At 40.5% G+C, this 288,358-nt stretch overlaps 3 protein-coding genes across 4 annotated transcripts in view; all 3 read right to left on the bottom strand.

Moving 5' to 3' along the window:
* Positions 1 to 110,493: 110,493 nt before the first annotated feature.
* Positions 110,494 to 237,620, bottom strand: LOC117428210 (mediator of RNA polymerase II transcription subunit 13-like). 2 transcript variants are annotated; one of them, XM_034047017.3, is made up of 31 exons: positions 235,878 to 237,620; positions 203,587 to 203,824; positions 166,751 to 166,835; positions 164,756 to 164,839; positions 147,205 to 147,350; positions 146,840 to 147,034; positions 146,105 to 146,257; positions 141,803 to 141,956; positions 141,017 to 141,109; positions 139,457 to 140,104; positions 139,024 to 139,219; positions 138,366 to 138,441; positions 137,352 to 137,482; positions 135,897 to 135,996; positions 134,614 to 134,831; positions 133,355 to 133,560; positions 130,256 to 131,208; positions 129,503 to 129,682; positions 127,836 to 128,059; positions 127,225 to 127,420; positions 126,152 to 126,455; positions 124,860 to 125,079; positions 123,257 to 123,445; positions 122,797 to 123,020; positions 121,885 to 122,027; positions 121,045 to 121,203; positions 119,457 to 119,621; positions 117,215 to 117,354; positions 115,154 to 115,315; positions 114,691 to 114,803; positions 110,494 to 113,703 (listed from the first exon to the last, which is right to left on the bottom strand). In XM_034047017.3, exons 1-31 carry the CDS (start codon positions 235,947 to 235,949, stop codon positions 113,571 to 113,573), a joined length of 6,300 nt encoding a protein of 2,099 aa, XP_033902908.3. In that variant the 5' UTR covers positions 235,950 to 237,620; the 3' UTR covers positions 110,494 to 113,570. The 2 variants fall into 2 exon arrangements, with proteins under 2 accessions (XP_033902908.3, XP_033902909.3); XM_034047018.3 differs by having other exon boundaries at positions 134,614 to 134,828.
* Positions 237,621 to 268,122: 30,502 nt separating this feature from the next.
* LOC131699078 (zona pellucida sperm-binding protein 3-like) lies at positions 268,123 to 275,920 on the bottom strand. The gene is made up of 10 exons (XM_058994818.1): positions 275,815 to 275,920; positions 275,372 to 275,556; positions 274,699 to 274,805; positions 274,182 to 274,273; positions 273,781 to 273,961; positions 270,337 to 270,445; positions 270,050 to 270,141; positions 269,211 to 269,296; positions 268,742 to 268,855; positions 268,123 to 268,384 (listed from the first exon to the last, which is right to left on the bottom strand). The coding sequence occupies exons 1-10, from the start codon at positions 275,885 to 275,887 to the stop codon at positions 268,167 to 268,169; spliced, it is 1,257 nt and encodes a 418-aa protein (XP_058850801.1). The 5' UTR covers positions 275,888 to 275,920; the 3' UTR covers positions 268,123 to 268,166.
* A 10,499-nt stretch (positions 275,921 to 286,419) lies between these two features.
* The window catches only part of LOC117963173 (zona pellucida sperm-binding protein 3-like), a 3,592-nt gene continuing 1,653 nt past the window's right edge, over positions 286,420 to 288,358 (bottom strand). The window contains exons 3-8 of the mRNA XM_058995639.1: positions 288,099 to 288,190; positions 287,695 to 287,875; positions 287,295 to 287,403; positions 287,107 to 287,198; positions 286,759 to 286,844; positions 286,420 to 286,502 (exon numbers count right to left, since the gene is read on the bottom strand). Of these exons, the coding sequence (XP_058851622.1) occupies positions 286,420 to 286,502; positions 286,759 to 286,844; positions 287,107 to 287,198; positions 287,295 to 287,403; positions 287,695 to 287,875; positions 288,099 to 288,190 (643 nt within the window). The remainder of the gene's footprint in view (positions 286,503 to 286,758; positions 286,845 to 287,106; positions 287,199 to 287,294; positions 287,404 to 287,694; positions 287,876 to 288,098; positions 288,191 to 288,358) is intronic.

The following is a 288,358-nucleotide window of genomic DNA, read 5'->3' as shown; positions in this document are numbered from 1 at the left end:
GCCTAAATTATACATTTATACATATAATTATACAACAATACAATTATACATTTTAAATAACTCGTGCTGCACACACCCATTTATATCCCATGCAGCCATCTCTATACACCAACATTAACACACGCACGCAACATACAACACAGAAATCAAGTGTGTCTTATTATCCAAACTGACTAGTCTGGTATGGTGGTAACTTCTAGGTCTGTTAAGAAGGCCATTTGAAAGTGTTCCTGTGCTTGTCTTGCAAAGAACCCAGATGAAACATCCCCGAAACCAAACAAATTCATTACAAATATCCATTTACACTATAGGAATACCAGTCACAATGACTTGTTTGGTGTTTTCTGGGCTTGTAAAGATGCTTAAGTAATATGAAGCAGTTTCCATGTACTGTGATTCCTGCTCTGCTTCATTGGAGCAGCTTTCTGGAGACCTCAAAACATCAAACTCTACTTTATTTTTTTTAGTTCCCTGGATACCATAAACCACAAAAACCTTAGTCCTACTGTGTATTTTCCCCTGCTCACTTTATACATGTACTGTGAAGTGGGCAATTTGTCCACATTCAAAAACACAGACCCTTGCGTTGATTAAACTAAACTAAACCAAACGTGCACATTTTGGATTGCATTTGTAATATTCCAAACTGAATTCTGATTTAGACACGAGGAGGGAAGCTTTGATCAGAGAGCAGCTAGGCACAGTGCCACCAAACCAAGCTCTGCTTTGTAAAGACTATTCAGGACCAGCAAACACTCGTTGTGCAAATAGATTATGGGACGCTTCCATTTAATAGGAAGGGTTCTGAGTGGGGTCAAACTCGTAAAACATACATAACAACTTTTCATTTGTCCCAATACTTATGTATTGTGTATAAAACAAGTAAGACTGCTACTGCAGATTTCAGTACTGGGTGCTCAGTATTGTCTGGTTTTGTGAACTCATTACTATGCTGGGGAACTGAGAGCCAGTATATTCAATACAGTACAATATACCAGTTAGAGGGTTGTGTATAAAATATGTTAGAATGCAATACAGTATTGTGGCAATGTGCCCCGTCCCTGTGTGCATTTGTGTGTTGCGTGCGTGTGTTAATGTTGGTGTATAGTCATTGGTACACGGGATATAAACGGGTCTGTGTTTCACGTGTATTTAAAAAGTGTATATTTGTATTTAGGCAAGGATTGCACATCACGCACGTGCATTTTAAATATAATATGTGAACACGGGGTTTCACGTAATGAATTCACGTGCTGGGATTCAAGTGAGTAATTAATTAGTAATTGAATCCCAGCACAAACAGTATAAATAGATGCACGTTTAGTCACTCGTGGTTGGGTGTTCGAGAGTGGAGAATGGGTGAGAGAGAAGGAGAACGTAAAGTAGTAAAGTAAAAATAATATCTAGAAGTGTTTGTACTCACCGTGTTTGTTTGTCTCTCCGTGCACCGTTTGTTAAGTGTTTAGTACGTTTTGTTTGTCTTTTTATTTTGGCGTGTAGTGCCGTGTCCTGTGATTTTGTTGTTGCAAACCTTTTATTTTCTGTTCCGTTATTAAATGCTGAGCGCAATCACACACTCAGCTTTACCAAAACCCCATCTCTCTGTTTATTTATTTCCTGCATCTGGTCTGACGCCACCCACTCTGGCCGTCTTTGTGACACGTGGTGTCCTGCGTGGGATCGACAGCGCCTCCAGGACTCAGGCCAGAGCAGGAACCGCAGTTTTGGATTTAAAAAAAAATAAAATAAAAAAAAAAAATGGCAGAAGACGCCATCAAAGTGCGGGACTGGATGCTGGAAAATGCTGGGCTGGAGGCCCAGTCTATACCAGTAGTCGTCCAGTTCCTGCAGTTTATGGATAGGGAACGATGGGAGGCTTATGCAAGGGAACAGACCGTAAGCACCTGGGAGGAAGGTGTGGGGTTGGTCCTCAGCTACCTGGAGGCAATTATAAGTGGAACAGCAGCCCAGGTAGCAGGTCCACCAGCAGAGGAAGAATGTCTGCTGTCCCCGTCTCCACCAGCAGAGGAAGAATGCCTGCTGGTTTTGCCTCCACAGCCCAAGCGGGAGGAGCCTGAGCGTCCACAGCCCAAGCGGGAGGAGCCCGAACGTCCTACGCCTGAGTGGGAGGAGCCCGAACGTCCTACGCCTGAGTGGGAGGAGCCCGAACGTCCTACGCCTGAGTGGGAGGAGCCCGAACGTCCTACGCCTGAGTGGGAGGAGCCCGAACGTCCACAGCCTAAAAGGGAGGAGTCGGTGCGTCCACAGCCCAACAGGGAGGAGTCGGTGCGTCCACAGCCCAACAGGGAGGAGTCGGTGCGTCCACAGCCCAACAGGGAGGAGTCGGGGCGTCCACAGCCCAAAAGGGAGGAGTCGGTGCGTCCACAGCCCGAAGAGAGGGAAGTCGGGGCTTCCACAGCCCTAGGACCCAAGCTGCCAGCAGAGGGAGAATCCCTGCTGGTTCCACCTCCACCGCAGTGGGAGGACTGCTTGCCCCTCCCACCTCCACCAGCAGAGGGTGAATACCTGCTGGTCCCACCTCCACCAGCAGAGGGTGAATGCATGCTGGTTCCACCTCCACCGCAGTGGGAGGACTGCTTGCCCCTCCCACCTCCACCAGCAGAGGGTGAATACCTGCTGGTTCCACCTCCACCAGGAGCAGAGGAGCTGGAGCTGCCTCTGCCTCCACCACCGCCAGGAGCAGAGGAGCTGGAGCTGCCTCTGCCTCCACCACCGCCAGGAGCAGAGGAGCTGGAGCTGCCTCTGCCTCCACCACCACCAGGAGCAGAGGAGCCGGAGCTGCCTCTGCCTCCACCACCACCAGGAGCAGAGGAGCTGGAGCTGCCTCTGCTTCCGCCACCGCCCGGAGCAGAGGAGCAGGAGCTGCCTCTGCTGCCCGTACCTCCACAGGGAGTACGGTGGCCGGAGCCCCAGAAAGGGGAGCTGCCAGCCACGAAGAAGGGGGACGAGGTCTGGAGACCACTTTCCCCAGCAGCAGTTTTGCTGCAGGAGTTCTTGTGGCCGGAGCCCCACAGGAGGGAGCTGCCGGCTACGAAGAAGGGGGAGGTCGGGGGACCACCTGCCCCCGCAGCTTTTTCGCTGCAGGACGGGACCAGCATGCTGTCAGCCGTGCCACTACCGGCAGGGGAGCTGACAGCATTGCCAGCCATGGGCCTACTGAAGCCTCCCTTCCCAGCCCGAGACTTTGTCCTGGACTGCTGGATTTTTAAGGGGGGAGGTGACCGTTGAGGCCATGTGTGCTGCGCACAAGGGGGGGTATATGTGGCAATGTGCCCCGTCCCTGTGTGCATTTGTGTGTTGCGTGCGTGTGTTAATGTTGGTGTATAGTCATTGGTACACGGGATATAAACGGGTCTGTGTTTCACGTGTATTTAAAAAGTGTATATTTGTATTTAGGCACGGGATTGCACATCACGCACGTGCATTTAAAATATAATATGTGAACACGGGGTTTCACGTAATGAATTCACGTGCTGGGATTCAAGTGAATAATTAATTAGTAATTGAATCCCAGCACAAACAGTATAAATAGATGCACGTTTAGTCACTCGTGGTTGGGTGTTCGAGAGTGGAGAACGGGTGAGAGAGAAGGAGAACGTAAAGTAGTAAAGTAAAAATAATATCTAGAAGTGTTTGTACTCACCGTGTTTGTTTGTCTCTCCGTGCACCGTTTGTTAAGTGTTTAGTACGTTTTGTTTGTCTTTTTATTTTGGCGTGTAGTGCCGTGTCCTGTGATTTTGTTGTTGCAAACCTTTTATTTTCTGTTCCGTTATTAAATGCTGAGCGCAATCACGCGCTCAGCTTTACCAAAACCCCATCTCTCTGTTTATTTATTTCCTGCATCTGGTCTGACGCCACCCACTCTGGCCGTCTTTGTGACAAGTATTCAAAAAAATACTCAGTACTATACTGGGCATCTGAGAGTCAGAAAATACAATAATCTGTATATAGAACTCAGTACTGGGGATCTGAAAGCTAGCACATTCAATGCAGTACTGTACTGTATATAGAACTCTGTACTAGGGACCAGAGATCCAGCACAATCAATACAGTACTGCATTATCTATGATAAGCATCATTAGCTACATTTACAACAACTTATGGTACCCAGAATGGAATGCTCTTTTCCTAGAATTTTGATGTCATCATGCCATCTTTGTACTATACTTTTCTAGATTTTGTAAATGCACATTCTAAGTTTGGAACACCTAGAGGGGGTAGGCCAGTGCCTATTTGCAACAAATGCTGGTGCTCTAATTGAAATGAGGAATTATATTTCTCTGTATTTCAAGTTGAGATGTTTAAACATATATTGCTGCAATACTGACAGCACCTTATACAGCAAAGGTCATTTTTTTCATAGAAACGTATAGTTTTAATGAGTGCACTGATGAAAGCAACAGCATAAATGTGTATCTACTTTTTTCTTATATTTTTCACCTTCTGAAAGCCAGCAATACTGTTTTTGGAGAAGTCAGCACTATACTGGGGAAATGAGAGCCAGCAAATTCAATCTAGTATAGTACAGAGAACTCAGTACTCTACTGGGGATCCGAGAGCCAGCTAATTCAATACAGTACAAGGAACTCAGGACAGTACTGCTGATCGAGAGTCTGAACATTTAGTAAATAGATGTTATGGATGGAATTCTCTGACCCAGCAAATTCTATACAGAGAACTCAGAACTATTATTTTAGAGCTTGCTAATTGAATATATACAACTCACTACTAAGCACGTTAGTGTCACCAAATCCAATACAGAATCTCAGCCATGGAGTCTTTCAGCCTGTAAATTGAATATGAAAAGACTGAGCTAACAGCTCAATACATTTGCTTTCAGCCACTTACATGGCTTGAAACTGTTTACTAACAGAGCAAGCTCTGGACACTGCTTTAACACTAGAGCAACCAACGGGTTAACCTGATCCCTTTTAAAAACGTTTTTATTCATACAACTTGGTATTAAAGCATCCCACTCAATGACATTTTTCTTTAGCTCATAGTCTTATATGAGATTCCACTCACAGAATGTTTTATACACTTATTTGGAAGAAACGCAATTGCTACCTACAAGGACCATGGGGTCGTTTTGACCCCTCATTGAATGGCATTTGAAAATGTTGTTTTCTTTTGAATGGAGTAAATCTCATGTCTTACTGGAACACATTTCCTGTGTAATACATTTTCTATGGAGTGGTAATTTGCCTGTGATTTGCCCATAGGGGAAATTTGGAAAAGCTGAAAAACAACCAAGACAGTGATTGAGCTGATGATGGTGGTCCTCTTGTGACTCTGTTCAGGAGTCGGGTATCTTTGAAAACAGAAAGTCTGCATTGTCAGTGCAGCCTGCTTCAGCTGTGCAGGAACGTACAGTAGATCCTCAGGGTTACCAACACCTTGGGAATGGAGGCTGCTAGTAAGTCTGAAATGTCTGTAACTCGGAAAATCAGTTTTCAATAGTTTTAATAAAGGTGCACACCTGCTATCTACACCCTCAATCTGGTGAATAATACACGGATACAACACATTAATGCTCATATTTTTATGGTTCTAAAGTCTTTAAAATGAAAACTATAAATGAAAAAAGGCTATATTTAAGTTGCCATTGAAATTGTTAATGGAGTAAAAACACATATTTAAACGTCCTTAAAACATGGGTTTTATGCAGTCATTCAGCCTCCTTTGGCTTGAAAAAAAAACTGTTCCTAGTAAGATTGCCTGTACTTGCTTTGAAATCTGCCTCACCTTTGCCTGGATACATTTGTTGGTACTTATTTTGCCTTCTTCATGTCCAGCACGCCACTTATAAGAGTGCCTATCTGGTTCCATTGCACGCATGGTTGAGTGATTACATACTTCCAGCTGAAAGCAGACCAATAACTACTCCATCTCCTGTACAGGAGAAACTAAAACTAGTGGTGGTACAGCGTGGGTATGTGTAGACATGCTGCTGGACAGAGTGTACTGAAAGATACACTGTAGTCCAGACCCAGCTTCATTTCCCAAGCGTTCTGTACTTGAGAAGTCTGTTATGTCCGCCACCTTCAATTGGTTTATGAGTCTTTTTTTATCCTGAAAGAATTCATTTTCAGAAGAGACCATGTCAGTAGTAGAAAATGTACTAACAGAACTGATCATGGGGTTTTAATAACATAGAAAAACAAAATGAATGGTCCTTTTTTTTGGATGTTCTGGTACTGTATTAACGTTTTGCAGAGCACTGAAGGCCAATCTGTCTTCATTTTGCTCCAGGTAACCACGCTAATCCCCTGACCTGGTCCAGCTACAAGGCTTACATCTCTATGCTAATGCTCTGATTTCACACACCTCGATGTAGGAAAGCTGTTCTGAGTTATGACAGACCTTGCTGCGGTCTGCTGAACAATAAGAGCCAATCAGGTTCTCTTGACATGTGAGCAACACGCCTTTCAAATGATAAATAGAGGACTCTGCAAACTCCTAACCGCCTGATGCCCCCGAGTAAATGAATCTCGAGTCTCTAACTAAAGGCGTTCGTACAATCATTCCAGCATTAATTGTTATCTATACAGAATACCCTTTTATTGACCAGTGTGTATACTAACACACCAGAATTAGCTTTTTTAATAGCTAGTCAAGATATTCATTTTTTAATAAAACATTTTATTCAAATTTAGAGAGCCCACTGCTATTATTTTTCTCCCCAATTTATAATGTCCAATTACGTTAGCTCACCACCGCAATTCCCCTCAACAGCTTAAGAGAAGTGAAGGTCAGTGGGCATCCTACAACCCAGCTAGATGCCTCTTTACACCCAACTCGATTGCATTTCAACAGATTCCTGCCCTTCTTTATGACACAAGACGCCGCACAGCCCTGTGCTTCATATAATGGCATAACACTCGCAATGAACTTACTTGAGCTATAAATACAATGGTATAGTAAATTGTGTTGAATTTTAAACAAACGTGGTTTGATGTTGATTGATATATAACAGATGGCACGGTAATACAGTGATTGACACTATGTCCTTTTAATAACATATTTGTCATTGGAAATGAACACTAGTTTTGAAGTATTAAGGATTTATTAGTTTCCATTGTTAATTGAAACGTAAAATATATTTATTGCATTGCTTTTGGGCTCTACTAAATAGAACCATATGTTGTAATTAAATGCCTAACATTAAAGGGAATGTACCTGTTAGGATAGGACTTGTTAGGATATTTCTTTTAAAAAAAAATACAGTGTAATTTACCACTAGGAGTAGAAGAAAAGGCATAGAATATATACAAGAGACAGTTTAACTTGGTCTATAAACGTCTGTCCCCTTAGATTCCCATCCCACCCAATCTAGGTGCACGAAGCCCTACATCGAGAAACATACCGAATATGACCGAGACTTCCATATGAGATTAATTCACCATTATATATCTATATATATATATAATTATATATATATATATATGTGTGTGTGTATATATATATATATATATATATATATATATATATATATATATATATATATATATATATATATATATATATGTGTGTGTGTATATATATATATATATATATATATATATATATATATATACACATATAATCAGAAACTTAGAAAACTATAAACTCAAAGCATTTTACTTCTACTTGTTATTTGCAAAAACAATTCGAATTCTGAAATGAAATTCAAACCATTACGTTTACGAGCAAGCCTCTAAATTAAAAGTAGGTTATTTCTCGTAACTTGCATTTCCCTTTTCTGAAAAAAATGTGCTAATGACAAACTGATGTAAAGTTAATATGTACCCCTGACCCTGTCTCTTATGGTACAGTATATTCTTGTGAGCCTTTCTGGTGGCCAAGAGGACCGTGAAGCGAAGCTGACGCTGCTTTACATGGTAACTTATATATTATCTGTACATAGGAACATGTGTATTTTAAATCGTGTTTTCATTTAATAAAGGGTTAATGCTGTGCACAGCCTGGAAATGTAAGGTGTACTGGCTGGTGTTTGAGTGGCCATTTATAACAAGCATTTACTGTGCTTTACAAACATCTCTATAATGTACTGTGCTTGCCTGTGTTTAGCATGATTTCACCACAGATATGCTTTTACCATGGCATACCAGTCTGGCTATCTATGACCAGCTCAACCCCAGTGCGAGCCTCTGCTGGGTTTGTAAGATCACGCTAACTTCCCTTTAAATACAAATTAAATTGGGTCCGTCAGATTCACTGAGATATGAGGACCATCCTTTGTTAAAATGACTTTAGCACTGTGATGTCAAATGAAAAATTATGAAAAAATAATATTTATGATCATGATGGAAACTTTGTAACTTTACAAATAATGAAAGAAATTGAACTTTTCAACTAGAAACATTGACAAAGACTTCTAGTCGAAATCTTATGGCATTGCGTTTATTAAGCTTCTTTTTGTATTTCCAAGTGTATGAAGTGTTTGATATTGATGTGAGACCTGGGACCTTGTTGTAAATGAACCTATACAGGTTGGTAAGCGACTGCCATGGTTAAATATCAGTCAATCAATCAATAAGATGACTACGCTTTTGACACATCCCAGCATACCAGCTGTCCTTTCCCATGGATAGGCTTGTTTGCCTTCTTTTACAATTGTCATAATAAGATCAACTGTATGCGGTCATTATCAGAAGCATTTATCACGTTGTTGCTATAGTAGCTCTATTTGTGTTTTCAAATGCATGTAACTGATTTAGTGGCCTGATAATAATCTCTATAACTTTCTATGTCTCATGGTCTCTGGAGAAATTTTTACCACCTCAATGCAGTTCAGTGTTTGCAGTTTGCACTATTGTTCATGTGTATCTACTGGGTTGATATTATAAGATATGTAGGAATTACAAATAGGCTTTCCCCACCCAAGAAGCCTCAAGTCTGTGATTAAGAGGGACATGCTAATTTACAGGGCAGTATAGTCAATTTCTTCCTCTAGCAATAAAAGTGCCATTTGCAAACTGTACTTTGCTTTGAAAATATGTATGTGTTTCAAGGACGTTCCAACTGAAAGCCATTCCCATCTAGATAGTGCCTCAAAGACAGGGATGTAAAACTTTGAAAAATAAATATATACTACTGATTACTGGCTTCAAAAATGAATCTGTTAGAACATAACAACTAAAAGTAATCTGTTACATATGACTGATTACCTTCTTACAGAATATAAGAACAAAAAGTAATCTGTTACATTTTACTGATTACTTTCTTTAAAAAGTAAAATATTACTGATTACTTTTGCCAGCAATAGTAATAAAAACCCATATAATATATACTGCAAACAGCATGACACATTTGCACAGTACAATGAATTTCACTTGGCATTATCTTAGTTTTAATACTAGAAAGGTAGGAAAAATAAATCGCATACTTAAGGAAAAGCTATCTGCACACTGGTGCTACTGCCAACTGCAAATGCTACACAATTTCCAGCTGCTATAACGAAAAGCGATGTGTGTTACTTTTGGCCCTGAAAGTAATCGGGTTACCTGTCAATGTTACATTTTATAAAGTAATACCTTCCTGTAATAAGTTACTAAGGTGTGACTACCACAATTTCAAATCCCTTTTCTTACAAAGTATTTGAATGAGCACCATTATGACAGGACCCTCTTGTCTTGTAATGAGGATCTCTTGTTTATTTAAATGGATCATTATGCTCTTGCTTCTTGGTACTGAGTCCATTCATGGGTTGTTGGTCTGATTCACTGCAGAGGCCTATCTACAATCAATTAGGTATCGGCTGTAAATAAGAGAACGACATATCCTGAAAAGCAATGAAGAACCAAATGATATTCATCTGAACAAAAGAAACGCTAACAATAAAGATCAACGCTAAGAAAATACATTTTAAAGCTTATGAGCTGCTATCCTACTTGATGCAGTGCGCAGTGCGCAGGTGTAGAGGTGATGTAGTGCGCAGGTATAGAGGTGATGCAGTGCGCAGGTGTAGAGGTGATGGTCCACAGGTGTAGAGGTGATGTAGTGCGCGGGTGTAGAGGTGATGTAGTGCGCGGGTGTAGAGGTGATGTAGTGCGCAGGTATAGAGGTGATGTAGTGCGTAGGTGTAGAGGTGATGTAGTGCGCAGGTATAGAGGTGATGTAGTGCGTAGGTGTAGAGGTGATGCAGTGCACAGGTGTAGAGGTGATGCAGTGTGCAGGTGTAGAGGTGATGTAGTGCGCGGGTGTAGAGGTGATGTAGTGCGCAGGTGTAGAGCTGATGCAGTGCGCAGGTGTAGAGGTGATGCAGTGTGCAGGTGTAGAGGTGATGTAGTGCGCGGGTGTAGAGGTGATGTAGTGCGCAGGTGTAGAGCTGATGCAGTGCGCAGGTGTAGAGGTGATGTAGTGCGCGGGTGTAGAGGTGATGTAGTGCGCGGGTGTAGAGGTGATGTAGTGCGCAGGTATAGAGGTGATGTAGTGCGTAGGTGTAGAGGTGAGGTAGTGCGCAGGTGTAGAGGTGATGCAGTGCACAGGTGTAGAGGTGATGCAGTGCGCAGGTGTAGAGGTGATGTAGTGCGCAGGTGTAGAGCTGATGCAGTGCGCGGGTGTAGAGGTGATGCAGTGCGCGGGTGTAGAGGTGATGCAGTGCGCGGGTGTAGAGGTGATGTAGTGCGCGGGTGTAGAGGTGATGTAGTGCGCGGGTGTAGAGGTGATGTAGTGCGCAGGTGTAGAGGTGATGCAGTGCGCAGGTGTAGAGGTGATGCAGTGCGCAGGTGTAGAGCTGATGCAGTGCGCGGGTGTAGAGGTGATGTAGTGCGCAGGTGTAGAGGTGATGTAGTGCGCAGGTGTAGAGGTGATGCAGTGCGCGGGTGTAGAGGTGATGTAGTGCGCGGGTGTAGAGCTGATGCAGTGCGCGGGTGTAGAGGTGATGTAGTGCGCGGGTGTAGAGCTGATGCAGTGCGCAGGTGTAGAGGTGATGTAGTGCGCAGGTGTAGAGGTGATGTAGTGCGCAGGTGTAGAGGTGATGTAGTGCTCACTAATAACAATCCAACAACAGTTCAATGGTGAAAACGAAGCTTTATTAATTGTTTCAATAATAATACTGGCTATACACAGTGATGTGTAAAGCCAGTCAAAACCACGGGGTTCAGTCACGAAATAATAATAATAACACACACTTCAAAACACCTACATGATCACCAGTCCAACAGTGAGTGCTCCAGATGCAAGTGTTGTTGTGAATACACGTAACTATTGTCGGCGTAACTGTGTTTTTGTTTTATATTTTGTTTAGTGTGGATGGGTAGTCCCATCCACAGTTTAAAAAAACTCGTGCAGAAGGTGAACCATCTCCTGAATTAATTACGGGATTAATTTAGTTGCTAATTGGGAGATGGTTCACCTTAATAAAAGCCTGCAGCTCTCGGCACTCGGGGTGGGTGTTGTAGGAGCGGAGAGAGCGAGAGCGGAGCGATCGTGTGAAAACGAAACTAAATTAAATTATAACATACAGGAACAGTGACAGCGACTGCCCAGCCTGACCTGTATGGTTTATTTATTATTTATTGTTTATTTTGTGTTCGAGATTTGTTTTTGTTTACTCTTTTATTTTGCTCTGTGAGCGCCAGTGTTTTTGTTTAAATATTTTATTTATTTTTGCTGAATAAAAACGGCACAGCCGATTCTTTCTTTTGAACTGCAGTATTGGTGTCAGTTTGTTTTCGTGCCTGCTTCTGCCGTGACGTCACCACTCAGCCACCCTGTCACAGACATTTATTGCCAATTTTAGCTGACTCCATTGTTCACTATCTTGAGATCCCTAAATCATCTTCTCTTCAAATACATACCAAAGATGAGCAATGAGCAATGTGTGCAGTGGTTCCCCAAAACGATACATTTACATATAATGAAATCCTCAGTGATAGTGATGGAGGTGGTCGTCCATCTATGTGTCACACTTTACATTTGTCCATTTGGAAAACTTTTCAACCAATTGTGATGAAACTTGGTATTAACATTATTTAAGCTAGGCAATGTAGAGTATCATATTCTGGGGATATATGGGGGTGTCTGTCTTTCTTCGTCTGTATGTTACACATTTTGGCATGTATCTGGAAAATCGTGCAGATGGAATTTATAGCACATTCTTTAAATCATGTTTATATACTTAAACACACTAACACCTCATTTGCTTACCTAATGACATCTTGGTCTTAAATACCAATTTTTTAAATAAACTATTCATTGTACAGTATAAAGACAGAATACTTGCAGCTGCTTACCATTGTGATTCGCAAGCCATTGTGAAAACCAATGGTGAACCTGTTTACAGATGTTATATGACGTTGGTGACGCAAGGTGGGATGGTCCCTCCAGTCCAGGCTAGAATATAGTGACTGAACTGCTCCTTCACCCACAAAGAGTGAGATTTTCCCTCCAGTCCAGGGTAGGCTTCAGGCATGGAGCTATATGGCATGGAGAAAGGGTGGTCCCTCCAGCCCAGGCTTAAAGCAAGGAGCTAAATGGCTCCCTCACCCCCTAAGAGAAAGTGTGTTTCCTCCAGTCCAAATGGACCCCCAAATAGAAAAGGTGGCATACTAACCCTGATCTCTAAATTTAGAACACTTTTCTGTCCGTCTCAAATGCAAATCTAGCACTTTTCATGAGCACAAACAAATAGATATATACAGTATAATAGTCTCTGCTCAGCCCCCACACCTCTCCCTTATCAGTCTGCTGCACTGCAAGCAAGAGGCATGGTAACCTGACCTAGTGTCAATGAAGTCATTGTTCCTGCTGCTTAATTAGCCGTGGCAACTCAGGCGCGAACAGATTCCCATCATTACAACCTAAAAAGCCCATTAGAATCAATTTGATGCGTATGGTCAGACTTGCAGTCTGCCAGCCCGGAGCTTGCTGCCACTGTATATGGTTACAGCGGTTTAAAAAAGGGAACTCAATAGCTACGCTAACACCCTAAGTAATGCAACTGATGCCATGCGGGAAGACCTGGCGACACCCTGCGGTAAACTGCTGCTCCGCAGGAATTAAAGATCACTCAGGAGCATAAGTGGCTTCATTAATAAAGGGATGAACTGCCTGATTGCCACATTGATCTGTTGTCTGGCTGAGAGAGAGAGAGTGTGTGTGTGTTTTCCTATCTCCTGCCTAAGTGTTGTGGACACTCTTGTAGAACTGAGAAGGGAGTAGCTTGAGTGCTAATGATAACACTGCAAAGCGACTGCAGCTCTCAGTTACAGTTCTCTGGAAGGGCTGCCATGTTTTCTACTGACCAAGCCAGGACATCAGCCACAAATCATTTCTAACAAAACAGAGACCTTATGTAAACTGCAGAAATAGGACAAGCTGTTGTGTTTGTGTGATTCAATTCTACAGTCAAATATACATAGCCTTGAGGTACTTCTATCAATTCCTTATGGTTATGAAGTACCACTCACTGCTAGGGAAATGTTTCTGATGAATTCACACAATCTCAAGGCATATAGGAGTATAATGGGAGAGGAATCCCTTAAAATCTCCTAAATGTTCTATGAATTAGCCCCAGACAATAAAAAAACACCCCTTAATTTAAATTAGAGAACCTGTGACAATGTGGCCCTATAGACTGCCGGTAAACCCTTAATCTTTTGTTCCTATATTCTGATAAATGTCAGTGTTTGAACAGGGATAACATGGTGGTAATGTGAGAATGGCTGCCCTAGACTTTAGGGAATACCCTTACGAGAGGAAACAGTTCAGTCTCTATGCCTGCCTTGGAGTGAAAGGATTGTCCTTTCTCTATACCCCTTTTCCATTGGCACAAGTGAACCATGGTGTGTTTGCACTGGCCTTTTTAGTTGGCTATACCAAAACCATGCTGTAAAACTACAGTTACATGATTTAAACTGTGGCAGTGAGCTGTATTTTAGCTTGACAAAATGAACTTGTAGTAAGTTACCATTGTTAAAGCTAATTTCACTATGAAAGCAAATTCATAAAAGTGATTGTAGCTAAAACAATAATACCAACATAACTCTACATATGTCTCAAATGAGCAGTTTTGAAAGAAGCACGTGTTGTAGCAGACATGTATTTTCAATTGAAACATGGTCTCTGGTACTACATTAGATTAAAGGAAGTGTTCAGTTTCCATGCCTTGCTCTCAGGAAATGCAGGGTAGCAGTGTGGAGTAGTGGTTAGGGCTCTGGACTCTTGACCAGAGGGTCGTGGGTTCAGTCCCAGGTGGGGGACACTGCTGCTGTACCCTAGAGCAAGGTACTTTACATAAATTGCTCCAGTAAAAACCCAACTGTATAAATGGGTAATTGTATGTAAAAATAATGTGTAAAAAATAATGTAATTGTATGTAAAAATAATGTGATATCTTGTAACAATTGTAAGTCGCCCTGGATAAGGGCGTCTGCTAAGAAATAAATAAATAAATACACTAGCACTTTCTGGGTCCTTTGCTGCCACGACCTCAGCAGTGTCTTCTGGGTCAAAGCATGTTACTGGCTGAAAGCAAGTGAGTCAATATGAGAAGCTGCTGGTTGATTAATAACAGAAAAGAAGCCGTTGATGGGGTGAGGACAATTTTGGTTTTTTGGTGAAATGATCAAGGTAGCGCAACACTATTAGAAAGGCTTGCAAAATTAGGTCACTGGCTTTAACCTGAGGTACTACAATGTTTTATAAGTTCATTTAAAACGGCACATCTGAGACCTAGATTTCAAATGGAGCACAGCTGGTAAGATTTATGAAATCATTTTGTTAGCTCTTTCTGATGGACTATTAACATGAGCCTGCTGGGTCCTTATTGGAAGACTGTGCTAGTATCACATGTCCTCACATTTAATTGACATTGTGCACTCACCATTCACCTACTCAGTCCAGCACAGTTGTGGCTGGTCAGTTACAAAGGTAAATTGAAAGATCTCAATCAGTGACAAAGCCTTTGGAACTTTTTACAAGGTTAACAAGCTTCACACTGTTTCAATGAAGTGCCTGTGTACTTCTAAAAGGTTTTGGGTACTCGTCAAAAATAAACACTGACTGGTTCAAGCCTTGTATACAAGGATTCAAGTGTTTTTTATTATCATTTTCACTCTTATAATACTCGTATGCTGCAGTTCAAGAAACAGTTCATTCAGTGATCAACTCCATGTATGTTGACAACACTGTTTCAAAACATAAAAAAAATGAATGTGTGGTACTGTGACAGAGATCGAATGAGTCTTAGTGTTAGATCTCCCTCTCTACCTGTGAGAGCACGGTATACAAGGAACAGAGTACCCTTAATGAAATGGCACGACAATTTATTCCGTAGGGTAGATGGAAGTCGGTCAGTTCGGAAGGGGGCGGAGCTATGGCACCCGAGCTCAGTGACCCAGACGGTAAGCGGCGTGGCATCCGAGGACTGGAGGAGCGGATGCGCTCGTTAACCTCGGGGTCATTGGCGAGGGTATAAATAGGGGGCATGGCTTGAGTGATCTGTTCCTTTGCATATGCTTAAAACATATAACCGAGAAGGAGCCCGAAACGTGAAAGTGACCGTGAGTGTTTTGTGTCTGTGTCCTAACACTGTGTGTCTTGTGTGTTGTTGTCTCACTAAAGATTACTGAGCACGATCCGGAGCTGCAGCCGCAGGCCAGCGAAAACCCGGACTTCACCACTCACCTGTTTCACTGTCGGAACTGTCTCTGTGTTTGCACCTTTTAACACTTGAATCACGCACTGTCTTTGTGTTTGTGTTTAGTGTGGGTGTCGGAACGGAACTTTGGGGTTGCGGGTCAAACCCGTAGGATTACAATTAGAAGTGATACACGCCGCTGTATCACTTCCAGCACTATTATTATTTACAGGTTTTGCCTTGAGGCTCTGGACATTTATTAATTTAAATAAACACCCTTGCACCTGTACCAACGTCTGTCTGTGTGATTATTCTGCACTGCACTCACCTGCACGTCATTACCACTTTGCCACAGGTACTAAAAAGGAAATTATCTGTTTTATTTGCAACCCAGTGAGTGAGAAATGTGGCAAAACAACTGATAAACCCTTTCATTCCAATGCAGGGAGGTGGCATCAGTATACTGTGTTGGAGCACCAGTATATGCTGTGCTTCTAAGGTAAACTCTTCAGTGCACATAGTGATAATGCTTAGCCGAGGAGCTAGCATGGAAAGCTGTCTTTCAGCATGTAGGCATTAAAAGGGTTAATAGGAGCACTTTCCCTTTATCTGATGGCCTGACATATGCGACTGGATCTTTATGATGATTTTGACAGTGTCTTCAAACAACACAGACAGGGACGCCAGCTGTCTTCCCTGGGCTGTCTCGGGCACTGGAAGGCACTTTACCTTTCTGCAGAATCAGCACAAATGAAAAACCCACACGCAGACACGCACACACAAACACACACAAACACACACACCTCATCCAGCTAGTCTCAGGGAATGTGGCATCACCTGGAACAAGAAAACACTTTGTTCAAAAGAAAGCCATCACTTCAGTCCTTGTCAAAATAATGTCAATTCTTGTTAAAAATGACAACTATACTACCTTTTAAAGGAGTGAAAATCACATATGATATTGGTCAATTTCAGCTATGTGTTACCTACAGCACAGGAAGTCATGAGGAACATGAGTATTTAGTTCATCACTGTGTGATTTGCTCTGGTTTTTAAATGCTATAGAAGGCGTCAAAATACAGCACATACAACAAGAATTGAAAGGGAATCAAGCTCTGCGATCGACCTGGCAATATTCCTACCTCTTAATAGGCTCCCAATATTAAACAAAGGAAAAGGGTCTATAAGAGAGACATTTTGCCTACATGTAAAAGCCATCAGTTAAATATTTAGTATGGAAGTTCAACTTAAATGTAACTACCATGGGGAATATATTTGCAGAATGAAATTGTTTATTGCTACATGGTTTCTGTCTGTGTGTATTGAATACTATGTAGGTTATTCCTCGTGGTAGGGGTCCCCGTGTGGCTCACCTGATAAAAGCATGGCCACGTGATATGCAGGGTAAGTCATACAGTCAGGGGATGCAGGGTTGCATCCCGGCTGTGTGAAGACTCCGTACTTCACTGGGGATTCAGTAGGGAGTGTCGTATTGGCGGGTTAGGGAGGCAAAACCGGCAGGGACTGTTTCTCCCACTACAGTAGACCCTACCGGCCAGGCGCCTAGTGAGCTCAGTGGATAACTGCAGAGCTGGCCTTTGTCCTCCAGAGGCTGGTAGCTCGCTGATATCCGCTCTCAAGTTCCTGGGTGAAAAAGAGGAAACTGGCGTGGTCGTGAGATTGAAGGACACCCACTGAACCTTCAGTTCTCCTGAGCTATATGGGGAATTACTGCAATGAGGGGAAAAATAATTGGGAAGAAAATCTGGGGTAATAGGGCAGTCTAAATAAAACAATTCAAACATGAAAATATCCTATGGTAGTTCCATTGAAGATGAAACAACTACCAGAGTAAATATTTAATCACGCAAACCTCAAAAAAGATATATTTAAACAGCATAACATTGAAAAAGTCCACCCAGCATTATTTCATGATACATTTCTTACCTGCAGTTCACTGAAGTATTCCTGAGTCTTTTCCTGATATGGACCCAATGGTAGCCAGTGCTTTAACCCCAGAGTTTATATCCACATATTGACGTACTTGCCTCACTATACAATGACCTCGCTGCAGCCCCATTGTGGAGCAGGGACACTCTGGTTGGCGCCACTGATTTTAGGATAGCCCTTGGCTTAGCAGATAAAGACTGCTGAATATTTCATGCCCTGATTGACAGATCTGCAGGGTCTCAAGTGGGATGTGGCGCCCTCCATGAAAAACACTGACTCCCAGGTGAGCAGTTATCCCAAATGCCAATCTTGGTCACCAATCCCGGAATTCTACATTAGTAGCCCTGTGTCTAGGCTAGACGGATGAAGATCCTGGTTTTCTGTGGCTGAGAAAAAAGTCATTTTTCCAACATGGTGACCAGAGGTGGGAAAATACAACATAGTTTAAATTCATACACAAAAAGGTTTATTTCTCATAGACTGGGGGTGTGGTTGATTCCATGGTATCTATCTGAATCTCAACAGTTGCTGGACTTCAACTCTATACTAATCCAGTCACCATTTTTATTGACTTATTAATATGGCTGAAGTATAAACAATAACAATTTGGTGAAATGAGGGCCGAATCAGAAAAATGCAGAACATGTTTTTGTGAGTAAAAAAAACAAAACAAAACAAAAAAAACACGGTGTGTTTGCTGAACAAGGCAAATGATGTAAAAATGTGTAAATGTTATATCCACAGACTTATAAAGAGCCAGTGTGTGTTTTCTGGGTTTTATTGTAGCAATCTGACATTGTGTGTGTTTTGTTCCTTGCCATTATGGATGTGTACTTTATAAAACAAAATGTATTATTATTTAGTGCCCAATTATTGTATCCGTGATTTTCTCCCCAATTTAGAATGTCCAATTATTTTTTCTCCTCACCACAGCAATTCCCCACACGGCTCAGGAGAACTGAAGGTTCAGCGGGCGATTTCCGATCCCACGGCCAAGCCAGCTTCCTTTTCTACACCCAGGAACCCGAGAGCGGATGTCGGCAAGCTGTCGGCCTCTGGAGGATATAACATAAGTGTCAGAGCTTTGTGTCAAATTTTCCAAGCTTCCTGATTATCCCCCTATCTGGGTCATGTGTGTAGATGAAATAGAGCAGGGGTTCCAGCAGTGAGCACATGACTGTAACTAGAAGTTAATCTCTGCTTTCTATATTTCAACAACCTATGAATCGATGTGCACAACATTTGATTCTTACTGATTTGATATGTAGGGTTGGCCTTTCGTGCTGGACACTGTTGAAGCCCATTTCAAAGTCCAAATAGTCACACAGAGCCTGGTTAATCAGACAGGATCTGCCTTTTCTGAACCCATATTGGCTGTCTCCTTTAATGCATTTATTAATCCTCTAGTTTAGCCCCATTCTATGATTTTATATGTTATGAAATTAAAGCCCTGTCCCCACTTTATCTCCTGTCTTAAATATCGGTACTGCATTTACAATCCGACAATCCGATGGGATTTTTGTGTCCACTACCATGGAAGATTATAATCAGATTAAAGGTATTTCTTAAACAAGCTATGTATAAGGCAATGTTTTACTCTAATCTTTACATTTAATATTAAACTCAAATACTATTTAATGTGTGCATGCTTTGCAGGGGGAAATAATTAATTTTGTAATGCTAAACCGACATAATGTAAAATACCCAAATTCGTTTTAAATGAATCTACACTTGAATTGATCCTAATCCTGGGCTGGATGAAGGTGACCTGATCCACTGTAAATTGAAAAGGGGAAAGACAAAAAGAAAGTAGGTCAGGTCTAGAAATATAAATGGACATATACTGTGGCTAAAATTATTCTGTTTGTTCAAATCAGGGTTGGTGGGGAGATAAATAAAGCCTTTATCTATTTTTTTTGTTTCATTTTACATTTGTTATGCATACTTAAGTTTTGTTTAAAATAAAAAAAAAACTGTCATTTTTAATGTCTGTTAAAAACAAATACAGTTTTAAATCTTTTTTACAGTGTTCCATAAATTCATCCTGAGAAATTGTGAAAATGGACCTTGTTTTCCAGTTCCCCTCCATTGGAAGAATGAGTCAGGGCAAGACATGACAAACCAAGATGGTTGGGTTGCAATCCGATGCACACTGGTTGTAATGGTATACAGGAGACAAAAAACTACTATGACACAAGACTTCTTTCTGCTGCAGTCTCAACTTCTCTTATGAGGAAACAACGAAAACAACAGAGATTCGTCTTGTTGCAGCCATGATCTCCACTAGAGCTGCTTAATCAGTACATCAGAACTGTGTTTTTCAGGGATATACAGTAAATATTTGAACAACTGTATGAGCACAAAGCTAGATTCCTGTTTATGTTAATGAGGTCCTTGCACACAATGAGAACATGGCAGCCATAGTGGGTCAATGTCATATTAAGGCCAACCCTGCTTTCAGTGTAAGCAGTCCCAAGTGTTTCAAGCCCCTGTAAAATGTCCTCTCTAATACCATAAGTAACATTTAAACTAGCTGAACATAAATAAAAACAATATATAAAACTGAAATGTGTTGAATTAAATGCAAGATTTATTTTTTCTTGATAAGACCTTGTCCATTGGTTAAACCTTGCTGTTCCGTTTACTTAATGTGGTTAACACGGTACAAAACAGTTTGGCAATTGGTACTGATAAATATGCTTTGTCACCCTTTTTCATTCTGAAAACAATTCATTTAATCCCTTCCTGGAAAAGCTTTGGGTTGTGCATTATAATAGAATAATATAAAATGACTTCAGATCTCAATACATATCAAATCTGGGCTAAAAGGATTGCCATTACAAAAGGGAAGACTCAGAATAGCAGATTACCAGCAGTGTAATCCCTTGCTCAGTAGCTTCCAGCACATCGAGCAGGGCAAACAGCCACCCTCCCCAATGGGTCCCAACCAACACATCTTCATTAACACTTTGCTGACAGCTGCATGGCCACACAGCTGTCCCAACACAGGAAGTCACATAATGACTGGCCCATTTCCAGATCTGAATCCTCCAGACTCGAGCATGCCCAGAAGGAACCTGGCCTTCACACGAAGTCCACCCCTGCCAGCGCTGACAACACTTCCTTCGAAAAGCAGAGTACTACCTTTGTGTCTGTTATGACACTTGATCCCGCTGAGGTGAAAAGGTTACTTTGTTTTTAATAAACCGCCTTAATTCCCCTGTAATTAAACCCAGTTCAGTCGTTTGGGATTACACTTATTTGTTCTCAGGAAGTTACATTGCTCATTAGAAGAGACGATCCAATCCAATTGAGTAAACAGATGCCTCAGTGCTAAAGGTTATTTTATTAGTAAATTCTTTTTTTTTTTTTTACAAAGTCACCATTTGTTGCACCTGTGTTGGGGAGGAAGGAAGTTTGCTTTGCCTGCCAACATTTTCATGATCTTCTTCCCAGACTTGCAAGCGACATTGGGGAATATTTGCAATAGTTTAAGGAAATGATTTTCCATAGCTATTAATGTATTTTAATACAGTTCTGTTCTAAATGAAAAGAACACTTAAAAATCTAATATTTCTGTATTTTGCTTTATAAATAGAATGATGTTTTGATAAAAAAGACAGTGAGTGATCAATTTCTTTAAGCTTCTGAGTGGTACAATTGTTAACAGGATTCAACCTGATAATTAAAGAAAATGTTACTTCAAATAAAAAAAAATAAAAAAAATACTCTCCCTTTGCTATGGTGTTTGCAATCATTTAGAGAGTGGTTCTTCTCACAGTTAATGAAATATTATGTTGTTGTGTTAAGGTGTTTTTACTATGAGTTCAACAGCTGCTCTTCAGTTCCATTTGCTTGCCATAAACATATGCAATGTAGGCTAGATTAGACAAAGTGTCTTAATATTAGTAATCGCTATCACGCTCTAGTGCACAGCAGCGCATATGAAATTGACAGGATACTAGATGATGGTGTTTTATTGGCTACATTTAAAAAATCTGCAGCATGCAACTAGAACTGAAGAGCAGCTCCTGGGCTCAGCTGAAAGCACAGTAACACAGACTGATCAAACAACAGAAACACTCGGTATCTGAGAGTAACTTTTTAGTGTTGTTCTGGCTTTCTTCCTTTTCATTTTTTTTAAAGCTAGGCATTCTATCTTAATGTTTTGGGGTTAGGGTTTAGGGTTAGGGTTAGACTGCTATGTGATAGTGCCATCGTTTTCTGATTGGTGGATGAAGGTTCTGAGGTTTCTAATATTAGTTATAACAGTTCTAGGCCAACCAATGCTGAGCATGTATCTGAAATGACATTAGATCAAGTCTGTGTCTGATTGGAAATTGCTTCCATCACCCTCAGGGCCCCAGCACATCTGTGCACATCCACATGAGTGTGTGTTCAGACGTGGTTCTATACAGTACCTGCTGCACAGGAAGTACACTTGGGCAAGAAACCAAATCTGTATCTTTAAATGTGTACAGTAGTGTTGTAACATGTTAAATTATAAGGTTCTTGTATCAAATTGGAATAATAAGAAGGTTGTAATCTCATAAAATATCTGGGCTACATTACTGGAGTACCCAGGGCCTCAATAGATAGTAGCAGGTAGTAGCTAGGAAGGAAACTTACACATTGTGATAAGGCTTTTAAAAAATGGATGGTCAGGTAGGTGTGATTCATAGTGTCCAGTTCCCCATAACAGTTCATGAGAACTAAAGGTCAGGGGGCATCCCAATGCTAAGCCTTTATTTTCAAAAGTTTGTCAGTGAAGTAGAGCTAGCGGCCCTAGGAGGACAAAGGCCAGCCCTGCAGGTGTCTGCTTTAGCTCACAGGTGGCCTGTCCAGTAGGGTGCGCTGTAGCACGATGAGGAGATACAATCCCTGCTGATTCTGTCTCGCCAACCCGCCGGAGAGACAGGGCAATGCAACACACAGGTAAAATTGACAAATTGGCACAGCCAGGACTCAAACTTGCACTGCCTTGACTGTATGACTTACCACACAGTTGTGTCTTTACAACTTAGAATTGTTCACCTCACTCAGTGTTTAATTCCACATTAAATTCCACGTCTTGTTGGACAGATAGAAGACTTCATTATGTTCCAAGGGCTAGAAGACCCAATGCACAAATTAAAGTTTAATGTTTATGTTGCCAGAAATACACCCTTTAAAATTAAGTTTTGTGTTTGTACAACGCTTTGAGATGCGTGCATTTAGGCGTTTTATAAAATAAAGATTATTATTATTATTATTATTATTATTATTATTATTATTATTATTATTATTATTATTATTAACACATGTGAAAAAATATAGAGATGTATAAGGCTATGCTGCTTGACAGCCTGAGACATAATAAAATTGCCTTTATCGAAGTCAAATGTCTGAAACAACAAAACTAAAAGCTAATATATTTGTATTATTGCAGACGTTGTATTTTTTGTTGCCTGACTCCAGAAGCCCCAGTCAACTCTCCCCAACCCTACCTTGTCATACAGGGCTCATATGATCTTTCAAATCCACATGCTGGCTCTTGTCAAGCTCCAGTCATGGTTCCCCTGTACCACCTGACCCTGGATCCTGTCCAACCGCATCGCTGAGAACTGATTTCAGCACACAAAAGGGCTCTTCAGAAAATGGGCCAGTCACCCATCTATATCATGCTGAAGAGCAAAGAATTGCATAACATTGTGTGTGTATATATAATAATCTCAATAATTACAACTAAAAGGTGGATACTTATTGCATATATAATTTTAAAGTGTTACAGAACCCCCGGCAAAGTTTACAAGAAACACATTGTTGAGTCCCATGTTTTCTGTATTGCAGCGTTATAATTTTAAAGATACACTTTAAAGATACAGCTTCTGAAATACACTCAGAAGCTTTTGCCACATTAAGCTCCCTCCTGCAACAATGCTTTATTCTACGTATTGGTATGGTTGACGTCACCTCCTTTAAAAACTGAACTCTCTTTAACTGCAAAGTCAATTTGAAACTGTAACATCACAATCTGCCATCAACCTCATTCACTTCACAGTACTCTCTTCAGCAACCTTTTCCCTCTTTATAATGAAAATCACAATGGTCTAAATAAAGGTTGGTCAACAAATGCAGCTGTTTTTTTTTTTTTTTTAACGTGTATATTATCAATAAAGTAGTATATAACAGTTATGCTGTAGACCAGGGGTCCCCAACCCTGGTCCTGGAGAGCTGCAGGGTCTTCTGGTTTCCATTTCAACTGAGCTCCCAGTTACTTAACTGAACCAACTATTGGTTTAATTAGTCAAGATTAACAGGTGTTCCAACTCTTTAGCCATTGATGACACCTATAAAACCTGCAGGATTGAGGCTCTCCGGGACCAGGTTTGGAGACCCCTGCTGTAAACACTACACTTGTAGTGCCTAAAAAGACCTTTCAGCCTCGATCCATTCACTTCTAAGGTGCCGATATTCTCTCACACAAAGGCGCTTACCCTTCTTGTAACCCTAAAGTAGTGTGAATAATTGTTGTTTAATGTTCAGGGTTATAAAGAGGTCTGCTCTTTGCACTTCCTTTACCTGCTGGGCTTTGAACCCTGAAAACCAATGACAAGTATACCAGCCAAACCAATGCACTGAAAATGCACTGTGATGGCCTTGTGTCATGGTCTCTCAAGCTGTGGTGTAGTCGAGCCAGAACACACAGGTACTGGTACTATTTTCTATAGGTAGAACTTGCGTAATAGGCAAGCTAAGTCACATGACTCACATCTCCTGCACAACTGAACTACTAAAAATGCTGACAAAGACAACAAGAACAATGCATCGACCACGACTGTGGACACAAACAAAGCTCTTCCATGTGGAATCCTCTCAGCTATGCCAAACCCTGGCTCAGACATCATCGTTCTGCCATTGACACACAGACATCTTGTAGTATGAGATCATTGCATTGCTGTACCTATTATATGTGTGACTAGAACACTAATACAGTGGGGATTCGTATAATAATTGCTCTCAAGGCTGCTGTAAAGCTGCTGCAGAAACCGTGTTCTGGTGCTGGAGGTGGCGGCGGCAGCGGATACAGCTTTAAAAAACAACTCTGAATCATTCTTATTTATTAGAAGCTGGTTCTCGTTTCCCTGTCAGTTTTCTATTCAAATCAGAATTGTTAGAAACATTTGGAGTTCAGCGGGCTAATTTGACAGCGTCTTGTGCCTGTCGCCTGGGCTCACATCTGGCTCGAGTGAGTTTGCTGGTATCAGTTTGGCTCCTAGTGGACAAAACAAAGCACACACATTTCAGAAGATGTTGGTAGTAGGTGTTTATGTAAGGACTGAGGTGAGCTTGTTCTGTTTCATTTTTCTATTAGAGAAGCTGTCATAGAAATATAATCCACTGTCCCTCACTTTGTATAAGCACTACATTCACAAGCACTAACTTTAAAAAGACGAAATGCTATAGAATAAAATGATGAAAATAAGTATACACATTTGCCATATTTAACTTTCATTTAGAATTATTATTATTATTCAAGGTGAACTTTTGTATTCTGTGTAATAACGCAACATAAAGCAAATACACAGAAAAAAAACTAAACAAAGCAATGAAACTAAATGAAATCTATAAAAACTCCAGGCTTCACCACAGTCCAGTACATCTTATTTGCCACAAGTGTTGTCTCATGCACTGGACCAGCAGACAGCAATTCTAGTTATGGATAACGGAATTAACTAGGTATTGTGTTTGTTTCTATTGAAACATGATTATAATAAATGAATATGAATAGTTTACCCTGCCCTGACTCTTAAGATATAAGAGTGTTTACTCATTTCCCACTTGACAGATCTGCTCAGCTTTACAATGCAGGCATCAAAGTGCTAAAAAATATATATTCGACTGTAACATTCGATTGGGAACTAGCTTGGCCGAACCTAGTGCATTTATTGAAAAATAAATAACAATGGGAGAGCTGTACTTTAAAAAACAAGAAATGTATTGTAAAATTTCTAGTTTAGAAAATATGAGTTCTGAGTATATTGAAGAATTTCAGGACATGCAATGTTTTTTTAGTACGAACTAAAAGCTGCAGTTTCCACAATCTAGTGTTACAAAATATTAATCCATTCTTGTCTGATTTATAATGTTGCCTTCTGTGCATACACACACTCACATACACACACACAGACACACAAACACACACACACAGACACATACACACACACACACACACACACACAGACACACACACACACACACAGACAGACACACAGACACACAGACACACACACACACAGACACACAAACACACACACACTCATACACACACACACTCATACACACACACAGACACACACACACAGACAGGCACACAGACAGATGCCTCCATATGTTACCAGATTCTGATACTCTTAAAAATGAAACAGTGTCCATATCTACCCAGAACTTACTCCCATTACAATTGAGCATAAGAACATAATCATCAATCCAGGTGGCAAACAAGACATTCACAACAATCCCCCCCCGACTCCCAAGCCCCAAAACCCCAAAAATGCACAGCCCTCCACCCTCAATGGCATCCCAGCATTCTCCAGAATTCCTCTTGTGTATTCCTAACGAAGCAGGGTTTCCAAGCTCCGAACACGGCCAGGGTAAGCTGCCCTGGAGGGTTGTAATCACAATTCCATCTGGGCTGACTCAACCCAGCTGGGGGATCATGTCAAACGCGCCCCATTACTGACATGCCTGGACTAACCTCTTAACCGCGCATTTAGAAGCCGAGTTGCTAACAACAGTACCTTTTAAATAAATATACCCTTGTTATAAATGTAGTTTTTTAACTAATGCAGCCGAAATGAGCCCGAGATAGACTACACTCCGAGCAAAAAATTTTCCAATTATAACTGTAAAAAGAAGTTCAAGATAATTTAATTATTGTCCATTAGCATATGTCTTTCAGTCTGGGAGAGGACAGTAATTCACATGAGACAGTGTTGTATCCCTGGGCTGTTGGGAGAGTGTGTCATATTAGAGAGTGTCTGCTTTTACGTCTACCAATCAAAAGCTGAAGAGAAGATCTGGCTAGAGACTTTCATTTACAGTTCAGACCCTCCACGATTCCACTGGATGTTGGAACTCCATTTCGAACTGCTTTATGTTTAGGTAGAGGATAGTCTTTGATGAACAGGGTCATTCCACAATGCATTTTATGTTGCTTTGAAGAAAAACACACCCGGCACCTGCATTATTATTATTATTTATTTCTTAGCAGACGCCCTTATCCAGGGCAACTTACAATTGTTACAAGACATCACAGTATTTTTACATACAATTACATTCTTTTTTTACACATTATTTATTTTTTACATACATTTACCCATTTATATAGTTGGGTTTTTACTGGAGCAATCTAGGTAAAGTACCTTGCCCAAGGGTACAGCAGCAGTGTCCCCCACTGGGGATTGAACCCACGACCCTCCGGTCAAGAGTCCAAAACCCTACACACTGCTGCATAAAAAACATGTTGATATAGAACAGGTTATGTAGTAAAAGTATCTATCACTGCTTCACTTTACCTATACGTAGTCGGCTTTAAATGGTCCTGTAATCAGTCAGCTAATAAATTAACTGGGAGATAACTGAATGGTTCCCTCTCAGGCTATGCATGTACAGTAGGTGTCCTTCCTTTTAAGCACTTTCTTTAACTGATTGGTACACTTTATTTATTTTGTCTATCATTAGTAGTAGTAGTCGTAGTAGTAGTAGTTGTAGTAGTAGTAGTAGTAGTAGTAGTAGTAGTAGTAGTAGTATTTCACAATAAATATTGCCCCTTTTGGTTAAAATAATTGTAGCTAACAAAATGTTTCAAAATGCATTTCCATTTTCTTTTTAAAGAAACGCATTTTATAACACAAACACATTTTTTAATTTTATAAACAGACATCTGGTACTACACTAAGTTCTCAGTTTGCTTGCCTTCCAGGAAGTCAGTTATAGCTTTTCTTCCTTTAGCCCAGCAGTGTCTTCTGGGTTAAAGCATTTGTTCAATTTTCTCAGACTAAATCACTGTTTTGATTGTTGTCTTTATAAATTGCATTATTGCGACTAATTATTGTTGTTCGCCAAATGTATCCTTTCTGTCTTTTAAATACAAGTTTAACCTTGTTTCTTTGATGAACAGACTTCAGTGGATAAATCGGTATGAATGTGGGTCAGACGCTTGCCACAGGTGTAACATTTTGTAAAATAACATTAATACCATAATTGTTGAGAGCTTTCAGGTGCCTGCATGAAAGGCACTCCCTGGCTAAGGATTCAAATCCCTGCCGGGAGACATATTGGATATGGTCCAATCGTCATGAACCTGTGCATTCATCAGAAGACTATTGGGGTAAAAAGAGGCAGTCTGCCTTTCTGTCCCTCTGTCTGTCTGACACATTTTGATGAAGCTAGCTGAAGACCCTGTTTAGCACGTTATTGAATGTACCATAATCTTAGGGAATATGGAGGTCGTCTGTCTGTCTGTTTGATCATCTGTTTTAAGTCACACTTACATTTTGACATATCTAGAGAACCACTTATCTAGTTACAATGAAACTTGAAAAGGCTGTGTTTTCTTATAAATCATTAAAAAAATACTATCTTTGAGATCTGTTAGATCTGTTTTCCTGTGGCTTATTTACCAAATATTGGGAATTTAGAGAATACGCCTTGAAAATTCAGAGCTTTTACAAGAACATTTAGAGTCAAATATAGTACACTATTTTCATTGGGGTATATTTATGTGGATATGGAACAAATACTGCGAGGACAAACTTTTATGATTCCTGCTGGCATTCTGTCTGACTGTACCCTGTGCCATTGTCCGTCACCTCTCAAAAGAACTGAATTCACAAGTTGTAAAGGGGGCCCTCAACAGGCATGGTATAAATTTCAGTGCTAGTTGCAAATCTATAAACTGTCCCTTGAATGTTCTGAATGCTCAATCAATGTATAACAACCCGACCTCTTCTGAGAAGAAAGGGCCAAATGCAGGCCTAGAGAGTTGTAGTCAAAAGTTTACATACCCCAACGGAAATTTATAATTTCTAGAAATTTCTCAAAAACAAAGAACTTTAGGGAAAATCTTTTGTAGCAAAGGTTTTGCTTTTGTGGATGAGGGAAAAAAATGTCTACAATTATTTATTTCAGCAATGTTTTAGCAAAACCCCCAAAATAGTAATTCAAAAGTATTCATACCCTTTGATGCTATGATAGTATTGTCTATAAGGTACTAGAAATTTCAATATGATAATGCAGAACCTAATTCTAGAAAAGCCTAGAAAATGCTGGATTGTAGGTGAACATTCTTAGAGAGTATAAACAGGTTAGGCATAGGATGATTGCTATCATTACCAATAAGTAAGGCTCTGCGTTTTAGGCGACCTGCTTTCTTAGGCTGCACTTCATTCCTCCCACCACAAGGTGGTCATGTAGTCTGCTTAATTAAATCACTTACTGATTAATAATCTCCTGATTCCTTTAATCATCTCAATTAGTCATTCTATTAACGTGTATTGGTGAGTTGATTAGGCGGCAGCAGCAGCTACGGACATTTATTTAGTCATGCATCCTTTTATTACTAATACATCTTATTCAATATTATTTCTTAGATTGTGTAAATAAATCATTTAAATGTTGAAGTTTACTAGTAGGAACATATCATTTGTCAACAAAATATAAAAAAACAGCACTGATTCCCGGAACAATTTATATAAAATACTGAAATCATAACATCAATGCTGTAACATATATATTACAAGTATAACATAATAATAATAATACTGCAAGGTTGTTCGCAAGCAGCACATTAAGTGTAACTTACAGTTTCATGAAAGAAAATGTCCCATGCGTTAAATGTTATCATGTTCGCTCAATGAAATGCTTTTTGATTGCAATGTCTTTGATTCCATGTTCAGGTCTCTCATTTTTCTTTTAACGCATCCGTTTATTCAATTACTGTTTATACTCATCATAATGAGCTTTTATTTTTCTAATTAGTCAAAGTGTAATGTGTTGATTTCTTAATTGTGAATTCGATTACTATAACTGGAGTGGCTGCAGGGACATCTAGGGGATAGCAGTTGAATTACAATTGAAAAAATCAGGTTGCGTAAAACTCAGGACACTACCAATAAGTCAATATGGGAAAAAGTAAAGAGCTATCTAAAGACCTTAGGCAGAAAATTATTTATTGTCATAAAGCTGGAGAAGGATGCAAGATTTCCAAGCATTTGAGAATTCCAGTTTCAACTATTGTTTCTACTATCAAGAAGTATAAGACTCGTGGTACGTCACAATGCTCCCTCGGTCTGGAAGAAAGAAGGTTCTTTCACCAAGAACAAGTAGAAGAATTGTGAGGAAGGTTAATAACACTCCAAGACTGACTGCCAAAGATATTCAAAATGAACTGGCTGCAAGTGGGACTGGGATTTCCATTTCAACCATAGGTTGAGTATAGCATGGTGAAGGTCTCAATGGTCGCAGGCCAAGGAAAAAGCCACTCTTAGGAAAACGTGACAAGGACCATCACTTCCAGTTTGCAAAACGGCATTTGAATGATGAATATGAGTTCTGGTCAAAGGTTTTGTGGAGTGATGAAACCAGAATCAAGCTATTTGGTCATGCTCATAGTCGTTATGTTTGGAGAAAGTCTGGTGAGGCTACAAAGAAAAGAACACCATACCTACTGTCAAGCATGGAGATGGTAATATCCTTCTATGGAGCTGTTTTTCCTCTAATGGCACGGGAAATTTAATTCCAATACATGGTAAAATGGATTCCATAGCATACCAAAAGATATTAGACAATCATATGAAACCCTACGCTACAAAACTTGGTTTAAAGCGCAACTGGATGTTCCAACACAACAACGATCCAAAGCATACATCAAAATCTACTTCAGAATGGTTAAAGAAGAATAAAATCAAGGTTCTGGAACGGCCTAGTCAAAGTCCTGATCTAAATCCGATTGAGAATCTTTTGTATGAGTTGAAGAAGGCTGTGCATAAGAGAAAGATATCTATTTAAATCATAACAGTACAGCCATTGGAAATAGGAAATCATTCCCACTTTGTGAATCTGTTCAATATGGTAGCCGTATATCTTAAAAAGCATCATTATGGCATACAGGGCTTGTAAAGAAGTACTGGAAAGGTAGGGATTGCTATAGAGCCTGGGGCTGAGTTGATGTTTGCCCCTAGAGGCGTGGCCCTCACGTCAGGCTAGCCAAAGTGCCGCTTCCCTTTGATCTGCCACCCCAGGTCAGGCTCAGAGCTTTTAAAAGGATGGCTTTCCCCTCTGCCGTGGGGCTGATTTTCTGAAGTGTGGCTGCCTGAGAATGTTTACATTTTGGAGGCTTCCCAATTTCCTCTTTTAATCATGACATCATTCCCGGCTTAATAAGTTAAAGATGTTGCCAGGCCTCTCTGTGCTTCCCTGCTCTTTGGACTCAGCCGAGCTGAAATTAGACACATTTGTCCAGCTTCTCCTGTTAACCCTAGCCTCGCCCCAGGCATATTGAGTTGGCCCATTGCCCTGTCTGTGAAGGGCTGATTTTAATATAATCACCCAATGTTTTCCTGATTCCGAGACACTCAGATTAAGACCAATTATTAATGGTTAACGCACAGGCATTTTCATTAAAAAAAAAAAAGAGATTTCCTGACTTACATTGGACAGTTTCACTCTCTCCCTAAGTGTTGTGGAGTCAAAGTTTATTAAAATTTGTTTTATTTTGGTGCATTTTGTGCTGAAGGACAAAGGCATTGGCAGGGACCATGAGAGCGTCCCGTTGTTCCATTACATTGTGTGTTGTCGTAGAAATAGTACAAGAAAAGTAATAAATTCAATGATAAACGTTTCGACTCGCAGTCTTTCTCAATGTTTAAATTGAGTTTGAGAAGCTGCAGTGAAGAGCTATCACACATGTTTAATAACAAAGAAGCAAACACTAAACAAAACACATTAACAAATAAAAAAGCACAAGGGCCAAAGCAAAAGGTCTATACAAAAACTCACAGACATAGCATAGCATAGCACAGCACGGCACAGCACAGCACAGCACAGCACAGCAACACACCTTCACCATCACTAACATTAATTGTAACATTAACACCCGTGAACACCCTTTTTATACACCTGTGACTGGAGCCTAATTAATCATCATTTATTCAATTTACAGCTCCAGCCACATTCCCACGTGATTTCTGGCAGGTAAGAAATGAACCCCCCCCCCCCCCAACACACACACACACACACACACACGTGTGTTTTATTCCATTAAGAGGAACGCAAGTCACACAGGCAAGACATTTAATAAAACAATGTCAAAATACAAATAAATAAATTAAAATAAGACATGGAAAATTAAAAAATGTAGTAAAAATGTAAGTTTTAATGAAAAAAAGATGAGAAGATAGGCGACAATCATTGACTGTGTGAGATCTTAAGTGGGAAATATTTTCTGGTACAGTGGTGTTATTTTGTTAATTATTATTAATTATTATTTGTGCCATTGCTTGTTGCCCTATTGTTTTTCTTTCTTGAAGAGTTTTAGTAGACTCGTTCAAGGAAGTCTCTGGTTTCAGTGCACAGTACACATGCTGAAAAAAGAAAATGAAATAAATCAGAAAGCTGAAAACTTCACAATAATCAATACTAAAGCCAATGAAAGAAGAAACACAAAGCAAGACAGACAGCATGTTTAAATATCAAGGTTAAGATGATACTCAATCACTAAATAAGATTCTTTGCAAGTTTCATCAAAATTGGACACGTTTCTTTTTACCCTATATTCTCCATAATGTTTACTAGTTTCATTACAATTGGATAAGCAGTTCTCTGGATATATGTAAAAATGTAAAAACAGAGAGTAGGACAGACACAGAGACAGCCTCGATACACCCTGAGATGATAACTGTCAGGAAAAGGAGGCCCTCAGCAAGTTTCATCACAACACCACAAACGCGTCTATAGATATATGCAAAAAGATTTGACAAGCTACACCTCCACTAGATCCCCTTGTGGGAACATTCATTCCAGATGGGTTTCCAGAAGACAGGTTATTGTGTTCTGTGAGACACATATCAACTGCAGCCCCAGTATGTTAAACACTTTGAAGTGTCTGTGTTTCAGATTGAGTGGTAGAAACCTACTGTTAGAATCCAGTGCCTTAAAGGTAAAAGTGTAAAAGCATTCCACACACTGGCACTCTTTAGAAACTGTACTTCAAACTTCACACGAACATGTGAGGGCATTACCTGTTATGTAACTTAACTAGAATAACTGGCCATGTATACAGTACAGGACCAGAGGACACAATTGAAAATTAAGTGAGGACACTTCTTTATAGAGAGGCTATGGAATGGGTTACCTAGTCATGCTGTTGATGCTGAATTACAGGGATCTTTTAAGACCTAACTAAACAAAGCTTTGAGATCAATCAGCTACTAGGAACCAGATGAGCACTGATGGGCCAAATGGTCTCACCGCCTTCATACATTTTCTTATGGTCTTATGTTCATATTCTGAGCACAACTGCCAGTGGTTCTGTGTTTATTCATCTGTCCCAGTACTTGTTGAATTATGTATAAAGTGTAAAGCCCAGGACAGACAGACGCGGCGTGGCGCGTGAGGCATTTTGCCGCCTGTCTCGCTGCCATTGCTTTCATATGGTGTTGGACAGATCAGCGGTATCGCTCAAATAGAATACAGCGCGGTACTGTCGTGGATTAACCAATCACAGCCACGTGCTGACAACACGTGCTTGCCAGGAAAAATCATGAATGAAACTGTTGTCTACGGAGGTGTCTAAGCACCCTGAAGTGTTTGATCCCTCCCATATTTCATAAAAGGACAGGCAAGTCAGTATTTTATACATCGCCCCTGATAAGCACCCTTCCAGCCTTTTTTTTATCATTTCTGTAGTTCACTACTATTTTTACTAAATAACTGGCTGTAAAAGGATATATTTTCTAACACTTTAGTAGTATGCAATGTATTGTATGTTTCTTTGCTAAGCTCAGATCGCTCATTCTATACACCTGCATATAGATGACAGAAAAGCAACACTGAAAAACACTGTTTTTATTTTGTAGATTATATGGGGGGGGGGCATTACAGCTATGGCCAAAAGTTTTGCTTCACGCCCTATAGAATTAATAATGTTATGCTGACATATTGAAATTACATATCGCTTTGTAGTTTTCAAAATAATTGAAAAATGTGACATTTCGAAATCTAACATGAAACACTGTACTACTATTGTAGTTTCCAGTAGACTTTTGAGATAACATTTTGTAGTTTCTTAGATTGCATGATGTTAAATAATTTTTATTTAACATTATTTTTAATTATGTCTGCATCCTAATATTCTACTAGGTGATGCCAAACCTTGGCCATATATGTAAATTAAATTCGAGTACATAGCCTATGGTGTGGTACTGACAACTACTGTACCGCATACTGCATACCGCTCCTGTGTGTCCGGGTGCAGACTAGTGCTACCACACCGTGAAAATGACCAGCAGTGCCGCGCCTGTCTGTCCCAGGTTAAGGATGCCATTATTGCTGCCACTCTTACATTGGAGCCTTGATACTTGTACAGTAACTACACCCCAAATAAAATGACATTAAATACATTCATCCTTAACATGTCTTTGTTGGTGAAAGGGAGAGAGGCGAAGACTTTCTTAATTGTGAAAGCTTGGCATTGTGTGTGTGTGTATGTGATCAAGAAAGAAGGGAAAAAATAGCTGCAAGGAATTTAATTGTTTATGGCCTGCTGTTTGCAGCCCCTATCCAGCAGACAGCTGGGCGCCCCGGTACAGTTAAGATCAGAGGCCTTGATAACCTGGGCCTTGATTTATGGACAGCATGGGCTTTTGCGATCACCTAATGAGGGAAACTAAAGTGTCAACATGTTTATTAAATACCCAGAACCATCTGTGGCTTTCACCCGGACAACATTAATCATAATATTTCTATTTCCATTAAGAGCTCATTTAACCCATTTGGCACTTTCAGACGCATTTTTCTGAATCAAATATCCTTGTTCTGTCTCGCCTTAGTTTCACTCTTTAAATCCCAGTACAGATTTAACAAACTGGATTTGCTGTGTTTCTAACAAAACCCGTCATCTCAATGATACCTGGATCATCGATGTTACTAATAAGTGTCTCAGTACCATACGTCCCCCGCCCCAGCTGTGAATTCACAATTAAAGCCATCACTATGGTAACAAGATGATGACCATGGCTCCACTGTATCCCCTTCGGAGGGCATGATAGATGGATGAAAATGGTGTAATAATCTAAATATTAGAATAACAACATTGAATAACAACATTGCCTCACTCTTATATTTTGTTTTCCAGATTTGTATTTCATTTATTTGACTTTGATGCAGTCCAATGATCCAGACACAGTGCTGTGAATGTGGTGGAAGTCTGCTTTTAGAGTACTTTCTCCATTCACCTAGACTTGGGGCAGCACAGACAGGGGGTGTCATTGTCAGGCTGGGTCCTATAAACTAGAACACAGGAAATCAGTTTAGTTTTGTGCTGCAGAAAAATCACCTGACTCAAAGTAAAAATAAAATAAAATAAATCAATGTCCTTTTCTACACCTTTAAAATAAATGAAGCAGTAATATTATTATTATTATTATTATTATTATTATTATTATTATTATTATTATTATCTATCAAAATATTTTACCTAGAACCCACTGAGATCTCCTTTTCCAGGGGTGTCCTGCACTGAAGATATTTCAATAGTAATAGATTCAGATTTCTCCAGTACAACATCATAGACACTATAGAACCACTTCTTCCTGTGCTTGTCTTCAGTATCCCACATACTAGACTGGATGCAACTGTTAAACATGGAGCTGCTAGCCATACAGTGGATGTATTTCATGGTAAATGAATGCCCTTCACCCTTGTGCACCATGCTACAATTGCATGTTTCTATTTACAACAATATAACATAACATGTTGACAGAATCTAAAACACAAAATAGTATAATTTTTTTTTTTTTTTTTTTTTTTTTTTTTAATTTAGTCGTCACCAATTATTTTTACCCCGGTTTTCACCCCAATTTAGCATGCCCAATTATTATCTATATCCCCGGCTCACCGCTCGCAACCCCCCCGCCGACTCAGGAAACGGAGGCTGAAACACGCGTCCTCCGAAACGTGCTCCTTCCAAGCCGTCATTTTTCGCACTGCAGATCCACAGCAATGCTACCAGACCTATAGTGCCGGAGGACAACACAGATCTGGCGGCTCCGCTGCAGAGCCACAGGCGCCCTATCGGCCACAGGGGTCGCTGATGCGCGGTGAGCCGTGGATTCCCCTGCCGACCTAAGCCCTCCCTACCCGGGCAGCGCTCAGCCAATTGTGCGCCGCCCCCTAGTAACTCTCGGTCACGGTCAGCTGTGACATAGCCTGGATTCGAACCAGCGATCTCCAGGCTATAGGGCACATCCTGCGAGGAGCGCCTTTACTGGATGCGCCACTCGGGAGCCCCCAAAATAGTATAATTACCCAATACAATCAAGGATTTTTGATGTGCCTAATGTAACACTGAGCAATAAAAGATATAGCAAGATTCTGCTTAAATCGCTGTATTACAGGTGTGCTGGTTTTCTTATTTGGTACATCCTTCAAGCTGCTATAATGATGCAATACCTCAAATTATATTTCAGACTGCCATATACTACTTTCCAAAACAATCCATAACTGGCTGATCTGTGCGCACAGATTTGTTTTAGTATTTCTAAAAAGAAAAATATTTGAGCAGTGCATCTTCTCCAGTTTCAACAATACAATCTAAACATGTACAGTGTATCGTATTAAATGTCCTGTAAATATTTGTATTAAAAGAGAAACAAGACTTTGATCTGACATTTCACCCTACAAATCTAGATGAAGTGCATTTTAGGGGGTGGTGTTCCTCTCCTCTTTAGGTGTGTTTGACATTGTCAAAGAAGCATGAGGTGTCAGGTTTGAACTAGAAGTGAATTCAAAAGGGTGGCGTTCCCTTTGAAAAGACAAACAACTTTCCCTAACTGCTTAAAAAACCAACCACAAAGCAAACAGCGAGAGTGAGAGAGAGCAGCATTCCTTTCGTGAAACGCTCTGAAGATGACAAGTGGAGCTTAGACTCACACTGGTAACCCTGTGAGGTCTATATACTTTCCTTGAGGCCTGACTTGTTTAAATTAAAGGTGTAATTAGGGAATATTTACAGTGCCTTGCGAAAGTATTCGGCCCCCTTGAACTTTGCGACCTTTTGCCACATTTCAGGCTTCAAACATAAAGATATGAAACTGTAATTTTTTGTGAAGAATCAACAACAAGTGGGACACAATCATGAAGTGGAACGAAATTTATTGGATATTTCAAACTTTTTTAACAAATAAAAAACTGAAAAATTGGGCGTGCAAAATTATTCAGCCCCCTTAAGTTAATACTTTGTAGCGCCACCTTTTGCTGCGATTACAGCTGTAAGTCGCTTGGGGTATGTCTCTATCAGTTTTGCACATCGAGAGACTGAAATTTTTGCCCATTCCTCCTTGCAAAACAGCTCGAGCTCAGTGAGGTTGGATGGAGAGCATTTGTGAACAGCAGTTTTCAGTTCTTTCCACAGATTCTCGATTGGATTCAGGTCTGGACTTTGACTTGGCCATTCTAACACCTGGATATGTTTATTTGTGAACCATTCCATTGTAGATTTTGCTTTATGTTTTGGATCATTGTCTTGTTGGAAGACAAATCTCCGTCCCAGTCTCAGGTCTTTTGCAGACTCCATCAGGTTTTCTTCCAGAATGGTCCTGTATTTGGCTCCATCCATCTTCCCATCAATTTTAACCATCTTCCCTGTCCCTGCTGAAGAAAAGCAGGCCCAAACCATGATGCTGCCACCACCATGTTTGACAGTGGGGATGGTGTGTTCAGGGTGATGAGCTGTGTTGCTTTTACGCCAAACATAACGTTTTGCATTGTTGCCAAAAAGTTCGATTTTGGTTTCATCTGACCAGAGCACCTTCTTCCACATGTTTGGTGTGTCTCCCAGGTGGCTTGTGGCAAACTGTAAACGACACTTTTTATGGATATCTTTAAGAAATGGCTTTCTTCTTGCCACTCTTCCATAAAGGCCAGATTTGTGCAGTATACGACTGATTGTTGTCCTATGGACAGAGTCTCCCACCTCAGCTGTAGATCTCTGCAGTTCATCCAGAGTGATCATGGGCCTCTTGGCTGCATCTCTGATCAGTCTTCTCCTTGTATGAGCTGAAAGTTTAGAGGGACGGCCAGGTCTTGGTAGATTTGCAGTGGTCTGATACTCCTTCCATTTCAATATTATCGCTTGCAAAGTGCTCCTTGGGATGTTTAAAGCTTGGGAAATCTTTTTGTATCCAAATCCGGCTTTAAACTTCTCCACAACAGTATCTCGGACCTGCCTGGTGTGTTCCTTGTTCTTCATGATGCTCTCTGCGCTTTAAACGGACCTCTGAGACGATCACATTGCAGGTGCATTTATACGGAGACTTGATTACACACAGGTGGATTCTATTTATTATCATTAGTCATTTAGGTCAACATTGGATCATTCAGAGATCCTCACTGAACTTCTGGAGAGAGTTTGCTGCACTGAAAGTAAAGGGGCTGAATAATTTTGCACGCCCAATTTTTCAGTTTTTTATTTGTTAAAAAAGTTTGAAATATCCAATAAATTTCATTCCACTTCATGATTGTGTCCCACTTGTTGTTGATTCTTCACAAAAAATTACAGTTTCATATCTTTATGTTTGAAGCCTGAAATGTGGCAAAAGGTCGCAAAGTTCAAGGGGGCCGAATACTTTCGCAAGGCACTGTATATGAAGACACCAACGCTATACAAAGTGTGGCACTAAACATGAATCAGACCCTTCGTAGTTTTATATATATGCTGTATTACAGTTCATTTGTGTATAGAAAGCTTTCTCAAGCTGTGTGATTCCTTCTGTTTTAAGTGTCATTACCTCTTGCCTGCTTGCTATACTAATACTAATTCTCACAAATGAAACTTGCTTTTAAAAAATTTGAGGTATATGGAAAACATGTAACTATAGCTACCTGTAATTGATATTGCTTTTATTTAGAGAAGTATAAATTAATAATACCAATACTAATATAGCTATCACCACTACTATCAGTACTTGCTGCATTTCTCCCCCACCATGTTTCTCTTTGGGATCTCTGTCCTTGGCTCACCAAGGCAAGGGAGCTCCTGGTAAGTGCTCTGGGGTCTTGGTTTACAATGGGGACGGTCTCCTTGACCGTGGAGCTGTGTTCTGATTCATTTGGAACAGGCCCATGCTGATATGATGGTCTTTGTCAATCAGTCAGCACTAAACAGAGTGGTCTGCACCATTCCCTTTTGTTTATTTATACACCTGAACATTTTATTTACAGTCCCTCTTGACAGCTTTTTCATTTTATTTAGTTAAATATCTGTCCTCGTTAGCACCCTCTGTTTATAGGTGCAAAATTATTATTTTTTTCGAGTTGTCTTGTCTTAATAATAATAATAATAATAATAATAATAATAATAATAATATATTTGTATTAAGGATATTAAGCCTAGTTGTAACATCCTGCACATTGAGAAGCAGTTTATCATTGGCTATGTTTACAACGACTGTTCACCCCCACAGTGTAACGTTCTTTTTCTAGAATGTTGATGTCATCATACTGTTACCGTGCAATACTGTTGTAGATTTTGGAAATGTGTGTTGCCAGCATGGAATGTCTGGAGGGGGTAGGCCAGGGCCAGTTTGATCAGATAGACATCGTTCCATGGGTCAAAATGCATCAAATTCAAAAGACAAATTGAAGAATCATCAATTTAGATAACAGATAATACATAGTTGAGATATACACACCTCTAGACCATCACTGATAAACCACTGAAATCTAAGCAGCAAGCTGAACTCTGTGTGTAACTTAATCAATAAAGCCTTCGCTTACGAACCTTAAGATCAAAGCAAAGAATCCCACTGATAAAATGATTTTAATACTATTATAAGTATAAGCTTTAGTACTTATACCTCTTTAAAAATGTAATTGATTTGGAGTTAAGAATCACCAGACATTCCGCTTTCACTTGAAATTCCTATTACAGTGAAGCTATTGCTGCTGGTGATCACATTGCTGAGTGAGGAAGAGTAAGAAGGGTAACTGCATGAAACACATTGTAATAGAACATAGCTCACAAAATAAACTTCAATGGAATGAACAGTGAAAGCCTCTTGGCACGATTTTTGCACAGTACATCAATCATAAGGGAAGCATTTAACATCCTTGGGAAAAAAGTAAGGAGGACAAGTGAAAGTATCAAATACACCTTTTGTAAACCCAGTGGCCGTGGTTCGGTCAGTAAAATTGTAACATTCCTGTAAAATCAATCAGAAACCTTACAAAGTTATTGTAAACAACCTTTTTAATACAATGCATGTTGAATGTACAGTACAGTTTCTTTGATGGATGACATCCAAGATATTAGCACAGCCCCTTAATTAACAAGAAATGACACCCACTGACTTCCACAGCCCTTAAGCATTTGCAGGAAACCCATGTCACAACAAAAAAGGGCCAGATTTTCATGAAGAGTAGCAATACAACCATAGCGTGCTAAGTCTATTTCTGAATATATAGCCTGAAATTATTCATTTGTGTGAAATACAAATTTTAAGGTAAATCATATAAGAAACTAAGTCAAGCTGGCAAGCGTTTTGGCTATTGCTTTCTTCAGTGTGTGTAACAATGAACATCTTTTGACACTTATAGCTACATATGAACCAGCCTTTACTGGATGAAAGCATCAGTCAATAGGGCAAGCAGCTTTGGTTAATGACAGGAGAGAAGCCAGTGAAGAGGAGGGGACAATTACACACTCCAGATGAAATGACCAAGGAAGTGCAATGCTATCTGAAACCATGGCTTGCAAACAGAGATTTCTTTAACCTAGAATAGTACCATATATCTTTTTTTTTTTTTTTTTTTGTTTAGTATAACATGTTTCTTTCAAAACTGAAGTACACAAGTGATTTATTGAATTATTTTGTTGGCTACACTTTTAGTAAAAACGCAGTTCTTGTTGTAAGAAGTTGGTTAAATGTCAAGCACACTCAGAGCAGTGTTTGAAGAGGTTTACCACAGTGCACACTGCTATAAAATGTACTTCATCTTTACATAATTCTGGATGTCTTCCAACATTCTTGGCAAACTGGAGAAAAAAAAAGAAAATCCCAGTCGCAAACAGATTGATAATCACTTTGAACTCATATCAAAGCTGCTTTTTCCCCTGCGCCCCTCTGTTCAAGAGCTTAGGGATACACCGGTTTGGAGAAACTAACAAAACTCTTCATGTAAAAAACAGTCTTGTGTCGACTACAAAAACAATCCCACCCTTTATTGTAAAGCTGTTCTCACATTATTTCTGATTCAAGGTTACTTCACACCCTATTGTAAGCTTTTGTGAATGTAGTGCTCATGAAAGTTGAGAGACAATGGCTCTGGGTACAGAGAGGCACGATCTCTTCACAACAAGGGAGTGCACTGACCTGAACAGCCCCTGCCTGTCGTTCCAGTGATTGTAGTGAACCAAACAATTCCATAAATCAAATGCGCTGTGCACTTCCTACACTTACTGCATCACTCTGTGTGTAAAGGAGGGTCCTACCCTCTGTCCTAAATCGATTTCCACTTCATTTACAACTGTGTCTTCTGGTTCTATTTGTTGTAGTGTGTTTAATGCAGTGGTTTGGGTTAACTCTGTCAACTCCTTTTAAAATGTTAAAGACTTTAATCGAGTCCCCTTTAGTTCATTTTCTTTGACTGAACAGGTTCAGTTCTTTAAATCTACCGGTCACTGTTGGGCAAATTATGTTGTCTGTCAAATGATTTGGAAGGGTTTGCTTCAGAGTAATACACTACATGAACACTAGCAATGCTTTTATGAACAAGCTAAACTTTTTGCAAAGTGCTCAAAAGGTTTTCTAAAAACTGTTTTAAACACCTTGCTGTACAGGCGCTGACTCTGTGGTGCTCTGGAGCTCAAGCACCCATGGGGTATGATAAGCAGGTTGACAGCACTCACCCCACATATTGTTTTACGCAATAAATGTGATTCATGATCTGTCATGTTAAAAACGTTGCCCTGAAATCAAACATTAAAAATGGCTACAGTAGATTAAGAGGTCATGCATAGTGCAAATACATTTCTCAGTCCATGGCGGTACAGTTTCGTCAAACTGCAGTGTGGAAGCTTCACAATCGGATTTGTGCTGTTAAAAAGTAAAATGTTAAAGTCGAGCAAGTAATGGAGTTTTATGCAAATGATGTGCAGAGATTTAAACTTCACGAGACGTGTTTTGTATAGAACTCAGCAGAAACATATCCCAGCATCCAGCGTTCATGACGCCATCGCATTTCTAAAACTAAAGGAAATGAAGACATGTTAATAGAAGTCTTTAACGCTATCCCAGTGGTATTTTTCAACCTTTTCTATAAGGGTACAGGAAGCTTGCTTTCTGCACCACCACTCTTTATGAAAAAGGTACTTCCACCTTCCCCCCTAAGATTTTTGGCATATTTTTTAGGATCCCAAACAGCTCTATTGTGTGTTTTCCCAAATTCCTTACAGTTTCCATTACAGGAGGTCATGCAAAGTTTTTCTCAGTGGGATCTCTTTCTGCCCTAGGGCCTTTCTCAGCCACAGAAGCCTGGAACTTGCATGATCCTCACAGCCAGCCTTTGGCTTCAGTTACCAGGACTTAAAATATTTAACAGCCCTCAGCTTTCTGACATATGCAAACTGCTTAGAAACCCTTTTTGTGACAAAGCAGTTTTAGAAAGAGAGTTCACCAGGGAGTTCAAACCTCTTAATCCCCACTAGTCCTGTTCTTGAAAGGGGTAGAAATGAGGCACGTGGAACCCGTTTTTTTTTGAAGAAACCTTTTTTTTTTGTTTGGTTTTTTTTGGCATTCGCTTGTGTACATAATTGCAAATATCACTTTCTCAGCTGGTAAAGTAGCAAATTAGCATTCAGGTACCTCCCCACCAAGTGTCTCTTATACTTTACCACCTGGGGAACGTTCGGTATAATGTGATGTTAAAAGCAAATGTACTCAGCAAAAGACCATCATTGTTACCAGTGTCTGCTTATAAAGGAACAGCACATGTTGTGATTCCCCTGTGGAAGCAGTAAAATATATCACATCTGCATGAAGTGAGTCTATAAGGTTAAACTGCCAATGTGCACTGGAGGCTGCTATCCAGAAACTGTACCTTGCATTCATTCAAATCTAACAATAGCATGGCGGGCGAATTATATTGTTCCAAATTACGCTGCTAAGCAAATTCAGTGCTTGAGCTAAAGAAAGTAATTCTCAGATTTCAGTTTTTTAATTCATGTTTTAAATAATCACCAGTAAGCACAATACTCCCTGAACGTTCATTATTTCTCTTATGAGGATATACAACCCTTTGGGGGCTCGTGGATTATTCAACTCACCTCATTCATGGAATAACTGCAGTACTCCATGAATGTAATGTTCCTCAATATCGCTTCACAATATATGTAAACAATTTTTTTTTTTTTTAATTAAATTTATGATACACAGATTTTTTTAAAGCACCACACTGTAATAACAAAAAGTTTATACTTTCTTGACATTATAAACATTATGACATTTGTGAACATCCAATGTCATCTACTCGACACACACTAGGTGAGTCAAACGGCCATAGGGATCACAGATTGCCCTTATATTACTGCAGAGCATACAGCCACTGTCAGCAATGCAGACCTCTGAAAATACAGCACCATGCTGAGCAGAGCCTGCAGCACTGGAACAAACAAACAAACGAACGATATCCTTGGGTAAAGGCTAACCTAGAAATCAGGAACCACTCCTTAGAGATGTAGCGGTGGAGGGTGCTGCAGAAAAGAGCCAACATTCACAAGTTAAAGTGACTATTGTAGGAAATGGCTCATAGTCATACAAACTGCTTCCTCTCCCTCCCTGCACGCTGCACAGTGCTGGACCCTCCTGACTGCCCGGCATTGTGTGTTAAATTTAGCCCCATTATTATGTGTCTAGGGCAGAACCACTTTCATATCAAATTCCTCACTACGGAAAGTCTTCCCAGGGGTACAGGATCAAAGGTCCCCCCTATTGTAACTCACTTCCTGTTTCCTTTTTTAGCTTTTTTAACTTCTGAAATTATTTTTTTAATGAATATCGCCACCTACAAGCCACTTCATGCACTACACTGGCCTGGCCTGCGAACCCCACCCCCAATTGTAAACCAGGAGGATTCCGCCTTGGAACCCTTGTCTCAAAGGTCACGCTTTTTAAAATTTAAAATACATAGAGAGAACTACAGTATTTATTTGCACCAAGTTGCTAAGCAGATGCTTGATCTAAGGATAGTCATTCTCAGAATCCAGCTATTTAATTTAGGCCTAAACTTGCATCTTACACATTCATGGAGTGCTGTGTTGTTTTTTTTTTAATAATGAGGACACTCACCCCTTTCCTCTTTAGTGGCATAGCTACCATGCTTCATGAATGTTCATGGAATATCCCTTATATTTTAACGTGACCCCCTATAGTGTTTCCAGTTGTGCGTTTGGGCAGCATGGCTGAAGCGAGTTCTTAATTGGGGAATAAGCTGTCAGGCTCATTTGGTGTAAGGCTACATCAGCCTGGGAGCAGACTATCACGTTAATAATTGGAAGGGTTCCTCTACCTTCTGTTGTTGGGCTGTGCTATTTTTTACTAGGGTGAGCACATGGGGCCAAGTATGGAGACGACGGGCAGTGACTGGGTTGTAATCCTGTCTGTCAGGGGTGTCAGTTGTAGGAAGGAAGGTTATAAATACAGCAGAGTGGCCTGTGTAGTTGAGAAAAGCAGGTTACCAGTTTGGTGAGGCACCTTGCACAGCTATGGCATGGTGCTCAGTATAGAGACATTACAGGTCGCTCCTGCCTATTCTCAGAGCCGTTGAAATAAATGAAAGCTCTTTCACCTGCCTGGGTTTGTTTCGGGCAGAAACTCAGACTCCTATGTGCCTTGTCCTCCGTACCATGAGCCGTCCTGAAAGACCCCACTAACTGCTTCAATATGTACCTCTCTATATGCTGATATTCTCAGCACATCACTCAAAAGAATCCTCCACTACATCACCATCACAGGGTGAGAATATTGTTATGCTAATGGAATGTTATATAGAATCATGTGAATAAACTGGAGACCTCATTATTAGCATTGCAGTTCAAGGTCTCTAGAACGATAACAACATTTACACATAGACAAGGTTTTTATTCATTCTTGAATTGCAGTTTTAAAAACATAAGAGGTTTTGGTCAATTAAGCAACCAACAGGATTTAATAGTAAAAGCCAAAAACTTACTAAAAAAAGAAAATAACAATTCTCAAATTAGAATATTAATCAATAATCCAAAACACTTATTTGATTTATTGTACACTGTACTGTGGAGCTGTCACAAAGACGGCCGGAGTGGGTGGCGTCAGACCAGACGCAGGAAATAAACAGACAGAGACTTGGGGTTTTGGTGAGGCTGAGCGCGTGATCGCGCTCAGCATTTAATAAACAGAACAGAAAATAAAAGGTTTTAAACACAACACAAAACAGGACATGGCACTTGTAGCCAAAATAAACAGACGAACAAAACGGACTAGACAGTGCACAGACAGACGAACAAAACACGGTGAGCAGATAACACTAATATTTACGCTTTTTCACTTTGTTACTCCTTCTCTCTCTCCCGTTCTCCACTCACCGAACACCTAACCCCGAGTGAATGCTACGTGTCTCTATATATACTGTTGTGCTGGGATTCAATTACTAATTAATTATTCACTTGAATCCCAGCACGTGAATTAATTCTGTGCAACCCAGTGCTTACATATTACATTTAACCAGCACGTGAAGTGATTTGTGCTCTCCTCGTGCCTAAATACAAATCTACACTTATTAAATCACACGTGAAACACAGACCCGTTTATATCCCGTGTACCAAACTATACACCAACATTAACACACGCAACATACAACACATAACACACAATTGCACACAGGGGCGGGGCACATTGCCACATATACCCCCCCTTGTGCGCAGCACACATGGCCTCAACGGCCACCTCCCCCCTTAAAAATCCAGCAGTCCAGGACAAAGTCTCGGGCTGGGAGGGTGGCTTCAGTGGGCCCCTGGCTGGCCATGCTGTCAGCACCCCTGCCGGTAGTGGCACGGCTGACAGCCTGCTAGTCCACGCTTGCAGCGAACTTAGCGGGGGATGCTGGTCTCCTGACCTCTCCCCCTTCCTTCGTAGCCGGTAGCTCCCCTTGGTGGGGCTCCGACCACAGTACTGCCGGCAGCGAAGAAGCTGCAGTGGGAGCAGGTCTCCGGACCTCCCCCACGATCTCCGGCAGCGAAACTGCTGCTGGGGTTGGTGGTCTCCAGACCTCCTCCCCCTTCTTCGTGGCCGACAGCTCCCCTTTCTGGGGCTCCGGCCACCGTACTCCCTGTGGTGGAGGCAGAGGCAGCTCCTGCTCCTCTGCTCCTCTGCTCCTGGAGGTGGTGGAGGCAGAGGCAGCTCCTGCTCCTCTGTTCCTGGAAGTGGCAGAGGCAGCTCCTGCTCCTCTGCTCCTGGCGGAGGTGGTGGCGAAGGCAGAGGCAGCTCCTGCTGCTCTGCTCCTTCCGGTGGAGGTGGCAGAGGCAGCTCCGGCTGCTCTGCTCCTGCCGGTGTAGGTGGCGGAGGCAGAGGCAGCTCCGGCTGCTCTGCTCCTGCCGGTGAAGGTGGGAGCAGCGTGTAGTCTCCTGCCGATGGAGGTGGGAGCAGCGTGTAGTCTCCCCCTTTTCCAGGGGACTGGTGCTGCTCTGCCTCTCTTGCAGGGAACTGGTGCGGCTCCACCTTTGACGGGGAAACCAGCAGGCATTCTCCCTCTGCTGGTGGAGGTGGAACCAGCAGGCATTCTCCCTCTGCTGGTAGCTTGGGTCCTGGGGCTGTGGAAGCCCCGACTTCCCTCTCTTCGGGCTGTGGACGCACCGACTCCTCCCTTTTGGGCTGTGGACGCACCGACTCCTCCCTTTTGGGCTGTGGACACACCGACTCCCCCCTCTTGGGCTGTGGACGCACCGACTCCCCCCTCTTGGGCTGTGGACGTTCGGGCTCCCCCCACTCAGGCGTAGGACGTTCGGGCTCCCCCCACTCAGGCGTAGGACGTTCGGGCTCCCCCCACTCAGGCGTAGGACGTTCTGGCTCCTCCCGCTTGGGCTGTGGACACTCAGGCTCCTCCTGCTTGGGCTGTGGACACTCAGGCTCCTCCCGCTTCGGCTGTGGACACTCAGGCTCCTCCCGCTTGGGCTGTGGACGCTCTGGCTCCTCCCGCTCGGGCTGTGGACGCAAAACCAGCAGGCATTCTTCCTCTGCTGGTGGAGACGGGGACAGCAGGCATTCTTCCTCTGCTGGTGGAGACGGGGACAGCAGGCATTCTTCCTCTGCTGGTGGACCTGCTACCTGGGCTGCTGTTCCACTTATAATTGCCTCCAGGTAGCTGAGGACCAACCCCACACCTTCCTCCCAGGTGCTTAGGGTCTGTTCCCTCGCATATGCCTCCCATCGCTCCTTATCCATAAACTTCAGGAACCGGACGACTACTGGTATAGACTGAGCCTCCAGCCCAGCATTTTCCAGCATCCAGTCCCGCACTTTGATGGCGTCTTCTGCCATTTTTTTTTTTTTTTTCCTCTTTTTTTTTTTTTTTTTTTTTTTTTTTAAATCCAAAAATGCGGTTCCTGCTCTGGCCTGAGTCCTGGAGGCGCTGTAGATCCCACGCAGGACACCAGGTGTCACAAAGACGGCCGGAGTGGGTGGCGTCAGACCAGATGCAGGAAATAAACAGACAGAGACTTGGGGTTTTGGTGAGGCTGAGTGCGTGATCGCGCTCAGCATTTAATAAACAGAACAGAAAATAAAAGGTTTTAAACACAACACAAAACAGGACACGGCACTTGTAGCCAAAATAAACAGACAAACAAAACGGACTAGACAGTGCACAGACAGACGAACAAAACACGGTGAGCAGATAACACTAATATTTACGCTTTTTCACTTTGTTACTCCTTCTCTCTCTCCCGTTCTCCACTCACCGAACACCTAACCCCGAGTGAATGCTACGTGTCTCTATATATACTGTTGTGCTGGGATTCAATTACTAATTAATTATTCACTTGAATCCCAGCACGTGAATTAATTCTGTGCAACCCAGTGCTTACATATTACATTTAACCAGCACGTGAAGTGATTTGTGCTCTCCTCGTGCCTGAATACAAATCTACACTTATTAAATCACACGTGAAACACAGACCCGTTTATATCCCATGTACCAATCTATACACCAACATTAACACACGCAACATACAACACATAACACACAATTGCACACAGGGGCGGGGCACATTGCCACAGGAGCCAATACCTCCCTACAAATAGTAATAAATAAAATGCTCAAAAAGGGGGAAGGGGGATTTCAACTGGTACAGACAAAACTGAGACCCATGTCAACTAAATAAAGTACTAAAGATAATCCGCCCTTCTCTGACCTTAGACACTACAAACCGCAATGTATCAGATGATCGTGAAGAGTCGTTTATTTGTTCTTTACAGAACAGGTTACAAAGATAATTGGGCAGACCAGCTCATGTGTTGCCAACTAAACAAAAGTGAAAGAGAATTCTCCAGCCTCTAAGGTCAGTCCCATCTCACTCTGCTCTCCCCTAACAATGGCATGTTTTGTAGGCGCATAAAGGAATGAACCCACACAAATGATTGCAAACAACACAGAGCTTCGAGGGGTTTATTTTGAGAGAGACATGAAACACAAAGTCCTCATTTTTAACTCAGAGCCGCTGCAGTCTAAATCTTTCAGGATTTAGATCTAAAAACAATGCTGTTGTAGCATTATTACAAGCCAAAATGTAAAAGACGTTACTCTAACTAAACTACTAGGCAGTGGGGCACACATCCAGTCCTCAAGGTCTGGAGTCCTGCAGGTCTGATAGGTATCATTAAATAATGATCTGGAAGGAGATTCAATTGGTTGAAAATGAAGTAATTTGGGGTACAGGTGGAACAAAGACCAGGATGGCTGCGGACCTCCAGGACCGGGATTGAACCCTCTTGTACTGAGGGCTTCAATGGGAATACGAACATTCCCTGTACTCTACAGCTATTCATTCGAACGAATCATGTGCAAGCCACGTTTGATGGACAGTTGTGAGGCAGTTGGCGCAGATCTGTTAAGTCCCAGACGTTTTCATATTCCAATTTGATTTAAAATGTGCAGTTTTTTAAGCAAACTTGCAGACTAATTAGTAGTAGTGCGGCGGTCAACATGCCAAAACAAATGAGTATTTCATTTTTTTAAAAGGCAACGGACAGATAATGAAGCCACAAAACCAACTCACATATCATCCTCTTCCTTCAAATCTGCAAATTATTCATTTACATCTACTAGGCTGCACACCACGCAACCATGCTTTTACCAAGTGAGGTTCTCGGGGACCCTGGCCACAGTGTTTTTATATAGTAATTTACCAAGACACAGCAGAATACACTTTGTGAAATGAGCTGGTCAGAACACTCTCCAGAATGGAACCCCTTACAAGACAGTGTGAACTGTCCCATTGGGCTTGCTTTTATATCCCGGTGCAGCACTCTGAAGAAACCAAAACATAGCCAACGCTAGAAACACAATGGATATGGAACCAATATTGCACAGTGGTCCTGATATAGAAGCACACAGGTATGGTGGCATGATACTGCAGTAGACAGTGCATGGGTTGGGATACCATTGTTAAGGTGGTTTCATTCTTCTAGTGGTTCATCCAGTACTAGTATTTCTGTCCAGGTACTACAATTGCCCCTTAGGACACAACCAATTTATTGAAGATAAGAGAATCAATCACAATGCAAAATGGTGTTCTTCAAACAAATGTTTTTATTTGTTTTGTTTCAGACAATGGGTGCCATGTTTGTTTTCAGATTTCCAACTCTTCCTATTATTATTATTATTATTATTATTATTATTATTATTATTATTTATTTCTTAGCAGATGCCCTTATCCAGGGCAACTTACAATTGTTACAAGATATCACATTATTTTTACATGCAATTACATTATTTTTTTACACATTATTTTTACATACAATTACTCATTTATACAGTTGGGTTTTTACTGGAGCAATCTAGGTAAAGTACCTTGCTCAAGGGTACAGCAGCAGTGTCCTCCACCTGGGATTGAACCCACGACCCTCCGGTCAAGAGTCCAGAGCCCTAACCACTACTCCTAGGTTTAATAAGGCTGGGACGTTACGTTCTACATTTATAGGTCTAACTAGCTAGGAAGCTTAATAGCCCCACAAACATGATGATCTGTTTAAAGCTACCCTTTCAAGTGGTTGCTTTCTCCCTCATTTAGGCTTTTGTTCTCCAACCACAGCTTACGAAAAACGAGAACATAAAGTGAGTAATGAGAGAGCTCACGGAAGCACCACGTGCGGGAGAAAACCCTTTTGCGTGGCTGACTTTGAGGTAAACACAATTGGAAGAAAGTCTGAGAAATGGACGCAAGAGGACAAAATATAGAAATGTCTTCGGGCTCTGAATTAATAACAAGAATAAAGTTGAAAGGCATCTTTTATCCAAACATCTAATTAAGAAGCAATGCATTAGCCTCTCAATAAGGACACACATTCCCAAACTTGTCATCTAGCTTAAGGTCAGATCAGAAGCTCATGTGTAGTAAGCTTTTGAGAGTGCTGCTTACTTGTTGGTACCCAAGAGGTCCTGAAGGCTTAGCGGAAAATGCCAGAAACTCCAGGATCCGAGCCGTGTCTGTATGAGAGGGCATTGCTTTGAGATACACTGGGAGTTGGAGGTGATGTCCTTTGAAAAGAAAATCAAGGACCCTTTATTGAGGGTTTTAGAAAGTAACCGATGTCCTTTTCGTCTCATGTCAACATGTCCCTTTCTATTTTATAATGTTTCCTCTCCTGGTTCTTGGTTTTGCTATTCCACAATAGAGAGTAATATGCCTTCACCTGGATTTGAACTTGGTTTGAGCTTATTTAGACTGAATGACTTCCTCGTTCCATTCAAATCATGTAACAATATGACCTCCACCAGCCCAAGCTGCTCTCTGTCTATATAAATGCAGGGTAGGCGGGACTGTCAGAGCTGGAAGGTGACACTGTCAGAGGATTTCAATGGAATGAGGAAGGCGGTTCATTCCCGGCATTTAGGATTCTTCTGACAAGCTCAAAGCAAGCTCAGAGTCAGGTAAAGGTAAATTTAGGAAAAACAATACTTCAGTATTGGAGCAGCATAACCCAGAACTATTTAGAATGATTGCAAACATACTAAAATAGGAAGAGAGATGTAGAAAATCAACTACAATGATATCTTACCAATACAACAGGGGTAGGAAAGTAACTACAATGATATCTTACCAATACAACAGGGGTAGGAAAGTAACTACAATGATATCTTACCAATACAACAGGGGTAGGAAAGTAACTACAATGATATCTTACCAATACAACAGGGGTAGAAAGTAACTACAATGATATCTTACCAATACAACAGGGGTAGAAAGTAACTACAATCATAACGTTACCAATACAACAGGGGTGTCTATAGCATCTATTTTTGGAACTACCTTAAGGCATTGTACAAGTTAAGAATCTAATTAAAGCTACTTGAAATCTTTGTTAGTGCTTTAATTCTCACAAATGCTTTTCAAAGAAAGATGTTACAGCAAACATGTACTGTATTTTCAACTTGAAAAATGATATCTGGTACCAAAATAAGTTTAAAAAAATGGTTTGCATACTACAAACTTTCAGGTTGTCTTGCACCCCTGCAAAGCCTTCCTGTCCTTAACTGCTTCCCCTCATACTGACCCTGAAATCCCTGCTGAGGTGAAATAACCAAGGAAGTTAAACTCTAAAAGACTGCCTGAAAGTAAGACATAACAGTGAGAATGTTCTTTAACCTATTACGGTACCAGATATCAGTTTTAAAATGACATTTTAAAACTGTCTTCCAGAACAGATTTTTAACCAAAAAGCAAACTAGTCTCCTAGCCAGGGCTAGCATATAGACAAATGCAAGTGTGAACTTGTCTCCTAGCAAGCGTGAAGATGTAGTCTCATATACCAGATCTGGAAGATATTCGATTATAGTGCAAGTCAATGACGGTACTGCGGTTCTGTGAGCTGTAGATCTGGTACGAGGTCAAAACTTGAAATAGGCAAAGTTCACAGCCAAGTGATGCTCAGAAACTCTGGTGAACCAGTAAATACTCAATGCAGGACATACTTGATCTACCAAACATCTAAGTTCAGTAATTTTGAAAGACAGAACTGGGCTGTTCCGGATTTTATTCTGATTTGTTTTGGTTAAACAGATTCAACACCCAGTTGTCATCATGCAGAACAGATTGTAGTGTTGTCTAGCTAACTGGTGTTTGGGGCCAAAAAGAATGATCTGTTTTCTCAGAGTTTTAACTGCTGAATTATGGAAGCTGCTTGTATGCATGTCACATATATGTACATAAAAGCTGGACACACAAGCTTATTCAATTGTGATGACACTTGGTAGGACTTTTTTAGCACATTTGAGAGTATCACAATCTGGAAATATGAAGGCCTGTTTATCTGTCTGTATGTTAAATGTGCATTCAATGACGGTTTACTTTATTCTGTCTATAAGCTTGCATTTACAGCTATCCGCAGTATAATTTATTCAACACTATTTAATGCTTGCCCTGAAAATGTCGCGATACTGTATTTGTTCATTTATTTAGTGAGTTTCTAAACCTTTGAGGAACGACTCCCAACTCGCAATGTGTCACTCTTCTAATTAACAACTTCCATTGTATTTATGCTCATTCACAAACCAGCATCTCCCCAATCCCCATCACCACCTCCCCCCTCTCAAATTCATTCTCCAAAACAACAGGCAACAGCCCCTCTGACACAGCCAAGCCAGCTTGAGGCAAAGCTTAAATATAATGTGCACAACAAGTCCAATACAACTGATTCTGGTTGCATTCTTTTATGTCATAAAACTTCTGAAGCACCTTCCACATTGATGGGAGCAGAGAGCTGGACTGAATGAGGCCAGCCCTGCAGCAAGGCAGAGATGGAGGCAGTGGGAGTGGGCAGCAGAGTTAATTGCTACTTTAGAGGATGACGGTGAGCCGAGGCGACAGTCTGAGCGTCCGGAGCCAGCGAGCTCCTGCTGCATATTCACTCTGTCCAAGCGGATAACAGCTGCCGTCAGCTCTCCGAGGAATTACACAGCATGCACGGAGGGGGTCAGGAACAACCACAAAGGGTCGCTTGGGTCCAGGAATGGATCAGAGGAGACCTCAGTAAACCGTTCAATTACACTCTATTTGCTCTTGCCAATCGAAGCTGAAGGTTCTGCTACCTTGAAGATGTGCTTAGTTACTTCACACAGCTCTTTTTTAACAGATGTTTTAGCAATAGACACTGTGAAATTGTCTGTACTACAATTAAAAGGGACCAAAGTCTATAAGATGGGAAGTGACAGCCATAAGTGAAATATTTTCTTTGGAAGTTGTGTCACCGTAAATTGAGTTTTTGTGCGTATTTTTGCAGAAGTTAACTTGTCTGTTGCCACGTTCTTATTTTTTCTGAGTGTCATTGAATCCCATGTAGGCCCAGTTTTACAAATAAGGTTGTTTTTTACAGTTTTGTATTTCTTCTAATATACCCTATAGGGGTTGTAGGCAAAATTCCCATCTTACAGATCCCTGTCCTTTTTATTAAGCCACTTTCCTCATCCACTATCATTTTGTTGGGTTTCATTTTCCAGATGTTATTTTTACTTTAGCTCATGTGAAGCCAACTTATCTTGCCACCTGAATGAGATCAACATGTCTGACACAAGTAGCTCAACTACCAATAAGAGCATTCCAGCCAAAGCGACACCCAGTACTTGCTGCACAGGCAGTGAATTTATATCCGATCCATTTATCATTGATAAAAAACAGTGCCACTGCACTACATGTTAAAATCATGTTTTGTATATAACTAGTTTTATTGAAGTGCCGCCTTCAAAGCTATGCTGAAAGTGTATCAAACATGTCTAGCCTCACAATAAGCCTGGATGCAGAGTGACTCAGATGTGGTCTGACTCTAATTATGCCTTTGGGATGTCTCAGTTCTCCAAATCCAGGTCAGCCCTGGCTGAGGAAGGTCACACTGGCCCCCCTAAACCTGTTGTTACCCAGTACTTCATTAAAATAACACTCCATAACTTTCCCTCAGGAGGGAGCGGCTTTGAAAGGGTGAGTTTTGGCCCATGTATAACCTTCACTTTGCAAAAAAATACTACCCAGATAAATCTCCCTTTTAAATGAACTGTTTTCAAATAAACGTACAATATCCATTGCATCAGAACTGCTAGGAAATGTTCTTATGGGTGTTGAGATCAATTATGCTCACTAGAGTTGGTAATGAAAATGTTTTGGGGTACCCCTCATTGGACAGAGGTGGTAAAATGTGAAATGTAAAAGTTAAATGTGACGAGGTGCTTATCACAAAGGAATAAGGAAAAAAAAAATTATATGATTGTCTCTGATAAAGCTGGTTGTAGTATCCACTTGTCCCCAGAATGGCAGCACATTCCTGTAGATCCTTTACATTTTGAACAGTTCAATAAGGTGAAATAGTCAGCATCTCATTAAAACCAATCTTTATTGATATCCATTTGTTTTAAAAAGCATAGAACAACGTGTTTCAACACATCAGTGCCTTCATCAGATTACATGATAGTTTAGATCAGTCTGATGAAAAAAGTCAATGACCATGACGAATATCAACAGTATGTACAGAAGAGTATAGAACAAGAAATGCCAATGAATAGTTCAATCACAACTGGAGAAGTCGTTCTCCAATTACATGCAAAAAGTGTGACAGACACCCCGCTATATCCACAGAATCAGACACTCTTCAATAACATACTGTATGCTAAATATTTATACCGAGTTTCATGACAACAGGATAAGCTGTTCTCCAGGTATACTGTATCCAGATATATAAGTGTGACATACAGACAAACAGAGATCCCCATAATTTGATATTCTCAATGTGTTATGCTAAAAACAGTTAATGCCAAGTTTCATAACAATTGGATAAGCAGATAATCCCCCTACTGTGCACTGTTTAAAAGCTTTTAAAAGGGAATTTTAGTGCAATTCTCCCATCTAAGCTTCAGTTTCGCACAGCACTAAATAGAGACCCAAAAGAGCCAATTGCCAGCAGAATTTGCTGATAGATCAAAAGGAAATCTGGACAGTTGTGTTGTGTTTGTTTTTGTTATATTTGCTGATATGCAACCTTGCAGCTATTTTGAACATAGTTTGTTGGGAAAGCTCTGTATAAAATGTGCATGTTGATCCTAGATTTGAGTCCATGTCTCCAGACTTTGTTTAACATATACAATAGTTACATTGTGTCCACTGTGCCATCATTGGTGGCGCATTGGTCCCAAGTTTCATCCACTGGAATGCTGGTCCAAACTATTCGCTGTGGATAGAGAACTTTTTGGACATTGATTAATCTGATCTAAATTATAACAATTACATTATGAATCAATAAATGAAAAAGAAAACAGCAACCTTGGTTAATTTAAAATTATTTAATTTGTAACTTGAATTAAGAACCCATCAATGAATGGAGTGTACATACAATCTCAACTCTACAAACTCTACATCCATCAACAGTCCAAAGCACCTTTGACCATTGTTCCATATTCCAATTTCTGTGTTCTTGTGCATATTTTAGCCTTTTAATCTTGTTCCCCTTTCTTAACAGAGGTATTCTTACTGCAACACATCCTTTAAGTCCTGATTTCAAGAATGACCTTCTGTGGCAAAGTGGCTAGTGAAGGGGAACAGGTGTAGCGGTGATGCGATGCAGGAATGACAGGCAGACAACGGTATACAGTGGGGAAAAAAAGTGCTTTATTTATAATCCAGGTCTGGTGACCGTCAACTAATAAACCCCCGGCTATACACACCAATGTGTAAAGCACGGGGATAACAAAACAGGGCACAGTCCCGAACAAAAATGAAAACACGGTCACCAGTCCTGGGTGAGTGCAGTCGTGCTGGTGCTTAGTGCAAACACAAGTATTTCGTGACGGTTAGTGCAGTGGTGCTCCGGATTGTGCTGACCCTCGGCGACAGCTCCGGCGATGTGCTCTAACTGTCTGGTGAAGTAAAACACAAACAATTACCACACAGACAAACACAACACAAAACACATATCACGTCTTTTTTTATTATTATTATTGAGAGCTCCTCTCTCAGTCCTTCTCTCTCTCGCGCTTTACCCAAAACGAAGGAAAAGAACAGCGTTACCCTGGCCCCTATATGTAATCCCGCATGATATCTAGGTAAACGGTTGCAGCTGCCTTATTACTTGCAGCTGCCCCTCGTTTACCTGTCAAATCAATACGGTCTTACACAGAGTCTCGCTTCCTTCCAGGCTGAACCACTTCCCGGTCCCGGAAACGAACTGTCAGGCCAGCCCTTCCAGATACTTCTCCTCCCGTTCTTTTGCGCCCTCACAGGTCGGGAGGAAGATTTATCACCAGAACTCATTGTATTTCTGTCACATATCCCACCGCTCAGAGTGGAGCCGAAGGAACACTCGGCTAAATCTACCTTTCCCATTACTCCCCCCTCCCGGGAAAAATAATCTGCATTTTGGTGGTATTTCCCCGCACGGTGTACCATGTGGTACATGAAGGGCTGCAATGCCAGATACCACTGAGTTATCCGTGCATTGCTGTCCTTCATTGTGCTTAACCACTTGAGTGGGGCGTGGTCTGTGACCAGATCAAATGAGTGTCCCAGCAGGTAGTATTGTAAAGAGTGAGTAGCCCATTTAATGGCCAAACACTCTTTTTCGACTACGGAGTAGTTACGTTCCCGAGGTAACATTTTTTTGCTCAGGTACAATATTGGGTGTTCTACTCCAGCTACTTTTTGGGACAAGACTGCACCCAAACCTACATCCGAGGCGTCGGTGTAGAGGATGAATCTCTTGGTGAAATCTGGAGTAATAAGAGTGGGGCCTGGCAAAGTCTACGCTTAATCGTATCAAACGCCCCCTGACACTCAGCTGACCATTGAATTAAATTTGGAGCACTCTTTTTGGTGAGGTCGACTAACGGGTCAACCATTGTGGCGTACTCGGGGATGAAGCGGCGGTAATAACCGGCTAAGCCCAGTAGTGACCTCACCTGAGTCTTGGTTTTGGGGATCGCTGCATCAATCAAAGCCTGGATTTTGGTGACCACAGGTCTCACCCTTCCATTTCCCATTAAAAATCCCAAATATTGAGTCTCTGTCTTGGCAAACGCACATTTCCTCAAGTTAGCTGTCAGCCGGGCTGCTCTTAGAGACTGAAGGACGGCTGCAACCCTAGCCAAATGCTCTCGCCAGGTGGAGCTGTAAATCACCACGTCATCAATATACGCTGCTGCATATTCATGATGTGGGCATAAAACCTGATCCATCAGTCTCTGAAAGGCAGCGGGCGCACCATGTAGCCCAAATGGCATGGTTTTAAAGTGGAACAGCCCTTCTGGTGTTGAAAATGTGGTTTTCTCTCTGGAGCTGCGGGTTAAAGGGATTTGCCAGTATCCCTTCGTCAGGTCCAGAGTGGAAATAAACCTCGCTTTTCCCAGTCTGTCTAAAAGTTCGTCGACCCGAGGCATGGGATATGCATCGAACTTAGCAATAGCGTTTACCTTTCGGAAAGCCACACAGAAGCGGTTGGTGCCGTCTTTCTTAGCCACTATGACAATTAGGCTGCACCACTCGCTCCTGGAAGGTTCAATCACCCCAAGCTCGAGCATATCCCATACCTCTTTGCGCACGCCACTTCGTCGACTTTCCGGGATCCGGTACGGTCTCTCTCGCACTGTGACACCTGGTGGAGAGATAATGTCATATTCAACTAAGTTTGTCCTGCCGGGCACATCAGAAAAAACATCGCTGAACTCCTCAATAAGCTTACGCAGCTCTCTTTGCTGATCCGGAACCAATTGTTCCCCCATGGAAATCGCTCTTGTGCTCGGGGTCTCTGGACAGGGGCCTAAATCATCCTCCATATTGCCTGGGGCTATAAATAAGACCTCCCTTGCCTGCCAGGGCTTTAACAAATTAACATGGTAAATTTCACGTTTATTCCGGCGATCGGGCTGTCTAATTTCATAATTTACTTTCCCTATAGCCCGAATCACCTCATACGGCCCCTGCCATTTAGCACACAGTTTTGATTCTGATGAGGGAAGTAGCAGCATTACCTTGTCCCCTGGTCGAAAGGTTAGAATCCGTGTATTTTTGTTGTAATGCTGCTGCTGTCGGTGCTGAGCCGATCTGAGGTTGTCTTGGGCCAAACGACCGACCAAATCCAGGCGATCTCTTAGTAGGAGCACATACTTCACTACATTTTTAGACGAGCCTTTGTGCTCCTCCCACCCCTCTCTCAGCAGGTCGAGAATGCCGCGAGGCTGCCGGCCGTACAGGAGCTCAAAGGGGGAGAACCCCGTTGAACTCTGCGGCACTTCTCTCACCGCAAAAAGGAGGTAGGGAAGAAGCGATGCCCAATGTTTTTGCTCTTGTGTTACGAATCGCCTCAGCATCGACTTTAAGGTCTGATTAAAACGTTCAACCAGACCGTCCAATTGTGGATGATAAACAGACGTCCTGATGGGACGTATTTTCAATATTTTGTACACCTGCTGTAACGTATTGGACAAAAAATTGGTTCTGTGATCGGTCAAAATCTCCTTGGGGATCCTTACTCTAGCCATAATCTGCGCTAACTCGGTGGCTATTGCAGCGGCACTAGTGGACCTCAATGGAACTGCCTCCGGGTATCGCGTTGCATAATCCACCACCACTAATATATGCGTATACCCAGAGTCAGAAGGTAGCAAAGGGCCCACTATGTCCATTGCAATGCGCTCGAAAGGAGTGGAAATAATCGGCAGTGGGACCAAAGTGGCAGGGCGCACTCGACCCGGCACTACTCGCTGGCAGTCTGGGCATGTGGCTACATATCTCGACACATCAGTATGAAGACCTACCCAATAGAATCGAGCCAATATTCGCTCCCTCGTCTTCTCGGCTCCGAGGTGCCCCGCAAAAGGGATATCATGCGCCAGCCTCATGACCTCGGTCCGACAAGACGGGGGAACCAATAATTGTGTTACAGGCTGTCCTGTGCCCGCGGCTAGGTTTACCCTATACAGTATTTGCCCCTTGATACTGAAATGTGGATATACTAGCGCCCCAGCGCCGTCAACATCCTTACCTTCAATGGACCGGACCTGCCCCCAAGCGTGCACCAGTGACGGGTCGTTATGTTGGCCCCACACTAGGTCCGCACTTGAGTACCACGGGTCCGGTACATTGAGAGGGGCTGGAATAACCTCTGCCCTAGTCGGCCCAGTAACCTCGCTCTCTCGGTCACACTGTGTTCCCACTCCCTTCGACTGGCGTTTGTCATTGCAGCACTCTCCCACCAGACCCCAGCCTTGTCTCAACAACGCTCCCTCCCATTTCGCGGTCCATCTCTCCTTATTTGTTTTTCTAGGACGGAAAAGAGGGGAAAACATTTCAGTGTGAAAAGGAAACGCATCACCAATCCGTTCCTTTTTTTTTCCTGCCACGTTTACGTGTGTGGCTGAGACTGCCATTATTTGCATCAATTCTTTGAATTTTGGCCAGTCTCGGCCCAGAATAACTGGGTGTGACAACCTTTCCGCCACCCCGACTACAAGGTGACGTTTTATCGGTCCTACCGATAAATATACTTTTAATGTGGGGTATGCCGCCGTGTCTCCATGGATACAGGAGATGGCCACCTGACCTCGTGGCCGCCACGACACCCCGCCCAGGAGAGCTGTCCTAATCAAGGTTTGCTCACACCCTGTGTCCACTAATGCGTGGGTTTTCACATTCCCTAAAACAACATTAATCAAACAAGGCCCCTCCCGACCATTTTCCCCACGCTTGGTGCCCAATTGCACGCGGCCACGTCACACTCCATGGCAGCAGGGCATGACCTGGCCAGATGTCCCGGCTGGTGGCACCTAAAACAGATAGGAGGGACAGAGGGGGCATAGGGTAGAAATCTGTCCCGCTGCTGGTATGGCAACGGGGCAGGGGCAGCACCTCTACCCCAGCTGGGGGCCAACCTTGATCTCCATGGGGGGGAGGCAAGGGGGCCCAATGGGGTCGGCGCTCTCGGAGGTCTGGGTCCCGGGAACGAAGGTGGTGGTGGTGGTGGTGGTGTTGGAGGAGAGGGAGGGAGGGGTCGGCTGCTCCGAAGGGCAGGGACCAACAGGATCCCGACCCGGGCAGAAGTCAGGGAGTCTTCAAAGTCTTCCGCCAATTTGACCGCCTCCTCCAGGGTGTCAGGGTTGTGGCGCCGTATCCACTTCTGGGTTTCGGCGCCGACCACATGGCAAAACTGCTCCACCACAATGGCTTCCCCCATCTGCTGGGCGGTCTTCTTCCCGGGGGTCAGCCAATGCACCATGTGGTCGCACAACCGCTCTGCAACCACCCTGGGGCGTGTCTCCGGGGCTCTCCGGTACTCCCTAAACCGCAACCGGTGGGTCTCCGTAGTTATATTCAGGCGGCGGAGGATAGCCTGTTTGACCAGGTCATAATCGGTGGCGTGATGGTCACTCAGGGCTTGGTAGGCTGCCTGAGCCTCTCCGATCAGGCAGGGTCCCAACTGGCTGGCCCAGTACTCCCGCGGCCAAGCCGCCGCGGTAGCCAGCCGCTCGAACGCCACCAGATACGCCTCCGGGTCATCCTCCGCCGACATCTTCATTGCCCGTGCCTTCGGGGGCGACATCCACGGTGTTGTGGTAGGGGCCGTCGCTGCAGCCATGGCCAGCCCTACCCGTTCAATGAGCGCTGTGTAGCGCTCCTCCCTCCTTCTCTCCTCTGCGTCGCGTCTGCTCTCCAGCGCCTGCAGCAGCTCCGCCAGCGCGTTGCGGTCCATGATCCCGTAGTCTGACACCACGTGTGGCAAAGTGGCTAGTGAAGGGGAACAGGTGTAGCGGTGATGCGATGCAGGAGTGACAGGCAGACAACGGTATACAGTGGGAAAAAAGTGCTTTATTTATAATCCAGGTCTGGTGACCGTCAACTAATAAACCCCCGGCTATACACACCAATGTGTAAAGCACAGGGATAACAAAACAGGGCACAGTCCCGAACAAAAATGAACACACGGTCACCAGTCCTGGGTGAGTGCAGTCGTGCTGGTGCTTAGTGCAAACACAAGTATTTTGTGACGGTTAGTGCAGTGGTGCTCCGGATTGTGCTGACCCTCGGTGACAGCTCCGGAGATGTGCTCTAACTGTCTGGTGAAGTAAAACACAAACAATTACCACACAGACAAACACAACACAAAACACGTATCACGTCTTTTTTTATTATTATTATTGAGAGCTCCTCTCTCAGTCCTTCTCTCTCTCGCGCTTTACCCAAAACGAAGGAAAAGAACAGCGTTACCCTGGTACTATATGTAATCCCGCATGATATCTAGGTAAACGGTTGCAGCTGCCTTATTACTTGCAGCTGCCCCTCGTTTACCTGTCAAATCAATACGGTCTTACAACAGAGTCTCGCTTCCTTCCAGGCTGACCCACTTCCCGGTCCTGGAAACGAACTGTCAGGCCAGCCCTTCCAGATACTTCTCCCGTTCTTTTGCGCCCTCACAGGTCGGGAGGAAGATTTATCACCAGAACTCATTGTATTTCTGTCACACCTTCATACTGTTGATTTGATGGACAACAACACCTGTACCTTCTGCCAGTTTTGTTGTCAATTCAATGCTTGTCTTCTTTCTATTCCTTAAGAATATTATCTTCAAGTATTGCTCATCCTTATTAGACAGCTTTTTGGGTCTTCCAGTCCTGGGTTTGTTAATTACAGGTGATGTTTCTCTGTATTTGTTGATTATGCTTCGGATACCACACCTTGAAAATCGAGTGATGTGAGCTATTTCACTCAATGTTTTTCCTTCTTTATGCAAGTCAAGGTTGTTATAATAGTAGAAAACAGTCTAAGACTTTTGCACAGCAATGTATATATGTTTTATTTTGCAAGCTGTACAATGACTGTCGTGGGTCTGCGGGTTTTAATGTCAATTTGCGGGTGTGACCCACAAATTGCGGATCACTTGGGTGGTCTGTGGTGCTTATTTTTGATTTGTTGCTGCTATTTTTCATGTGCAGTAGTCTCCTCGTATAGGAACTCCTCCTAAAAGAACACTTCAGCTTAGGAAATAACCCTGTGGTGAAACGGAATGTTCCCATTTGTAAATGCTCTGCCTAAACGAACAGGAACTTTACTTAAAAGAACAATTTTTTGGCACCAATACAATAGCAATTCTTTGGGCTCCCGAGTGGTGCATCCAGTAAAAGCACTCGCTAGAGTGCAGGATGCGCTCTATGCCTGGACGTCGCCGGTTCGAGTCCAGGCTATTCCACAGCCGACCATGGACGGGAGCTCCCAGGGGGCGGTGCTCAATTGGCCGAGCGTCGCCCGGGGGGAGGGATGGTTAGGTCGGCCAGGGTGTCCTCAGCTCATCGCGCAGCAGCGACCCCTGTAGTGTGGCCGGGCGCCTGCGGGCTTGCCTGTAAGCTGCCCAGAGCTGCGTTGTCCTCCGACGCTGTACCTCTGAGGCGGCTGCACGGTGAGTTCGCAGTGTGTAAAGAAGCGGGCGGCTGACGGCACACGCTTCGGAGGACAGCGACTGTTCATCTTCGCCCCTCCCGAGTCAGCGCAGGGGTGGTAGCGGTGAGCTGAGCCTAAAAATAATTGGGCATTTCAAATTGGAGAGAAAATAATAAAAACTAATTGGCAACGACTAAATAAAAAAAAATAATAAATACAATAGCAATTCTTTGTTAACCGATTCAAAACGGACAGTACTGTTTTGTAACCTGATAACTCATCATCATCAAACTCAATTTCAAATGGTTTATTCAATCTTTTCAAAACTGTCATTGTGAGAGTAATCTAGAGCTGCTGCTGGGTGTTTTGTTAATTTAATTTGTCAGTTTATTAACATTAGTTTGTCAATTAATTTATAAACATTAGTTTGTCAATTAGTTTATTATTATAGTTTATTAAAATACCCTTGCCTATTGCTTTTCTCTTACTTATTCTGTTAATTTCATATGTTGATGCATGTGTGTCATGACATAAGTAATAAACACATTTGTATTTATTGATTCGTATCTTGATTAGCCTTGGCATATTGTGTCCGGTGGTCTTAGAGAACACTTCACCTAAAAGAACACTTCGCTTGCTTCCCAAGGGGTGTTCTCTTAGCCAGATTACTGTATCTATGTCTCTATTGCATTCTATTGATTTGATTTCACCCAAGCAACAGAAAGGGGGAGTTGAGAGGCAAGTAGCTGATTAACTTTGCCCATTAGTAATATATTTAGACAAATGTTTGTTTACATGTACAGCACTATTGCATTTAAACTTTATTCACAGCAAAGAAATTACACAATGAAAAGATACAGCGTGAGAAAATGATCTCCATTTGTATTAAGCTTCATCAATAAATAATAATAATAATAATAATAATAATAATAATAATAATAATAATAATATAATTTGCAGAACTTGCCATCATTCCGGCTGACTCTGTAGCCTGGTTCGGAAGAAGCACTTTAGTAATTATCCAATGCCAGCTGCAGCCCGATAAGAGGTTTACATATAGATTACAGAAATGATATTCAAAATCATATCAGCCCACCCGGACAGAACCATCCATCAAAGTGATGGGAAATTTCATTTAGAGTCGATCGCGGAGACACATTGAGAGGGGCTATGGGGGGGGGGGGGGGGTCCATACCACCAAGGCACTTGAGAGGTGGGAGGATTCAATAAGAGAGGATATCCATTAGGAGTGTAGGGTCAGGTAGAGATAAATATTTATCTAGCGGAGCGGAGAAGTGAGGGCAGAGGGGCTGGGAGAGTCCTAACCACTGAACAATGACAGAAGAAGAAGGCTTTTTAACAGTGTAACAGGGCGAGGTGCCCTGTATAATGTTTTGTTTATTTTATTTTAGAGCGGGGTCCCCCTCCGCCCCTGTGTTTATTTTGTATTGTTTATTTATTTTTATTGTATTATATTTGTGTTGTTTTGTATTTTAAATGACGCCGTAGCCGTTTGTTTATTATTTAGTAGCGTGGATGGGAAGTCCCATCCACACGGTAATTAGTAAACTCGTGCAGAAGGTGGCCATCTCCCGAATTAATTAGGTGATTTAATTTGTTGCTAATCGGGAGATGGTCACCTGTTATAAAAAGACTGCAGCTCTCCAGCTCCGGGTGGAAGTCCAGAGGAGCGAGAGTAGAGAGCGAGGAGAGGAAAGAGAGAGTTTAAAACGATTACAGGAACAGTGAAGGCTACAGCCCAGCCTGACCTGTATTATTTACTTTTGTGTTCGAGACTTGTTTTGTTAACCCTTTTATTTTCCTCTGTGAGCGCAAGTGTTTTGTTTAAATATTTTATTTATTTTTGTTGATTAATAAAACCGCGTCTTACTTTGAACTGCAGTACTGCCTTGGTGTCAGTATTTTTGTTCCTGCTTCTGCCGTGACGTCAGACCATCAGTCACCCTGCCACAAACGGTGTTTCTGTTTACACAGCCAATTAGACAATATATGCGGCCTTGAAATACATCCCAAGCCATGTATTATATATAGATACATAGATAGATAGATAGAGACACAGATAGAGAGGGAGACAGACAGACAGAGAGAGAGAGGGAGACAGATACAGTATATATATATATATATATATATATATATATATATATATATATATATATATATATATATACAGTATATATATATATATATATATATATATATATATATATATATATATATATATATATATATATAGTCATATGTATTTTTAATATGGTAAGTGTATTTAACCTTTGGAAATATGTACATTTTAAATATAACAAACTTTTTCACAATAGAAGTATTTCTTTTTTATTTATTAAATTATGTATGGCACGTAGACCACATTTAAGAACATTGATGGATTTCTGAGAAACAGATCAATCCAATTATATTCTCTCTCTAAACAATTAACTCATTTCTGACTCTGTCCTGATATTCTAAATAGAATGTCACCTGTATGTGATGTTTACATCCAAGAAAGTTTCATTTGCAACCCTTTAGAGGATTAAAGCACTTAAATGTCACGTTCTACCGAGCTGAATTCATTCCGTTACAAACCACAACAATAAAAACAGTGCATAGCACAAAAATTACCTAAAAAGAGAAAAAATAAAATGGGTTTCAAAAGAGAAATCCACTGAACCACATACAAAGATGTTTCATAATCCATCAATATACCAAGTGCCTTCCCATGTGGGAGATGAGAAGAGTAAACCGCACCCCTCCGTTACTGACAGGGTCTGCCCCGATTTACTACCAGGCTAAACCTTCATTCTATTTTAACTGCCTGTCTTTAAAGTTACTGACACTCGACAAGCCAGGGTTTAGTGTAAATCCTCCTAAGTGAGATGTAGTTTTAGTTGCTTCTGATCTTCGAGGCACGTGTGAGGCTGTGTGTGTTTCACACGTCTTCAAGGATAGGATGTGGTGTTGCTTTTCTAAATATCTATACAGTTACTGTGTGAAATCATTCACTTTGTAAAATAACCACGTCAATCAGGAAATGTATAAAGCAACATTTAAATGAACAGTTACCAGTGGATGGATCAGTATATACATTTTGGAAATGTTCGTTCATAGTAATACTTTACATTGTGTTTCTAACTACTGTGTATTTACATGTATACTTACACATACTTACAATGGTATTATGAATAGTTTACAATGTATGTTTATCTTGCATGATATAACCCTAACCCTAACCCTAACTCTAAACTTAACTCTAACCCTAACCCTAACCCTAACTGTAAACTTAACTCTAACCCTAACTCCAATCCCCTAACCCTAACTGTAAACTTAACTCTAACCCTAACTCCAACCCCCTAACCCTAACTCTAATCCTAACACTTTACTTTTGCCTTTTCTGATACCTGTATATCTCGTGCAAAAAGATTTCAATGTTAAGTGCATTATTACTATGCATAATAACATTGTAATTATGTGTAAGTGCACATGTATTTACTATGTAACTACTATGTAAATACACAGTAACTCAGAGACACTTGTTTAAAAATATAATGCTACGATATGGACATGGGACACAGCAGAGGTAACGTCATGCATTTCTTATACACTTTGAAGGATGTTTAACACTTTAAAATGCGTAAAATGTTAAATTAATGAAATATGGACTGAAATTAATTGATTTGTACTGATCTCATTAAATTATAGTAATCAGTGGTATATTTCTTTGTGAAGACGGACCGCATATATTTTATTATTTTATTCTTTCAGGTATGACCGCCTAAGTTTTGTAATATGTAAGAAAAATATGTTACTAGTTAAGGAAAATGTCTTTCTGTTTAGGACTTATGTCAACACTAGAGAAGCGTATGGGCTTGGGACTGTTTTAGAAAAAGCTTTAAGAAAAATAAAAAAGTGCAGATATCTTAGCAATCCACTTCCACAGCTTACCATGCTGGTGTATAGCAATGCCCATTTACAAACATCTCAGCCCCCACAGCTTGCATTTACACTTACCTTCAGCGAGACTCAGATGCATGGTCTATATAAGAATCCAAAGCCTATTTGCGCTATTATACAGTATAGGATTATCTTTTACCCCTGGACAGTCGCTCGGTATAGAATGTGATTCTTAATTCACACAACATTGCTGTTTTGCATTGTTTTCGATTCTAATTAAATGTGGAAATTATTGAACAGCCCTCTGGTGGCCAAACAGTACATCTCGTTCCTAGACATTTTCCCTTGCACACCATCCAACAGGTTTCCTCCTGCATTGTTATGAGCCCCCTATATAACAGTGCCTCTATTGGGGCGGCAGTGCTCAGAGCCAGGGTTTCCAGCTTGTCCTGACTAGAGCGTTCCACAGGTTTGGTGGTTAACAGCAGGAAACCCAGGATTTTCTTGTGGCTTTTTCAAAGGGCAGCTCAACAAGCAATCAAATTAAACCCTGCCTCTTCACCGTTACTTGCACTTAGATCCAGCCACTGCAAATCCACACCAGATGGACTCGTGTATTCACATGATTTTGATTTTTATTATCGGAGGGGCAGATGTGTATTTTACAGAAGATAGATGGGTGTGGATGGTGATTAAGTAAGCACGTCTACTGCCCAGATGAATGTACAGCTTGCAGGATACAATAGTGAATCACTATGGGGGTGCCAGCAACACATCACATGCCCAGAGCTGTTAAAGTATCCATTGGCAGTCATTACGCATTTGTAATATCAATGTTCAACTCAGTTATAGCAGTTTTTAATAAAGGCATAAAACACATTCTATAGCTTTTGTTTAGTTTATTACTGACAAATATTTTAAAAATCCATACAGAATAAGCTATCACTGAGCAGCTGTCAAGGCTGTATCGTTTATCCCTGGTTTAGTTTTGTATCACACTGCAATCGCCTGCTGACTCAATGGCATTCCTGTTCATTATTGAATAACCTACACTTTTTTTAACGCAGTCTGGCTGAAGATGTATTTTTCTTTACATAATTGCATGCCATCACCGGTAGTCTTAGTTAATTAGTTAGTTAGTTAACCCTAACCAGTACTTTAAGCACAACACAGAAACCTGGACCAGAGGACATAGTTGGTAATGAAGTGGAGATAGACTCAGGACAGAGGGAAGGAGACACTTCTTCACACAGTGGTAAGGATAAGAAATGGGCTACCTAGTCAAGTAGTTGATGCTGCATCACTGGGTTCTGTCAGCCGGCTAACGTTTTCAGATCACTGAGCTACTAGGAACCTGATGAGCATGAATGAGCATAATGGCCTCCTCTTGTTCATATCTCTTTGGTATGTTCTTATGTGAAATGCCTTTCAGTACCGTTTCAGAATTGTGTCACAGCTTTGGGCAACTCCAATCTCCTGTAAAGCTTGGTAACCATGTTGACATTCAAGGCTTCTGTTGCAAACCCGTAAGAGAGGGTGAAGCTTTTAGCTGCAGTCAATGGTTGGCTTGTACTTAGCCTTGCAGAACAGATCAATATCGATCTTCCTAATCTCTGTGGTTTGCTCGGCTCTCACAGCTACTGTTCAAGACTTCATACAACTGGCCTTGAAGAATGCATAGAATACTACAATGCCAACCATCTTCTCAGAAAACATCCTGTTTTTCAGTCAGTTTAAAATACAAGGACCTTTCAAGTAAAAAAAATGGCTGTACATTACTGCAATGGTTAAATGATGATGATTTCAGTAAACAACAGTTTCTATACTTTTATAAACTCTCATATATTAGGATAATTACTCAATAAACTAGAGCAGCTGAGCAGCTATCCGGGTTTAGTCACATGGGATGAAACCCTGGTTTAGATTGTGACAAATGAGGGTCGGTCTTGACTGTATTTCAAAGCCAACGGACTAATTTCTGTGTGACAGACACAAACTTGCAAAGACTGTGAGGGAGCCTGTAGTTGCTTTAGTCCCACTTCTTGCAGCTGATAGTGCCATTAGGATTTGAAAAGACCTCCAATCTGGAGGTAAAAATGAGAATTTGATCAAAATAACTTGATTAGAGACCAAAAGGGGGGCTTCAAAGCGCTTAACAATATTGTTTAGGTAGGAGCTTGTATTTATTCAGCTGCAGGAAGCTCATTATGAAGGCTAGGGTTTTTTGCTTAATTTTTTTTTTCTTTTTGTTGTACGTGGGAACAATAGGCACACAATTAATGTTGTATTGGGAGGCCTCTCCGGCTGCTTCGTTTGATCTGCTTCAAGTGCAGACTTAACTCTGGGAGGGGTGGGGGTGGGAGAATTCAAGCATTACCGGTCCTGAAGGATTATTAGCTCCCGACACACAAAAGCCATCCCATAACTACAGCTGCAAGCAAGCACAATGCACCAAAAATAATGTGTATCTTTCGTCCAAAGCGCGGCTCTTATTAGCTGGATGATGGTTGAGCTTGTGAAAGTACTTCAACCACTTTGCTGCCGTGTGTCTCTCTCCCTCTATCTCCTTTTCATGATCCCTTTCTTTTCTGTTTTTTGTTTTACTTCCTTAATGTCCTCTCTATTCCTCTCATCCCTGATCTCTGTTCCTTTCTTACACCATTCTTTCTCCCATCCTCTTTATTTACCCTCCTTTATGATTCTCATGTGTTTTCTTCCATCTTTCTCCCTTCCTCTCTCCTTTCCGTTTCCCTCTCTCCTTGCTTTCTTCCTCTCATTCCCTCCTTTTTCAATCTTTCTTCCTCTCTGCCTTTGCTCTATCACTTGTTTCTGGTTCTCCTTCTTTAACCTCTATCCACCCCTCTTTCCTTTGACATCCTATTTATCATTCATTCCAGTTTTCTCTGAACACAATCTCAGATCCCTCTCTGTATATTTTCCTCAAAGCTGTGTCTCCTAATAAACTTCAACTCACCAGCTACCATTTCAAAATAATTTAGGAACGTGCTTTGTATACCATGCCCCAAATATAACCAACACATCCCTTGTAGTTTTCAAATGTCCTGAATGAGAAGAGGCCATTCAGCCCATCATTGCTTTTATGGTTCCTAGTAGCAGATTAATCTCAGAACTTTGTCCAGTTGTCTCCTATAGGATCCCAAAAACATTCATCATTTAATAGACACTCTATTATCATCATTGCTGGATTCAATGAGCTAGCTGGACAGCGTATTCTGTCACCATACTACTGACTCCCTTCCTTCCTGTGAGACCAGTATTAGTGCCCAACCTGTGTCTTAGTCACGTTGCTGCAAGATGGAAACCTGCACCGGAAGTGAACCTATAGTGTTGCCACAGGCTTGAAAGTTGACAATGACAGATATCACTGGTCCCCTTTTAATGTGATAAATGTGATTATTATTATTATTATTATTATTATTATTATTATTATTATTATTATTATTATTATTATTTATTTATTTATTTATTTATTTATTTATTTATTTATTTTAATTTACCCCCTATTTTCTCCCCAATTTAGAATGTCCAATTATGTTCCCTCATCGCTGAAGGTCAGTGGGCTTCCTTTGATCCCCAAGCCAACTGTCTCTTTACACCCAGAAACTCGAGAGCAGTCAGTGAACTGCCAGCCTCTGGAGGACAAAGGCCAGCTCTGCAGGTGTCCACCTGAGCTCATCAGTGGTCCCCTGTAGTCCGATGAGGAGAAACACTCCCTGCTGGTTTTGCCTCCATAACCCCCAGGAGGGCCAGAGCCAAATCAACCAACAAATTCACACAGCCAGGACGAGAACCTGTGCTCCCCTGACTGTGACTCACCCCGCACTCCAGGCCTTGCTCGGAGATCCTACGGTTAGGCCAGTAACATTGTGCTACAGTATTTTACTGTATAAAAGCATATCACTAATTCATGGTTTTCAATATTTCAACGTATGTACAGTACAATGTCACATATCCAACCCCCTCTGGACTGGGGTATGGGCGGATATGTGAAAAAGTCGGATTTGCGAACATCTATAGAAAAAGCATTTACACATCCATAAATAGGTTAGTGAACGAAAAAAACACGCAAACTGCTTTAAACATGGAGAAATGTTTTGCTTTAAAAAACAGTGTTGCTATGCAGTTTGCTATAAGCCATCTCCACGCAAAGCTTTTTAAAAAAAAATTACAAAACAAATGGTAATGTACAGTAACCTGCATCTGATGGCTTATTTATTAACTCAAGAAGTCCCTGCCTGCCTGGTTCTGCTTTCTTAATATCTCTGTCACGGTACTTTGCACTCTTTGTTGATATTGCCAACAGTCGATAAGCAGCTCGGTTTGAATATTGCTTCGGCTATTTTAAACAAACGGCCGGTAAGCATTGCGTTTATGAAGCTTGCTTTGTTTAATTAAAATGCATTTAAAAGCTACAACACCACGCTGCCAATATCTGCTAGCGTGCGCTCCATCATATAAACACATTGCACAAAAGTAAGCTTTCTTGACTGGTGTATTGAAACGTCACTGCTACACGCAGCTGACTTACACATGCACACATCCCGCCTCTCTTAAAGGGGAACACAACAAAAGGCTGATTGCTATAACGCTTTCTTTCTGTTTCCATCGCGGAAGCTGCATTTGCTGCCAATGCCATTACTCTCATAGACTACTTTTAATATGTATTTATTTATTTATTTAGCGAGGCGGTTAATTGATCAGGGCGGTTATGTGACGATCGGATATGCGACGTTCCACTGTGTGTGTGTGTGTTAGATAGCAGAATAAAGAGAGAGCACTATATACCTATAGTATAAAAAAAAGAAACAAAAGATTTTAAAAACTAGAAAAGAGGCAGATATATTATTGTTGGTGTTAATAAATTAAAAAGAGTTCAAACTGGGTTCAGGTTGTCCAGATTCCTGTGTGTTTAGGCTTGGTTAACCCCTGAATTCAGCCACCCCTAACCCTAACTTTGAGGCCCAGTAAAAATGTCCTGAACATACTGCAGTGTTTCCCCTAGCTCCAGGCCTTGGCAATGCTCTGGAGAACGAAGACAGGCTTGACGATGTCTTGGTGTTGGTTATACATTTTCCTGGCCCTCTCATTTAGCTTTGATCACTGGCTGAAGCGAAAGGGGGTGGGGGAGTGTTTGATTTCTTAAAGGAGTGAGAGAGATATAAATTATGCCACATAAAAAGTGATTTCTTAAAGGGAGGTAGGGGGTGGAATGTGGAGTTGTAACCTTATTAAGGAACAATTACAGATCTGAAGAGTTGCCTTGAGTGTCCTCAAGCATTCAGACATGCAGGCAGCAGTAGAATATGACATTCCTTACTCCACGCAAGCTGATATAAAGATCCTACACGCATCAATGTATATTAAACATACTGTGTGAGATGTATTTCCGATATGTATTTTTTCATTTACATTGTATGTTGCCATGGTGATAGAATGCTTTATTGCTAGAAAAATATCCTTGCATTAATTATACATATTTATATGCAAAAATATGCTTAATAACTTATTCAAGTTTCTTCAATTAAGCGCTCCTTCAGATACAGTCAATTCTCGTTAATACAAATTTCAAAGAAGCAGCAAAAAAATGTGCATTATCAGTTATTCGTATTCTCAGGAGTCTCAGCCAAATGCATACTGCCAGCTTTAACTGAAGTTACAGTAACAATGAAATTAAATTTCAATTACAGAGCTTCAATTACAGAGCAATGTAAAGTATTGGAGCGTGCATGGGGGAAGGCAGCAGCAGGGCTGGTAGGTGACGTAATCACACACAGGGACATAAGCCCAATATACGCTCCTTGCAAAGGAGCCGGCTCTTTTGTACAGCGGTATCGGCGCTATGCTTCAGTGCGAGAGATCCCGGGTTCGCGCCCGCCCTCCGCCTGTGTGTGGATTGCCTCGTCCTGTGTGATGCGCCTGCCGGCATTAACCGAGATTGATACAGTATTATACATTTAAAAATGTGTTTAAAAAGTATACATTGCAAATTAACTGCACTTAAAACCTGTCTGTCCCATTCTGATCACAGCATTTTTAACCCACAAAAGCAAAACGTCATCAACATCAGGTATTGAGCAAATGGGAAACGCTGATGTCTTGCATCCACAGTTTGCTGTTCATAGGCCTGTATTAGTGTAGTCCGGATTTTCAGAATGGATGACAAAGTGTTCGAGGGAATGTTGAAATGTATTTTTCTGGCATGGTGGTGCATTATCCACTCCTTTCAACGCCTCCACTTGTCTGTAAAGATAGTGCATGTTTTTGCGCTGCTTCATGGAAATGGCAGTGATGTGTGAGCACCATGGCAACTCGAAATGCATCAGAGGATCAGTAGTCCCCAAACAGCACTAAAATACAGTACAGAGGTGCTAATCTGGATGCAAGTTATTACATTTATCCTTTGCACTCAGCTGTTTGAATTAGTGCGATTCATTTTATTCACATTTTTCTTCCCTTGCGGCTCCAAAATAATTCGCACTAATAGGAAATTTGTGTCAAGTGAATTTGTATTATATGAAATAATTTACAATAAGCGACTGCTAAATTTAGCCGGGACCATGTGGAAAATGTGTAGCATCAGGAAATTTGTCTAATCTGAGAATTGACTGTATGTCAACTTATAGGAGAACACTTACATCCATTCCCTGTATAATGAAAAAGTTGATGAACATGTATCACTATGTACAGAATAGTATTGAATAAGAAATGCCTTCTATGTGAGTTCTTACTGTACATACATAAAGATAGATTGGAGATTACCAAACATATTGTATACAAAATGAGCATTATGTTGATACGAATAAGGATAGCCTTAAATCAGCTATCCTCATTGGTGGAATAACTGCAGTACTCTATGAACTATACATATATATACACTACCAGTCAAAAGTTTTAGAACACCCCCATTTTTCCAGTTTTTATTGAAATTTAAGCAGTTCAAGTCCAGTGAATAACCTGAAATGGTACAAAGGTAAGCGGTAAACTGCCAGAGGTTAAAAAAAAAGTTTAGGTTACCAAAAACTGAAAAATAATGTACATTTCAGAGTTATACAAAAAGGCCTTTTTCAGGGAACAAGTAATGGGTTAACAACTTACAGCTGTTCTGCAGCAATGGAAGTAAATTAAGCCTTGAAAGTTGATGCTAACAATTCCTACAGGTGTCCCAACTTTTGTTGATTACTTACAAACCCTCTGTCTGTATAAAAGCAGTGTTGGAACAGACTGTGTTACTACACCCTCTTAAGCATTGTTTGGACAGTATTGTACTGCAGGAAGTAGTATATTGCTCTCATAATGGTGAGAAAAAGGCAATTAACAAAGGAAGACAGACAGACCATTATAACCCTTAAAAGTGTAGGTCTTTCCTTTAGAGAAATTGCAAAGAAAGCCAAGGTGTCACTGAGTACAGTTTCCTACACCATCAAAAGGCACTTGGAAACTGGAGGAAACTCTGACAGGAAGAGGTCTGGCAGACCCAAAGCCACAACAGAATCAGAAGACAAGTTTCTGAGAGTCAACAGCTTGCATGATAGGCGGCTCACAGGACAACAGCTTCAAGCACAGCTTAACACTGGTTGAAGTAAGCAAGTCTCAGTTTCAACTGTGAAGAGAAGACTTCGAGCTGCTGGTTTGACAGGTTGAATGGCAGTAAGAAAGCCATTGCTATGATGACAAAATAAGAAAAAGAGGCTTGCCTGGGCCATGAAGCACCGCTAGTGGACTACTGAAGACTGGAAGAAGGTCTTATGGACCGATGAATCAAAATTTGAAATCTTCGGTTCATCACGCAGGGTTTTTGTACGCCGTCGAGTAGGCGAAAGGATGGTTCCTCGGTGTGTGACACCAACTGTCAAAGATGGAGGATGAAGCGTCTGGGGCTCTTTTGCTGGATCCAGAGTCGGCGACTTGCACAGAGTGAGTGGCACCCTGAACCAAAACTGCTACCACAGCATTTTGCAGCGCCATGCAATACCCTCTGGTATACGCCTAGTTGGTCAGGGGTTCATCCTACAGCAAGATAATGACCCAAAACATACCTCCAGGCTATGTCAGAACTACCTTAGAAAAAAAGAACAAGACGGTAGGCTTCAAATCATGGAATGGTCAGCACAGTCTCCAGACTTAAACCCCATCGAGCTGGTTTGGGATGAACTGGACAGAAGGGTGAAAGCAAAGCAACCTACAAGTGCAACACATTTGTGGGAACTTCTGCAACAGTGTTGGGAAGAACTTTCCGAACAATATTTGATTTCCATTGTAGAAAGAATGCCACGAGTGTGTTCGGCTGTTATATCTGCAAAAGGTGGCTACTTTGATGAGTCAAAAATTTAGATAAAATTTTGTTAAACAAAACGATTCCATGATTTCTTTTTTTTATCTCCAATTGTTTATTTGTTCTATGCTTTAATTTCAGAGTACATTGAGACATTAAACTGCGTAAATTTCAATAAAAACTGGAAGAATGGAGGTGTTCTAAAACTTTTGACCGGTAGTGTATATATATATATATATATATATATATATATATATATATATATATAGTATTTGCATTGCAAACATGGTCAATATATTTGCCTAAAAAAAGGGGGTATAATGTGTGCTTAGGGCCATTTATTTTCAGCTTTTATTTTTGAGGAGCACACAAAATAATGTTAGAAATCATGTATCTTTTAGGGTAATATGAATCCGGCTTGATTGAATATCATGAAGCTCTTGTAATGTGTGTGTTCAGTGGCAGAGATATCCAGGTAGCAGTACAGTAAAATCAGCTGAGCTGGAAACATCTTCAGCTGTGACATGATTCAGTGCTTGACATCTGCCCTTTTTTAAAAAACACTATTTTTGGACAACATTGGCTTATTGTATAACACTGTGCATTTGCATTTCGAAGATTCTAGCCCTACAGAGGGTTGATGTGCTATTTCTGCTTCAACAAATATTCCATTCATCTGCTTCCTTCTCTCAAGATACAGGGCACGTGAACAACTGATCCATGCCAAGAGGTATTGAATCAGTCTTTCTTATAAATGAAGAGAAACATTTAAATAAGATTGATTTGGGAATAAAAATATTAAATTGAAAAACTATGATGCATTTGTGCACAATACACACTATCGTTTAATGAAACAACAGCTATTTGTAATTTTGTTGCCAGCTGTGGGCTACAGAAAAGTTATAAATCACAGCGGTAAAGCCAATAAACCTGCAGCTAGATCTTTCAGCTTGATGAGAAAGGAAACTAATAGAACTGGGTGGAATTTTATTTCAATTCCCCATCCTGCACCGAAACAGAAACCCACTTTTGTATTCTTAAGCATTATTTTTGCAGTCTTTATTTTTTTTTTATTTGTTTGTAAAGTGCTTGGGTATGACTTTGACAGGAAAGGCCCTCTATACAAGCATGCAGAAGTCTCAAACTGGATTATTTTTGGCATCTTTTCCACAGCCAAGTTATTAGAAAGTGTTCTTTTGCATCTAAATACACCCCTGAGCTGCTCAAGCTGCTTTGCAATGGAGCTTAAACTATACAGAGCTTTGTTCTCCTCCTGTGCCCATTTCTCTGCTTTGTTACTTTCAGAACTACAACTGTCATATTATGATTGCTTCCAATCCTGTATGTAACACATTTCAATAAAGACAGTTCCTAACATGTTTAACATACAGGTTTTAATTTCCTGCCATTGCAGTTCCCTTCCGTGTGTGCATTTTAGCCCTATCTGCTACGACATCTCGCAAGATGAAACTTTTCAAAGCCACCCTCGCCCCAACGTGAGTGTCCTCAGTGGATAGCACCAGCCAACTGAGTGTCCAATAAACTTCTTTATCAAAGCCTGCCAGATCTGCTGCCTGTCTGACTGAAACGTTCTTCCTGTTAGGTGTTTCGAAAGGTTGTCTTACCCCTGAACAGTATAGGCCTGCTGCCTACAGTACCCTCCAGTAAATATTGGGACAGATGTACAATACAGGCTGGCGCATTGGTTGTAAGTTTTAACTCACTCATACTTTTTGCTTCCTATAACCAACTCCCTTCTTAAATACTGGCAAGAGATTTTAATGGGCACATTGTCCCAGTACAAATAATATTATTCATTTACCATCAACACAGAAAGAGTGGGTGGGGCATTTGTCCAACACTTTACCCAGAGGTTATAACCATTGGTCCAGTATCCAGGTTCCAGTTGCTAGGCAGTATACATGAGTGGATAGAGCTGGGTGTAGGCCTTTATCAGCAAGGCCTATACACAACATCAACAACAACAACAACAACAACAAACTTAGCCTTTTAAAGTGCTTTTCATGTGAGACACGCCTTAGAGAGCTGTAGAATACAAAACTGCACTAATAATATTAAAAGATACAGACTTAAGCAGTAGCAAAGGCCAAACTATATAAACAAATCTTCAAGTTAGTTTTGAAGGATAGTTTTGAAGGATTGAATAGGGCAGCAGTGTGGAGTAGTGGTTAGGGCTCTGGACTCTTGACCGGAGGGTTGTGGGTTCAATCCCCAGTGGGGGACACTGCTGTTGTACCCTTGAGCAAGGTACTTTACCTAGATTGCTCCAGTAAAAACCCAACTGTATAAATGGGTAATTGTATGTAAAAATAATGTGATATCTGTATAATGTGAAATCTTGTAACAATTGTAAGTCGCCCTGGATAAGGGCGTCTGCTAAGAAATAAATAATAATAATAATAATAATAATAAATACCTTCTAATAAATACCTTTTGGAATTGAGTTCCAGAGTTTAGGTGCTATAGTTTGCGAAGGAAGGCACGCGCTCCTGGGGTAGAGAGTCTAACTCTGTTCTCCTCCGATAAAACAAGATCTTGTGACCGCAGGGCACAACTAGAGACATATTACAACTAGGGAGCATCTCTGCAATATAAGCAAGATCATGTAGGGCCTTGTAGGTCAGTAATAAAACTTTAAAACCTAATCTGTATCATACCGGAAGCTGTCCAGCTCTAGTTTTTGTTAAAATACGAGCTGCAGAGTTCTGAACAAGTAGCAGCCTACTCATGAGGCCAATGAAAAGAGCATTGCAATAATCAATCCGGGTCACAACCAAAGTAAGAACCAATCTTTCAGCATCCAACAAGGTCAAGAGATGAATTAATAACGTCCTAATAATACAAAAAGTAAGGTACAAAATGGCACCTAAGCAAAGTAAACCCTGTACGACGCTATCATTATTACTGTAAGATCTGCTGCTGAAAAATGAAACTGTGCTCTACCGTGTGCGTTCTAAACAACAGAACAGAACACTGTTGTGGTTTTTAGTGGAGAAAACCTCACAAAGACATTCGATATGCTTGTAGGCTGGCAGTCACAGTTGGAGAAACCCATTTTGGGGGCTAAAATGAAGAACAAATGCCCTAGTCATTCTGGGAGCAAATGAATGACATTGGATGTATGTGTGGGAGTCCTGCATGTTTTTAAAGGGTAGTGTTGATCAGTTAAAGTTCTGAGTGGGGTAATATGGGCAGCCCCGACCCCCATCGTTCACTACTGTACTTGTTGATGGGTAATGTATAGTGTGTGTGTGTGTCTAAGGCATGGTGGTCTCAGTTGGAATGGGGAGTGCAGTGTAAAGAGAGAGGCTCTGCGATTGATTTAGCCTCCGGAGCACGCTGCCTGAGAGAGGGAGAGAGAGCATGCTTATATTCCCTCTCAGACACTGGGCTCCAGAATGCTGTAACATGAGCAACACCAGCGATGTTTATCATTAATAAACCCATTGCAAAGATGATTTTACACGCTATTCATTTCACCTCTTAAATCACAACATTGTTGGGAGTTTTAATGCACAGCAGTGCACTGTGGCAGTCTAAGTGTGTTTGTGTTTCAAGTATAGGAAAGAAAGGGGGGGACTCGATGAAAAATGCAAGTAGTGTATCATAGTCTAATTCTAGGGTTGCATTTTTGGAAAGGCAATAGTTTGCAGAGATGTTGATACATTCAATGGGGAATACAAAGATGCAATAAATAAATCACCACAGACGGCACAGTTGAAGCTCACCCATGTGTCTAACACAGTTCACTATGAGCAGTTATAAAGCAATGTATTTGAGGACTCAGCTCATCCATTCAGCCTCATGTTACTCAGTGAAATTAACACTGGCCCCTCAGACTGGAATAATTACTTACAGATCCAGATCTGATCCTTTGAACCAGCCTTGTGATTGCACTTAATCAATGTGAAGTAAATACAATAAATACATGGATTGTGAAGCTGTGCATTTGCTGCTTGCATGTTTGTTCCTGCCTTCCCGATGGGATGCCCTTGTAAACAAGCCTTTTGCATGCATTCTTTTCAATGAATAACATCGTAAACAAAAAATTGTGACCAAATTCAGCACTCTACGTCAGCTAAACCACAGCAGGTGATATACCCAAAACAACTTTATACCGACACAGTGTTGGACTATAGCCAGTGTGAATGCCCCCCCACTTTTAATCACAAAATATCTAATAATAAGTTGATAAATAAATGACACTTTGTAGACACAAGTTAAGTCAAGATTGAAGTCACGATATGTTAGAGCTTTTGATTTCCATAGTGAATCAAATGGAACTAGTTTACTCTGAAAACCATGGAGACTAGCACAGATGACAACAAAGGGGGGGGAGGGTTTGAAGTCTTTAAAATCTTAAAAGGAGCTGACACAGTTAAACCAGAACCAGAAGACAATGTTGGAAATTAAGTGGAGAGATTTAAGGCAGGGGGAAGGAGACACTTCTTCACACAGAGAGTGGTGAGGGGATGGAATGGATAGTAATGTTGTTGAGGCAGAAGCACTGGGATCCTTTAAGACCCAACTAGACAAAGATTTGAGATCAATCAGCTACTAACTGTCACAAAGTAAAAAGCAAAAATGGCTAGATTTATTCAAGTATCCAGGAACAAACAGCCAACAAAAGAGAACAAGAGAACAGGTATTTTTCTATAAAGTAATGGTGTATAAAAGCAATTAAAACAAATTCAGAATGTTTACCTCCTCGTACTTAACTTGAAAAACAAATCTTGACACTCTTGTTGCTTACATGTAAAGTATGAAAATGCTACGATATAGTGAGTGCAGTATTATATTTCTTAAATGTATACTATATACAGCTTCATATAATGCCCCAATAATATTGTTATAACATTTTATTTACACAACAAAAACAAAAATGTATCTATAGATATATCAAGATGGATAAGCCCTGGATAGGAAACAATGTCCAGTACATCAGCACAAATCCCTAAAGCACACACTAGAATATAGACAATGCCACTGCTTCTAAATGAATGTGAGGCAGCAGCAGCAATCGTTTCCGGAGTGCTCCACTCTGTAACCCTTTATGAAGCCAGACAGAAAGCCTTCCTAAAGCTGCTCTTTGGTCTAAAGAGTCACATTAGTGCATGGCAGGCTAGCGAAGGTCAGACTACAGTGTAAGTGAAGCAAATAGGCCATTTAATACTACCCTGGTGTATCATTATACCCGACTACAGCTGCTAAATAATATGTGTTTCTACCCGTCCTACTAAAGCCATTGGATTGAAGACAAGATATTGTGTGAGTTTTGCATTTAAACTGAGGAAATGGAATACGCAAGAATGCTTGTCAGAGGAGTTAACTGAATGTGTTTTATTGCAGTGAAATTATGATTATGTCTTAATGAATTTCTGCTTGATTGTTTGCGTTTTAGGTTTTGTATACTAAAAGCCGTTCCCTAAAATCTTCCTCAGGGTGAGTGGGAATATGATTCCCAGCCTCTGGTGATCACAGTTGTTCAGGGATTGCAGACAAGTTTTTAACCTGTCAGCTTGTGCATTTCTGACAATTCACATTTCCAGGACCTTGGACTAGTGATTTGATAAGGAGTTATAAAATGGATTAGGTGACAAAATTAGGAAATCTGTGGTCATTGTGAAAGTCTAATTTGGACTGCTAACAAAAAAAATCATCTTGTACAACTGTAATAGACACAAAAATAAATTCTGTATTTAGTAGCTTTATTGGTGAAGTGCAAATCAGTTAATAAAATATTCTGGATCTGTAATTTAACTTTATTGCTAAAAGTGAGCATTGCTGTCTGTCCCGACTGCATTCATATTTACAGATGCAAACAGGGCACTTATTAGTGCAGAAATGAGATGTACTCAGTAATAAGATATATATATATATATATATATATATATATATGTCATGTCAAGTGACTAGCTTACTCATGATTGTATTTTATATGCTGAATTATATTTGCATCTGGTAATCTATGTGCACACCTTAATGTGTTGTGGGAATCTAAGGTTCAGTTGCTTACTGCTTGTGAAACTATTTTTAATTACCATGAAAGAGGACATCACACCCTTTTATTGTGACAGCTTTATTTTACTTTTACAGAAAATGAACAAGTTTTATTTTTTGCCGATACCTTTTTAAGAGAATCACCTAAACTATGTATAACAATACATACATTCGGTTTTGGGACCACATGTTTCTTTAGATGAAAAGTGGAAAATCAGTGCCCAACTATCAACTCAAAACATGTCTGATTTACTGCTGTGCAAACGCTGTGTATAACCCTATAGGATTCATTTATTTTGCTCCATAAAGTGGAATGAAACCTTCTGAATAATGTTGCGTTAACATATTGCATTACATAAAGCTTTGTAGTTTTCCATATACTTAATGAAAAACTGCCAAAAATTGAAAAATGTGACATTTCAAAATATAACATGAAATACTGTACTACTATTGTGGTTTCCGGTAGACTTTTGCGATATAATTTTGTAGTTTATTTGATAACATGCTGTTAAATAAAATATCAAAATTATGTACGTATTTTTTTTTTTTTTTTTTTAATTATGTCTCAATCCTAAAATTCTAGGTGATGTTAATCATTTGGCCATAGCTGTATTTTATGAAATATATGAGAGGACATTTCTTGCCTTCGATTTCCGCTTCTCTACTAAAGAAGAGATTTGAACTGATCCTATTAACAAGGCTTCACCAAATAAAATAAAAAAGAGCTATTCCTAAACTTTTCATGCGGACCAGCACAGATATTCACACTTTACAGAAATGAACCACAGAGACCTGGAGAAATGCAGCCCTTTGTAGTTCTAGTGGAAACACATATATTCAGATCGGCTGAAACAGTTTTGTAGCAATATTGTGATAGAATGGATCAAATATAGAAGACAAATATATATATATATATATATATATATATATATATATATATATATATATATATATATATATATATATATATGCATCAAATACTTACAGGAAAAAATGGTTTTCCCATAACCCACAGATGGATTATTACTATTTTTGTGAATATTTTATAATGTAGGTTCACATCTTCATATCCAATTAACCATCAGAACAAGCCATAGTTAGCTAATGATTAAATCAACCAACACAGAATTTCATCAGCCCCCCCCCCCCTTCCCATTTTAACTGTACCACTACACCTCCATTATCTTGACTTGTTGATTGAGAAGCTCTGTGAATCCACAGTAATCCAATAGATAGTGCTATAAAAGATTCAAATGTAACATTGTCCTGTACTATCAGAATACATGCATATTTAACAGTGCATCCTTGACAATATAACACTCAACTGTATTCTGAATACTAAAATAGTCCAGACATTTCTTTTCACATTACTGTATACTGTGAGTATCTTTCATCTTGGTGTTCAACATAGGTACTTGATAGAAATCTGAGGGAAGAATGAAGTATGAAAACAGGTCTATTCATATTTAATATTCCAATACATCTATTTGCAAATAGCCTATAAAAAGCGTATCATTATTCTGAGAACATGTTCTGTTCTTCCGATATTTAAGTGTTAAAAGCTTATGAAGAAATTGACCACAGTAAAAATGTAGTTGTCATTGGCTTTTTTTCCCACAAGTATGTTATTAGATTCTTAGTTCAAGCATTTGTTTCAAGCATATTGTTTTACTATATTGATTTGAATTGCTAAGGCAACACATTACAATATCTGCTTCAGAAACTGCAATTCCCTTTATACTAGCTGAATGTTTGAGTAAGGAGAACAACTCCATAGGCAGAGGGGGCTTTTCTGACTAATCAATGGATTCATTCACAATTTGTGACTAAATCAATTAAATTGGTGCACACTAAATAAAATTTGCATATGCAAAGTACAAGTATTCTAGATATCTATTCCGTAGAATAGCTATTTCTGCAAAGGATTATATTATTTTAATACTATAATTATTTTTGACAGTATGGACAGTTAAACAATGAAACCCTTTAGCAATGCACACCCATGCATTGCCCTTTGTTTTAATGACAGCAGTAGAAAGCTGGAGCTTTGATACAGAGGCCCCTAGAAAATAGCACTATTCAGACAGTAACAACTTTCAATAGTGATAGTTTTACACATTATAGTTTATTTTATAAAATACATTTGCATTAAGTGTTGCTGATCCTTTCCAGTATTCTTGGTAATTTCCAATGCAGACAGACCTCGGATAAACTTGGATAAACAGTGAGATAAAGTCTAAAGAATTTCATTTTTAAAATATGTTTTACTGGTAAAATGTTTATTATTATTATTATTATTATTATTATTATTATTATTATTATTATTATTATTATTATTATTATTTATTTATTTATTTATTTATTTATTTATTTATTTATTTGGGATTAAAGCTGGGCGTTTGCGTACATTTTATCTCCCATCGTAAAATATTGTATTTTATTTCAAACCTGGTTTTAACAATGAGTATCAATTAATTCATTAATTAATGTATTTATTTATGTTTTAGTTTCTTTGTTGTTTGCAAATGTGTGGGCTTGTGTTTTAAGTAGTCTGGTCATTTTGGTTGATATGTGCAGCGCAAAGTAGAAATGTGTTTTATATACTGCTAGAGAACGTGTTTGCTTAGTTAAACGGCATTACAGACTTCACCTCCGTCGTAATATGAGAATGTTAATTTAAATAGACGCTAATAATATTGTAAAATGCGGTGTAATTTAGTAATGTCTACACGGCAGTGTTTTGATGCATTAATGCAACGCCATAAATATTTAGCAGTAATACTGAGTTTACAAACTGTAGCCGGTTAATAATGATACGCGATTTCTTGTATACCAGCGCTTGGGTTACAGTAGCCTACTGTTTTCAAGTATTGTATCTAGATATTTCAGCCGTCCCTTTGAAAGAAAAAAAATAATAATACAAAACTGTGTTCAAACTTGCCAAGTGTATCCATTACTTTGTCTGTTATAAATACATTTATATTTAGACCGTGCCCGTGCATTTCTTTTTAGTGGTCATTTGTTTCTGTAGAGAAAATAAACACAGATATAAATCTGGGGAAATCTGTCCAGCCGCCTATTTAATTCTCTCGTAGATATGTGGTGGTTTGGGTAATAAAATTTAAAAAAATAAAATAATAGAATTACTGCGACGGTTCTGCAGTGCTACAGCGCCCCCTAATGTTCAAGTAATGAACACTATTCCACTTTGTTGCAAGTCCTTTTTAGGAGGTTCCAAAGATTAGTTACTTTTACAATGGCCATTTGAATGTATATTTGACGAGCACGTAATATGGATTGAATTATGGTATTTTATCTATTAAAAATAAAGCTAATCAAAAGTCCTTATTACATTCACATTCAATATTTAGTAAAATAACACGTAGATACAATTGTGTGTTGGCTCTTTTGTGCACATATCGAATGTTAATATCAACAGCTTGTTTTTTTATTATTATAAATATGTTTTCTCATTTCGCAATTTTTTAAAATAAAATAATAAGAATATAAATTAATTTTCCATGTTGAATGTGACAAAAAAAATTGAGAAAAAAGTGTTTCAGATGTTTTCAATTATTATAATTCCGTTGTTTGGTGTTAGTTAAAAATTAATAATAATAATAATAATAATAATAATAATAATAATAATAATAATAATAATAATAATAATAATAATAAATAACATAACATAAAAATATTAGGCTAATTAATGACTAAAAACTCCGTCCCATTCAATTATATGTGAGTAAGAGTAGAACACATAATTATATTTTGTAAAGGTTTTCGTCTTCTAAATTAAAAAATACAATGTTAGTGTTAAGTTGACTCATCTCAAACTATTGTCAAAAAAAATGAAAACGACACAGTTCCAAAATGTCTTGTGTTTTAATAATTCATGTTAATAAAAACACCATCATTATTGGATAACAAAATAAAAACGTACACACAATTCTAGGGCAACATAGTGTAATGACTCAGGTAAACTACTTGGACAGGTGTCTCCAATAATCAGCAGGCATTTTAAATATACTGTAAGACACACGACACAGCGAGCTACATTAATGATATGCAATCTGTATTGTATTTTATTTTTGTATGCGCCCTTTATAAGGGCTTCCCTTTTAGTAATAGGAATACTAACTAGTAAAGAAAGCAAGCAGTCTGACCTAAATATATAAAATGCTGGCATGGTCCTCCCAAAGAAATAACGTCATCTTAAATAAACCGAAGTTAAAATCTTGAAGACATTTGCAGTCGGCAAAGGGTGTTTGCTACAATAACTTCCTCTCGCCCCGCAGATTGCTAAGAAAACTGAGCGCACCCCTCACTCCCCTTGCCTGACCCCGGCCACTTTCAATCACCATAGCCGCGGTTCAGCCACTTTGCTTCGAGAAGAGGAGGAAGCGGTAAATGGGACCATTTGTGTGTACGGCAGGTTTGATTCTCAAACAGCTTCAATAAGTTCAGAGGCAGTACTTTGGGGATTTGTTTGAAAACCTCTCTTTGCCAGTTAAATTGGTGGGACGTTTCGGAAGATTTAAAGGAGGTTTAACCATTTTTATATCTTATTTTATTAGTTTTATAAATTATTATTAAAATAAGAATATATTGTCAAAGTATTATTTGAGAATATATCATACAAGTGGCACCAAACATATTTAGACATTTGCCGTATATTTATACTGGTTTAGGCTATTAGAATTGTCTAAACAAAACAAAACAGTAGCCTTCCTTCTGCATTAAAAGTGTGTTTTTCCATTGCATATACTGTATGGCATATCTATAAAAAGAGTTGTATAAATATGACAGATTTATAATCGTAATTACTTTAATAACCACAATAGGAAATCAAATCCTGGATAAGGGTATATATATATATATATATATATATATATATATATATATATATATATATATATATATATATATATATATATATATATATTAAAATAAAAAATAAAAATAAAAACCTTTACAAGATTGCTCTGTTTTACTATTATGCTTACTATCATGTAATTCAAAGTGTGACTCATATCCTGCACTAGGAAATTCTTTAAGAAATCTGCAAACACACATTTCTGGAAATCACCACTAATATTACTACAGGAGTTTTACCAAACAGCTCGATTCACTAATATAAAATACAAGTGTGTTTTACCATTAAGATTGCTATACAATAGTGTTCTTTTTGCCTTGATAACTTGACATTTAAAATCAATGTCACCTCATTGAAAGAGGATAAGTCTGTTCTGTAAAGGGTCTGCCCAAGATTTACAGTATTTAAAGTAAAACATACAAGATGCATGTCTAGATTTAACAGGTACCGTTACCATACATAGATTACCCTATAACAGCGAATGTCTAAAATCAATTAGCAAGGTGCCTACACCAAAATGTCATGTGCACTATTTTTTTTTGTAAACAAGTAATATAAAAATGAATATGTGACAAAACAACAAAACACACCCAACTTGAGGACTCAGGAGTGGGGCCGTGTTGTTTTGGTTCTGCTATTGTAACATTAGGGGCCTTGTTGTTTTGGTTCAAACATTAGCAGATTATTGCTCTTGTATTGTTTACGGAAGCTCATTAGGGTCAGAAAAAAATATTTCTTGCGTCATTACAAGATAATATTGCCCTGTTTCGCAATTATAAGTGCGTTATTATGAGACAGTTTTCATCAGCGATAAAGATGTCATAGTGCAGCAGAAATGAAGTGCAGGTGAAGAATCTGAAGTATCTCCATTACAGGTCCCTCAATGTGAAAACAATTTGTTTGCAATGGTGTCGTTTTGCGCAAGTCAGAAGGCCCGGTTTTGTTGGGAAAAAAACCCAGAGTTTTCTATAAGGTAAATTACAGTTTTTGAAAGAACTTCACAAATAAATAACGTTGCTGCTAGAACAAACACTGCTTGAAATATATTTGCACCCCAGAAAGACTTTTTAAAAACTGTATCAAAAAGATAATCTTCATTGTAATTAAGTGAAGGGTATTGTAAGGTTATTTTACACATAGACCGATAAAAAGTACTGACAATAGGCTAGTTGCAATTTCTTTTTTCATGATTTTAAATGATTCTAAATAATATGCAATGGTTAGCATTTTATTAATAAGTATCGTTGGAAAATACATTTGTCAAGAAATGTGTAATGTGCAAAAAAATGTAATTCATGGAAACTCATTTTGGAAATAACAAACACATAAACTTGAGCTCAAAAAATTAAAAATATGCTTAACAATACAATAATGCACTAAAGCTGAAAATAAAACGTAACTAATTCCTTTTATCCGTCGTGCCAGGAAAGTCATTAAACTGAGTTCTATCACAGTTTAGTGTTTCCATTTTAATTCTTTTATATTGAGTGTGTGATAAAGCTAGTGCTTCAGAAGGTTTGTAACTTACCAACCAAGTATAACTCTGGAAGAGATGAAGCAACAATAATAAAAAAAAGTGCTTCTAATACAGTCGTCACGGCTACTTGGACTTGGCCAGCCAGTGAGGATTTTGTTTTTTCCAGTACAAGCTTATGAGAGAGGCACCATGAACAAGCAGTCCCCTTTTAATGACTGCTTCATTCAGCTTTCACTTCCTACAGATTTTATTACTGTCCAATATTAAAAGAAACTAAATAAGAGATTTTAAATAAATTTCTGATATTCAGATTGTTGTCAAAATACATAACAGATGAAGGGTCTTGAGAAATTACATGTTTCAGTAATTTGTACCTGTAATGGTTCCTTTTTCAGACAGGTAGCTAAATGTATTTTGTTTTTTAAGAAGGACACGGCTAATGCATGATATGGAAATCAGAAAGCGCTTCAACAGTGCAAGTCAGACCTTATACTGTATGTCACATGAATGTGCTTTTTATATCACCTTGCAAGACATCAGAGGAGGGAACGAGCGGGTTCAATAGCTGGATGTTCAAAGAATATTTCCAGCTGCAGCCTGTTTGTAACTAAGTGTAGCTGGAACTAGTTACAGCTACACTTGTAACTGTAATGGATTTATTTTTAAAAGTAACTTTCCCAACACTGAAAATTGGAAAACACCCATTGAAGAGTTACACAACTTTAAATAAATAAACCCAGGAATTCAATTCAAGGGCTCTTCGGAGTTCTTAAGATGCTATATTAATAAATACTATTAATAAATACATCATATGGAGGGTGTCTCTTATTGTTATAATCTTGTGCAGTTTGGGTGAGTTCTGGTCTGGCTGCTCAAACTGTGCAAAATTATTTCTGTAATAAAAGAGACATCCTGCACATGAAATAATATCTTGTAATGGTACTTGTGAACTCATAAAAAGTGTTGTTTTGTTTTGGTCATTTTCCTTTTGAACAATGCTGTATGTTCTATGCATGAAATGACAAGATGGACTGTATTAGAATTCTGAAAATCCCTAACAGTGGTCAGTTAGTTATATGGGATTTATAAGGGCAGCAAGAAGACCTGGGAGATTTTCTTCACAATTCTTAGACAGTGTTTCATATGCATTTCTATATATTTGTGTTTATATTCCACCAATATAAAACCCTTTGATGGGCAACGTCTCATTAACAAGTAGGTCAGCGGGGTTTACACAGTCGACACTTCACAACAGCAGCCACTATATAGGGATAACAGCAGTACTAATTCACCAGGCTTTCACATAAGTGTGGTGGTCTCAAGCTAAGCCTGCTATGGAAATTAGGGCACGTCACAAAACCAAAACAGTTTTTTTTTTGTTTTTTTTTTACAGTTTGCAAACTGTATAATTCTCACCAAAAAAAGGTACCACTGCAATTAACTCCTGCCCCACCTAACACTGGATATCATCAACTCAGCTGGTCAGAAACGACCAATAAACAACCAATGCACAACCCCAGTCAAATACGTTCTCTAAAAGGTGAGTTATTTGTTATGGTATTTTGTAAAGGATTAACACTCATATATAAACAATGATGAGTTTGTTCTTGTTTTTGCAGTAATACTTTAAATTTAGTTTGTGCTTCCTGACACCTCAGTGTAAATACTCTGTGATCTTAAACGGTACAAAAATGACCAACTGCGTATGTGATGTGTGACTAAAATGTGAACACACATAGGACACAGGACCAAGCTGCTAATAAGAAGCTGGACAGCACATCGGTATGGTAGCAGTATCGGAAAATATTATTTAAACTCAAATCAAGAAATAGTATAGTATATGTATGTTGACCAACGCCAATCCTATAAACTTCCAAAGCGGGACTCTCTCTCACTCTCTTCCTTCATTTCTTAGCTTTCCTTCCTTCTCTTTCTCCCTTGTTTCTTTCTCTTTGTTTTTTTCTGGTTTCTGGTTTCTCTTGAGAAAAGTTTGTTTTTCATCTGTTATTGACTGTTACTGTTATATATTAATAAAAATTCAATACAAAAAATATTTAAATACAAGATGTCTGCCAAATAAATTAATAAAATAGCATCAACCACATCAAGTTTTCTTTTTTTTTTTACCTGTGGTGCAGGCTTTCTAAGACGGCTTAATGGAAAAATAAAACAAGTCTCTCTCTCACTGCAGCCACTCATACAGCACCATCTAGTGGTAGAGAACAGGACTCTCCCAACAATATATGCGGGGAAGTCAGCCAGCATAGCCAGGCTTCATCGGTCTTGAGTGTAGAACAAGTTACCTAAATCCATGTTGTGGTGTCTCTTAACATCAGCAGCTTCATCCTCTGTGCCCCTTTTCATGTGCTGAAGACCTTTTGTTTCTTTGCTTGTCTTTTTTCTGTTTCTTCCTGTATTTCCTCACTTTGTGTGTGTTAGGTCACATGGCCCGAGTGCAGCTTTACCAATGGCATGAAACTGAGCTACAGTACAGCACACAACAAACTGGCACTAGGGAGCAGCAGCTCGTATTGCTTTAGCCTATTCTGAAAGCAGTGACACAAAATATCTTCAGCAAAAGACAATAACATGCAAGTGCTGATAAGAACATTCATTTTAAATTATTGGTTAGTCCTCTTTAACCCTTTCAGTCCTTATCTCAGCACGGTTTAGAGTACTGACAGGACTTGAATGTCCCATTTACCTAAATATATGCACAAAATATTATATATTTTTTGTCCTGTTTTCGTGTATACTCAATAAAGGATAAAGGGGTTCGTTTTGGAATTATATAACTGAATTTCGCATTCAAAAATAATTCAGAACTGAAAAGGTTAAAGTGACAGTAGCTAACAAAATAATTAGAATTGTAACTGTGGTGAAGTTCCATTTGTTAGATACCATATGTCACAAAATGTGCAGTTTTGAAAGAAACACGTTATAGTAAACAAACCATGATAAATGATACTACACATGGTTAAATAAACCTCTGTTTGCAAGCTGTGCTTTCAGTTAACGTTGCACTTTCTTGGTCATTCACCACCCCTTCAGTGGCCTTCTTTCTTCTCATTTACCAACCAGCTGCTTTTAACTGCAATGCTTTAAGCCAGTAACATGCTTAGACCCAGAATACACTGCTGAGGTGAAATGACCCAGGAAGTGCAAGCAGAACAACTTCCTTTAACCTTAAGCAGTACCAGACACCATCCTTTTATTAGGGTCTGGAATCTAGAATCTCCTGCAGCTCTGTGTTCAATCCAGAATCTACTTTCTAATCCAGGCGTGGCCAAAGTTAGCCCTTCCAGTCCTGGTCTTTGTTCCAACCCTGTTCTAAATGGTTTGACTGAACCAATTAACCCTCCATCGAGACCCTAAAGTAGTTAATGATCTAATTTTACCTGTAAAACCATGAGTGGAATGGCCCCCCCAAGGACCGTGAATGGACACCCCTGTGCATGCTGGGTGAGTCATAGCGTACAGGGTGGCTATTAAGTCACAGAGCACTGAAATGTGGTTGCTTGAGTTGCAGCATGATGTAGTTCACATTGTCACCACTAGGGGCTCATTAGTTGCTTTAACTAGCATTTGCGCTGTATAAAAAGTAGATCGTTAGTGCAGGCTAGTCTTGTCCAGTACAGCCAATATAATGTTGACCTTGGAACATCTATTAAGCTTTGTACGTCTTTATTGTCTCAAGAAGAGCAGTGCCACTGCAGCTTTAAAAAAAATAATTCAACAAGTCAAAGTTATAGCAAATGTATATCACACTGAACATCGGAACAATGCAAAAAGAGCTTGTGTAGAATAAGAACAATGAAAAGTAACGAACGAGAAGAGGCTGCACAGCCCTGCCATGCTCGTCCGGGTCCATGTAGCCAATTGATCCCAAAACGTTGTCAAGTTGGGTCTTAAAAGATCCCAATGATTTTAAAACTTCTAAATACCAAAATATCTGGGTGAGATGCTTTAGTTCCAGCCCCTTCATTTATTTCAGTAAAAGTTAGTCTGATTCATAAAATGGGAACTTCAGGTCCCTCTCAAAAGGTAAAACATCCCTGCTAAAATCTCTCCTCCCATTTTTCAGCGCCTTAAATTTCAGGAATTGTTTGATTTGATGCTGGTGGAAAGCTGTCCGGTTTCCTTAGCTTCTCAGAACACACACATCCGCCTGAGCTTCAGATTGAATCGACCTCCAGGACACAGTAACCGTGACCAGACTGTGGGGTTGAGTGTCTCTGTGTGTGGCACAGAGACTGCAGTGGCTGTAAATGTCTTGTCTTTTACTGCTCTGAATTCAATTAAAAAACCTGAGCTGACATAAAGCAGAAGCTGCAGATCTGCACAGTAAGAGGTTCAGCAGGACAGGGCTCACATTCCACCAGCGGGATGCAAGTCAGGAGCTGCTGTAACACTGATAAGCAAGGCTCTTCAAATGCATGTCCTTACATCTTAAAACACTTATCCAATTGCAATAACGATTCCATTGTGTGGGTAACTTGGGCTTTCTTAGTCGTATGGCCTTGAAGCTAAGGCTACCAAATGTATGGGAGGCACTTGGTGAGCTGGTGGGTGGCAATGGATAAAACTGGAATCGCTTTTCATCAAAATGTAATTTTCCACTAAAACGTGTGTATAGCAGTCCTTCGCTAAACTGGATCACAAAACCTGCACACACACACACATACATTTCTAAATGTATAAATCACTGCACTGAAATAACAGTAATGTGTTGTACGCATTACGTTATGGCCTATACAGTATGCACGCACATGTTATGGTAAAGGTGAATTCAGATTTTTTAATGGTAATTTATTTGAAGAATATTTACCGAATGCTCATTGCAGATACTTCAACTCTACACTTCCTTCAACTTTGAGAGGAGCTAAGCACCCATTGATACTCAAAGGCAAGCCAATGTGTGAAGCTTTTAGGAATTTGAGTTTAAACATTTAGATGGTTTCATTTTGTACCTTTTTTTCGAAACAATTAATTAAAAAAGAAATACGCTTAGGAAAAGTAATTGTCTAAAAGAAAAAAAAAATGAAATGTTCTTAATTGTTTTTCCTACAAGAACGCAAACACGGTCTTGCAAAAGAAAGTGCAGCCTGGAAAACAATGCAAGAGAAACGCTGTGAAAAATTCCATTAAAAATCAAATACACATTAAATGCATTGTGTGCATCTTTCAGGAAAACGTGAGATCTACGAGGGGACGGTAATACATACAAGGTACAATTTACTGGAATTATTGCATTAGCTAAATGTACTTCAGTGGGTAGAAAAATGATTCTAAAGCCTTGCACGTTTCAGGATCCCTGTACACAATGTTCATAGCTATTATCCCCCTCCACCCCCCATCACTTCCATTGCTAACTCCTTTGTCCGCTTTGATGAGTGTAATTTAAAACTGTGGGTGTGTGTTGTAAATGTGAGCTGGGCACAGATTAAAAGAATCAGCAGCACTACATCACAATTAATAATGAAGAAGGTAGACAGACCCCACCGCAACACAGCCTCTGGGGACAGTGCTGGAGACAGGCTCCTGTTTCAGCTTCCACTGCATAGGAATGGAAGAACACAGGGGTACACCGACTACAAGAGCATGCAGAGGTATGGGAATGGGAGAACACAAGGGTACACCGGCTACAAGAGCATGCAGAGGTATGGGAATGAGAGAACACAAGGCTACACCGACTACAAGAGCATGCAGAGGTATGGGAATGAGAGAACACAAGGGTACACCAGCTACAAGAGCAAGCAGAGGTATGGGAATGGGAGAACACAAGGGTACACCGGCTACAAGAGCATGCAGAGGTATGTGAATGGGAGAACACAAGGCTACACCGACTACAAGAGCATGCAGAGGTATGGGAATGAGAGAACACAAGGGTACACCAGCTACAAGAGCAAGCAGAGGTATGGGAATGGGAGAACACAAGGCTACACCGACTACAAGAGCAAGCAGAGGTATGGGAATGGGAGAACACAAGGGTACACCAGCTACAAGAGCAAGCAGAGGTATGGGAATGGGAGAACACAAGGGTACACCAGCTACAAGAGCATGCAGAGGTATGGGAATGGGAGAACACAAGGGTACACCGACTACAAGAGCATGCAGAGGTATGGGAATGGGAGAACACAAGGGTACACCAGCTACAAGAGCATGCAGAGGTATGGGAATGGGAGAACACAAGGGTACATCGACTACAAGAGCAAGCAGAGGTATGGGAATGGGAGAACACAAGGGTACACCAGCTACAAGAGCATGCAGAGGTATGGGAATGGGAGAACACAAGGGTACATCGACTACAAGAGCATGCAAAGAGGCGTTGAGAAAAGTATCCCATAATAAAAGCACAGCAAAGCATAATAAAGCATTGTGAATGCATAATAAAGCATTGGGAAGAATTGTAAATCACAGAGAGCTATGGTAAAGCACATTAAAAAAAAAAACAACCATTGTAAACTATGGGAAGCATGGGAAAACTGCAAAATGACCATGTAAACTTTATTAGGCAGTGGCACTACAAATCAATCGTTCTGCACAAAGAGCAATGGCAAATGCTGTAGCACATTGTCAATTCATCTGGAGAAAAACACTCCAACAACATGCAAACCTGATCCTTATCCATGATCACACTTTTAACCCACACCTTTTAAAAGGAAGCAAAGTAATTTTGTGTTGTTTTTTATTTTAACCTTGTGTTTACTATTTGATGGTGTTTGCAATCATCCTTAGAGGCTCTGTTGTTCCAGTATTGATTCCTGCCTTTACCTGGCTTTGAGCTTGTCTTGGGCTTGTCTGGAGAATCGAAAGGGACTGAAATGGGAGTTGAAAGGTCACATTGTCATGTGATTTGAAGGGAATAAGCAAGGCCGTTCAGTCCTGGTACTTAGGATTCTCCAGAGAAGCTCAATGCAAGTTCAAAGCCTGATCGAGTTTGATAAAAATGATATCCTAGAACCACTTTAAATAATTAGAAATGGCATTTCAAGCTACCTCCTCTTTCATTTAATACTAACCTTAAAATCACCATGAGACCAAAAAATTCCAATTCAGTCCCCCAACACGACAACAAATGGAATTCAAAGTGTGTCTGCACACCACTTAAAGTGTTCCAGAACCCCTGCAGTGTTTACAAGAAACACATTGCTTTACGCTTGCTGTATCCCGTGTTGTACGTTACTCTCCTATTTGTAATCACATTTAATAGGGGATTAGCCTGGATGTGGGGCAAAAAAACCCCTCTTTAAATCAAGTGTAGATTTAATAAATACAGCCATTATAAGAGAACATATTCCCTAACCTTACTGTGCACCCAGTGTCTTGTTGCAATGGTTCTATATCCTCTATATCCGGACTTTGAGGCGCTCCTCCTACACCTCTCTCTCACAATGACCCTGCACTGACCCTGAGACCCACCACAGCATCTTGGCATCAAACAGCAGCTATTAACCCTCCCACAGACATGCTGCTTGCCAATCAAACACAGGAGCCCGGGGCTCTGCCATGAGGCAGGCAGGCCGGGCAGTCCGGGAGTAACAGGCAAAGAGTTAATTTTTAGTTCAGCACAAGATTAGACCATTTTTTTTTTTTCTTTAAATAAGAAAGCCTTAACTTACACCTTAAAGCATTCTAGAACCCCCTGCAGTGTTCATAGGAAACACATGTCTTTACCTTCGCTGTATAATTATTATTATTATTTATTTCTTAGCAGATGCCCTTATCCAGGGCGACTTACAATTGTTACAAGATATCACTTTATTTTTACATACAATTACATTATTTTTTACACATTATTTTTACATACAATTACCCATTTATACAGTTGGGTTTTTACTGGAGCAATCTAGGTAAAGTACCTTGCTCAAGGGTACAGGAGCAGTGTCCCCCACCTGGGATTGGACCCATGATCCTCCGGTCAAGAGTCCAGAGCCCTAACCACTACTCCAAAAGGAATGCAAGGCACTCAAATGTTAACAACATGCAGGAGTCAAAATGTAGTTCATTAAATTAGAAAAGTGCTCTGTGTTATACCATGTTAGTATGGTAAATGCATTGCAAACAGCTAATTTTCCATGCAAGTATACTATGGTAAACATATAAGACAATGTTGTACAATATAAGACATAAATACATAAGCAAAACAATGAATGAAATGGAGGCTTGTGATATCATGACATCCATGACTGGGTTTTTGGCTTGATTCTTCTGTGTGTGGTGGGGGGGTGTTCGGCACAGTCTCTTCGCCAGGTGGAATAAACAGAGCACCGGAGCTTAAGCTATACGGCTGTACATATATCGCAGCAGTTTGTAATGTATTCCTGCTTGTTTTGAGATTTTTATTCACACATCATTAGTAAATCAACTAGGGATTTTTTTTTTTCAACTTTTAGTCAAGAATGTTCACCAGGAGACAGAGGTTTGTTCTTCTCAACATTAGAGCGTATCCAGTTTGTGCTCCCTGCTGCAACAATGTTGAGTGGGGCATTGTGGGGGGGGGGGGGGGGACAGCATTGTTGCAGGAGGGTGTGTGATCTGGAGATGCTGCGATCCTTGGAAGAGATTTTTTTTTTCTCCTGGCGCTCCCGAATAAATGTTGGCAAATGTATAGCCCATTTGATTGTTATGACCCATAATAAAAAATGTAAAAAGCAGTATGTTTAAAAATATACTGACAACACAGAACACAGCTAAGGTAACATAATGTGTTTCCTGTAAACTTTGCAGGGTGTTCTGTAACACTTAAAGAGGCCTGGAGCCAGTTTCAGCATTTCTACAACACAGTGCTGGCTAGCAGAAACATCTTGGCTGTCTTCCTGCCTGTTTCATAGCACAGTAATTCAGAATGTTATAACCATCATTGTGACACACTGCACCGCAAATACATTCTGTTGCTAAGCATACTGTGTATCATTTAAAACAGATTCTTTACAAAATGTTGATATTCACAAAATAACAAATATTAGATCATTACCACGGTAACCAATGTCTGTACTGTGAAACCACCAGGAGCTCTGCTTATCAGCCTTAAAACTTTTTGTTGCGCTCCCCCTAGTGGCTCACCTGGTAAAAGCACAGCTGTGTGGTGAGCAGGGCGAGTCAAACAGCGAAGGTTCACGCCAGTATTTGCTGGGGATTCCGAAGGGAGCGTTGCATTGGCACTGGCGCCCCCTTGGGCTAGGCAGGGACTGTTTCTCCTCATCGCGCTACAGCGAACCCTGCTGGCCAGAACCCTAGTGAGCTCAGGCAGACACCTGCAGTGCTGGCCTTTGTCCTCCAGAGGGGGGTAGCTCACTAACACCCGCTCTCAATCTCCTGAAGTAAAGAGACGATTGGCTTGTTCATGGGATCGGAGGATTCCCTCTTACCTTCAGTTCTCCTGAGCTGTTGTGAGGAATTGGGGAATTGAAATCAAATGTCTTTACATATTAATAAGGATCTCAGACAGATCAAAGTTAATTAACGGTGGGTAAAACAAAACACAGAACCCTCCTGGCAGTTATTATGAACCCACTGGGGGATTTCAGTCAGGACAGACAAACTTGACTTGATTCAGTCTCAATGTCAAGGACGTCAACTGAGCTTCTCTGAATTTCATGCTGAAAGCACACATTCAAGTATATAAATCAACAACAAATAACGCCAACAGGGAAACGAAGTACATCCCAGTAAGAAACAACAGAGTGAGCCTGCTGCAGCCCGACCCACTCCACCCCAATCAATGACATCATTGTTGCATATTTCTGTAAGTGGTTTTAAAATTATTCCATAAATCTTATTGTTGCGCACTTCCATTCATTATATACAGCTATGGCCAAAAGTTTAGCATCACCTAGAATTTTAGGATTGAGACATAATTAAAGAAATACAACAATATGAACATAATTTAAATATTTTATTTAGCATCATGTAATCAAATAAAATGATATCACAAAAGTCTACCGGAAGCCACAATAGTAGTACAGTATTTCATGTTAGATTTCAAAATGTCACATTTTTCAATTTGTGTCAGTTTTTCATTAAGTATATGGAAAACTAAAAAGCGGTATGTAATTCAAATCAGTTCACATAACATTATTCAGCAGGTTTCATTCGACTTTATGAAGCAAAATGTGTTAATTCTACAGGGTGATGCAAAACCACAACTGTGTAGTTTTGAAAGAAACACATGTTATATTAAACATGTATTTGTATTGACCTGATGTCAGGTACTACACTTGGTTACACAAATCTGTTTGCAAGCCATGCTTTCAGATACACTTCTTTGATCATTTCACCTGGAGGATGTTGTCCCCACCACTTCAGCAGCTTCTTTCCTGCCAGCAACATGCTTTGACCCAGAAGACACTGCTGAAACCACCCAGGCAGTGCAAGCAGATCACCGGGAGTAAGGTGAATAAATAAACATGCAAGTTCACTATAATACCTCCCTGCACATTTGAGACCTACAGTGACTCTCAAAAGTATTCACCCCTCTTGGACTTTTGCACATTTTATTGTGTTACAACATGGAATCAAAATGGATTTAATTAGGAGTTTTTGCCACTGATCAACACAAAAAAAGTCAATAATGTCAAAGTGAAAAATAAAATCTACAAATTGTTCTAAATTAATTACAAATACAAAACAGAAAATAATTGATTGCATAAGTATTCACCCCCTTGAGTCAATATTTGGTAGAGACACCTTTGGCAGCAATTACAGCCATGAGTCTATTTGGAGAAGTCTCTACCAGCTCTGCACATCTGGACACTGCAATTTTTGCCCATTCTTCTTTGCAAAATTGCTCAAGCTCCGTCAAGTTGAATGGGGACCTTTGGTGAACAGCAATTTTCAACTCTTTCCACATATTCTCAATTGGATTGAGGTCCGGGCTTTGACTGGGCCACTCCAGGACATTGACCTTTTTGTTTTTAAGCCACACCAGTGTGGCTTTGGCTGTATGTTTTGGGTCATTGTCCTGCTTGAAGATGAATCTTGTCCCAAGTCCCAGGTCTCTTGCAGACTTCAGCAGGTTTTCCTCCAGGATTTCTCTGTACTTTGCTGCATCCATTTTGCCCTCTATCTTCACGAGCTTTCCAGGCCCTGACACAGAGAAGCATCCCCATAGCATGATGCTGCCACCACCATGCTTCACGGTAGGGATGGTGTTCTCAGGATGATGTGCAGTGTTAGGCTTGTGCCAAATATAGCGCTTAGCGTTGAGGCCAAAAAGCTCTATTTTGGTCTCATCAGACCATAGAATCTTCTTCCACTTGGTCTCAGAGTCTTCCACATGTCTTCTGGCAAACTCTAGCCGAGATTTGATGTGAGTTTTTTTCAACAATGGCTTTCTTTTTGCCACTCTCCCATAAAGGCCAGTTTTGTGAAGCACCTGGGCTATTGTTGCCGTATGCACAGTGTCTCCCAGCTCAGCCGTGGAAGACTGTAACTCCTTTAAAGTTGCCATAGGCCTCTTGGTGGCCTCCCTGACTAGTGCCCTTCTCGCCCGGATACTTTGATATTTTGAGGACTAGCCTGTTCTAGACAGATTCACAGTTGTGCCGTATTCTCTCCATTTCTTAATAATGGACTTTACTGTGCTCCAGGGGATATTTGATGCCTTGGAAATGTTCTTATATCCTACCCCTGATTGGTGCTTTTGAAGAACCTTATTCTGGATTTGCTTTGAATGTTCCTTCGTCTTCATGATGTAGTTTTTGTTAGGAAATGTACTAACCAACTGTGGGACTGACCAAGAAACAGGTGTATTTAACCTGAAGTCATGTGAAACACCTTAATTGCACACAGGTGGACTCCATTCAACTAATTATGTGACTTCTAAAGACAATTGGTTGCACCAGAGCTTATTTAGGCGTGTCATAGCAAAGGGGGTGAATACTTATGCAATCAACTATTTTCTGTTTTATATTTGTAATTAATTTAGAACAATTTGTAGATTTTATTTTTCACTTTGACATTATGGACTTTTTTTGTGTTGATCAGTGGCAAAAACTCCTAATTAAATCAATATTGATTCCATGTTGTAACACAATAAAATGTGGAAAAGTCCAAGGGGGGTGAATGCTTTTGAGAGCCACTGTACATACAGTATGCAGCTAATGGAAGTGCAATGGCAGTGTTAATACAAAATTATTTGATTGCCACAATCATTTAAATGCAGCACTGCTATCATATACTACTACTCTTTTAATATTGCGAGAAACTTAGCTCACAAGAAATTCATCCAATTGTTTACAACTAATTATAGCAAATAAAGTACATCACTCTCCTGATTTACGTCACCTATCAAAAACCCTTGAAGGAACTACAGCCTTAATTGCTGTATTGCTTTACTATTATTAGTAGTCGTTGTTGTAGTAGTATTAAAAAAAAAAAAAGTAGTGTACAGCAGTCAACACAGACCAACTAGACTAAAAAAAACTTGAAAAAGTTTTTCCAGCTAACACATACAGCCATTGGAGATAACCCGGTTCATTTTACAAGCTGAAAATGGCAACGCAGTATTTACAGACACAAAGCACGACCTATCGTACTTAGCTCCCCTCTGTTTTGGAAACGCAGAAAGACACACAAGGTGCTCTCATGATTAGATATGAAAGCCGATCCGAGCTGGCCCTCAGTGTCTTCAGTGTTATATGGCGGCTACTTCAGCCTTCCTAATACTCCTCCCACTCAAATTGGATTAAGGGTCTTATCCTGCTGTAGATGATTTGCGGCTGAGGGATCCATCTCCTCAAACTAATCACAGGAACACAACAGCGCCCAGCTCTCTCGGTAGCCATGGCAACACAATCTGCCGCGGACAGCACTGTTGGCTGAGTTTTCATGTTTCTACAGATGCTGAGATGTATACATACATCACATGTTGAATGTTTCTTATTCATATCTAGTATATGAAAATAAGTTATTTAACTAATTAATTGTTAAAGAGCTTGACAACTGTCTACCGCGACTTGCCAAATGCAGTTATACAGTAAACTGTATCAGGCGAGAGCGTGTTAGAATGCGTAGCTTTTTAAAATCATTCTCTGTAAAACGGATGCTGCCGCGCTGTGTCGTTACCGGTCTTTCTGATTAATTTAATAACTCAGATAAACACATTACGTGAAATCACTGTCAGAAATCACATTTATGTTTCTTCCGTTCTATACTATTCAGATATGTGTTTATCCCTGCTCTCAGTTTGAGGAAGATGGAAACTGTCGCATTTTCCTTCCATGTTTCTGACTGCCATTCACCTTAAATCGTATTTAACTCTGCGGTTGTTACTGTTTTCAGGTTTATGGCAATTAGTGTGCCAGCATCTAGTCATTAATTTCATATCCTATGAAGTTTTTGTTTTTTTTCTGTGGTATTTTTCTATTTTTCGTTTTGTTCAAGATCGTTCAGTTCTTCTTCACTAGATACTTGTCTATTTACACTTTCTATTTTTATGTTCTTTTGAGATGGATGTCCGGTCGTCCAGTTCATCCAGCCATCTTCCTCTGAAAGTCCTCCGAAAAGACCATAGCTGCTCATTTTACAGCTGCTCGGTTACTGTATACGGAGCTTTGGAAACATTCGTTATTTTAAATTGGTTTATTCTAACAGCTCATTGCAGATTAATATGTGTGCGGTTTAAAAAAAACGAGCTCCTGAGGTCATGTGATCGCTGTAATGAATTAGAGTTTGGTTTGCACAGACCGTTTCATAATCTGCAATATATCAGGTCACATAAATATATTTTTAGACTTCAGTTCTTTAAACGGTGTAACCAAGCTGGCTTAATACTTGGGTGGATGCGCTGGTACAGCATGAAACACAGCAACAACACACACACACACAAAAAGATTTGTCGTAGCCCGACCTATCATTTGAACCCTTCCCCAAATATTTAGTTGCAGTCAAAAAAACAACCCATTACCTTCTGAATACATAAACCAAACCAGCTCATTTTAAAGGGTTGCTGTTTTGTCATTAGCAATCCAATGCTTAAACGCATCTCCAAAGTCCTCTATTGCAAAAGACCAATTGTGTGTCAAATTGCGTGCACTGATCTAATTGTAAGACATGCAATAACCTTGTTATGACGGGAGCAGTCTGACTGCAGCGCCCAGGAGGCGAACGATAATGCTTAATAGCTTGTCTGTGTCTGTGAGGGAAGTCAATTAAACCGGAGACCCTCTATACAAAAACAACCTTTAGAAAAAGAGGCATTAGCAGACAGACGCACAGCGCTTAGGAACTTAAAAACGAATTGACCCGGGATCCTGACAGTAAAGCCACTCAGCATTTCATTTCTCTGTAGTTTGTTTTGTTTTGTTTCGTTTGACCCTGATTTTAAATGTATTTGGTATTATCTCTTATATCTTTTCTGTTCGGGTAGGTAAGTGCCATTGAGAAATGCATTTAGTCGTGGGACACTTGAGTAAAGCTTGACCTGGCCGCTGTTAAAAGCATTCCCGGTAGCTGGTCGCTCGCTCTCTCTCTCTCTCTCAGAGCTCCAGGTCAGGTGAAGTTCATGTTTGTTCATCGTTCTGATTAAAGCTTTCAGGGTTTACCTTTACTGTGCTTTTTTGAATGTTTATAATACAGTAAAACCTGTCTAATCCTGTCTTGCTTGGGACCGGATAACCGTGTGTTGAATTACAGAGGCACTGTAAAATCTAATGCTGTACCTAAAAAATAATAATAATAATAAAAAGTTAACCGTTTGAAGACCAAAAAAATAAAAAATAGGGCTCTGGTTAAGGCTGTCACGTTGAATTTTTTTGAATATATATATATATATATATATATATATATATATATATATATATATATATACCTTTCAATTAGCATGACACATGATTTCACAGTTGCTATAGTAGTTTGTAATACACTTTTGTATTATTTGCACATATGCTTCTGTGGGTGAATACAGAGCATTGGGAAAACCTCCTAGTTTATTAACGTCAAGCACGATCTTAAGCTAACTGACACAAGCAGGAATCCAAATACTTTTATTTTTTCATTAAAACTGCTTCAGATTTACAAAAAAATGGCCTATTTCATTTATTAATTTTTTTTGTTGATATTAGCGAGTTTATAAAATGGCTTGGAAATGCCCTGCATTCTGATTGGCTGCTGACATTCCAAAGCCATATGGTCAAAACATTATAACCAATGACCTCATTTCATTCCATGTATTTAGATTAAACTAGAGCATCTGGGTCAAAAACTGTTTAAAGTGAAATTCACCACCATTACAGCTGGTAGTTAAAAGCTATAGGCCATATAGATATTAAACTGTTTTAATAATGATTCGTTAGTGAAACCGTCATCAAATAAATTGAATCGTACAAATTGAAAATGTCAATCAATCTTCTTGGATGTCTTTTCTTTAAAATCACGACATTTCTATCTGGTCGGCCACAGTGAGAACGCTGTTGAAGCCTCGGACTTACCGAATTGCAGACATCAGTGTGTATTAATTTGCAGTAAGTAGTTATGTTTGTGTTGTGTTTACTATGAGTGGCTCCCAACAAGCAGTAAAGCCTGCCTGCCGACAAAGTAATACATACGCCAGTTTCCACAACCTTTGCACAAGGCTGAAGTTGGCTTCTTATTCGCCGTTTCTTATTCAGACTTGATATGCTTTTAGGTGTGAAGAAATAAGAGGTATCAGGCTGAAAAAAGCAAATGTCTTGTTTTATAGTGAAAGCTATGGTATTTTTAACACTGGCCTCAGGATAATAAAACAGACAGGTTCTAACATAATTTAAAACTGGCATATGTGTCACGTTCACCAGCTCACCCTGAAATCAGTGTTGGACTGATAAAAAAATACATGAATATTGCTTAGGCACTGCCCCTCTGTAAATATCCACAGAGAAATTAGCAGCCCAACATTATTTAACCTCTTAAATACAAAGCCAATCATTCAGTTTGGAGCAGATCAAAGTCTGAATAAGAAACAAGCGAATAAGAAACAGGCGAATAAGAAACAGGCGCATAAGAATTAGGCGAATAAGAAGCCAACTTCAGGCTCAGTGTCGGATCAGGGTCTTGCGCGGCTAACCTACCGTTGAGGCCCATTGATGGCTCCAGTGTTTAGACCTCCACTGGGAGCTTCATGGCGAGAACCAGGACCACTGAAGTGTTGGACATGCCAGGAGGTGGGCCACATTGCTCGGGACTGCCCAACTATGAAATGTGACCTTATCTGTCCAGGTAAGAATGTATAATTACCTCAGTCATGCCAGCAGATGGGTTTTGTCCTTCCTGTGACAGTGGATGGTACACAAACCCAGGCTGTCTTGGATTCAGGGTGTAGTCAGTCCCTAACACAAGAAGGGTTAATCTCACCGGGGCATAAACAAGTAACAGGATGGGTTCATATTAAGTGCATTCATGGGGATATGCATACCTATCCGAAGGTTACAGTATGTTAAAAAAAATTGGACAGAAGGTGACATGTGTACAAGCATGGTTGTGCCCTCACTTGCCAGTGCCTGTCTTTCTGGGGCGGGACTGCGAGCAGTTCAAATATTGGTTGGCTGCTGTGACTGCCCTGTCCTTTGGCTAAGAAGGAGGAAGTAATCAGAGAAATCTTCCCCGTTCGCGACCCAGGTTGGTTTTGCCATAGATTCAAGCCCCGAAAAAGAAAACAGGAATGCTGGGCTGTTAGAATGAGGGCTGGCAATGGAGTGAATCCAAGCGGTTTCAGGTGGGAGTGGTAACAGAAGAGTCCAGTGGATAAGCCGGATGGATAGCGGAGGTTTTGTATTGACTTTAGGAGAGTCAATAAAAAATCGAAGTTCAATGCTTATCTCATGCCCCGGGTAGATGAATTGTTGGAGTGTTTAAGCACGGCTCACTTCATGATGACACTGGATTTAACAAAGGGGTACTTGCAGATACCCCTGACCCTCAAGTCATGGGAGAGGACAGCGTTTTCGACTCCCTTCAGGTGTTACCAGTTTATGGGAAGAGCAAGTCGGTGTATTTGGGGTATCGAGTAAGGAGCAGTTAGATCAGACCGCTGATTGCAAAGGTGAAAGTCTTGGCTAACTGGTTGACTCCTACGACAAAATCCCAGGTGTGCTCCTTGGGTATTATCGCAAGTTCACCCCGAACTTCTCCACTCTCGCCGCTCCCTTGACGGACCTCACCCGGAAGGCTGCCCCAGATACGGTCCTGATTGGTGTGTCGCTGGAACCTCTTTGGTTGGTTGAGGGGCGGGTCTTGGGGGGACGGTCAACTTCTTTTTGGTTAGCCCTTGCAGGATATAACCCTGCGGAAGCTCTGGCTGGAGCAGTGGAATACCCTGGTGACAGACTGTATACAGAGTGAGAAACAAAACAAAAGAAAAGAGCGAAAAACTGCCTATTGCAAAGACAGCAACAGATGGCCGTGGAGAAAGAGAGCCGGGAGCTGAGCCGGCTGAAGTCCACAGCCAGGCTATTGGGTCCTACGTGCCCCATACTGGTGACGTATAGTCCCGGGGACATGATTTACTTTTAGCTCAGGGGGGGATCTGGGAACCCCAATAAAGTGATAAGGAATAGCAGAACGTCGGTATCACTCGTAAGAAGCACTTTTTTGTAGTTTTATTGCAGTGTTTTGTTTTCTGTTTTGATTATGGATTATAATTTCAACACACACAGTACCCATCACTTGTTTGTGAATAATAAATCTTGTGTGCCTTGGTGGCGTCCCAAAGACACTCTCTTGTCTCCTGTGTCCTCAGTGAACCAACCACACACCCTCTTACAGGGTGCAATACATCATCAGACACGTCATAAGTATTAAAAATTGTCCCTGTCAAATAAACAAACAAATGAGTAAGGTGAAGACGTCTGACACTGTGGTGTAAGGATGACATCATCGAGTGCCATCCTTTGAAAACACAGTACTGCCTTCTTCAGTGCTTGCGGTGGACGTTGATGAAGAGGATTAGAAAAACTTGGGGAAAGGTAAGAACATATATTTAATCCTGTTTTACTTTTACTCTGTTCATGTACTGTATAACGCTGTGAACATTTAATCACGGTATTTAATGCTACCGCCTAGTTTATCTCATGTGTGCAGTGATTCACCCTGGACCAGGACCACCCTGCCCTCCATGCGGTCATGCCTTTACCAGGTGAGCACCTCACTAAGAGGCTTTTTTCTAATTCTAGGGTGATTTATATATATATATATATATATATATATATATATATATATATATATATATATATATATATATATATATATATATATATATTTAAAAAGCCACTATGGGCCGCTGAAGAGAACTTGGATTATTGTACTTAGTTGTTTGGTTCTAGTTTTAAAACATAGGAGTAAATTCTTTCAAAATATGGCATTATTACAAACAGAGACCAAACTACAAATGTAATAACGCTGAGTTTGCTATGATGCATTGTTTACCCTGTAGATAGATAGATAGATAGATAGATAGATAGATAGATAGATAGATAGATAGATAGATAGATAGATAGACAGACAGACAGACAGACAGACAGACAGACAGATAGATAGATAGATAGATTGATTGATTTTTTTTATTATAACCATTATAATGATATACTTTTTAAATAAATATATGTTTTCTTAAAATGTCCTTCATCAGCTAAATGCCACAAAGTTTGTCTTCAAAACTAGCATCCTGCCATGCTCCTGTCCTGGTGCAATGCTGTGCTGGTGTTGTTCTGAATCCTGCCATGCTCCTGTCCTGGTGCAATGCTGTGTTGGTGTTGTTCTGAATCCTGCCATGCTCCTGTCCTGGTGCAATGCTGTGCTGGTGTTGTTCTGAATCCTGCCATGCTCCTGTCCTGGTGCAATGCTGTGCTGGTGTTGTTCTGAATCCTGCCATGCTCCTGTCCTGGTGCAATGCTGTGCTGGTGTTGTTCTGAATCCTGCCATGCTCCTGTCCTGGTGCAATGCTGTGTTGGTGTTGTTCTGAATCCTGCCATGCTCCTGTCCTGGTGCAATGCTGTGCTGCTGTTGTTTTGAATCCTGCCATGCTCCTGTCCTGGTGCAATGCTGTGCTGGTGTTGTTCTGAATCCTGCCATGCTCCTGTCCTGGTGCAATGCTGTGCTGGTGTTGTTCTGAATCCTGCCATGCTCCTGTCCTGGTGCAATGCTGTGCTGGTGTTGTTCTGAATCCTGCCATGCTCCTGTCCTGGTGCAATGCTGTGTTGGTGTTGTTCTGAATCCTGCCATGCTCCTGTCCTGGTGCAATGCTGTGCTGCTGTTGTTTTGAATCCTGCCATGCTCCTGTCCTGGTGCAATGCTGTGCTGGTGTTGTTCTGAATCCTGCCATGCTCCTGTCCTGGTGCAATGCTGTGTTGGTGTTGTTCTGAATCCTGCCATGCTCCTGTCCTGGTGCAATGCTGTGCTGGTGTTGTTCTGAATCCTGCCATGCTCCTGTCCTGGTGCAATGCTGTGCTGGTGTTGTTCTGAATCCTGCCATGCTCCTGTCCTGGTGCAATGCTGTGCTGCTGTTGTTCTGAATCCTGCCATGCTCCTGTCCTGGTGCAATGCTGTGCTGGTGTTGTTCTGAATCCTGCCATGCTCCTGTCCTGGTGCAATGCTGTGCTGCTGTTGTTCTGAATCCTGCCATACTCCTGTCCTGGTGCAATGCTGTGCTGCTGTTGTTTTGAATCCTGCCATGCTCCTGTCCTGGTGCAATGCTGTGCTGGTGTTGTTCTGAATCCTGCCATGCTCCTGTCCTGGTGCAATGCTGTGCTGCTGTTGTTCTGAATCCTGCCATGCTCCTGTCCTGGTGCAATGCTGTGCTGGTGTTGTTCTGAATCCTGCCATGCTCCTGTCCTGGTGCAATGCTGTGTTGGTGTTGTTCTGAATCCTGCCATGCTCCTGTCCTGGTGCAATGCTGTGCTGCTGTTGTTTTGAATCCTGCCATGCTCCTGTCCTGGTGCAATGCTGTGCTGGTGTTGTTCTGAATCCTGCCATGCTCCTGTCCTGGTGCAATGCTGTGTTGGTGTTGTTCTGAATCCTGCCATGCTCCTGTCCTGGTGCAATGCTGTGCTGGTGTTGTTCTGAATCCTGCCATGCTCCTGTCCTGGTGCAATGCTGTGCTGGTGTTGTTCTGAATCCTGCCATGCTCCTGTCCTGGTGCAATGCTGTGCTGCTGTTGTTCTGAATCCTGCCATGCTCCTGTCCTGGTGCAATGCTGTGCTGGTGTTGTTCTGAATCCTGCCATGCTCCTGTCCTGGTGCAATGCTGTGCTGCTGTTGTTCTGAATCCTGCCATACTCCTGTCCTGGTGCAATGCTGTGCTGCTGTTGTTTTGAATCCTGCCATGCTCCTGTCCTGGTGCAATGCTGTGCTGGTGTTGTTCTGAATCCTGCCATGCTCCTGTCCTGGTGCAATGCTGTGCTGCTGTTGTTCTGAATCCTGCCATGCTCCTGTCCTGGTGCAATGCTGTGCTGCTGTTGTTCTGAATCCTGCCATGCTCCTGTCCTGGTGCAATGCTGTGTTGGTGTTGTTCTGAATCCTGCCATACTCCTGTCCTGGTGCAATGCTGTGCTGTGTCGGTGTTGGTATTCTACCAAGTTCCATCGCAATGAGGTAAGTGTTTGTCTAGGTATATGTAAACATGTACAGACGCCTCCACTATAATCTTGTTATGACAGAAAAAAATCTCTATAGAAAGTTGTTATTTTAGCTTCATACAGTGCTCTACTTATTATACATGGGCCATGTTAAAGTAAATACAGGCAGATTTCAAGTTCTATTCAGAACTCTCAAGGCGTTTTTGTTTTTCATTTTGTAGGTTAATATAATACTTTCTCCTTTTAAAAACTAAGAGTAATTCAAGAATGGAGGAAACACTTTAAAAATACTGTCCGATGTGTCCACACTAAGCAGTTAAAGAATGATTTGGTCTTTTACTCTTTGTGCATAACAATACTTTTTGTTTAGGTGTTTAGTCTGTGTTATCTCCCATTTGAAATGCCCAGATTCAGACGGACGCAGGCTGTAGTTCACACTGAGCGATCTTCTCCCTGCGTTAGTTCATTCTGATTGGTTTAAAAAAGACAACACTCTTCTGGAGGTTTGGGGATTCCATAAAACCTTGTCAAGAACGAATTGTCATCGACCCATTTAGTCGTAATGTTTATATTTGTATCGCTTTGTTATTTCTCATCTCTGGAAGCTTTACATTGATCTTGTGATTGATACATAACAGTAAATACAAAAATACATAAAATATGGTTTAATTACGATATATAATGTCAATTAAACCAAATCTATGCATGTCTGTATTTATAATATGCTTTACATATTTTGCCTTAGCTCAGTTATTTGTAACATTGAAAACCCAGAACTAAATTTGAGTACATTTTGACTCATTTTGTCTCTTTTCACCGACACACAACCGATAGTGATGTTGTTTTGTAGTTTTTATCATGTATTAATACGTTTGTTAATATTTATTTTAGAGGGGGCGAAACTTGCCATGACATAATGGCTGTAAAATAATTCTGGCCGTCACAAATGGGCTTTTCAGGCTCAGACATTGAAAACTTATTTGTGGAAAAAACAAAACAAAACAGGTAGACCGCACCATCGCTTTGATTTAACACGACGTTACTCTTCACCACAGATACTACTCGTCTCAGGTAAGCTTAGCCTCTAACGTACCGTGATATACATACATTTACATATAATTAATTATAATTATAATTATAATTAATTAAGTATACTGCATGACTATTGTTTTGTACCGAGATCTGGTGGTATTGTGTTAAACTGCATTACAGTATACAGTTTTGATAGACCTACAGTAGGCTGACTGAGAAATATGTCTGGGTTTGGTCTGTGGAAAAGATGGCAACCCTACTCACAGCACAGCAGTGCAACCTTTCATTCCAGCTCCACATTGCCAAGCTCTCTCGAAGCTCCAGGTATTATAAACGTTGTTTCTTTCTTTACACTTCCAACGCACCATTAATCTCAAATGAATGAGTAGTTTTGTGTTCAAAGTTTGCCTCTAGGGTGTGCAGGCAAGTTAATCTCTGTAGCACTGTGACTGCAGCGTGTAACCAACACACTCACTCTTCCTGATTTCTGTACTGTTCAGTTGGCCTTCTTTGAATACTAGACATCTTAAACACGGGTATATACTTTGTTATAGAACAATGATGAGCAAAGTTGCACGATCTCCAGAAACTATATACTGTTTCTTCATCAAAATCTGATGTTTCCTACATTGGTAATTCCTGAGGTCTCATCTAAATTTAGTTGCCATTAATTTGAATTTTCAGGAGTAGTTAGTTGGAATCCTTTACACAACTATTTTAAATTAACCAGTTAAGTTTATGCTAACATTTTTTTGTCACAATTTGGATTTGTTACTGATACGTGATGATTTCTTTTTTTCTTTTTTGGTTGCTAATTGTATTTTTTATTTATTTTTTTTAGCTCGTTTTCTGCTTGTATTAAAATGCTATTTAAATGAAAGTGTTTGGGGTTTTTTTTTGGGGGGGGGGGAGTTGTGAAATGTACTTAATAAAAATCAGTAAATCTTGTATATGTTTTCAATCTGAAAGGCAACGTTTTATTTGAGTCAGCAATTGTGCACTGTGATAACAACTTTAAATGTTTGTGGCATAAAATAATCCGATTATGTTTATGTCAACTAAATTTGTCCTTCAGTAATAAAAATAGACTGAATATTATATTGCATGATTTGGATGATGAATTTCAGGGATTCATCTCAGGAGTCAGTTTCCTCTACCCTACCAGTCCTAATCTTATCGCTGAAGTGTACACTGTAGCAGAGGTCAATGTCAACAACAATGCATTACAGAATGTAAATTAGATTGGTCATCATACACACCAGTCCATCGGGACGTCTTCAATCTCATTGAGATTGATCATCCTACATACCAGTCCATCAGGACGTCTTCAATCCCATTCCAAGTGGGTTGACAAAATAAACATGTGCAGTAAGAACACATTTACCATCAGTGCTCATTGGGTTCCTAGTAGCTGGTTGATCTCATAACAGGTCTTAAAGGATCCCAATGATTCAGCATCAACATGGCTAGGTAACCCCTTCCGTAACCACACTTTTCACTTAACCTCCTTGTGGTTTCTGAGCTGTGCTTAAAGTATTGGTTAGGGTAAACATCGTCAGCTCCTTTTAAGATTTTAAAGACTTCAATTCTTTGTTCCTTTCAACTGGGATTAGTCTGGTTGCTCTTCATTGGACTCTCTCTAGGGTCACAATGTCCTTTTGGTAATGCGGTGACAAGGACTGAAAACAGCATTGACCTCCATAGTGCTTCATAACTTCCTTTGATTTGTACTCTATACACTTTTGACTATATATATATATATATATATATATATATATAAATGGGTCTAGGGGAGATAAAAACAGTCTAGTCAGGAGCATACAGGGTGTGATCTATCTTTGACACAATTGCAAATAAATAAGAAACCAGGCATTTCATTTTTTCGATAATTTAATAATTTACTTCTTTTTAAAAAAGAGTGTAAAAGATACAGATATCTCTTTCCCAAGATAGATCTGAACGATATTTAAAATGATGACAGGTGTATCAAACTTGCTTTTTAGTGTACTTGTTTCGGCAATACAAGAACCTCATGAAATTCATATTTTTTGTTTCTTATTTTTAATGTTATATTTTTATAAAATAAAAAATAAAAAAAGCCCACAGCAAAAAAGAGGAATCACAAAAGAAAAATGTAACTGGCATGAAATGTACAGCTATTAAAATTGAAAAATATTCTGAAATATACATACATGCATGCTAGTATATTTGGAAATAAATGTTTGTAAAAATGAAAATAATAACAGGGCTTGAATGCTTCATTTGATTTACGCCACTAAAATAATGCATATTTATTAAATATACAATACCATTTTTAATGCTGAAATATATATTTTCTTAAATCTATTGCCAACAACATCAAGATTTTTTTGTTTTTTGCAGCAAAAAACATATAAATATACAGATTTTGTTTCTTTAACTTAAATCTTAAATAACAAGAAGCATGGAGATGTATTTTCAATAAAAAATAATAACCTTGTTATTATTTCATAATAATAATAATAATAATAATAATAATAATAATAATAATAATAATAATAACAACAACAAGAAGAAATTAAAATATATAAGCTATTCACCCAAAAGTTTGATTCGGGGAAGGAAGAAGACAAAAAGTGAAAACTTAAAAAATACAAATGTGACTACTTTACAAATATTTATTAACTTTATTTTTTAAATTGTATTTAATAAAGGCCTTGTGTTTTTTTCTCGTTTTTTATGTTTTGAATAATAAAAAATAGCTCAGAATTCTTTTAAATGTCAATTTTACACTATTCACAACAATTTTTTCTTCTTAAATTTCAGTTTATATCTACAGTTAGATATAATAAGAGTCACCTTAAAAAACACAGTGCCTCAAATGTATCACTTTACAAATTAGATGTAGTTCATCTCCCCATGATTTTTATGTTTCTTTAGGTCCTTGCTGAACACAAAAATCAAGTATCACAAGACAGTCGCGACACTTTAAATCAAAAATACTTCCTAAGGTAAGCAGTGCAAGATATCTGAGCTGCAACTGTTTCAAAACTGGAAGAACATCACCATGAGAGTTTAATGAACACCGTTCTTGGGCTGGCATTATTAATTACAACACTGACAAAAACAAATGTCCCATTTGAGGCATTCCAAAGAATGCAGATATCAAGCACTTGACTTTTTAAATTGATTACTGAACCAACATTGCCAACTATCGGACAGCTTTCCAGTCATGTGAGCCAGCAGTCCAGAACTAGCATGGCTGGGATTTCATAGAGGGTGGCCACTTTCCTTTACTGGGATTTGAGCTTGTCTGGAAGTCAAAGCACACAACACAAGACACAGCAGAGGAATAGAGCAGTATACACAGTAACCTGTCCAAGCATGTTTCCAAAGACAGTCATGCAAACACCTGGATTCATACAGCTCAGCGTGACTTTCAACAACTACCTAACACTTAGTGCTATATTCATAAAAGCAGCGGCTAAAATTTGCCCATCTCCTCTAAACCTCAATGGCTGGTTTCAGAGACCCTGATTAGCACTAATCCTGGACGACCTACTGCTACCTTAGGTAAGGAAATCCAAAACGAGTGTTAATTGGAGTGCACTAGTCTTCTTGTTGCTTTGTACTATATTATTCTCGGCTATTAACTGATACAAGACTGAACTGAAACCTGCCTTATACTGTAAATAGCTTGACAGATTATTTGTTTAATTGACAACTATTTGTTTAATTAGTGCAATAAGCACTTTTAACACAGGTGAAACTGATTTCTCCAAGACATTTGTAAACTGTATTTAATGATTTATTTTTATTTATCTTCTTTAATATTGGTCAGAGACTGTTTTCTTTTTGGCACAATTAAACCGTAGTCTGAATAAACATGCTTGGCCTTCTACAATTAATTACTGTTACAGTACCAAAGTACTAGTAAGAAACCATTTTTTGATAAAGGGTTCTCACTGGTATTGTGATCAGTAAAGACTGTATATAAAATAGCTTTCAAAACCAAGATGTCTTGAGTGGAAAGAAAAGGTAAAATGTTTGTCTGTTTGACTTTAGCCGCTTAAAACTCACGCTAAGTTTTATGAATCCAACCGTAAGCATGACGTTACACAGAAGTCTATGTTTAAGCCCGTCTCAGGAGCAGGAGGATTGCTGATCGATTACTTAGCTGCAGTCCTGCCCAGAATTTGTTGGCTAAATTTTCTTCCATCTGCTGAAATAATCCATGCCAAAATCAAACAAATTCATTCTAAGACAACACTGAGGAAGGCATTAGCCAACATGTTTGACAGTTTTGTGTATGTTTGCTTTAGGCAAACAATCACACACTCAACTTCTCAAATAAAACACTGTATTCTAGGGTAAGGATGAGTAAGTGTTTATTACATGTTTTTTATAGATTGCCTTCACGTTGGTGCTTCTGAGTGTAGTGCTCATGAAAGTTGAGAGGCAGTGGCGCTGGTTACAGTGAGGCAGGCACTCTGACACACCTTGTACCTGAACATCCCCTGCCTGCCATTCAGTCTGGGCCTCTCTCAAAAAAGACTGACTGATGTCCATAAGGGTCTAGGGGGTATAGCAGACTAATTCACCTGCCTCTCATACCTTTCATCATCAATTAGGAGGCGCAGGTCAAAAGCGAGTTTGGTTTTAGAGTTGTGTCTTTCTATGTCTGGAAATGTGATTGGATAGTGCAACAGAACTGGGCAGTACCATGGGTGCTGTATTGGATTGAATCCATTCTTTAGTCCAGTAGGAATGGCATGGTCCTCCTCAAATGGGACCCTGTCTTGGCAGGTTGCAGCCCTTGCTGGGTTTACTCTCAAAGTACTTAAGTGCAGATGGTCAGCCAGTGTGGCTTTCCCTGTCAGTGCACCGAGCCTCTTTACCAGCTCAGAAATGGCATCGTCTTCATTTTTTTTTTAAATATACATATGGAGGATTGGGCAGCGTGCCCTCTCCCTCTGCTAAAGCATGTTCAGGATGGCATTGTACATCTGTGTGAGGACCACAAAGTGGACGGGCAGGCAGGAGCGGCGGTCTTGGGTGGCAGGGCTGCAGGTGAGCCAGGACAGAGAGTTGTACTGCTCCAGGACAAACCTGGGTGAAGAGAAAGGAGACAGACATTACTGGTGTGAAGTGTCTTTAGTAGAGCACATCCATTCTCTACCATCGGAAAACTAGGTCGCAAACAAAGCACGGGGCGGAGCGTAAGATAATGACATCTTTGATACAAAGATTTATAAACATGAAGTAAAATGGATAAGTGAAAAAATGAGCATTGGTTGTGAAGTATGTACACTGCTCCTTCGTTATAAGGCAGCCCTTTATACCGCAGAACAGATTACTTTGCCCTATAACGCCATTCCACTAGCACTTGTAATCTCGTTATAAGACTAAACACAAACTGCACAGTCTTTTACCTGTGGTTCCCAGCTACAGTTTCATTAAGGGTTTCTGAAGCATGGCTGCACTTCATTAAAATGTGTCCACAAAATTTAGATTTTTTATTTAGATGAAAATATTTGTGTTGTCTCTATTATGGATAAACCTAAAAAACCTCAATATGGTCGCCATCACAGGTAAACGACACATTTAGCATGGAGTGTTTATACACCCCTGCAAATAGGCATCTCATTTTTCTTGTTTAAAATGATAGAATACAGTTTTGTAACATGTAAAATATCAGTATAATCTTTATCACCAGGCTCATGATCACAAAATGGCAGCCATATTAGGTGACAGGTCAAAGTGAAGGGTTCTGTTAGCTCCTGCTTGAGTTTCCAATACTCAGACAGTCTGAAGTGGTTTATGATATACAGCAGATCTACAAAAACAAATTAAATAAATGCTACGCATCCTGGAATGTCCCCTGTTCAATTTACACCGTTTAAAAAAAAAAATGTTTAAGTATTCTACAATGTAGTAAAATAAAAACCTTGATATAAACTAAGAGAGAAACATGCTTTGGTACAGTGACCATAGAGACTTGGAATTGGATCTGTGTAATATTCCATGTACTGTTTTAATCACTGCTATACAATACTGTATTATTTAAATGGATTTCAGGGCATTTCAGCTTCTTACCTCAACACATCAGAGGTGGTCTTAGAGTCAAGTGGGTGGGGGGTCCTTTGGGAGTTCTTGTTCAAGATGAGCTCGTCTGTGTGAGCTACCGAGATGTGGTGGTGAAGGGAAGCCTGTAGGAACAGAGAGAAATTGTGAGTGAACGAGGGTGGGTCTGAGTAATTCACTTGTTAGAGAAAGAAAGCGTTGGGCTGCAGTGTGGAAGGCAGTGGGTTTGAGTAGCTCAGTGGTTAGAGTGCTAAGCTGCAGTGTAGAAGGCAGTGGGTTTGAGTAGCTCAGTGGTGAGAGTGCTAAGCTGCAGTGTGGAAGGCAGTGGGTTCGAGTAGCTCAGTGGATTTGAGTTGTTGTTATTGTTGTTAGAAAGGCGCACATTTTGAACGGGAGTGCAGGCTAAGGCCATCAGTCCCCAGCAGCAGTGAAGGTAGCTTGTTGATGCCCTCTGTAAGAGTGCTGGCAGCCTTACCTTGAGAAAGAGCGGGCACTGGTACTGTGCCTGCGGGCAGGATGCCCAGAACCACTGGGGCAGGTTGTCAGCCTTGGCAGTGGAGACATAGTAGCCGAGAGCCAGCGGCTGCTGCTTGAGCTCCTCCGGGGCCTCCCGGGACAGCAGCCTCTCTCCTTGACTCTGAGGACAGACACAGCACAGGGTTAGACTGAGGGAGAGAGCTGGGCGGTGGGATGCACGCAGGACAGGCGATCTCGGAAGCAGTGTGGCCTCCGGATGTCCTGTATAATCTCCTTACTCAATGCAAGCAAATTGTGCCAATCCCTTTAAGGCCTTCTTTCCTGCGAGTAACCAACTGGCTGCTTTACATAATGCACAAAACTGTTTTGCAGCCAGTTAGATGCATTGACCCTGAAGAGTCTGCTGGGGTGAAATAACCAACAAAGTAAAGCAGTTCTAGACTTCCTGGAAGGCAAGGCAAGCAAACTGAGACCTACTGTAGGTTCTTTAACCTAGTGTAGTACCAGTGTGTTTGCTAGAACATGTCTTTCTTTCAAAACAATTGAGACCTATATGGTAAATGGAAGTGCTTGACAGGTAAATGGAATAATACTGTTAGCTACAATTACTTTAACAGCCCTGGGGTGGCCTAGCGGTTAGCTGAGGGATTGCACACAGAGGCCACTGAACCACTAATCAATTGCTGCTTATGCAGAAAAGAGACCAACCTCTGAGGACCTGAGCTCTAATGATCATCGACGGTGGCTTTTCTAAGCTGAGAATTACAACCTCAATTACCAGGGCCTGGTTAATATACAACTGTATGTTCTCTGTGTTGCACAGTCCTGCTTGCTGTAGCAGAACAGCCAGCCTGCAGGCACTGGGAATGTTACTGCCACTAACAACATGCCTTAAGCCTTTGATGTTGTAATTGTCAGATTTTACAATGTGTACACAGCATACAAACCTTTACAAACCAAAAGTCTTAAAAAACAAACAGCAGCAGGAGTTTCAAAAGGGACTGTTCAAAGGCATAACAACCAGAGTTTAACAAAATCTTCCTTGTTATTAGCAGCAATAGCATTACCAATAGCCTCCCATCCATTTGGATATATATTGATATATCCAAATTAATGATACCATTTTTTCAACTTTAATTTGTCGTACACAGATTGTACAAGTATTGCAATGGGTGGATATAATTATTACCCCCCACAATATCTGTCAGATGACACTAGAATGTTCATTAGCGCATTGTTGCAATCAATGGGCTTTCCTGACAGGTTGGTGATAATCACATTAACTATGTATTGGGAGGTTTGTGAACAAAAAACAAGCCTACCCGTGGGGCTCAATATAAGGGGATAGAATACCTTTATATTAATCTAGAAATACTAAAAGAAACAAAATCAATTCATGGGCAAATGTTTCATTTCAAGACGGTGAAAAAGATTTCTAGTCAAGGTTTTTGTCTTTTAATTTATTAAGTTTTTTTTAGTATTTCTAGATTCATATAAAACACTAAATTTGTTGGCAACTTTGACCTGTGACCTAACATGGCTATCGTATTAACTAATACGTTTCTTGGGTAGAGAAACTGTCCAGATCATTGATACAGATTTCAGGTATCTATTTTACTTCATGTTTGCAAACCATTCAATCAGGTATTGGAGCCGTAAGCATGACGAAAAAGTTAACCATAATGTAAATCAACAATATGTACAGAATATAATAGAATAAGAATTAGCAATGGATGTGAATACAAGGTATTTAAGACCTAGATGTCATGAGGTATTTTGGTATCATAGTACACTAAATGTATATTTAATATAATATGGTAACATAGTATTTTACAATGACTGATTTACAGTCTGTGGAATAACTCAAGATGTATGCAAAAATCAATACGCAGTACAGATGTCCAGAGAGACACCTCTACATATCTCCACAATCTGATACTCCCAATAACTTATGGCAAATAAGCTAATATCCAGTTATGTATGTACGCATGCCTCCACTGTATCTCCACAGCCGGAGGGGGCAGTAATGAATCTGAAGGGGTGCTGAAGCTGTGCTCACCCGGCTGTGCTGGAAGTGGGAGCCCCCTCCAATCCCTGAGGGGGACCCCGGGGAGGGGACGGGGGAGGAGGTGATCAGCATCATGTCATTCCCAATGTCGTTCTCCAGCTCGTCCGGGAACGGGATGTCAAACATGTCATCTGGGAATACGACAGCAGCACATTGGCAATATATTAGCAGCCCACCTTTAGATTTCTGTAGGTATCCCAAAATTCCAACATTGAATCAATCTGCACTGCACTGCAGACAAACTATTACTTCAAAGTCTTATGCAAGCTTAACATTGTAAAGCTGTAATAAAGCAGAGGTAAGCAATGTCATGCCCTGAAAGGTAAAGCATATTACCATGGCAAAGCATGGTAAACTATGATAAATGAACAGTATAGCCATGGGAAAACTGAGAAACTACAGTGCAATTTTAGCATGGTAAACTTTTATAAGGGTAAAACCAAGTACAGTGTTCTCTCTTTATTCCGCTACTTGACTTACACATTAATACATAGTGAAATATCTAATACAGTGGATTAGTGAAAGGCCCTTACTAGAATTTGTGAATTACTGAATCATGAAACAACAAGGGAGAGCTGTACACCCAGTAGATGAAGGCATCTTGTATGCGCAACAGCATTGCAGAATTTGATAAAGCAATTGTGCCACCTGCTGGACAAAGTAATTAATGCTCATGTGAAAGACGGCGCTTATTCACAGTTTGATAACAAGAAATAAATAACAGGCCAATTGTTAGGTATTCATTTTTGACTTTTAGTTGTGTTTTTTAAAGAATGGAGCTCAATATGTGCTCCAGATGTAAGTGTTTTAGACTCAGAGAAAGTTTAGGAGAAACTACTGGAAAAAGAAATATTTAATTCATTTACACAGAGCAAAAACATCCAGTGCCTGTCTGGTTAATTCCATTAGACACGTTTACAATGTTTGTTAAAATGTCTCAGAACACCAGGCAGTGTTTACAAGAAGAGTGTGACTTTAGCTTTGTTATTTCTGCTATCCGCAGCGGATATGTTTTTTTAAGATAATCCTGACTGCTTTGACATATGATAAATCACACATCATGACTCATATATTTCTGAACTTTTACGCTGGAGCGTTGGCCAGGAGAAAGAGAATTTTGCAGGGTATCATGATCATGGTGCTCTGATTGAAACAAATGGTGTATTATGAGAACAGAAAACCAACATTGTTGGAAGATTTGTAGTAAATAAATATGAAAAAGTAACTGAATCTTTTATTAGCTCTTTTTAAAATGTCATATAGTAAAAGCATAGCAAAGTGGTATAAAGCACAGTGAAAACACGTTAAGGCAAAGTATTGTAAAGCCCAGAGAGGTAAGGTAAAGCCTATTTAAAAACCTGACAAACTATGGAAATACATAGTATAACCATGGGAAACACACAACCATGAATGCGGTGAACCTTTATAAAGAAACACGAGAGCTTTTGAGGGCCAAAATTATCTTGATTTGAGTTTAAGGAAAACGTCCTGGATTTAACAGGGTGTCTAATTTCAGTATTCCATAATATGTGTACCTATATGCCAATCTAACTTTAAAACACACTAACTAACTTTAAAATCTCTAGTTTGCTAGTTTGTTCCTTGTCTCTTTAAAATATATATATATAGAAAATATTTACACAGTCACATAAATCACATATAGCACATGAATGCAGTAGCACCTGAGTTAATCTTTAATAACGGGTTAGGAACTGCTGTAAACTGGCATTTTAATAGCTCAGCCTGGGCAGGGAAGTGTGATAGTAGCAGGTCTAACGCTCCCAGTCTCTCCGAGTCACTGCTTTCAGGCAGCACGGCTGGCTGGGTGTTACAATATTAACCACAATTGAATTTGGCACCAGAGTGTGGCTTGTGCAGCTCGGCCCCGGGCTCAAACAAGATCTTACCAAGCCAGTTCACATTTTACCTTCCTTAAAACAAACTCAAATAGCAATGCTATCTGTAGAGTGATAACTTGGGTTAGATTTCCTCATCTCAATCTAATACATCCCTACAAACTAATAAGTTTAATGACAAATGTCTTTTTCAGTGTGTTCAAGATGTCTTCAAAAGACACTCAGAAAGGCAGACGCTCACTTACACACAGTCAGGTTTACACAGACACACACACACAGACAGACAGATGTTTCTTGCTGCGGTCGACACACAGAATGGCAGACGATTTCCCTCACAGAGTCACACAGTGGCAGTGCCAGCCCCACCTCCCTCTCACCTTGGTTGTCTTCTATGGGGTAGGTCCCGGGTGCCACCTGGGTTGTGGCGGAGGTGGGGAAGACCAGGATGTGCGTGCAAGAGGCGTCCTGCGGGGTGTTGAGCTGAGAGGTCTGCAGGTTGAGGGCAGTGCTGCGGCCAAACACAGAGCCCATGGTCACTGCGTCTGCGGAGAGACAGAGGAGGCAAAGATCGCTCAGAGATCCCCGGAGAAGCCAATAGCGGAATATAGCCTGATTACTTATGATGTGGATTACAATGACCACAAGATAAAGCAATCACTAATATAGTGTTGCAGATAGCAGACTGGGGTGCAATAATATGAACAGTGGTGGAAAAATAACTGAGATGAGATGCACAAATAATCAGGTTTATACATTTTAGAGCAGTAGTATTAATAACCTGTGAAATGATCCTCTACACCCATTAGTTACATTAACTCCATTGTAAGACTACATTTACAAAGACTTTTGGAACTCAGAATGGAACGTTCATATTTTTAGATTTTGAAAATGTCCACTTATATCGAACGCTCCCAGCAGATACATCAGTGCTGTACCTCCGGTCAACTTCCTAAAGTCGCATGAAGGAATTAGGTTGCCATGGAAATCACATCAGTCATTAGAAATGTAGTGACTGGTATTCAATGCAAGCCAATACGTCTAGAAAATAAATGGTAAACATGCATAATGTTTCATAGTGCAGGGGCTGGAGGGAGCGTGGAGGAGGATGTATGGGGGAAGCTTATCTGTGGCAGAGACACTCGGGAATACTGTTTGACCACTGGAAGGTTGTTCAGTGTCAAAGTTTGAGTGGAACAGAAGAGGAAACAAAAACGATGTGCGAATTATGAATCACCCTGTATTTAAAAATAATTATATGTTCAGAATTGTTTTTCCTACAAGGACTCAAAACTCCCAGAAGCAACTCACGTGTGACGGATGCGTTCATGATACGCTTGACAATTTTGTTGTTTACAAATGCTATGAAAAAAAATACTGCCTTACAGCCTCATTAGCAAGAATATGTTTACAGACTCCTAGATGCCTTTAACTAGTAGTGTCCTGTTTATAAGAGGGCGTGATAGGAAGAGCCTTCACACTGAGAGAGAGACTCTGATCTCGCAGTAACACAAATGAAATTAGTAGTTTGAATTACAACAAACGGTACGTCACGCCTGGTGATCAAAGGACAGTACAGCGATACACCTTGAAGACTCAACTACTAATCAACAGAACACAACCAGACGCCCCCTCATGGATTCAACACGAACAACAAAATGATGAAAACGATACGACAAACACAACTACATATTAGGAATATTTTGGCACCATCCCGATGTAAAAAACTGCAAGCACAAAATACATCGAGAGGGGCTTATATAGTGTAACAAATGCAATTATTATTCCAATAATAGCTTGAAATAATACAAGTATGGAGGAATAGCAGCTACAATACCATTTAAAATCTAATATAACAATGTGTTCATATAAGAAAATGTGAGACCTACGAAGTGATGGTAACACATGTTAGACAGGGTTTACTGGAATGATCCAGCACTGAGGAGGATGCTCTGATAAGTGCTGTACCTGGCATCACGACAAAGGATCCCTGGGGCTCCATGGCGACCAGGCAGGCACTGAGGATAGAGGGGGAGTCGCAGGCTGAGATCCCACACATCCGACATGTCTCTTTGAGCTGCCGACTGATGGACTGAAGAGAGCACTCTCCCAGGAGGATACTCCAGTCTGGGAGGGGGAGAGAGAGACAGGGGCTGGAACATGGGGCAGCAGCTGCACCCTTAGAAACAGGGCTCTTCACGACAGCACAACACAGTGGCACCAACAATGACTCAGAGTTCATGTCCATAGTGTTATATCTTATAGGTAGATTCAACAGTGTAAAAACAGTTTCCTCTAGCAAGTGTAACTACTTCTAGCCTGCTAGTTGCAGTATATGATATGTTTACTGTCCATTACTAATACTTGCCTTAAAAATTTGACAGATGAATCAAAGTGTAACTAACACTCTAATACTCTTTCCATTCCCACACTCCAAACTAGTGATTTGCTCCACTACAGTGTGGTAACAGCATCTCTACAAGCAAACTCTGAGACGCAGTATTCTTTATACACATGATCTGAACTATGAAATGAATTAAATGTTTCTCTTGCAAGAATTAATCACTTCTAAACTGAACCGCATGTTGCTATTTGGAAAGTGTGTTGCAGTTTTAAATAATTTGTAATAGTTATAGTAGTAATAGTTTGTAATAATTATTCATAATTATTATATTGGTCCAATATTGGCAGTCTGTGGAATAAGATTGGGAACCATCTTTATATTATATTATTATATTATATTATTTCAGAGGTAGTGTTATACCATAGCCCTCACCCGGCTTCAGCCCGGTCTCTCTGTGTACATACCTTTAAGTTCTCCATGACCCAGACGTCCCAACCGGCCAATCACTATCCTCCATGGCTGTGATGTCATCTGGATGATGCCCACACACCACTCCCAGACCTTCTGCAGGCCCATCTTCCTGGCAGAAACCTTCGTCCTGCGAGCCCTGGGGTTAATGAGAGACAGTGAGGCTTGCTTTTCCACTCAGGCAGGGTATTTATATAGTACAAGTATGTCAGAAACACATACTTGTACATTCAATGCACTCTAAAGTGTCTCCTACCCGCTGTCCTATATTTCCACTCAGTTCCTAACTAATGTCCTCTAGTCCTGGTTTAAAATAATGACTTAAAAAAGTTAAGTCTCTCCTAACCCTTCTTTGTGCTAGGCTAAAAAGATTCAGCTTCACAAATCATTCCTTTAAGCCCCAGGATCAATCAGGCTGCTCTTCGTTGGATTCTCTCCAGAGCTGCACTGAACTTTTTGTAAAGCAGGGACCAACACTGAGAATGTACAGGTAGCACTCTATGTGTAGTCTCACCAGTGCATTATCCAACCTAGTCTTAACCTCCTTTGATTTGTACTCTTCACTTCTGACTATATAAATCATGTGCTCTGTTTGACTTTCTCATTGTTCCCCCACACTGTCTGGTTGCTGACAGCTATAAGTCTTGTACAATGTCAATGTCTTTCTCTTGCCACTGTGCTGTTCAGTCCCACCAATTTGGCATTTGAATCCTACGTGTAACTCGATACATTCATTCATTACATTTGTTACAATTCTGTTTGCAGTCTAATGGATTCCCTGGGCTATGTTTTGTCTCACAGCTATGGGTCATTAACAAGATTTACAAGCTTACTGAGTATCACACTCAGGAAACAGCAGAGTGTGCAGAGAGAGATGGACAGACAGAGACAGACTGAGGTGGCTGTACCGGTTTGGCACGTCGATGTTGATGACGCAGGTCTCCAGTAGATCCCCGTGCAGGTCTGTGCAGGAAACAAGCAGCCAGCGCTGGTCATGGGACAGGCAGTACCCCACCAAGAGAACACTGTAGCGCTGGGCAGCCTCCCCCGCTGCCTCCCCCATCTCCAGCTGCCGGTTCCTCATGGGTCCCAGCACGAAGGGGGGAGAGTACAGCTGCAGAGGACTGGGCCGCTGGGAGAGGGAGAGAGGGTGAGAGGGGACATCTTAGGTGATAAGCAGCAGGGTCAGAGCTTGTCAGTACCTCTTCTAGGCTAAACACACTTTATCATATGTCCAAGTGCATTACAATGCACGTCATTTGCTTTAAAAAAGTCTGCAATTGCCTACCAAAGCGTTGTGAAAAAACAACACGAAAACCGTGAGAGCTTGTGATATTGTTATTGTCACTGTGCCCCTCGCTCCCTCACCTCTGTGTTCTTGAGCACGGTGTCGATGGTGGCGGCGGGTCCAAAGCCAGTGAGGCTCTTGATGTGTATCTGCGTGGGAAGCAGGCGCCGGCACTGTGAGTAGGTAGAGAAGGCCAGCGATCGCAGGTGCTGGATGTAGTGGGAGCGCTCATCCTTCACAGGCTGAAGCAGGTACTGGCAGGGCACCAGCTACAGAGGGGGCATAGTGCGACAGTGTGAGGTAAACCAAACCCGGATTGTGTAGGTGGAAACATAGGGGTCTCGTCAGATCGAAATTATTGTAGCTGATGAAGCAGTTTAAATTTTCTCCACCGTGCACAACCATTCATTATAGGAGGTCTGAAATTTCATTTTAAAACTTGATATCTGGTGCTACTCTGGAGCCACTTTCACCCAGAAGTGCCAGTACTGAGCCTCTCAGAGACATCTCAAAAGTACTTCAAAAGACCCATTCACAAAGCACAAAACTGCCCCATCTATGCAGGTCTAACACCGTCATAACCCTTTCACGCAGCACAAGGGATCATGAGGGACCAACTTTCAAACCTGTCAGTCAACAGATTGTTCCGATGGCAACGGAAACCCCTTCAACAAAATCCAAAAGATTAAATTTGACACTGACTTCCATCAAAGTGGATATGGCTGCATGTTGTTTGCTTTTAATTTTCAATTATATTATATAATATTGGAACCTGTTAGGGGCCACATTGCAGGAGGTTCAGGCACACTCTTATTGCAAAGAAGACAATACAGTATCGTTAAAAAAGAGATTCCAGCTGTTCAGGCAATAGCAGAGGGAAAATGTGGTGATTTTTTCCTTTATATAAAGGATGCTCCTGTGAACACTTGACTTGAGTAAGGGATCGTCAGCACGGTGATGTATTTTTATATGTACCTCTGGATACAGTCATGTGGGATGTTGCCTTTTAATCCACGCTCACTACAGCGCTTCAGTGCAGGTACAGCTCTTCACACAGGCCGTTAAGAGAGGTCTGTGCTGTCTCTGAACTGCCTCGCGAGGAGGTTCATAAAATATGTGGGCTCTGTGCCGGTAAGGTAATTCACACAGCCCAACATGCCGCTTCAATGCCGGCTTTCAGCCATAATAACGCATCTGTGTGAAAGGGCTTAGGTTAAAGACATTTCTGTTTGCAAGCCACGCTTAAGACTGTCTTGCACTTCCTGGGTCATTTCACCTGGAGGGTGCCATTTTCCCCACCTTTTCATTGGCGTCTTTCCTGTCAATAACCCTTATTGGCTGACATGCTTTCAGTCAGTAACAGAAGACACTGCTGAAGTCAAATGCAATCTGTTAACTCAAGAATAAGGCATAGAAACTGATAGCTTCCTTTAATCGTTGACAGTAAATTGTAGAAGTACTGTAGTTTGCTGTATAAGAGGCCCTCACTGTTTTCAGTATTTAACAGGTTTTTGATGTATAAATACTAAAAGGAACCTAATAAACGTAATGCCTTCAGCTGAAACGTGTCATTGAATTTATAGTCTGATTTCAGCACTATTGCGTGTTTAATAGTTATGGCTTGTGTGACTCAGATGGTAAAGAGAGAGCTGTGTAATTCACTCCAGCGCCAGTGTGCTGTACCTGCAGTACTAGGGCTGGCTTCAAGGTGTCAGGCAGGCTCTGCAGGATGTCAGTGTAGCAGCGCAGCAGTCCCAGCAGCCACACACTGCCAGGCTCCGCCTCCTCGGCAGCCTCGCTCTGGAAGGGGTCCACCACGTAAACCACGATCGACGGCGGGTGGGCGTGGCTGTCTGCCGACTCCGGCTCCGTGGGGATTCCGATTCGCTCCCTCTCTGCAGAGCTGAGAAGACAGGACAGGAAGTAGGAACACGAGAAAATATACCAAAGGGAGGAGGCCATTCGGCCCATCTAAGCTTGTCCGGTTCCTAGTAGTGGATTGATCTCATAACTTTGTCAGGTTGGGTCTTAAAGGGTCCAATTGATTCAGCCTCAACAACACGACTAGGTAACCCATTCCACACCCTCACCACTCTCTGTCTGAAGAAGTGTCTCCTACCCTCTGTCCTAAGTCTATCTCCACTTAATTTCCAACCGTGTCCTCTGGTCCTGGTTTCTGTGCTGCGCTTAAAGTATTGGTTTGGAACAACTATGTCAACTCCTTTTAAGATGTAAAAGACTTCAATCATTATTAATTCTTCTTTGTTCTTGGCTAAACAGAGTCAGTTCTTTCATTTCCTTCAGTAGTGCTCAGTAAAAATGAACAGTGCTGGCCTTTCAACTTCAGTTACATCGTCTAAACATTTGTCAAATAATTTTATTGTCAAAGATGTTATTTATTTGAGTTTTCTTCTAAGATGTTCTAGTTCACTGCTTTTCTAAGAGCATTTTTTATGTAAATGAAACGTGTTACAGGGCTCAGTAGTTTTACAGCATGTTGGTCTTATTAGAGAGGTAATGTAACAGGTTTGATATATTTGGGACTGCTTAAGATATTTATTACTGAAGGTGACTATGTATTTTGAAGTTTCCTATGCTTTATTACACTTTACTATGCTTTTACTATGAGATATGTGCCTTCAAATTCCTTCACCAAAGTGGACTTTTTCTAACAGAGGCCAAAACCTTCTCCACAGCCGTACCATGGAAGCGCAGGTCGGAGGTCTAAAATTGGTGGATGGGGGCTTCTTCAATGAAGGCTACACTGCTTCTGGAGAAGATAGCCCCTGATTTGATTATTTTACAATTACTTTAACATAAAAAAAACAATGTTAGTATTTTTCTTGGATGAAAAGAGACTCTCCAGAAATCTCTGTACCCTAGTTTGGAAGGTACTACCCCAACACAGACGCCGGTTTGGTTTGTCTGCTTGACTAGGATGACAACCTCCCTGGCTGTCCCCAGTTCTTTCTCACCTCTCCTGGCTCTCGTGTTGCCCTGTTGCTGGTGGAGCCAGGCTCTGCCCATTCTCAGCCTCTGTGTTCAGGGAGTTCTCCTGGGGGCGCTCGGTCCCCGTCTGCCCTGCAGTGGAGCCTGAGGTGGGTGGGGGGGGCTGGGACGCTGGGGCTGGGGGGGTAGGGGTGGAAGTATGTCCTGTGGGCAGTGGTGCGGGTGGCAGGGAGCTTGGCGTGGACTGGCCTGTAGGGGACGCTGTTGGGGGCTGAGGTTTGGGAGGCAGGAGCAGGGTGCTGTCTAGTGACAGCGCTGCAAGCTGAGGTGCTGAAATGAATAAACAAAAAACAGGCATTTAAATAGGAACACATTGTTTTAAATGGGTGAAAACAATTCATACTTTTTATGCTCTTCACACAGATTTGCAATGTCTAGTTGCAGGTCATAAAAATGGAAACACATCACTTACCGACTATAACTTTTATTTTTCTTCTAAACATCAAAATGAATTAGCCAGAACAAACACCCACAGCAGCCCTGACTTAGGCACTGTAGCCAGCTGCAGGAGCGGGGAGCAGGGAAGTCCTTGAGTAAAGCCCCCGGATTCTCTGCGGCCTGAGCATTGATTATCATTTTACAACTGAACTTAAAATGTTTTGGGTCTTCCTGGGTATGTTAATTTCCAAAAGCTGTAGTACTATGCATAGTTTCCTGTGTTGGTTTAAAACAATACTTTACTCAGTATCCCGGTGACGTTACGCATTCAAGTGTTATTTTAATGTATTTTAAAGTGCAGTATTATTGAGCTGTGCTGAAAAGGTGAAATACATTCATCACGGTTCAAACTGAACTGCTGGGTCTCAAACTACAGAACACGTGGCAATTTTATTTACAGGCATCACTATGTATTGCCTAAATTGTTTGTTTTTTTGTAACGAAAAACTGAAGCAAATACAATGATTGACATGAGAATGACTTGTATGCCCTATTTGTTCTACGTTTTGGTTTCTAAACCTTTTAGACAGAATATGGATGAATGGGAGGTTATTTAAACGGTGTTCCTTGTAATTGAGCATTGTGAGAGAGTGTTCCCTACCCAGCTGGTGTCTGCAGGTGTGTGCGTAGAGCCGCAGTTTGGTCAGGTTGTCCTCATCCCCATTGCTCCCCCAGGGCTGACTGAACCACTCATCCACCGGCTCCTCCTCCAGGCGCTGGGGAGACAGGGAGCCCACGCGCACCAGACCATCCCGGGACACCCTGGCAAGGGGGCGGTGCTGCCCCAGCCGACAGGCCTGCTCCACGACAGACAGAGAGAGCAGGGAGAGTCAGACTCTGAGACACATTTCAAAAGCGTGTGCAACTGGAAATAAGAGCCCAACTGAAAGGGGAATGGTATCTGCGATTGAGTGGTTTGTAAACATAAAATGGATTTGTGAGAAATATCTGTATCAGTGAATACAATAATCCTATTAACAACATTCACAGACCATTGACCAGTCTGATTAATTAAATCAAGTCTGCAGTTCATTAAAACTGTTTCAGAGAGGGTTTATTATTTCTTTCTCACTTTTCGAGGCAGTGTTAATTAAACCTTAGAGACCAATTACAAATGCTCAACAAAAACATTCCTTAATAAAAGTCCTTCCACTAAGAGTGTGTGTGAGCAGTGTCTAATGAGTTAATCCAATGTGTTAAAGCTGCACTCACCTCGTAGACAGAGCTCAGGTCCCTGAAGAAGCTCTTGGCTCCGCTGATCAGGGCCTCGCTGTCAGGACACACCACCAGGAAAGCGGTGTCTCTCTGGCCCCCATACGGCTCCAGCAGCAGCTTCTCCCAGAAGGGCAGGGCCAGGGGGGACAGAGCCAGGAAGTCCCGGTCATAGCCCACCAGCAGAGTGGGGATAGGGAGAGGCTCCGGGGACTCCTCCGAACCTGCAGGGGGCACACTTACAGCATCAGAACATAATAAAGTCCACTGAGACATCATTACCATCTGTACAAGCACTGGGTACAGTTTAAACATTTAGAACTGTTGACAAGAGGAGGCAGACCAGATCTAGGATTTGTGACCCACCTCAGGATGTGGGTTGACACGCTTTGACCTGGGTTGAGCGAGACTAAATGCTTGACAGCCGTTTGTGAGCCGACGCAATAACAAACAGACACAAGGCCATTCGGGTCATCTATGCTCATCTGTTTCCTAGTAGCCGATTGGTCTCAAAACAGCCACTTACTGAATCACTGTGATTTTTTAAGTTGGATCCCTGTGTGAAGAAGTGTCTCTAGCACTCTGTTCTGTCTATCTCCACTTAATTTCAAACCGTGTCTTCTGGTCCTGGTTACTGTGCTGAGTTTAAAGTATTGGCTAGGGTTAACTTTGTCAACTCCTTTTAAAATTTAAAAGACTTGAAGTCTTCCTTATTGTGTCATTCCACACCAAATAGACCAATGGTCCCCACTTCACCGTCTCAGGTTCTTTTCAGATCGCATAAGGAAGTATGTTTTTGGAAGAATCCCAAAATATCAGCTCTCAAGATATCTTGAATACTTTGAAAGTTCTGACCTCTCAAAGATGGCCCCTTTTCAGTGCTCATTGTCATCCATCACAGCACCCCCCACCCCCCCCCACCCCCCCCCCCCCCCCCCCACCCCCACCCCCACCCCCAACTGTAGGCCCATAAATACGGGAGATCAGGGATTTTTTTTATAGAAGCACGGAATGGTACATTTTAATACGAGAGAATGGTAATTTCACTGTAGAAGTGTGGATGAGAGATGTATACATTACATTCAACTGGAGAGCTAGCTGAGCTATCGTGCTTAAAGAAAGCATTTTAAACTACTTTCTTAAGTACCACCAAGCAAAATAAAGGGAATAAAAGACAGCGGCACCATGTCTAGTATTAGTAAAGACCTTGAAATTACTAAACTGTCACTGTGTCAACTGCTACTGATGTCCATATTTTGACAGTCACTGTTTAACTAGTACAGGTGGTTTCCATAAATCATGTTATTGTAAATATGAAATTAATCAAATCGCTATAACTATATACCTATATATAAAAAAAAAAAAAAAAAATGATTCCCTAAACAAATACCACATTGTTGATAGTAAAAAAAAATCTCCCAGTATTGAAAATCACCATTCCGTCTCAGATTCTGAATCCAGGATCGCCACTGTAATTGTCTTTTTCTCTCTAATGTAGTGTGTGTTGTACAGGTTCCTATATAACCACAGTATTCCTAGAAGCACATACAGAGCTCCTCCTAGTGAAGATATGTGGTGGGATTTAAACAGCAGATGTAGGCTGTCAGTCAGGCCAGAGAGAGACTTTGCGAGCTCTTGCCAGCAGCCACTGCACAACTTCCCCTCACCGTAGGAGCCGCGGCCGGCCATCTTGTGGAACTGCTGCCAGGTGAGCGGGCCCTGCACGTGCTGGATGTTCTCCCAGGTCCGGCCGGTCCTTTTCTTCTGGATGGCGTCCTGCAGGAAGGGCTGCAGGGACAACAGCATGCGCACCACGTCCTGCGAAGACAGCACGCTGACATCCAGCACTGCAGGGTCAGATAGACAAGACAGACAGACAGACAGACAGGCAGGCAGGTTATTACTGTGCCAGCTCAGGAATCTTCACACAGGCTAGGTATACTGAGGCATGCAGATCATCAATTCATACACTCAATTATTAGACGGCGGCATGTATTGCAACGGTCTACCAAATTTGCACAGTAATTGTGCAGTTTTCCCATGCTTTTCCCAAGCATTTACCATGTCTTTATTATATTTACCTATGCTTTACCATGCTTTAACTATGCTTTGTTACACCTTGCTATGCTTTTACACTGGGAAACTTTGCTAAGGGTATTCTCAAGAATACGTTCGTTAACAGAACTGTGATACTTTAGACCTGTAGCATAGTACTTCTGAAAAAAACTGTTACATTTTCTACATAATACAACAAATGTTAAACAGTTTATTTATTTATACACCTGTCTGGTACTGCAAAAAACAACCAAACTGCTTAGTTACTGTCCATGTTTATAAATACTTTTGAAATAACTATTTATAAAGTAAAGGGTTTAGACCAGCTAAAGTCCATGTGCTGTCTGTGCATTCAGAGTTCTTACCGCTGTTATGTGGCCAGTCATGCAAAGCGCTGCTCCTCACAAGGGCCTGGTCCACTTTGCCCCCAGCCGGGTTATCCACATACTGCTGCCCCTGCTCCAGCGCATTAAAACACTCCACACAAGAGTCACTCCCGTCCGCCCACAGCTTCTCAGCAGCCCAGCTCTGCGAGAGAGCCCCCTGGCGGCCGGGGCAGGAGCAGGTGGCGGGGAGGTCCAGGGAGCTGAGGGAGGAGAGGGGCTGGGAGCACTGCTCCTGCAGCAGCACCAGCAGAGCAGCCGGGGGGTCTTGAGGGCGCTTGCTGGCGGGGTCTCCGAGTGGGGAGGTCCTGTGGCACAGTGCCAGTCTCCGCTCAGCCGCCTGGCCCATCTCCGAGCCCCGGCCGAAGATATCCAGCTCGTCTTCCAGGAAGAGGCCCGCGGCGTGAGCGAGGCGGCGGTTGACGATGGCACTGAAGCCGCACATGCAGCGGTACTGGTCTTCCCGTGTGGAGTCAGGGATGTACAGCCCCACGTCGGCCCCCTTCACGTTCATGTTACAGGCGCAGATGCAGCAGCTGTCGAAGTTTCGGTCCTTGAAGATGTTGAGCACAGAGTCGGACAGGATGAGCACCACGTACAGGCTGTGTGCCTCAGGCAGAGGGGCCAGCGCCGAGGGCTCTACAGAGCTGAGCGGTCGGCTAGTGGAGGGAGTAGAAGCTGGGGAGCACAGATCCGTCCCGTCGTACTTGACTGACCCCTGCCCGCTGGCGGCCCCCCCTCCCCTGGGCGTGCGGGGGGTGCGGGGAGTGCGAGGGGTGGGCACAGAGAAGCGAGAGGTGGCTGGGGAGGGGGAGGGCTGGACGGCAGTGTTGCTGGCAGAGGCTGCACTGTTAACTGCTGCTGGTGTGCTGGTCTGGGGCGTGTTCATCTGAATGTAGTCCTGCTCCATCAGGCTTCCCACGCTAGGCACATTGCTGCAGGGTGAGAAAGAGAGGGGTCACACCTCAATCATTCAGGAGAAGGCTGACGCTTCTTCCAGTAATTAGATACCAGGAGCAGCTGTGTCGTTTTTTTATTGTTTTTTTTATTCTTATATTATTGGGTTTTTTTGTACTCTAATCATTTGTACGATTCAATAGGAAATGTATTACGATTAAGGCTGTATTTTTTCACGGTTATCAGATTTTACGATTTACATGAAATGTACCCATATGTAATTCCCCGTAAAAATGACCATTTCTGAAATAGTGTAAAAATGAATACAACAAACGTTTGCCTTATAGACACACAACCTTTTATACTGCATTTAGGAATCTGGCAGCCGGTTTAGTTTACTTAATTGAGCACACTGCATAGAGCTATCGGAAATATTTCTGCTAGTGCACTCTGTCCAATATAAGAAGGGGACATTTCACCTGTCTGTTGTTATTTTTACATTTATTTATGTGTTTATTTTGTTTGATAATTCACTAATGTTAAAAATAGAATTTCTTTAAACAGTGGGCTTAAAATAAAGAAATATTTACTCCCTGACTGATTATTTTTGAGTTCCCCTCAAAGAACCATCATACTTTCTTTTTATTCGACTTGTAATTTACCATTTACTTGTGATGATCGATTTAATGAAGTGCTTTATTTTTGTTTTACAGATTTAACATTGCTGTGGGGGGGGGGGGGGGGCTCTGAATTCAAAGCTTATCGAAGCTACACTGCTACAGTCTGGCTACTGAACTATGAAAAATAAATGTACTATAAAAAAGGCACCTGAAAAACAATGTTCTACATGAACGGTTGCTGCTGCTTTTTATGATGTCATGATTTCCTGAGTTGTTGGCCACACATGTTTAATGAGTCAGCACAGGAAATCTGTATATCCTGAATTAAACACTACAATGAAAAGGGATCACCCCCAGCTAGCTTTTACTGTCATGTTTTAATACATTATATTTTATAGGAAAATTATAATTGGTTTAATTCTGCTATCAGAATTAACCTGCAGTAATCCTAAACAGGCCCTTGCAATTTGAACCCGATTGTCCTTTCGTGATGAAATGCAACAGCAGCGGCGAAAAGGCAGTCGCTCGTCTTTGTGTACAAATCCCTTTTGAGATGATCCTGTGAAGCAGTGTGGGGATTAGCGCAGCGGCGGGGAGGAAAGCACAGTCACATTCCCAGCTTTCTGTTGACACGGATTAAAGGGTCTTCTAAAAAACAAATCCCTTCCCATCAAAAGAGATACAGGGTTTTATCAGACAACTGTAGTTTTTAATCCCAAAATATTCCCATATGCAGGCGTGTTGCAGTAATCACACCCTGTACCTGCCATCAAAATCAGAGCTTAGCACGCCCTCTGCTGGCAACTATATCAAACTGCACCAAACAGATTCTACAAGTCAGTAGTATTCTGAGGATTGGCCAGTCCAGTGCAGGACTTCTTGTTGAAATGAAAGTGTTCCAGAACCCCCTGCAGTGTTTATAAGAAACACACGACTTTCCCTTTGCTGTGACCCACGTTGTTCATATCGCAGCAACATCATTTTCAACGATAGTTATGAGATTTGCATTCACCCATTGTAGATAAACTAGGGATTTTTTTTTTTCTTCTTTGTAAACATCGTAGTGTATCCAATTCATGCTCACATCACACAGAAAACCAGCATTGTTTTAAGAGGGAGTGTGAACTGGACTTTTCCTGTGGCAAACACTCCTAAGTAAATAATGAAAAATGTCAAGAGTCGTCAATATGTTTAAAACTATAACGCTGCAATAGAGACAGCACGGGACACAGCGAAGACAATGCAACGTGTTTCCTGTAAACACTGCAGGGGGTTCTGGAACACTACTACTGTAAGTATATAGTTAACACTGGTGTCTATTTTAATTTGTGTGATAAAGTCTTTAAAATCTTAAAAGGAGTTGACATAGTTAACCCGATTGAAGAAACTGGTTGAGATTCTCTGTTGGGACTCTCTCCAGTGACCAGAATTGAACACAGTATTCCAAGTCCCACCACTGCACTGTACAATACCGTCATAACCTCCTTTGATTTGTGTTCTACACACGCACAGTAATACAGTTTGGCAGCAGGCATGCAGACAGAAGAACAGAGTTCATGCTCACACATATCCGTCTCGACTGAAGGGGGCGTGTGGAGTCAGGGGCAGCTGTTCGATCTTGGGGGGCACGGACCAGGGCGGCCGGTAGCAGCAGGACTCTGGGATCTTGAGGGGGGGGAGGCACTGGCTGGGGAGGGTCCGCAGGGGGGCGAACATGGACGAACCAATGAGGGGCTGCACTTGGGGCGGCCGGAACACAAAGGAAAAGTCCTGCGGCCAAGGAGAGATTTCAAACAGGCAGTTTAAAGATTAACTCCTTAAATTACATAATATACATCTTAACCTTCAAAATAAACTAGCGTATCAGCAGTGACAAAAGATCCAATGCAATATAAATATATATATATATAAAAAGAACAGAGAAAGAACAAAGGTCTAGGGAATTTTGGCCAAAAATGAAATATTTACTATGGAAGCTGTTTGAACTACCATAGGATGTATTTGCAGAAATTAACCACTGTATCCTATGTAGGCCAGGTTTTGCTCATTTTAAGTACATTTTTCCTACATCAAATTGTTAATGTGAGCAACATCTTTAAACAACTTCAGTCTGCAGTATATTGTTTAGCATGATATGTTATAAATATTACAAGATGGTATTGTTTAATCATGGCACACACATTAAAAATGATACAAACCAGGGAAAAAGAGCAGCATTGTACAAGTGGAACTGCATAGGATTCGATACACGTGGAAAATAAGAATGTGGCAACAGTTTTGCCAGTACGCCCTATGGTAGTTCCATTAAAGGTGAAATAACTTCCATAGTAAAAATGGCACTAGTAGACATCCTTTCTACCTTTTCCAGAGGTTCTTTTTTAAAATGGCAAGCATGAAAAAAAAATATTGTGGTGGATTTCTCACTGGCCTTTTGTAATTTCAAATGCCCATCGTACAGACCAGTGATTATCAACCTGGGGTCCAAGCCCCCCCCGGTCCACAACACAAGAAAACGTTACTCTCAGGTCTGGAAATGAATGTGGCATACGCATTTCACACTGCTGAAGAAACTGAGCACAAAATAAGAACCCCCTTTTTAGAGTTCCAGAACTTTTAAAACAAAGATTTACTAAAAACCAACCAGTTTAGAAAAAAAAAAAAAACAACAACTATACAGATGTATTCATTTAGACAAATCTGTGCGTCACATAGATCCTTCAAAAGTTATAACTGCAAGGAGAAATCACATAGCAGTCTTTGCGAGGCCAACATCACACTTCAGATCAGCGGAACTCTGTGGTACTGTGGACCTGTTTCACTCACCTTGATCTCCTCCGGCTTGGGGCTGGCCATGCCTTCCTCCACCTCCATCCTGAAGGCAGAGAGGGGGGCGCTGGCGAGCGTGTTCAAAGGGGTCTCCATGCTGGCCAGATTGGCAGGCTCCGAGCCCAGCGCGTCCCGGTACGTCATGACAGGAGAAAAGGCAGGGTGCTGCTCCAGAGAGGGGGGCGTGGGGAACATGCGCTGCAGATCTGCCACTGCTGGGGTGGGGGGGGGGGAGGGGGGCGGGGGGGGACAACAGCCATCAGAGCTTTCCAACACACTCAGCAAAGCATTTATTTAGTTTAAAAGGGACTGTAGTGAACAAAATGATTGCAGAAATCTGTTTTGCTCTTCCATTAGCTAAATGTGCAGTTTTGAATGAAATCATGTATTTTATATTTCAAAACATTATATATGGTGTTAATTTCGTTAAAGAACATCCTCAATTTCTATAGCTTATTTTCAGGATATCTCACTTTCTATGTCATTTCACCCCCAGCAGTTTCTTCCGAGTCATGTTACTGGCTGAAAGCATGTCAGTCAATAGGGGAAGCAGCTGGTTGGTTAATGACAGGGAAGAAGCCACTGAAGGGGTGGAGAAAACGTTACTCTCCAGGTGAAATGATCAAGCAAGTGTAGCGCTAAATGAAAGCATGGCTTGCAAACAGACATTTCAGAGATGTTTTAAAATAAAAATACACGTTTGCTATACCATGTGTTTCATTCAAAACTCCACATTTGAGACCTATATAATAGGTAAGATGTATGGAACTATTCTGTTAACTTAAATCACTTTTCATGTAGCTCACAAAGTACATAAAAAAACATGACAACATAACTCTAATGTATTCGTGTACACCCAAGTGGGTATAATAATAAAGGGGATCAGAACCTTATTAAGCAAAACTGTAACTTATTATGTAAAAAAACAATGGTTACAACCACAACTTTCGATTTTGTCAGGCTGCAGCTCAAAATATTATTTGACGATGCAGCTGCTGATCCCAGTCATTCCTACCCAGACACCTTCATTTGCAAGATGCTATGAAAAGCACGTTCATGCGACATTTAAGGTTGAAGCCCTTTCTGATGTCCCGTGTTACGCAATAACCATAGTCCTTACTACAAGTAACTATGTTCTTTTTTTTCACATAAAATGTAATCAGTTGCCACACTTTGTTACCTGTCTGAAAAAGGAACCACTACAGTTACAAAAATGCAATCAGATTACAGTAATCCATTACTCCCCAACACAGGACAGTGCAAAGCTTAGTAGCCCTTACTTGGATGATATGGCACTGCAGTTCTACCGTCTTTCCCCAGGGGGCGATCTTCAGATCCCAAGACGGCAGCCTTCAAGGACCGGCGTGTTGGGGAGGTGGTCTGTAAACAAGGAAAGGCCAAAATATAGAAGGGAGTTCAAAAAGCTAATAAACTCATTCATTGTAGAGGTGAATCTGGAAAATTCTATTTAAAACTGTCTTGCACAAATGAAGCAACTGCAATGGCCAGATGTAAAATTAGATTTCTCAGATGAAAACTATAATTTCAAACTTTTTAAAATTTGAGGGGAAACTATGGAAAGCTGACAGTTGAACTAATGCTGCCTTTTTTTTTTCTTTTTTTTAATTTAGTGGTCGCCAGTTATTATAATTTTTTTTGTATTGTTTTCTCCTCAATTTAGTAATGTCCAATTTTTTTTTTTTAGGCTCAGCCCACCGCTACCACCCTGCACTGACTCGGGAGCAGCGAAGACGAGCATACGCTGTTCTCCGACGCGTGTGCCGTCAGCCGACCCCTTTTTTACACACTGCAGACTCACCATGCAGCCACCCAGAGCTACAGCGTCGGAGGACAACGCAGCCCTGGGCAGCTTACAGGCAAGCCCGCAGGCGCCCGGCCAGACTACAGGGGTTGCTGGTGCGCGGTGAGCCGAGGACACCCTGGCCGACCTAGCCCTCCCTCCCCCCGGGCGGCACTCGGCCAATTGAGCTCCGCCCCCTGGAAGCTCCCATCCTCGGTCGGCAAATGAATAGCCTGGACTCGAACTTGCGACATCCAGACTATAGGGTGCATCCTGCACTCCACGTGGAGCGCCTTTACTGGATGCGCCACTCGGGAGCCCCGAACTAATGCCTTCTTTAGTGTACACGTATTTTTTATTTCTTTGTATTTGGATGTGCATATGTTTTGTAGTGCTGGGGCAAGTACTCAAATCTATGAACAAACGCTGCTTGAAATGCATTCGGCAAAAATGACCATATTCGTGTTTGTTCAAATGACAGAATGTATAGATGCCTGGATCACGCAAAGGAAACCAATGCATGGGGTTTGAAATCAATAACACACATGTTTCTCTCCTGCCTCTAATGGGTATTTTGATAGGGTGCCACCAGGTTTAGTTTTTCTTTTTTTACTGTAACATGGTATGAATCATACGTCTGAGAATGACAAACTAAAGAATATTCGTTAACATTTTTGAATTCTAATATGAAAAAACTATGTTCGCCCGAACGCAATTTTGTTTTGCAATTTTCACTGGGAAAGAGGTAGCGGAAACATTTTAATAGACAACCATTTCCAATTGAAATAACTCAATTTTAGATTTGAAAACAGTTGCATTCCCATGGCACTGCATTTCAATGGTTCCTAGTGCAGTGGGAGATGCACAGTCTTGTCTGGGTGCGTTGGACATCCTATATCTGTGTGGTAGGACACACCCAGAGCCTGTCACTCACCCCCAGCTCGTCCGAGTCCGAGTTGTCGAATATGTTCTCCAGGTCAGAGATGAGGACCACGAGGTCGGTCTCCCTGGTCAGGCTGGGGTTCAGGATGGCTTTGGCTGCAGCGCTGTCCTCCTGAGGCTCCTCTGCGGGACCAACAAGTTTGTCAGAAACATACAAATCACCCACACAAAGCACTGTAAATGTGGCCTATGAAAGTCATCAATTAAAATAAGACAATCACTAATTTGCTTATTTTGTCAATTTTCCAAGATTTTCAGTTCCAGTGGTTTGATTTCATATGCACAACAAATCCAAACTACAGAAGCAATGGGGTGTTCTAATACATGTGCACACTACTTTATGCATACAGCTTGTTAGTATCGGTGTTTGGAGGAGAAATTCATTTGGCGGGTGATTCAATGTATTAGTTGTTTCAGACCAGCTGAAACACAGCCTGACTTGAGTGTAGCAGGGGACATCTAAGAGGGTAATCAGACCAGCTGGGTGTCGATCACGTGTAACACCTGTGTACATAAGGGTTCAATTTGAAAGATGACAGATACTTTCTCCATACAGATCACTGTATTTCAGGTTGTATCACATGAAGTGGTGGAATCGGTTTCACAATGTTTCAATGAAGAAACCAGCTCCAAACAAATACTTTACTCCAAATGGTCAGTGATTTTTTTTTTTTTTTTTTTTTTTTTTTACAGTATTTAAAAACATAGCAGTTGTGTCTTCTATACCCTTATAAAAGTTTCCCACAGTAAAAGCAAAGTGTAATAAACATAGTGAAAGTATGGTAAAGCATAGGTAAGCATTGTAAAGCCCAGACAGGTATGGTAAATCATATTACAAAACATAGCAAACATGGTAAACTATGGGAAAATCATGGGAAGAATGCAAAATTACAGTGCAAAAACATGGCGATAAAGTTTTATAAAGGTATTTTAGGCCATTTTAAATACATTTTTGATTGATATAAAACTAGTCATGAATATAAGTGCAAGTAACTGTATGTTTTACCTGACTTAGGAGCAGAACTAAAAATTGACATAGCATCTTTCCCATCGGGCACTGGGGTAGAGTTGCCATCTTCCGCCTGCAGGAATAACAGGAATGAAATATCTATAGGACAAATACCTAGATATCTGTACATGTCATGAACACGATAAAACAAACAAACATCTTAGTCTAACAAACTGGAAACACTGTTAGACTGAGGATGGTCTGTTTAAAGCTTGGTGAGAATATTGAGTTTTTTTCTGATCAAGGTTTATGGAGTACAGTACAATACAGATACTATTGTATAGGGTGCTGTATGATAAAGCTGCTACTCTACAAGAGGTCAGCGAGACTACCTAGTGGGCTTACAAATCATTTTATATCTTACAAAATATTTATAATATATTGTTAAATAAGAATAACTAAACAGTATAGCTAATTTTATAGTGATGTCACTTCCATCTGAAACTGTCTGATACAAGCCATCTGATACAAATCGATACAAAGTCATTTCAAATGGCTGTATCACTATCAGGGTCTACTACACATTACAATACAATTGTGCTCGCATTTAGTGTCAATTCAGTTATCTTTCATGGTGTTTTATGCAGAAACTTATGCAGTTTCTTTTTTAAACTACATGCTATAGTTTGATGTTCTATCTGAGGCGCTGTGATACCTTTGTCTTCCTGCAGGGGTCTCTCTCCTGGCTCTGCCCTCTTCCTCTCTTGCTGGCAGTGAAGCTGTACTCGATCTCTCCATCCACAAAGGTGTAGGGGTCACAGGGGTCCCCCAGCCCCTCAGCCCCCGCCTGCACCTGCTCACGGACACGCTCCTCACACATCTTGAAACGCTTGTGGGGCTGAGCGAAAAGCCTGGGGGACAGGGGGTCATAGTCTTGTCACAATCACATTTATCACTTCCTTAAATATGTGTGTTGTTTTACAAGAATTTCCTGGGCACCCCCTGGGCAACTGTTCCAGCTCCTTGATAAATGTAAAAATGTACCTCTTATATTTGTAAAGAAAGACAGGAATAACAGTAAATTACAGGTTTTTTTAAAATCTAAATATAAACCCAATCATATTTAGATAAGGTATTTGACCTCTCACCTTTTCAGGGCGGCCCCCTCAGTCACAGCCTCCATTTTGAACTCTCCGCAGTCGGGAAGCAGTTCAGGGGTTCTGAACTCGGAGTCCTCTGCGTTAGGGGTCTTGTAGCCTCTCCACCAGCCTCCCCCCTCCTCGCCGGAGCATAGCGGGGGTGCATACAAAGCCGTCTCACTCAGATCGGGCAGCTTGCGGCCTGGCAGCAGCTCCTGGTACATGGGCAGCCCCACACCAGGCTCCCGCCCATCTGAGTCCTGCCCCCGAGGGTGCGGGCTGAGGGTGGGGGGCAGGGGGGAGGCCGGGGAGTGCGGGGGGGAATCAAGGGCTTTACTGGGAGGGGGGAGCTGCTTGGAGTACTTGCGGTCAGAGAGAACCTCAGTAGGGGGGTCCATGGGTCCCAGCTTGGGTCCAGCTCTAGGGTCCTGATCCAGGCAGAGCTCTTCACAGAAGAGGGGGCGATGGTGGAAGGGGATCAGTGCCTGTCTCTTGGGCTGTTTGTCTATCTTCTCAGGTTTGTCGGCTGCCTTGTGCTTGGGGGGCGCAGGAGGGGGGAGAGAGGGGACAGCGGGAGGGGTGGGGTTGGAGCCTGGCTGAGGGTTCAAGGGGGTGCGGCCTACTGCAGTGGCTTGACGCTGCTTCTGTAGTTTGTGTCTGAAAATGTATAAGAAGATTTAGTCAGCCAGCTACTTCGGAGTAGGGGTAGGGTGGGGGGGGTCTAAGTTGTGTTTTACTTAAATTCTATCCCCTACACCAACCCCACCCTTCCTGATCCAACCCCACCCCTTCCCAATCCCAGTGATTCAGCATTAACAACATGACTAGGTAGCCCATTTCTCATAGATTTTCTTATAAATCACTACTGGCTCCTTCCCTTCCTTTCTCTCTCAAGCCGGAGAAGGCAAAAATAAAAATATACAAATATATAACTTTATAATATACTTTTGTTATTTAAACATATACAATGCAAATTCTGCATAATGTCATCGGTGTAGTTTACCTTTGGGACTGTCTCTGAGCAAGACTATGCATAAAAATGACCACTGCAGGTGCACTTGGGGGTGTGAACCAATAATTTGAATCTTCTGAAAGATTTACCAGAGCAACATACTGTACTGTGTTTAAAGGAATGCTAATGAAGGTTTAGATTTTTTTTTTATTTCCTGGTATTAGTACTAGCAACATTATGACAGATCCCATAGTTTGAAATGTATGCAATCTTGTGTAGTCTCTTGATGTGTGAGAGTTGTGTGAAGGAGCGTCTCCTACCCTCTGTCCTTAGTCTAGCGCCACTTTATTTTAACTGTGTCCTCTGGTTCTGGTTTCTGTGCTGCACTAAAAGCATTGGTTAGGGGTAACGATGTCAACTCCTTTAATGATTTTAAAGACTTCAGTCATTGTATTCCCTGGTCAGCACTGCTTGGACTGTTCACCCCAGTCATTGTATACCTGGTCAGCCCTGTGCACTGATGCCTAACAGCAGCAGGCTTGGGGTGTTCACCCCAGTCATTGTACACCCTGGTCAGCCTGTGGCTGCACAGCTGTGCCAGTTATGAGCGGGGGTACCTGGAACAGCAGCAGTGCGCTCGCTCCACAGGGTCGGTGAAGCCCCACGCTGGCACTTCCTCCTCGGGGGTTGTGCTGCCAGATAAGGTCCTCCTACAAAGAGAACCAAGATGATTCACAAAGTCCCCGTCACCGGGGTCCACTACGCAAGTATCCATTATTACAGCGACGACTCAGACTGACATAATACAGCAGTTACTAGCTTGAGTCTGGGGGCCACACTGGTATAATATGTTACAAGAGGAGCTAAAGTGCCATTTTACATCACCCCTCTGAAACTGTGGCAACTGGGAGTTAGTAACTGGAAAGTCAGTTTTGAAGAATGCAGAAATAGCAGCTTAATTGTCTGGTTTTCATTTCTCAGAAAGATAAAAGTAAGATTTTGTTGGCTACTTAACCTCTGTATTTTCAGTACTACAGTACTCTTTATCCAAGCTGGCATTGAAAGTTTTTCGATAGATAGAGAGTCCTGTAGGGTAGCTACAGTATTGTTTTGTTTGAAGATTTGTTTGTGCAGTTCGCATGTGCTTACGTTCTGTACTGTTTTCTTTTAACTTTCTTTTTGGATGTGCATGGTGGGGTCAATGCATGGAATTATTTTGCTAGCTACAAACACTTTACGCCTGAAGGACACTAGTTAATAAGCCTGGTAAATAATGATCCAAGCAAAGACAGCAGAATTAAACCCAGAAGATAAGATAAATGATAATGTAGCGGGTGCTCCTTTAAACCAACCCGTTTCCTTTAAGAAGTCTTCTGCTCCCCTGTTGGAGATTCAGGACTTACTTGTGCTGCGTTCTGTTCCGGTAGCACTCCTTCCACACCTGCTGAACAGTCTGGTTGGCCAGTTTTCTCCCCGAATGCTTGGGGCTGGGGGTGGTCATGATGCCCGGCTCCTGTCCTGGCAGGCTGCTGATCGCGGTCTGGATCCCACTGTCACCTGCAAACACACAGAAGAGTCAGCCGCTGCAGTGTTTACAAGAAACCCTTTACTTTACCACACACTGCAGCACAAGAAGCATGCAAGCACTTCATTACGTGGCAAATGCCTAGCCAGGCAATTGTATTGTTATCAGTAATTTGCTAAATAGACAAGGGCGTTCTATGTCTCGTTAAGGGTGAGGGATCAAGTCTTTAAATACGCTCTTTTTTCCCCCGTTTGTTTTTTGGTTCTGCCGGGTTTGTTAGGATGACAAGTCTTTCTAAGCTACCGCTGCACAACCAAACTGAAAATAAAACCAGTTTAAGTGAAATTATCTTCGGTTCGTCTTATTGTTTTCTTGAGTTCAGAGTGTTTGCAGTCCTGTCACACGGCTGGCTGAGTGGTGCCGTCAGATCCAGGAAATGAATAACACACAGGACAGATGGAATGATGATGAAGACGCTTGCTTGCGCTGGTTTATTATAAACAAACAGGTTTTAACAAAACACAGGACACGGCACTTTAGCCAAAATAAGCAGACAAACAAAACGAACAGACACTAACACACAGGGACGAACACTAAACAAACAAGTACCGTGCTGGTCCTCCAGCACGACGTAGAAATGGATTATTATAATTATTTCTCTCCTCACTCTCTCCTGTTCTTTCGCCCTGAACACACAACCGCGAGTGAATGAAATGTGCATCTATATATACTGTTGTGCCGGGATTCAACTACTAATTAATTGTTCACTTGAATCCCAGCACGTGAATTAATTATGTGCAACCTTGTGCTCGCATATTAATTACTTTAAATGCACGTGAAGTGATGTGCAATCCTCGTGCTTAAATACAACTATACATTTTAAATAACTCGTGCTGCACACACCCACTTATATCCCGTGCAGCCATATCTATACACCAACATTAACACACGCAACATACAACATATAAATGCACACAGGGGCGGGGCACATTGCCACAAGTCTGTATTAATATATTCAAGAATTGAGACATAGACCTGTGTTAAGCTGAGTTAGTTTTGAGTTTACATAAATCTTTAGTTAAATGCCATTGTGGACACCTATCAGGGCGGCCCGACTTTGAAATCCCATGGGATTTCAGGACAAAGAAGTCCGTTCTCTTTATTTCCATACTAGGGGTTTGTTTGTCTGGAGTGACCAGTTCCTGAGAGCTGTGGCTGTGGACAGGTTTCAGAATGCTGGGTGAGATCAAAGCACTTTTCATACTCACTCTTGTGCTGGCTTTGTTTACCTGCTGTGTTTGTTTTCTCCATGGGGACGTGGGATTACAAATAGGCATTGTTGCTTGGACAACTGTTTTTTATTATCAGGGTGAAACAAGCACCTCGATACAGAAGGCTCAATTAGGTCTTTATCGGGGTGAACGAGTACCTCGATACAGAAGGCTCAATTAGGTCTTTATCGGGGTGAACAAGCACCTCGATACAGAAGGCTCAATTAGGTCTTTATCGGGGTGAACGAGCACCTCGATACAGAAGGCTCAATTAGGTCTTTATCGGGGTGAACGAGCACCTCGATACAGAAGGCTCAGTTAGGTCTTTATCGGGGTGAACGAGCACCTCGATACAGAAGGCTCAATTAGGTATTTATAGGGGTAAACGAGCACCTCAACACAGAAGGCTCAATTAGGTCTTTATCGAGGTAAATGAGCACTCAAAGGAGGGTTCATTTCCACTTTACAGGTTTGGTGGTTGTGTAAGGTATTTACACTGACATTAACTGTTTGTTATTGAATTCGGATCTCTGTTCAGTTGTGGATTTTCTCTTAACTAAAGATGGGCTCTGCACTTTAACACTGCACTGGATATCATTTTGCATACAGGACTCAAGCCAATTATTAATGTACCTAGATTTTGTATTTTCTGGTTGAATTAAATCCTTCACATATGTGGGGGCTTTTGAAGGAACCTGGTGCTGATATTTATTGTGTATTCCTTCCTGTCTCTCTCTTCTGCATGTTTTGATATATGGTATAATGGCTGCTTTTAAACAAGGTGGGGAAGTTATGGGGTGTTCATGTGTATGTGTAAATGTGGTCAGTTATTAAGGGGGGGGGGGGGGGGGGGTAATTTTTTACGGTCAAGAGGGTAATCACTAAAGTTTTTTTTGTTAAGATTTAAGATTGTTACAACTTTACCTCTGCTGTATCCCATGTTGTCCATATCACTGTATCCCATGTTGTCCATATCGCAGCACTTATAAATAAACTAGGCAATAACTAGAAAGAGATTTTTTCTTCTTGACCTCGCAGTGTATCCAGATCATACTTCCTCCTGCAACAATGCTGGTGCTCTGATTGAAATGAGTGGTGTATTGTGGCAACAGAAAACCAGTATTACTGCACTGTAATCCTTAGAAGAGTTGTTTTATTTCTCCTGGCAAACCCTCCTGAGTAAATGTTGAATAATTAAAAACTGAAGAGTCAGCAATATATTTAAAAGTACAACACTGTGATATGGAAAACACAGGATACAGCAAAGGTAACGTAATGCGTTTCTTTTAAACACTGCAGGGTTTTCCTGTAGCACTCCAAGTCAGTCCCGTTAGATTAGAGTAATAGATTTTCTCTAGTGTATTACAAGATTTTCACCAAGGTCCTGGTGACATTTTAAATTATAGATGACTCAAGTCACGAGAAATTATAATCAAATCACAGCAGCCTAGTTTGTTGCTTTTTTATAATATACTGACTACTTTTGTTAAATTTAATATGTTTTTATATTTAAACACAGTTCTTAAAAAAGCTTATCGTTATAAGAGTTGTCTTTACATGGTAATAATCAAGGTAACAATCTTATAACCTATAATCAAAGGCAGTGCTCTGTATATCGCACATATTGTGACATTAGGGTATTGTTATGTTAGGGGTGTGCCGAAAAAGCTTCCCTTGTAAAAAGCTTCGCTTTTGCTAAAGCTTCCCAGTGGATTGAGCAGTGTCCAAATGACTTGGGGTGCAGGTGCCTGGCTGTTTCTTACACCCCTACTGTTCTTTCCAGTCATGGCTTGGGCAGGGTCTGTACGAATGCAGATACAATGCTGCCAATCACACTGAGCTTCGCCAATTGCCTCTTGAAAGGCTTCAAAAATCTTTTCCCTTGTTGCACAACCAGGCAGTGGAACGTATAGATCCTTGACACTCAGATCTTGCTATCTAAATGACATCTCCTCTTCGATCGTACTTTCCAACATTTGGTCTGGTGTTCTCTTCTCCGGTTTCAGCTACAACAAGCATCTTCAAAAAGCGATCCATTTTGCACAATCACGCGGTCTCAAAATCCTGGCACTAACTTCTCTGACAAAATGTAACTAAGTGATTTCTCGTGCTGACTGACACTCAAAACAGATAATGTAAAATCTTTATTATATTTTCAAATTGGGGATTACAAACTGGGAAGTTATGTTCGTAGTGTTTTTCAAGAGTTGATTAATTTATTTTAATTTAATTTTCAGTTTAATTAATTTATTTTTTAATTAATTAATTATTATTATGCAACTAAGAAACTTTACTGGCATCTACCGTGGAGCAGTTGCAGTTTTAATTGAATTGTAGCTAACAAAATATTTCCATACATTTTCACCACCATGCACGTCCATTCTTTATATAGGTCTCAGTTTCGAAAGAAACACGTGTTTTAGCAATTCTCATTTTAAAACATGATATCTGCTACTATACTGGGTTAAAGAAATCAGTGCTTGCAAGCCATTCTCGCATTTTCTGGGTCACAACTGCTTCCCCTATTGACAGACAGACAGTAACCCCAAAGACACTGCTGGGGTGAAATGACCCAGGAAGTAAAGCAGTAACTGACTTCCTGGCAAGGCAAGCAAACCGAGAACTTAGTGTAGTACCAGATGTCTGTTTTATAATTAACATACATGTTTCCGATAACATGTTTTTTTCAAAACTGCACATTTGAAACCCAAGTACCAGATGAAAGTGCAAAATGTGTAAGATTTATGGAATTATTGTATTAGCTACATTTACTTTAAAATGATAAACATGGTTCTTCAGGAGGGAGAAAATCACAGATAAAAGTTGACAATTAGAAATGTTACTCCTCTCAACCATTCCAATACCCATGCTGATAAGTGAGGGAGTGAGGAAGAGGCGTGGGGGCTCACCTGTGCAGGTCTGCTCCGGGGAGCTGGGGGGGGTCAGGGGGATGCTGCATCCTGTGGGGTCCCTCAGTCCTGCGCTAGTGGAGGGCTGAGCCACAGGCACCTCGCTCTGAGCAATGAGCACAAAGGCAGAGGGGTACACCATCCGCACACCACCTGCATCACAAAACAACCCCAAATAAAATAACTTGAAAACAAAACAGAAAAACATCATCACCTTGTCCCTATTCGCAACGCTGTGATTCATGAGTTATTTACAATTTCAACAATGCAGATTGCAGAAGACCATATAATTAGTTATAAAAGGGTTGGCTTCTTTAAAAACAGTCTTGAACTGTTTCAGTAGTTCTTTATTTAGCAAAACAGACTTTTAAATAACTTATGCCTATAGCTTTTTGAATGAGAAGGTTAAAAGATATATCCTCACAAATGCAGACGAGCCCGCTTTTTTGTATTGTGGTTAAGATGTTTGCTTGCGGAGTCGCTGGTTCATGCCTAGCCTCCACTTTGTTGCATACACTAAACTTACAATTCAAGTTTAATACTCAGGAAAATGAATTGTGAAGAACACAAAGCAGTTTGTTTGAGTGGAATAAAACACTCTCACTTACCCTTTACGTTTGAAGATCCCTCTTATAAAAGGTATAGTCTTCGTAATTTACATTCAGGGCCTATTTTGTAGAAAATGCAAAGGAAACAAATAGAAGCAGAAACTGCCCAGCTGAGTGGTTTACATACCCACAATGACCTCGACCGCCACGTGGCTGCTGTTGTCGTAGCCTGGCTCCCCGTCGGCCCGCTCACTCTCTCTCCTGCGCAGCACCATGGGGTAGAAGTAGCACCACTCCTCCATCAGCTTGCGGGCCGCCGGGTCAGACATCTTGTAGGCCTGGCCAGTAAGGGTCCCGCTCAGCCCATAGGGGCTCAGAATCACTGCAGAGAGAGAGGCAGCAGCAGTCAGAGGAGAAATACCACAGGTCTAGCTTTATTTGGAAGCATGGATGCTATTGGCTGTGTGTTTGTGCTTGTATTAGTACCACGTTCCACTCTCCCAGTAGTAATGAGCCCTGTGATCTGTGTGAGGCTCAGGCCTCAGGACTCACCTTGGCAGGGAGCAGCTCTGCTCTGGGCGATGGTGATGTGCTCTTCATTGATCAGGTACACTGGCTGGTGCTGAGCGATCTCCACACTTGTGCAGACATTGCTTTCACCATGCAGGAAGAATGTGAACGCGCAGGACAGGTGCTCACTGAGGGAAACAAAACAGATTGGTTCTGACTTACTAACACATCACTGTGTAAAACCAGCTTAACTCACTGAATACGGCTAGATGAAGCAAACTGGCTGCTACTTCTTTACGAGATGCACAGTCTATCATGTACAGGGTCTGCTGGCTTTTGGACAGAGCTCCTAAAGATTGTGCTGCCCAGTATTTATGTGCTTGAAGCTAACAAATGAGTTCCATATGTTGGTTTTTTCCCCCACCATGCACATCCATTCAATATATAGGTCTCAAAATGTGCACTTTTTAAAGAAACACGTTTTAGATATTTATTTTAAATCATGGTATCTGGTAGTACAGCAGGTTAAAGAAATCTCTTTGTAAGCCATTCTTTCACTTCCCTGGAGGGTGAAATTGTGAAGATTTATGAACTTATTTTGTTACCTGTATCAAGTCGGTCTGCTTTTAGAAAGAAGATTACAGATCGGGATCTAATTATTTTGTTTAAATGGTATATACTGATTTCACAACGTATGTAGACATTGTATAGTGTGATTAGCCTCTGGTGAGCTAGGCTACACCACTAGACCACACAACCTCCTAGTCCCTCAGCTCTAACTGCTAGGCTACACTACACTACCACTAGACCACTCAACCTCACGGTATCTCAGCTCTAACCGCTGGGTCTCATTGCTTCTGTTCAGTACCACAAGGACACTCTTTACTGGCTCTGAATGAGATTCTGATTTGCAGTCTACACGATTCCACATACGGGAGCGTCTTCATTATTCGTTAATTATTCATATAAGCCCAAATTATAATATTTATGATAGGAAGATGATTGTATGAGCAGCTTTGTGGCCTCTAAAAATGTAGTTTCTAACCATGTGGTATCTGTCATGGTGTAATTCTCTGAATGCCCCACAGAGGGCGCCGAGTGTCCATGCTAAATTCTGTGTTACATTAATAACATTCCCTGATCCACAGTGATGGTCAAACTGCACTTTCTAAACATCAGCCATGTACTACTGTACATCAGGTGCATACCCTTAGAAGAGTGCATCACAGTCATATTGCACTTTTCTCATGCTTTTACAATCTGATAGTTTACCATGGTTTTCATGCTTTATAATAAACTATTCATTGCCATTACCTATTCTTTGCCATGTATATTCTGTTGATGTACATCATGGTCATCAACTGTTTCTACATCATACTGACAGCTCTAATTTTACAGCAGTGGCAATGGGGAATTATGGTACTGACGTGTTTCTTGCAAGAGAGACCTCAAGACAGCAGAAAGAACTGTTTCTGGTAGAAGACTGACAGTAGTCAGTTGGCTAGTGCAATTCACCTCTAACCAGTAAGCCTCAGTTTCTCAAGTGCATACAGGCTGCACCATTCAGCTCAGCTAATAAACCATGTCAGTTTCTATGATTCTCCCCCAGTCTGTCTCCTCCGCCCACTGGAAGGTAGCTCAATAGCAGAGCCTTCAGGGAGCTTGTCTGGCAGGCGGCGCTGTGCAATGCCACCCAGGCTGGGGCTCCTCCAGGCTGTGCTCTTACACCTCCTATCATCCCTGACTGGCAGCTCACTGCATGGAGTGATGTCTTGACTGTCGCAGAAGACTAGGGGTAAGACAAGCTGAATATAGCCGAGGTCAAGATAATCACCACTTTAAGAAAAACATTAACATCTATTTGATAACGTCTGGTGCTCTATTTGTTTTGTAACACCGTGCAATTTTTTTTTTATATATGGTTTATTAATTATTCTAAAATGTCATTTATATTTTAATGGATTGCAACCGCAACAGCACCTCTGTCCATCTGAAACCGCACGCTTCACAATTACTCCACAGTCACGTGACGGGCAAGTAGCTGGCCACCAGTTTCTGGGGTCGATTGTCACTTTTCTAGTTGACTTGTCAAACAGACAACTAATCGGTGCTAGCCCTACAGCAGACAGACAGTTTGTTAGTCTTAAAACCAACAGTCAATCCACAGTCAATGCCTCAAATACCTTAAAAGCACCAGGTACTTCAGGTCCAGATATTCTTTCACAATGTCAATGAATTTTTTTTAAAATTTAGAATTAACTGGAAAGCAAAGGTATCATTTGTACCGTATATTATAGTAAAAGAATCTCCTGGGAGTAAAATAACCCTGATATTCCACGAAGAAAGGGGAGGCTGTACAGTAGAATGGGGGATTTATTTAAGACGTCATTTATGTATTGGTTTCCTTTGCACAATATATTTCTTCATACAATCATTTAGAAATTCTGTTAAATGAACAAATAAAAACATGGTCATTTTTGCCACTGAATATACTTCAAGTCGTGTTTCTTCAGATATTCGAATATATTTGAATATAGTAATGTACTCGATCAGTTATTTTTATTTGGCAGGTGCCTTTACCACAGCGACTTTCAGGTGTTAATCACAACTGTTATCCAAACTCCTATATGTATAGTTATTACTGCTGTTCATTTTGGTGAGATATTAGTCAATGCATCAACTCTTTTGAAAAACAATGCTTCGATAATAAAAAAAAGCAGGACTCGCCCATAAAACGAGACCCTTGTCCTCACACAGACGTACATTACCAGACACGAGGAGCTGTCGAATCAATGGCTTTCAAAAGTTGGCATTCCTATCAACATGATCAATGGCAATGCACACCGGCAGCTGCAATGTGATGGGGCTGCTATTGGTAGAGTGTTTGAGATGGAATGATCAAAACACACACAAATCAGGACGACTGTCTGCACTGTCCATTCTGCTGCCATTGTTAGTAATAGAAAACACAGAACTGAAATGTGACCAGAGTGTGGTACAATCAAAAAGATATTTTCAGGAGCTTGTCCCCATACGCTCATTATATTCTGCGCAGGATATCACGTGGTGATATAAGTGGGAGGGTGGGGGCATTAACAGGAGTGACACAAAGTGAGTTTGACTGTGCCAAACAAATTAAATTGAAATGCACATAAAGACTTGACGTGGAGTCTCTTGGGGGTGTAGAAGCCCATATCACATGGTTGCATCACAGAATGATACAGAACAATGAGAACTCAAGCACACAGCTTTATAGCAGCTCATTGTTTTAATTGCATTGTGTTCACCGTGCATTGCTCTGTGCCAAAAAATATTAGCACTCTGAAGTACTAGTTACACAGGGCTAAAAAACAGGGGGTCCTCAGAGCTGGTCAAAAACAGAGGATGTCCAGTAATCTCCCAGGTGTTGTGACATTTTTAAATTCAATTCTAAATTGTGGCCAGAGCAGGCGCTTTTGCATGTGATCTGTGAGTAATGAACCCGGATGTAAATAATAATAATAATAATAATAATAATAATAATAATAATAATAATATAAGCTTTATTTTTCTGGGTACAATTAACTAAAGTTTGAAATCTAAATTGTCTTTCCTTTGCCCTAAACAAACAAGATTTACAGAAAAAAATGACATTAAAAATAAAAATAAATAAAAATAAAAAATAAATTGGAGTGCAGTGAAGATAATACTGACATGGTCGATTCGCATGGGACTACAACACCACATGACGATTGAGTTTAAAATTTTATAGGAGGTCCCGTTGCCCAGTAACACAAGCGGAGGACCGCTGGAAAAATGATCTGGGGTAAAACGAAATGGACGATTCGCACAGGACAAAATTTCACTTATGTCAGTAAAAATTCTGAAGTCAACTGAAAATCTGGTGATTTTTAGTCCCATGCAAACAGTACTTAAGTCAGCTAGATAAGCCTGTATAGATACAGTAAAACATGCTTGTGAGCAAAAATTACTCTTGGATTTATTGAAACATTAGCATAATATAGAGTGACAGGGTAAGGAGTTCCCTGTCCACTGTTTAGGAAAAAGGCTTATGTTTTATTTATAATTTTGTTGTAAAACCCACAATGGCCACTAGTGGTCAGTAGTTTTGTAAACCTGTATGTTTATGGAGCAGGTAACAAGGTGATTAGCCACAGCTGGGAGTACTTCCATTTTAGTTAGCCATTAGGGGCCCAGCTGTGGCAGGGGTATATAAAGGCAGGCGGTGCACAGCCATCGCTCTCTAGTGTTTGTTTTGTTTGGGGGAAAAGAAATTAGTGCTGTTGCTATGTTACTTTACCTGCTATAGAAACCGCATGTTCTTGAGGAGGAGCGAGCATTCCACAGACCAAGTGTCAAAGACTTGTATTTATTATTTGTATCGAGTGAGTAATCCATTTATTCTGTTATTCTAGAGAGGTAAAGGGAGCAGCCCTCCTCTGTTAGTTTGGGAGTCTTTTGTTTAGTTAGTGCCATTGACAGCAAGGTTTGTTCTATTATTTTGAGCTGGGAGTTTTCCAATACTTTTGTTAAATTTACTTTCACAGTGTGTGCAATAAAACCAGCCATTTCTCAAAATAATCCTGGTGTCCTTCATCTGCCTCGATCATAGCATTGAGGGAGGTATTGCCCTCAGTACACCACTAGGGGCAAACTTCTACACTATGTATACTTTATTTTATATACACAAACATTTGTTGCTGTAAATATGTCCCGACTATTTCTGTATGCTAGTGTAGATATTGTTCTCTTATTAATCCTATATTGCATGTTATTTTGACCCCCACATCTCTGTAGTTGATATTCTAGTTGGTTATTTTTGAATCAGTAGATCATTTAGACAATAAAAAAGAGATCACAACATGCACACACGGATGCAGACACACAGATGATCTGTAGTGCAGTGTAGCCCAGGCTGTAGGTGTTAAAGCAGGAGCCTGGCACAGTGAATTATTCAGAGTTGCACATTTGTGATTTTCCCCAAGATCACAGCCCAGTGTAATGGGCTGGTGCAGAGACCAATTAATGCTTTTATGCAGAAATCAATCAAAGGCTGGGAAGAAGAATCTGCTTCTTACGCGGCGATTCCATTTGTGCTCCTCCGGGGAATCATTGCAGTTAAAGGAACAGCAATCCATTTGAATAATAGAAGCACTGCCCTGCACAAAACAGAGCCGGCTTCACACACACAAAAAAGGTTAAGACTGCAGTTGTCATGGCAAATTACATCCAGTGGCAAATGAAGTCACGTGAGGAATATGATCCAAGAGCAAATTTGATTAGGGCAAGTCACGTGATGGTTTTGTCCAGTTGAATCATGTGCTGTATCGCAGATCTTGTGCTAATTACATATTCATCTTTAAATAATATATTGTGCTATTTATAATGCTGGTCTTAATTTGTATTAATTATACCACATGTTTTTTTTTTTGTTTTTGTTTTTTTTTTAAATCTGTTAAAACATTTTATATTTTAATCTGAATATATATACTGTAATTAAAAAAAAAAGGATTGATATTTTGACACTATTTTATACACTATCATAATTAAATGTCCTAGCAGAGTTGGGATCAATCACCTAATTAGTGAGACAGTTGATTGGACACTGGATATGGAGTGATTGCAGCTGTTGAATTGCAAGCTTGAATAAAAGCAATAAAGAAAATCACAGAAAAAAAAAAACAATATGCCACGTCTGTCAAGAGAGCAGCGCAATCGGCATGTTGGAGGCTGGACTAGGCAATAACATTGTAATTATGTATAAGCGCACATGTATTTACTAAGTAACTACTATGTAAATACACAGTAATTAGAGACACTTAATGGAAAGAGTTACCGCTGTTTGATACTAAACGTTGAGTGGATGAAGTGACAATAGGTTTAGTCATGCAATTCCTACATGCTAGGTGTATTTGTATTTATTTATTGCTCGAAATAACCATCATGTTGAAATTCATCCATTACTATTAAATACGCACTAGTGCTGAAAGAAATTCACTAAATTCAATGACAAACGTTTAGATTAATACTTTTCAATGCCTTAAAAAAAAAAAAGAAAAAATCTGAAAGCATTGAAAAAGACTCACTCTTAGTCGAAACGTCTGTGATTGAATTAAGAATTTGTGTCATTTATAGAAGGGTTCTTTTTTGTATTGCGTTGCACTTGCATATAATCGACATCCAATGAACTAAGTGCTTTAAATATAAAAAAGGAACATTATATTTGGTAAATCTAAAGCAGTTTTATCACCGAAATAGAAAGAGTATTTGTGTTCTTAGTTTGCTTGTGGAGGTTAGCAGATGTGCAGAAAGTTTGATGAAAGTGAAAATGGAACAGGTTTTGGTGTGCCTGTAACATCACCCTCCATGTAAATTAGCCATGAGGTTTTCTGAAGGTAAAATTACTTTTCATTAAGATTAGTTTTAAATGTTACCATTCAGTTTACTGCAATGGCAAATGTGGCAGCCTTAAGCAGGACTGACTGACAGAGCATGCTTGGGGCTAGCTGTGCTTCTATCCGAGTCAGTTTCGCCATTGTCTCCTGTTGGTGCATGTGTGTGAAAGAGAGAGACTGCACCTGTGTGTGCTCCTTTTTGTAGAGACTCCTGAGAGTCTAGATGTATCCCCTGAGCTCCTAAGCAGGGCCAGGTACAGCAGGTCTGTACCTTTACAAAGGGAGCTTGTAATGAATCTCCTGCTAGCGGCTGATGAGTTAATAATACTGCATAAGACCTGTACTTACCTCTCGACAATAGAGCTTTCCCTTTAGTTGAATGGTAAGACGTTAGTCTCTGAACCATATGGTTTGTGGTTTGCATCCAGCCCTTGCCTTTCTATTCAATTCAATGAGTAGAAAGCACCTGAGCATTAATACTTACAACATCCGAAAAAAAAAAAATAAGAACACAACCTCTGAAAAGCCTTGAAAAAACACCACAGAAAAATACATCCTCGAGGTAACACACAAAGACGCTTTTTGTCTTTGTAATTCAGTACATACTTCACTTTTCTATTTATTTTGTTATTGTGTTTATTTAGCTGAGGTAGAGACACAGTGACCTCAAAATGTCGCCTGACAACCAGAGTCCGTTGCCACAGTGACGACTAATGTCTCAATGTCATTTGCTGAACTAACCCCCGGCCAGAACTGGAGGGAACACACACACTGCTGCTCTTTGGGTTTTTTAAATAGCTGCTTGCTTTGCTTTCACTGTTCAAGTCAAACATGTATCTTTTCAATACCTAAACTAAACCCTGTTCTCTGATACAGACTGGAGGAAGTACAGTAATCCATACAGACTGCTGGATAACTCAGACTTCAGAGGGTTTTACAAAGCAACCTGCAACTACATCTTCTAAAGGGGCAGTGCTTGTTATAACCAGACTCTGTTTAGTAGACCCTCAGACTGAGCGATGAGACCATCCCAGCTTAAAGCTAATTTCCCATTTTTAATGATATGCAGAACACATTTTGCTGTGTGCATGTAGATTAGGTATGTAACAATACACTCATGTATATGCAAGTGGCAATAAAATATGTATCACGATACATTCCATTTATAATAATATCAAATGATAATTTAATGATGGGCTATTAAGTTCAAGCTAAAACATTCCCCACTTTTTCTAAATTTGGATGAGGAAAATGTTTTCAAGCGGAAGTAAGCGCCATAAAGTGGACAGCGAAAAAAGTTTGTTTAGTCACAACTGGACGGCTGATTTTCTCTCTTTTATGCCATCGCATTTAAATGGAAAACCGTTGTGCTTATAATGCCAAGCCACTATGGCAGTCTATATAGCTGCCTGTGTGAGGTGTCCCTTTGAAAGCAAGCACAGTAATTTCAAAGAGGCCTATTATGCACCACTGGTACCTGCCTCTCCCTTTAGAAACATGTGTCAATATTTATGAATGCGCTGTGGACATTGGTCTGTAAAGAAAAAAAAAAGCCCACATATCACAAGTATTAAACTGAAGTACGAGAAGGACAGGAACAAGCTGATCAAATTCAAATGCCTGCAAGTCCAGAGGTGCTGTATTAACACCTGTTGTGTAAATACGTTGCTTAAAATAAACACTTGGGGGGGTCATTTTAATACAGGGTTAGTTTTATGCAGCCTGTGCTGCGACTGACTTATGACCAGTTCTAAAAATGCAATTTTCAAAAGGAAAATTTAAAGTCGTAAGCCTGCAACTCTGCATGTAAATGAGTATTTAAATGGCCCTAGTAAGTACAAACACGTCCACTCGCCGAGGGTGGCACTGGAAAAGTTTAAAAGACAAACAATGGCTCAAACAGGTTGCCCTAAAAAAAGAAAAGCAAACTTAACAGAGGAAGAGACGCACATCATTTTGGAAGTAGTAATACAGAATGAATCGGCTTTATTTGGAAAAATACAAAACACTGTAAAGCAGAAAAAAGAAGGCATAGCTAGCGATAGTTAATAAAGTTAATGCTGTGTCGAAGACTTCAAGAAATATTGCAGACATCAGCAAAAGGTATAATGATGTTAAAGCCTGTGCTAAAGACAAATTAGCAACAAAAAAAAGGAAAAAAAAAACTATGAGGGGGGCCTCCCACAAACATACAGTGCTGAAGAACAGGTGTCTAATTATTAATCCACATCTGATCGGTGGAGTCGGTGGCCATGATATTTTAGGACTCAATGAAGCGGCGTCTACTGTTCCATAGCCAGGAACATCTGCAGGTTACATTGGCACTTCAGCTGAAGCCCAGCTGGCAGTGTTGCTTGCAGGGGACACAGGAAAAACGATACATTTATTTGCCCCCTTAACCAAAGCAGCAGTTACCTGGCTGATGCATTTAGACAATGAAGACTGGCAGATACCAGAAACATTCCCAGCTCGTATCTTGAATGAGCCGGCTGTGTAAAAGGTTAAGGCAGCAGTAACCTTGAAGTGCACGGCAGTAGCACTGTGCTGAGCCTCCTTTAACTCTGCATACAGATCTGCTACAGCCTGTTTATCAAGCCGGTATCTCTGGAAGACATGTTCATCTGACTAGTCCTCTATATTCTATTTGCAAGGGACCTCCTCCTTCTCCTTCTTTCCTCAAGCATTCTAAACTGCAGAAGGCGTAATGCGATCATTCTACAGATTGAAAATTGCAGATAAACTGGGAGGTGGGTTAAAAGAAGCAGGGAACGCCCTGAAACGCCCACAAAGTTCCGACAAAGTTATTGAAATGAGCCGCAAGGCTAGTTTTTCAGTGCAACTCTGACATTGAAAATCGGACGCAGCTCTTTTGAAAATGGGCCCTTGCATTCAAGAAATTTAGAACAAGAACAAAAAAGAAGTTAGAATAAAAACACTTGTTTTTGTGTTACACAAAACTAATACTTATAATAAAAGGGCTGAAACACAGCAAAAAGGCCAATTATCAAACCAGAAAAAATTGAAGTGAAAAAGTTATCGTATGAAGGTGACTTTTTTTTGTGAACTCCGAGAAACCAATGTTGCCTTTCGACAGTCAAATCGTAGGGTGCCTAAATAAAGTGTTATCGTCTGTTGCACGTTATTTAGCAGCGGCATCTATCCCAGAAACAATAGATTTGGTAATATCGTTTACTGTCAGGAGTTTTAGGGTGATTTCATTGCGCAGCAGATTCCCTCGTTAGATCATGAGCTGGTATCTCTTCAACAAAAGAAGCAGGCACAGTAATTTAAGACTATCATAATGAAAAACAGTAAATGTAGTTTTGTACTAGAACAGGGTCAGCTGTTGCAGAGAAAACTACATTTAAACTCACCATTTTAAGAACTGTGCAAGCAGAAGGCATGGAAATAATGTAATTAAGAATGGTACTGCTGAAAAAAAATGTAGGGAATTAAAAATGAAATGTACTTCAGTCTATTTAATTGCAGTAGAAAAACTGCCATTTGCTAAATTTAGCTACCAGATTGTGCTAATGAAAAATAATAAATTTGGCTGAGGTTAAGAGCAAGGAAGTAAAGCCATAACAGACTTCCTGAAAGACAGTGCTCTGAAACAGATTTATTTACCCTGTAGTACTACCACATATCATGTTTTAAAATTAAATACACTTTTGCAATCAATTGTGTTTACTGGAAGTAGAAAATGGGAAAAGTTGTATTGTTTTGTTAGCTACTAATAAAATCAGTCGTTAATAAATAAAAATGGCAAACGTGTCTCAGAAGACATACATTTCTTATGTTTCTTTGAGTGGTTCTACATTTAGCACTATTGAGTGTTTAATAGTTATGGATGATACAATACAAGCTGACTTGTATCCCCCTCCTCTCCCCGAGCTGCCTTAATAATTTACTGTCTTGCTGTCACACAGCATGAGGGCTCTGCTAACAGAGCACATAGGCAACGCTGTCAGTTCCACAGTATCAAGTGGGTTTATCAGCCCCTGTCTGGGTAATTTCAAGGTAACAATAATGTTTCATCCGGCCAGATTTAGTACATGGGAAGCTAAACCACAGCCTGTAATAAGATCTGTGGGAGCAGGATCCCCTCTATTATCAGTGAGGTGAACTCCACTGCCACTGTTCAGCAAGTCTGCAATTACCCCACTCGCACTCTCAAGCACTAGAGGGAAGCTTACTCAAAAGCGTTACCAGAACCTTTATTTACAGCCCAGGTACCAAACCAAGAATAAACAAGTCAGATAGATCATTTTGGTGGCATGTCAGTACATAGCCTTACAGTAATTGTAGCTACCAAAATAATTCCTTAAATCTTAACTTTTTGCACTTGCATTAGCTAAATATGTCTTAAATGTGCAGTTTTTAAACGCTATCGCAAACATGTATTTTCATGTTGCCGTTTCTACACTAGGTTAAAGAACATTCCCAGTTTGCTTAGAACAGGAGGTCTATTACTGCTTTACTTCCTTGGTCTTTTCAGCTCAGCAGTGTCTTGTGCGTCATGTCACTGGCTGAAAGCATGCACGTCAATAAGGGAAGCAGCTGGTTATTGACAGGAGAGAAGCTACCAAAACGCTGGGGACAATTTACCCTGCAGATGAGATGACCCAGGAAGTGCAAGACACTCTAAAGGCCTTGCTTGGCTACAACATGTATCTCTTTCAAAACTGCACATTTGAAACCTACAGTGCCTTGTAAAAGTATTCAGACCCCTGACCAATTCTCTCATATTACTGAATTACAAATGGTACATTGAAATTTCATTCTGTTTGATATTTTATTTTAAAACACTGAAACTCAAAATCAATTATTGTAAGGTGACATTGGTTTTATGTTGGGAAATATTTTTAACAAAAATAAAAAACTGAAATATCTTGCTTGCATAAGTATTCATCCCCCACACATTAATATTTGGTAGAGCCACCTTTCACTGCAATAACAGCTTTAAGTCTTTTGGGGTAAGTATGTACCAGCTTTGCACACAGTGTCAGAGTGATTTTGGCCCATTCTTCTTGGCAGATTTGCTCCAGGTTGTTCAGGTTGGTTGGACAACGCTTGTGGACCGCAATTTTCAAATAGTGCCACAGATTCTCAATGGGATTGAGATCAGGACTTTGACTGGGCCACTGTAGAACATTCACCTTTTTGTTCTTGAGCCACTCCAATGTTGCTTTGACCTTGCGCTTGGGATCATTGTCCTACTGAAAGGTGAATTTCCTCCCAAGCTTCCGTTTTTTAGCGGACTAAAGCAGGTTCTCTTGCAGTATTTCCCAGTATTTTGCTCCATCCATTCTTCCTTCAATTTTAACAAGATGCCCAGTCCCTGCTGATGAGAAGCATCCCCACAGCATGATGCTGCCACCACCATACTTCACTGAAGGGATGGTGTGTCTTGAGGCATGGGCAGTGTTAGGTTTGCAACACACATAGCGCTTTGAGTTTGGGCCAAAAAGCTCTATCTTGGTCTCATCTGACCACAAAACCTTTTCCCACATCGCAGCTGGGTCACTCATGCTTTCTGGCAAACTCCAGACGTGCTTTCAGATGGTACTTTTTGAGTAACGGCTTCTTTCTTGCCACCCTCCCATACAGGCCAGTGTTATGCAGAGATGATATGGTTGACTGGTGCACCATTACTCCACTCCCAACTCTGTAGCTCCTTCAAAGTGATTGTTGGCCTCTCTGTGGCTTCTCTCACAAGTCTCCTTGTTTGAGTGCTGAGTTTTGTGCCTGGGTGGTGTGATGCAGCTTCCACTTCCTGATTATTGATCCAACTGTGCTCACTGGGATATCCAAACACTTGGATATTATTTTGTACCCTTTCCCTAATCTATGCATTTGTATTACTTTATCTCTAACTTCTGTAGAATGCTCTTTGGTCTTCATTTTCCTTCAGATTCATAGCCTGACCAATGATCATTCAACAGTGGGGTTTTTATCCAGAAAATGTGACAGCAGCTTTAATGGTTCACAGGTGGAGGCCAATGGTAAGGTAATTGTGTCCTCGTTAGGGCAATTTCTTTCATCGGTGTAAACTGGGAGCTTCCACAGCACAGGGGTTGAATACTTATGCAAGAAAGATATTTCAGTTTTTTATTTTTCTTAAAAATATTTCCCAACATAAAACCAATGTCACCTTACAATAAATGATTTTGAGTTCAGTGTTTTAAAATAAAATATCAAACAGAACGAAATTTCGATGTACCACTTGTAATTCAGTAATATGAGAGAATTGGTCAGGGGTCTGAATACTTTTGCAAGGCACTGTATATAATGGATGGGCCGTAGCTACAATTACTTTAAACAGAAATATATTTGAACGAGAGAGTTCCATCATTAGAGGAGCACGCACAGCAATGTCATTATCACTATCACTATTACACTACAACTTTTTAAAGATATGTATTTGTCTGTTTGAAATAACCATTGAAGTCCACTGAAAACGCCTGAGTATCCCTGTGCTGCGCTTCATCAGTAAGCAGTGGATTTAGAGCAGATGTCAATTATTTTTGTATTAATACACCGTGCTTTTATCAGCATCTAGTTTGTTTGTGCTCTGCGACGACTGCTTCCTGATCCTGACTTTCCCTGTTAAGGGAGGGGCGGGGATTGGGGAAGTGTGTGCACAAAATAAAATAAACTCCCGCTTTGCAATAAGTGTCTCTTTCTATCACAGCTGATGTGTGGCACTGATATGGGATGTAGCCAAACGTAGCGTCGCTTGTTTTATAGAGAATATTCCTCTCACTGGTTAAATTCCGACTCCTATTGCACATACTTTTTTTTTTTAAATGCATACGTACATATTTACATATCCGTGACAGTCTATACAATTGGCTGACACAGTATTTGTCAGGTTGAGATGAATCAATACATTTTCAGGTCCTGGTAATGTATAGACTGACAGTCTATACAGTACCAGGACCTGAAAACGTATCGATTCATCTCAACCTGACAAATACTGTGTCAGCCAAAATAAATAAGATAGTCATGTATAATAATGTGCACGTGTGTGTTTATATACAGTTTTTAACATTAAAACACGGAATGCTCATACCTACAGACTGTTTACAGATTGATATAAAACATGTATGGACATGTATGAAAGTGTTCTATAATATGCCAGCAAGCCAGAACAACAAAATCAAACAGAGCAATGCCTATGATCTGTCTAATGACTACTCAATTTTTTTTCATAAAATAATAATTATTATTATAAACAATGATACTTATATATATTAAAAGGAAACTGATAAGAAAATATACAGTACAATTTGAAATGCATTAAGGTGAGTAATAAACAATTTAACAGCAAATGCTGGAATGTTTCTGTATAATTCTGTGTAAATAAATATAAAACTATAAAAAGGGGCAACAGTATTAATCCAGAAATAGGACAATAGGTTTTTGTTTTTTTGTTTTTTTATTCTGGGTTGTATTTTAGATGATTATTATTATTATTATTATTATTATTATTATTATTATTATTATTATTATTATTATTATAGACCTATTCAGCTAATGCAAGTGCAAAAAGGTAAGATTTAAGGAATTATTTTGTTAGCTACAATTACTGTAAGGCTATGTAAAGACATGCCACCAAAATGATCCATCTAACTTGTTTATTCTTGGTTTGGTACCTGGGCTGTAAATAAAGGTTCTGGTAACACTAGTAAGCTTCCCTCTAGTGCTTGAGAGTGCGAGTGGGGTAATTGCAGACTTTCTGAACAGTGGCAGTGGAGTTCACCTCACTGATAATAGAGGGGATCCTGCTCCCACAGATCTGATTACAATACACATTTCACTTGTATAGCGCTCTTCATGCAAGCATCCCAGAGCGCTTTACAAAAGAAATATAAAAAAGCCTGTGTCTAACATCCAGCTACAAATAAACAGACCCAAACAACTATGTTTTCAAACAGGATTTTAAAAATTCAACTGTGCTAGCATTCCTGATATGAATCGGGAGCAAGTTCCAAAGACGGGGGCATTATAACTAAATGCCCTGGCAACAAATTTTAGGGACTGTCAAAGATTAGCATTTTCCAATCTCAGGGAACAACCTGGGACATATGGGGTCAGTAGATTTGAAGATAAGAAGGTCCGAGACCATGTAAAGCCTTATAGGTAATAAGAAGAACTTAATAATACTAATAATAATAATAATAATAATAATAATAATAATAATAATAATAATAATAATAATAATAGCATCAGTAATAACACCTAATGAGATGCATGCAGTCATTGTATCAATGAAATATGACATTAAAACCAAGATTAACTAAGATTCATTTTTTGAAATCGCAAGATTAATCGCAAATACTTTTTTTTAATCACTTGACATCCCTAAATGTAATCTAATATCATATATCATATTAGAAATAGGAGTTTTTGTGGGCCATTATGTAAGGGGTCATGGCATACCTTATCATTGGTACAGTAGAAATCAAGTAAAAAAAGAATATATATGAAGGACCTGTATCACCGATATGGGCAGGACGCATTTTTTGCGAGAATCAACCGTAAAGAGGACTGTATCATGAATAAGTTACAATGTGGCAGGGAAATTATTAGTTTTCACTGAACACCACTGGTAATGGAACATGACTGAGAAACACATACAATACAGCTCTGTGCGAAACATTAATAACTCAAGGTGAACTGATTCCATAACCCTGAAAATATGCGAGCATCTGAAAGGGTTTATGAGAAGGCAATAGGAGGTATGTATTGTTTGGATTGGACTGTGAAACAAGACCAAAAGCACAACACCTGATTTATTATTATTTGTATTATTAAAATGTATGCAAAGTTTCTGTTTCCTTTGATTTATACAAGATTTTCCTCCAGTTACTAACACAGTCGCTTCCACCGCCGAGGGGACAGAAATAATTTGCACAGCCCTATGGGTCTTTTTTTATCACAAATGCAGCGTTTAAAAAAGTGGAAGAAAAATTACATTTTTGCTGCGACAGTTAGTACACTGGTACTACATAAACATCAAAAGAGAATGATAGAGAGTGAAGATACTGTATCAAACATATATTACACAGGCAAAGCATGATTATTCAGAAACTGTAGATGTTATTTCAAATGACTAAATACAAGGCATCAGTCCACTCCCATCGCTCTCTGACTAACACAGTCATTGCTAAGCTTCAATAATGAAAACGTCCACATGTTAACATCTCTCACACGACAGGTACTGCTGTACTTGACTAGCTCAAGCTCCACCTCACAACACACAAAGCTGCCCTCTCACACTAAACAGGACATTGCAAACCCTGCTCTGGACAGTGCTGTAGATTTCACAGCTTTGTAAACCCGGTATAAAAAACAACATGGACTTGTTAATTAAACAACAAAATAGATTAACTTGCTAAATACACCATTTGTAAAACGGAGTGAATAGCTGGACAGAATGTGAATGGAATGCAGGAAATATTAGACTTGATGAAGTCTGAATTTTCCACACTATGCATATCCATTCACTACATAGGTCTCAAATGGGCAGATTTGAAAGAGGTGACATCTGGTTCTACACTTGGTAAATCTATTTCTGCAAATGAAAATACAGGATTGCGACATTTTATGTTTCTTTCAAAACTGCACATTTGAGACCCACAGTATAAAGTGAATGGATGTACACAACAGTAAAGATTTAAGAAAGTATTTTAGCTACCATGCAACCACTTCATTAGTGCCTTTATGTGATGTTGGTTGAGTGATGCCAAACATAGTCTTAATTTAGTCTTAGTCATAGTCTTAATACCTAGCCCTGCTTGTAAATATATGTATTGTTTTTGTGTTAGAACGGGTGTTTTGTATTTTGTGTATTTAAAATCACAATGCATTATGATTTTAAAATGTATGGTGTTGTGTTTATTTAAAACAAGTATGTTTTGATATGATTTGAATGTATTTTGTATTTATTTAAAATACGAACTTTCGTTTGACAGCATGGATGGGGAAGCCCCATCACACAAAACTTGTGTAGAATGTGACCACCTCAAATTGATTAAGTGTTAACCAGCACAGTACTTGTTTTGTGGTTGAGATCTGTTTTGTTTAAACTTTTAGTTTTGCTCAGTGAGCAGTGTTTTTTTGTTAAAATATTGTATTTATTTTTGTTTAATAAAAACGGCGCCACAGAGCGGTTTTCACCCGAGTACCTGCCTGTGTTGTTTCTGTCAGCTGTCTGCAGCTGAGCAATGTCCCGCTTTCATGCCTTGTATCTATCATTGATTCGTTCTGAATACTTTAAACCCGCCCCAACTACTGAATGACAGCACATTCCTACATTTCTATTGGAGACTCCGCTTGCGAGATTTAAAATGAGATTACAAATTAGCATGATTTAAATCTGTATTACAGTTAAGATAAAGAGGATTTAAAGCAGAATTGCAAATTGTGGCGAAATGTAAAAAAAAGCCTGCACACAAAAACCCCAGAAGAATGTGCACGTGACCATAAGGATTTCGTTGTGGAACACAGCGAAGGAAAGAAAGTACAACTTAAGTGTGCAAGTACTGTGGAGTTACTACTATAAATATTTTGACAGGAAAAAATGCTGAAGCATTTTGGAAAGTAACCAAAAACACAAATTTCATACAGTATATTAAAAACGAAAGCCCCGAAAAAAAACAATAAAACTCGAAAATAGCTAAAAATAAGCACCGAAAAAGAAAATAATAAAAACAGAAGCCCTATTTATGCTGAAAGGATGTAAATTAAAGCCTGGCTGTTAACCTGTCTGCAGAAAACCCAGTAACCTCTGTGCAGTCTTGTCCTTAAGTTTACATAATAGCTCCATTATGGAATGCCTGTCTAGCCTGAATCACTGTATAACATTATTTCCTACGGAGTACAACATGTCATGATTAAGCAGTTACTCCAAACAGTAATAATTCATAATTCCTTACTGCAGTAATGTTTTCCCCTATTCATTTTAACAAAAGCTTGCTCCACGTATTAAACATAAAAAAATGGGGCGACCGTGAATTAGTTTTGGTGTGATTTGCATCTCTGAGTTCAGGAGAATTCATCATAAACCACTCATGTTCGCTCTTGTGATTCATCATTGAATCCTCAATGCAAATAACAGTCTTTGAATAAATTGTTGGTTGTAAACAGCTTGGCAGTCATGACCCATTAGTAAAATGCATCAGATTTCCTACCTGTTATTCACAGTTTTCTCGTCCTTCTCGTAAGGCTTGACAAACCATTTCCCAATCCGCACAAAGCTTTTGTCCATGAGGCACCTGTAAACCAAAACACAGCAAGCACTGAGAAAGGGGCAAGAGGAACGAATATGGGTACTTTCTCATTAAACTGCATGCATTGCAATGGAGTCTCAGTACATGCTGATTCAAGCATTCAAAATTCTAAAAAGTATTGACAATGTCGACCCAGGGGACTTTTTCGACCTGAAAAAAGAAACAAGGACCAGGGGTCACAAATGGAGATTAGATAAAGGGGCATTTTTACACCGAGAATTGTGAGGGTCTGGAACCAACTCCCCAGTAATCTTGTTGAAGCTGACACCCTGGGATCCTTCAAGAAGCTGCTTGATGAGATTCTGGGATCAATAAGCAACTAACAACCAAACGAGCAAGATGGGCTGAATGGCCTCCTCTCGTTTGTAAACTTTCTTATGTTCTTATGTTTTTACATATGGTAATTAAGAAACTAACAAGTGTCAGTAACATACATCCAATGCCACAACTATACATCACAAATGTGAGATATCAATCTGCTGAAAACACTGATTACCATGATATATATCAACAGTATGTACAGACGGTATAGAATAAGAATTAGTTGCATTGACAATTTTACAAGGGCTTTTCCAGATATATGCAAATGTGTGACATAAAGATGGATGAGTGAACAGACAGACACACAACCACTATATCCCCAGAACCTGACACTCTGAATAGCCTAAACTAAATAATGGTATTACCAAGTGACACACCAATTGAATAAGTGGTTCTTCAGATATATGCAGGAATCAGTGAAGTGTGACACACGTGTGTGCGAACGCCTCCACTATACCCCATTTGCAGGAGACTTCCTCCCCAGCAGGGGACAAGAAGTCATCATTTCCTGATGAGTTGAGGTTTTACAGAGTTTTTAAAACCTATTAAAAAGCTGCTCAATATATCAGTTGTATAGGTTTGTTAAGTACGGGGTAGTTCAGAGAATCAAAAATATCATGGCGAGAATGCAAGATCAACGATCTCAGGACCATTTTCAATTTCGAGATCACAAGCTCTCAACATCATTTCATTTTTTCCCCATGTATTAAATGAATACAGTCGTACAAACCCCATGCATATTAAAAATCCATGTTGTGCATCTAACTACAAACTAAACAGGTAATTATTAATCTCCAAGTTTTTGGTAATATTACAACATGTCTGTGTGGTTGAGCATCTATTTTTTGGTTTTGAATATAGCTGACTATGGGACTATGACTGTCCTGGAGGAAAATAAAGGAAAAACACATTTTGTTCTGACTACAGCAGTTGGGAACAAAAAGAAGAAACTTAAGCCCCATTATTGGGTCATAGGCTTTGGTTGAATATAACAATTGGAAAGCTGTGCACCAATAGCAATTCAGTCATTTGGACAGGTAACTGGTTCAAGGCTGCCACACACTGTACGCGGTGCGACTAGTGAATCTGTGCAACGGTTTACAATGAAGTGTAAAAAATATCTAAATGGATTATCCATAAAGAGAATCATCCACTAAAATGTGCGGAGGGCAGTGGTACATTTGTGTTTATGAGTGCTGTGTATTTGTATATGAAAATCCAGTCTGGTTTTGCTTCTTTTTTCTAGTTGTGTTTGTTTCTTTACCTTAGTGCGTGAATATTAAATATGTAGACATATGTAAACATGGCAATACATAAAACACATAGGATCATAAACAGCCTGGGCGCACTTGAGATTTCATCAGTGTCTTCTCTGGTGTGGAACATCATTTCACGTCCCTCGTGTGGCAGCCTTTACACACATCACTGTTTTGAATATAGGGTCCATTAAGTGTATTCATTGATTCTCAGCTCATTACAGGATGAGGTGAAAAATAAAGGTGAAAAAGTGAAATTATGGTGCTTAAAAACTGACAGAATCTCTAGGGAGGGTGGATTTCTGTCGGCTGTGCTTACCTCTCCAGCAGGTTATGGATCGCTTTGAAGAGGAGCGTCCTGCACTCGTAAGACAGCCCACTCTCCCACAGCCCCTCCTCCGCCACTGAGAGAGAGAGAGAGAGAACACTTTACTCAGAGAGACAACATGCATCTCAAACAAGAAAATCATTAGAATACACGCAGTATCAACATGACATTAAAACACACACCACTCAGCCCTGCCTCCTAGATGCACTGCAATGTTAATAGATTTATTATTTCAGAGCCTTTCTTTCTACATTTACAGGTTATGAGGAGAACACAGTATTCTAAGGGCATACTGTTTTCAATTCTGGCCACTGCTCCACCACTTCCTTATTTAAAGTCAACATTTTACTTTATTATTTAATACAGTTTTAAATCCGTCTGCAATTTAAATTCATCAATCGTGCACAGTCTAATATTTCCACTGTCACTCACTGTCAGACACAGTGCATACCCCTCAGTCGCACTTTTTTATTTTTATTACAGTACATCGAAATGCCCAAAGGCTGTGATAAACAACCTTATTCAAAAGAATTGTTTAACCTTTCAGTTTTCACCTTCTTCTTTATACTGTATCACAGCTGATGGGATTGCGACCCATAATTCATTGTATTTACTGTTAACACAGACTTTCACAAACACAGATGTACATAAAGCACTATATTTAATAAACAGCTATAGCCAAAGGTTTTGCATCACCCTATAGAATAAACTAACTTTGCTTCATAAAGTCGAACGAAACCTGCTGAATAATGTTTAGTTAACATATTGAATTACATACCGCTTTGTAGTTGTCCATATACTTCATGACAAACTGACACATTGAAAAATGGGACATTTCAAAATCTAACATGAAATACTGTACTACTACAGTAGTTTCTTTGATTACATTATTATTATTTTTTTTTTCAATTATGTCTCAATCCTAAAATTCTAGGTGATGCAAAGCTTTTGGCCACATTGAAAATGCTCTATTTTATGTTTCTAATGAGGGCATTTGTATTGTACAATCCGACAGGGAAGAAATCTTATAAAGAGACCGCCTTTTCCTTTTGTTCACACATTGGATATCTTATAAGTAAAAAGTTAGGTTCAATACAACAGTAAATATATTATTATATTTCAACTAACTGAATTAATTATGCCTATGCCACCTGAGTTTGTGTGTGTGTGTGTGTATGTGTATATATAGTTTTTGCTCAAAGAGCCAACTTCCCAACATTTCAGAGTGTGTATGTATGTGTGTGTGTATGTATATATATATATATATATATATATATATATATATATATATATATATACACACACACACACTCTCTCATAGTGTTAGTAAACACTATTTAGTATGTGTATTTAATTTAATGAAATGCAAAATTTAGTAAATGTTAGGGTTATAATGTTGAGAAAATATAGACTGCTTGTATTGGTTGCCAGCAGGCCCATATACATTGATTCGAGTGAAAAAGACAACCAATTCTTCACAAAAATAATTTATTTTCATTACTCTTATTTTGTATTTTGGCTGTTCTCTTCACGTATTTTTTAGAAAACAAAAAAGCACAAACAAAATCTCAACACATTTCTTAATCATGAGTATTTTGTTTGTGCTTTTTTGTTTTCTAAAAAATATGTGAAGAGAAAAGTTAAAATAAAAAATAAAAATTGAAATAATTTGTTAAAATACATTATTTTTGTGAAGAATTGGTTCTCTTTTTCACTCGAATCTAGGGTTATAATGTACCATTAAATCTATTTAGACTACAACAAAGAATCAGGGCAGACTTGGTTGGACTAGGGTAGGAGACACTTCTTTACACAGAGCATGGAGAGGGTACAGAATGGGTCACCAAGTCACGTTGTTGATGCTGAATTACTTTATATTACAGATTAATCATCTACTTCCACCAGACAAGCACTTATGGGCCGAATGGTCTCCTCTCGTTCATACATTTTCTCATGTTCTCAAATATAGGCAGGTATTTGCTTTGTTAAATTGACATAAAACATTTTTTGAAAACCAAATTCACAAAAGTTAAAATGTAGCCAGTGAGGGGGATGGAATATTTCAAATATGTGAGCCTACCAACATTTACACATGTTCTCGGGGTGGGGGTGGGGGGGTATGTGCTACAATACAAGGCTTTCATTTGAACAGAATGGATTGAATATTTCTAGTGAATTGAGTACACTGTGTTGTTTTCCAGCACCAGCACCCAGTATTTACCTCCAGGATCCCCTGGTAACCATGGCAACACTCATTCCATCCCCCCACTTGTAGGCCGAGTCAGGGAAACTGTGATTCTACGCTGGGAAGGGCTCCTTTTGAGCACAGTGCCAGCAGCCAGGAGAAAGCGCACTGTATCTCACTAGCAAGGTCTAGCAGGGGTGTGTTGTGCCACTCCAGAAACACCACGTCCAGCTTTAAACACCCCTCACACCTCTACAAGATTGCCACTCCAGAAACACCACGGTCAGCTTTAAACACCCCTCACACTCCACAGATCACAGGATTACCACTCCAGAAACACCATGGCCAGCTTTAAATACCCCTCACACCACCACAGATCACCACTCCAGCATCCTGACTCACTAACCCTAACGTCACTTCTTCTGTGTTCCACAGTATCTAGGGAATGTACTGCTTTTGGCAGCAGTGTTTTTAAAATGCCTTTAATTTAATTAATCAATCCTTCATTTCTACCAGGTATAAACGTGGGTGTAACGATACATTAATGTAATATGCAGGTCACACTTTCACGAGACATGTGATGGTCCTGATGGGCTATTTCTATGAGACATAATAAGATCAAATGATCATTTAATGATGGACTATTTTGTTAAAAGACAAAAACAATAATCTAGGGTGATCATACCAACTATAGGGGTTACCGTATACAAGTTTTCCATTGTAAAAGCAAAGAAAAGTCTAATAAAGCATAGTAAAGCACAGATACGCATGGTAAAGCCCACAGAAGTATGGTAAAGTATATTAAAAACATGGCAAACCTTGTTAACTATGGTAAATGCTTAGTATAACTATGTGAAAAGCATGGGAAAAAAATTCCTAGGACAGAAGAACCTTTACAAACGACAGGAGGCCATTTGACCCATCAGTGCTGGTCCAGTTCACAGTAGCTGACTGATCAACTTTGTCAAGTTGGGACCTAAAGGATCCATGTGATTCTGCCTCAACAACATGACTAGGTAACCCATTCCACCCCCTCACCACTCTGTGAAAAGTAGTGTCTCGTACTCTCTGTCCAAAGTCTATCTCCACTTCATTTCCAGCTGTGAAAACAAATGGGGTAAAAACAATAACACACAACAGATATTTTCTGTAACCTTTCTGTGCATTCTGAACCTCGTCGCAGAAGACTTTGAAACCGAAGACTTTCAATATAAGGTCACCAATAGAGAATGTATTTATAAAAATCTAAGCTCTGAAAATGAGCTCCTGGACAGCACTCAAAAAGAGCTGTAATGAAACCCATTTTACACAGTAATTCCTGCAAAATGCCTTTTGGGAATAACTTCCCAAGGTCTGGCATTTACTAAAAAAATGTCTTAAGAAACAGAACGCATTCTCTGAGGAAATGTATACCGACTGCTTTTTAAAAATATGGGGTCCATTAATCAAAGCCATACTAAAGAATTCCAGTTTTTGTATACATTTCTGTATGTTCTTCTGAATCACATGTATATTATTGTGAAAGTATTAATGCAATGAGATTATTTTTGAATCCATAAAAGACTTACAACATTTTAATAAATTACCTACACTGACAGTCCCTCCAGCAAATGCATCAAAACCTGTTAAATTACCTCTCTAATAAGAAATTGTTTGAAATTGTGGCTGCAACAGGATTGAACTTACTAGATTTCGCAAAAAAAGTTAATTAGTATGAATAAGAAATATTATATCAAGAAAAATGTTCAATAAAGTATTACAATGAACACACTCAGTAGTAAGGCCACCCCCCTATTAAAGCCACACATTGTTGCCTCCTTGCCAGGCCTTAATAGCAAGTTTCACTGAAGTTACAAAATCCTGGGATGTTGCTTCAAGACATTTGGCAATCCTGGCAAGAAAGCAGTGGATCTGGATAGCAGCAAAGACCATGTATATTTAAGTCTCTGTGTCCTGTCTGTCTGCTCAATATTACTGCCACTGAAGCTATTCTGCTACTGGCAATTATCCAATTGAACAAGAAATATGGTTCCCTGGATCACCCAGTATTGACATCTATCTGTGTATCCACCTATCCATCATAACTGACACTTTTCCAATATGTTTATTTACTGTGTCTGTCTATTGTACCATTATCTGCCATTACTGATGTACAAGAAAAGACCCCAGAAAGATAATGCATAGAGACTGACGGGTACATGCATTCCTTGCCATGTGATGCAATACATCTCTACTATGCACTGGGGCCATCAACAACATGGCGGATACTGTTGCTTGTTCATTCTTTGATGGGATGCTATTGTATTACCTGATCATCAAATTGAATCATTTATTGATTGTTGCTCTGATCATTTTGATCATCAATAAATGAAATGATCAATGGCCAGGGTGTCCTCGGCTCACCAGCGACCCTTGTAGTCTGGCCGGGCGCCTGCGGGCTTGCCTGTAAGCTGCCCAGAGCTGCGTTGTCCTCCGACGCTGTAGCTCTGAGGTGGCTGCATGGTGAGTCTGCTGACAGCACACGCTGCGGCGGACAGTGTGTGTTCGTCTTCGCCACTCCCAGCGCCTAAATCTGATATGCCAAATTGGGAGAAAATAATAAAATAATTGGCGATTACTAAATAAAAAAATCTGTTTTTTCAATGTTCATACCTGTCAGCATTGAGTTTTCAAAATTCGGGAGCTTTTGTAAACTGAAATCTCATACCTGTCAACTTTTCAAAATACAAAATGGAGAGCTGTAACTGCGTGGCTAAGTATGTGAACTTGCTTCGCGCACTGAATGCATGCCTGCCACAGGACTCCCCTGGGTCCTAAACCCTGCTACGACGGGGCTTGCAGTAATCACACACCGGCCATGAATTTTGTAGACATTAAAAGGTTTGCTGACATAAGGGTGTTTAACAGTAGAATACGGGAGAAAATCTGTCCCGGGAGAAGGGTCCAAAACACGAGAGACTCCCGGTGAATACCGGGGGGTTGACAGGTCTGAATGTTTGAGTGATGGTATTAAGATCTGCCACTGTTTAGTGTTATTACAATAGATGCTACCACCAGCTAAATTCATTCAGTATTTCATGAATTTGCTGTTATTTGAACATCAATCAGCTACTAAGAACCAGAAGAGCATAACTGTTCTTCTCGCCTGGTTTTAGTTTAATCACACAATCTCATAATGTTAGTTTTACTCGCTGTGTGAGTTTCTATTCTATACCATTCTTCTTCACACTGTGAATTTGACACAATCGATAAATATCTCAGTTTGAACATTACAGTTTAGTTCATGTACTCAGGCACTCTTAAAATGTTCTTAGTCATTTTAATCCTAAGGGGTAGTAATGATGAATCACGCTCCATAAAGCTAAAAAAAAAAGAAATCCAACCCATAAAATTACCAAACCATAAATAAAATAAAAACTTGTACCTTTAATAGGGCTTGTAAATTGTTTCGTTTAAGAAAATTGAAGATAGATATATATATATATATATATATATATATATATATATATATATATATATATATATATATATTTATATATATATATATATATATTTTTTTTTTTTTTAAGAATTGTTATCCGCACCAATCTAGACCCTAATCGTATAAATTGGGCATGTAAGATTCCATTTCATTTCCTAAACATTTTAACTTTACATTTTAATGGGAATTTCTGTATCAAAAAAGCCATGATGAGTGATTTTTTATGATACTACAATACTGTGGATGAAGCTACAAGTATTCAATCTCTGTACATAGAAAAGGCATTGAATAAATAACCTTACACCGCACACTGTATAAATACCTGATTTGACATGCATGTCGTTGACAATGATTAAACGTTTAGGAAACATTTTAAACATTTACCATCCTTGGTATAAATTTATTTTTCCAAATATATTCTGGCCTGTATTTTCACACACAGAGTGGTGAGGGTATGGAATGGGTTCATCTCATCATGCTGTGAGGCAGTAACACCATAACACAGGCCTGGAATCATTTCTATTAGCTAAACTGTTATTGATCAGTACGGTTTTTGTGTCTATCGATCTCCCGCCGCTATTTCTTTCTGATGCTTGTAGTGTTATGTCTTTTCAAAATAAACACTTATTTACAACAAAAGCCTCTACACTTTTCTCACTGGAAAAATATCTACTTCTGTGGATTGGGTTTATTGGGGAGTTCTGAACTCTCAACCTAAAAATATCCACAGCCCATAAAACAGTTTTTCAGAATTTTCTAATACCTGGTTTTCAGATACAAAAACAATATTAATATACATTTTTTTGTATACAGAAACAGAAATGTTGATGTGTGAGTATCTCAGTGTCAATGTATGTTGGATTGTCAATGAGTGTGTGTGCTTCACCCATAACTATAAAACACTCAATAGTGCTAAATTAAGAAATACTTTAACAAATAGAAGTCTTTTCCAATGTCTTCAAAAAATGTGTTTCAGTGTGTGTGTGTGTTTCACAGTCAGTGTGCATGTCACTGTCAGTGTCTTATTTTTAAAGAGCCCATCCTTGTGTGCTTGTAAACACATGTTTATTTCATAGAGCCCGCCTCCAACACTAATGCACTGTTCAGCTGCCATTCACCACACAGCACTGCGACTCAAACGCAAATCAGCTCTGACTGAACTGGGTCGCAGCTCCTGAGTGCAGCCTTACCCACAGCACAGCTCCTCTGCCGTGGAGAACTCTTACTGCTGCCATGCCTCTCAGTGCCCACTAGGGGGAAAGCTGGAGAGGGTAGGGCAGAGGATTCCATTTGTCCTTAAAAGAACAGATAAAGAGGATAGCTGATTCAGAGAGAACAATTTGCTGGGTGGAATCCTTTAATATTTCCCTTTCTCATGCTCTCTGAATTTATTGATTTGTTTAATTCAGGGTTCCAGAGAGGTTAACTTACAAAGCCCAAAATAATGTTGTTAAATTACAAATGTGGATCTAATATTCATCTTTGTAACATCCATCTCCCGCAACCTTAATTCCTAGAATACTTGTTCATTATTAAAAGAAGATAAATCAAATAATTCATGAATAAATAATAAAAGTAATACAAAAAATGAAAAAGTAATTTAAATAGTTTTTTTGGGGGAGTTTTTTCAATTCCTTTTTCACAGCGTCTACAATCTTCTGCGTGGTTCTGGGTTCTGTTGCATCAGTATTGAGTTACTATTGTTTTTCTTGACTGGCTGGCAAGCGTGTCGCAGGGGAGCCGCTGACACCCTCCTCCCCTCCCCCCCCCCCCCCCCGGTTGGAGCCATAACAAGCCTGTTTGTGCCGTGCAGCAGAACAGACCCTCCTTTAACAGTAAGTAAAAAAATAAAGAATAAAAACAAACCCAACATCGGACCACCGCATGTGGAACCAGGGTCAGTATTTGCTGATTTTCCTGTAGGAACAGGATTTGTAGATCCCAAAAGGAGTGTGTGAGCGAGGCCTCTCTGTTTAGTGTGAGCAGCGCACACCGTATTCATGGCACCTTTTATTTTCACTTGTGTTTTGACACTATTTTCTTTGGCATCTTTTTGTCTCTATTTTACACCAGCGTGTATTGTCGCCCGGCTGATACCAGTTTTGGTAACAGCCCATGGCTCTTTCTGTGTACTACCAAAATAATTCCTGGGCGTCTGTGTGACATCTCGACGTCAGTTCCTGTGTCTTTCCATCTGCCAGCAGATTACCCATACCCCTTTCACACTATCCTTCAATGGTTTAGAGTTGCTAAGAGCTTGTCAAGAAAGGCTGTCTAGACTGAAGAGTCTTCCTCATGGTATTCAAAATCATGTGGCAATGTTACCTGTAATCTGTTACAGTCCCACCGACTCTTCAATACACAGCTTTAAAAAACTAAACATTATTCAGAGTTTAGAAGGCATACCAAAAACAGTGTGAAAAGAATTAAAAACTGTCAATTGAATAATCCTGTCAAATATACAGCAGTTTTGTGTGTGTGTGTTAGTAATGACTAATAAAAATACAAACTGCCGCAAGAAGACATAAGTCTGTAATGTGCAATGTACAAGGAAGCTTGGAGAACGTTGTATTCTATAGTATTAAAACTCAGGATATTAAAATGTTTGGTAACTAGGCAACACAGAGCAAGTGTCATCTTATCTATGTTTGATTCAATCTACTTTTTCACTAGACATTCTTATTTTCTCATACCTCTTCACCTCAAAAGGTATGTAAATTACAATCCTCTCTTTATTCAGTTATCCAAACAGACGTGAACTGAAATATGGTTCTGAGCATTCTTTTATTGCTGTTTCTAGAGCCTTCTTTTTGTAGTCTCTGTGTGTATCATGCAGTGCATTTACATGCACACAACAACTACACAATTATCTCTGACATAAAAACCCATCAGAATCCTTCTAGTAGCTCTTTTCAGTGGATGGAGGTGTAAGGGTAGGCTCGACTGTACTGTGATCCCCGGTACAAACACTCAGGCATCACCATTCACGTCACATTTATTTCACTGTGTACCAACTACAGATTTTACAGTTTCCAACAACACACATGTTGAGCATAAACCTAAACGTAACCAGATTTGCTACAGTATGGTAGCCGTTTAACCTTTCTTCTCTGTCCTTACCAGGGAGCAGCATCATTTCAATGCTACTATTAGGTACAAGATGTATCTAATAAGTGCCATCAGCACAAATACCCTACAACATGCGACGCACAGCATATGACCAAACCAGCGATGATGGAATTAATTAGATCAATATCAAACCTAATAGTCTTTTATATACATATACACACATATATATATATATATATATATATATATATATATATATATATATATATATATATATATATATACACATACATACATATATATATATATATATATATATATATATATATATACACATACATATATATATATATATATATATATACAGTGCCTTGCGAAAGTATTCGGCCACCTTGAACTTTGCGACCTTTTGCCACATTTCAGGCTTCAAACAGAAAGATATGAAACTGTAATTTTTTGTGAAGAATCAACAACAAGTGGGACACAATCATGAAGTGGAACGAAATTTATTGGATATTTCAAACTTTTTTAACAAATAAAAAACTGAAAAATTGGGCGTGCAAAATTATTCAGCCCCTTTACTTTCAGTGCAGCAAACTCTCTCCAGAAGTTCAGTGAGGATCTCTGAATGATCCAATGTTGACCTAAATGACTAATGATGATAAATAGAATCCACCTGTGTGTAATCAAGTCTCCGTATAAATGCACCTGCACTGTGATAGTCTCAGAGGTCCGTTTAAAGCGCAGAGAGCATCATGAAGAACAAGGAACACACCAGGCAGGTCCGAGATACTGTTGTGGAGAAGTTTAAAGCCGGATTTGGATACAAAAAGATTTCCCAAGCTTTAAAGATCCCAAGGAGCACTGTGCAAGCGATAATATTGAAATGGAAGGAGTATCAGACCACTGCAAATCTACCAAGACCTGGCCGTCCCTCTAAACTTTCAGCTCATACAAGAAGAAGACTGATCAGAGATGCAGCCAAGAGGCCCATGATCACTCTGGATGAACTGCAGAGATCTACAGCTGAGGTGGGAGACTCTCTCCATAGGACAACAATCAGTCGTATACTGCACAAATCTGGCCTTTATGGAAGAGTGGCAAGAAGAAAGCCATTTCTTAAAGATATCCATAAAAAGTGTCGTTTACAGTTTGCCACAAGCCACCTGGGAGACACACCAAACATGTGGAAGAAGGTGCTCTGGTCAGATGAAACCAAAATCGAACTTTTTGGCAACAATGCAAAACGTTATGTTTGGCATAAAAGCAACACAGCTCATCACCCTGAACACACCATCCCCACTGTCAAACATGGTGGTGGCAGCATCATGGTTTGGGCCTGCTTTTCTTCAGCAGGGACAGGGAAGATGGTTAAAATTGATGGGAAGATGGATGGAGCCAAATACAGGACCATTCTGGAAGAAAACCTGATGGAGTCTGCAAAAGACCTGAGACTGGGACGGAGATTTGTCTTCCAACAAGACAATGATCCAAAACATAAAGCAAAATCTACAATGGAATGGTTCACAAATAAACATATCCAGGTGTTAGAATGGCCAAGTCAAAGTCCAGACCTGAATCCAATCGAGAATCTGTGGAAAGAACTGAAAACTGCTGTTCACAAATGCTCTCCATCCAACCTCACTGAGCTCGAGCTGTTTTGCAAGGAGGAATGGGCAAAAATTTCAGTCTCTCGATGTGCAAAACTGATAGAGACATACCCCAAGCGACTTACAGCTGTAATCGCAGCAAAAGGTGGCGCTACAAAGTATTAACTTAAGGGGGCTGAATAATTTTGCACGCCCAATTTTTCAGTTTTTTATTTGTTAAAAAAGTTTGAAATATCCAATAAATTTCGTTCCACTTCATGATTGTGTCCCACTTGTTGTTGATTCTTCACAAAAAATTACAGTTTCATATCTTTATGTTTGAAGCCTGAAATGTGGCAAAAGGTCGCAAAGTTCAAGGGGCCCAATACTTTCGCAAGGCACTGTACACACATCAATTTTATTCTGTAGAAAGCAGGTATGATTTGCTTTAACCCAGCAGCTGAAGGTTTCTCATTAATGGGCTGAAGAAAGAAAGTTTCCTGGATGGAGGTGTGCTTGGAGTGGTAAAGCATGCCAGTCATACAAATCAAAGTTTACATCCAGCGCTATTTTTCTCTTTTACTAGATCCGATTCTTAGCTAATAAGATATCAAGCAACACGAGTTGCTTAAATATGCTTAAATGTTTTTCAGTAATACAGGACAAGAGCAAGAGCTCAGTAATGTACAATTCAACAAGCCCTGGTCAGAAGTTCTCCTTTGCCCCAGTGACAGTAGCGTCCACACTCTGAGTTTGGCTGGGTTTGTATGAAGCAAGACAGCCCAGGGGTGAGGGGGGAGATAAGCACAACAGAGGCTGCCCTCTGGAACCCTGCCAAGCCCCTGCTAAAGGAGTTGAAATGCGGGGCAGGAAAAGGCCTGCTGTCGAGAACATGCCGTGCACTGTTACATAACCTGACAGCTTTGCTTATCTGCCATCCTGACAGCGAGGGTTTAAAGATCTCTGTGATTCCCTATTTCCAACCGGACTCCCTGATTACTTGGGGAAATACAATTAAGTGTGTATCGATCATCCTCAATAGCAAACAAATGAGTTTACCAAGTTTATGAATGAGAGGAGGCCATTCAGCCCATCTATGCTCAGCCAGTTCGTAGTAGTGGATTGATCACAGTAACCCGTTCCATACCCTTCCCTTTGTAAAGAATACCCCTTCTCCACTGGCACATCCGACACATGAGGGCTCGGTACAGGTGGTTCTCCGCTTGCTATTTGTCGAGCCGAGCGAGAACCAAACCGTGAAACTCTGGCCTCACAAGACATCTGAATCCGGCTGTGAGCCGAGCCGAGCCAGGGGCGGGGCTAAGGATTTTTGTCATTACATTGCGTCAGTCAATACACTCCACAAAGACAAACAGCAAGCACCATGGCGGGCAGCGAGTGTGATGAGAGAAAAGTACAGCCTTGGGATGCTGAGGAAGTGCAGGCTCCAGTTTCTGTGTGGGCAAATAGAAGTGTTCAGGAATATCTGGAGTCGTGCGTCAGAAATGAGAAAGTTTATGCCCGAATTTCTGACGATTTGAAGCAAATGGACATAAACCATGGGTACGGTACACTTAACAACACACTCAAAAATACAGCGTTCTACCACATTTCTGATCCTTGACCTTTATTATATTAATATAAAGAATACATACAACTACGGCTCTCGTTGCGCTTCGCACAGCTTCTTTTTTTTTATGCACCCAAACAAAAAATAACTCTGGAAAAAACAACAGCAAATGGCAAATCATATTTTTAAAACTTTCTTTTTTCCTCTTCAACAGAACTAATTGAACTTTATTAAGTCGACATAATCAGTAAAATGTGTGTATTATAAAGAAATTCCTAAATATATTTACAAAATATGGCGATACAAGACACAGCTGTACTGTGCATCTATTCATTTTTGAACACCATGTGTTTGCACATCTTTTGGCAAACTGAGTTAATTAATCACAATAATTAATAACAACCGTCTTTCGTTGCGTGTGATGTCTGTAGCACGGCTCGGCTCTGCAGTGGAAAAACTACCCAGGCTCCCCTTAACCGCACCGTGAGGGCTCAGTACGGACCCGGCGCGACTCAGCTCTGCAGTAGAAAAGAGGAAGAAGTGTCTCCTACCCTCTGTCCTACGCCCATGTAATTTCAAAATGTGTCCTTTGATCCTGGTTTCTGTGCTGCTCTTAAATTATTGTCTAGGGTTAACTTTCACAGGGATTAAAAGATTGTGAAATTTTGCCAAAAGGTCAGGATTAATGGCAGTGTTCCAGTTTAAATAGGGTATAAAGTGCTTCCTATGGTGGTTACAGCTGTTACAAGTAAGAGTTACTAGCAGGGCAGAGCTTGGCATACAGAAAACACAACCATTAAAAAAAAGAGGACAGGATCATTCATATTAATACTGACTCCTGTGCATATAGTTTGAAGTGTTACAGAAGTCAAGAAATGCATCATCTTTGCTGTGTCCCGTGTTGTCCGTACTGCAGTGCTATATTTGTAATCTCACATTGGTATAATTAACTGGGCAATACATTAGTCAACATTTCATCAGGAGCGTTCAGCAGAAGAAAAAACATCTCTTCTAAGGATCGCAGTGTATCCAGATTATGCTTTCTCCTGCAACAATGCTGTTTTTTTGTTCCCACATTTCAATCACAGTACTAGCATTGTTGCAGGAGGGAGCATGATCTGGATACACTGTGATCTCTTGTTCCTGAGTAAGAACTGAAAAAAAGTAATTCCCTAGTTTATTTATCCCCGATATGTGAATTAAAAAAAATATCAAAACTATTTGGAATATGTTGAAAAATAAAATTGCTGCAATATGGACAACACAGGACACAGCAAAGGTAACATGATGTGTTTCTTGTAAACACTGCAGGGGGTTCTGTAAGACTGTATAGGTAGTCTGTATAAAAGGCACATCTGTTGACATTTCAAATCATTTCCCAAGGTGTATTTTTTTTTAGAAGTTCAGTGTCTTTAATAACTTAAATTCTGAAATGGAGCGTTGACGCTTACATTATTTTTCCGATTAAATAAATAGTTTGCTGTTGGTTTCTTTAACTGTGTTTGTTCGTCAGCAGCAGGGGTGTCAAACTCAATTCTATGCCCATATTGATTCGTGGTTTAGCAAATGAAATCCGCAAGCACGTACCATATTCTTTTCTTATGGTGTACAGGGCTTGAAAAAGATCTTGCAATCAATAACCCTGGCGCTAGAAATCTGGCTTATTGGGTAAACCTTAAAATAAAAACCCAGAGTTATAATGGAGTAGCCACCATGCAATTACTGCCTATGGAATGTAACCCACTTTGATTTGATTGAGCTAACATCCATCTCCCATTGCCATAACTGCAATTTCAAAATGATAGCTATCAGTATGATACAAAAGTGAACGACCATGACATACATCAGCAGCACAGAATATTATCGAATACGAAGTGGCAATGAATTGTCAATCACAAAAGTGACTCTCCAGATAGATCCAAAATTGTGTGACATACAGATGGACAGATGTATGGAAAGACAGACACCCCCTATAGCACCAGAATCTGAGATTCACAATAACTGAAACTAAATAATGTTAATACCAAGTTTCATCGCAATTGGAGAAGCACTTCTCCAAAAACATGCAAAAATGGAAGAGACAGGCTCGTACATCCCCAGAATCTGATATTCTGGATCAATGATGCTAAATATTGTTTGTACCACGTTTCATGGCAATTGAATAAGCGCTTCTCCAGATCTTTGCGTGTGAAGTGAGACATATATACCGCCTCCACTATATTCCATTTGCAGGAGCATGCATCCCCAGTGGGGGATAATAAAGACCTTGCAAGGGAATGGAGGCTGCCCTGCTATGTATCAGATCGTTACAATGTCACTTGCCTCTTGGTGATAACATGGACCCGCTAGTTACAGCTGTTTAAATCAAGTGCCTTTCTTTTAGTCTGGAATAAATCAAAATGAAAGCTGCAATATCAGTGTTATTGTCTATAGACATGTGTTCTGCACTGACACTACAGTGTATTGATTTTGTCTGATATATCCTCCCTGGAACGGATTTGTGTCCTTCAGTGAAAGACACTTTGGCACGAGGGTAAGGTCACTGACCCTGTGACCTGACACATTCCCCCAAGGAAGGATCCTGATTCACTCTCTCGATGCATGGCCTCTGACAGCGCACTTGCCTGCCCACAGCATAGGGCTAAAGAATACGCTGCTCAATGTGGACATCTAGAATACAAAGCCTTTAAAGAGGGTGTTCACAATAAAGTGTAAGAAAACAAAATGTTTATAAAAAGAGAAATCACTTACTAAAAATACAGCAGCAAGACTTCTAGATTACTTATGGATAGCTTTAAATTGACAAAAATAAATCAGGCTGAGACAAAGGTGTTGTTGGTGGGCTCTCTGCATCTTTCAGCACAGTCCTCCCTATTAAGATCCAACAGAGACTGGAGGAAAATCCCTGACAATACGACTTTCACAGCCATCACATATTTATACGGAATCAATACACTTGGCATCTACTGCAGAAGAGATTCCAGTGCACTTTCAAATTATCATAAAGGTTGCAGCCATACTAATGTGGATTACAACCCTTCATGACACATACACGCTTAATTTGCTCCTATCAGAAAGCACATTTACATTTTCAATAAATGTTCTTCCTGGCCATTATTCATATCTAATAATACTACCTTAGTATGTTTCTTGCTTCTATTGTTTTATTTATAGTCCTAATAAAAGCGCGTTTTCTATCCCTGTACCCCTACACACTAAGCAGGAATAATTATTTAACCAGGGCGTCCCTCAAAATGAGACATAGCAGCTCCAGGTAAGTTCTGCAATGGCCCAGCCTCTTTGTTTGCAATTCACAGCCCTGCACAATTCATTAGGGTCAAATCTCCGCAGAGCCGGTCTCGAGATGACACTGAAACAGGGGCTTGTCTGTGCATGATATCTGTAGAACCTTTTCAACAAGCTCAGCGTGCAGTTGCTCTTTGTCGACTCATGTTAAACAATGAGCTTTCATGAGATACAGCTTGTTACACAGACACCTGTCCATTGAAAGCAGTGCTAACCAAGGTTATCTAATTAGTACAAGCAACAGTGGCTATGTTTACAATGACTTTCGGGACCCAGAGTGAAATGTTCTCATTCTGGAATTTTGCTGTCAACATCATATCATCTTACTGTATTTTTTGGAAATGTAAAATGTGATAGCCTGGTGAGGGTAGGCCAGGGCCATCTTGGCTGCCTTAGACAGCAGATACACGTTTCCATACTTTGATAAAACAATGACATCTCAACGGCTAGTTGATCTCTGTGTAGCTCAAATCGATAATGTGCTTTGCTTCCGATGGTTGAGCTGGTAGCATTGAATCCTCCTGTTTTTTGGGTTTTTTTTATTATTAAGTATTTTAATTAAAAATCCTAAACCTGATGGTTCATCTCAATCTATTAGGTTCCGAGTAGGGAGGTCATTATCTCACATTAATTTTATTTTTATTTGCTGCATTCTTAACATTTTGACATATCACGGAAAAGTAATGCTGGCTTGCTGATACAATCACAACGGTGTTGGTTGTTCAAACTATATGAAGCAACTGAAAACCGACATGAAAACCAAAGGAAAAAATCAAAAAGAGACGAGAGACAGAAGCAAAACTTTCTTTTTATTACTGAAAATAACTTGAAGAAATTATAAACATCAGCGATGTTCAACACTGATAACACAACAGTCTTTTGCAGTGGCAGGATGTTTGAAATATCTAGTGGTTTAACCAGCATGTCCAACTGCATACACATATTCATATGCTCATGTTTTCAGATTGTGTGCCAAAATAAATAAGCAATTTATTCCCAGCTCAAGTGGTATTAGACAGGACTCTGCAGAAAGTTGTTGTTCCTGCCATTAACTGCTTGTGTGCTTAGACCTATTACCGAATTTGTTAAATAATAGACCTGAATGGAAATTGGTTTTAAAAGCCTGAAAAATGTAGAAATGGCTGAATATACAATTCCAATACCATAAGCTATACAACTGGGTAAAAATAAAAAATAAAAAGCACAGGAAAGAGGGTACCTAGGTTTTCAGGTACAATGTATGATCTTTAATAGTGGCTGGAGCTAACAAAATAATGCCACATAGTATCATGGACTTTCATTTGCAGTTTTCAAATGCGTACTTTTGAAAGTAGCACATGTTTATTTGTTTAGTTTTTTTTTTATTTTATCTGATTGGGTTAAAGAAAGTCCATGCCTTACTCTCAGGAAGCCTGACACACTTCCCAAGTCATTTCATCTCAGAACTGTCTTCTATGTCAAAGCATGTAACTGGATGCAAACAATTCAACAGGAAAGCAGCGGACTGGTTACTGGCTGGTAAGAAGGTGTTGAAGGGCTGGGGACTCTTCGGGTAAAAACGAGCAAGGAAGTACAACACTATCTGAAAGCACGGTTTGCAAAAAGATTTAATCTGGTGTAGTACCAGATATATGGTTTTAATTTAATGCAGCATGCACTTCTTTCAAAACTGCACATTGGGTACCGAATGAGCTAATGAAAGTGCACACAGGTATGTCATTATTCTGTTAACTACAACTGCTTTAACACATTGTACGGTCTCTGAAAACATGCGCACAATAACAACGTATGGTCTTATGCCAGAGAAAACCAATCCAAAAACTTCAAGAATTTCAGCACAATATAGTCCCGGTCATTGCTGTATCTGGTTGACTTCAATATGGATGGCATCCAGGTCATCAGGTACACTGAATTGAGGTCTGGTGTGGACAGTGAGGGGTTAATGATCCACCATGCAGGGTGTGTCTGGGAGCGCAGCTGTGGGAATGCGAGAGAGAGGGAGAGGAGTGGGGGAGCTGGCACTCTTCACTGGAGCTCCGCCAAGCCTCCTCCACACTCCCTGCAGACAGCATGGAAACACCAAGCCTTCCTGACCGCCCCACAAGCCATCGAACAATCAATCCCCTTGAATGTTTCTTTCACTTTTACCTGGGATTAATCTGCCCTTTTACTGAATTGCCATGCTGGAAATAGGGCTGCATTCTACTCAGATATTTTTAACCCCTTGACTGCCACTGCATGTACTATGTAGGTCATGCTAAAGTAACGCAAAAAAAATGCTCTTCTCTCCTATAAAATGTAGTCATCTCCTTTGAATTAACTTGAATGTATTAAATAACTGTGTATCCACAGCTTCCACTGACTGGCCTTGCTTTGTTTCCATTGGAAACCTTCACTTGAGGTGAATGGAATGGTATACAACGGTCAATAAATAACAGAAGCAATGCTTTCACTCTCTTGCTTCTTGTCACCGGTCTGTATTATTTAAGAGTCTGCACTTCCAACGTGCTGGTAATGTTGAATATGAAATTCACAACGTGTCAGCCTTTATTTCCCAGTGTGCGCCAGTGTCCAAAAATGCATTCATATTCCATTAAAACTCATGTATTACAGATATTAGCAGTTTGGTTCACTCATATGCACCACAACATTTAATATTAACTATGTGTTATTGAGGGGGGGAGGGGGCTACCACAGTATCAGGATTTAGACTGCATTAACATTGAGATACAAAAGGGGTTATAAATGATAGTATCAGAATAGCAATAGACTCAATAGACTCAATCAAAGTGAAAAAAAAGGTAAAATTATATATATAAAAAAGAGAAAATATATATATATATATATATATATATATATATATATATATATATATATATATATATATATATATAAAACCCTCCCAAAAAAAAAAAAAAATGGGGTTACAAGGAAAATAAAACTTCTTATAGAGTGACTCATGAATTATTCAAACTGTTTAGACCGTTTAGACCGAAGGGCAATCCTAAGTACCCTCCTTATACTTTCTTTTCCAAATCAACTGTTATGTGCGATCATACAGGTCCTACTGTCATGACATTAGCAGGCTTCTAGTTAGTACATATGCAATGCAATACATGAATAATATAACACGCAGACATCAGGATCTCTATAAATAGCTAATAATAAACATTTTAAGAGTTTTAAATGGTACACATTATGCTTAGCAATAGAACGTATGTCTGTAGTAGTACAGTAGTCCGTCGCATGTCCTACTGCGGTGGGACCAGAGTAAGGGTGGATATGTAAAAAGTCTGATAAATTAATCTTGTTTTAAATACCATTATACACAACTGTAACAATTACTATATTCTCTCTCTCTCTCTCTCTCTCTCTCTCTCTCTCTCTCTCTCTCTCTCTCTCTCTCTCTCTCTCTCTCTCTCTCTCTCTCTCTCTCTCTCTCTCTCTCTCTCTCTCTCTCTCTCTCTCTCTCTCTCTCTCTCTCTCTCTCTCTCTCTCTCTCTCTCTCACACAGGTGAATTTCAGCAGCCCTGAGGTGAACAATCAGACTCATGGAAACTTAGCCACGCATTGTAAAATCAATTGGGACAGTAAAACATGCTGTATGCTTAGCCTCGTGTGTACTCACTGGTCATGATCAGCTAAGTTGCTGAAACATTAATGCACGTGTATCCTATTGACAACCATTTGAAAGCTGTTAGCAGATCACATCGTTGATATTTATCTAATGAACCACATTTAAAGGGTTTGTTTTTTTAAACTGCAGCTTCCTTTGTTTCCCATGTACCCCCTCCCCCTCCCCCCAAAATCAGTGTAGCAGTTTACAAAAATCTAATTCCTGCTAATTAATTGGAAGAGACTGGCTAATTAAACAGCATTGCTGTCTTGATGTAATTACTGCCTTATTTAATCTGATAAGACAAGCCATAAATAAATCCAATCTTGGGGTTATGGTTTGTACTACAGGGGTATTTAAGATGCAGGTTGCTGTGCTTGTGTGTTCATACATGTTCTCGCTCACTTTGAACATGACTGAACTTGCTTGCATGATGTGGACTCTGAATAATGCAACACACTAATGCAATACATTGCTTCTTACAATACTGGGATTTTATAGAAAAATAGAATGGCATAATTGAATATCTTATGATTGGGTGTTCAATGTCAAGTATAAGAAACAAATCTTATCCGTACTATAAAGACATTTCTGGAAACTCACTATCCAAGGCTATGAAAAGGTTTTTTTTTTTGGTTTTTTTTTAATAGATTTAAATTACATTTTCAGACTTGTTTTTTTTTACAGTCCCCTTGCCATTGTATGATGTTTTTGGAATACTGTGTTTAAAAAAAACTGGACAAGTCTGTGCTGCTTTGAAGAGGCGTTCAAGAGCTGCTCTTCAGCTCAAGTTACCAACCATAGACATGTGTAATGGAGGCTAGACCGGAACTTGATCCGAAGTGTCAGATCAGTAAGTGGTGCTGTCTCTTGCTTCTATAGACACAGTGATCTAGCCTGGGTAACCTATCAACCCTGTATGGAAGACAACTGAACTCAGGTGAAGCACTTTGACACTGCACAGTAGTTCAATACAGTAATACAATAATAACTACCCAGTTAAATTAATTAATTCATTCATGCATTAGGAATACAGACTTAATTTGCTTTCTAGTTTGTTTACATTGTGTAAAGAGAGTATTTGAAACATTCTGGTGACACTGTGAACTGAACAGGAAGGACCGTGGTGTCACCTGCAGCAACAGGAAGTTAGAAATGTCACCTACAAGAACCGTGCTGCTGCACAGGGAAGCAAAACAAAGCAGGATCTTCTTTAAATATGTATGATTAAAAACTGGTACAAATCTCCCATTGCCTGGCACATTCTCATTTTCAATTTTCCTGCCAAAACGTATTCAGTTACAGGCAGTATTGAAGATCATAATTTGCTTCTACATAAAATGTAAAACCATTTACAAACAGCTTTGAAAAACTTGAGAGTAACTGTAGTTCTGATATGCAGGTTCAAATATTTCATGCACCCTTTTTAACCTTTATTAAATGGAAAGCCTAGAGTTTACTACACTGTACAACACATGGACATATACCGGTATGGAACATTTTGTTTCCACCGTTTGGGTACATCGATCTAGTAAAAGTATTGAATCTTCAATAAGAGTGGAACAAAAGTTGCCTACAGTCAATGACTAAGTACTCTTCTAACAGCAGGGGGCGCTGTGGGACACCTGGAGGTGATAGCAGGGCAATAGCCTGCTAGTTGTTTTAACACATCTGTTAACAATTACAAACACAGAGCCGAGACAGTAATCTCCGAAGATTCTGATTTCCCCTTAAATCTGCAGCATACTGTTAATACAAATATATGCTCATATGTGCAGCAGCATTAAACAACACAATGAAAACCCTGCCATAACGCTGTCGTGAGGGTGTGGGTTGAACATGGGCAGCCAGGAAGGCACTGGTTTGTGTTCACATTGCTCTGGTGAGACACCATTCTTCAATATCCACAGTGAGGTCAACTCTTTCGTCTTAATAAAAAGCACGCTGTGTAACTGCTTCCAAAACAAAAATCATTTTCTGTTGCAACAAAGCTGGAAACTATATTGGTTGTTTGTAAAAAGCAGTAAAGTGGGCATATATCTCTGTCGTGAATATTATAGGTTGTCAAGAAGCACTGTTTTTTGGCTTGTTCAGCAACCATACGGTAAAGCAAAATTGATTAAAGAAAAAAAACAACAACAAAAAAAACTTGCATGTTGGATTAAGATTTGGTGCACTTTGAAACGATTCATGTCAGATTGATCTGGAAAAAAAGTTCAGCATCAATTCGTGATTTTTGGTTTTTATACTGCATTTTAATTCTTTAACGAATTGGATAAAGCAATGGCAGAATACTGCATACATGAGACGAACGGGTACATGTAATTCTACTTTTATTCACAATCTCATCTCACTAACTTACTCCAACAGTTTATCATTCATTTTCACTATAACATACCTCTAAATCTAAAGAACAAAAGGCCTGGTCCCCAACAGGTTGGTTATAGCGAGGGTGTACTGTAGATTTGTTGTATGTTAATGCACGTGTATCCTATTGACAACCATTTGAAAGCTGTTTGCAGATCACATCGTTGATATTTATCTAATGAACCGCATTTAAAGGGTTTGTTTTTTTAAACTGCAGCTTCCTTTGTTTCCCATGTATGTTTCACCCATTTATTTTGGCCACTGTGCTTTTTTGTTTGTTCTGCGTGTTCGTTAGTTATTTGTTTTTTAATAAAAGTGTGCACGCTCTTCAGTGTCTCTCAGTTGCTGGTAATAACAGCGTGTCTGAAGTGGGACAGCAGCCCTAGAAACTCAGAGACAAAGTACAGGTTTAAAAGAAAAACTAAATAAATGGGTGAAACTTACAACAAAACTACTCCAGATTCGTTCTGTAATAAATTTAACACCTTTTCTACTGAAGAGCAACAGTATATATATTTTATTGACAAACGGTGACCGTTCTGTACTAGATCTGCCACCATCTAAATCAATTGAAATAAACCTGTAATTTGATGACAGACCGTGGCAGAAGAACATGGCACCAGGGGAAATGACTCCAGAAAGGATCCTGCACGTAACTCTTGGACGTGGTGACAGGTTTAACAAGCAGGAAGGTTGAGAACACAGTCACTGTGGGTGTACCAGACAACGCAGTAATTGAAGATTCAACAGCACTGACAATATCAAAGCTTATAAATAAAGTAGCACATTCCTAACTCCTATTTGTAGTGTGGATAATGGCGCGGCAGATAAACAGCGAGAGTTTTATGCCCTGCCAGCTGTCAGGCAACTCATCCTTGCTATTTGATAGCTTGATCACAGGCCAAGTCCACAGTTGAAATCATTGGGCTAGACTCAAACTGCTTTCAAATCAATGCAACTGGGATTGTCAGGTGAAATACTCTCCACTGATTCATTTGCAGTAGCACTACTATAAAAGACGTCCTTCTCAAAGTCAACCGAGGGGGTGTCATTCGTTCATTTTACACCCAAAGCGGTACGTGCACCTACAGAGGGTCCTCATATAATAGTAAGAAGGGTGCCATAAAACTTCAAATAAATAGCCTGTCTCTATTAAACGCCAGGTCTCTGTCATTGCCATTGAAGCTGAGGAAGACGCGGAGGAGCTTGAGCGTAATGAACTGCTAATAAGTGACAGCGATGAAAGGATTAATAAATACTCTCAGGATTAATAAATAATAATAATAAGAAACGTAATTTAAGGTAGGCCTACATGTAATGCAGATTTGTTTAATGCAGTTATTACGTTATAAAAAGTTTTGAAAATTTTAAGTGTGCTGAAAGTAGGCCAGACACAAACCTTTTTTGGTGTATTTTAACGTATTTTGTTGTATTAACAATGTACAAGTTTGAGATTAAACAATACATTATTTTTGATAATGATACTTATTGCTTTTATTGTTCATTTTTAACAACATTTTATCAGTGTGTATTATTATTATTATTATTATTATTATTATTGTGCTGTAAGCCTAGCCTACATGCCTGTGTTCTGATATCTATAGGGATTTTTTTCCTTTTAGTGGATTTAACTGTTATTATTATTATTATTATTATTATTATTATTATTATTATTATTATTATTATTATTAACAATGGTAGATCTAATTCCGTTTTTAAATACAAACTCATACTTCTGCTTGTTCATTTTCCAATGTTTTGCATACCGTATCCTTGTTAACCAGTGCAGATAAAATGACAGTAATAATACTTTAGCTTTAGCAAAATCAAACAGTTATGTGGACAAGATCCATGCATAAGGGTCCCTATCGTTTGAATGAGGACCCTTTTTTGCAATGGTGTCCTACCGAGACTACTGCTACATTTAATGTAATCAAATTGTTCCACATAATGCACTGTATAAATCTCAATTCAATCTCAACGTGGAGAAATCCTGAATGCTGTGTAGAGAAGTAAAACGAAACTGCAACAAAACCTGTACACTGCGAACATGATTATCCTGGTGAGTAAAACAACGATGTTTGAAATATAAGATATCGTAAGAAGAAAAAGTAGCATTCAACAGTGGCAAGTAATACTGCTTGATTTGGGTTTTAGAAAATTCAGTTTGTTGTTTCTGGGGAAAAATGTACATACAATTATAAAATGTTCTGGTCTGAAATTTAATGCGAACTAACGTGGTGACGTGTGAGAGCTGTGTGCAACTGTTCAGAGACAAAATATCTAATCAAGCAGTACTATCTGCCAGTGGGGAAATATTTTTGCAGTGTACAAGGATTATACATACTGTACAAAAACACAACTTTTATCTTAGTGACCAAGGCCTTTCCCTTATAAAACTTTACCACAATAAATGTGCGTTGTAATTTTGTAGTTCGTTTTCCCATTCTTTTCCCATGGTTATGCTATTTAGATGCCATGTTTTTTGGTTTTTTTTTAATTACCTTTACCATAACTTCACCATCTTTACACAATGCTATTACAGTTGTTAGCATTCCCAGGAATAGTAAGCCAAAAGAATTCTAGGAAATTTTAGGATATAAAAAAAGGCCTAAAATTCCTAACTCCAAACAAAAACTCCACATTGGAAAAGTTTTTGCAAATCTGTTTTTTTAGGAAACTCAAATAAGTTGGGTCTTAAAGCACCCTAGTCATGTTGTTGACGCTGAATCACTGGGATCCTTTAAGACCCAGAGTTTTGAGATGAGTCAGCTACTAGGAACCTGACGAGCATAGCTGGCCTCCTCACATCCACGACTGTTATTATCTAAGGGCTATAATTTTTGTCCTCACTATGCTGGTGTATACACTTTTATAGCAGGGTGAGGTACAATAACACACTCTTCCACAAAGACACACAAACACATTTAGTCATTCTTTCCGCTTGTGGTTTTATGAAACTGTAAGAGAGCAAAACGGAAGTTCGCAAACCCACAAACTCCCTTCAGCGATGCTGGAAACAGTCAGACTTCACAAAACACACTGGCTCGCAACCAGCTTCACTCTCAACATCACAATTCACATGAATATTCTGTCATTGTAATTTCCTGAATAACAAACTGTATACTACACAAAACAGGTAACCACACAATTCAATAGAACCTTAATAAGTATGTTAGTAATTCAAAGCCATCCCAGGGCACTGTAGCAATGAAACAATTTAAAACATAATTGAAAAAAAATGAATAATTAAAAAGTTAAATGAGTAAATAACTTCAAATGTCATTTTATTTGTTTTGTTTTACATTTCCTTTACTATTTACTTGGCTTTGAGCTTACTGAGAATCCTGAGTGGCAGGACTAAACTGTCATCCTCATTCCATTCCAGTCATGTGACAATATGCCTTTTCAACTAGTAGGTGGGGCTGGCAGAGTTGAAAGGTCAAATTGTCACATGAATGGAATGAGAAAGGCTGTTCTGTCCTGGCAGTTTGGATTCTCCAGACAAGCTCCAAGCAGCTCAAAGCCAGGTAAAGGCAGATGTAGACTAAAATGATTATAACTCAGCTTTGGCGCAACAGAACCCAGAACCACCCAGAATGATTGCAAACATCATAAAATAGTAAGGGAAACATAAAAAAAAGCAAATGAAATGACATCTGAAGCTACATAATCTTTGACACTAACACATCTAAATGCTACTAAATAAAAACTACTCGACTCACACATTGCAGGCAACAGCAGGGGATCATGAATAATATCTATGAAAGTGCTGACTCGACAAGCAAGAGTTATTAAAACACGACTGTAAAATCCAGCAGTAAATGTGATTTGTAGTAACTACATTTTCTCCACTGATATATAAGAATATTGATTTTAAAAAAGGCAGATGATATAGCTAATGTAATTCTTGATCACTTACCATCATGACTAGCTATTCAGGGAGCGCTATGTTTCTTGTCCTGTGATTTTAAAGCTAAAAATTTCATAACAGCATCTAATATAATGCAGTTTATACATAGATTAAAAAAAAAAAAAAAACAGATAACAATCAAACCTTCTAACATCAGGTCACCCTCGGCATACCCCACATTGAAATGCCTGCCACATTGAAATGGTACAAGCTCCTGCAAATATCACCTTGGTTATTATTACACTCTAGTTTATATCAAATGATTTACACCCTTATTATCACTAAAATATAGGACTATAAGCATTAGGTAAAGGATTGGAAGGTTTACATGTAAGTAGGTTGTTCTGCAGTACTGAAAGGTTCAAAATATAAAGTAATGACTTATACTGAATAATAAAGTATTGAACAATCTAGCCGTTCTGTTGTTTTAAGTATTCCAATGTGCTGTACAGTGTAATAGACTGATTGTTGAAATACATTTTAATAATGAATACTATTGTAATCAATTCAATACTGGGTATTCTATTTTCAGTTCCATAACAAAATCATGTTCTCAGCACTTTTTATGTTTTATTGCCAGTTTATTGGGGAACTCCTGATGAAGTCAACTTGGTCCTATTGAAGAGACATTAAGATGGGTTCGAACTTATTAATAAATAGTACCAATGAAATAATAATAATTATTATTATAATTATTGGCCTATTCCAACCCTTGTCCATTTTTCAGGGAACACAAAAAAGGTACAATATCAAAAATACACGTGAAAGGACTGTGTTTTACAATAAGTAGGCTTCCATTTAGATGTACTGTTTTGGTTGTGTTGGTACAGTACTATATTTTCAACAGTAGTACCTTAATTCAGAACGATATGATTCTGAAAATATCACTTGCCAAAACTAAAGAGACAACATGTTAACTGTAATAAGGTACATACTTTTAAATCCGGTATGTACTGTAGCAGTATGGAAAATTTCCCATTAATGACCTGACAGCAAAATAAAATCTAAATGTAATCCATGCATTGCATAAAACATAAAAGGCAATGCAATGTAGCAAAACCAAAAGATAAATAAACAGTTTCCAGAATTAAAACAGTATCCCAAGTAAGTATTCAAAATTGCAGAATACAGCGCTCGACAAGGCCCTAATGTCACAGTTCACTTGCAAATGAAAATGCACAAAAGCAGCAAAATTGCACAAATGTACATTAGCCTAGCTTGTCTCGTTTGCTTTGTTTTGGCTGCATTTCCGTCAGGTGAAACTGGAGGAAGCGCTGCGTAACTGCACAATACAAGAGAGACTGATTTGGCATGAGAGAGAATAAAAAAAAAAACATGGGCTGTGACGAATATTCTGATAAATTGTAACATTGAAGAGATGGGCTTTGTATCAGAAAACGCGTGTGACGGGTAAGTGCATTAATTTGTTACATATATATATATATATATATATATATATATAATAAGGATTGATTTTATTCTTAATACAAGGGTGGTAAAACGCGACTGACGTGTATCTGGGTAACGGATATCCGAGTGCTGACTGTACTTGCATGACGGCAAACCCAATATTTCACAATATCTCAGAATAAAAAAAAAAAAGACTGCAGCTTGCAACATTTGCTCATCGGTACTTTCCTTTCAAGGCAGTACTACAAGTTTATTGTATCATCTTAGTGGAAAGTAAGCTGATTTTACTTTCTGTTCAACTTATTTCGTTCAAACGGTATCAGAAAATGTAATTTGAAAAACTTGTTTGTCTGAAAGACTTCTGGCTTAGTGATTTAACTACAGTAGCGTAAGCTGGACAGGTTTCTTTCTGTTTTTTTGTTTGACTTTAAATGCAAACGAGTGATTCAAATAAACAAATACCGGTACATCTTGACATCCCAACCAATCAGACCTCCTCCCCCTTTTGTGGCTTTTAAAAGCAATATACACTTTTTAACCCATCCTCAGCACCATTGATTAAAAAGAAAAAAATGTTGTTTCGCCCCCCTCCCCTCACAATGAAACGTTCAAATTAAAGAGCCAGGTGTGAGCCCACCCAACCCCAAAAACTAAGTTGATATTTTAAATGACTCACTTTTCCAATTACATGGAAGCAAATACTGTCAAATTACACATAAGTAAATATGTATATTAAGTAAATCTATGTATATTAAACAATGCTCACATGACTACAATCAGAACCCAGTGCAGCAACACCACCTAATAATATTATAATATAGTGCCCTGTGTTGGCCTTGCAGCTAAAAAATGAATACTAAAAATACTGAAAAGTAGAATGGAAAATAAGGAGTCAGCTTGGGAATTCATCCATAACTTAGAACAGCAATGATGAAATGAGAAAAGAGCTTTCTGCTCCAGCCATCGATTAGCTCAGTGTTTAATTTTAGCCTATGATGTGCTGCAGTGAGATCATCCAAACAATGGCCTGGTCCTTGACTGCACTCCAGCACAGCCACACTGTCTCAGCAGGGAGGAATGTGAGGGGGGAGGGAAGGGGAGAGGGAGGAGACAGGGAGGGAAGAAGGGAGAGGGGAGGGAAGAAAAGAGCATAGTGATTGTGAAGCAAGAGAATAGGGAGAGGGAGAAATAGGTTGGGAAGGGGAGGAGAGGGAGAGAGGAGCAGGAAGGAAAGGGGAGGGTCAGGGGTAGGTATGAAGGAGAGAGAGAAGGAGAGGGAAGAGGGAGTGTACAGAAAACAAGAAGGAGGAGAGCAGGAGAGGGAGGGATAAATAGGGAACGGAGGGGAGAGGGCCATGCTTGTTAGGAGCTCTCTCTGTGTTCACTCTCCTGAAGCCAGGGAGCTCCCACACCAGAGTTGGGGTCAATTCCACTTTTTCAATTCTAATTCTAATCCCAATTCCCTTTTAATCAATTCAAATTCCTATTCCAATCATATTACAGCAAAGGCTTTATTGAGCAAACAAATACTGTATACAATGTAATGGACTTGTCAGGTAACCTGATAAAGCCTATGGCATAAACCTCAGTAAAGACTATGCCGTAAAAACGGAATAGGAATTGGAATTGTATAAAAGGGAACTGGGATTGGAAATGGAATTGGAATTGAAAAAATGATACTGACCCCAACTCTGTCCCACACACTCCCTGTGAACTCCGCGCACAACAGTGAGGAATTCTGCCTGACTGATGATATGAGATTGACGATAAGAGCTGAGGCCTCCTTTCTGGTCCGAGAGATTAAGCTGTGTATCAGCCAGAGGATTAAAAGAAGAAAAAACAGTCTGGAAAGAAACTGTGCACTGAAGATGCATTGAAAATGTGGCTTCAATGCATTCCCTAGCACGTGGTCTGATTATAGCTGTGCTTCACAACGTAATATGAATTATACTTCTGTTTGCCATAAATAATCATTTGCATTTTGAAAGAATATTCAAACATGAAGTTCGTGATTGTCCCTACACTCCCAGATTCAGACTACAAGAATGGAGTTTCACAAGTTCTCTTGACAGGCAAATTAAGACGTGGCATACGTACAGAGCCGATCTCCCCTCTCCAGGCACATGCACCCGCCATGGGGGGTATAAAGGCAGAGCTGCTGCCTGCAGTCTTAAATCTTCCTTGAAGCTGTAGTGTTCTCGGATGAATCATGTGTGCAGTATTGTTGCTCTAATGATTCATCCCGTGCTCATGAAAAACAGGAAATACTGCTGTCACTCCACATAGATAATGAGATAACAGCAGCACTTTCAGTGCGTTTCCCTCTCCCTTTTAACAAAGGTACCTCTGCAGCTAGTGCTAGAGATTGTAGCTAATTGACTACTTTCTTTAACCTACATTAGTTCCACTATGTTTTATAACAAAAATACATGCTTAAACATGTTTCCTTCAAAACTGCACATGTACAGTAAGACCTATGCAGCTAATGGAAGTTCAAAACGGGTAAGATGTATTATTATTATTATTATTATTATTATTATTATTATTATTATTATTATTATTAATGTTTTACATTAGTACTGTATTTATACTATCATTGACTGTTTTATAGTTCTGGGTGATGGTTTCATAGTATATCTACTCTTCATTCCTGTCTGTCTATCTGCACACGCTCTTGATCTGTCTCTAGTCATTATTCGGCCGGTGGTTAAGAACAGTCTGTCTGTCTGTCTGTCTGTCTGTCTGTCTTCTTGGCCTATCAGTCAGTCTATTGATTTATCACACACTGATTATTAAAGGGTACATCAGCACTACATGAAAAATAAAACATGAACTATCCCACCTTGCTGTTCCGAATGTATTTGGTCATTGTATAATAATCCTTATGCACCCAAACAGCTGCATGCCGCACTGCTAATGTCCAAAATCACTCTTCCCGAGCACCTCTTCTGAGCCAAAAAAGTTGACCTCCGCCTGTCCTCTGAGATGTACAGGCGCATTCCCAATGAAGCGTTGTGTAAGCTGTATGACCTCCGTGTAGAAACACTCTTCTCTGTGTGCCAAACATGGTGTATGTGCTGTGTTAGTGGTTGCGGTATGTATTACCAATACATAACATTTTGTACATGATTTGTAATGCCTCGCCACTGACCCATGGACCATGTCAGCATTACCATTGAAGCTTTCGGCAATCCAGTAGATGTGATTATTCTGAATGTTTGCAGAATGGACACATATCGAAAAAACTTAGCAAATGAGATTCGGAAACGATGTATTTGGTTATTCATTTGCATTTCCTGACACAACACATGCACAATCATATAGCGTACACACTAATCCAGCTTTTGATATGACAGCCAGCTTGTTTATCTGCAGTGATCACTTTGATGTGATTGCGTGTGGATATCAATGTGCTCTGCCGAAGCTCTGTAATAAACACAGTGTTCCAAACAACAATATGTATGTATGTATGTATGTATGCATTACTGCAACTACACAATTAATAATACATGATATGGCAGTTTGACATGTGGCGAGGCATTATAAATCATGTACAAAATGTACATACTGGCCTTGGGAAATATTTCACAACCTGCAGCACACCCACCCATCGATGCACAAAGCCATGATAAAGTATGGCTAACTCCAGGTATTTACAAACTAAATAAAAAAGAAAAAAAATATGCAATGATACTGTTTATTTTACATTTTAATTGGGGTAATCACTCATCCAATTTAGACTCGGAAGCTGCTCTACAATTAGAAAAGTTCCTTTCCCATCCTTAGATTTTTTTTTGTTTTGTGTGGGGGGGGGGTCACTGATATCATCACAATATTTTATTATTTAACTTTATCAACTGACTTTTTATCTAGTATACAGTGTTACTGTGAAAAGCTTTTAGATTATGCGTCATCAAATGGTCCATAGAAATTAAATATTAAATTACATTACAATCAAACATTTCATGTAAAAGATCAATGTAAAATGCATTTTAAAAAGGTAAGCATACTCACGCAGAAACACAAAGGCTTTTTTGTGGAAAAAGAGGTGCGAGTAGGAAGTCTTGCCGCAGTAGTATAATTTTCAATTATTATTATCTCCCCCCCCCGACATACCATCTTTTTTTCTTTTTTTACCAGTATGCATACCAGCTCATACCACCCCACTTTAATCACTGTTTATTATGTATTGGTAATACATACTGCGACCACTAACACAGCACATAGACCATGTTTGGCACACAGAGAAGAGTGTTTCTACACGGAGGTCATACAGCTTACACAACACTTCATTGGGAATGCGCCGGTACATCTGAGAGTACAGGCGGAAGTCAACTTTTTTGGCTCAGAAGAGGTGCTCGGGAAGAGTGATTTTGGACATTAGCAGTGTGGCATATGCAGCTGTTTGGGTGCATAAGGATTATTATACAATAACCAAATACATTCGGAACAGCAAGGTGAAATAGTTTATGTTTAAATTTTCATGTAGTGCTGATGTACTCATTAAATTGGTCAGTCTATCGATTTCTCAGTATATCCATTGTACACTACTGTCACCCCACTTTATCCAGTCTGTGGATCCATAACCTATACACTGTATCTATCAATCTTGTAGTCTAGTTAACAACTCTACTGTATTCACTTTCCGTCTGTCTGCTAGCTGTAGTCTCCAGTGTGGAGCTCACAGGCTGGGTCTGAGAGCTAACATGCCTGGCTGGGGGCTGCTCGTTCACTTGTGTAATTAGTATTTTTCTTTCATGACTAAGAGGTTTGAGACCTCTGGAGAATTCCAGAGACAGCATGTTCCTCTAAACAAAAGGCTAGACTGAAGGTGCTGTTTAATAAAGCTGAGAGTACAGTACACATGCATGGAGGTCTATGATCTTCACCAGCTAGATCCCAGTGCAAGCCCAAGGCTAATTTAATGTCTGAAAACCTGTTCAACAAAGTCCATAGACCAACCTGAACCAAATGTAACACCAATGTACTGGAGTGTAAACTACCCAAGGGTAGAATACACAGGTAGTATTTATTTTCTGCTTTTGTGTATTCTTACAGGTCAACCTGCCAATAGCCGCTGCAGAGATCCAACGAGCTGAACCAGGCAGAGCCAGCCACCAGATCCAGGGACTCGTCACTACGTGGCACGGGGTAGGAATCCTTCTCCATCACATCATTAAGGCGCCTATAGTCGACGCAAAACCGCCACTCACTCTTCTTCGGTACCAGCACAACAGCGGAGGCCCATGGACTGTCGGAGGGCTCAATGATGTCAGCGTCTTGCATTTCACGGAGGATGCGGTCTGCCGCTCCCTGCCAGGCCAGGGGTTGTCTGCGGGGGCGCTGTCTGATAGAGCGGGCATCACCTGTATCGATGGGGTGCTGGACTAGGTACGTGCGGCCGGTTTCTTCAGGGCGGGCGGTGAAGGTGTCCTGGATCTTGGACAGCAGTGCCCACAGCCTGGCGCACCTCACAGCTATTGCACCAGACCGCTTCTACCACTGACAGGGCCCCAGGTGAAGCTGTAGCTGCTGGGCTGCCAGGCGGCGGGTTGGTGGCTTGTATTGAGGACAGTCTGGTGGTAGCTATACCGCAGGAGGATCAGAACGGGACGGCCTGGCAAAGCAGTGGTTCTGAGTGACTGATGTTGCCATGGTACAGACTGAGCAGCCTGCCCACTCGTTGTAGGAAATCCAAGCTAAGTATGCAGGGGTCTTGCACGGCATCCAGTCAGATCTCGTTGCGCTTAGAGACTCCTTCATACTCTACCTGAATCCATCATCTTGCCTCTACAGGCATCAGCTCCACCCTGATCATCTTCAATTGGACTAGCATCGGTTGAACCCAACTTCTCCAGTCAGAAGTGGCCCTCTTCAGGATGTCCGGGCGGACTGTGGTGATGAAGGACCCGGTGTCAATCAATGCAGTGCAGGGCACCCCCTCAACATGGATGGCGGCCTGGAGGCAGGTACCTTCTCTTGCGCATTCAACAACTGCAGCATTAGTGAGTTGGAATATGGTGGCGGTGGGGTCGAGTCTCCGGGTCCAAGTCTACTCTTCTATGCAGTCCAGTCTCGCCAAACATGCGATATCAGCGGCCAGGGCTCCGAACTTCTCCCCAGGTACTCTCTTCCTACGCAGTACAGACACCACAGCTGTGTAGTCGGCTCTCTCCTCTTGGCAAGGCTTCAGAAGCGGCTCCATCTAAGGATTGGGCCAAGCAGGTTGCTTTCTTGTGCTCTGTCCAAGCGAAGTGAGCGGCGGACAGTTCGAACTGGGCAAGGAAGGCATCCAGCGAGGATGTGCCATTGAATCGTGGCAGCTTGGGCACAGGGCCTTGCGATGAAGTAAGCTGCTGGGTAGGGGCAGGCGGTGTGAGCGGGCTCCTCTCCGGCAGTGGCGGGGACCGTCCCAGGATGAACACGGCTCTCATAGCAGGAAGGGGCTGTGCGCTCTCTCCAGTAGGCGATGGCATCTTTCTCTCGGGTGGCGGGTGCTGCTCGCTCTCCATTGCAGGCGCTGCTTGAGGGAACTCTAACTGGATCCTTCGTGGGCAGCAGGGGTGAGGCTCAGGAGCCGCTGGCTCTTCCTTGGTAAAAGTTGACTACGAGGTGGGCCAAACAGTCAACTAGAAAAGTGACAGTGGACTAATCACACGCTTCTACTTCAAAGCAGCAACATCATAATAAAGTTTATACTAGTATTGACCTAGCAATGTCAATTGTTTTACAATATTCAGCTGTTTGAATTGAACAGAATTGTGAAGTGTGCAGTTTCAGATGGACGGATATGCAGTTGTGGTTGCAAACCATTGACATATAAATTACATTTTTTGAACATTTTATGAGCAGTTTTAAAATGCACTGCACAAACAGCAAAGTGTTACAAAATAGTATGTTCACAAATACAGCACCAGACATTATGAAGTAGTCATTCTACCCCTAGCTCTGTGTACTTTAATCTCAGAATGAAACCAAGCAAGACCTCTCCCCCAGCAATGTGAACCAGGCTGACCATCTCCTCTCTGGTGTGGGTGCTAGTGCTGGTCCATCAATCCCTGCAATAGAGCCCTGCCTTTGTTCTGTTTCTAAAGAACCCCCCCTGCCATTCACACTCCCAGCTTGTGCTTGCATGGATGTCCCTGTGTTATTAAAACGTGCTGGGAAGGCTGCCGGACTATGGGCCCCAGTGCTTGGGAACCCCTCTGTCGTGGACTAATCTGAGGAGGAGAATGAAGACTCTCTCTCTCACACACCAGACACATTTAAGACCTGTCAGTCTGTATTGCTGAGAAGAGCCTGCCACTTTCCCAGAAAGAACATCTCTTAATCCAGCCACTCTCCCCCAGCACAGGGGTCTGGACTCATTTGCCTTGGACAAGGGGAGGGTGTTAACTCTTAGCTGTCCTCTAGGCTCATACCCCTACACAGACACTCTGTAATCAACTCTCTCTGGAGACTTTTGAACTGTGTAAATTAGCGTCTATATGCTTTAACATATTGGGAATATTTGTAACCAATCACAAAAAACATCATTTAACACTTTTTAATACATGACATGTCTTTGTGTATAAGATTATATGTGTATATTTAATTGTATATGGAAAGTTTGTGATGAAATATTGCACATGAAATAAATCGGCCTACACTGTAAACATACTATTTAAGTAAAAAATAAGTCTAACACCTATATTTGGCCTGCTTAGTTTAAAGTTTAGTTTAAAGGTTTGACATAGTGGAATAAGGTTTCAAGGGGGTCGGAAGCTGATGAAGACACTAGACAAAACATCTGTCCACATGGCTTAGTTTTTTATAAGTTCCACTCAAACTGCTATTAATGGGATGCCGGAGTGGCCAGACATAAGCTGGGGATCCAACAGGGAGTGTTGCACTGGCACTGATGCTCCTGTGCAATTGGCAGGGATTGATTCACCTCATTGCGCTACACGTTTTACATTGTATTACTCCAGTGTATTTTTCAGAAGTACCTATTCCATATGTAACTCACTGTGCCCTGCAGTCTCAGGATCTACTGGTTAAGTGCTGAGTTCAACTTCTCATGAACTGAATTTGAAACAGATTCTCAAATTCTGTTCAAGCTTTAAATGCAACTTACTTTTACAGAGTGAAATATAAATATTTTACACCCTCTGAATGACATGGAAATCACTTTAGAATAGAACTATGTTGCTGATGTAAAGAAACAGGACCATCAACAGAGTCTATATTCTGAAGTAAAATAAAGAAAGAAGTGTAGTGCGCAACACTGAATATTACTGAGAGATACTATAGCTTAAATACACAGAGACAAAGAATTTTCATATTGAAAACTGAGTGTCTTTCTAAAATCGAAACAGTGATCGTCTCTCCATGAGATCTCTGTCACATCTTAAAGCATATTAAATACAGACTTACTGAAGTTGAAGCAGTTGCATAGGAGGCTGTGTGGTCCAGTGGTTAAAGAAAAGGGCTTGTAGCCAGGAGGACCCCGGTTCAAATCCCACCTCAGCCACTGACTCATTGTGTGACCCTGAGCAAGTCACTAAACCTCCTTGTGCTCCGTCTTTCGGGTGAGACGTAGTTGTAAGTGACTCTGCAGCTGATGCATAGTTCACACACCCTAGTCTCTGTAAGTCACCTTGGATAAAGGCGTCTGTTAAATAAACTAATAATTGTAACATGCAGTGTGGAGTCATTCGCGGTCGCCCTGTCTCTGTCAAATCAGGTCACAAAGAAATAACAGAACAGGGCCATTCAAGCACAGTAATTTCAGGTTGCTGTGAGCTCAAAGTGCATGGGTGTTTTAGCTGCTGCTTTACTTCAATCCTAGGCATACTCGTATTAGCTTTCATAGCAATAGACTACAATCACAATGGCATAGGACTAGCACTGAAGTATGGGATCATGCTGGGTTCTGCAATTACAGCTCCATTCACACTGGCAATGCTGTTTTGCAACTGCACAATGTAAGCAGGCTGGAGGGTCAGAGACTGAGCTAGAAATGGAACCCAAGATCTATTGTAGGCATCATATTACTGATCATCAGAATAAGCCCTGCAGGTGGGCTTGAGCTTACCAGGCACCTGGCCAGTAGGACTCGCTGTAGCGCGATGAGGAGAAACCGCAGGTTTTGCCTCCCTAACCAGCAGAAGCTCCAGAGCCAATGCAATGCTCCCCCCGGAACCCCCAGCGAAGATTGCTGGTTTTGCACAGCCAGGAACCTGCACCCCCTTGACTATATGACTAACCCTGCTCACAACACGGCCATGCCTTTACCAGGAGAGATACTCAGGGACCTCTGTGCTCCCCTGACTGTATGACTCACCCTGCACACCACACAGCCATGCCTTTACCAGGAGAGATACTCAGGGACCTCTGTGCTCCCCTGACTGTATGACTCGCCCTGCTCACCACACAGCCATGCCTTTACCAGGAGAGATACTCAGGGACCTCTGTGCTCCCCTGACTGTATGACTCGTCCTGCTCACCACACAGCCATGCTTTTACCAGGAGAGATACTCAGGGACCTCTGCGCTCCCCTGACTGTATGACTCACCCTGCACACCACACATCCATGCCTTTAAGAGGGAAGACACCCACACCAGTGAGTTTTTTATACAGTAAGTAAGTTATTTCAGTAAGTAGCTGATTGATCTCAAAACGTTGTCCAGTCTGGTCTTAAAGGATGCCAGGGATTCAGCAATAACAACAGGGTTACCGTTCCAATCCCTCACTACTCTCTGGTTGCACTTCATTGGACTCTCTCAGGGCCACAATGTCTTTTTGGTGCTGTGGTGGACACAGTACTCTAAGTGCGGTCTCAGCTGGCATTATAAAACCTTATCATAACCTCCTTGGATTTGTACTCTACATGTTCAGCTATATACCCAAGCATTCTATTTGCCTTTTTGATTGCTTCCCTACACTGTGTGGTTGCTGACAGCGATAAGTCTTTTACAAAACCAGCCTTTTTCTCTTGGTGGAGAAAAAAAGAGAGAAAACATAAATGTCTTCTAAGGATCACAGTGTATCCAGATCATGCCCCCTCCTGCAACAATTCTTCTTTTCTGTTCCCACAATACGCCACTCATTTCAATAGTTTTGTTGCAGGGGGGAGCATGAACTGTTTAGACTGCAATGTTTCAAAGAAAAAACTTTCTATTGGCAAACATTCTTGAATAAAAGTTGAAAAAGAAATGCTGTGAAATGGACAATGCAGGATACAGCAAAGGTAAAGTAACGTGTTTCTTGTAAACACAGTAGGGGATTCTGTGCTCCTGAGCTCTGTGAGCAGGGCCCCCTGTATGGAAGCAGTACTCACCCTCCAGCTCATGGTGGATGATGTCAGTGAGGTTGGGGTCCTCCCCCCACCAGAAGATCCACAGCTCCTTGGCGTCGGGTTTGACATCACGGCGCCACACGCAGAGCAGGTTGGCGTGGACACAGCGTGTGAAGCTGCGCAGGATGGGGTCGTCCTGGGCGGGCGCCGAGATCACCGGGCCGCACTCTCCGTTCCCATGGAAACTGTACCGACGCCATTTGATACCAGTCAGCTCTGCCTGCAAGAGGATAGAGAGGCAGCATTTTGAAAAGTGTAAAGGAACTGCCCTGGAAACACTAACTGGACAACATTTTTGTGGTGAAAGTTTAGGAACAGACCTGTTTGATATCAATTCATTCAAGAATTTATAGGTCAGTATTTTGGGTAAGTCTTTGGTAAGAATCACTTTTATGAGGAATATCAGGTCCCAAAATAATACTCAGAGAAGTTTGACCCATGAATTCAGTTCTATTCCTAATTCCATAAAGCTTATCTGTTTTGCACTTTCTTTAGCTGCATAGATCAAACATGCAGTTTTGACATTAGACTACATTAGTTTAAAGAAAGTTATCAGTCTCTATGCCTTGCACTCTGTAAATCTGTTACACTTATACTTCCTGGGTAATTTCACCTCGGCAGTGTCTTCGAGGTCAACGCACTGGCTGAAAGCTGTTACCATCTTTCTGTAAGAGTGTGCTACGCTAGATTTTAGAGCTCACTAGTTCATTAAGTGTCTGTCTTTTTCATTGAATTTTCAGGTGAGTCTTCGGGTGTTTTCTCCCTGGACTAGCAGTAGTAAGTTCAGAAATCCAGTAGCTTGTGGCCGCTGTTAGCCTCCTTCAGGTTGTTTGAATTATTGAAGTTAAATGAATGCAAGCCCATGCACACTGGCAAAGCATGTTGAGCCCAGCACCCTTGTTCAATAATAAATGTTAATTTGAGTCGCCAGTGAGTTGTATAGCCCAGGTTTTTAACAGAGTAGCTCAAAGTGGTTCAGTTCTTAAAAACCCAGTTTCTGAGCAATTGCCCAATAGTTCTGATAAATATGTTGTTCCATCTATCTGTCTGTTTCAGTCTGTCAGTATCTGCTTTCTCTTCCTCTATACTAGTCAGTCTGTCTATCTGTGTGCCTGTCAGTCTTTGCTTAAGACTTTCTTTAGCACAAGGTATACAATGTATCAAAATCTCAGGTAACAGTATATGGAGGCTGTTTATCTGTCTGTCTGTCTGACTTTCCTGTATGTAATTTATTTATTGAAACCTGCTAAGGACATTCTTTAGCACATGAGTTATACATTTGTATCAGTTATATATTTATTTGTTTTGTTGTTTTTTACTAGAATTGGAAAGATTTTGATTCTCTAAAAAAAAATCTTAAATATCTTTGCAAGATTTATCACAATCTGTGGTTTATTTAGGGAAATGTAAAAAAAGTTTTTTCTTTGAATGCAAATGTGGATGCACCAGTGTTCATCTTTTCTATATCCTTACTGTGAATAAAGTTTGTGGACTGGCGTCCTTTTCACTTGCCCTTTATTTAGTATTCTCAACAGCAACATTGTACTTATTTTTAAACCTGAGATCTGCCACAATATTTTATTTTTCTCTTAAAGTACAATGTAATTCTATAAACGTTATCCATTTTGCACTTCCGTTATACAAAGGTCTCAACAGTGCAGATCTGAAAGAAGCATATGTTATTGCACACCTGCATTTTCATTTTAAATAAACGGATCTGGTACTGCCACAGGTTAAAGAAAGCTCAGATTCCAGAGTTATCTGTGTGCACTTGCACTTCCTAGGTCATCTGACCTCAGCAGTGTCTTCAGCGTCAAAGCATGTTACTGGCTGAAAGCATGTCAGTCAATAGGGGAAGTAGCTCATTGGTTATTGACAGGAAAGAAGCCAGTGAAGGGGTGGGGGCAGATTTCCTTAACCTTGAGCAGTACCAGACATCATGATTTATAATGAAAATATAAGTTTGCTAAAACATGACATTCTTTTAAAACTGGACATGTGTACATAGGCCTGCCTCCATTATATCCCCTTTCACAGGACATTTTCACCAAAACAACCTAAAAGTAAGGCACAGATACAGAGTGCACGTTAACCTTGTATCATTTTCTGATGTGCAGATCGAAGTGAATGAAGATCTATGATATTATTTCATTAGCTATAACCATTGTAAAAGAAAGATTTCAGTTGTGTGAGGGATGATAAAGTAGATTTAAAAACACTGCAAACCATTCTAAATGCATAAGTACAACCACTGGGAAAAGCATGGTGAAATTGCTAAAGTACAGTACAGTGCCAATGTATCGAAGTAAATCAGTTCAATGCGCTGAAGCGTTCGTCTACTTGACTTCCTTATAAGTTTTAAAAAATAATAAAATAAAGAATAGCTTGTCTTGTTATGGTATTCTGGATTCTTATTATTGTATTCTAAAATATTAAATATTAAGTCATGACTGAAATGTATAGTTTTTGCTTTGCTGCGTTCGGAAGGGGAGCTTGTCGTGCTGCTGTGTCTAAGGTCAGAGAAGGGTTAATTGGCACACGGACAGGGCCTTTGCACCCCAGCTGACTAATCACAGAGAGAGTAATCTGAGAGAGAAACATTGGTGCATCGATAATATGTGCTAAAGATAGCACAGCACTAGGGATGTGCTTTTCTAAACTGGGAAAGCACTCTATCAATTTTGCAATCTCTGGAGTATTAGCGATTTTCAGATTTTAATTTGGATTCCCTTACGGCAAGATGTCATTGCCAAATCCTGGAAAAGTCTTTTTAGCAAATAAATACAAACTGTCACTGTTGCACAAAGTCAGGACTCAAGGTACTGGGAGAAATTTTAGGAGACGGTTCCCCCGGGCCTAAGGTAACCAACCAGACAGACCATGCTCCATACAGTAGTGCTATACAGTCAGGGGTAGAATCAAGGCCATAAAATCATAAGAAACTGCATGTGTGACATTTTCTCTTCCTTTGTTACTGGCAAAATGTCCCCCTCCTGACCCCTCTTTTGATCCAGTTTTAAACTGATTTTCAAAATAGATTAAATAACCTATGATATCCATGAAACTGTTTTTAGCTTCTGAGGTGGCAGAGAAATCTCTGAGTCAAAGCCTAGACATGAAAAACAACACAATCGAGGACTTCTGCTCACAGTGTTTTCAACACTGCTGTAAGTGGCACCGCTTTGTTCTGCGTGCTTGTTCGTGGTTTGAGCTGTTCATTCCTCCACTGTACACTGTAAACATCCCAGCCCACTTCACGTGAGACTGCACTCAGCCTGCCCCGAAATCCACCCATAAGCCTAAAAGCAGGAACTGAAAGCTGTGCTTTTATTTTCTCTGACTGTGACAGTGTCTGCGCAACTGGAGAGCCCCTTCTTCAGAGCAGAGTAAATGAGGGCAAGTCAAGTAAATGTTTCCTATAGTAAAAGCATAGCAGAGTGTAATGAAATGCAGTGATCAAGCATAGGTAGGGTTATGAAGGCCGGAGAGGTAAGGTAATGCATATTTAAAAAAGCACCATGACAAACTGTGCTAAATGGGAACATTGGGAAAATTGCTAAATTACTGTGCAAATTCACAACCACTTTATTATATGGGGTGCCTTCATCATTATACAGTTTTACTTTAGAAATAAATAAATAAAGAATAGCTTGGCTTATAATGGTATTTTGGATGATTATGATTGTATTATAAAATATTGTTGTGTCTACAGTCTTGACCGAAATGTGCAGAACATTTCGAAATTAAAACAAAAAAATCATGAGCACCAAAACATAATGTGTCAGTGCCATACATATACACCATGAAGAAGCAGAACAAGCAAGTCAGTGCCATACAGCCCCATTGCCACAGCTGTGAACTCAAATCAGAGCTCTCTGTACGATGGAAAAGGACGTGTATCAACAGTAAGAATAATATAGAAGAAGAAATGGCTCGGAATGGTTTATTGAAAACTGTATAAGTGCCATTTAAGACCTAGCTGTCATTAGATAAACGTAGAGGCGTTTGTATCACGTATCAAAAAAGTATAAACACCAAACGGATTTTCAAGCATCTTAAGTTACTGTCAATAACTACATGCTAAAGAATGTGGACACCAAGTTTCATCAAAATTAGGTAAATGGGGGGCTCCCGAGTGGCACATTCCGGTAAAGGCGCTCCTTGTGGAGTGCAGGATGCGCCCTATAGCCTGGACGTCGCCGGTTCGAGTCCAGGCTATTCCATTGCAGACCGTGGACGGGAGTTCCAAGGGGGCGGCGCACAATTGGCCGAGCACACCGTGTAACAATTTTTTTTTTTTTTGGTTCCTGGGTAGTAGGTGTTATTTCCTAATTGCTTATGCCTCAAAAGTATAGAAAATGGCTATTATTCCCCACAAACTTTGCTTTTGTGACCAGGTGTGGCAATGTGCTCCGCCCCTGTGTGCTGTGTTAATGTTGGTGTATTGTAGTTGGTACACGGGATATAAACGGGTCTGTGTTTCACGTGTGATTTAAAATGTAATTGTATTTAGGCACGGGATTGCACATCACTTCACGTGCATTTAAAGTATGTAATAAGATGAGAGCACGGGGTTGCACGTAATGAATTCACGTGCTGGGATTCAAGTGAATAATTAATTAGTAATTGAATCCCAGCACAACAGTATATATAGAGGCACGTAGCACTCACTCAGGGTTGGGTGTTCGAGAGTGGAGAACGGGTGAGGAGAAGGAGGAAAGTAGTAAAGGAAAGGAAAGTAAATTAAACTAAAATAACCATTTATTTTACTCACCGTGTTTGTTTGTCTCCGTGCACCGTTTGTCTGTGTAGTCCGTTTTGTTTATTTATTTTGGCGTAAAGTGCCGTGTCCTGTGTTTTGTTTGTACAACCTTTTTATTTTCTGTTCTGTTTATTAAATGCTGAGCGAAACCATTCGCTCAGCTCCACCAAACCACACCTCTCTGTCGTTTTATTTCCTGGCTCTGGTCTGACGCCACCCACTCCGGCCGTCTTTGTGACACGAGGACAGTGATATTTTGAAATTTACCTATTTTCCAGAACATTCCAGATAGATTCAGTGCTGAGTAAACTTGGAGTAACTTCTAGAACTTTCTAGAACTTTCCAGTAATATAAATAGTAGTATGAATACAGGGGCCTTAAGCCCACCAGTTCAGTTTAGTTCCAGCTGCCTAAGTGGATACACATCTGCATTTTTCTGAGATGGCATCAGGGTCATAGGAGACTTCAAAATGGTGGCATTCCTGATGGGTCTCCAAGGCGGTTTTACCAAGTTTCCCTGCTATCTTTGCCTTTGGGACAGCAGGGACACCAAGGCGCACTACCACAGGCAGGACTGGCCACAGCGGACCGAGTTCCCTGTGGGGAGGAACAACGTCAAGTGGGAGCCACTGGTGGACCCCCCGGAAGGTGCTGATGCCACCACTGCACATCAAATTGGGCCTTATGAAACAATTTGTCAGAGCTCTAGATAAGGAGTCGGCAGCCTTCAAGTATCTTCAAGACTTCTTCCCTAAGCTGTCTGAGGCAAAGGTCAAAGCCGGTGTCTTCGTCGGACCACAGATAAAAAAGATCCTGGAGTGCAATGAATTCCCCAAGAAGCTCACTAGTAAGGAGAAAGCGGCTTGGAACAGCTTTGTCGCAGTGGTTCGGAGCTTCCTGGGCAATCACAGGGCCGAAAACTATGTGGAGCTGGTTGAGACTCTGGTGAAGAACTACGGCACAATGGGCTGTAGGATGTCCCTCAAAGTCCATATCCTTGATGCTCATCTTGATAAATTCAAGGACAACATGGGAGCGTACTCGGAGGAGCAAGGCGAGCGCTTCCACCAGGATATACTGGACTTTGAACGCCGCTACCCAGGACAGTATAACGAGAACATGATGGGAGACTACATTTGGGGGATGATTCATGAAAGTGATTTACAGTATAATCGTAAATCTCGAAAAACTACTCACTTCTAAATCTTTTGTAGTCATTTTTGTATTACTTTAGTATAAATACATGTTAATTTGGATTCATATGTTGTTGTTTTTTTACTTTATGTGAACGAAAAGACACAAATTCACCCGTTTTCTCATTGGAAATAGGTAAATTTCAAAATATCACTGTCCTGGTCACAAAAGCAAAGTTTGTGGGGAATAATAGCCATTTTCTATACTTTTGAGGCATAAGCAATTAGGAAATAACACTTACTACCCAGGAACAAAAATTGTGTTACATAGTGGTTTGGGTCGGCCAGGATGTCCTCGGCTCACCGCACACCAGGGACCCCTGTAGTCTGGCCGGGCGCCTGCGGGATTGCCTGTGAGCTGCCTGGAGCTGCGTTGTCCTCCGACGCTGTAGCTCCGAGGTGGCTGCATGGTGAGTCTGCAGTGTGAAAAGAAGGACAGCGTGTGTTCGTCTTCGCCGCTCCCCAGTCAGCGCAGGGGTGGTAGCGGTGAGCCGAGCTTAAATAATGATTGGATATTCTAAATTGGGAGAAATTAATAAAAAAAATAACTGGCGACTACTAACATTTAAATAAATAAATAAATAAATAAATAAATAAATAAATAAGTGGTTCTCTAGATACATGTAAATATGTAAGTGTGACATACAGACGGATGTATTGAGAGACATCTCCATTTATCCCCACAATCTGATACTTCCAAGAACTTTTTGCTGACATAAATCTAGGTGATGTTTTAAATTAGAAGTGTTTCCTTTCGCCTCTCTCTTTTTACAACATTTGTTTCCTCAGAAACTATTTTTAAAATGCTGCCAAGCCTCTGATCCCAGTCGCTTTGAAGTCAGCATGTTGATTTAAATCATTTCAGTTTTGAAAACCATGAGCTGGGGTCACGTGATGATGTCAGAGTGAGCAGACGTGAGTTGGGAAAGCTCCTGTAACCCACAAACAAAACCCTTCTCCAGCGACAACAGAGGAGGAAAGGGAAAACACAACTGACATCTTGACAGACTTGGTAATAGTCAAAGAATTAAAAAGAAAGCTTCGTTGCAGACTATGATACAGGTGGTGGCTGAAGACGTCACTGCCATAAAAACTAGCGTAAAAACTATATAAAATTTCTGACCTGTGTTCAAGAATGATAACAGCGGATGACCGCAGATCAAGTATCGAAGACAAAATGGAGGCCATAGAAAATACGGTCACAATGACAGAGAAACAGCAGAAAAAGCTATGGGACACGTTGCAGGACTTTGCAGTCAATGTCAAAATATAAGGATTATAGGTGTACCTGAGACAGCAGAGGAAGGAAATAAGAACACATCGGCCTTCACAGTAAAAATGTTAAAAGACATTTTCGACATGCAGGGGGAACCTACGGAAATAGACAGCACATCGCTCACTAACATCGAGACCACAGGCAGGACAAAGACCACAACCTCTGACTGCAAGATTTCCCGATAAAGAAAAAAGTATGCGGATGTCTAGAGAAGAGGAACCTGCAGTGGAAAGGACACCAAATCATTCTTTCAGGATCTATCGTCGGATCTAGCAGAAAAAAGGAGAAAGTCTGATGAAGCATGGAGGTTTTGCTAATGAATGGGGCAACTCAGGGACAGGCTGGAGTACAGGTGTACTTTTAAATAACCCTGTGACACGATGGCTTGGGTGCGATGTCAGACTCGGAAGAAACACACAGCACTGTGAGTAAATGAAGGGCTGTAAATAATAAATGAACCAAATAAAAGTTTTGAACAAACAGGAAACAAAAACACTAAACACAAACAAAACGGCACGTTAGCCAAAACAGACCGACACACCAGTCGCGCTGGTGTAAAATCAGCATGAATAGCAATTGTAATTATTTAGTTATATTTTCTCTCTACCTCCTGATTTTCGTTCCACCTCTGAACACACCAACCCTGTATCACCCATGATTACCCTATTTATACACCTGTGGCTGGAGCCTTAATTAATAATTTAATAACTTATTCAATTCACGGCTCCATCCACATTCCCACGCGTTTTTGCAGGGAGGATTCTAACTTCCTCCCTGTCACCCATTATTCCACACACACACACACACACACATATCCCCATGCTCACATACCAACATACCTTTTTAATCTGCACGTGATGTGATTGTGCAATCCCTGTGCCTAAATACAAATATACATTTTAAATCACCCATGCTACATAGCCCACACTTCATGCACCACTACACACATACATATAAACATAAAATAAGCACAGGGGTGGCACCATGCCACAAACCCTCAGCTGGTATATGGGGGTTTTAGGTAAAGAGCAATGTTTGGAATGGTTATCTGATTTTACTGGTTGGAGAATAATGGTATCAATGTATATAAATGAGGAGAAACAACTATAGCAAATCACTTTGAATTGGAAACACAAACGAGGTCAAGTACTTTATGCAAGAGCGATGAGTCTGAGGGGCAATGTGGGGAGCTTCCAGGAAGAGAGGTACAAACAATTACATTTAAGATGGAATACCTGCTAACAAATGTTAGATAATAATAAAAATATATAAAACATAAAAAAGCAGAAATTATATTTTTTTTACAAGAAACGCATTAAGAAATGTGGAGTATCAATATTTTTCATTAAATGTGGCAATCCAGAAGGAAGTAAGTGACAATGAAGGAAGAGTCTTGTTATTATTGGCAACAGCAAAACTGGCAAACTTATATGCGCCGAATGTGGTGGACTCAGGGTTGTTTGCTTATGTAGGGAAACTTATTTTGGCATTGGGAGACCTGCCTGTAGTTATAGGGGGAGAGTTTAACCAGACCCAGGACTTGTTTCTGGATAAATCAACACCAGGGAATACTAAGAATCCCAGTACCTGTAGAGCTCTGGCAAAACTAAGCAGAGAGCTCGGCCTGATAGATATATGGCGATTAATACATCCCATGGAAAGGGATTATACATTCTATTGCTCAGTGCACACAGTGTCATCTAGAATTGACTATTTTTTAATCTCCAAAACTCTAGTTATGGTAGCGTAAATGTGATATAGGAGTTATTGTAATATCAGACCATGCAAATGTGGATCTTATAATGGATGTGGGGAGAAAGCCAGAAAAAATCACAGAAATGGCGATTAAATACTAGTATATTGCAATACTCGGCTCAAACAGCCATACTTCAGAAGGAAATTTAATTATTTTTTAATATTAACAAAGGTTCAACACAATACCGCTCAGTGGTATGGGAAGCTTTTAAATCATATGGGGCAGATTGATTCAAATGACATCCACAAATAAAAAAAAAATAATAATTAGAAAAGGTACGCAAACTTGAAAGAGAAATTAAGGAAATTGAGACAACATATGGAAGTAATCCTTCTGCAGAAAAACTTCATAAAATGACAAAAGATAAATTTGATATTAACTCAATTTATAATAAAAATAAATAAAACAGAATATGCACTATACAAATTAAAACAACCCTATTACCAATATAGAAATGAACTCCAGTATTCCAGCAATTAGAGATGAGACTGGACAGCTACAAACAGACAGATATCAATAGCACCTTTAAAGAATCCTGCCATAAATTATATCCATCAGAATCAAAAGCAGGAACTCCAGATTATAAGAACTTATTTTCCCTGATTGAATTACCAAAACTCAATGTAGAACAAAGAGATGTATTTATGTTTTAACAAAAAATAACTGAAGGGGAGATTACAGAGGCAATAAAATCAATGTCAACAAGGAAAGTGCCAGGGGAAGACAGTCTGCCTAGTGAATTTTACAAGCGGTTCAGAGACATTCCTACCCCAGGCCTGTGTGAGATTTTACAACGAAGCATGAGATAGAGGGATATTACCCACTAGCATGAACAGTGCAATAATAACACTTACACCAAAACCCAGAAGAGACATTATAGAATGCGGAAGCAACAGGCCAATGTCTCTACTGAATGCAGATTATAAAATTGAACCAATGTTATTGCTATTAGTCTAAATAAAATGATGCATATGTTGGTTAAACCAGACCAATGACTATAGGTTTTGTGAAAGTTAGCACATTTTAGGGCTGCAACGAAGAGTACATTTTGACCTTCAAAGGTTCGGAACACATTACCGAAGGATGGTTCGTACCTTTGATGGTACTCATTGGCATAATGTACTGGTGACGTCACCATAGCTACTGGTTTATTTGATTGAAAATCCTATTATTTTATGGGTAATCCATATAAATGGAACATTCACATGTAGTTTAAAAATAAGTTATATAAACAGTAATCATGTTTTTATAATGTAAATTAAAATAAAAATGCATGTTGTTTATTTACACGTAATTGAAGATGTTTGCAATACATACAGTACGCTTGCATTGCACAACTGCAGCGGACTGAGGCAAAACAAAGCTTTATTTAACAGTCACCGTTCCAAGCAGGTTATCAGTCACACTTTACTACTACTAAAAATATTAATACTACTACTAATAATATGAACTCACGCTTGTCAAGTGACCCCAAAGATTGGTGGTTATGTCTCCATGATACAAGTCGCTTGCACAGTTTGCATTCAACTTATTTTTTTGGTCGTCTGGGCACTTAACAAAAAAATCCCAAACAGCAGAGGGGTTTGGAGACATTTTTTTCAATACATGTTACGCTATTCAAAGCTTTGCTGTCGAAACAGAGAATGAAGAAATTAAAGGTTTGCTTCTGGATAACACGAGCTGGAAGGGGGAGGGATGGACGGTGTTCAATTTTCGAAATTAAAAAGATCGAATGTTGAACGTGAGTGACATTTAATACTATGATTTATAGTATTCATATATTGTCAAACAGTTTCTGTTAACAGGAAAAAATAATTAAAAAAACAGTGCATCAATGGTGTCTGATGAACCTTCGAAGGTTTAAAACAATCTTCGAATCCCTAGAGAACGAACCTTCGAACACAGCCCCAGCACATTTGATATGGGAGGTCAGGGACCTAGATGACCCAGTAGCAGTAATGTCCTTGGATGCAGAAAAGGTGTTCAACAGGCTTAAACGGGGTATCTCCATCACACTGGACACCTTTGGATTTGGCGCGCTCTTTCAAACTTTGATAAAGGGGCTTCATGGTAACCCATCTGCAGTAGTTTTAACAAATGGACTGCTCTCCCCCGCTTTCTCACTGGGTAGGGGCACAAGGCAGGGCTGCCCTTTATCCCCCCTCTTATTTATACTGGCCTTAGAGCCTTCAGCGGAAGATCTTGCTAAACCATAAAGGGCATTTCTGTGGGGGCCCAGGGAACAAACTAATGCTATATGCGGTTGATGTATTGATGATCGTCTCTGACCCCCAGAGGTCTGTGCCATCACTGCTTAGTTTAGTGGAATCGTTTTCTGCGATATCTGGACACAAGATAAATTGCTCAGAAGTCCTACCATAATCAAAATGTTGCCCCTCTTCTGTTTGGTAAATGGAAATTCAAATACTTGAAATATATAAAACTTCTGATAAATTCTAGGCTGGAACAAATGATGGACTCCAATTTAGAGATTTCTATACATAAAATTACAAGCAATTAGAAAAATTGGAGTAGGCTAAATGTTTCAATCTGGGGGAAAATCAATCTAATAAAAACGGTATGTGCCCCACAAGTTAACTACTTGATGTCTCTGATCCCTTTACCAATCGAACCTCTTTTTTTCCATGCAAACTGAACAAATGCTTTTTGCTATTTATTTAAAAGGGGGGGTGCACGGCTAGCCCTGACTAAATTACAAGGTACAGTTAATAAAGGGGGTCTTAAACTGACAAACTTGAAATAGTATAATTTTGCCTTCTCTTTAACTCAAATAGCTTCTTTGAGAAAAACAGGGAATGAAAGACCAGATTGGGTAAATATTGAAGCGAAGATGCAAATACCCTTTTCCCCAGTCGATTACTTGGAACAGGAACAGCCTGAGCAAATGTGTTCTAATCCTGTTACAGCTCATACTGTTTCAGTATGAGCACAGACACATGTACTGTTGAAAGAGTCCATTGGAGTGCATCAAGACACTCCTACATGGAAAAATCATACAATGAAAATAGGAGGCAAAAGTGTGAATTGGGGAAGTTGTCAAAAAAAGACTTATACACAGAAGGACATTGATACACTTGAATTAATACAAAATAAGTGCAACATTCCTAGGACTGACTTCTGGAGGTACCTGCAGCTACGTCACTGCCTGAAAATGCCACAGGCTTCATCAGTAGTTAAAGTTTTAAATCAGTGGATGCAGAAGTCATACCAAGCTTCTGGTATATATATATATTCCTTTTTAATAGATAATGCAACCCCCATCCTGACTGGGTCAAAATAGCGTGGGAGCAGGACCTGGGTATTAGTCAGGAGGACTGGGAAATCTCCTTGCTAATATGAATAGACCCATGAAAGAAATACATCTGGGAGGGTGAAGGGGTTTTATTTTGTATTTTCTTGTACTGCGGTGGGGTTGATGGGACACTGTTTTATTGTGTACAAATGCAATACAAAAAAAAAAATTCCATTAAATATCAAATACACGTTTGGCATAATGTGTGCCTCTCTCATACGGGAAAATGTGAGAAAAGTGATGGTAATGCATATTAGATGATTTACAAGAATTATTTTATTAGCTCTGTGTACTCCATGAACATGAGGCAATGACCTATTCCAGGATTTCAAGAAATAGAGGAGTCTGAGTGGAGTAAAGAACAGACGACAAATGCCCAACCCCAGTCCTTACTTCACCTGCCCAACGATAAAGAAACAAACACCAGTGTGAAAACTCCTTGCAAAGGGAAAGTAAGCCATAGATAGGCTTGTGAGTTCAGCTGCTATTCCACAACGTGAGTCACGTTTCTTTATTCCAACATTAAAGCTTTCGCTTTTCTTGGTGTGCTTTACGTGGCTTAATGGGCTTACAATGTACTAAACCTCGAGCACTGGATCTTATTGCTTACAATGTATCACAGATTCTGTTAAGGTTTAATCACATTAAACCAGGCTAGATTCAGACCCTGTCACTGCATTTGAAATGTAGAAAACGCCGAAGCAAACAAACCCCAAGGAGCTGCTGTTCCCAGAACAGTATCTTCTCAAGGCTGTCAGAGTAAATTGACACATTTCTGAAATCATAAAGGAAAGCTATAAAGGAGGGTCAATCACTGCAGCAAAAAACAGACAGATTGGTATAGAAGAATGCAGTAAACAGCCACCCCGTAATCAGATTCTAGTATAAAAGTGAACCATTGTTTTCTGTGCTTGCTTAGATTTCAAAAAAATACCTGTGTTACCGTATACTTGTATTTGACCTGTAGTAGCTTTAAATCTAATTTTACTTCTGTTTCTACATTCTCTTTAACTTTTTATCATATTTACAATGGTTACGATACTGAATCTGAATCATTTTTGTATCAAACAAAATCCATCTGAAATCTACCTGAGCCTGCAGAATTCTAGTTGCCGGCTCCTTTTGTGAACTACCTGACTCCTGGTCCCACCTGCTCATACTATAACTGCAGACCAGGGATGTGTTCATATGTGCAGACATGTGGGTTATTTTACACAACACTGGAGGAACCAGCAAACAGAATGTGATTTGTGGTAAGCTTTTACAAGGGTCAAAATAAATGGAGTTGGCACTAGGATTATACAGCCCCAGGTGAATTCTAAAATAGAAAATCTAATTTAAAACATAAAATGAAATTACATTTGAAGCTACTTTCTGTAAGTATGATATGCCTCTACATTTCTAATCTACATTTATGATCCATATTTTTTAAGAATAAATCAGTCCCCGTTTTGCAATATGAATATAAAATATCCATATTTCAAATGACTAAATTAGATGGACATCAACATACTCAAAACATATAATCATAACATACATTTCCATATATTAAATTTATTAAACCTAGTCTACAGTCAGTAGTTAGAGTTCAGGGTTAACACATATACAAATCTGTACAATACACGCTCTCCATGCGTTACAAGCACACAGTATGAACAGAGTAGTATCGGTGTTACCCGAACCTCTGACCCGAGGCTAGGATTAAACCCTAACAGCTCTTAGCTGAGATTTTAATAGCCTTTGAAAGAGCTTAGCAATCGACACTGAGCGTTCGGATTCTGCTGTGGCCGAATATATTTCCTCTTCGCCCTGCTCAACTCCCTCCCCTTGCCAGACACACAACACAAGAGGTCACGAATGAAATTGTCTTTTCACAATGAACCTAAGACAGTGTGGATGTCAAATGGCCCGCCATGGCTGGGGCATGTTCAGAGGGAACAGATCAGTGGTGATTGCTGGCTGAAGATCGTAGGTTTATCTGGCATGTGGGTAAATATCAAGATTTCGCCAGCCGAATTTATCAAGCATGGCTCCTTGCCTCAAAGCTTTTGAAACATTTTAGGCTTCCCTGTTAGTTTTACCCTTATGCAAGTTTCCCACAGTAAAAGCATGAAAAGGCATAAGTAGGCATTGTGAAGCCCAGAGAGGTATGGTAAAGGATATTTTAAAATCACATCAATGGATTCCTTCTTGGCAATAACCAATCAGCCATTTCCACTATTGCAGGGGTTGTCAATTATTTTATGTGAAAGTCCGAAATTGTTACAGCAAGGTGAAGCTCCGGAGCACATTTTAACTGACCCCTATCCCCATACCCACAAACAAACAACTACACAAAAATAATTACACTGTGTAACAAATTCTTTTTTTTTTTTTTTGGTTCCTGGGTAGTAAGTGTTATTTCCTAATTGCTTATGCCTCAAAAGTATAGAAAATGGCTATTATTCCCCACAAACTTTGCTTTTGTGACCAGGACAGTGATATTTTGAAATTTACCTATTTCCAATGAGAAAACGGGCGAATTTGTGTCTTTTCGTTCACATAAAGTCAGAAAAAAACAACATATGAATCCAAATTAACATGTATTTATACTAAAGTAATACAAAAATGACTACAAAAGATTTAGAAGTGAGTAGTTTTTCGAGATTTACGATTATACTGTAAATCACTTTCACGAATCAGCCCCCAAATGTAGTCTCCCATCATGTTCTCGTTATACTGTCCTTGGTAGCGGCGTTCAAAGTCCAGTATATCCTGGTGGAAGCGCTCGCCTTGCTCCTCCGAGTACGCTCCCATGTTGTCCTTGAATTTATCAAGATGAGCATCAAGGATATGGACTTTGAGGGACATCCTACAGCCCATTGTGCCGTAGTTCTTCACCAGATTCTCAACCAGCTCCACATAGTTTTCGGCCTTGTGATTGCCCAGGAAGCCCCGAACCACTGCGACAAAGCTGTTCCAAGCCGCTTTCTCCTTACTAGTGAGCTTCTTGGGGAATTCATTGCACTCCAGGATCACTTCTTTATCTGTGGTCCGACGAAGACACCGGCTTTGACCTTTGCCTCAGACAGCTTAGGGAAGAAGTCTTGAAGGTACTTGAAGGCTGCCGACTTCTTATCTAGAGCTCTGACAAATTGTTTCATAAGGCCCAATTTGATGTGCAGCGGTGGCATCAGCACCTTCCGGGGGTCCCAGCCGTACTCATCATACTTCAAGGCGTCCAGCAAGGTCTTGATGCTGTTGTAATCCTCTTTGAGGTGCACCGAGTGAATATATTGTATTCTGGGAGATGTAGTTGTTAGTGGAAGTTTTAGATGAGGCAGACAAGCTGTACAGCAAAATTGCTATGCATATTTTTTAGTGCTGGAACAAATATCTGAACGAATATTTTGTGACATGTATTCAGATACAAAATTCAGATCTTCATATTCGCAAGACAGTTTCAAACATGGCAAATGAAAAAGAGCTCTTTGTAATATGTGAGATTAATCTATAAAAAAAAACTAACAATAATACAGGATCAACACACCAGCTCCTGAACCTCTAGTTAAAAATTTTAGACAGCAAAAAGTAAACAAACCAGATTATGCGTGCGCACGCATTGTGATCTCTATGGAACGCCATTTGGGTCAAAAACGAGTCGTGTTGCTTTAGAGCGAGTCAGAATCTCATGGGACAGAAAAAAGGCAAGCACGTCATTCTGAAATGCCTCGCTTAAACAGTGCCCAACTTGCTGGAAATGTTGTATAGGGAGAAAAAAGGCAAAACTATTGAGCACTCTAAATAAAATAAATAAATAAATAAATAAATAAATAAATACCCCATCAGCAGGTTGAAAACTAAGATCGGCCACTGTTTTGAACATTAAAATAGCCCCCACAATACCTCACTTTCATTTATTTATTTTTACTACAAGCTGAGGCCCCCAGCCCCCTGGGAGTTAGCTGCTTCTCTGTTTGTGTGGTGTTGATCTCAGTGCTGACTCAGCTGCAGCACTTCAGGTCAGGGTCATGCTGGAATTGCAAGCCTGGATACTGTGTAAAAATCAGTGGCTCTGTCTAGATCATTGCAGCATGTGCCAATCACCCACAGCTCGCTCTGTCTTTGACTCCTGATGACTATTTCAACACAAACAAACACGACAACAGAGGATTTAACTGCAAAACCAATCTGCCGCACTCTGCTCTTTTTACCCCACTGTGAATCCTTGCTTACTGAATATCTGTTATAGTCTGTTTGTATGAAGTGCAGAATGGGTGCATGAGTGACAATTCAAACCCGTTCAAACCCCTTGCTCACTAAATATCTTAGAATCACTGAATAGATACTGTAAAAGCTCAATTTTCAAAACCATTTGGGGTTTTAATCTTGATTTATTTTAATCAAAGAGCATGCAAACAATTGATTAAAGTGATCATACTCTAGCTAACGAAACAAGCAGACCCATGGCAACATTCATCCACACACCACAGCAGTAAACTGAGAATTAGAGCTATATGTAACATAACATCCACTCTAAGCACGTACAGTATGTTTGACATACAGACAGATGGACAGCTGCCTTCACATTCCCCTAGATTCTGTTACTCTCAATCACTTCCAGGGCTCTACGTTTAGATTTTTAACTACTGGCCCCTTGGGCCACTCAGCTTGTGTTTTTACTGGCCCGGATCAATTTTATCTGGCCCAATATATATTATTTATATATTTTTTGTCATGATGGCTTTTATTTTCACTGTGTTTCTAACTGTGTAGGGTAACCAGATAGCCCACGTCTCTCAAAATAAAAAGAAAGTGGCTAAACGAAGCCTTTCAATATACGTTACTTCAGCCATTTAACATGCACACGTTTGTGTGCTGATCAGGAAATGAAAATACTATTAAGATTTAAAATTGTATGTGTACCAATGATACTCATTTTTTCAAAAGCAAACCCATAACCGAGCTGTTACCATATGGTCACAGCAACGCTAAAACTATAATAATCCTAATTAGGGATGGGTCAGTGTAGTCGAATAGACGATTACACGAAAATAAAAAATAAAAATATTCGAATAGCATATTACATATTCGAGTCCACACAAAAATGTGTGAACTCTGGGAAACATTGAAATTAGAAAGGTAATTAACGTTATGATGAATATAAAAGACTAAATACTAAATGTTAAGCAGAACGCAGTGACTAATAAGAAAAAGCAAGATACTTGGGAGTTGGTTATTTTTTTAACTCTGGACTGCAGTTCTCAATGGAAAATCTACTGTTGACATTTTGTGAATGGATAGTAACGTCAACATTTGCACCGACCATTAAAAGTACAACCAGGAATGTTCCTTGTTTTGAATTACTTACAGGTTATTGAATACACAAAGTAACTTGACTGAGATTCATCTGAGGTCAGTACTTAATGGCTAGTTGTAATTGGTAGAAATGTTATGCTATTGTAATGTTAGAATGTATTTTCTGTTGTTTTAGCCAGGTTACATTCAGATTACTTTATAAATGTTATTATTTGTTAGAATTAAACAGATTTAGTATATTTAGGTTTTATATGATAGGTGTTATTTTATTCTGAATACAGCAAAAAAAGTGGTTATTTGTGCAACATTATCCTGCTGTTGCTTTAATTGGTAGAGATACCCGCTGTGACGTTGCTGCTCATTGTGATCTGTATTTTAATTCAGCAAACAAAAGGAAAAACCTGTGCCGAAGAAAATCGAGTATTGAACAAACAAATATCATCTTAGACGTTGTTTGTACACTTTGTGAACCCGGCTAAACTTTATTGGCTTACACTGTTATGCTGTCTGCTTGTAGCAGACAAACGCATTTGCCTTTTATTCTTGGGAACGGAAGAGCAGGGGCTAGGGTTCGGGTAATTGATTGCCTTCCTGTGATTTTGCAAGTTGTATTTGGTTGAACAGGGTAGTGGCGAAAAAAGTAACTTATGCAAGGCTCTCGTTTCCTTCTGTATTGTGTGCATGACAGTTCAGCGTATGAGGTAACGGCTGGACGTTTTAGTTACAGTGTTCAGAAATTAGGATTTAAGAGTTAGGCCTATGTTTTTTGTGTACGTTGTACTGGTTTTTCTCAAAGTGATTCCTGTGCAGGTATTTATGAATGGGAATAATAAGAGACATGCACATCTTTCTTGTTTGATAACCAAGAAAAATACCTGCATTTCTAAAATTTTCAATTATACAAAGGTACCTAATTTAAAGGTTTGATAAAAATGTCAGTTTAGTTTTTGCAATTTATTTTATTTACTTAAATTTAAGCGTTTTGAAAAATATGTTTTCACTCCGTGATTTCCATCTTTCACAATATGTATTTAAATGAATAAAGCACAGTTTAGATTAGGTTTATTTATAATGTTACAGGTTTAAACATATAAATGTTTTTAATTTGACATTTTTCCCAAGGAGTGCTAATAGTGGGCCACAGTGGCTAATGCAGCTGAACACGTGGGCCTCATGTAGAAAAGTTTGGGAACCCCTGCTCTAGATCATTTTGAATGACCTTTGCTGCTGCAACAGTGTTTGCCACTCATCCTTTTTTTGTGTCGTCTGTAAATTTAACAAGTTTGCTTACTATACCAGAATCTAAGTCATTAATGTAGATTAGGAATAGCAGAGGACCTAATACTGATCCCTGTGGTACTCCACAATTACCTTTGTCAATTTTGAGGTTTCTCCTCTAATCAGTACTTTCTGATTTCTACATGTTAAACACTCCCTAATCCATGTGCATGCATTTCCTTGAATCCCTATTGCGTTCACTGTGAGAATTAATATTTTATGCGGGACTTTGTCAAAAGCTTTCTGGAAATTTAAATAAACCATATCATATGCTTTGCAGTTATCCATTGTCTAAGGTTGCATCCTCAAAAAAGCCAAGCAGGTTAGTTAGACACGATCTCCCTTTCCTAAAACCATGCTGACTGTCTCCCAGGATACTGTTATCATATAGGTAATTTTCCATTTTGGATCTTTATAGTTTACATATAATAGAAGCTAGGCTTATTGGTCTGTAGTTACCTGGTTTGGTTTTGTCTCCCTTTTTGTGGATCGGTATTACCTTTGCAATTCTCCAGTCTGTCGGTACAACCCCTGTGTCAAGAGACTGTTGCATGATCTTGGTTAGCGGTTTGTAAATAACTTCTTTCATTTCTTTGAGTACTATTGGGAGGATCTCATCCGGCCCAGGGGATTTCTTTATTTTAAGAGCTCCTAGTCCCTTTAACACTTCTGCCTCTGTTGTGCTAAAGTTATTTAAAACTGGATAGGAACAGGTCGACATGTGGGGCATGAGTAATCCTTTAATATATTTGCTATTTTTTTCTCTTCATCTATGATTTTGCCATTTGTATCTCTTAGACATTTTACCTCCTCCATTGAGTCTTGCAATGAATATTCATATTTTTCTCCTTTTCCAGCGTTCTTATTTATCAATGTGCACGTTATAAAAACAATTAGTCACTTTTGCATTGATTTTGTGATAAAACTGGTACTTGTATTGATTTTATTGTTAATCTTTAAACAGTTTGAAGCATTTTTGAGAGCGCTGTGAGCCAACAGTATGAACTTATTTTTCATATTAACACAGTATTTCATGCGGTTGTTTTGCAATGAAGATTTGTTGCTGGTAAAATTTTCATTGATTGTCCATGCTTACCAATGTACATGCTTTTGAGGGTGAACAATAAATATAACATGTGTTAATAAAGATGATACTTATTGCTTTTATTAATTTTAAAACCATGTTTGTTTTTTTATTGTGCTGCAAGCCTATCGTAATACATGCTTGTGTTCCGTTATTTACAGGGCTGTCTAGTGGATTATACTGTTTTTCTTATTATTACAATACAAACTTATTACCCACTGACACAACCTTTAATGGTGTTGCTGGAATGTTGTAATTTACTTATGTCGTTTCTGTAAGGTTGTGTGCAGGCAGCTTTTTCAAGATTGCATCTGAAGTATTTGCAGATGTTAGTGATCTTACATAATAAAACGCAGAGTCTCAAATAGTCACCAGTCTCCAATAGGCACCGGGGCTACTGGCAAATATTGTAAATAAATGCTGGGGCGTTTATTTAAAGTTTTACGGTAGTTACATAAAAATGCTTGATAGAAATAGCAAAATGAACATGTCTAAAAAATATAAGAAATAACCTAGAATAAAGTGTGTTTTTTCTACTACAAATGAATCATCTTCTTGCATGATTTTTTTTATCATTTACAATAGCCAGGTATGTAAACAAATCAACCCAGAAGAAATAATGGTATTATTTATTAGCAAGATGACAGATTTTGACAGAAAGACCGAAATAAAAGCATGCATCTCCCAGTAATGTGACAATGTTCAATACATGGATCAAACACAGTATGTCGTAAATAATTATGTGTTTACAACAAATGTCCCTGCTTGATCAGAGTTATAGACCCAGTTTATCTTACCTAATATATATTGCCATCATTTTGTAGGTCAGATTTTCCTCTATGATAAACACACCCATTATGGTAAAGGTAAATTAGATTTTTTTAATGGAATTTATTTGAAGCTGAAAAGTACTGAATACGCCTTCCAGATGCTTCAATGCTACAGAAAGTCAGCACTGAAAGCATGTCAGTCAGAGGAAAAGCAGTGACTGGAACCGATGTAAGCCAACGTGTTTGGCTTCTGGGAGTTTGTATTATTTTACAGAAAATAGGTAATTGTTTAAAAAACAACATTCTGATTTTTTTTCCTACAATGACTCAAACTCCCAGAAATAACTTGCGTGTGTCGGATGCATTCCTTCAATGGGAAGCACTAGGGGTGTGCCTGAGTACAAGCACACATGAGTACTCGCAACGAGTATGGCCCTTTTTCCCTGACCCAGGGGAGTAGAAGGAGGAACCATTAGTACAACAGTCTTTGGTGAAATGACCTACATTAGGGGCTGTCCAAGATGATCAGCATTTTCTACGAGGGTACAAAGTGAACGCTGATAATTATCGAACAAAATAAAAACATAAATAAAAATAAAAACTGTTTATGGAGGCACGTCCAATCTCTGGGGTCACTTGACAAGCATAAATTCATATTATTATTAGTATTATTAATTTTTTTAATAGTAGTACAATGTGACGGTGATTCTGATAACCTGCTTGAAACATTGCTTGTTAAATAAAGCTTTGTTTTCCTAAGTCCGCTGCAGTTGGTGCTGCTGCAATGCAAGCTTACTGTATATATCGCAAGCAGCATCAATTACATGTAAATAAATGTGTAGTTTTATTTTTATTGAAATTATAAAAAAAAATTATTACTATTCTATACAATGTATTTTTAAACTACATGTGAATGTTTTATTCCATTTATATGGATTACCTGTAAAATATGATTTTCAATCAAATAGAAACAAGTAGCTATGGTGACGTCACTAGTACATTATGCAAATTAGTACCATCGAAGGTTCCGAACTGTCGAAGGTCAAAACGTACCCTTCGTTGCAGCCCTAATATAGAAGTAATTGTAGTTGAACTTTGGCAAACCTGCATAATTGTATTTGTAATTACCATATAATTGATCAATTACAGTTCAAATACACACTCTTCCAAGCTTAATTATTCACAGTTCCATGTTGTGTTATTAAGTGAACATTCTTCTCGTATTTTCAATAACTTTTAGTGAACCCATTAGTCTGAAAAACTTATTAGCTTTCTGTATTTGTACCTGTGATTACTGCTTGGTAGAATAAACAGTAAACATGTTAATATGTGTAGCTATTTATGTTTTTATTTTTTTGTGTAACTGTAACTGAACAAAACAGCATTGTATTTGTAATTGCAATTTCAGCAAACAATCCTGCTGTAATTGTAATAAGAACTGACCACAAGGTCTGACAACAGGTAGTGTGTCAATAAGGCAAATGTTTGCTGTATTTATTTTTAAGTGATTAAAAAACTATATTTCCATTATTCTTTCAATGGGACTTTTCATGGGGAATTACATATTACACGCAATGGGAAGATTGAATGGATATCGTGAAAACTGTGATAACCGTGAAAAAAAATACAGCCTTTATAAGACTTTAAGAAGCCACATTTAGTTGATCCCTTGACTGGCCTTAATAGCACAAATACACTGTAGTTTTATGTTTTTTGTATTTGTGATTTAGTGTAGTGCTGCCTGAAATCTATTTCCATTTCACCTAATTTACTGGACAAAACGTATTTTGTTTTGAAGTAAGAAAATGCAAGGCTCTCATTATAGCACACAGCTGGCTTTCCCCTACTTAAATACTTCACACTTAAAGGACCAAACTAACTATACTGAGATGCACAGTGAGCTGGATCTGTGTAGAAAACCACCAGACCTACACAATACAGTACTGTAGTAGCACTGGAAAAATCTCCAGGATTAAATCTGACTAGCGGTTAGAATGATAATTCCATTGCAAAGACAGCTCATTTTTTTTCCCAGCATGTAATGTTGTTACCTTGTTTTTGTGCATGCTAGTGTACTTGCTTAGAATGCTGATGTAGCACTCCCTGGGTTCAATCCCTGCCTGGTAGAATGTCATTTAAAAGACAATGGGACTGCCTGGTTGCACAGGCACCTGATAGCTCACATTTTGCCTTGATGACAGTTTTGGGATTAAGTATATTTGCACTCGCGTCCTTAAAGTAAATGGAGCTAACAATAATTCCAGTAAATCTTTACAAACATGTATTACCATCACTTCTTAGGCCTTTCTTATCTGAAAGATGCACACACTAGGTTAAACGTGTATTTGATTTTGCTGCACTTCCCGTTGAAGGAACGCAGCTGACAAGCGAGTTTCTTGTTGGAGTTCTAGAAGGAAAAACGTCAGAACATTAAAAAAAATACTTATTTCTCCAAAAATGTTATAAATGCTTGCCATTTATTTTCTTTAAAAGAACTCCCAAAAGCTTCAGGCATCGTCTTTGAGTACCAATCACTGCCTTTGCTATGACTGACGTGTTTTCAATGCCGACCTGCTTGCTTCAGACTCCCTCTCAAAGTTGACCAGATATGCAGCATCGAAGTATTTGAGTGTTCAATACATATTCTTCACTAACAGATTCAAATAAATGGTCATTAAAAAATCGACTTCACCTTCACCATAATGTGTGCATTTTTCATAAATGAAAATGTGAGATCAAAGAAAGCATGACAATACATTAAGCATGGCAATATCAGCATCACCAAAACAAACAGCTTAGCATAATGGCTCGAATTAATCTGTGATGTCTCTAATGAAACTCTCATGAAAAGCTGAATGGCTTAAACTACCACACAATGTGGTAAAATGCTCTCGGATTGTCTTAATTTGCACTCTCTGTAGGTAATGGATCCAAGTAGTGGGATCCAAAATTAGGGTGGCAGCTATGCCAGTTTGTCTAAATGTAAAATGTACTTTTTATTCCCTCAGCTTTGCACAGGGATGTAGGAGTGTCTCAGTGCAATTGCTTTCCATACTTTTGTAGAAATTAAGGGCTAAATATCAGTCACAAAGTGAATATTCAGCATATTATTCATTTCTCTATTTTGTGGCAAAGTGAAGAAGGATGTAATGAGTACAGCAAGTAGTAGTGGTGGGCAACGATATGAAAATGTTACATCGATATTGTGCATGTATTTAAATAACAATAATATCGCAGTCTTCCAAACCAGAGAAATGTAAACACACAATTGCAATATTATACATACAGGGGTGTGCAATTTATGATAAAAACTTGTTGTCCAAGGGACACAATGCTAGAAAAACCTACTTGCCCCCTACCCGTCGCACAAAACAAATACACAAAAGTAGAATATAATTTGTAGGATTTTGGTTTAATTTAACAGTGAACACAATCAATCAATTAGTGATTAACAGGGGCTGATCTAACCTTGTAGCTTGACTGGTTCACTAAATTCTTCAAGATACACAAAAGGTTCCCTGTGACCCCACCTCACCTCAACAAATGTATAACATACTTTAAGGAAATGTTCCTTTCAGTCCAGTTTGGAACACATTTGCTAGTAAATTTAAGTAACATACCAAGAGTACTACAGCCTTCTCATTTCCAGTCGGCGGCCAGCTAAATTGCCGTCTACTTTGCCAGATGAGCTGCCTAAACAGTTATTTCAAAAAGAAAAGAAAAAAAAAAAAATAGTTTTTATAACTGTTAGTGCTTGTATGTTCCAGTGAATAGTATTCAAAATGTTTATTTTGTTCCAGTAAAATAGCTGCAATTTCCACAAATCATTACGTATGTAAGTCAAGTAAAACATTCCTTCTCTGAGGGCATTTCTTTCCGGGCTTATGTTTCCATGGACACCGTGAATGGACCAATCAGTTTCAAGCTTACAAGCGATGTTAGTGATGAAGGCCAAACTGTACAATCATATACCCGAGTCAATAACCGTACAGCAAAGTTATGACAATTTTCTTTTTTTAAAAACAACCTACTTTTTCTATGTAAGGCCGTATTTTTTAACTCAAAGTATACAAAATACAGTGAGTATTTGTTATAGCATTGTAAAATGTTTTACACATTGACTTAAGATAGATCTGAAACCTAGCATATACAATTAATTCAGGAAACGATATTCGCATTGCACAATTAATTAATATGACTGTTGATTATTGTATTTTTATGTGCTTTGTTTTGTTGATTCAGTCTTTATTAAAACTTAAAATGTCACTATATGAGCCACAAGATGTACCGGTCAGATCTTTTGCTGCACAATCACAAAATTAATATACAGTTAAAAAGAACACCCATACACACAAAAAAACACACACAAACACATACTGTGATTAATGTCTATGTTTAAAAAGGCACGGCACTAAAGATGATTAAAGATAAAGGTTCTTTGTTTCAGAAGAGTTATCTAAATTCCCTTTTTATGTTCAAGTCAAATGGAAATTTATGTTCAAACTTATGTACAATACGAATCTCCTCTTCCTGTCTCCACTGTCTACTGCGCATCAAAACAAAAAAAGCGAAATCGCTGGTGTGTCGAGGCCTTTAGGGTGCTAAAAGGCACGGTGCAAACTAGATAGAATAAAAAAATGTAGGCATTAATGAATGGGTTAACTACGTTTGCTTTCACTTTGATGCTTTTTACTCCTACGCACTCACCAGCTGTACCAGTTGGCTCATCGATCAGAGTGCCTCTTGTGGCAACAAGTTCTGGCAAAATTGAGCTACAACAGTATTACACTGAGTGTCTTAAATAGAGTGTATACAATCTACGTTAATAACTTGTACCCTTTTCCAGGGTGCTACATAAACATTAATGTGATTTCTACGGTAAGTCTACAGTTTCTACAGTAAAGCTAGAAAACCATGTATTGCAGTTTTGTAGCAGACTGCAACCACCAGCCGAATAGGGAAGCTTCTCCAGGTTTCCTATAGTAGCTCGTGCTAATCTCCTAAGGAAGTGGTATGTCGGTTTGTGCTAATCTGTATTAATAAAATGAACAACAAATATATAAAACCATTTGTGTATATAAATGTCATTTGTAGACCAAAGTGATTTTCCGTTTCAACATTACTCTTTTCCATTTGATAAGTAATTTCTTTTTTTTTCCCTTTTTTTTCCCATTTCTTATACCTGTTACTTGATATTTATGTACCAGACCTTTACTTTCAAGCTACGTTGTTCAAGTAAATGCCAATACATTATTTATTATTTGGATTTATTTTAATCAAGCAACAGTTAACAGAATTGAAAAAATATTATAAACGAAAGAAAAAATAATACAACTTTACAGTCAGCCAATATTGCCAAATTGAATGCAGCATGCAAACAGCATTTGGTACCAAAATGCCAATCAATGGAATAAAATGGTTAAATAATACTTTGGTGTCTGGTGTTTTTGCCTGAGACAGACCATGATTGGTTTATCTTAATATAAAATATACTTGATTATACTGCGTTCGTATTTTTAGCAGTATTAGCAAGCATACGAGAAAAAAAAAAGGGAAAAAAAAAAGAAATTACTTATCAAATGGAAAAGAGTAATGTTTTTTTTTTTTTTTTTAACTCACACAATATTGCGAATACTAATAATAAATTATTATCGATATCGAAAAATATCGATATAGGTGCCCATCACTAGTAAGTAGAGTCTGAATAAAGACACAGCCCAGGTCAGCCCCCCATCAGAGTGGAGAAACCAACACTTAACACACTGTCCAGTGCTTGACTATCATCCCCACAGCAAAGGGAAAAAGTGGAGGCAGTTGTACGTAGATACACAGTGTTCCACACTTTCGATTTTTATCTTGCAAGTGCAAGTCGAGGCCACATTTTCCCAAGTTAGCTGGTACTTTGCGAACGTTTGGGCAATTGCTGTGCTGACGAAAATAGTCTGCAGAAGGTATGAACATGACATCAGCAGAAAACAAGCCAGGTTTATTCGCCTTGAGATCATAAAAAGAAAAGAAAATTGACATAACTGGACGGTCCAAGTTATCAGGAGATGTGTCAAAAATCACACTGGACATTTCCATCAATGCGTTCCATAAGTTTACCAACTAAAGCATCATCATTTTCTGTCAAATATTTACGATTAAGACTGTCAGCGTTAGGCAGTGTTTTAGCTGATGGACAGTACTGTTGCACGAAGTCACCAATACACACCTCTCTGCAATAAACAGTGGCTGTCCAACAAAGCACAGCACTCTGACAAACTAACTAACATTAACACATTCTGTGCTAACCAAGGTCCCTTTTTACCAAAGCATTTTACTTTATAGAGAAAACTACTTGTTATAAAATACAGTGATGAGCTGTAAATAACTTACAGACTGTGGCAACCACAACTTGAAAACACGCCACAACTATTAACTTTTTTTTTTTTTTTTTTTTTTTAATGGATTGAATGATAGACGGAGCACACAGGAAACATTTATTGTACTCGCATATCTAGGGTGAGTAGAACTGGCTTTGATGGGTGGGAGCTATTATTTTCAGTGATCTCAAAATAACACACACTGATTCTTTCCTTTGATTGTGGTTCCTGTTAACAACACACTGCCTTATAAAACACTACCACCTCAGCTGCCACATTGTGAAAGCAAAGGCAGTTTGGTTCTGTAAAATACTTGCTTGGTTTGTTTTCTCAAGATACGTTATGACGGCACCTCAACAACCATTTAAGCAACTGTTGCAATATTTCACTGATAGGGGAATTGACCAGATCAAGTATTTCAATTTGAGAATGAGTGTTTCTTTCTACTACAGTATTTCTGCAGTTTTACCATGCTTTTCACGTATGCATTTACCATAGTTTGCCATGTTTTTTAATATGTTTTACCGTACTTCACTGGATTTTACAATGCTTATCTATGCTTGATTATACTTTGCTATGCTTTTTGTGTGGGGAAACTTGTATAAGGGTTTGTGGATGAATGTTCCAGACAGACAAAAGTTGTTTAGGATTAGTTTGTTTTTGTTACAACAGTTGTGCAACTTGACATACTGGATAACTAGCTTTAGGAGTCTGTTCTGCACAATTAGATGGTTTCGCAGTGTTGGTAATAAGAGTTTGTACTTTATTAAGAGTCCTGGCAAGAGAACAAGCTTCTTAAGAAGAACTCAATCTGCTGGTCCCTATAAAGAAGCGCAAAAACTTAGCCTCTGGGTCAGATATAGCAGTGGAGTGATACCAAAAAAAGCCTTTCTTTGAAAAGATTACAATCAAGGATGCTAGGAATCCATTGTTGGTTGAAAACTGCTGTTGCTGTCAACTGCATGGCTAGTTTTACACTCCAGTTTTACAATGCAGCAGCCCCACAAGCACACACACTGTAAATGTTGACATAGAGCATCCTAAAAACAGGATAAGACAGCAAAACAGTGAGTAGTAAACTAGTTAAGTTTAGTGAGTAGTGAGTAGTTAAAAATACTAGGACCAAAACTGTTTATTGGGCTTACTAATTAAATACAGGGTTTTTTTGCATACATTTTTAACACAGTTTTTGTTTTCAGCCACAGAAAATTAGCATCCCACGATAAAGTAGTATTTACCATTTTAATCATGTCAATTACTGAAAAACAAATTAAAAACAGTGCGTGCCACTTCTGTACTAAATAAGTAGATTTGAGCAAACATTCCGATTTGTCTGTTTCTACTTTTGAAACTTAAGCAGTGTTGTTATATTTAGGAAACAAAACGTGCTCGTTGGAGCAAGGACTTAATAATCCTGCATGTTTCTATTTACATCTATGGGATCTGTTTCAGTTCATGTGAAGTTTAACATGGATACAGTTGATGCTCTTGAAACAAAAGTAAAATATTTGTTGACCACACAAAAGAAGAGCGAGAGGCACAGCTTGGTCAAATTCTTCCCTAATATGCTGTACCACAAAACAGCAAGAAGAAATGACTTGTTAAACACTTTATATGGGTCCCAAACAGCTTTCAGCTATAACTAACTATTCTAAATTGGCAGAACACCAGATTGGGTAATCTCTAATGTTGATCATGTGCGGAAGGGAAGACAACAGCAAGGTTTTGTGAGTCTATTCAGGAAAACCATGTTGTGTGCGTGTTCCGGTGTGTGCAACTGTTGCAGAGTGTCTGATTCATGTACCCATATTTTGTCTTTGAAATATAAATGAAAGTAAAATTAAGGAAAAGCATCTTTTCTTCTATTTCTTATTTATGTTGTGATATGCGTTTCAGGAAATCTAGAAGTGGCAGGTTTCAACATACTTAATGCGTAAGTAAATCAGGGATAGACTAACATAACATTTTCTTAATAAGGTCACTTTTTTTTCAAAATGTGCGTTATATGAATAAACACCTAGAAACTGAATCTGGCTGCATCAGAATGCACGTGACGTGAACATAGCGATTTTCAAAAGGCAGAGAAAGCCACATCACATGATTTTTTTTTTATTTCACTCACCAGACAAATATGAGGGTGGTTTCATAATGCTGATACTTATTTTGTTCCTTTTGGTATTTACTAAGAATTCCAAATTAGCAATCGAACTGTACAATAGTAATGTATGTGGACTTTATGAAACTTGATCGAGAAAATTATTTACTAAACATTAACAGCTGTTTTCACAGACCCTGATTACAAGTAATCTTAATCGCAAATAATATCTTCGGAAATCAGACATATAGAACATGTGAAAATAATCATACTGCAGGTTTACATGTATTATGGTAGTGGAATTATTAATATGGCCTGAAGTCACACAATGTGGCAGTGAAATTGCTTACTTGGACGGTAGAATAAGTTAATCAAATAGAAAGAAAAAACAGTCCTTTATTCTGCTTTAACTCATACTTATGCATTAATGTCCGATGCTTGTCATTATCTGCTAGCTATGTAGCTGTTTAAAGTGCTTTTCAAGATACTAAAGTGCTGTTAGCTTTTAGAGGGCACTACCTGTAAGACCATGACGGAGACCATATGTGAAGTTTTTTTTATTATTATTATTAATAAAATGTGCATGACCTTAAAAGGCAGCTATATTGCATCAGAGGTCAATGGTAAGTTTACTGACACATTTACCTTGCCGTGTTTATAAGACTTAAGCAAAGGATGAATGGTCTGCAGCAGCAAAAAGGGTCTATTCTATAATCTTGACCTAGAGAATCACAGAATAAAGTTGTGACGCCAAATGTGAAGTCAACATCTGAAAAGGTCTACTGGTCTTTATCATCTTGAAACCAAACACTCACATGACCGTGATACTGCATGACCACCTTAGGTCACAGGTCAAAGTGAAGGGTACAGTTTAAACACGAAAATATGAAGTCTGTTATATTGCAAATTTAATGAGATATGAGCTGTTGAGACGCAATGGCAAAGATACATTTACAAACACGCGCTGGGAAAAATAAATAAAAAAATTAAAACACCAAAAACCAGGAACCTGTATTTGTTCTTTTACAGGGATTACTGCCTCTGTCAAAATGCATTCATGATCAACCAGCTCCACTAACTGAATGAATGAATGACTAAATGAATAGGTAGACAAAGATCTCCTTGCTCCAGAAATGAGCTAACCCAGATTCTGCTGCACATGTCAGTCAGTCTTTGCCTCACTGTTCTCTATTCCCGCTGCACCGAGTGTTCCTTTTGGATCCTGTCCTCTAATGAGGGGATCAAGGCTCACCATGCTCTTTCATTTGCAGGTACTGCAATTAAAAGGATTACATTGAGAAACACCCTGCCCCTACACTTAGGGAGAATCTCTTGATTCAAATGGAAAATGCTGCATCTACATCTTTTTCAAGTTTCCTGGCCACCCAAGAATACTGTTAACGCAGCATGAGCCTTGAAGAACCTTAATGGGAAGTGCGGTTTCCATTCGACAGATATTTAGCATTTCATAACAGTCAGTCCCCTCCCCTGCTTCATCAACTTGTACTCGATAGACGGTGTGGTCTGACAGTTCCCTTGTCTCTCTCCTTTCACAAGCACTAAATAAATGGCAACTAGTGCTATAGTTCCTATCTGCAATATTTGATTAATTATCAGATGTATTTCATAACCACCGCACTCCCTGCCACCCCACTCCCTCACAGATACCGCACCACCCTGATATTGTACACACAAGAGCAATGTTTGGAATAGACCAAGACGGGGGTCCCTAAATGGGCAGTACCTGGCATCCTCCACCTGCATGCCGTGTGCCCGAGAGTTTGCTTGCTTGGTAGATAGGATACTAATCCTGGACCAAATTCCCTGGGTGTCATCACCAGAGATAAGATAACTAATAGCAGCCAGCTACATGGGAAGCGATACCACTTCTATAAATTATTTACAAGGGATTAACCTTTTTATGAGCATAATCCAAGGATGCAGGTAGAGTAAACTCTGTCCTTGTGACCAGCTGCATCTACAATACTGCAAAGACCTGACAGCTATAAGATCACTCTTTCAGTCACTTGAACCCGCTCTCTATTAGGACAAGTTCTCATTCCCTTTGGTCATATTAGAGGGTTCCCACCGCAGCAACCAATATGAAATCAGCCTTGTACTTTACATTACCATCATGGTAGATATGGCAAAGATCTTATTGTGTTTTAAAGCCTGCTAAGTTGTACCACATGGATACTGTAGGCCAAATGCTCACTCTATTACCGCTCTCAAGATGCCTGTCAGGGACAGAATAAAAATAGAAAGTTGCAATTAAAAACAGCATTTATCTTTTGTGGTGACACTTTTAGTCTGCAAATGCATATGCATTAGAAACATGGTTTCATAGGATTGCACGAGTGATGTCTAAATAACAAACATTTTGAAGATCATTTAAAAAAAAAATTACCACAAATTCAGAATTAATTCAACTGGACCGCCACAGGAAAAGCAGTGGCCAATAAGTCATATTGCTCTGGCAATGTGTACACAGACTACTATCACTAACACTGAACATATTACCAGTAAATATTACACCAAAAATGACTGTAACTCCTGCTTCATTCAAATATATTACTGAATCTTCAAAGAACAAAGAATAGAAAGGCATCACAATTTTATAATTAACATTAGTCTCTTGCTATTATATGTAAGATGCTGGAAGTTAAAATATGTGAGCCAGATTGAGAATGGGAATTAGTAAAATATTCAGTGACTGGAGGGGTTGCTTGACAAATCTATAAAGCACAGGGATAGCCACAGATCTTTTGGTTTGCTTTATAGTACGCAATAGAGGTTTTGTTTTGCTGATAAACTTAGCAGCATCTTTAACTTCTAATACTATGCGCCACCTACACTGCAATATACATGATTCTACTAGAACAAGACTTGACTGTGACGTTTAGACCACGGTATGCTGCTGTAGCCCTCTCTGCGTTCTGCCTGCGCTATTACATATATTACAGCAGCAGTAATGTGTTCACCTCTGTGCTAATGATAAGAACTCTTAAGTGGTCCCATCAGATTGTGACTGAAGAGGTTTCTCGGTTTGTTTAATTGCACTGCATTTTAAAAAGGTTATTTACCAGAGAAAAGAGGTTGGAATGGCAGTCCTCAAGGCTCGCCCCGTTAGCCACCCAATTCGCTGCAGCAGTCATGATCCTCCGCGAAGCGGCTCGCCAGAGCTGGGCATGACGGAATCCGGGACCGGTACTGAGACCGAGCCGAGCCGAATCGGGTCACTCACACCACGAATATCAAATTCTAAAATAAATAATATCCACAACAAGCACGCAGAAATGCGCGACCGAACCCAAACCGTGGTGAAGATAATCCAAAATAGACTGGTATTATAAATCAATACCGGTGTCAAAAGAACTAGTAAAACTAACTATATTTGTAAATCCAAAATGAGTTTCCTGAGGTTCCTAATATCTGGTGGTGGAGGTCCAGATCCGAACCGATTCAAAACAAAAAGTGCCGTGTTTCAGTACCGTATTCTTACAGGCAGCCAGTGTGTATTTCCGTCCAAAACAGGTCCATCTTGTGCCGGTTTGATTAAATAACAGTAAATCCCCAAGCCGTAGCTAGACGAGTTGGATTACAATAGACCAAAAGAACAAATCCGGAATTGATTAGTAATAAATTCAAATAGTTTGTGTTCATAACTCCATTCATAAACTATTCTGATATCCCAGTTCGTCCTAAATATTGAGGGTATTTTTCAATGATAAAACAAAAGGCTGGACTGAAACAGTAAATTGCAAAAGGTGTGCAATATACTCCCGGAATCCCCAGATGTGTGCTGATTTAACAATATGAACCTCAGCTCGATTAAAAAAGACAGGTCCTGTTCTTTATTGCGGCAAGAAAAAACTGTTTTGATGTTGTAAATAAATAAAAACTATAAAAAAAAAATAATAAAAAATATCTAGATACCGATTCCCGGTTATCTCAGTTCCGATTAGTTTTTGCGGATATTATTGGTTATTTTAGTTTTTTTTTTTTGTTCACCGCCACCATGCCGTAGCAGTTAGATGCTAAGGAGAAATGTTTTCATCATTGTTTCACTTTCCAATAAATAAACAGTGAGAAACACGAATGTGGAAGCTTTTGTTTCTGTGGTCCAGTTCCAGAAAAATAACCCCAGCTCCCTCCAAAAATGTATTCCAGTTTCTGTTTCTTTCTTTTTTTTCCTCCCAAAAAAAAGTCTTGTTAGTCTACATCAGGAGAAAGGCAAAAAAAACCCAGACGAGGTTAAAAAAAAGCCTTCCTTCCTTTCAATTCATCATGACGAAACGTCCTCCAGCGCCTCAGGAACCCAGAAATTAACAATAACCCCTAAAGCACGACGAGGATGGGGGGTAATAACAATTACTTAATACTAGCGGTAATGACGCCAGTCTGTCACATATTTCCATATGTATTTGTTTAATGTAAAAAATAAACACACACACACCAACGATGGACTCGCGAGATACGCGTCTCCAACCCACAACAAAAACAAGACAATCCCCTGGAAAAAAAATGTACAAAATAAATAAACACAGCGGGGATATTACATGACTCCAAAAATAGCGATAGTAGTACTAGCCAGCGGGCTCCTGTCGGTGTGTGTCGCTTTGTTCCCAGGCAGTGTTTTTATCTCTCCGTGTCTTCACTGTTATTTTCGTGTGTGTGTGTGTGAGAGAGAGAGAGAAGCTCCCAATGTGTGTGAGACGTCTCGCTGCCGCTATCACAGTCACTCACATACACACACAGGGCTGCCCAGCACGCACACCGATGTAATGGCGGCGGATGGGAGGGAGATTCGCCATCTCATTGGGCTCGGAGACCTCATGTGACCAAAGGAAGAGATAGATTACTAGAATGTTTCACACGACCCAAATCTTGCCGCTGGAGGCGCTGTGTGCAAACTATATGCACACAGTCATTATGATATCACATAGTCAAGAAGACTGGCTTGACTTACTGTACATTTACACAGCCTTTGTTAAAATTGAAATTTCGTTCTGGAATTAAATCTTAATAAAATGTACCTTAACATTTTATTTAAAACTCCTCTACTTCTAATTCTCCATGTTGATATTATTATTATTATTATTATTATTATTATTATTATTATTATTATTATTATTATTATTGGTAGTAGTAGTAGTAGTAGTAGACACGAATACCTAGAACAGAGGACATTACCAGAGGTTATGAACATTTTCTAGGCAGTAATTTGGTTATTTTTCTGATTGTAAATCAATGAAAATACTGAGCATTATTATTTCAGACTTTCGGCATATTATTACAGTACCAGGGATTACCAACTGTTTCTTTTAGCCAATCGTCTTGTAATTTTTCTGGCCACAGACTTATGTATAGGTATACACAGCTTTGTATAATAAGGGTGTAATTACATCAAGGGTTTCTGGTATTATTTATAAACAACAAGTACAAAACCAGCGAGATAAATGGTAGTTACTAAATCAAAACATAAAGAGTAAGTAGGTACAAATGTCTTTTTACAAATTGTTTCACCTTTATTTGCCTTTTTAATAGTTATTTGCAATTATTTTGAGTGGTTCTGGGTTTAGTTGATTTAGTATTGAGTTTGTATCTTTGTATTCTGTCTTTACCTGTCTGTGAGCTTCTAACTGCCTCGAACTGAACAGGCTTCGTCATTCTATTCAAATCCCGTGACAAACCATGTGGGCTAGTCCCACTGGCTGTGTAGCGCTGCTGGAATGAAATGGTTCAATCTGGGCAGTTAGAACTCTCCAGCTGAGCTCAAAGCATTTTCTGACAGGTAAACACAGGAATAATGAGAAGAACTCACATAATGAGAAGAGCTCAGAACCGCTCAGAATTATTGCAAATTATTATAAAAAATTACATATGAAGTTGTTTTGCTGTTTAATTTTTAAATTAGACAAATGTTTCAACAAGTAAAAGTACGACACATGGAATTGTAGTTCATTTTTAATTTCTAGAAAACAGGCATATAGATCAGAGAAGGGAGCCAATATGAGGTTTCTTTCATAAAAAGAGAAGTCATCTCTTTGATCTGCTTAAGAACTGGTTCAAATATCAATTCATTGAATTGTATGAATAGCTTCAAATCAATACATGGCACCCTGTATTTTATTAGAACCCAAAAGCCTATATTTGATTCTGTTTCGTATTGTAATCTGTTAGGAGAATGGAGGTGCTCTTACTTGCTCTTACTAATATATTATTTAGCGTGTCTCCCCTCACGTAGACTCTCCTAAGTTCTTCACCTGGGATAACCAGAAATCTTTGTCATCTTTCTGAAAGTTGTATATTTTGCACTGTAATCTAGGAATCCATCCTTTTATATTTTTTTATATAAGGAAAGGAGAAGGACATTGTTTGTGAACCCTTGTTAGGATTATCCCACGCAATAGCAATTTAATTGTACAGTTTTCATGTATAATCATAGGCTCCTCGTTGTAGTTCCTCCACATCTTTAAATTATCCTATAATATTGTTTCAGCTCCCCATGGCCCCTTGTTCCATATAGCTAGGAGGGGCTCTCCTTAGCAATTTTTAACAGAGTACTTTTTCAAAGTAACTTCCCCAACACTACCTATATCCCAATACAAGGCTCTTGCGAATAGAACTATAATGATTCGTCAGCTTGTAAAAAATTGAATGCCTAACCAATACAAATTGGAAGGTTGTAATGATAAAATGATATTGAAATGTGTCAATTCCTTGCTGAGGCCTTCACTTTAGTTCTGACCATGTTCTTAAGAGATTTGGAGTACATTTTTAGGAGTTCTCTTCAGTTCAACACACCTGCTACTGCGCCTTCAACTGACACATTTTATTTTCAATGTCTAACAATGTACTTGTATAGAAGCATGTTACCACATGAAATAAACATATGCTATTCTGTGGTGACAACCAACATTTCCAGTGGTGCAGTATATATGTTCTTATAGAAGTGATAAAATCAGTTTCTTACCTCTTATTAGCACTAGCAGCGTTATCACTGGCCCCTTTCTTTGTGTTGAATAACACAGATCATGAAGCAGCTCTATATGTTTTATTTAACTCCCCAACACTTTACTAGTGTATTATAATTATTTCAGCCCTTTCAGTGCAAATCCACCACTGTACTGTTTCATATACTGTCCGCATGCAGAAAACACATACCTTTTGAAACCAGAGGGGACCATTTTGCCAGAATTTTAGATTCACAGGGGTCCTAGCCCTACTGTAATTAGTCTTTTAGTTTTTGTACTATACTTACATTTAAGAACAGTACTTTGTGTTTTAGGTATTGTAGTTACCAATACCATTAGTAGTAGTTGTAGTTTTCCCATGCTTTTCCCATGGTTACTATCCATGTACCATGGTTTATTTTTAATAGGCTTTACCATACCTCTCTGGGCTTTACAATGCTTCCCTATGCTTTACCATACCTCTCTGTGCTTCACCATCCTTACCTATGATTTACCATACCTATCTATGCTTTACAATGCTTACCTATGCTTTACCATACCTCTCTGGGCATTACAATGCTTACCTATGCTACCATGCTGTCACTATGCTTTATTACACTTTCTGTGCTTTTACTATGGGAAACTTTAATCAGAGTAATGAAGGATTCTTCTCTGTCCCTGCTGAAACAGTGTTCTACATGGTGTCCTGTGTCCAGGTGAGTTATAAGTGACTGGAGTTGGTCAATACTGTAAGTATCAGCACCATGCTATAAATGTGCCCACGAAGCATGCTGGCTGTTGAAGGTAGCAGCTCAGCCTGTACAGCCTGCCTTCACTGTGGTGTGCTGAAGCAGGACTGCATTCCTGCAGCCAGCGAGGGACAGGAGCAACGCGGATGTGAACCACCATCGCTGGGATAAAAATAGCTGAGTGGAAACTGCTTAGTAATGCTGGTGCAGTTACTGTGACCAGTTATAAATAGAATTCCATCAGGGATCGCGATTTGAGCTTTTGATACAAAAAACAACAAAGAAATAGTTACTCTAAATTCATTTTAATTACATATGAATGATGATCTTAATTTATTTGGGTTTAGTTTAAGTTTTAATTTCATATGAACTGCATATGAACTATGATTTGATTCTAGATTCAGTCATTCATATTGAATTTGTAGTAAAAATTGCTAAATGATACAATGAACACCTACTGTATTCATATTTAAATGTAAAGTAGACACCATGTGTGTTATGGAGGAAAGTCGACTGGGGTTACTTCACCTCACTGCACTTTAGGGACCCCCACTAGCCAAGGCCACACAAGTCCAGGCAGACTTCAACTTGGTGACATCTTTTCTCAGGTTCAGCGGGTGAACTGGGCGATTGGCTTGACAGGAAGTGCAGAGGTCATCTGTTTCTCTTTTCTCCTCCTGAAATAACTCTTGTGTTTGCATTTCATGTTAAATGAGCGTTCGTTCAGGCCTGTTTGCATAATGTTGAAGTAATTCCTGAACATCATAAACAGAGATTCACCAAGCAGCTCTGAAAACAGCACATGTAGTTACCCTGCTAAAAACCAAAGCAACTCCCTGTGAGCTGGTGATCAAACTCAACAAGTATGTATTAGACTGTTGTTACCAGAAATAAATCATTCAGACATTTCATTTGTGGTCTTGTAAGCGATTTCTGGTTTGTTTTTTAATTGTATTTCATATTTGTTTTTTTATCCTTTCAGAAAATAAGTGTGCTAACTAATGATGAGTAAATAGAGTATCTGGCCCTCACTGCACACCCAGCAGGTATAAAATACCAGACACAGTTTACAGCAAATAGACACATTTAGGACAAATTGGACAAACAGTTTTCTGTAGAACATTGCAGCAACAACATTTTAAATGGACCTGTTTTTTTTTTGTTTTGTTTTTTTTCGGCCCAGCTCTTTAACCAGCTCCAAGGCTCCTGAACCAGTGTGACCAGCTGAAAACCAGCAAACCACCAGCTCTGCCCAGCTCACACCAGTGCTGGTCATTACTGTAATTCCCCTATGAGAATACTATTGAAACCTATTTGATAAACATTTAGAAGTCTTTCTCAGTGTCATTTTGAATGCATTAACATAGGCATTTAATGAATACACCTTAGAGAGAGAAAAAGCAGGATTACTAACAAGCCTGATAAATATCAAGCCCCCAGCATGTTGCAATTGGATCACCTCCTAGTGGCTGATGAGTTCATAAAACTGACATCAGCAAAGGACACTTGCCTCTTGATTAAGGGCTGGTGCTTTAGTTGAATAGCATGATGTTTGTCTGAACCGTGAAGGTACTGGTTCACATCCAGCCCTTACTTCTTTGTTCAGTTCAATGGGCTGAGATGCCAAGCCATCCAGCGTGTGTTCATAACTGTTGATGTTCATGATAAATTCATGTTAGGGATAATGTTTATATAAATAACAATGAAATTCAGTTGTAATTAATCTAAATATCTAAATGAACCATTACCATTAGAACTAGCTTTGCAGGAGCTTGTCTGATTGTCTGCATTACACATGAGACAATGTGACCTTTCAGCTCTGCCAGGTCCACCCACCCACTCTCTCTCTCTGCAGATATATAGAGGGGTAGAGTAAGTGGGGGTGGCAGAGTGTGAAGGTCATATTGTCACAAGGTCATATAGTTCACCAAACAAGCTCAAAGCCAGGTAAAGGTGAGATTACAAAAAAGTTTAAACTCAATATTTGAGCAGCAGAACCCAACAGGTCATTGAAAAGCAGTCCCTCAAAATGGCTGGATGGATTCCATTTTATAAAGGTGTGTTCATTGAAGTTTGAGGAGGAGCCAATCAACAACATCTGACTGTAGCATTTCATTTTTTGTAGCTTCACATTTTTGGGTCAGCCAGAATATATGAAACACATGAGGGTCTATGATAACAACCTAAACAGCAGTAGCTCTTTAACCCTGAAGTAACCTAGCAGGGAGGATTTATAGACCTCCTAATGAATAAGTAATGCATTCCAAATGTTACAAATATCTGGGGTTTCCAGGTGGGTACAACTAGAATCTCAGAAAAAGAGAAGACTTTCATCAACCTGTCCTGTGTTCTCAGTCTGGTGTGTAGACAAGGACCTCTGTACTGTAGTCTTCACTCCTATCTTCTAGAGGAGGTATCGTTAGGAGTTAACTTTTAAATGAATAGCCAAACTCTAAAAAAAAATGACAGGTTTCTCATTTAGATTCATATTGTCCCAATGCTCGCGCTGACATTTTGACCGCCTGTCACAAAGACGGCCGGAGTGGGTGACGTCAGACCAGAAACAGGAACACAAACGACAGAGAGATGTGGTTTGGTATAAGCTGGGCGCGTGATTGCGCTCAGCATTTAATAATTAAACAGAAAATAAAAGGTTTGAACACAAAACAGGACACGGCACTTGCGCCAAAATAAACAGACATACAAAACGACTAACACTAAACAAACGGTGCACGGACAGACAAACAGACACGGTGAGTACAAACAAAACACTTCTCTTGCACGTTTTTACTTATTTTAACTCTCCTCTCTCTCTCACCCGTTCTCCTCTTCCGAACACCCAACCCCGACTGAGTGCTACGTGTCTCTATATATACTGTTGTGCTGGGATTCAATTACTAATTAATTATTCACTTGAATCCCAGCACGTGAATTAATTCTGTGCAACCCCGTGCTCACATATTACATTTAACCAGCACGTGAAGTGATTTGTGCTCTCCCCGTGCCTAAATACAAATCTACACTTTTTAAATACACGTGAAACACAGACCCGTTTACATCCCGTGTACCAATGACTATACACCAACATTAACACACGCACGCAACATACAACATATAACACACAAATGCACACAGGGGCGGGGTGCATTGCCACACCGCCCTTTTGTAATTGCTCAAAGCGCTGAGATTGTCTACGGCAAACAGGTCCCTCTCACAGAGAGCCCATTGTCTGCTTGTTTCTGCACTTGCTAGCGGGTCATCCTTCTAGTTTGGGGATTAGAAGGGATCCATGAAGTCAAGCGGTGGCAGAAGGAGCTAGGGGAGGCGAGCTGGCAAGGTCATGAGTGGGAGAGCACTGGCTAGCTCTACCAACAAGGACTCCCAGTCAAGACAAGAGCAGGCTTCCAGGAGGTGGAGCTTGGTGGCGCAGCAGCTAATTCACTCGTACCTAGAGGCCTAGTTTGAATCCAGCTGCCCAGCTCAAGAGAAAGGAGTTTCTTGGTCTTAGTGTAAAGAGCTAGTAGCTGTAAATGGTATTTTAACTGTTTTTTTCTCCTCTTTATGATATTTGCAACGACTAGTTGCAGAGTGTTGCTGCTCAAATATTGTGTTGCATTGTGACAGTGCATTGAAGTGTTTTGAAAAGCCCAGAACATCTAATTTACCGACCACTCAGCGTTGTAATTCTGAGTTCAGATACAGCAGTGACTGAGGTGACAGAATCCGATTGGTTTGGATTTGAAGAACGACGCCACAAAGGCTTCAAGGGGAAGGCTACCTGTAAACATGTAAATGCATCTGTTTAGTTTACTGCTAATAAACATTTCGAAAACTATAAACATTGAGAATCTGGCAAGTCTGTATCATTTATGCCAGATATAGTTTTGTATTTTGTTGAAATCGCATACTAACTCAGGAGCACTCAATAGCAATAAACAATTTAGCTTTTTGTCACTCAAAGACATTCCTGCTCATGATCCAACTCATTAGCACGGGGTGGGGGTCAGCAGCTCCCTTTTATAGTGAGATACTCCACTGGGACACGCCCACCTGCCAGTCAGGGCTTTCTGCATTATCAAAGTGAGACTAAAGGCAAGAGAGTCATTTCATTATTAGTCTCCTCTTATACACCTTTGCAAGCTCTTGTTAATTGCTGCTGCTGCTGATGAGATGCTATGAGTCTGATTTAATTATTTTCTTCATTACAGGGAAGTTTGCACAGGTACAGAAGGTGAGACAAATAATGATATTCAAATTAATCTCACCCTTTTAGTCTCATACTGATTATGCAAAAAGGCCTTGTGGAAGAACTTACTAGATGCAACTTGCAATGGTCTTTAGTAAAGATCAGGTTGCTATAAACCATGCTGAGCTCACACTTTTTAAAAATAAGTTTCAAGGATGTAATGAAAATTGGAAACAAAACAACAATGGGAAACAAAATAGCATGAAATATTGTATTTTGCAAGCCCTATTTATTGTGCCTTTAACATTCAGTACCCGAGGTGCAGTTGGGTTTGAGCTGGAGGAACGATGCTGAAGCAGAGTGAATTAGAGGCAGTGTTAGCTGAGTTAGCTGAGAGGAGGAGACAGTGGAGGCTGTGATCAGAAACAGCAGGGGGCAGTCGTGTACAGGTTGCGTTAGTGATCTGTTGTTGGATTGAGGCAGATGCATGAAGGGAGAGTTGCTAGATCCCTTTACCCAGGCATGTCCCTGTGAGAAAGAGAGACTAACGCCCTCCCTGCAGAGCCAGGCTTTTCTAGTACAGTGTGGAAGCTCATTCCAGGCACTCCTGCTGGCTGCTTTCCAGTTAACCAGGTGTGCTGTGAGCTGTAATGTGAATAATGTGCCTCCTCTCAGGGACAGGCCCATTGGATGCTTTTCTCATCATAAATTATTGGCCCACAGAGTTGAATTCCAACACATTTCTTTTTAATTGTTAAGCTGAAGATCTGTACACCGTAATGACAGTATTATATAGATAGTCATGGACTGAGACGATGCTGATCCTGTCTGACAAAGCTCCTTGGCTTGTAGAAGTGTGGATACAAACAGAGTGTGTGACTTTATACACATACATACTGGACTTTATACACATACATACTGGACTTTATACACATACATACTGGACTTTATACACATACATACTGGACTTTATACACATACATACTGGACTTTATAAGGCCTTTGATAAAGTGCCACATAAAAGACAAATCCAAAGTTTTGCATCACACTATATAATTAATACATTTTGCTTCATAAAGTCGAATGAAACCTGCTGAATAACTTTACGTTAACATGTTGAATTACATACCGCTTTGTAGTTTTCCATATACTTAAAGAAAAACTGACAAAAATTGAAAAATGTGACATTTCAAAATCTAACATGAAATATGAAAGAACTTATTCTTATTAGCCCTGGGGTTAATGTGGTTGCTGTTCTCTGAACTCTCCTTCAAAGGCGCAATGTCCTTTTTGTAAAGTTGAGTGTGGCAGAGCAGCAGCCCTGCCCCTGTAAGTAATGTGAGGGGGGATTGTAAGGTTGGCAGGGATGGGGTTAAATCTATCCCTGCCAGCAATCACAGGTGTGGCCATTCCCCAGTTAGGTAATTGATGCTAATTGGGGAGTGGCTACATGTATATTAGGCAGGAGAAATCCTTTGTTTGTTGGAGTCTGGAGTCTGGAGTCTGGAGTCTGGAGTCTGGAGTCTGGAGTCTGGAGTCTGGAGTCTGGAGTCTGGAGTCTGGAGTCTGGAGTCTGGAGTCTGGAGTCTGGAGTCTGGAGTCTGGAGTCTGGAGTCTGGAGTCTGGAGGTTTTATTTTGGCCCTTGTGCCTTTTTCTTTCTTTTGTGTTTAGCTGATTAAATCATTTTTAGCAGTAGCATGCCATTTCGTTATTTCCCCTTTGCAATGCTTTGACTGCTTGGGGTAAAACGGATGAACTGTATTGACTAGCGTTGGGTAGTCACTCATAACATTACACTGTGAGCTGCATTGCGCTAATGAATTGGCTCAGATTTGGGGATCTGTGAACCTTGTCATTATGCTCAAGAACTTGTTTGTATTTACAAACCCTGTATAGCCTACTCTCTAGTTATTAATATAACTGTACTACTGCAATATTGTGAACGCACCTTGACATACACTTAGCTGGCTGGTGGTGATATAAGCCCTGTATTATAACGCCATGACAGCGGTTCTTTCAGCGCCCATCAAAATGATCTTCTTCTGGACAGCTCGAGACAATCACTCTATCATCACATATAAAACCATCTTTACTGTAATACCACTGGATATACGGAAGAGGAGAAACAGTAAATGAAGGCAGATCTTCATGAAACACAGCAGACTTGTAAGGAATGACATGAACTAGGAAATGTTGTTCTTGTTTCTGCTAGTTCCTAATGCAATACAAATACAGTTGTGTCTTGTTTAACATTTACATTAGATCTTTACAGGACTGATCCTTTTTTGTATATATCTTGGCCCCTTTTGTAGATTGTACATCTTTATACAGATGGTCCCTTTCTTCTAACTTGGCCCTTTTTTTCATGTGAAATGTTTTTGGACAGATTAGATATACACTATCCACTTATCCAAAACACAGTGTCAGAGTCCACGTCCTTCTTTTATCTATATATCTGCTCTGAGCGCACTCTTAAACTCAGGGGAGATGTTTAAGGAGGACACAGAGATGTTTTGGATTCCTGGACGTGGATTGTTCGTGTACTGGCTTACAATATATCGAGACAACTTTTAAGAAAATCACACAGACCCATTCAGGTTTCAAGTTTTAATGAATCAGAGCAGTATTAGTACTCCTTCGGTTTATTAAATGCTTAAAAATGGATCGCTACAGAGCACATCATATCCCAGCTGATAGGCAATCTAGGTGAGCCAGTGCCTTACAGATTCAACAGCATTAATACTTCAATACAATTATTAGATGTTTCACCCTTAGACCAATTTTCCTCATCTGAACACTATCAAATCTGAACTCCTTCTAGTAGGATCTTAAACTCAACTTAAGAATCTAAATATAGCTTCCCTAAACCTCGGAAACTATCTGCTGCTGCCTTCCCCCACAGTATGAAGCCTTGGTGTACTTCTTGACAGCAACCTCTCCTTTGATGCCCACATCTCCTCTGTGGTCAAATCGTCCTTCTCCCATCTTCGAAACATCTCCAAAGTCCGTCCCTACCTTTCCCTCCCAAATGCAGAGATACTTTGTCATGCATTTGTCTCCTCTCGACTCAACTACTGCAACTCTCTATATGGTGGTCTCCCGACACGCACCATAAACCGACTGCAGCTAGTTCAGAATGCCGCTGCCAGGATTCTTACCAGATGTAAAAAACATGATCACATCACACCTTGTCTTGCCCAGCTGCACTGGCTACATGTAAAGTTCAGGATTATTTTACAAACTCTCCTGCTCACCTACAATGCCCTTCATCACATAGGTCCCGAGTACCTCCTCAACCTGCTGACCCGCTATGTCCCTGTCCTCTGACTCTGGACTGCTTGTAATTCCCAAGCATAAGTGCACCACACTTGGAGAGCACTTGTTTAGTTTCATGGCTCCGACTCTTTGGAACTCTCTCCCAGCTTTGGTGCGTGATGCTCCCACCGTCGCTCACTTTAAATCAACTCTCAATACCCACCTGTTCTCTCTTGCTTTCCATGCTCTTTAAACATGATATCCGCTATTAGCTGCTGTGTTGCTGCTACTATTTCATGTATTATGTTACTATCATGTATTATGCACTTTCCACTGTATTTAATGTACTAGTTAATGTATTATGCTACTATCATGTATTATGCACTTTCCACTGTATTTAATGTATTATGCATTTTCTTGTTTTTACTGCATCTTGTAAAGCGCTTTGTGATGGTGGTCCACTATGAAAGGCGCTATATAAAATAAAGATTGATTAATGTCACTCTCTAAAGTTAAAATATAATTCCTAACCCCATAGCAATGCTTCAATATTAAGTGAGATATAAATTCAAGATTATGCTTACCTCACAATATGTGGAAGTGTAGTGTAGAATATAAAGACAAGCGCTGTCTTAGAAGGCAGAGGCTTCTGAATACGACCAAACAGCAACCAGCTTTTTCAGAGATCTTCAGAGAATGGACCAAACAGCTTGAGCTAGCAAGCTGAATGATACTTGACTGTAGTCTTGCCTCGACTTTTATATAACTTTTCCTCTGCTTTGTGCATCAGAAGATTTAATATATAAATATAAACATTTGGTCTATTTTGGCAGCTCTTATCTTAAAGTGAATAATATATTTAAAAAGTCCCGGTAACTCCTTTGAAATTAATTGGATATGTCCTCTACCTTCCAAATCTCTAAAATATATGAGGTAATCTTCAAACTAATAACATATTACCAGTACCACAGAGTCCTTATTATTATTAAAATTCAAGTATATATATATATATATATATATATATATATAGAGAGAGAGAGAGAGAGAGAGAGAGAGAGAGAGAGAGAGAGAGAGAGAGAGAGAGAGAGAGAGAGAGATGTTTTTAATACATAATACCAGCTCTGTTTAATTACTCCAACCTGAGTCTAAAATATTTCCCTCTTAACAGCAAAGACGTGCTTTTCAGTGTGTATTTAATAAACTTGTTTCTTTTCATTTACAAGTATGTGTTCAACAAACTTGGCTTCTCTCTAGCTAAAAATCCCCTGCTTCAATAGACCTTGGACAATTTATAAATAAAGACTCAAAGAGGCTCACTTTCTAACCAGAGTTTACTTTGAATTAATATGAAACTCTACTGTCAGCGCTTTTCCAAATCCACTGCATGAAATCATGCTTTGGCTGGACCCAAGAAACTGCCCTACACTATCCTGTCCACTGATAAGAGAAAAGGCTGACATCCCAACTTTCACTGCCAAGTTCTCATTCGTTTTATAATATAACAAGGTAATGAGAGTAAGATCATTTTCTCTATTTCTTAGTACAGTGAGGTACTTCTCATTAGTTAATATAAAAATTAGACATTGTAGAGAGACCTTGGATCCGAGACCGCTTGACCAGCAAATCCCACTTTAAGTTGTCAAAATAAATGTTTCCTTATCTGCTAATGTCCACTATTGTCTCGCTCATGCAATGCTTTTTGTTTGTAAAATATAACAGTTTATACATAGCCTGAATGAGAGATGCAATTGACCAGCAAACCAGCTCTGAATGTCCCAGTACTGCTTTTAGGCAGGCAGGCAGAGCCGAGGGGTACACTGCAGGAAATCTACTGACAAAAAGCTTGTAGCTTTATGCATGTGCCCAAGTTAGTAAACTAGGTTACAGCTTTGTATTCAATTGTTTCACTTTTAAAGTGAACACTTTTCTAATTAAATTAAATTAAATTAAACGCTCGCTTCTGCTTTTCTCTTCAAGGTTAACACAGGCTTCTGCTCCGGCAGCTCTTAGATAAGGACAAACTTATTTCATTTCACAGGTGTTACTAGTCAGTTTCCAAGAACCAATAAGCACTGGCACACAGACATGCTTTTTTTCTAACATTAGGTCAATGCTTGCTCTCCATTTTCTGCAATAATTTTTCTGCCAACTTTAACCTTGTTAGCTGGGCTTCCATCTTTACATTCTCATTTCCATCATCAGTGAGAAAACTAAGCTGGTTCTATCAAAGAGCTGTGCATTTCTGCCACATACACCTTTCACACAAAAAAAGGTGCTTGCATCTTGTACAAGGGAGGAAGGGTTTTTAGGGTCACACGTGACAACAGCCAGATTCTGACCAGGAACTACAGGTAAAACACTGGCAGACACAAATTGAATTCCCAACTCAGCAATAGAGATCCATTTCATTCTCCACTGTACAGAGTACAGCAAAATATTCTCTCAGTTGAATGTTTCTAGAAGGTAGAAAAACTTTGTATGCACAACGTATTGCAACCTGCCACTGAAATGCAGAGCAGGTGCATAGACCCCTCAATGCAGCGGTTCTGTATATCATTAGCATTATTTGTTGATTAGCTTGGCAATACTTGTGATCAATCTAGTGAAGACCTGAATTTAAGAGGGAGAGGGGATATAAAGCGAGGAGAATCGGTAGAAAGACAAAGCAAGACAATAGGACTGTTAAAAATAAGAGAACACTGAATTGAACACACGCACACTTTCACACACACAACAGTGATGTTCAATAAATGATCATAGTGCTTGGCTACGACTCCTTCGTAGGGCTGGGGTTTTCCTGAGGGAGGCGGCAGGCAGAAAGCAGGACAGGGTAATTGATTGTCTGAATTATAATAAAGAGCTGCCGACACCATCTCATCCATCATCTCCCCAAGAAAATTACACCAGTTCAGCTCGCAAATGAGGGACTCCAATACTGTGTTGGATTTGTAATTCCAATTGTGAGTGTAGCACTGGAGGACGCACGCTCCTGTGCAGTGCAGTCTATAGGGAATCTGCTGCTGATTTCATTATTGAAGGGTCCTTGTGACAAAGCTTGAGATCAGTCACGAGGATCCCGGTTAGCTTTGATGGTCAGAATGACCTCCTCTTGTTCAGAATTTACTTATGTTCTTATATTGAGTGGGGACAGACTTAGAAAAGAGGATAGGAGGCTTTACAGAGAGAGAGTGGTAAGGGTAAGGAACTGGTTAACTAGTCATTTGTTCATGCTGAATCATTGGGATCCTTTAAGACCCAACTGAGCTCCACTGATCAGATACTAACCTTGTTAACACCTTTCTTCATCTGCTGTTCCTTACTTATTAGCATGAATAACCTTGTGATTAGGTTTGAGGAAGCAACAGCAAAAAACTAAAATACTGGAGATTCAACACAAGAAAAGGGAATCCGGTATAATCTTGCTGGTGCTGCTAATGAATTGTGTTGTAATGCTTTACGAACACATTAACACATATGGAAAAATAATAGGCCACCAACCAATCTTGGCACAGACAAATAAATGCAGAATGACTTGTTGTTAATTTCTTCAATGATGGCTGCCCATAACCCATTATCACTGCCATCAGAGCTGCTCGGGTTTGTTAGTGTTCGACCCACAGACAGGCTCCATCCTTAACCTCCAAAGTGTGATACCATTTGCAAACAGGCCCCTTTCAAACTCAATGATAGCCTATGGGGATTCATGTTTTAGTTAAAAAAAAACAGACAACAAACACCACATCTCTCTTTTCCACTGCTCAGTTTTAAACTTTATGAGGTCGGAACATTTAAGGAATTGATTCCAGCACCTCTGACTCATTCTGATTACTTTTGTTAAAGTATAACACATACAAACTGTTTCTTATTCATTACATTGCTCAGACAAGCTGAGGGGAATTCAATTTAGGCTATTAAATATAAATCTATTGATTGACCCACCAAATGTGTCACCTATTATTTACACTTGGTAAGGAATAATAAAAACGACTGTTCAAAGCTCGAGAAACCTTGCTTATCTGTAATCTAGTAGAGAAACGAGGATATTGGAAAAGTAGCCTGTATATACAGACCCTCGAGAAATAATGTAAAAAGTGCTACCTCACTGTTTAAGCTGCAGTATAATTTACAATCTTTCCACAATGGCACCAGACAAGGCATTACCAAAAACAGGGGAAGCCCTACTTCGAATGTATTTGTGTTATCATACAAAACAAACAGAACTCTTAGAATTAGTTTGGGTTCATTCCTGTCACATAGCCATGGCCACATGCATTTCAACTGGTTTTGCACTACCAGGAACAGTCATCCTCGATAGCAATAAGCAAAAATACAGCAGCCAAAACCTGATCTCTTTACCTGACGATTCAGGCTAACGAACAGTACATTAACAAAATACGTTCTTGGAATAATTTGTTATGTGTTTTAATTTAAGCTGGACGTGGCTCAGTTTCAATAGACAACATCATTCAGGAGTTTACCCAAGTCCCTAAATCCTCTTGAGCATATCATTTAAAAAGCAATATTTTTATTTTCAATTTAGAGAGCCCAATTATTTTACCCTACATTTTCTCCCCAATTTAGAATAACAAATTCCCATCATTGCAGCAATTTCCCACACAGTTCAGGAGAACCGAAGGTTCAGTCGGCGTCCTCCGATCCCACGATCAAGCCAGATTCCTCTTCTACACCCAGGAACATCAGAGTGGATGTCAGTGAGCTACTTGACTCTGGAGGTAAAGGCCAGCCTTGAAGATGTCTGCCTGAGCTCACTCGGTGCCTGGCCGGTAGGGTCCACTGTAGCACAATGAGAAGAAACATTCCAGTTTTGCCTCCCTAACTTACGGGAGTGCCAGAGCCAATGCGACTCTCACTCCGAATCCCCAGCGGAGACCGGTGACTTCGTACAGCCGGGAAGCGAACTTGTGCTCCCCTGACTGCATGTGTCACCCTGCACACCACACGGCCATGCTTTTGTCAGGTGAGCCACTCATGGACCCCCAAAGATGTCAATCTTAATTGGTCAGCCAATCAATGTTAGGTATAGATTTTAATTCCCTTAATAATTTCTGCTACATAATATTCAAAAGTTTTTGGGCAATAAGATGGGTGGTTATCAAGATAGAGGTAAAGTGTGTGAAGAAAGACAGGCATCTCCAATAATTATCCACAAGACTATACATGACACGCATGGATAATTAGCATGCCTTCAAATGAAGTGTCGCTATTTACTACAATTTGAAACAAATCAATTTCCGTTTTGTAGCAATTCCATTGGCAGCATTATTTAAATGTAAAAGGGGAAATAATAAATAAGGGTACTGTACTAGTAGGCCAGTTTTGATCCAAGCTACATGCAAATGTAAACAACACAGTAGACTTTTGAACTTCATAGTAAAGGGTTTTTATTGGAAAAATGTCTTTTTTGAACCAGCTTAAGCAGCTCCTGAACCAGCATGACCAGCTGTAAACCTGAAAGCCATCCCACTTGACCAGTATAGACGAGTTCTGCTGGTATCCACCTCAGGACAGACCGTTACATGAAGGGTAAATCCGGCCATTCTGGCGATACTGTTACCACGAGCAGAAAACAAGATGTTTGCTAGACATCCATTTGGAATAGAAGGTCAAGGGAAAGGACACTCAATATAGTCCCCAAGTGTGCAACTAAAAGTCCCAGAGATATAAGCAAAGTATTTTGCTTTGGCGACCACAGCAACATGATGGTGGATGCTCAATAACTCTGGAGTCTAAACTTTGTAAACTGGGCCCAATGACACAATTTGGCTGTCAGTTCTTTATTTTCTGTAGCGCTGCCAGAAGACATTGTCAAAGTTCCCCCTGCCAACTTTTCATGAATCACAGAGTTGGTATGATTCTAATTAAATGTACCTCTCCACACAGAGACAAACACACACACACACACACCCCAATAAATACCCTTAAAATGTCTGTGGTTTGTCATTAAAATGCAAAACTTACTTTACTAAACTTTACTAAAACATATTTCAAAAGCTTTGAACCATCTTGGTGAAAGGTTTCTTACCACTTTATTTTAGTTTGGTTTAGTTTGGTTTGGTAACACTTTTCTTTGCATGGCATAAGTATTTAATTGATATGCAAAATCAATACAGTTATCGTGTTCACTGTGTTGAGTCTGCAGATAGAAATGTGTGTCAGTTAAATAGTTATATGAAATGCATACTTTACATTTTAGTAATACTTAACATAAGTCATACAGATACTATATAAAACAGTGAGTGCTAATATGAACTACAATGCCCTCAAACAGTTATTTCCAGGGGTTCATTTGAGCAGGATCACAGCGCATCCCAGATCTGGTACTGAGGCAAGAATTATACAGTTTTCAAATTAACCGTCTGAGAAAAGAAACAACGTATTTTTTTGTAGCAAAAATAAATACTATTTACATATCATTAACAAAATTGTAAAAATCCTGCTTTCCTGTTCCATGTAATGAAACTGTAATGTAACAGTAAATTGTAGGATGTGTCATCTATGCTTCATGCCCTCTTCTGTGGAGTGTGACCTGCACACAATAAGAAAATCATTAGTTAAAACCAAAAACCTGGCCCAGGTTTAGAAAGTGAAGGAAATGATGTAAACCATGCATAGGTCCCAAGTTCCATCATCACCAGCTGGAATGCTGGTCCATACTATTTGCTGTGGATCAGCAGGGGGTCCCCCTTCCTCCAGTAGATTTTGGACCATGATTAATCTGACCTAAATTATAAAAATTACACTTCGAATCAATAAAAGAAAAAGAAAACAACAACATTGGTTCACTTAAAATGATGTAATCTGCTTGCTTGAATTAAGAACCCATCAATGAATGGAGTATACATACAATCATATGTTGATCATGACAAACCAGAGACTGTACTACGTCTTATTATTGCACGTTGTACAATGAATGTCAGTTTGCTGGTCTGACCCGTGCAATGCCGGTCACTGGAGAAGTCTGCCATGTTAAATGACAATGTCACTGTTAATGAAGGAAGTACTTGTGTTAACCAAGTTAAGATTTTAAAGACTTTCAACTGAAGGTCTCCTTAAGTCTTAAGTCTCCTCTTAACTTCCAGCTGTGTCCCCTGGTCCTGGTTTCTGTACTGCTCTTTAAAGTATTTGTTAGGGTTAACTTGTCAACTCCTTTTAAGATTTTAAAGACTTCAATCATGCCTCCCTTGATTCTTCTTTGTTTGAGGCTAAATAGATTCAGACGTTGCTGCTGTTGTGCTGGGTAAAAAAAAAGCTGCATTGCAAAATGATTGTGACACGCCGACCCCACACACCGCAAGCAGTGTGCGTCTTAACCAGGACTCGTCTACATTCGTGGTAATAGAGCTTTTTTATTATCTCATCTCACCGACAGGGTACAGAATCCGTAACGGCAGTACAACACTTCCCATCAAACGAGATCGATTTACTCATATTACTATCTGGCATCGCTGAGATTGGAACTTGCCATTCATGACGCAACTACAGAAGTATCTATTATGAACCGCTTCAAAACTTTCATGAATAAACTATACTATACACCAAAACAGTTGCGTGGCATTGTTGGAAGCGGAGGTGCTGCAGATCAGACGTATTCTTGCTACGAGGTGGGTTGCATCCAGCTTTCGGGCTGTTAAAGCAGTGTGGGAGGCTTCCGTTGCTTTGTGTGATCATTTTTCACAAAGCAGAGCAGGGTAAAAGCAGGGACTCGAAGGACAGAACTGTTTATCGTGGATTGAGGAATCATCACAGCAGTGGAATTTGTGCTGAATCGCAGGCTAATGTGTGATGCTCTGCAAGACTTCTCAGAACTTTCTCTTGAAATTCACTCACAGGGCATTACAATACACACCTGTTTATTTCTCACTACTTATGGTCATACACGTCTCTAAACATAACATTTTCCCAGGAAGTCATTTAGCGATATCTTGAAATGACTTCCTGTTAATTTCGAGGTACACTAAATGATTTAGAGATATCACTAAATGAACAGGAAGTTATTTTGAGATATCACTAAATGATTTGGGAGATGTCTCTATATGAACAGGAAGTTATTTCGAGGTATCTCTAAATGATACCACTGGTCGTGGTGGGGGACTGAGCCTGAAGGGAGCTAAATTCAAGCCTCACACCAGGACAAACCAACAGATTAGGAGGTTCTTGGATCAATCACCTTCAATTTACCTTTCTTTGTTGGCGTTTCTACCGGGACAGTGTTTGACGACTTGGATTAAGTACTAGACCTACAAACTGAGTTTTCTAGGCCTTTTGAGACCCAGGTGAATATACTGGAACTATCGTTTCATCAAACTGCTGCTTATAATGTTTGGGACTGTGTTGTGATAATATATTGTGTGGAGTGGAATAACTGTAATGCTAATAGCCCCCTGAAGTCACAAGTAGCTGTTAAAATATTTTATGGAAGGTTGTAGTGGTTTTACTCTGTGTACAGTTTTAGGTGTTTTTAGAATAGGTTTTGTATGGTGATAATGTGCAAGGTGATTGGAAGGGGGGAGTTGCAAATTGTCTGATAAAAATAAGTTGTATTTGATTGTCTAAATTTCCTGCAATAAAAAATTATTTTTACTTGCCTGTTTGTGTGGTTCCTGTACACTCACGTTTTCATAAAAACGTATACTTACCTGGAATGAACAGTATATAGTATGATGGAACCCAGACATTCTTTTAAAGATATCTGGAAATGATTTAAAGATATCTCTAAATGTTAAAGTATCTTAAAATGCAATTTGAGATATCTCTAAATGATCATTTGGCTTGCCATATACATGGACACATTTGCAGACTGGATCATTTGCTTCGTTGATCTGAAGCGGGTGCGGTTTTTAACAGCAATCTTGATAGTCAGAATTCCATCCAGAATGTCTGTAGACAGTTGATTTCTTATGTCTATTTTTAGGATCATCTGAGAAAAAATGTGTTCTAATTCTGCAGTACTGTGTGTCAAAGCCAACATATTAATGGCAAACTTGGCAAGTGTAGGAAAACGTGGCTCTCCGCTAGGTGTAGACAAGAGTGCAATTGTGTGCCAGAATTACTCAGTGCCAGATCCCGTCTAAGATCTGTCATGTCAGTCACTTGGTACGACATAAATTCATTTTCTAGGCTATCCAACATAATTCCAAGAACAATCTGTGGGGAAAGCATTGCAAGCTGGACGATGTCTCCCGAGCTCGCTGTGCTGTGGCTACTTGGTTGAAGAACGCATACTAATTTCAGCACAGTATTGTTCATTTGCATTCTTCTTTTGATTCTTTTCACTGCCATCACATAAGGTGTAGGTATATGTCATTCAAGCTGATTGGGGTGGAAAGCCGCAAAGCAATACAAAATATACCATCCTTTAATTCGATCCAAACCCGCAGACATTTTTTAGTTATTTTGCAGGTTTATGTAAATTTACAGATGGTTGGCAACCTTTCTGCCAAAGAACACTGCCCACCATGTGACCTCGTCCAATGTGGTGGACAGGCCTAGCTGTGATGGAGTGGACTGACGATCACAACCAGCAGGTGCATTGTGTTACCACACCATGTGACCTAGTCCAAGATGGCGGACAGGCCTAGCTGTGATGGAGAGGACTGACGATCACAACCAGCAGGTGCATTGTGTTACCACACCATGTAAAACATCAAGATTTAAACCCACATGATCACAAAGAGTTTTAGTTTTCTTACTTATACCGGCCAACAATATAAACACAGCCACCAAGCTTCGACCGGGGAAAAAAACAGGAGTAGGGTGTATTGTTTTAACTATAGAACTGGCTTATGAAGAGCTATCCAAGATTTAAACCTTTTCTTCCTGGTATCTAATCACTTCCTGCAGTCACATGACCTGATTGCAGCTTGGTCATTGGAGTGAAACTGTAATACAGCACAGGAAGTGATTTAGTTCCAGGAAGTTCCAGGATTTTTTTAAATTATCATTAATATTCCATTGTTTAGTATTTGAGGACCAGTGATAATTCTGTTTGTATGAAGAGGGAAGACATTGGATTGTATAAGCTTGGTCAGCACTCCTGATCTATGTGGATGACATCTTGATTCTTGCAAGTGTAATGGATCTCCTAGCAGCTAATGAGTTAATAATACTGACATCAGCATGAGACACACACCTGCCTCTTGACGAGGGAGTTTACTTCAATGGTGGTAAGATGTTGGTTTGCGTCCAGCCCTTGCCTCTCCATTCAGCCCATGCCTCTCCATTCATCCCTTGTCTCTCCATTCATTTTCAAACAGTGTGTCACACCAGCTGGTCTAACCGTGGGAATTCCCTTTTTGAAAGCCTGCCGTATTGTTGAACTAAATTTAAAACTGAGACTCCTAGTCGACACATTTGTCATTGAATTTATTACATTTCTTCTAGTATTTCTAAATTTAGTACTACTGAGAGTGTAATGATTCTGAGTGATAGTAAATATCAGTGCCATTGCCAGTCACACCTAGACAGGTGTTTCAATGTCTGCTAGGTTCACAACAGCAGTGTGTTTGCGACTGGATGCAGATTTGGAACATGCTGCGCATTTACACACAGCAGGGTGTGGGGAAACAAACAGAATTTAATTTGAAATGGAATCACATTCAAATGTTGTATCTTAACAAACTTTAGGGTCATGTCAACTCAGGAAGTACCTTTAACAGAATGACACATATATTCATGTAGGCAATTGTACGGAGACTAGACTAGATTCAAAATGAATGAGAGCAAAACCTTTGCCTTTGTTTTTTAAAACTTCTGTTCCGAGCACCTTCTTCAGCTGCCACAATCCCATATTAATGAAGAGGCCGAACAAAACAAGTTTATTATAGGTGAACTATAAATACCATATTATTGTCCTCGTAAATATTACTGGTTAATGTAAACGTATTTTCTAGTCAAGTAGATAAGGGTTTCATCTAATGTATCTGAAGTGGTGGTGGTGTTTGGTATCCATTAGGAATGGTTAGCCCCTGAGTGGCTCACTTGGTTAAAGACACATCTGTTTGGTCTGCCGGTGGAGTCATGGGAGGGCAGGGTCACGTCCTGGATGTGCCAAGTTGTCGTTCTTTGTTGGAGATTCCACAGGGAGCATTGCATTGACTCTGGCACTCCTGCGGGTTAGGCAGTCAATCGACAGTCAACACCCACCACGGTACAGTGGACCCTTCCGGCATGGTGCCTGGTGAGAGCAGTGCTGGCAGGTAAGTGGCTTGGTTGTGGGATCAGAGGAACTTCAGTTCTCCTGAGCCAAGTGGGAAATTGTTGTACTGAGGAAACGTAGTTGGACCATCTAAATTGTGGAGGAATAATTAGGCACTAAATTGAAATGAGGTCAGCCAGCCAAGATTACTGGATTAGTGGTGTCTTGCTAATTATTTTAAAGAAACATATATGAAGACTCACCAAACTTTTTTTAATTGATACAATATCTCCCTTTTGTCACCGGAAGAAAAAGAACGGGGTAATTTCAATTTATCTGACAGGAGAGTGGCGAAGTACAGAATATGATATGAAACTACAATATTATCCTTAATTAGTAATGAATTTGTAATGAATCAGCATCTCGGCCCATTGAATTAAACATGAAGTAAAAATGCACTAGCCATCTTTACGAACAAATGATATTGGTGCTCATACTAATAGCAGCATATCAGGGAACTGTAGAGAGGGCATCCCCATTGATTTGCTCATCAAAGATGTTTCAGAGTAAATCAAACGATGTACTAAACACTGACAAGTGGGTCAGTGATCCTACCACCGAACCTAGTTATATGATAGGAAGATGGATTTGAATGTCTTGATGAATACATCTTAAAAACACCTTCATTTGGCCAGCATCAGTACTGAAAATGTATGCCATTCTGGAGCCCTGACACAGATGGTAATCCTCCTGTGTGATAGGGTGCTTCAGTGAGGTACCTTAATGCATAAAAGGAAGGGCTTACTGGGATAGAAATAAAAAGGCATACTGTACCTTTACCCACCCCACCTAGGTATTCCTCAGACACCATGTCCTTTGCAGCCTTATTGACCAGACTCCTGATCTATAGGCAGAAGCAGACTGACCCAGTGTCCTGTTCCCTGGATCAGGGATCCTCTGTGACTGCTTCAACTGGAAAAGGTCCTGGCGGTGCACAGTGGCTGGTCTTCGATGGGGATTCCACAGAGAGCATCACACTGGTTAGGCAGGCAAAAACATCAGGGACTGTGTCTCCTCATGATGCCAGGTGCCAGTGAGCTCAAGCGGACATTTGCAGGGGTGACTGTTGTCCTCCAGTTACTGGAGTAACGAGAACACTGGCTTGGTCTTTGTAGTGTTAGTGAGTAGAGCCACAGTGCCACCTGCTGACAGTAATTTAATGTGCCTCTGTATCTGTAAAATTGATGATAAAATGAACACCCCAGCACTTTGAAAAGCGCACAGCTAATTTAAACACTAAGCAATGATAAGCCCACAACACCAGCCTCTATTATTTTATCAATGCTTCCTTACTGCAAAACAGCCACGTGAGCCTGTCACTGTGAGAGGTGCTGATGGGTGTGTGTGTCTGTCTGTGGTGCTACTGTGTGTCTATTTTAGGTCGACTGTCTGTTTGTAAATATTTAAGTGTTTGAGTGTCTGTTTGTGTTACACTGTGTGTGTGTGTCACTGAATTTGTGTGCATATGAGAGCATGTGTGTACAGTACCATTTTTTTTTAATTTTATTATTTAACAGACGCCTTTATCCAAGGCGACTTACAGAGTCACTTACAATTACGTCTCACCCAAAAGACAGAGTACAAGGAGGTTAAGTGACTTGCTCAGGGTCACACAATGAGTCAGTGGCTGAGGTGGGATTTGAACCGGGGACCTCCTGATTATAAGCCCGTTTCTTTAACCACTGGACCACACAGCCTCCTATAGTTTGTTTCAGTGTGAGTTTGTCAACACTTATAAGTGTGTTTGTGTGTGTGTAAAAATGTGTGCCCCATTACCACTGCTTATCAGTATCTGTGTGTGTATAATTATTAACCTGGTTAATATATCAGTGTGTACTATATATATATATATATATATATATATATATATATATATATATATATATATATATATACAGACGTGCTCAAATTTGTTGGTACCCTTACAGCTCATTGAAATAATGCTTCATTCCTGCTGAAAAGTGATGAAATTAAAAGCTATTTTATCATGTATACTTGCATGCCTTTGGTATGTCATAGAATAAAGCAAAGAAGCTGTGAAAAGAGATGAATTATTGCTTATTCTACAAAGATATTCTAAAACGGCCTGGACACATTTGTTGGTAGTCCTTAGAAAAGATGATAAATAATTGGATTATAGTGATATTTCAAACTAATTGGTTCCTTTAATTAGTATCACACATGTCTCCAATCTTGTAATCAGTCATTCAGCCTATTTAAATGGCGAAAAGTAGTCACTGTGCTGTTTGGTATCATTGTGTGCACCACACTGAACATGGACCAGAGAAAGCAAAGGAGAGAGTTGTCTGAGGAGATCAGAAAGAAAATAATAGACAAGCATGGTAAAGGAAAAGGCTACAAGACCATCTCCAAGCAGCTTGATGTTCCTGTGACAACAGTTGCAAATATTATTAAGAAGTTTAAGGTCCATGGAACTGTAGCCAACCTCCCTGGGCGCGGCCTAAAGAGGAAAATCGACCCCAGATTGAACAGAAGGATAGTGCGAATGGTAGAAAAAGAACCAAGGATAACTGCCAAAGAGATACAAGCTGAACTCCAAGGTGAAGGTACGTCAGTTTCTGATCGCATCATCCGTCGCTTTTTGAGCGAAAGTGGGCTCCATGGAAGAAGACCCAGGAGGACTCCACTTTTGAAAGAAAAACATAAAAAAGCCAGACTGGAATTTGCTAAAATGCATATTGACAAGCCACAATCCTTCTGGGAGAATGTCCTTTGGACAGATGAGTCAAAACTGGAGCTTTTTGGCAAGTCACATCAGCTCTATGTTCACAGACGAAAAAATGAAGCTTTCAAAGAAAAGAACACCATACCTACAGTGAAACATGGAGGAGGCTCGGTTATGTTTTGGGGCTGCTTTGCTGCGCCTGGCACAGGGTGCCTTGAATCTGTGCAGGGCACAATGAAATCTCAAGACTATCAAGGCATTCTGGAGCGAAACGTACTGCCCAGTGTCAGAAAGCTCTGTCTCAGTCGCAGGTCATGGGTCCTCCAACAGGATAATGACCCAAAACACACAGCTAAAAGCACCCAAGAATGGATAAGAACAAAACATTGGACTATTCTGAAGTGGCCTTCTATGAGTCCTGATCTGAATCCTATCGAACATCTATGGAAAGAGCTGAAACTTGCAGTCTGGAGAAGGCACCCATCAAACCTGAGACAGCTGGAGCAGTTTGCTCAGGAAGAGTGGGCCAAACTACCTGTTAACAGGTGCAGAAGTCTCATTGAGAGCTACAGAAAATGTTTGATTGCAGTGATTGCCTCTAAAGGTTGTGCAACAAAATATTAGGTTAGCGGTCCCCATCATTTTTATCCATGCCATTTTCATTTGTTTTCTTATTTACAATTAAAATAAAAAATCAAAAGCAAAGTCTGATTTCTATTAAATATGGAATAAACAATGGTGGATGCCAATTACTTTTGTCAGTTTCAAGTTATTTCAGAGAAAATTGTGCATTCTTTGTTTTTTGTGGAGGGGTACCAACAAATTTGAGCACGTCTGTATATATATATATATATATATATATATATATATATATATATATATATATATATAAGTGTGTGTGTATGTCTGTGTGTCTCAGTGTGTGTGTGTGTATGTTACTGTGTGAGTGTGTATCAATGTGTGTCTGTATCACTGTGTGTGTGTGTGTGCATTTGAACAGAGGCCTGTGCTGATTGGAGTGACAGATGAACAGCGTCCCTACTTTGCCAACCCCACTAACACCCCATCCATCACAGGGCGGAGAATGAATTTGAGTGATCAGATCTGCGCCTCCCCAACTCCCTGCTGCAGCCTTGTCCCTCTTAGGGAGCTGTCTAATAGAATGTTTGTGGATTTGATTATGAGCCGTCTGCCTGCCTGCCTGCCTCCTCGCAACACAATTAAAACATTACTCAACAGCCGGCACACTGCTCCAGCTCTCCTTCGCTGGCTACTTTCAGAGAATTCCAATTATCCTAATGAGAAAAGCAGAGCTCTGAGCAGAAATGCGCTTGAACAGGAGGGCTGCGGATTACCGGAGGGACAGGCAGTCCTGATTTTGCTAGTTTGTTTGAAAAATCCTTTTTGATTAAATGAGTGCCTGCAAAAGGTGTCAGAGTTACAGCACTGGAGGCTGACTTGTCTATTTGACACACATAGCAGGTCTGGCATCTCTATATAGAACCAGCTGGAGAAACTGCTTTGCAAAAACACAGAAGCAAGAACAGCACCATACAGACAGATAGAGCTGATTACTAGGATAGCCAGGCGGTTTGAGTTTGGTTTTGGGGTCTACATGTTTGGACGTTCTTCAAAAAAGCTAAAGGAACCTTTAGAGGAAGCAAAAACTCAGTCAGACACCAGAATGGAAGTGTTAAGTGATATGGAATTGGTCTAGAACAGACTAGAAAATGTAAAGTCCAAAATGTATTTTTGAAGACTTCCTCTATTGCAGTACCTTTTGTCTGACCCATTCCATACAATCACACAAGTGCCTTCTACCTTCTGGAATTAGTTTGTCTCCAGTCAGTTAAAGTCCTCTGTTGTCAAGCTGGCCTCTAAAGTCCTGGTCTCTACACTGTCCTTGAAGTAGTGGCAAGATTAGGATTTTACAGGCTTCAGTCAAGTCTCCCCTAACCCTTCTTTGTTCTGGGCTGAATAGATTCAGTTCCCTCCATCTATCTTTATGAAGCCCTTACTTTCTGAGAGCAGAGTGTCTGTGTGCAGTGTTTCATCAGTAAGCAGTGGTTTAGAACAGGTGACATTAACTAGTGCCTCTCTCAGCCGAGCTCATTTGCCGTTCTGTTATTGAGTAATAACAGAACCTCCATAGAAAACAATGGGAGAGTAGTGTCCGGTTATTGTCTAATATATTTCTATCAATGGGAAGAGTCACACTGGCTGCACAAGTGAGTGAATTTGGAAATGGAATGATTTGGGGTATTTTTTTTTTGCTCACTCTCCCCAGGAGCGTGTGTCTTAGTGTGCAGCAGTGTGGAGTAGTGGTTAGGGCTCTGGACTCTTGACCGGAGGGTCATGGGTTCAATCCCCGGTGGGGATACTGCTGCTGTACCCTTGAGCAAGGTACTTTACCTAGATTGCTCCAGTAAAAACCTAACTGTATAAATGGGTAATTGTATGTAAAAATAATGTGATATCTTGTAAGTCGCCCTGGATAAGGGCGTCTGCTAAGAAAGAAATTATTATTATTATTATTATTATGTGGAAATGGCCATGGACGAAGAGTTAGTTATTGCTGTGTCTGGTGTGACTCCTCGAGCAAAAAACATTTTCTTGCCTCACTTCCAACAAGTGCGTTATACAACCTCTTTTGCCTAGGTAGTTTTGCCGATCCAGTTTTGAATTGCCTCCAACACTACCAGGAGGCAATTCAAAACTGTACAAAGCCAAGTCTTCCTCCTGGTAGACCTGCTCTAGTTCTACGCCCTCCATTTGGTATTTAAATCCAACATTGTTGTGACCAGTAACACTTCACATTCATTAACTTTCATTTGCCACTTTTCTGCTCAGTTGCGTATGGGGTCTAAATACAGTAAAACTTCCATAACAGGAGAGTGTTCTCTATCATACATGTAGAGTCTGCTTGCTTGCCAATTACATTGCTATCCCTGAAGAGATCACCATCCCCTTTTCAGATACATGCAAAGGATTTTAATGAGCTAGCCATCTCACAAATCTATTGTCAAGTACATTGACTGCCCAGTAACCTCACAGAAATGCCTGATTTAAGACATATTTTGGTATTCCTGAATAGATAAGCCTCTCCCTCTTCAAAAATAATATTTTAATATGCAAAATGTCCCAAAAGTGCAGTGGTAAATGTCATCCATTTTCTATGAATGCAGAAAGACTGGGTGGGGTATCATCTTCATTTTATCCCCAAAACGTGTTTCCGTGTCTGTGAATGCCTAGACTGGTAACAGACTGGTATTCATGAAATAGTTTAGAGTTTCAAAGTTTTAATGTATTCCAAATGTTACATATTTAGAAATGTTGCTAAACATTTAACCATTGTCAAAGTCAACATATACATGTCAAATACAGGTCAGCTGTATACATTAATGTAGTACCCATGTTGTCTTTTTTTATTGGTTACAAATGTTTAAACTCATTTAATTGTAAAGTTTAAACATTTAGGAAATAAGATTAAATGTTCCTGCCACAGTCTGTGCTTGTGAGGCTGTCTGACAGGGGTGCTCAGGCCAGGGCTGAGATGCCTCATTGCAGACAGTGCTATTATACCTTCTGAGAGCACAAAACTTACACCAAACTCTTAAAAGAGAAAAAAAGAACATACCACTGGCCTGTAGTTATGTTGTGATTGTACTCGACTGATTGTTCCTGTCCCTGGCTAACTCGTTTTATTTGGGGCAGAATATGCTGTTGCATCTCATTAGATTTCTTCTGTATAATAAAGTCTACAGTGCCACCTAGTGGTAACATTTAGAATCTCTGCTATGCTGTGCCGTGCACTTCAAATGAAATAAAGTGTAAACAAATCAAATGCTTATACAGATGTTCCTTGGTTAAAGTTTTATGTATTCTAACCTATAATATAAATATTTAAATATTTTGTATGTTATCTATAATATAGAAATGTAACAATCCTTACATGTGATTTGTATAAAACCATACTATGATATAAATAAATACATTGTACTGTGGGGATCACCGTGCAGTCAGACCTAGCCTTGTAAGACACCTTACAAACAGCACCTGCTGTTACAAATTCATTACTGGAGTATCAGAACATCTCAATGCTCCAATATTGAATGAATTTTCATTTCTTTATCAGAATAAACCTGGCAATATCCGAGCCTGCAGAAGCCTAGTGGCCAGCTCCTTTTAGTACTTCCTAATTTCAAAGGGATCACAGTATGCAGTCAACTTTCAACACAGAAACAAACAGGCCGGTGAACAGATTGGTCACAGTGAGCCCAGCTGTTTCAGCACCATTCACATTATCTTTTGAACTTCTCTAAACAGGCAATGTAGCACTTTTTTTTTTTTTTTTTTTTTTTTAATTGAACTGCCATATGTCATAACCTCATAGTTAAACAAACTTGGCCCCCACTTTTTTATTCATGTAGCAGATAGTTCCTACTAAAATAAAACCCCAAGGCCAAGTTTGCTCCAATTGTGTCTTGTTTATATATTCCATTTTTACAGGTCTGGCCCAGTTCAGTATCTAACCTGGTCCCTTTTGTAGATCTCACATCCTCATAGGGCTAGCCCCTTTAAGTTTTTTTAGGACAATGTTTTTGGACTTATAGAAATTAAAACAGACACTTAAATATATATATTTTAAAAAAAAATTTGAGAAAAAAAAAACAGGTTTAAAGAAATATTTGTATTTGAAAATAGTCATTTTTATGAGTGTTCTGCTTCAATGTGTTTGCTTAGCTCTTCCAGTACATCTCCTGTGAGCTGAAGGGAGTTCCTTAGCAGAACACACATCACATGAAAGCTAGTTCAATATGCTCACTGGTTTAAAAACCAAAAACAAGGAGAAATTGCCTCATCATGCTGAAAATGAGTCATGATTCGCAGATCACAGTAATGAAATGATGCATATTCCCTCAGTAATTACCGTGTCTCTCTGAATGTGCTAATTGCTGTATTAATTTCCTTCCTTAACATTCTGAAGGCATATTCATCAGTCACACAACAATCTAAACCACTGCATTTACTACCATGTTACACGTTGAGATTGTGTACTTGTTGTATATTGAAGATCCAGCTTACCATTTTATCTGCCCACTATTCCTAGTCAGGGGATAGGAGGTTATCCATTTCTGCAGATAAAGACAACCCTTATTAACTGATCCAAAACAGTGGTTCTGTGAGGGCCAACGGTAGCACATCGACATTTTAAAAGTATAATAACTTAAGTGTAACATTCTCATCTGTTACAGTTAATAGTGTAAGAGATCTCCTAGCAGCAGATGAGTTAATACTGACCTCTCTACTACAGAGCTTGCTTTTTAGTTGAGTGGTTTATCTATGAACCGTATGGTTAGTGGTTCACGTCCAGACCAATTCAATGAGATGTTATTGCTGCAGCTCCCAAAGTGTGAAGGATAAAAACTCCAATCTGATTTTTAAAACATAAAAAAAGCAAACTGAACAAAGTCCTCTGTGCGTCCACAATAAACTACACTGGACTAAAGAGCCTAAAAGGTACAAATGGGAATGCCTTCCTGTAACTTGCAAAACACACATCACAGAAGCATGGGTTTGTCCTATACAGATCTGAAAACAGAGTCTGGTACTTGGGGCTCAATTAAAAACACACAGCAGACAACCCTACTGTTAAAAGGAAGGATTAACAGCAATTACTGTGCACAGAACAGGAAGGACTGTTCATTACAAGGTAAGGGTAGTATTACCGAGACGAAGAGGGTCATTACAATGGGGTCCTCTTTCCTGTAACCCAGTCTGATTCCAATGCAGGGCATAAGATTGGTCTGCGATTTATTACATTACCGTTTGACAAAGCAATGTAAACTGTTAGTCATATCAGATTAGAATGTTAGCAAAAACTAAAGATATGAACTTGAAATGGTATGTATGCCAGCAGGAAAAACTGGATAAATACTGTAATTTCCAAGATGGTAAAAAGCTGAACCATAAAATAGGTGTTTTAAATCTGAAGAGTGCAGTGAGAATAGTAACCTACTTTCAAAACAAAATTCCTAGCAAATCATACAATGTATCTGGGGCAGTTTGAAGATTACACCGACCCCCCCCCCCCCCCAAAAAAAAACAAAAAAAAAAAAAAAAAACAAAGGTTAAAAGACTTAACTTACATTGGGATGTACTTAGCCTAGAACAAAAGAAAGATGGAGAAAAACTGAAGTTCTGAATCCTTAGGGGGTGTCACCGAAATATTGGAGACCTGATTGAAGTGGGTTAGTACAAAAGGAGACTGGAATAAAAAGACCAGAAGTTATACAGATGTTTTATTTCAACATACAAAAGAAATCAGAATTGCCTTGCTGGCGAGGTGTTGAAAACCGTGCCAACTGCCGTGTGCATTTCATCAACGGGGACAGGAACGAGGAGCTCACTGCTGGACTTGGAGCAGAGTCTGGGATGACGCCACACACACGTGTAGTAGCCCAGAGACAGGGCTCCCAGGACAGCCATCAGGAGCAGGGGAGCAGCTAGAACAGGCTGCCAGGCCAGAGCCTGCTGGGGCTCTGGGAGAAGAGAGAGAGTAGGAGGAAGGGGTTAAGAACAAGAAAGGCTGCCATTCTCTCCACAGTGCCTAGTAGCCAATTCAAGAAGGGTTTCTTCCTTTAGGACTTGCAGGGAAGCACACTTGGGACATTGCACTCCCCTTCCGACCATGTCCATTTGTTCCACTAGGAACATTAAAGCTTAGTCACAGCTTTGTGGCAATTCAAGTTCTATGCTATTAACTTTGCAGAAACACAACATGCATGAAGTTCTTCAGAACAACTGTAGGGGAACCTCTACTGTAAAGATCAGGTCATGCAAGCCATTGACAAGGAAGCCAAGTCCACACTGGTTTGGAGACTGCAGGCTGAGCTCACCCTCCAGTGACAGAGCAGGGCTCCTCTGGTAGAATTCCTGGCTTCCAGCAGACAGCTCTTCAGGAAGGATCCTCAGGGGTCCCAGCACTGCAGTGTGTCTCAGCCCTTCTTCAGCTGCTCAGGAGAAAGGGAGCTTGGTTAGAAAACAGGACCTGTTGCTTTACAGCATGCAGGACCAGTCACTACACCAGGGGGCAGGCCAAGAGGGTGCTGGATGAAAACTACCCAAGAGAAGCAAAACTGATGGCAACAGGCCATTGAGCAGAGTACCAGCAAGCAGCCTCTGGTTGGGAGGGGGAATGGTTCTTTTGCAATACAGGCTCTGGCAGACCTATTTGAGCATGCTTTGTTGGCTGCCATCCATTTTAAAAGTCAGTCACTCACCATAGAAGTTAAAATTTAGAACCGTACCAAAAAAAAAAACCCCACACACCACCTGTGTAAACTACATAGAAAGTAGAATTCATACCCGTGTCCCTCCTCTTCCTCAGATTGCAGTTGGAGGTACAGCAGCTGCACACAGAGCTCCGACCAGGGTTATCCAGGAGCTCCCAGCTGGAACACAAGAGCAGGACACTGAACCCAAAGACACAGCAACAGACTTCTACACAGAGCAGTATAATGAAGTTGGTTTCCCCACTCCCACCCAGTTACTAGCATTTCAATGAAATTCTCCATACAACTAAGGAGGCACAGAACTGATAGTGCAGATTAAGAAACTCATCCTGGGTCATTGGTGTTGGTTAACTGGACCTCACATTTGTACACCCACTACATGAAGGTAAAAATGCTGGAGTGAATTGTATGCACTGAAGGTTCCATAATATACCCAGGTTTGTTTAGGATGCACAAGTGGTTCCATAGGGCAGGGTTTCCTCCTGTAATCCTGGTGCTGGGGGGGGGTCCCTGTGTCTGCTGGGTCTCACTTAAATCAAACCATTATTTGAACCAATGTGCTTAAACCTTTAATTGTCTTCATCTCTTTTTTAAAAAAAAAAAAAAAAAAAAAAAAAAGCACCAATTAAGTTACTTCAAAATTGTAGTTGGCTTAAAGGCCTAATTAAGCAATTGAGAACCAAACCACACACACACGGGTCCCCCAGGACCAGGAAACCCCACCTTAGGGACATGTGCACACACCTCATTTCCTCCAGTTACCAACAACCGCAAGAACACATTTCAATAATTCACCACACAACTGTAAGGAGGCACAGAACTGATTGTGTCCCTGTGGTGTTGGTTAACTGGACCTCACAGCCCTGCACTCCCCTTGTACAGAGAGCAGCCTCAGCAGGGTCCAGTCCTTACCTCCTGGTTCTCTGGTTGAAGGAACAGGCTTTCTTGGTGGGGTCATTGAGCTGGGCAGGGTCCCAGGCCAGCAAGTGGCAATGGATATAGACCTAGGAAATATTTGATAAAGGAACACTAATAAAACCAACAACATTTGCTCTAGAAACCAAATTGTTTACAAAAAGGTTATGCACATTACAAGCACCACATCAGATACTCAAAGAATTCATTAAACAAGTAGAGAATCTTGGTAACTACCTGCCCCGAGACTTCCAATACAACAGATTAACCCATCAAATACTCACATCTGTATTCAGTTGTGTAAACCTGAAGGCCTGGACAACCAGACGGATCTCAGAGGTCTGGACTCTGGGCAGAAACCTGGAGTTGCCAGCCTGTCCGTCTACAAAGCATCTGCAAGGAGAAAGAGCACTGAGCAAGGGGAGGCACTGGCCAGGACTCAGGGACTGCAGACAACCACCAGAAGAAAGGAGCGAGCAAGACTTCCTGTGTTCCAGGGAGACTTCCTGTGCAAGATTACATGCCAACCCTTTGTGTGCACTAGTGGAAAGTTTGAACTTAACTTGGGGCTGGTTTCCACAAATCATGGACATCTTACCTAAATTAAACCCCAGCTACAATCTATGCCTTCCCAGTTTAGTTCAGCTGAGCTTTTGCCATGTTCACAAAGCTGACCATGCAACACCCCTTCTTAAATCCAAGCAGGACTGTGCTCCCAAGTGCTAAACTCCACCCTACTGTGCCTTTTGTCCTGCTATGACTGTCTCACATCCCTGTTCTGTCCTCCCATCCTCGTCCTCTGCCCTCCCTCCGCTGCTGCTCCTCCAACCTCATTTCTCTGCCTCTCCCCCCCTCCCGCACACTCTCTGGTGCACTATGGAACTGTCAGTCTTCTGCTAACAAAGCTGATTTCATATCTGCCTTTGCCTCCCACCTCTCGCTCGATTGCCTTGCTCTTACTGAAACCTGGCTGTCCCCTGATAACACTGTTACTCCTGCTGCCCTGTCCTCTCTCTACGTCCTGTCCCATACCCCGCGTCTCACTGGACAGGGAGGTGGGACGGGTCTTCTCTCCCTCCTTACTCTTTTCTGTCCCCTCCGATCTCACCTCACTCTGTCAATACCTTTGAATTTCATGCAGTCCAACTAACCTTTCCCCGTCAACTCCTGCTCATTGTTCTGTACCGCCCCCCTGGGCCTCTCACTCACTTTCTGGATGAACTCGACCATCTACTCTCCTCCCTCCCCTCTGTCTACCCCAACTGTCCTGTTGGGTGACTTCAACATCCATCTCTCCAACCCCAGCCACTCTGCTGGATTCCTCCCTCTCCTGCACTCCTTCGACTTCCGTCTCTCTCCGTCCCCTACTACCCACAAAGCTGGCCGTCAACTGGACCTCACCTTCTCCAGGGCCTGCTGCCCCTCCACCCTCTGTCACCCCCCTGACCTCTCTGATCACTATTTCATCTCTTTCTCCGTCTCTCCCCCCTCTCCTCCTACCCCCACTGTCACCTCTCTCCCCCTCTGTCCTTGCCTCCACTGCTCTCTCTCACCTCCCTCCTATCGACTCCTTTTCACAACTCTCCGTAGACTCTGCTACCTCCACCCTCTTCTCCTCCCTCGACTCCCTCTGGCCCCTCACCTCCCGTCCTGCTCGCCCCTCCCCTCCCCATCCCTGGCTCTCCTCTGCGCTCCGCAAGAATCACACTGCGATCTGCTGAAAAGAAATGGAAGAGAACCAAACTCCCTGCTGCCCTAGACCTTTACCGCACTCTCCTCCTCTACTCTCTCCTCTGCTAAATGTGCTTATTTCCAATCTGTAATCCAAGCCTCCACTAACAACCCACGTAAACTATTCTCTACCTTCTCCTCCCTCCTAAACCCTCCCCCCCTCCTCCTCCCTCCTCCCTCCTCCCTCCTCTACCTCCCCTGACGACTTTGCCTCCTTCTCTAAAATCTCAGATATCCGCAAACTTTAACATCTCTCCCTCCCCAACACCCACTGCAACCCCTACTAACTCACCCTCCTTCTCCACCTTCTTACCCCTCTCAGACTCTGACCTCTCCTCCCTGCTCCAGGGTCACAAACCCACCACGTGTGCCTTGGACCCCCTCCCCTCTCACCTCTTTCAAGCTGCTGCTCTACTCCCCTTCATCTCCTCAACACCTCTCTACTTCCTGGTATCTTTCCCTCTGCCTTCAAAAAAGCCTCTATCACTCCCCAACTCAAAAAACCTACCCTCGACCCCACCGCCCTCCAGAGCTACCGTCCTGTCTCCCTCCTACCCTTCCTCTCAAAAACCCTCGAGCGGACTGTACACCGCCAGCTCTCTGCTTTCCTGTCCAACCACTCTGCTTGACCCTCTCCAATCTGGCTTCCGCTCTGCTCACTCCACTGAAACCGCCCTCCTGTCTGTCACCAACTCACTTAAGTGTGTCCGAGCTGCCTCTCTCTCTCCTCATTCTCCTCGACCTCTCTGCTGCCTTGACACTGTTGATCACTCTATTCTACTATCATCTCTTGCTGACCTGGGGAGCTCTGGTTCTCCTACCTCTCCAACCGTACTTACCAGGTAACCTGGCGTGGAGCAACCTCCACACCTCACCCTCTCTCAACAGGAGTCCCCCCCCCCCCAGGGTCAGTCTTGGGTCCTCTCCTGTTCTCTCTCTACACCCGCTCCCTGGGCCCCCTCATCACATCCTATGGTTCCTCATACCATTTCTATGCTGATGATGCTCAGATTTTCCTCTCCTTCCCCACCTCTGACTCCACCATCTCCTCCCATATCTCTACCCGTCTGTCTGCTATTTCCTCCTGGATGCACTCGCATCACCTCAAACTCAACCTCTCTAAATCTGACCTTTTCTTTCCCTCCTCTGATCTCTCTCTGTTCCTCTGGAATCTACCACACTCTCTCCCTCTTCCTCAGCTAAGAACCTTGGAGTCACCCTGGACCCCTGCCTCGCTTATTCCCAGCACATCTCCACTCTGGCACGCACTTGCCGATTCTTCCTGAACATCCAAAGAAACCGACCCTTCCTCACCAACTATGCTACCCAGCTCCTGGTCCAGGCCCTGGTACTCTCCCGCCTAGACTACTGCAACTCCCTCCTGGCTGGCCTCCCTGCGTCCGCCACCCGTCCGCTCCAGCTCATCCAGAACTCTGCTGCCCGCTTGGTGTTCTCTCTGCCTCGCTTTGCCCACGCTACTCCACTGGCTCCCGATCACCGCTCGCATCCAGTTCAAGACTCTTGTACTAGCCTACAGATGCCTTGACCAGACTGCACCCAGCTACCTCCAGACCCTCATCTCTCCCTACACCCCCACTCGACCTCTCCGCCTGCACTAGAAGACTGGCTCTACCTCCGCTACGCTCCCCTGCCTCCAGAGCCCGCTCCTTCTCCACCCTTGCTCCGCAGTGGTGGAATGACCTTCCTACAGATGTCAGGAGTGCCCAGTCCCTGACCACATTCCGGCACCTCCTCAAGACTCGCCTCTTCAAAGAGCACCTGTAAAACTCCTCTGTACCTCTGGGTTTAAAAATAACTCTACCCAAGCTGCAATCTGTGCATTCCCAGCAATGGCAGTTATTCATTCAACTGAGCTTACGCCATGTTCACCAAGCTGACCGTTCAACACCCCTTCCTAAACCCAAACAGGACTACCAAGTGCTAAACATTCAGATTTAAATAGTGCCTTTACTACACAGCTTGCAGTGAATATCTACCCGTGGTTGGTGATGAGCGGGTAGGTCTGGCTTGAAGGGCTCAGCTCTGGAGTGCTGGCAGCAACACACTCTTCCATGTAGACCATCAGCGGCATGTGGAATTGCTGCTTCACTGCAGCTGCGATGTTGATGGGGGACCCCAGGAAGAACAGACTGGAGGTGCGTGGGGCTGAGAAGTCATCTGAGACAAAGGAGGGGAGCATGAGAACAGAAACCCACCCAACTCATCTCACTAGCCAGCACAGAGAAGCACCAGAGAAATAGATCAAAATATTGTTATACTTAACTAGAGGAAGTGACCCAGTGAGCACCACAGGCTGCTCCCCCTGCCAGGTTAGGGTTGCACTGGACACCTTTCTAAGCCAATAGACCAAGTGTACATTGCAGGACAGCAAACTCACCATTCATAATCCCCATGGTAAACTCCAGCTTCCCAAACCCAGAGGCATCCCCAAGTGCAGGGTTATACACTGGAGGAGTCCAGCCAGCAGGTCTGGAGAACACAGGTAGAAAGCTTTAGTTAGAACAGCAACACAACAAAACAATTTGCATTCAGCAGAAGACACTGAATTGTAAACAGTTTATTGGCAATATTTAATGCAAACTTACTCTTGCTGCCTTCACAGTAAGGAAGCTGGTCCAGAATTCCTAATGCAGTAAATCATTTGATGTCACAAATAACTTTCAGCGCCATAAAATGGGTCTTTAACTGCTCCCCATTGAAGGCAATAACTCCAATTATATAATACAGTAAAAAAATTGCAAAATTAAGTTCTAAAAAATTAATCCACAAATTACATACTGTTAAGTCAAGTGTCAGACATTATGAAATACTCAATTGAATACATGAACAGCCCAGAGGCTTTTAACACATCTTCATAGGAGTTACAGCATGTTTAAGCCAAGTCCAGCACTCACTTGGTATAGGTGCACACAATAGCCTGACTGAATGGAGTCTGGTAGAAGCCTCTCTGGGTGGGCTTGTAGGTCAGCACATTCATGTAACTGGTAACATTGGCAGTAACCTGAGCAAAACATGGATAAAAAGATTTAAAACACTTCATCTGCAGTTCAAGGGTAAGACACACCTCCAGGTTAGCCTTTACAAGACTGGGGTTAAGGCACACACTGCATGTCAACAGCCTGAAGCCAAAACAATGCATTTAGTTTAAAGAAAAGAGTATAAAACACACAAGAATTTACCCTTATTTACTTCTTAGCAGACATCCTTATCCAGGGCTACTTACAGTCAAACAAATACATTAAGAATCACAGTACAAGTAGCTTAATGCAATTAAGAGCAAAATAAACACAATGGCTTTGGTTCTAGCAAGTATGACAATATACAGCTGCCAATACGTTTGTATTGCTTAGTTATGCAACACATACTAGCGTCAATGACAACTGAAATATTCGTTTTTAAACATGCCTTTACAACCACAGCCAATATTGCATTAGCAGTGCTAGAAAAAGCTTCCGAGTACAAGGTGTATGTTTATACAAGCGTGTACAGCGTAATACGGGGCAGTGGAATTAGAGCTCGGACGCTTCTTACGTGAACCCAACATACAAGCCCTTAGAAGCCACTTACCATGCGCATAAAGCGGCAGTCCAGCAGCCCGTACTGGAACACCACCATGTTATTACCGGCGCTGCTGCTGGATGGAGGACAGGGTCCCAGCAGGAGGCCACTCGGGTCCAGAGGCAACGCCGGTCGAGAGTAATCCAACAACACCCTCACAGCCACCGAGTCCACGCCGCAGGCTGTACTCACAGCTACAGGGGAAACGGGTTTGGAATAAAGCGGAACATACAACTATTTTGTTAAAGGGTTCATGTAATGAAAGGTTTAATTTTGTACCTGAATACTCTTTAAAATAACCAAATACGCACTACTAAGTGTTCCACAAAAGGACATAATGTCTGGATAGCACTAAAACGAGTATGTTAACACACCAACATTATTTACCGGTAGTCAGTGCTACCAAAACATAAGGCACAAAACACACTAACCCCGCCAGTAGCCCACATTACCTTCCTGCGGTGCAGCAAACGGTACACAGCAAAGCGCAAACACGACACATTTCCACAACAACCCTGCCATCATCTTTCAAACCAACAGTTACCTACCAAACAATACCGTCCAGGTGCTTTTCTAGTGACATTAATTAGAGTGATTTGGCAATTAACATTGAGTGGACCACTGACACAGGTGTGACGAGTTGTACCATTGCGTGGGTGCCTGCCTATACCACGCACACTCCAGAAAAAACACTCAACAGTTAACATCAATTAAAAAATTGGGCAGACCTTATTGCCTTGTTAACACTCCAGGTTTCGTTGCTGGAGTTCACATTGAACTTATTTATACGGCGCAATTATTTACATGTGTGCGCCTGCCTGCATTAACCGAGATCGCGAGGCTACAATATGTTTCTACATTCAATCCACAGCGACAAGGGACTGATGTTAAAAAAAAAACAAAAAAAAAACACCTAGACCAGCCTACAATTAAGCAATATATTTAATGTAAAGAAAACGTTCATTTCTTACTTTCTCAAGCTGCTTCTGTATGAACATGTTACAGTCAGTCACGATTCGGTCAGTCGCTGACACAAATAACATTTCGTGATTTGAGCATTTATTATCAAAGAACGAAATGCAAGGTTATTTCGGTCTTTGAGCAAATTATTTTGGTCAAAGTGCAAAATGGAAAATATCAAACAAGCAAAGATAGAAACATAAAAGAAGAGACAGCTTCTTCGGTCTTTGAGTAAAGAGATATAATCAAATTGGTGAATGTGCTTTGAGAAAATGCACAGTTCATGAACGGATTTTGAGGATTCAAGGCTCCATTTCTTTCAAGTGCAACAACTTCTGTCAAACAAGAAGTGCTTCTGTGCGCGAGGGCGTGCAACGCACTTCTAAATGCCACAGCATCACGTCTTGCAAAAACAAATACAAATACAGTGATGTGTAGGCCTATGTTTCTATATCTAAACTGGGATTTTTTTAATGAGCTCTCATTATGGTTTCTTATATTATCTAATTTGATTGAACTACTTTAATTTATTATTTGTTTATTTAGCAGACGCTTTAATCCAAGGCGATTTACAGAGACTCGGGTGTGTGAACTATGCATCAGCTGCAGAGTCACTTACAACTACGTCTCACCCGAAAGACGGAGCACAAGGAGGTTACGTGACTTGCTCAGGGTCACACAATGAGTCAGTGGCTGAAGTGGGATTTGAACCGGGGACCTTCTGATTACAAGCCTATTTCTTTAACCACTGGACCACACAGCCTCCTAATTTGACCTGCCTGTTGTTATCTAAACAATTAAAACGGTGTTATAAAACGAGGCTCAGTAGCTCAGTGCTCTCAATATGGTTTATTTTGAAAATGTTCATTTAACAAAGTTGTCATCATCTAAAATAAAAACATTTAAGAAGGGTTTCTTGCTGTCAAGCAGTCTCCGTCTTTATTCCACAAGCCACTGTCTGGTGCTGATGGGGTCTGCATACCCATTTTTCTAAAAAGTGGTAGTTCACCGCTTTCTTTAATTTCTGAGAACATTAAACGATCAATAAGCATATTTTTTTCTTTCTTTCTTTCGCTTATAAAACAGTGATTAGACGAACATGTTTAGACATTTGATTTTGCAGTTTAAATACTTTGTATACAATAGTCTTATAATATGAATAAAGTTGCTTTTTTTTAGTTGTTTCCTCAAAAACGGTAATTTCTAAATAACAATGCGAGAACATTACGAACGCTATTTCAAATTCGCTTGAAGTTGAGTGTTTGAGGTCACTATCCTGCTAAATTGGTTGTGCTAACTTCCTGCATAAATAATAAATACTTAAATAATAAATCTATGACGTGTCTCTCATAAATGACATTTACGGATTTCCTGTTCATTCAATATTCGCAATTTGAGCAACATAATTTACTCAAAGACCAAATTAACATTTCATTTCGTTCTTTGCTAATTTGTAAATGCTCAAATCCCGATTTTTTTTTCCTCTCGGCGATTGACCGAATCCTCACCGAGTGTAATATGTACACCAGTGGTATATATTTTGTGTAACTATCGGTCTTGTCTAATAACGTGCATATTATATATATATAAAAAAAAGATAATGCGTGGGGAACACCCTACATTATCTTGTCGACGTGACCGATATGAGAAATAATAAATACAAAAAAAACAAACATCTATTAACTAATATATGGTTAATAAGAATGGCATGTGCATTTTAATATTTAGTAGCAGCTGTTTTTATTATCTGGATGGATACTGTCTAATTCTTTATATTGTATAATTATTGTATACATATTTATAAATGTGTTAAGTTAATCATATTGTTATTGCTCTTCAAAAATTCTGATTTGAACCAACACTACTGAAAATAACTGGAAGCAAAAATCTGTCAACTTGTGAAGAGGTTGAAACTTACAGCATGTCTGCAGTTTGAACAGGTAGGCTATGAAACCAATGTAATACTATTTGACATTGTCTGCAATCCATTGTTTCAGCTGATAAGGGGGCTGCTAACACACTACCAACATAGGCATCCAACAGGAAAGTGTTAGCTGCCCAGTGCAGCAACACAATGGATTTGCTGTACAACAAAACTGTCTCCAGGGGGAGCCAGCTTAATCATTTCATCATTTCTACTGAAGATACCTTTCTGCCTCCAGCCCCAATTTTAATATACAGGGATCCATCCAAGAAGGAGCATCCTGCACCATGTAGGGATCTCCCAAAATTCTGGGATTCAGTGAATTAGAGATACTGAAACTCCGACATCAACCCTGTTCATTTTCACATATACAGACATGCTCAAATTTGTTGGTACCCTTACAGCTCATTGAAATAATGCTTCATTCCTCCTGAAAAGTGATGAAATTAAAAGCTATTTTATCATGTATACTTGCATGCCTTTGGTATGTCATAGAATAAAACAAAGAAGCTGTGAAGAGAGATGAATTATTGCTTATTCTACAAAGATATTCTAAAATGGCCTGGACACATGTGTTGGTACCCCTTAGAAAAGATAATAAATAATTGGATTATAGTGATATTTCAAACTAATTAGTTTCTTTAATTAGTATCACACATGTCTCCAATCTTGTAATCAGTCATTCAGCCTATTTAAATGGAGAAAAGTAGTCACTGTGCTGTTTGGTATCATTGTGTGCACCAAACTGAACATGGACCAGAGAAAGCAAAGGCGAGAGTTGTCTGAGGAGATCAGAAAGAAAATAATAGACAACCATGGTAAAGGTAAAGGCTACAAGACCATCTCCAAGCAGCTTGATGTTCCTGTGACCTGGAGTTACCAGCCTGTCCATCTACAAAGCATCTGCAAGGAGAAACACGAGCACTGAGCAGGGGGAGGCACTCACCAGGACCGGAGTCAAATATTATTAAGACGTTTAAGGTCCATGGAACTGTAGGCAACCTCCCTGGGCACGGCCGCAAGAGGAAAATCGACCCCAGATTGAACAGAAGGATAGTGCGAATGGTAGAAAAAAACCAAGGATAACTGCCAAAGAGATACAAGCTGAACTCCAAGGTGAAGGTACGTCAGTTTCTGATCGCATCATCCGTCGCTTTTTGAGCGAAAGTGGGCTCCATGGAAGAAGACCCAGGAGGACTCCACTTTTGACAGAAAAACATAAAAAAGCCAGACTGGAATTTGCTAAAATGCATATTGACAAGCCACAATCCTTCTGGGAGAATGTCCTTTGGACAGATGAGTCAAAACTGGAGCTTTTTGGCAAGTCACATCAGCTCTATGTTCACAGACGAAAAAATGAAGCTTTCAAAGAAAAGAACACCATACCTACAGTGAAACATGGAGGAGGCTCGGTTATGGTTTGGGGCTGCTTTGCTGCGCCTGGCACAGGGTGCCTTGAATCTGTGCAGGGCACAATGAAATCTCAAGACTATCAAGGCATTCTGGAGCGAAACGTACTGCCCAGTGTCAGAAAGCTCTGTCTCAGTTGCAGGTCATGGGTCCTTGTGGCAAAGTGCCCCGCCCCTGTGTGCATTTGTGTGTTCTGTGTTGTATGTATGCGTGCGTATGTTAATGTTGGTGTATAGATTGGTACACGGGATATAAACGGGTCTGTGTTTCACGTATATTTAAAAAGTGTAGATTTGTATGTAGGCACGAGGAGGGCACAAATCACTTCACGTGCAGGTTAAATGTAATATGTGAGCACGGGGTTGCACAGAATTAATTCACGTGCTGGGATTCAAGTGAATAATTAATTAGTAATTGAATCCCAGCACAACAGTATAAATAGGCACATTTTTAGTCAGTCAGGGTTCGGTGTTCGGAAGAGGAGAACGGGTGAGAGAGAGAGGAGAAACTAGAAAGTAAAAACGTGGAAGATAAGTGTTTGTTCTCACCGTGTTTGTTTGTCTGTCCGTGCACCGTTTGTTTAGTGTTAGTCCGTTTTGTCTGTCTGTTTATTTTGGCGTCAAGTGCCGTGGGCTGTTTTGTATTCCGTTGGTTAAACCTTTTATTTTGTTATTAAACGCTGAGTGCAGCCATTGCACTCAGCTCATCACAACCACTGTCTGTGTTTGAATTCCTGTCTGGTCTGACGCAACCCACTCTGGCCGTCTTTGTGACAGTCCTCCAACAGGATAATGACCCAGAACACACAGCTAAAAGCACCCAAGAATTGGACTATTCTGAAGTGGCCTTCTATGAGTCCTGATCTGAATCCTATCAAACATCTATGGAAAGAGCTGAAACTTCCAGTCTGGAGAAGGCACCCATCAAACCTGAGACAGCTGGAGCAGTTTGCTCAGGAAGAGTGGGCCAAACTACCTGTTAACAGGTGCAGAAGTCTCATTGAGAGCTACAGAAAACGTTTGATTGCAGTGATTGCCTCTAAAGGTTGTGCAACAAAATATTAGGTTAGCGGTCCCATCATTTTTGTCCATGCCATTTTCATTTGATTTATTATTTACAATATTATGTTGAATAAAAAATCAAAAGCAAAGTTTGATTTCTATTAAATATGGAATAAACAATGGTGGATGCCAATTACTTTTGTCAGTTTCAAGTTATTTCAGAGAAAATTGTGCATTCTTTGTTTTTTGTGGAGGGGTACCAACAAATTTGAGCACGTCTGTAAATCCAGGATTTCTCAAATTCTATTGACTTCCCACGTAGGTGGAAAACAAACAAACAAAAACCTGGGGGAGTGTCACAAAGACGGCCAGAGTGGGTGGCGTCAGACCAGAAAAGGAATACACAGAGACGGTAGTTGTGATGAGCTGAGTGCAATGGCTGCACTCAGCGTTTATTAACAGAAAATAAAAGGTTTGAACAGACAAAAACAGGACACGGCACTTGCGCCAAAATAAAGACATACAAAACGACTAAACACTAACACACAGGTGAAACGGAGACGAACAAACACGGTGAGTACAAACAAAACACTTATTATATTTACGCTCTTATTTTACTCCTTCTCTCTCACCCGTTCTCCACTCTCTGAACACCTAACCCTGACTGAGTGCTACGTGTCTCTATATATACTGTTGTGCTGGGATTCAATTACTAATTAATTATTCACTTGAATCCCAGCACGTGAATTAATTCTGTGCAACCCCGTGCTCACATATTACATTTAACCAGCACGTGAAGTGATTTGTGCTCTCCTCGTGCCTAAATACAAATCTACACTTTTTAAACACACGTGAAACACAGACCCGTTTATATCCCGTGTACCAATCTATACACCAACATTAACATACACACGCATCCATACAAATGCACACAGGGACGGGGCACATTGCCACATATACCCCCCCTTGTGCGCAGCACACATGGCCTCAACGGCCACCTCCCCCCTTAAAAATCCAGCAGTCCAGGACAAAGTCTCGGGCTGGGAAGGGAGGCTTCAGTGGGCCCATGGCTGGCCATGCTGTCAGCACCCCTGCCGGTAGTGGCACGGCTGACAGCCTGTTGGTCCCGTCCTGCAGCGAAAAAGCTGCGGGGGCAGGTGGTCCCCCGACCTCCCCCTTCTTCGTAGCCGGCAGCTCCCTCCTGTGGGGCTCCGGCCACAAGAACTCCTGCAGCGAAACTGCTGCTGGGGAAAGTTGTCTCCAGACCTCGTCCCCCTTCTTTGTAGCCGGTAGCTCCCTTTGGTGGGGCTCCGACCACAGTACTGCCGGCAGCGAAGAAGCTGCAGTGGGAGCAGGTCTCCGGACCTCCCCCACGATCTCCGGCAGCGAAACTGCTGCAGTGGGAGCAGGTCTCCGGACCTCCCCCACGATCTCCGGCAGCGAAACTGCTGCAGTGGGAGCAGGTCTCCGGACCTCCCCCACGATCTCCGGCAGCGAAACTGCTGCAGTGGGAGCAGGTCTCCAGACCTCCCCCACGATCTCCGGCAGCGAAACTGCTGCAGTGGGAGCAGGTCTCCTGACCTCCCCCACGATCTCCGGCAGCGAAACTGCTGCTGGGGTTGGTGGTCTCCAGACCTCCTCCCCCTTCTTTGTGGCCGACAGCTCCCCTTTCTGGGGCTCCGGCCACCGTACTCCCCGTGGTGGAGGTATGGGAAGCAGAGACAGCTCCTGCTGTTCTGCTTCTGGCAGTGGCAGAGGCAGAGGCAGCTCCTCTGCTCCTGGAAGTGGCAGAGGCAGCTCCTGCTCCTCTGCTCCTGGAAGTGGCAGAGGCAGCTCCTGCTCCTCTGCTCCTGGAAGTGGCAGAGGCAGCTCCTGCTCCTTTGCTCCTGCCGGTGTAGGTGGCGGAGGCAGAGGCAGCTCCGGCTGCTCTGCTCCTGCCGATGTAGGTGGCGGAGGCAGAGGCAGCTCCTGCTCCTCTGCTCCTGGAAGTGGCAGAGGCAGCTCCTGCTGCTCTGCTCCTTCCGGTGGAGGTGGCGGAGGCAGAGGCAGCTCCGGCTGCTCTGCTCCTGCCGGTGAAGGTGGGAGCAGCGTGTAGTCTCCTGCCGATGGAGGTGGGAGCAGCGTGTAGTCTCCCCCTTTTTCAGGGGACTGGTGCTGCTCTGCCTCTCTTGCAGCGGACTGGTGCGGCTCTGCCTCTGAAGGGGAAACCAGCAGGCATTCTTCCTCTGCTGGTTGTGCTGGGGAAACCAGCAGGCATTCTTCCTCTGCTGGTTGTGCTGGGGAAACCAGCAGGCATTCTTCCTCTGCTGGTTGTGCTGGGGAAACCAGCAGGCATTCTACCTCTGCTGGTTGTGCTGGGGAAACCAGCAGGCATTCTACCTCTGCTGGTTGTGATGGGGAAACCAGCAGGCATTCTTGCTCTACTGGTGAAGGTGGGAACAGCTGCCTCTCAGGCTTCGGATTCCCGCGGTCCCCCCGTCTGGGCGCTGGACGCTCGCGGTCCCCCCGTCTGGGCGCTGGTTCCTCCTCTTCATACTGGGTGGGGCATATGGCTAACGTGTGCCCATAAGCCCCACAGCCAGGGCATAACTCTGCTGCGAGGTTCTTTAAAAAAACCTCCCAGCCATCATCCTCGACCTCCTCCCTTTTGGGCTGTGGACGCCCCGACTCCTCCCTTTTGGGCTGTGGACACTCGGGTTCCCCCCACTCAGGCGTAGGACGTTCGGGTTCCTCCCACTCAGGCGTAGGACGTTCGGGTTCCTCCCACTCGGGCTGTGGACGCTCAGGCTCCTCCCACTCGGGCTGTGGACGCTCAGGCTCCTCCCACTCGGGCTGTGGACGCTCAGGCTCCTCCCACTCGGGCTGTGGACGCTCAGGCTCCTCCCACTCGGGCTGTGGACGCTCAGGCTCCTCCCACTCGGGCTGTGGACGCTCAGGCTCCTCCCACTCGGGCTGTGGACGCTCAGGCTCCTCCCGCTCAGGTACTGGAGAGGGCAGCGACTGCTCCTCTCCCTCTTGCTCACTGGAAGGCATCCCTCCCATGTCTGCAGCTAGGTAACCCAGCACCACAATGGTGAGGTCACGAACGGATGCCGGGTTGTGCTGTTGCTCCCAGTCCTCCCATCGTTTCCCATCTCGCATCTGCAGTGCGTGAATAACCATGGGGAGGTCACTGGTGAAGTTCCCCTCGGGGTGCTCCAGCCAGTCCCATATTTCCCGGGACGGTGGGGAACCCGGTGGCAGTGGGGGTAGAGGGGTGGCTACTGCCCCGTTGTGGCTGTCCTCCTCCCAGCCCGGCATGCAGGATGAGGGCTGCAGCTGTTGTTGTTGCTGCTGCTGCTTCTGCTGCTTCCTGCAGCTCTTTCTTCCCATCCTCGCTTTATTTTTTATTTTTTTCTTTCACAAAACCCCCTCTCCTGGTCTGACGCTTGGAGGCGCTATTATCCCACGATGACACCACGTGTCACAAAGACGGCCAGAGTGGGTGGCGTCAGACCAGAAAAGGAATACACAGAGACGGTAGTTGTGATGAGCTGAGTGCAATGGCTGCACTCAGCGTTTATTAACAGAAAATAAAAGGTTTGAACAGACAAAAACAGGACACGGCACTTGCGCCAAAATAAACAGACATACAAAACGACTAAACACTAACACACAGGTGAAACGGAGACGAACAAACACGGTGAGTACAAACAAAACACTTATTATATTTACGCTCTTATTTTACTCCTTCTCTCTCACCCGTTCTCCACTCTCTGAACACCTAACCCTGACTGAGTGCTACGTGTCTCTATATATACTGTTGTGCTGGGATTCAATTACTAATTAATTATTCACTTGAATCCCCGCACGTGAATTAATTCTGTGCAACCCCGTGCTCACATATTACATTTAACCAGCACGTGAAGTGATTTGTGCTCTCCTCGTGCCTAAATACAAATCTACACTTTTTAAACACACGTGAAACACAGACCCGTTTATATCCCGTGTACCAATCTATACACCAACATTAACATACACACGCATCCATACAAATGCACACAGGGACGGGGCACATTGCCACAGGGAGTTAATGCAATAAACAGGGAACGTGGAGCTTGATCACTGAGGAGTGTTTGTCAGGCTCAACAGCACAGCTCCAGGTTCAATTGAATTGCACCATCAGACTCAAAGATATGTTCTCCACCACCTTTGCTTGGCAACATGTCTGTAGTCTTGCAACTCACCCAACAGGAGTTTGTGCTTTGAACAATGATTGAGGTTTTCACAATGAACGCTTGGTCCTAGAACATGTGTTTCACCAATTTCTTTTCTTCCACTTTGACGTTTGTTTTGGTCCCCAAAGAGACTCTATTTATGAACAATTTTACAGCAATATTGGATAGTTTAAATTTGCTTGTCAATTTTACAGTCCTAGTTAAATCCCCTGCAGCTAATTGACAGTGCAGCCCAGAAGCCTATTTAAAATAAATTTTTAAAAAACAAACACATGCATCCATTCAATTACAAGATTAGTGAGCAAGAGGTATAGAGATGACCAGAAGGATACATTGCATACAAGGGGTTGAAATGGAAGGAATTTATAATGGTCTTTCAAACTAGCAAGAAATGGAGTTGGAAATTGCACCATGCAGCAGTTAACAGGTCCAGCAACATTTCTCCCCACACAGAACTACAAAACCAAATTTAAAGCTCTCCCAGCTAATGTTAAGAGGTACACAAGTACCCAGGTTAAATATCAGACACCATTAGATAGTGCCCCCCACAAAAAAAAAAAAAAAAAAAAGCCACTATTTCTCCATCTGCCCAGTACAGATTAATGCCCAATCAAACTTAGCCCAGCTTTACTGGTTTTGTAGAAGTAACTTTCACTTAATGCTAAATGTAAATTTACTAAACTAAAATGACAGAGGCCCTGTACCAATCCTGTTACGCAAGGGGAGCAATTATCCGGCAGAAAGATGTTGGATGCATGAAAACAAAAACGTTACTCGGTGGCAGAAATCACAGGACAGGAGAGGGTCTTTATGTAGCCATTTTATTTTGCAACATACAAGAAATCAGAATTGCCTTGCTGGCGAGCTGCTGGAAACCGTGCCAACTGCTGTGTGCATTTCATCAACGGGGACAGGAACGAGGAGGTCACTGCCGGACTTGGAGCAGAGTCTGGGATGACGCCACACGCACATGTAGTAGCCCAGAGACAGGGCTCCCAGGACAGCCATCAGGAGCAGGGGAGTAGCTAGAACAGGCAGCCAGGCCAGAGCCTGCTGGGGCTCTGGGGGAGGAAGGGGTTAGGAACAGGAAGGGATCCCAGTGCAGCTACACTCTACAGTGCCCAGGAGCAGTTTCATGAGGGTCTGTTACTTTAGGACCTGCAGGGAAGCACACATGGGGCATGGGAGGGTAAGAGTGCCTTGTTCCACTATTAGAAAACATTAAGTTTAGTCAGTCTCCTAGGGTGAAGTTACGGTTATATGCCGTGGACTGGAATGGGTTTTGGCAGATATTGTACAATGCAGGTTAAGGCAACATGACTGCAAGGGAACCTGTAGTGTAAAAATGAAAGTTAATGCCATGCAAGCCAAATGCACACTGGATTGGAGACTTCAGTTTGAACTCACCCTCCAGTGACAGAGCAGGGCTCCTCTGGTAGAATTCCTGGCTTCCAGCAGACAGCTCTTCAGGAAGGAACCTCAGGGGTCCAAGCACTGCAGTGTGTCTCAGCCCTTCTTCAGCTGCTCAGGAGAAAGGGAGCTTGGTTAGAAAACAGGACCTGTTGCTTTACAGCAGGCAGTACCAGTCACTACACCAGGGGGCAGGCCAAGAGGGTGCTGGATGAAAACTACCCAAGAGAAGCAAAACTGATGGCAACAGGCCATTGAGCAGAATACCAACAAGACAGCAAGCAGCCTCTGGTTGGGAGGGGGAATGGTTCTTTTGCAATACAGGCTCTGGTAGACCTATTTGAGCATGCTTTGTTGGCTGCCATCCATTTTAAAAGTCACTCACCATAGAAGTTAAAATTTAAAACCGTACCAAAAAAAATATAAAACCCCACACACCACCTGTGTAAACTATATAGAAAGTAGAATTCGTACCCGTGTCCCTCCTCTTCCTCAGATTGCAGTTGGAGGTACAGCAGCGGCACACAGAGCTCCGACCAGGGTTATCCAGGAGCTCCCAGCTGCAACACAAGAGCAGAACACTGAACCCAAAGACACCGCAACACACTTCTACACAGAGCAGTATAATGAAGTTGGTTTCCCCCCCTCCCACCCAGTTATTGGCATTTCAATGACGTTCTCCATACAACTGTAAGGAGGCACAGAACTGATTGTGCAGAGTAAGAAACTCATCCTGGGTCCCTGTGGTGTTGGTTAACTGAACCTCACAGCCCCTGCACTCCCCTTGTACAGAGTGCAGCCTCAGCAGGGTCCAGTCCTTACCTCCTGGTTCTCTGGTTGAATGAACAGGCTTTCTTGGTGGGGTCATTGAGCTGGGCAGGGTCCCAAGCCAGCAAGCGGCAATGGATATACACCTAGGAAGTAATTTAAACAAAAAGGAACATTAATAAAAGCAGCATTTGCTCTAGAACCTCTAAATTGAAGTTACAAAAACAGCATCAGATACTCACATCTGCATTCAGTTGTATAAACTTGAAGGCCTGGACAACCAGACGGATCTCAGAGGTCTGGACTCGGGGCAGAAACCTGGAGTTACCAGCCTGTCCATCTACAAAGCATCTGCAAGGAGAAACACGAGCACTGAGCAGGGGGAGGCACTCACCAGGACCGGAGTCAATCCAAACAGCCACAAGACAAAACCTAGTACCATAAACTGGGTTTAAAAATAACTCTACCCAAGCTGCAATCTGTGCATTACCAGCAATGGCAGTTATTCATTCAACTGAGCTTACGCCATGCTCACCAAGCTGACCATTCAACACCCCTTCCTAAACCCAAACAGGACTACCAAGTGCTAAACATTCAGATTTAAATAGTGCCTTTACTATACAGCTTGCAGTGAATATCTACCCGTGGTTGGTGATGAGCAGGTAGGTCTGGCTTGAAGGGCTCAGCTCTGGAGTGCTGGCAGCGACACACTCTTCCATGTAGACCATCAGCGGCATGTGGAATTGCTGCTTCACTGCAGCCGCGATGTTGATGGGGGAGCCCAGGAAGAACAGACTGGAGGTGCGTGGGGCTGAGAAGTCATCTGAGACACAAAGGAGAGGAGCATGAGAACAGCAACCCACCCAACATCTCACTAGCCAGGACAGAGCAGCATTGACCAGCACCAGAGGAATTAAAACATTTTCTACTTGACTAGAGGAAGTAACCCAATGAGCACCACAGGCTGCTCCCTGCCAAGTTCGTGACGCACTAGACACCTTCCTAAACCAATAGACCAAATGTACATTGCAGGATAGCAAACTCACCATTCATAATCCCCATGGTAAACTCCAGCTTCCCAAACCCAGAGGCATCCCCAAGTGCAGGGTTATACACTGGAGGAGTCCAGCCAGCAGGTCTGGAGAAGACAGGTAGAAAGCTTTAGTTGGAGCAGCAACACAAAGACCGTTTGCATTCAGCAGAAGACACTGAATTTTGTAAACCATTTATTGGCAATACTTAATGCAATTGTATTCTTGCCTTCACAACAAGGAAGCTGGTCCAGAATTCCTAATGCAGGAAATCA

Source organism: Acipenser ruthenus, chromosome 21, assembly GCF_902713425.1.
Source record: "Acipenser ruthenus chromosome 21, fAciRut3.2 maternal haplotype, whole genome shotgun sequence".
NCBI lineage: Eukaryota > Metazoa > Chordata > Actinopteri > Acipenseriformes > Acipenseridae > Acipenser > Acipenser ruthenus.
The sequence above is the reverse complement of the archived record's forward strand: the minus strand, read 5'-3'. Positions and strand labels throughout refer to the sequence as shown.

What these genes read in the sequence shown, in the direction of transcription:
- LOC131699078 (XM_058994818.1), bottom strand. Translation starts at nt 275,887, where the DNA reads ATGATGGCAGGGTTGTTGTGGAAATGTGTCGTGTTTGCGCTTTGCTGT. An exon ending in TACCATGGGGATTATGAATG is followed by an intron (nt 273,962 to 274,181) that starts GTGAGTTTGCTG and finishes CCTTTGTCTCAG; the next exon opens with ATGACTTCTCAGCCCCACGC. An exon ending in CCGCTCATCACCAACCACGG is followed by an intron (nt 270,446 to 273,780) that starts GTAGATATTCAC and finishes TTCTCCTTGCAG; the next exon opens with ATGCTTTGTAGACGGACAGG.
- LOC117428210 (XM_034047017.3), bottom strand. Translation starts at nt 235,949, where the DNA reads ATGACTGCTGCAGCGAATTGGGTGGCTAACGGGGCGAGCCTTGAGGAC. An exon ending in GAGAAAACTGTGAATAACAG is followed by an intron (nt 147,351 to 164,755) that starts GTAGGAAATCTG and finishes TGTTTCCCTCAG; the next exon opens with TGAGCACCTGTCCTGCGCGT. An exon ending in AACATCGACGTGCCAAACCG is followed by an intron (nt 122,028 to 122,796) that starts GTACAGCCACCT and finishes CATTAACCCCAG; the next exon opens with GGCTCGCAGGACGAAGGTTT.